The sequence below is a fragment of the Neoarius graeffei genome, chromosome 11 (assembly GCF_027579695.1).
Source record: "Neoarius graeffei isolate fNeoGra1 chromosome 11, fNeoGra1.pri, whole genome shotgun sequence".
Taxonomy (NCBI): domain Eukaryota; kingdom Metazoa; phylum Chordata; class Actinopteri; order Siluriformes; family Ariidae; genus Neoarius; species Neoarius graeffei.
In genome coordinates, this window is record NC_083579.1 from 26,027,689 (window position 1) to 26,316,046 (window position 288,358).

General features: G+C 43.1%; 5 protein-coding genes across 7 annotated transcripts; 4 read left to right on the top strand and 1 right to left on the bottom strand.

Annotated features, from left to right (window-relative positions):
- The first annotated feature begins 34,277 nt into the window (after window positions 1–34,277).
- On the top strand, window positions 34,278–48,227 carry LOC132893786 (cardiac phospholamban-like). 2 transcript variants are annotated; one of them, XM_060932919.1, is made up of 2 exons: window positions 34,278–34,363; window positions 47,250–48,227. In XM_060932919.1, exon 2 carries the CDS (start codon window positions 47,343–47,345, stop codon window positions 47,499–47,501), a length of 159 nt encoding a protein of 52 aa, XP_060788902.1. In that variant the 5' UTR covers window positions 34,278–34,363; window positions 47,250–47,342; the 3' UTR covers window positions 47,502–48,227. The 2 variants fall into 2 exon arrangements, with proteins under 2 accessions (XP_060788902.1, XP_060788903.1); XM_060932920.1 differs by having other exon boundaries at window positions 47,254–48,227.
- Window positions 48,228–49,225: 998 nt separating this feature from the next.
- fam184aa (family with sequence similarity 184 member Aa) lies at window positions 49,226–209,567 on the bottom strand. Its single transcript, XM_060933674.1, has 17 exons — window positions 209,338–209,567; window positions 205,957–206,790; window positions 190,695–190,830; window positions 188,320–188,501; window positions 187,864–188,049; window positions 186,398–186,520; window positions 179,434–179,595; window positions 169,802–169,923; window positions 136,957–137,107; window positions 117,287–117,499; window positions 105,270–105,423; window positions 90,293–90,420; window positions 69,646–69,830; window positions 64,047–64,193; window positions 57,565–57,682; window positions 57,377–57,481; window positions 49,226–49,303 (listed from the first exon to the last, which is right to left on the bottom strand). Exons 1-17 carry the CDS (start codon window positions 209,557–209,559, stop codon window positions 49,295–49,297), a joined length of 3,177 nt encoding a protein of 1,058 aa, XP_060789657.1. The 5' UTR covers window positions 209,560–209,567; the 3' UTR covers window positions 49,226–49,294.
- On the top strand, window positions 139,654–151,217 carry LOC132894625 (E3 SUMO-protein ligase ZBED1-like). Its single transcript, XM_060934704.1, has 5 exons — window positions 139,654–139,749; window positions 140,586–140,820; window positions 149,272–150,371; window positions 150,532–150,610; window positions 150,826–151,217. Exons 1-5 carry the CDS (start codon window positions 139,654–139,656, stop codon window positions 151,215–151,217), a joined length of 1,902 nt encoding a protein of 633 aa, XP_060790687.1.
- Window positions 209,568–225,928: 16,361 nt separating the features above from the next.
- On the top strand, window positions 225,929–258,480 carry si:ch211-266g18.6 (synaptotagmin-like protein 1). 2 transcript variants are annotated; one of them, XM_060933675.1, is made up of 15 exons: window positions 225,929–226,165; window positions 227,298–227,443; window positions 228,650–228,722; window positions 236,916–236,961; window positions 237,053–237,092; window positions 238,307–239,710; window positions 240,030–240,100; window positions 241,211–241,318; window positions 245,442–245,614; window positions 246,831–246,927; window positions 247,091–247,252; window positions 247,591–247,669; window positions 248,480–248,585; window positions 253,445–253,650; window positions 257,869–258,480. In XM_060933675.1, exons 1-15 carry the CDS (start codon window positions 226,038–226,040, stop codon window positions 258,006–258,008), a joined length of 2,979 nt encoding a protein of 992 aa, XP_060789658.1. In that variant the 5' UTR covers window positions 225,929–226,037; the 3' UTR covers window positions 258,009–258,480. The 2 variants fall into 2 exon arrangements, with proteins under 2 accessions (XP_060789658.1, XP_060789659.1); XM_060933676.1 differs by lacking the exon at window positions 238,307–239,710 and having other exon boundaries at window positions 225,930–226,165.
- Window positions 258,481–259,058: 578 nt separating this feature from the next.
- Window positions 259,059–263,216, top strand: gja1a (gap junction protein alpha 1a). Its single transcript, XM_060933677.1, has 3 exons — window positions 259,059–259,772; window positions 259,855–259,873; window positions 260,079–263,216. Exon 3 carries the CDS (start codon window positions 260,193–260,195, stop codon window positions 261,267–261,269), a length of 1,077 nt encoding a protein of 358 aa, XP_060789660.1. The 5' UTR covers window positions 259,059–259,772; window positions 259,855–259,873; window positions 260,079–260,192; the 3' UTR covers window positions 261,270–263,216.
- Window positions 263,217–288,358: the final 25,142 nt, after the last annotated feature.

Genomic DNA, 288,358 nt, shown 5'->3' on the forward strand with positions numbered 1-288,358 from the left:
TCACCAATCAGTGCACAGGGGAGTGTCTGCTCACGCCCCCAACCTCAGTCGGCACGGTTTGGCTCGCTTCAGCCCCACTCCAAAACGGTGCGAGTTTTAGGGGCTAATCAGGGCTGAAACGAGCTGAGTCGTGCTGGTTTTTGGTAGTCGAAACGCGAGCCGTGTCGGGCTGAAGTGAGCTGAAGCGAGCTGAAGTGAGCTGAAAAAGGGTAGTGGAAAAGGGCCATATGTGTCAGCCCTGTGATGACCTGGCGACTTGTCCAGGGTGTACCCCGCCTTTCGCCCGTAGTCAGCTGGGATAGGCTCCAACTTGCCTGTGACCCTGTAGAACAGGATAAAGCGGCTAGAGATAATGAGATGAGATGAGATGAGATGAGATGAGATGAGGCAAACAGCATAAACAGGAACAGGCAGGGAGTGGGCAATAGGCAAACAGTACAAATTAAGCAAGGCAAAACACAAGGTCAGGAAAGCAGAAACAAAGCCAAAACCAAAGTAGCAATAATGGCTTGGTATAGACAGGTACATGACACAGTGTATACTTCTGCAAAATCCTGTGTGTCCTGTGAGTCCTTAAATGCATAATCCTTGATAGTGCTCTGATCAGGAACATATGCTCGGCCTCAATTAGTTTTAATGAGCATGAATACAGCATGAACATGAGTTGCAGTCCAAGGTCTGCCACTGTGTGCAGACATGACAGAAACAACCCCTCAAAGAGCTCCCTTTGGGAGCTAAAAACCTCCTTGGTTGGCCCCAGGGAAGAGGATCTGGAGCTGAAAGAGGTCCCCTTGGGGCTCCACTCTGACTTAGAAAAGACATGACACGAAACATGAGCTCAGGTGAAGGCTTGGGTTCAAGTTGGGCTAGGTATGGGAGCGTGGCTGTTGGTGGAGGCTTGGGTTCAGGCGCAACTTGGTACAGAGGCATGGATACAGGTGGAGGCTTGGGTTCAAGCTCAGCTTGGTATGGAGGCATGGATGCAGGTGAATGCTTGGGTTCAGGCTTGACTTGGTATGGAGGCATGGATGCAGGTGGAGGCTTGGGTTCAGGCTCGGACTGGTACGGAAGTGTGGATGCAAGTGGAGGCTTGGATTCAGGCTTGGCTTGATACAGGGACATGGATGCAGGCATGGGCCCAGACATGGAGCTGGGCTTGGGTATGGGCATGGATTTAATCATGGACTCAAGCATGGACATGGGCTTGAGCATTGGCATGGACCCTGGTGTCAGCATGGGCATGGACTTGAACATGGGCATGGACTCAGGCGTCAGCATGGGCATGGATTCTGGCATAGGCAGGTCTTCATGCTCAGCATGGGCTCAGAAACAGGCAAAGGCATGAGTGTGGGCTGTGGCATTCTTGAATGGGCAGATCCAGTGCAGGACGAGACATACTTGTGGGTGTCCATAAGTATGTAGGGCCACCAGAATTTGGCCCTGAGGAGCTGGTATGTGTGCTTAATGTGTGAATGGACCGTGGCTGGTGAGGTGTGAGCCCATGTGATCACATGGTCTCTGAGGTGTGGGAGAACATACTTGAGGTGAGAAGGGTAGTTGGAAGGAGTGTGGTCTGTCATGCTTGGAGTGACAGCACCTTTCCTGAAGCCTGGAGGCAGAGCAAAGATCCCATTCTCACACTCAGGAAACAGACAACCTTATTTTCAAAGCCAGGCAGAGCACAGGAGTGTAGGTTGCTCGGACATCCTCTGGAAGAAGCTCTGGAGCGAAGGCCTCCTCATCTGCTGCCATTTTGACCTCTGGAGGGAGCTCTGGAGTGAAGGCCTCCTTGTCAGCTGCCATGTCAGCCTCTGGGGTACCAGCCCTCCCTTCTGCAAATTTAAGGATTCACATGTTCTGTGAATCCTTAAATACATGAGCCTTGATTTCATTGTAATTTCAGCATCAATTATTCTTAATGAGCATGAGTGCGGCATGACCCCTACAAAAATCCAGTACTGCATACAAGTCCAGTACACAGTGCATGGTATAATAGTGCATAATATGCAATATAAGACAATCAGTTCTTGGCATAGACATAACTGGGCATGTTCTCCATTATGCCTGGCAAGCCTCCAGTCTGTAAAAGCAAATTATAAATACAACCGCCATTCCTTCCTGCTGAAGTATTAATGAATGTAGACCTAACATGGATGATGAACGTACTGTATGGTATGTGTCTATATGGGTGAATCCATTAAGCATAGCAGCACATTCCACTCTGGGTCTTTTTAAAAGAAGAGTGTATGGATTTCCACAGCAATAGTTCGATGCTTGATGAGCCATACAAATGTTTATGAAATTGTTGGTCATAAGGTGATCTCATACACAATGATTGCCTGATCATGAGATGATCTCACCACATTTTATAATGAAGATAATTTTGCCTGGATCTTTGACAGTTGAGACTCCTCACAGGTTAAGGTCATATATCTTTAAAGGAACAGTCCACCGTACTTCCATAATGAAATATGTTCTTTTCTGAATTGAGACGAGCTTATCCGTACCTCTCCGAGCTTTGCGCGACCTCCGAGTCAGTCAGACGCGCTGTTACTCCTGTTTACTCCTGTTAGCAATGTAGCTACGGTAGGCTCAGTATGGCCAACGGTATTTTTTGGGGCTGTAGTTAGATGCGACCAAACTCTTCCACGTTTTTCCTGTTTACATAGGTTTATATGACCAGTGACATGAAACAAAGTTCAGTTAAAAAAATTGAAACGTGGCGATTTTCTATGCTATGGAAAGTCCGCACTATAATGACAGGTGTACTAACACCTTCTGCGCGCTTCGACAGCGCATTGATACCTTCACTCAGGAGTGACGGTATCAATGCGCTGTCGAAGCGCGCAGAAGGTGTTAGTACACCTGTCATTATAGTGCGGACTTTCCATAGCATAGAAAATCGCCACGTTTCAATTTTTTTAACTGAACTTTGTTTCATGTCACTGGTCATATAAACCTATGTAAACAGGAAAAACGTGGAAGAGTTTGGTCGCATCTAACTACAGCCCCAAAAAATACCGTTGGCCATACTGAGCCTAGCTACATTGCTAACAGGAGTAAACAGGAGTAACAGCGCGTCTGACTGACTGGGAGGTCGTGCAAAGCTCGGAGAGGTACGGATAAGCTCGTCTCAATTCAGAAAAGAACATATTTCATTATGGAAGTACGGTGGACTGTTCCTTTAAAGTGCTGAAAATCCCAAATACATGCAATAACGTAAAAGGACAGGATTTTTTGCACTGTTATTTGGGACTTGAGATGTGATACAGATTTGAAAACAGTAATAAAACTTATAGACTTCTCTCACTTGGTTAGTCATTCACAACTATGTGAAGCAGGTTTTATTTAGGGTGAGGTGGATTTGTGTGAACAAAGAAAAATTATTTTGGGAGACTCAGTGGACACACACACACACACACACCTACTGAGAGCAGCTCAGTAGCTGTTTCAAGTTGACACTAATATGACTAAAGCAAATGTAGAAAAGAAATCTCAGTATAACACAGCTTCCTTTTCCATCATGGCCATGCTCTAATAAACACTATTTACTATATGTTTCACTTCCTTTGACTAATAGTATTAAAAGCTGTGTGAGATGTGTTGGTTTATTTGAAAATCACACCTATCACGTGACTGTTAAAATAGTTAAAGTTATCTTGTAAACATATGTCTAACTTTGGAATCAGGGTGAGCCATGCTATCTTTTTCTGTGTAAAGGTTAACTCATTTGCTTAAAGAACAAATTCTGTGTTAATAACAAAAAAGTAGTAGTTAATCTTGGGTAAAATAAAAATAATTCTCTTTTAAATGTAAAAAGTAACTTTACAACAAAAAGGCGGTTCCTATTAACGTTTATACAGATACTACAACCCCAATACCAAAACAGTTGGAATACTATGTAAAACGTAAATAAAAACAGAACTTGCTTGAAATTCTTGAAGACATTTCACCTCTCCTCTGAAAGGCTTCTTCAATACTGTCTGAGTAGAGGGGAGTTCCAGGTATTTATCCTCTAGTGGACCAAAAGCAGCCCTAAAGAGAATCATTGAAGTCACATGGGTCATTGACCCTCTCAGGCCCTGTCCACACGGCAACGGATTCAGGTGAATCCGATAAAATTGTTTATCGTTTCGGCCTGGCGTCCACACGGCACCGGCGTTTTGGGTGCCCCAAAACGAAATCTTTTGAGAACGGGTTCCAGAGTGGAAAGATCTGGCAACGGCGCCGTTGCGAAGTCGTCTGGATGAGTAGAACGGATTTGTTTACGATGACGTCACAACCACATGTGCTTCACGCCGGGTAGAAGTGTAACGAACTCGATGCGAGTTGTCAACAAATCCTATAACTTGGTTCATGAAACGCGCTTACAAAATATTTTCACTGTGAATATTTATTGTGTAATGGTGCAAAGTGAGAGAGAGAGAGAGTGAGAGTCAATCCCGCCAGCAAAAATAGGGAAAAAAAAAGGAGCGATCTCACCTCTTCAGATGTTGGTTTAAGTCCTACAATACATTCCTCAAAAAGGGCGTAGAAGAACAAATTAATCCATCAACGTGTAGCATTCAATTTATTCCGAACCATTAAAGACGCCACCTTCCGCGTAGAATCATATGTCATCCTCGCCGCCATATTGGATGGGTCAAAGCGGAGAATAAAGATGCCTCATTCATGTGCTGCGTTTAACTGTACCAACAGGTTTGCCGTCCAAACGAGATCACATGGGATTACCTTTCACAGGTGAGACTGGAAAAATACTTTTCATTGTATTTGGTCATTATAATGTAATTTTACGAACAGATTTTTCTGACTTTGTGGCTAATATGAAGTCTCGCGCATAATAGTTTATGCGCATGCGTCCTTACTTCTTCTATTGTTCTGGTGTCTCCGAAGGGACCGTCTTACAGCGCCCCTAGAGGTGTGGCATGTGTATTGCATCGTTTTCAGCAAGCGTTGCGTTGCCATATGTACCTGATATTTTACTGATCCGTTGCCCATGTGGACGCGATATTTTTTTTAATAACATCTCGTTGCCGTTGTCGTGTGGATGTAGCCTCAGTCATCGTGTAGGTGTTTGGGTTATTGGAGGCTGGGTGTAAATGGTGTTAGCAGCCTAGAGGGTGGTTAGGGTGATCTCTGGGTCGTTGGCTCTCTCTGCCATCATGTGCGTCATTGAAGTCAGCTGAGTCTTTGTGTGGATGTGTATTCAGTTTTCTGGGAAGTGTGCCAAGGACTGCATTGTAGGTGGCTGATAAGTGGTGTCTCAGACCACCTCATCTGTTCAGTGATGATCATTCCAGGTTGATGAAGATGGCTTCTTTTACTCCTCTTTCAAACCACCAGTCTTCTCTGGATAAAATGCGTACGTTGCAGTAGTGTTCTTTGTTATTGAGATGAAGATGGACTGTAGAGTCCTGGCCTGCGGAACTGGCTCTCCTGTGTTGAGCCATGTGCTTGTGAAGCAATTGTTTTGTTTTCCCAATGTACAGGTCTGTGCATTCCTCACTGCATTGAATTGTGTACACCAATGTTTCTCAACCACTGGGCCGCGGCCCATTAGTGGGCTGCAAAGCACTATCTAGTGGGCCACAAAATTTTTTCCAAGTTGAAGCTCATTTTTACTTATACTGGAGTAGGGTACAATTGCTGAGTTGCATCCGACATCACATCTGCCTCATTAAGCTATGGTCACACTCCAGCTTGCACTCCAGTCACCCTTTGTGATGGGTTATCAATGAAAATGATGCATTTTGGTGGCAATACATGGTGATATACATGTGAGCTAAAAGTTGTGGTCACACAGCAGGTGAACACTTGACTGTCACGCCTTCACGCACTTGAGCTGTGCTTGCTCACAGAGCACTTCGTGTGCGCACTTGGGACCTGGCTGTTATGGGAAACACCTGATACTAATTTAAGCGCAATGAACACGTGCAGGTATGGACGCTGTTTTCACAGAGGCTTTGCAAAGTATTATCATTGTCACTGTCACATTTGTTTCTAGCCATGTTTATAACGTTGTTTAAATACTCTGCTTTATGATTCTGCTTTGCTTTCATTTTTATAAATATCATGCCTGCTAATAAACACTCTTCCTGCACTTAGATCCATCTACCACCCTCTATTTTGTAGTGTCTTGATTCCCAGATCTTTAACCCAGTCCCATATAAAAAGTTGTAGTACTCCTCCATGCTCTTCCAGATTTTCATCTGTTTGTCCATGTAGAATGATGTCTGCAGCACCAGGTAGAGTAGTTTGAGATTTCGGATGGATAACTTTCCAAATAATAGGAAAAATCCTTCTTTGCTAATGTGTAAGGAGATTTCCCATTGAGTGGTTTCTATATCCACTTCTTTTGAGTGTACTTCTTGGTTTTAACAACATGCTTGTTTGCTGTACACAAATTTGGCAATAAGTTTTTGTGTTAATCGAACAGACTCCACTTTTGGATCATTAATCCCTTTTGACTGAGAATGCCTTGCATGCATGGTTTTATGTTGGCTTCTGGCACATCCATACAGTTTTAAATACAATACCTACACTTAAAAACAGTTTGTTTTTATTGTATTTATTTAATTCCTGGGCTCCCATCTGTAACACAGAGTGATGTTTCATCCCTTTAATACACTTTACAATAGATTATTAGATTCTAATGGAATAGTTGAGCCAAAATAATTGGGAAATTTTTAATGGGCCCTGACTCGTTTTAAGTATAAATAGGTGGGCCTCAAAGCAGAAAAGGTTGATAACCCCCTGGTGTACACTACATTGTCCTGTTTGTGTCTTGATGTTCTGTCCTTAGAGAGGACCACTTTCTGTCTCAGAGTGTTCCTGGGTCTGAAGTGTACAGGGATATTGTGTTTGTAGAAGATCCTCCTGAGTTTCTCAGACAGTCCAGAAATGTAAGGAATGACAATGTTTTTGCGTTTGTTGCTGTTTTCTTCTCTGTCCATTATGTTTCTTTTTCTGGTCTTGATGAAAGCCCAGTTCGGATACCCGCACTTCTGAAGTGCTTCCTTGATGTGCTTTTGCTCCTTCTCTTTTCCCTCTACTGTTGTAGGAATGTTCTGATCCCTGTGATGTAAGGTCCTAATGACCCCCAATTTGTGTTCCAGTGGGTGGTGAGAATCGAACAGTAGGTACTGGCCTGTGTGTGGGGGTTTCCAGTAGACCTCGATGCTAAGGCTTCTGTCTTGTTTGATGTGCACGCTGCAGTCCAAAAAGGCTAGGTTGTTTCCACAGATGTCCTCCTGAGTGAACTTGATGTTGATATCCACTGCATTGATGTGCTCCATGAAGGCTTCCACCTCATGGATTTTGATTTTTACTCAGGTGTCATCCACATTCCTGAACCAGTGGCTGGGAGCGACTCCTGAAAAAGTGGTCAAGGTTTTGTTTTCCACTTCCTCCATGTATAGATTGGCCACTCTAAGGCCAAGTTTACATTAGACCGTATCTGTCTCGTTTTCTTCGCGGATGCACTGTCCGTTTACATTAAAACGCCTGGAAACGCCGGGAAACGGGAATCCGCCAGGGTCCATGTATTCAATCCAGATCGTGTCTGGTCCGGTGCTGTGTAAACATTGAGAATACGCGGATACGCTGTGCTGAGCTCTAGCTGGCATCGTCATTGGACAACGTCACTGTGACATCCACCTTCCTGATTCGCTGGCGTTGGTCATGTGACGCGACTACTGAAAAACGGCGTGGACTTCTGCCTTGTATCACCTTTCATTAAAGAGTATAAAAGTATGAAAATACTGCAAATACTGATGCAAATACTGCCCATTGTGTAGTTATGATTGTCTTTAGGCTTGCCATCCTTCCACTTGCAAGTGGTAAGTGATATGCGCTGGGATCACACACACAGCGGCTCAGTCCCGAATCACTGCTTGTGCACTACACTCGCGCGCTCTGTGAGCTGCGCAGGGCTGGAGTGCACACCCTCCAGAGGGCACTCGCTGTTCAGGGCGGAGTGATTTGGAGCGCAGGATGCCTGCGGAGCCGAGCGTATCCGTGTATTGGTGTTGCTGTGTGCATGCAAATCGTGTATTGGTGTTGCTGTGTGCACACTAATCGTTTTAAAAACGTTAATCTGATGATCCACTGATACGGTCTAATGTAAACCCCACCCAAGTTGTTCTGCCTCTGTGTTGGTCAAATTGTTGTTTCTGATGGCTGAGTCTGTAGCTGTGAAGAACATTGTCATTCCCTACATTTCTGGACTATCTGAGAAACTCAGAAGGATCTTCTACAAACACAACATCCCTGTACACTTCAGACCCAGGAACACTCCGAGGCAGAAACTGGTCCACCCTAAGGACAGAATACCAAGATACAAACAGGACAATGCCATATATGCAATTCAATGCAGTGAGGAATACACAGACCTGTACATTGGGGAAACGAAACAACCACTTCACAAGTGCATGCCTCAACACAGGAGAGCCAGTTCCTCAGGCCAGGACTCTACAGTCTATCTTCATCTCAATAACAAAGGACACTCGTTTCAGGACTGCAATGTATGCATTTTAGGCCCTGTCCACACGGCAACGGATTCAGGTGAATCTGATAAAATTGTTTATCATTTCGGCCTGGCGTCCACAGCGCACCGGCGTTTTGGGTGTCCCAAAACGAATTTTTTTGAGAACGGGTTCCAGAGTGGAAAGATCTGGCAATGGCGAAGTCGTCTGGATGAGTAGAACGGAATTGTTTACGATGACGTCACAACCACATGACTAGAACAAGCAGCACTCTCCCTGTTTTGTATGAACCACTGCATTACATTCACTTTTGTATACAGCTTTTCTTTTAAATAAACAAGTAACTGAACCATTTCTTGAATTTCTTTTTTTTATTGGATAAGACTGCTTTTCAAAATGTTCACACACAATAAGAAAATTAAGTTATATAAAACTATGCACACTAATAAAACTAATTTGTACACACAGAAGGCACGATTTCCTCGCGTAGTCGCAGCCATCTTCTTCTTGTTGTGTGTTTGTTCCTGTGAGTGCTTCTCCGGGTAGAAGAAGGGGTTTATGCGCATGCATCCTACTTCTTCTATTGTTAGACTACAGACAAAAAAAATTATATCAGTGTGTTCAGGAAAGCCTTGTGGCACTCAATGTGAAAGAATTTTGTGAATATCTCCTTCCGTTTTCGTGTAAATCCCCGTTTTTTGGAGGGAGCACTCTGAGGAAAAACTGTAGTCTGGCTTACGCAACTTCAAAGCTCTGCGAGCATTGGTCTGGCATAGATATTAAGCCCAACCATTTCCCAAAGCGCGTGGTTGACCCGCCTCCCTGAAATGCCTCAGTTTGCTACTGGTCGAAGCCAGAAAAGGCTGTGACGAAGCTTAAACCAATCACATCACTCTTTCCTCTGACGTATGTGACGCGACGGAAACTGCTTGAGTAACAGGAAGAAGAAGGAGGAGCTGAAGAGGAAGAGGAAGAGGACGATAATAGCGCGATCAAAGGCGAGACGACCACAACGATAGGATTCTCGCTGAGCCCCATTGATTTGACTACCAGCGGGGCTAACTGGTAGATTAAACTCTTACCGAAGCCGGTCGGGAGCAAGGCGAAAATGTCCTTCCTTTCAATAAATACCTCCAGGGCTGCTCTTTGCACCGTTTTCAATGAGAACTTCCCGTTGAATGCTTTCAATACAGCATCTACCGCTGTGTCAAAGGCTTGCCGCTGCTCCATGTTCGTAATGTTTCTAGTGAATGAAGCACTTCCGGCATAGATTCTGTAAACAATCTATGGCTTCCGGTCGAGGTTCTACTACGTCACTGCCTTGAACACGCCTCTACCCAGGGCCATTGGAGATGCTCAAAGTTGATTGGTTCCCGATTTTTCGGGAGCTTGGAAGAGCTGGAGATAGCTTGCCTTGCCAGACTATTGCCGCTTTTCCACTACAAACGCGGCTGAGCCGTGCCGTGCCGAGTCGAGCTGAGTCGAGCTGAGCGGGGCTGTTGGAGTTGCATTTCGACTACAACCGCGCTGAACCGTGCTGGCTGGAAGTGGGTGGACACATTGGGTGGAGTTAGTGAAAGTGGGTGGATGTCACGTGATGTCGTTAAGCAGCGCAAACAGTGACATCAGTGACAGTGGCGGAACAAGTCAGAGCCGGGCTGGGGGCGGGGCAAATGACCGGGCCCTTTATTAAAGCTTATCATAACATCATTTTAGGCTACAAAATGTCCGCAACTGCGGTGTTTACCAATTTCAACACTACCGGGTGCAACTATATGTTATTTAGTACATCAAGTCCTTCAAACGAACATGTAACTCAGAAACAAAAAACATTAGGATACTGTACATGGCTCATAATAAAACATCAATAGCCTATACTGCGCACATTATTTGAAGGGCATACGAATGAGCGCTCAGAGTGGTGACAGGAAGAGTCAGAAATAAAAGGAGGGCGGTGCAAACCTCACTGAATGCACTGTGTTTACCAATTTCAACACTACGGGGTGCAACTATGTTATTTTGTACATTAAGTCCTTCAAACGAACATGTAACTCAGAAACAAAAAAACATTAGGCGACATACTGTACATGGCTCATAATAAAACATCAATAGCCTACTGCGTGCATTATTTGAAGGGCATACGACGAGCCTTGCGCTCCGCGAACTCGTCCACGATGCTCTGTATGTCACTGATTCAGTGATCTTTTAAGCGGTAGTCTCACGACCCGGATAGTAAACAATAAACATGGAGGACATGGAGTCGTTAGTGTTGCTGGTCTTGGTGCTGTGGCTTGTTGTCACCGACAACGCCAACAGATACTGGCAAGAGCGTATAGATGAGGCGAGGCGCATAAGGCTTCAGAAATTCTCGTAATTCGTAATTATTCTTCTTCCGGGTTTGCGGTGTTTACAGATCCCAGCGCGCTCGCGGGGCGTGTGTGGGCATGTGAGGACACTCCTCCTCACCAATCAGTGCACAGGGGAGTGTCTGCTCACGCCCCCAGCCTCACTCGGCACGGCTTGGCTCGCTTCAGCCCCACTCCAAAACGGTGCGAGTTTTAGGGGCTAAGCAGGGCTGAAACGAGCTGAGTCGTGCTGGTTTTTGGTAGTCGAAACGCGAGCCGTGTCGGGCTGAAGTGAGCTGAAGCGAGCTGAAAAAGGGTAGTGGAAAAGGGCCATAAGTTCGCAACAGCCCCCCGTGTTGCGTCACACTTAGGATGGGCGGGCCCAGGCTAGAAAAACTGCCCTTTTTGTGTGCTTCTCTGTGTCTGTGCTCGCAGCGCATGGTTGGGGGAGGGGCTGCTTGCTCTCTCTCTCTCTCTCTCTCTCTCTCTCTCTCTCTCTCTCTCTCTCACACTCACACACACACACACACACACACACACACACACACACACACACACACACACAGGAGGGAGGGGCTGCTCCCTCTCAGACAGACACAGGCTTGTAGCTTCATGGCAAGTCACACATTCACACAGTACAGTGCACGTAGAGCTGTGGCATGTGTATTGCATCGTTTTCAGCAAGCATTGCGTTGCCGTATGTACCTGATATTTTACTGATCCATTGCCCATGTGGACGCGATATTTTTTTTAATAACATCTCGTTGCTGTTGTCGTGTGGATGTAGCCTTAGCCAGATAAGACTGGTGATTTGAAAGAGGAGTAAAAGAAGCCATCTTCCTGGCTGGCTTCAACCTGGAATGACCATCACTGAACAGATGAGGTGGTCTGAGACACCACTTATCAGCCACCTACAATGCAGTCCTTGGCACACGTCCCAGAAAACTGAATACACATCCACACAAAGACTCAGCTGACTTCAATGACTCACATGATGACAGAGAGAGCCAATGACCCATAGATCACCCTAACGACCCCCTAGGCTGCTAACACTGTTCACACCCAGCCTCCTGTGACCCTAACACTTACACAATCACTGAGAGGGTCAACAACCTATGTGACCTCAATGATTCTCCTTAGGGTTGTTTTTGGTCCACTAGAGGATAAATACCGGGAACCACCCACTAATCAGACAGTACTGAAGAAGCCTTTCAGATGAAAGGTGAAACATCTTCAAGAATTTCAAGCAAGTCCAGTTGCCCTCTTTAGCACCTACAGTTTATGATGACCTGGATGACTGAGTTTACATTAGACCGTAGATAGATAGGTTTACATTAGACCGTATCAGCGGATCATCAGATTAACGTTTTTAAAACGATTAGTGTGCACACAGCAACGCCAATACACAATTCGCGTGCACATAGCAACGCCAATACATGGATACACTCGGCTCCGCAGGCGTCCTGCGCTCCGAATCACTCTGCCCTGAACAGCGAGTGCCCTCTGGAGGGTGCGCACTCCGGCCCTGCGCAGCTCACAGAGCGCGCGAGTATAGCGCACGAGCAGTGATTTGGGACTGAGCCGCTGTGTGTGTGATCTCAGTGCATGTCGGGCATGCGCGTCACTTACCACTTGCAAGTGGAAGGATGGCAAGCCTAAAGACAATCATAACTACACAATGGGCAGTATTTGCATCAGTATTTGCAGTATTTTCATACTTTTATACTCTTTAATGAAAGGTGATACAAGGCGGAAGTCCGCGCTGTTTTTCAGCAGTCGCGTCACATGACCAACGCCAGCGAATCAGGAAGGTGGATGTCACAGTGACGTTGTCCAATGACGACGCCAGCTAGAGCTCAGCACAGCATATCCGTGTATCCGCATATTCTCAATGTTTACACAGCACCGGACCAGACACGATCTGGATTGAATACGTGGACCCTGGCGGATTCCCGTTTCCCGGCGTTTCCAGGCGTTTTAATGTAAACGGACAGTGCATCCGCGAAGAAAACGAGACAGATACGGTCTAATGTAAACTTGGCCTGAGACCCTTCACAGACTATTGAAGAAAGGCTGTCCAATCATTTATGCTCCTGCAAAATGTTGACTAATCCAGCTGACTCCTGCAGACACACTTGACCAAACTAGTCTGGTCCTGGAGTAATTTGGACCAATCCTGCCTGCCCCTGGAACTCCTCTTAAAGGATATGGGACATGAAATATAAAAGCACGCTATATCAGTTTCTTTCCATTAAAAATATGAATTAATTGCATCAACAAATACAAAATCATCTATTAAATTCAGCAAAATCGTTATATTCGTGATGATTATATGGCATTTCTGCTCGACTTCCGATATGCATTTTTTGCAACCAGAAGAGCCGCTGTCACATGATCATACGTCACAAAAACTTTCGGGCACAGCACAAGCAAGTAGATGAATGGAGAAGTGGATGACAAGAAAATTGTTTTTATAGTCTTTAAAGTACATTGGGCATCATACATTGGACATCATGGTGTATTGTGCTGCTTATGGTTGCAATAATTCCAATGGGAAATGCCCTGGAGTAAGTTTTTTTGCATTCCCCAAGGACCCGAAGCTGAGGAAAGTGTGGGCTCACCTGCGCATGCGCAGTAGGCTTGGTAGGACAACTTTACAGAACACCTGTTGAAAAAACTTTGCACCTACTGTTTCCCACAAACTGTATTCAGACCATTTCACTGAGGATTCTTTCAACATTAATACTCAGGTACTGAGCGATATTAATACATGAAACAGGAAGCATAAGGATGAGAAAAAAAACAGTTCAAATTGGGAAGCCGCGCACACCTGCGCCAGGCTGCACAAATGCGCGCAGCTTCCTGACCCAAACCGCCTCTCTCTCATCCTTACACTTCATGCCTCATGCTCCACGAACCAACATCGCTATTTTTTAAAAAATCGGATCTGCGCGATTCAGCCGTGAAAAAGGCGGCATCCGCCGAAAGGCGCGCTGTTTGCATCCCTGCACGGAGGCCAGGAGACAGGGCAGGAATATTTTTGTTGATATGAGTGATCCGGTGCGATTTCGCGACCTGTTGAAGACCTCTGCGCTAAGTGACTGAAAGCCGAGGTAAGGATTAGTATTATAATTTTGGGTGTATCAATTATTGATTATCATAATTCTGACTCGTTTCGCCATTTTGAATGTTTTCATCTCGGACTCTGGAAGCATTGTATCTCATTCAATCTCGAAAAATATCAGCAAAAAAAAAAATAGCTTGCAACGGACTTTAGCTAGATCTATGATGAACTTTCAATGTATGATACAAAAATAATACTTCTTTCAACAGATCATTAGCCTTTGAGCAGAATTGTTTTTAACTTACCAGGAAGTGTTATCGAGCCGACCGCTTTCAGTTTCATGAGGGCTGAATGAACTCTCACTCTCAGAATCATTTGACCCGTCAGAGTAAAGACAAGATCCATGTTCATGTGAATTTCCAGCTATCGGTTCGAATTGATAGGGTCTAACTTCACATCTCTGTGAAACATCGGGAATGTCACTGTCGATGGTGTCCATTTCGGTAACCTGTTTACATTAGATTCCCAAGCGCTGGCTCCTTGGAAAGTTTTTGTGACGTCACGGGTCACGTGACCACCTAGCTCATTAACGAATCCTTGTTTTACGCTGATGTATAGAAAAACTTGAATAATGTGATGATTTTCACATTTTTGACGCCCTGCAGTGATTTAGATGGCATTTCTTATGTCCTTTATACATAATTATGCCCAGGTAAAAATCCATGTCCCATATCCTTTAAATCAGTCCTGGTCACTCCAACAGTTATTATTTCTGTTTGCATGTTCCTGTCATATTTTCCTTATTAACAGTCTTGTTTCTTTTCCCCAATGTATAAACAAATTTAAACTCTAGTGACCCTGACCAAGATAAACTAGTTACTAAAGATGACTAAATAATGCAGTAAAACAAGTGACTGCCACTCCCACCTGCATGAGAGTAAAAACTGCCTCCTCCCACAAATTTTCTTTTGGGTGACACATGATACTGATTCTTACCTCTAGACCAAGCTCACAAATTATTAGGAGAGTAGGAATTCAAGGAATGAGGAGAATTTCCAGCCAGGTGTAAATTTTTAGAGTCAGATTTAATCTTAGTTAAGAGCTTAGCTTAATATTATACAGCATTGTCAAATATAGTAAAAAAAAAATAAGACCAAAGAAAACAATAATAGTTAATGATTTTTCGGTTTTTAAAGGGCTTCTTCTCCTAGACATCCAGGGGATTAGTGAACTGTCAAACTCAGTTGACAACCACAAGGGACATGGCCGTATAAACTTGTGAAACCTCACACAAACAAACATATATTGTATACAAAATAGACTCAGAGGACAACAGAGCAAGTTGCAGATGAGACCACCTTCGTAGAGCTGAGTATTGTTCAGGGGAATGGAAAGGTGGGATCAGAGCAGTAGTAAGCCAAAACAATAAATAAGAAGATACTTTGACAGTGATTAGCTGCTGGGGCGGCATGGTGAGGCAGTGGTTAGCACTGTCACCTCACAGCAAGAAGATTCTGAGTTTGAACCTTGTGGCTGCTAGTGGTGTGTCGTTCACGAACGAACCGTTCTTTTTGAACGAGTCTTCGAAGTGAACGACTAGAACTAGTTCGCGCTGCCTCTCGTTCTCGGTCGTTCGCGAATCAGCAGTCTCTGCTCGCTGGCTCAGGGCGGTCGCTGAATCTCGGTCGTTGGCGAATCAGCAGGATCTGTTCAGTAGCAGAAGGGCGTCCAACTTGCATTTTGATCTGTGCAAAGCAGCGCCACTTTACTTCTTTAAGGGCTATCTGAGCCCTATTATCAGAGCGTTGACACATGCCAGGTCTTTAGTTTACAATTTAGAGCTCTCACTCAGCAATACATTTCAGTTCACAGCCAACGAGCTCAGCAGTTCGCGAACGAACGAACAGCCAGCAGCCAGCCTGCCTGCCGCCATACTGGGCTGGGTGCATAGCAACGGTTTCCATGACTGTGATAAACAATGAAGAACGTGGCTCTGGAGATCGCGGCATACTGTGTTCGTTTTTTTAATGTTAATGCAATTTGTAATAAAGTGGTTTCTTCTTTGTAATGAGCGTTGCTGTTGAATATGAGCAAAATGGGTGTTACTTAATGGGTTTGAACAACTGCATGAAACAGTCTGCATCTATCGTAGTTGGCTTTACTTTATTTCCCTAAAGGAGGTCTCTTGCTCGAACAGCTGGAAAAGGTCTCGCTAGACGTGACGTCAATCGAATGTTCGTGCATAACAACCGTTTCCATGTCCATGACCAGGCCAAACAATGAATGATCATGAATGCAGCAGAGAGACATCGCAGGCTACTGTTCGCTGAATACGATGACTTGTAAAGTTGTCTATTCTCTGAAATGAGTGTTGCTGTTAAATAAGCAATTTTTTTTTTTGCTTAATGGGTTTGAGAGAGGGCGGCATGGTGGTGTAGTGGTTAGCGCTGTCGCCTCACAGCAAGAAGGTCCGGGTTCGAGCCCTGGGGCTGGCGAGGGCCTTTCTGTGTGGAGTTTGCATGTTCTCCCCGTGTCCGCGTGGGTTTCCTCCGGGTGCTCCGGTTTCCCCCACAGTCCAAAGACATACAGGTTAGGTTAACTGGTGACTCTAAATTGACCGTAGGTGTGAATGTGAGTGTGAATGGTTGTCTGTGTCTATGTGTCAGCCCTGTGATGACCTGGCGACTTGTCCAGGGTGTACCCCGCCTTTCGCCCGTAGTCAGCTGGGATAGGCTCCAGCTTGCCTGCGACCCTGTAGAAGGATAAAGCGGCTAGAGATAATGAGATGAGATGGGTTTGAGAGAACAACTGCATAGCCGGCAGACCATGGCTCTACTAAAATAAATATAATAAATATAAAAACAGCTTTATTCTCATCTACATTTAATTAACTTTCAGAGCTTTGTTTATGTAGTCTTTTTCAGATAATGCTAGGATAATGTTTTTCTTCCATCTTTTTCTCAAGCACATTGTAATGTATGAAAATCTATTGTGGATGGCACCTCTGCCGCCTCTCGTTCACTCAAGATGAACTAAACTTCGGACGACAGCCATTGTTGTGCCGCTTTGGTGTGACGTCATCAAAATGAACAAGTGAACGAACTAATTTCTTTGCTGAACTGACCGACATGAACGAACTGGCGGAAATGAATCGCCATGTCCCACCAATAGTGGCTGCCTGGGGCCTTTCTGTGTGGCATTTGCATGTTCTCCCTGTTTCCTGTTTTTCCTCTGTTTGCATGGGTTTCCTCTGGAAGCTCCAGATTTGCCCCACAGTCCATGCGGATTAGGTCAACTGGCTACTCTAATTGCCCATAGGTGTGAGTGTGAATGATTAGCGGCCTTCCTAGGGTGTTGTAACCTACTTCTCACATGAAGTCAGCTGGGATTGGCTCCAAGGACCCTGTTGAATAAGTGGTAGAGATAATGGATGGATGGGTGATTAGCTGCCCTTGATTAGTTGCATCTTTCCTGACATGACAGTGTAACTTGGAACCACTCATTCAACAGAATGCAGATGTGTTGACAGAACAGCTTGGTTGCCCCTTGTTTTGTATTTTATTGTGTATAAGGGGTCTGCTGAGGATGATGACCATTTAAAACAGTATAATTTAAAACAATAGAAATATTTCCTCTGAGGTTTCTACTCCAGAGTAATCAAATTATCTTATATATAGTAAATATCTAAATAAACCCTGTTTATATTATATATAGACATTCTTCTGAGAGACAATAAAAGCTTAGCCTGATCCAAGGCTTAAAGTCTCAGTCTGATGCATTATATTTGTCACATTCTCATCTATTCCCATGGTCTCAGAGCAACCATAGCCATGCAGTTAATCTCCCAGAATTCTCTACTTCCCTCACTTCAGTTGAAATAGCACGGGACCTTAAAGCCAAATATTCTTTTCATACCAGAGTGCTGTAGCAAAGTAATGCCTGTTTTATTGCCATCCAATACATATTTATATCGTGTTGAAATATAGTGTAAACAATGTACTGTAGGCCTGGATAGAGAATGGTATTAGAGGACAGTATTAGAACATTCAGAATGTTCAGCTGTAAAGTTACTACAAGTACCTTCAATGTCACAAAAACATTTACTGTAATAAAACTTGATTTCAAAATGTTCTTAGAACAACACAAAAAAAGATGAAAGGCCTCTCTGTTTTCTGTGCCGCTCAGGAACCTGAACTATTTGTTCTATTTTGCAATTTTTTTGGCACAAACTGCTGAAAAAGTTCATGCTGGCTAAAACAGAAAGGTGTCAGCATGAACTTTTTCAGCAGTATATCCTACAGTAGCTCTTCTGTGGGATTGGACTATATGGGCTAGCCTTCGTGCCCCATGCAAATCAGTGAGTCTTTGACACCCATGACCCTGTCGCTGGTTCACCAGTTGTCCTTCCTTGGATAATTTTTGGTAGGTACTGACCACTGCATACCATGAACACACCACAAGATGTGGCATTTTGGAGATGCTCAGACCCAGTCATCTAGTCATCACAATTTGGCCCTTGTCAACGTCCTTACACTTGCCAATTTTTCCTGCTTCCAACACATCAACTTCAAGAACTTACTGTTCTCTTGCTGCCTAATATATCCCACCCCATTGACAGGTGCCACTAGAATGAGATAATCAAATGTTATTCACTTCACCTGTCACTGGTCATAATTTTATGGCTAATCGGTGTATATATTTGACAAGATTTGGCCTTGTATGTATGGAAATTTTAGCGTAAAACTAAAATAACATTGTGTGTAAACATACATACAGTGGTGCTTGAAAGTTTGTGAACCCTTTAGAATTGTCTATATTTCTGCATAAATATGACCTAAAACATCGTCAGATTTTCATACAACTCTTAAAAGTAGATAAAGAGAACCCAATTAAACAACTGAGACAAAAATATTATACTTGGTCATTTATTTGAGGAAAATAATCCAATATTACATATCTGTGAGTGGCAAAAGTATGTGAACCTCTAGGATTAGCAGTTAGTTTGAAGATGAAATTAGAGTCAGGTGTTTCCAACCAATGGAATGACAATCAGGTGTGAGTGGGCACCCTGTTTTATTTAAAGAACAGGGATTTATCAAAGTCTGATCTTCACAACACATTTGTGGAAGTGTATCATGGCACAAACAAAGGAGATTTCTGACGATCTCAGAAAAAGCGTTGTTGATGCTCATCAGGCTGGAAAAGGTTACAAAACCATCTCTAAAGAGTTTGGACTCCACCAATCTGCAGTCAGACAGATTGTGTACAAATGGAGGAAATTCAAGACCATTGTTACCCTCCCTAGGAGTGGTCAACCAACAAAGATCACTCCAAGAGCAAGGCATGTGTTAGAGAACCAGAGAACTACAGTAGAGACTAGAGGTTTAAGCTGGGACACGTGGAACCAGAAATGACCAAAAGTGAGAGATAAAAGAGAGTAGGGCGGCATGGTGGTGTAGTGCTTAGCACTGTCGCCTCACAGCAAGAATGTCCTGGGTTCGAGCCCAGCAGCCGGCGAGAGCCTTTCTGTGTGGAGTTTGCATGTTCTCCCCGTGTCTGTGTGGGTTTCCTCTGGGTGCTCCGGTTTCCTCCAAAGACATGCAGGTTAGGCTAATTGGTGGCTCTAAATTGACTGTAGGTGTGAATGTGAATCAGAGAACCAGAACCAGACACCAGAGGTTTAAGCTGTGACACGTGGAACGTGGGGTGGATGCGTCGCATGGTGAGTGGTAGTGCCAGTCTGATGGAACATGGGTTGATTACCTTTTTGATGAAGAAGGGTCCTAGGTACCTGGGAGTCAGCTTGCGGGAGGCGGTTCTGAGTGGCAGATGGCTTATGGAGAGCATGACTCATTGCCCCACCCCGTAAGTGGGTGCCTTAGAGTGGCATTTGTCGGCCTACCTCTTGGATGCTAGGGCGTAGCGAATGAGTTTTCTCCGGGCCAATGTCCACTTCCTCCTGCAGCGGCGTATGAAGATCTGGGCAGAGGGTATGGCAACCTCCTCCTCTTGGTTGGGGAAGAGTGGTGGTTGGTAACCTAGGGAGCACTGGAAGGGTGAGAGACCTGTGGCAGATGAAGGAAGAGTGTTATGAGCATACTCGATCCAGGGTAGGTACTTACTCCAAGAACTGGCATCCCTGGATGCCATGCACCTGAGTGCAACCTCCAAAGCCTGGTTTGCCCGTTCTGCCTGGCCGTTGGTCTGTGGGTGGAAGCCTGAGGAGAGACTACAGGTGGCCCCGATGAGTTTGCAGAAAGCCCTCCAGAATTGTGCAGTGAACTGAGGACCCCGGTCAGAAACAATGTCAGTGGACAGTCCATGTAGACGGAAAATGTGCTGGATGAGTAGTTCAGTGGTTTCTTTGGCTGAGGGGAGCTTGGGCAGAGGGATAAAATGAACGGTCTTGGAGAAACAGTCAATGACCATGAGAATGCATGTGTTGCCACCTGAGTTGGGGAATCCTGTGACGAAGTCCAGGGCGACGTGAGACCAAGGCCGATGCGGAGTCGGGAGGGGTCTTAGCAAGCTGACAGGGGGTCGATTGGCTGTCTGGTTCCAGGAGCATGTGTCGCAAGCTGCCATGAATTCCTGGACGTCCTCCTTGATGGATGGCCACCAAAAGCGCTGCTGGATGAATGCCAGGGTTCGGGTGGCTCCTGGATGACAGGCCAGCTTGGAGCCATGACCCCACTGCAGCACCTGGGTTCGCACAGGACCAGGAACAAACAGATGGTTAGGAGGAATGTTATTGGGGTTACCTTCACTGGGGTCTTGCTCCAGGGCCTTCTGCACAAGCGTCTCAACCTCTAGAATGGTGGCTCCCACCAGGCAGCATGGAGGAAGGATGGTCTCGGGTGGCTTGGACTCCTCTTGGTGGGAGGAGAACACCCTGGACAGGGCTTTGGGTTTGCCGTTCTTGGAGCCTGGGCGGTAGGAAAGTGTGAAGTTGAACCGGGAGAAGAAGAGAGACCAATGGGCTTGACGGGAATTAAGGCATTTGGCGGACTTGAGGTACTCCAGATTCTTATGGTCGGTCCAGACTAGGAAGGGGAACTTCGACCCCTCGAGCCAGTGCCTCCACTCCTCCAAGGCTAGTTTAACAGCCAGTAGTTCTCGGTCGCTGATGTCATAATTCCATTCGGCTGGGGATAGCTGGCAGGAGAAGGAGCATGGGTGGACCTTGTCGTCACTGACCCTCTGGGAAAGTATAGCTCTGACCCCTGACTCGGAAGCATCAACCTTGACAATAAACTGCTTGGTTGGATCAGGTATGATGATAATGGGTGCTGTGGTAAACCTGTGCTTGAGCATGGAAAAGGCTTTCTCTGCTTCCTCCCCCCACTTGAATTGGGTTTTGGTTGAGGTCAGGGCTCAGAGAGGTCCCACCACTGTGCTGAAGTTGTGAATGAAGCGCCTGTAGAAGTTGGCAAATCCTAGGAAGTGCTGGAGCTCTCGTCTCGAAGATGGGGTGGGCCAATCAGCAACTGCCTCGAGCTTGAGAGGGTCCATCTGAATCCTTGCCAGGGAAATGCCAGTGATTTGGTGATGTACTTTTCCATGGCTTGTCTTTTGGCGGGAGAAAGAGAGTAGAGGCATCCCTTGGGTGGCGCTGTCCCGGGCAGGAGGTCAATACCACAGTCGTAGGGTCTGTGAGGCGGGAGGGACACTACTCAGGTCTTACTGAAAACTAGCTTAAGGTCCAGATATTCTGGAGTCACGTGAGAGAGGTTGGGAAACTCACTGGCTGAGGGCTGTGGTGGTTTGGCGGGAGGCAGAGCGGAGTTCAGACAGGAGACCAGGCAGGAAGAACTCCAGCCTAGGATGGTGTTATTAGTCCAGTTAAGGTGGGGATTGTGCTGCATTAACCATGGTAATCCTAGGATGATGGGTACGTGGGGGTTGTTTATGACATGAAGCTGGATGGTTTCTGAGTGGTTACTGGAAATCCTTAGGGTGAGCGGGGCGGTAAGGTGGGTGACGCTGGTCAAGCCGGTGCCATTGAGTGTCAGGACAGTGAGAGGGACGTCAAGAGCAAGTAACAGGATTCCCAGATGCTTGGCAGTGGCGGAGCAGATCAGGTTCCTGTCTGCCCCTGAGTCGACGAGGGCCTGGAGGTGGTGATGCTGGTTGTTATGGATAATGATGACAAGAAGTAACAGATGATTAGCGGGGGACTGGTTCTGAGCATTGCCCACCAGGGCCCCTTGATTCACTGGTGTGCTCGTCCTTTTAGCGGGCAGGCTCGGCAGATGTGTCCTAGCTGACCACAGTAGAAGCAGGCCCCCGTGCTCCACCGGTGATGTCGTTCCTCCGCTGACACCCGAACCCGGTCTACCTGCATGGGTTTGACGGACGCGGCGGGAGGTGGAGAGGAGGTGAGTCTGGGGCGGTTCTTCTCTCTCCTCCATTGCTGGATCCGAGTGTCGATGCGGTTGGCGAGGTCCATGAGGCTGGAGAGGTCTGATGGCAGTTCCCATGATACCAATTAATCCTTGATGGCGTCGGACAAGCTGTGCAGGAACGCGTCAATCTGGGTGTTCTCGTTCCAACCGCATGAAGCTGCCAATGTCTGGAACTTGATGGCATAATCCGAGATAGACTGGGACCCCTGCCGCAGTTCCATGAGCTCTCTGGCCACCTCCTGGCTGGACAGAGAATGGTAGAAAGTTCGCCTCATCTCCTTGGAAAAATCCTTGAAACTGGAACAAAAGGGTGCATTGGCATCCTAGACTGCTGTTCCCCACTCTCTGGCCTTGCCAGTGAGGAGCGTTATTGTATATTCTACCCAGGAGCATTCTGTGGGGAAGGCCAGAGGTTGCAGCTCTAGGATCAATGAACATTGAGACAAAAATGATCTGCAAGTACCTGGTTCTCCATCGTAGGGTTAAGGCGCTGGAGGTCTCGGTTCATGGAGAAAGGCGGTGGCAGGAGCTGAAGTAGGAGACGGCTGAGCAGGGGTAGGCATGGCTTGACAGTGCTGCATTTGCATGATGAGAAGGTTGAGTGCGTTGGACAGAGTGGCGAGGTTCTGGGTAATTTGTTGTAGGTCTTGTTGGTGGGTCCCAAGGAGAGTCTCCTGCTGCTGGATGGCCATTCTCAGATGGGGAAGTTCTGCTGGATCCATGTTGGCCAAAACATAGGCCAGAACATACTGTTACGGTGGGTGGAGGTATGGTGAAGTTAGGATCCACAAGCAGAACACAAACAGTAATCCAATAAATAATATGATTTAATTCAGGGAAAAAAGGGCGTGGCAAAAAGGTAAACAAACAGGACAAAAAACAAATGGCAAAAATAGTCTGAACAAAATCAAACAACTTGACAAAAACATGAGACAGGCAAAGACAAAAACGCTGGTGCAAAAAACCATGAACAAGAAAAGACCCTTAGCGCAAGAAACCATGAATCTGAAATAACCCTTAGTGCAAAAAGCACCATGAACCAGAAGAGTGCTAGTGAAAAGACCATGAACAAGAAAAAGTCACAAGAGAAAATAACCATGAACAGTAAGAGAGGCACAGAAATGGCTAAAGAAGCAAACGAGATGTTCTGGCAAAGTCTGAGTCTGAAAACGGCTTATTTATACACAGCAATGAAAACTAGGAAGTGAATACAGGAGAGATGGAATTCCTGTCCCAGATCCGGATTGGCGCTGGTGTGAGAGATCCATAATCTCCGGAGTGGATGTCCGGGGCGTAGCATGACAGCATGTAATAGTCAGTGAGATCACAAAGGACCCCAGGGTAACTTCTAAGCAACTGAAGGCCTCTCTCACATTGGCTAATGTTAATGTTCATGAGTCCACCATCAGGAGCACACTAAACAACAATGGTGTGCATGGCAGGGTTGCAAGGAGAAAGCCACTGCTCTCCAAAAAGAACATTGCTGCTCATCTGCAGTTTGCTAAAGATCACATGGACAAGCCAGAAGCCTATTGGAAAAATGTTTTGTGGATGGATGAGACCAAAATAAAACTTTTTGGTTTAAATGAGAAGTGTTATGTTTGGAGAAAGGAAAACACTGCATTCCAGCATAAGAACCTTATCCCATCTGTGAAACATGGTGGTGGTAGTGTCATGGTTTGGACCTGTTTTGCTGCATCTGGGCCAGGATGGCTTGCCATCATTGATGGAACAATGAATTCTGAATTATACTAGCAAATTGTAAAGGAAAATGTCAGGATATCTGTCCATGAACTGAATCTCAAGAGAAGGTGGGTCATGCAGCAAGACAACGACCCTAAGCCAGGCCTAGACATTAAGCATTTACCACTGGTGGCCCATTGGGCCAGTGGAATTGAAAAGTTACTGGCCCAAATGGAAAATGTGGTGGCCTGGATGCGTGCAGTACCCAAACCACGGCTGCTACAGGCAGCCGCTGCAAGCACCACAAGTGCTTGTACAAAGAGGGGGGTCCAGGGGCCTTCCCCCAGAAAATTTTAATTTTTCAATTCATATTCATGCATTCTGGTGCATTTTAAGGTGAAATTAATGAAAATAAGATTATTCATATTTTGCTAACATCATTATATCTTTATTGTTTGTTCACATTGATATTTTATTGTTTGCATTTCTTGTTCTATCAATTTCTTAGTTACATTTAAAAATTTCCTTTGTTCTTGTTCTCTGTTCGTTTAACACATGCTGTTGATTACTGTTTTACATTAATTGTTTGTATAAGTTTTAGAATAAGCTAAGTTTTGCCTCACCATGCAACTAACTTGTTTATAGAATAAGGCCCCGGTCACACCGCCCGAACTTTGCTGGAGCGTTCCTGGAGCGGTGAAAAAAATTCATCACCGCTCGTAACCGTTCACCACCGTTTAACAAAAGTTGGCCCCCGTTAAAGCAACGCTGTATACGCTCGGCCACCGCTGATGTTTCTCGAGGGGCCCTCCTACCGCTCCGAAAGTTTTGAGCTGCACAAAATATTGCGAGCGGTGAGGAGGGGGCAATTTTCCGCCCCGGCAAAGTTCACCCCCGCTCCACCAACGCCCAGTCAAAGTTTGGCACCGCTAGACACAAGTTCGTGGACGCTTGGGTCCGCTAGGCCAACGCAGAAATCTTGAACGCTGGACCACCGCTGCTTCGGCAGCGTTGCCCGGGCGGCGATTAAACGTTGCACAAACTTCGGTGGAGCGGTTGTAAGCGTTTTACGAGCAGACACAGGGTTGCTGGAACGGTGTCGGGCGTTGAAGCAGCTATCCATGGCGGTGATGAACTTTGGTTTGGCGTTGGTATAGAGGTGTCGGAGCGGGACCAGAATTTGGCTATAAATACGGGGAGAAATGGACCAGGAGCTCATTTGGAATCGAGCTGCCATTAAGTTCAGACCTCATCTATATCAAATTTGCTCAAAGTTACAGTAAAACTGTATCACCATGGATGCTGAGAGACTTGCTATGATTGGTGCTAAACCAACTTTATACCCCCGCCGAGCCAAAGCCCGCATGCGCAGAACGCCGCTATACAGTACCAACGCTCGCGTCACCGCTAAACCAATGCTTGCTACCGCTCGCTACCGCTAAACCAACGCTAAAGCAACGCCGGCTTCAGCGGTGCACCGCTAAGCCAACGCCCGTGTTTTCGATTTTTTTCCCATTTTGTGCGCGGTGACGAGCGTTGTCGAAATTCGGCCCCCCCTCCCTACCGTTCAAGGAACGCTCCAGCAAAGTTCGGGCGGTGTGACCGGGGCCTAAGCTTTGCCTGTAACCCACCCTGTGTGATGTAGACATATTTTCCTTTTTTGTCATGGTTTCAACTTTGGCTCATATATTCTCAACATTGTAGATATTGAATTCTCACCACTGTAGATATTCTTATAGAAATAGAAGTACAATTAACTTTTTAAATACACCTTTATATAATAGCCACAAGACACACACAGGCCAGTCCCAAGTCTGGATGAAAGGTGAGGGTGGCATACTAACCCTTATCATGCTGGATTTAAATGGGCATTTTTAATGCCCATGAAGAAATTTTATTTCTTAATTAATAAAATATCATGAGAATCATTGACAAACCATACATTTCCTGAAAGGGTAGACTTTGGGAAATAATCTAGTGAGATTTTTGCAAAGCCTTACCTGCTCGGGGGTGATTTATAACCCTAATTACCTGTTAATTAGCTAATTAACAGGTATGCTCAGGTGAGCCAAAAAGGGGTGAAATGTTGTATTTTTTTAATAAGACAAGACATAAACACCAAATTTTCAGGATATGTCCTTGGGGGAACTAGTAGTACATTTTTGCAAATTCAGCTCATTTGCATAAACCGTTGCCATGGCAACAGCAGATACCCTAGCAACTGGGGGTATACTGGGTTTAGCATGGTCTGGTTGTACCAGAGAGGGTCAGAATAGTTATTTTTGTTGTAATGAACTAATGTAGACCAAGTTTGGCTATTTTAATAGATTTCATCATCTTTGGATATTTGAATAATATAATATATGGGATCAGATCTAATTTACCACATTATTTTATCTGTTGTTCTATTTCAGTCATAGCAACCAACATTTATACTTCATTCTTTAATCACTAAAAGTTGATACACGTGTAGCCATATTTCTTGGCAGTGTATCCTGAAATTTTGATATTAATAAACAAAGTCTGAATGATTTTACACCATCTGAAGCTAAAGCGCGTGTTTTGAAATGCTGTTTTACGATTTGGCAAGTTGTAAACCAAGCGTGACGTCGCGCGCTCTGACTGGCTGCCGAGTTCAAAATGAAGCCGTTCGTTAACACCCAATAGTTAATTTATGCACGATCGTATTTAAACTGTTTACCTGGCCTTTGGCCAGGTTGGGGAGTGTGGAGTTTGAACATATTCTATTTGAATTTCACCGTTCCGATGGTCTCCTTGCCGCAACCGTCTTCGTCTACAACATGCTATTTACCCACCAAAATGACGCTTCCGAACAGCGCCGAACATCTCCGAAGATGCACGAAGATGACACACTCCTGCCGCGGAGCGGAGTGGGACGAAAACAAAGATGGCGGACCTTGTATCGAAAAGGTGCATTTTACGAACAATTTCTTCACAATTCTGGGTAAAATATGAGTAATACATTTTGTTAATTTGTATCGAAAACGTACTGGCCTGCCCGGGCCACTATTTGGCCAAATTTATTGGCCCGAACTGGCCCGAAAGACGTAAAAAACACCGCCGGGCCATCGGGCAAGTGCTAATGTCGAGCCCTGCTAAGCACACAAGTCATTCTACAAAGAATGGTTAATGAGTGAAGGTATCAATGCGCTGTCGAAGCGCGCAGAAGGTGTTAGTACGCCTGTCATTATAGTGCGGACTTTCCATAGCATAGAAAATCGCTACGCTTCAATCTGTGTAACTGAACTTGTTTCATATCACTGGTCATATAAACCTATGTAAACAGGAAAAACGCGGAAGAGTTTGGTCGCATCTAACTACAGCCCCAAAAAATACCATTGGCCATGCTGAGCCTAGCTACATTGCTAACAGGAGTGACAGCGCGTCTGAATGCGTCTGACTGACTGGGAGGTCGCGCAAAGCTCGGAGAGGTACGGAGCAGCTCGTCTCAATTCAGATAAGAGCATATTTCATTATGGAAATACGGTGGATTGTTCCTTTAAAGGAGCAGCACGCTCTCTCTAGATGCAGCTCTCAACTCTCTCTCCTAACTGTCACCGCCACAGCCCACTGGCTCACACACTCTCTCGAAAGGCGTCTCCCTCTCACTTTTAACATGGCCCCTCAATGAGGTGAGTGGGAACAGCTGCGTATAAGAGGAAGGGGCGTCTACCTGAGAGAGAGAGAGAGAGAGAGAGAGAGAGAGAGAGAGGAAAAAAACACACACATGCACCCACACATAACCACGCACACGACCCCTGGCACCAGGGTCGTAACACCCCCAGCTAGAAAAACAAACCCCAGTTTGTTTAGGAAAGTGGTAGGGAATACCGGTTTACAGTTTAATTTCTTACCTCACCCATGGGAGAGAGCGTCAGCTACTACATTATCAACACCTTTTTTGTGTTTAATCTCAATGTTGTATCCCTGCACCAACAAAGACCAACGCATCAGCCGTTGGTTATGGTTGTACATTTGTGCCAGAAACACGAGGGGATTATGGTCAGTGTACACGGTCACTGGGAGTGTACTTGAGCCTACATAGACCTCGAAGTGCTGCAAAGCGAGTAACATGGCTAGGGTTTCCTTCTCAATGGTGGAGTAGTTCAGCTGATAGGGTTTGAATTTTGCAGAGAAGAAACACACTGGGTGAGGAACCCCACTACCATCACTCTGGAGCAATACAGCACCAGCCCTGGACGCACTAACGTCGACTTCTAGCTGGAAAGGAAGAGAGAAGTTAGGTGCAACAAGTACAGGGGCACTACACAAGAGAGATTTAGCCGTTTCGAAAGCATGCTGACACTCTGTGGTCCACACAAAAGGGACGTTCGGGCTACACAGAGTAGTAAGAGGGGCGACTACAACAGAGAAATTTTTATAGAAGCACCGATAATAGCCTGTCATGCCCAAAAAAACGGCGCAGCTCACGCCTGGTGGTGGGAACTGGGTAGGCTACCAAAGCCGTGATTTTAGCCTCCACCAGTCGGACCTGCCCCTGCCCCACCTGTTTACCCAGATAGGTGACGGTAGCCTTGCAAAATTCACACTTGGCAAGATTGAGAGTTAGATTCGCATCCGCCAGCCGCTGAAACACTGTCCTCAAGGTGGACAGGTGGCTCGACCACTTACTAGAGTACACCACCACATCATTGAGATACACATTACAGTGTGGAACATCACCCAACACTTGGTGCATTAAGCGCTGGAAAGTAGCAGGCGCATTCCTTAACCCAAATGCCATGACTGTGTACTGCATGAAGTGGTCGGGGGTCACAAAAGCCGAGATGTTGGATGCTCGGAGTGTTAGCGGGACCTGCCAGTACCCTTTTAAGAGCTCTAACTTGGTGATGTAAGTGGCCGGACCAATACTGTCCACGCAGTCATCAATATGGGGCAAAGGGAAACTATCTGACACCGTGACCGCATTTACCCTCCTAAAATCGGTACAGAAACAGGGCATTCCATCAGCTTTTGGCACTAACAAACACGGGTAACTCCAGGGGCTGCGACTAGGCTTAGCTAAACCATTTTCCACCAGGTACTCCACCTCAGCCTTCATTAGCTGACGCTTATCTACTGAGCATCGATAGGCATGTTGCTTAATAGGGGCAGCCCCCCACGTCAATATCATGCTGCAATACCTTGGTATGAGACGGCACATCCCCAAGCAAGGTGGGAAAGGACTGAAACAAGCTCAGAATTTCATATCGCTGTTCGGCCGGGAGGTAAGAAAGACGGGAGTCAGCATCCGACAGAAACTCAGAATTTGTTAATTTACCACTCTGTTGGCCACCAGAGGGCACATTGAGTCCGTCATCTGCTGGTATCTCAGCACACACCAGGGAAGCCGGCTGCCCAGCGCTGCCCCGCACCTGAGACGGGTCTCTGGGAAAATAAGGTTTCAACATGTTTACATGACACAGTCGTGTTTTACGTCTACGTTCAGGGGTGTGGATGATATAATCCGTGTCTGATGCCCTTTTGTCTATCACATACGGACCCAGAAAATGGGCGGTGAGAGCAGAACCAGGCACCGGTAGCAACACAAGCACTTGATCACCAGGGTGGAATTGGCGCACCACCGCCTTACGGTCATACCGCCTCTTCATATCCTCCTGGGAAGCGGAGAGGGCTTCCCTCGCCAGCGAAGTGGCGCTATGTAATCGGGCTCTACACTCTGACACAAAATCTAAAACACTGGTTTTAGGAGGGGAACTGGTCGTGAACTGGTCCTGCAACACTTTTAAGGGGCCATGTATATTGTGGCCAAACACCAGCTCCGACGGACTAAACCCAAGTGACTCCTGCTTAGCATCACGGATAGCAAAGAGCATAAACGGCAGCCCCTCATCCCAATCTTTCCCGGACTCATAGCAATATTTATGCAATGTCGATTTCAGGGTTTGGTGCCATCGCTCCAACGCACCCTGTGACTCTGAGTGGTAAGCGCTACTTACGGAATGGGAAATCCCCAAGGACTGCAGGGCCTGTCGGAATGCTTTTGACATAAAATTCATGCCTTGATCCGTCTGCACGATACGTGGAAGGCCAAAAGTGGTGAAGAACTTTAGGAGGGCTTTACTCATCACTGATGCAGTAATTTTCCGAAGGGGAATGGCTTCAGGAAAACGAGTCGTGACACACATCACCGTCAATAGGAACTGGTTACTGGATTTAGGTTTTGGTAGGGGACCCACACAGTCTACAATAATATGCTCGAACGGCGCGCCAACAGCGGGAATGGGACACAGTGGGGCTGGAGGAACCTTTTGATTTGGTTTACCAGTTATCTGGCATGTGTGACATGTTCGGCAAAAACGGGCTACGTCCGCTTTTATTCCGGGCCAAAAGAAATGTTTTAGGACCCAATCATACATTTTAGTCACCCCCAGGTGACCAGACCACAGATGCTCATGGGCCAACAACAACACATGCTGCCTACAACCCTCCGGAATCACTATTTGATGGACCGACCCCCAGTCCTCATCCACCCCTCCCGGTCGAGGAACCCACCTCCGCACCAACAAGCCATCGTCCAGTAAGTACAATTATTTTCTTTTATTTCCATGATTACCATCACCAACAGCAGCAAAACACTTTTTCAGAGAGGGATCAGCCTTCTGGGCTTTTATAAGGGCGTCCCAATTTAGTGGCAGGGTGACATCAGGAGCGGTGACCGTCTCCACTACTTCTGTCAACTCAACAGAAGGGGGCAGCTTGTCCTCAAACAGGGCGGTACCGAACAGAGAGTTAGACAGATTCACTTCCTTACCTTGCTTACGGGCCTGAGCTCTGGTTAAAACACTGATGCCGAACACATCTGGGTGTTTTTCAGCTAAGACATCAGGCTCATGAACAGAGATAGGGACACTCACGACTTCTGGAGGAGGGTAAACTTTCCCACCCGCCAAGTCATTTCCCATAATGAATTCAACACCTTCTATAGGGAAAGAGGCGCGAGCAGCCACCGAAAAGAAACCAGTCACTAACTGTGATCACACATGGACGCGGTGGAGGGGCGCAGGCACAAAACTCTTCCCAATCCCCCTAACCACAGCACTCACATCACAGGCAGACTCTTTATTCAAAGGTAAAACGCTGGATAGTATAAATGACTGGGAACCACCAGTGTCACGGAGGATGGTAACCGGACGCTGATCCTCCACTCTACCCATGAGTGACACAAACCCATGAGAAATGAACGGTTTAAAACATTCATCTGACTTGGGTATGGCAGGACACTGACTGATCGGTGACGAGGACACCGTTTTAATCAGACCCACTCCTTTTGGTGGTTTCGGCGCAGCCCCCTGCTGCCTCCACTTCAGCGCCTCACAGTCAGTGACCAGGTGGCCTGGCTTGAGGCAATAAAAGCAGGGCTTTCCCCCTCTTGGGCCCTGAGCAGGTGGACTGGCACGGGGAGCTGGACCCACCGGCGACTCAACAGCCTTGCTAGAAAAGGTGCGAGTGGAAAAGGGGTCATGCCGGTCGAAGTTGGTTTTGTGCATCAGCGAAAACTCATCTGCCAGCACCGCAGCCTGCTGCAGTGTTGACACCTTTTGCTCATTTAAGTATGTAACAATTCGGTCAGAGACACAGTTCTTGAACTCTTCCACCAGCACCAGTTCCCGCAAGGAGGCTACATCCCCAACCTTACATTTCGCACACCACCTGTCAAACAACACACCCTTTTCCCAGGCAAAGTCGGCATAAGTTTGGCTATGTTTTTTCCTGAGCCCTCTGAAGCGTTGGCGGTACGCCTCTGGCACCAGCTCATATGCCCACAGGACAGCCCCTTTAAGTTTATCATATTCTAGGCTATCAGTAACCGAGAGCGACGCGCAAGCTTCTTGGGCTTTACCACTTAGCTTGCACTGTAGCAAAACTGCCCACACCTCCTGTGGCCAGCTTAATGCTACAGCGATTCGCTCGAATGCACTAAAATAGGTCTCAAACTCGGCCTCGCGGAACACCGGGACCAGGGGAATGTTTTTACCCACATCTAAGCCCCCTCCGGTCAGAGATGGTGGCGACTTGGTCACCACCCCCGACCCTGTCTGCAGTTCCAACTGCCTCATTTTAATCGCCATATCTGCCTCCAGTTTCCTCAATTCCAACTCCCTCCGAAGTTGGAATTCCCTCTCACGCTCCTCCTTCTCCAGCTGGAGGCGAGCGAGGCGAATCTTCAGCCGAGCGTCAATCTTCGAACCAGGGGAGGACTCGACTGAAAAGGGGTCAAATTGCGGTAGAGTGACCGGCTTCTTTTCCCCCAGCACACAGGAGCGAGGAGTCAACCCAGTCGGCTGGGCCTCAGCCGGCTCCTCCAAAGGAGAAGAGGGGTGGCTCACCGCAACATTTGTCTCCCCGATACCACTTGGGAATTCCCCGGGCGCCGGGCTAAGCACCCCCTTAGCCACTAGAGCCTCCGCAACGGCAGCCTTCAGGTCACACTTACGGAGAGAAAATGGGACGGAGACACCATAGTGCCTGGCGATTTCAAATAAGTCCCGTTTCCTACACTCCTCCAACTGACCCCACGTAGGACCAGCCGCAAACATCGCTACATCAAATGTCACCATGGCTAACCAGCCCCCCCCCCAGCCAACCTAGCCCACGACTAATAGTAGCGCTACAGCCACAAAACAAAAGAGCACAACTAACCCACTACACAAAACAGACCCACCGGCTAACAGTTCACCCCCGGTTCCTACCTAACCAAAACTTCACCTACCTCAATCTTCTCGGAGCGTGCCGGGCTCGAGGCGACTTTAAAGGCTATCCCTTGGCGGCCGGAGCCCCGAACGCCTACCCCCGCCAGGGAAGTATATCCCTGCCCAGGATTACTCCAAAAACAAAAAAGGCAAAATAATAAACGAGTGCCTGATGGAAAGACTGAAATCAGCCTAGCTGGACACTCACCTATCTCAACCAGGGAGACTGTCAAAAACCACACACACGCCAGTGATCCACGACTAAAACCATCTCCTTCAATGGAGAGCTCCCGGACGAGCCCCCACTTGTTACGTTCCCCGTGGCAAATAAGGGATGGGGGAAAGCAACAGAGATAAACCAAAAAGACCCGGGAGGAAAAAGAGGACAAGGAGGCAGACTCAGGGCCGAAACGGAAACCATTTTTATTCACAAAATAGAAAAAAAACAACAACTAAAGTCACTGGTCCCCAAACAAAGGAAAATCAAACACAAGAGCCAGGTTTTCTCACCAAAACTACAACAAACAAACCACAACCAAACAGGTCCAGGATTACGCATGCTCCTTTCCCCTTAAAGGAGCAGCACGCTCTCTCTAGATGCAGCTCTCAACTCTCTCTCCTAACTGTCACCGCCACAGCCCACCGGCTCACACACTCTCTCGAAAGGCATCTCCCTCTCACTTTTAACATGGCCCCTCAACAAGGTGAGTGGGAACAGCTGCGTATAAGAGGAAGAGAGAGAAAGAGAGAGAGGAAAAAACCACACACGCACCCACACATAACCACACACCAGAGGTGGAAAAAACCCGGGTGCAGAAAGTAAAAACCCTGCCACATTTTTGCTCCAGCCAATTCAATGAACCAGCTGATCCTAATTACCACATCCCCTAAGCCAGGTTGATGAGCTAATTGGTGAAATCACCTGTGTTGAGAGCACAGGCAGAAGGAAAACCTAAGCAGGACTTTTACTTTGTCAATCCAGTTTTTCCACCTCTGCCACACACACACACGACCCCTGGCACCAGGGTCGTAACAACCAGTACATGCTAGAAAACTATAAAATGTAAACCAGTATGTGAGGCAAGATGCCATATATCTTACGTCTTATGTATTTGCAGGACCCCCCCCAGCAGGTTTGCTAGTAAAACATGTGTGTGTATGCAACAAATACCAAATCTACTTAAAGATTAATAGATATACATAATTTCCATCATGTCTAATGTACATACAAGCCAATATGTTATTCAGTGTCATTAATGAAACAATTTGCTAATACATAAACACGAACTTGGCTAAGTTGCTGCATCCTGTACAAAATAATTCCATCAATGCTGCTTTATACTTGAGTTTTGTTTACAGTAAATAAACTGAAGGAGAATAAATCATACATCCAGCACAGGTGAATAATGCAGGCCGGTGCTTGTATGATTATTTATAGTGGTGTTTCTTCAGTTTCACAGAGGTCACAGAAATGGTGTCTGTCGCCCTCTTCTTTGTCACACTGTGACTTTTCCCCACCCCTTCTGTTCTTCCTATAAACATAACACCATGAACACAGACACTGAACAGTTCAGTTCTGCTCTCTAGCTCAAGCTTGGAAGTGCTCATCACTTCTATTCAGCTTTAGCACCTTTCTCCACTTCTAACGGTAAGAAACCCTTCATTATGTCATTTGTATTCTTCTTATATCACTATGTGTGCGAAACAGTCGGCAGTTTTTTTAAAATTGATGACAAACAGATTGCTGATCACTTTGACAGCTTAAATTTAGAACCCTGCTGATCAGGTTACTGATTTGTGTAACTAACTGCACATTGATGAACTACTGAACAAACTAGTCGTGAAAAACCTCCTTTTATAAGAAAGTGTATATAAATGAAGTCACAGACCGATAAGGAAAAAAAAAAACACATATGAACACCACAACATATTTGCATGTTGTAATAAACTACATCTGGTGAATTTGTCTTTATTCAAATGATACAGAACAAAGTCAGGCTTTGTAAATATGGGGAGGTTTCATTAGTCATTACTGTAAAACTGGCAGGACTGTAATAAAGGTGTACTATTATATTGTAATGCATCTAATGTAATATGATATAATATTATTGGTAAATATGCCATTTATTGACACAGAAAAAGACAATGTTCTCTCTTTTTATGGTGACAAGATAAATCTAGAAACAAAGGGAAAAATCCAAATGATCAAAGCCAATAGTATTATAAGAAATTATCTTATAAACAAGACATGATCACTTAAAAATGTTATTTTCACTTTCAAAGTCAAGTGCTTAAGACAGACTTCCACTTTGAACTCATATCTATCAGAACTGACCCTGAAGGAATAAAACCTGATTATTTTTTTTACAACAGCACAACCCAAAGTCTTTTATTCCTCTTATACCACAGCAACATTCCAGCACTAACAATTTTCATTCATTAAAGAATGACACATTTTATTGTTATCCATTTCGTGTTACATTTTATGTTGAGGAACATCTGTGAGACAAATGAGTTCCTGTTATCCCTGACATTGTAGCAGCTATAAACAGCCTTTCTTTTTCCCTTCTTTTTTGAAGTTCAGAACATCATGTTACTGAGAAACCACAAAGTCATCTGTCCTGAAAACTTTCCCATTTTGGAAAATTTAAAACTGTTACAAAGTGCTGACACTGGAGACTCCTTCCATAAGTGTCAGCTCCTCACAGAAAACGTCACCACATCAACAACACATTTTGTAAAAAATGTTGTGGTGGAGCATCTGCCATACAAGATGAATCAGAACCTTTCGAGCCATCAATTTCTAGACTTCAGCAATGTTGGATTCTAGAAAGAACTGTATGAAGGTAAACAGAGTTGGTGAATGCTGGCTTAGATAATATCAGATTCAAGGAATCTTCTGGGAGTAACTCAGGGAGATCATGTTCACACATTTCAGTTAACATTTAAACATGAACTTTTGCCTCAGTGACTGCAGCAAAGATTGCAACTTTATCCTTAGCAGACTGACATTTTCCCAAGATATAAAGGCCTCTAATTTCATACTCATGCCAACATCAATCATTATCAAGATATGTTTGATATCCAGGAAATCCTGCCAGAACAATTTGAAAATATTAAATGATAAGCTTCCTGAGTAATCTACATCCTGAAAGACCTTAACCATGACCCTAGGAAAGAACAAACAAGCACAAAGCTGTGGTCGAATTGTTAAAACAACAACAATAACAACCAGTCATTATGAACAGGGACCTGTTACTTTTATCCCAAACCACAGTTTACAGTAAAACCCCCATGTGGACAAGTCAGTTAGCTACAAAAGTGCAATAGTCCATTTAATGTTATATTTATCCAAGTGGGATCAATCAGATGAAAGTCAGATGGTTTTCCCTGTAATCTTTTTTGCTATTTAAGAACAACAACTACTACTACTACTGAAGGGCACTCGGTAGAGTGCATACCTCCACCAAGCCACATACTGTATTATCAACATCAAACTCAAATCACTCGAACCTAGAATAATACTAAAGCTGTACATCAATGTAGCGGTTCTCACGGAAGGGCGGAGCACAGAAGACGGCAGGGCAGAGTTCAGGTTGATAATGCGTTTTTATTGTCACACTTTCCAGTGACCAATTGCCGTATAACCGCAGACACACACAACCGGCGTCTGATTTGGGGAAGAGCTCCCTCTGCTCTCGCTCTCCCTCCTTAAGTAGGGCTCGGTCACTGGGAAGACACACAAACACAAGTTAATTGACGTCAGGTATAGTGATTCTGCCACTTACCTTTCCTGACTCCACCCTCCTGTCACAGACCGGCACTTGACCATGCCCCCGCTGCCACAATCAAATTTCATCAAAATGCGTTCACTACTTTTTGAGTTATGTTGGGAAATAACAACAAAAAAAAAACCCCAACCAACCAACCAACCAACCAACCAACCAATCAAACACACACACACACACACACACACACACACACACACACACACACACATACTGGATCCACATACATATCTGGATTTGCATTGAAATCTAATCAATTGTTCCTTGGCCCATGGCCCACCTTTTCTCAGAATTTCATCAAAATCCGTTCACTATATTTTGAGTTACTTGGGAAAAGTCAAACAAACAGAGATGAAAACATAATCTCCTCCAGCAAAGCGAGTGGAGGTAATAAACTAGAGCATCGCGTCCTTGCACACCCCTCAATTTAAGACTTACTGATCAGGAGTGTGTGTGTGTGTTTGAGCAAGGAAATCTCTATCTCTAGCCGCTTTATCCTTCTACAGGGTCGCAGGCAAGCTGGAGCCTATCCCAGCTGACTACGGGCGAAAGGCAGGGTACACCCTGGACAAGTCGCCAGGTCATCACAGGGCTGACACATAGACACAGACAACCATTCACACTCACATTCACACCTACGGTCAATTTAGAGTCACCAGTTAACCTAACCTGCATGTCTTTGGACTGTGGGGGAAACCGGAGCACCCGGAGGAAACCCACGCGGACACGGGGAGAACATGCAAACTCCACACAGAAAGGCCCTCGCCGGCCCGGGGCTCGAACCCAGGACCTTCTTGCTGTGAGGCGACAGCGCTAACCACTACACCACCGTGCCGCCAGCAAGGAAATCACACTGGGAAATTAACTTTGAGAATTTTGCTGTGTAAACATACATATTTGTATGGGCTAGACATACATGTCAATAAATGAAATTGTTCCAATTTCTACAACCCCGATTCCAAAAAAGTTGGGACAAAGTACAAATTGTAAATAAAAACAGAATGCAATGATTTGGAAGTTTCAAAATTCCATATTTTATTCAGAATAGAACATAGATGACATATCAAATATTTAAACTGAGAAAATGTATCATTTAAAGAGAAAAATTAGGTGATTTTAAATTTCATCACAACAAAACATCTCAAAAAAGTTGGGACAAGGCCATGTTTACCACTGTGAGACATCCCCTTTTCTCTTTACAACAGTCTATAAACGTCTGGGGACTGAGGAGACAAGTTGCTCAAGTTTAGGGATAGGAATGTTAGCCCATTCTTGTCTAATGTAGGATTCTAGTTGCTCAACTGTCTTAGGTCTTTTTTGTCGCATCTTCCGTTTTATGATGCGCCAAATGTTTTCTATGGGTGAAAGATCTGGACTGCAGGCTGGCCAGTTCAGTACCCGGACCCTTCTTCTATGCAGCCATGATGCTGTAATTGATGCAGTATGTGGTTTGGCATTGTCATGTTGGAAAATGCAAGGTCTTCCCTGAAAGAGACATCATCTGGATGGGAGCATACAGTATGTTGCTCTAGAACCTGGATATACCTTTCAGCACTGATGGTGTCTTTCCAGATGTGTAAGCTGCCTATGTCACACGTACTAATGCAACCCCATACCATCAGAGATGCAGGCTTCTGAACTGAGCACTGATAACAACCTGGGTCGTCCTTCTCCTCTTTAGTCTGAATGACATGGCGTCCCTGATTTCCATAAAGAACTTCAAATTTTGATTCGTCTGACCACAGAACAGTTTTCCACTTTGCCACAGTCCATTTTAAATGAGCCTTGGCCCAGAGAAGATGTCTGCGCTTCTGGATCATGTTTAGATACGGCTTCTTCTTTGAACTATAGAGTTTTCGCTGGCAACGGCGGATGGCACGGTGAATTGTGTTCACAGATAATGTTCTCTGGAAATATTCCTGAGCCCATTTTGTGATTTCCAATACAGAAGCATGCCTGTATGTGATGCAGTGCTGTCTAAGGGCCTGAAGATCACATGCACCCAGTATGGTTTTCCGGCCTTGACCCTTACGCACAGAGATTCTTCCAGATTCTCTGAATCTTTTGATGATATTATGCACTGTAGATGATGATATGTTCAAACTCTTTGCAATTTTACACTGTCGAACTCCTTTCTGATATTGCTCCACTATTTGTCGGCGCAGAATTAGGGGGATTGGTGATCCTCTTCCCATCTTTACTTCTGAGAGCCGCTGCCACTCCAAGATGCTCTTTTTATACCCAGTCATGTTAATGACCTATTGCCAGTTGACCTAATGAGTTGCAATTTGGTCCTCCAGCTGTTTCTTTTTTGTACCTTTAACTTTTCCAGCCTCTTATTGCCCCGTCCCAACTTTTTTGAGATGTGTTGCTGTCATGAAATTTCAAATGAGCCAATATTTGGCATGAAATTTAAAAATGTCTCACTTTCAACATTTGATATGTTGTCTATGTTCTATTGTGAATACAATATCAGTTTTTGAGATTTGTAAATTATTGCATTCCGTTTTTATTTACAATTTGTACTTTGTCCCAACTTTTTTGGAATCGGGGTTTTATATATATATATATATATATATATATATATATATATATATAGGGCGGCACGGTGGTGTAGTGGTTAGCGCTGTCGCCTCACAGCAAGAAGGTCCTGGGTTCGAGCCCTGGGGCCGGCGAGGGCCTTTCTGTGCGGAGTTTGCATGTTCTCCCCGTGTCCGCGTGGGTTTCCTCCGGGTGCTCCGGTTTCCCCCACAGTCCAAAGACATGCAGGTTAGGTTAACTGGTGACTCTAAATTGACCGTAGGTGTGAATGTGAGTGTGAATGGTTGTCTGTGTCTATGTGTCAGCCCTGTGATGACCTGGCGACTTGTCCAGGGTGTACCCCGCCTTTCGCCCGTAGTCAGCTGGGATAGGCTCCAGCTTGCCTGCGACCCTGTAGAAGGATAAAGCGGCTAGAGATAATGAGATGAGATGAGATATATATATATAAAACCTCTTATGTACATATATTTTTATATATGGAAATTCAACATACGGTGGTGTGAAAGTGTTTGCCCCTTCCTGATTTCTTATTTTTTTGCATGTTTGTCACACTTAAATGTTCCAGATCATCAAACAAATTTAAATATTCGACAAAGATTACACAAATAAACACAAAATGCAGTTTTTAAATGAAGGTTTTTATTATTAAGGAAAAAAAATCCAAACCTACATGACCCTGTGTGAAAAAGTGATTGCGCCCCTCCCCCCCGTTAAAACATACATTAACTGTGGTTTATCACATCTTTGGAAAACTGAGTTCAATTTCTCTAGCCACACCCAGGCCTGATTACTGCCACACCTGTTCTTAATCAAGAAATCACTTAAATAGGACCTGCGTGACAAAGTGAAGTAGACCAAAAGATCCTCAAAAGTGATCACATCATGCTGCGATCCAAAGAAATTCAGGAACAAATGAGAAACAAAGTAACTGAGATCTATCAGTCTGGAAAAGGTTATAAAGCCATTTCTAAAGCTTTGGGACTCCAGTGAACCACAGTGAGAGCCATTATCCACTAATGGCGACAACATGGAACAGTGGCCGGCTGACCAAAATTACTCCAAGAGTGCAGCGACGACTCATCCAAGAGGTCACAAAAGACCCCACGACAACATCCAAAGAACTGCAGGCCTCACTTGCCTCAGTTAAGGTCAGTGTTCATGACTCCACCATAAGAAAGAGACTGGGCAAAAATGGCCTGCATGGCAGAGTTCCAAGATGAAAACCACTGCTGAGCAAAAAGAACATAAAGGCTCATCTCAGTTTTGCCAGAAAACATCTTGATGATCCTCAAGACTTTTGGGAAAATACTCTGTGGACTGACAAGACAAAAGTTGAACTTTTTGGAAGGTGTATGTCCCATTACATCTGGCGGAAAAGTAACACAGCATTTCAGAAAAGGAACATCATATCAACAGTAAAATATAGTGGTGGTAGTGTGATGGTCTGGGGCTGTTTTGCTGTTTCAGGACCTGGAAGATTTGCTGTGGTAAATGGAACCATGAATTCTGCTGTCTACCAAAAAATCCTGAAGGAGAATGTCTGGCCATCTGTTCATAACCTCAAGCTGAAGCACACTTGGGTTCTGCAGCAGGACAATGATCCAGAACACACCAGCAAGTCCACCTCTGAATGGCTTAAAAACAAAATGAAGACTTTGGAGTGGCCTAGTCAAAGTCCTGACCTGAATCCGATTGAGATTGTTAGGACTAGGACTGTTTTGGCCTCTAGAGGCCGCTGTTATTTCCTTTTCATGTCGTGTTTATTTTGGCCTCTAGAGGCCGCCACTGTTCCTGTGTTTTGTGTTTGTGTTAATTGCCTAATTATCTTCACCTGTGTCCTTAATTAGTTTGTCTATTTATACCCCTGAGTTCAGTCCTCTTGTCACGGAGTCTTTGTGCTGTTATGTTTATCTCCAGTTTCCTTTGTACTGTGTTTTTTGATCTTCTTAGCTTTTGAATTTTTGCACTTTGCTTTTCTTTTGGATTATACTCTTTGGTTTTTTTTTGTCTTTTGTTTTGCCCTGTATATAGTGTATATAGTTTAAATAAACCTTTTGATTCTTTTTCTACTTCCGCCTCACGCCTCTGCATTTGAGTCATCCCCCTGGTGGCCTAGTGGGGGTTTGCTGGATTATCACACCAACGAACCAGGTTCGAATCCCAGCAAAACCCTAACAGAAAGACTCCGTCATGACCGACTCAGCAGAGGCTGCTTCAACTGTCTACCCGGCCAACCTTCAGGGAATTATGGCAGCTTTGACACGCTTCGGAGCGACCATGGACGCTCATGGACGTACGCTCACCAGCCAACGTGAGGCCCTCGCTCGCCACGAGGAACTGCTTCAGCAAATTGGGAAAACCCTGGCACAGCTGACATCTCTGCCTGCATCTCCTGCTCCTGATCCAGTTCCTGCTCCTGATCCAGCTCCCACTCCTGCTCCAGTGCCTCCTGCAATGCTGCCTTCTTCACCTCGCGAACCCAGCCTTCCTGCACCACAGAGGTATGACGGCAAGCACAGTGAGTGCCGAGAGTTCCTTACCCAGTGTCAACTCACCTTTGAGCTTCAGCCTACCACCTACACTACGGATCGCCGCAAGATTGCCTTTGTGATCACCTTATTAGCTGGTAAGGCGCGAGCCTGGGCTACTGCTATCTGGCAAAGACAGGGACCTGAGTGCTTTGATTTCCAGCTGTTTTCTGAAGAGATGCTTCGGGTCTTCGATCAGGCAGACATCAGTACCGACGCAGCCCGAAAGCTCATGTCCATCCGGCAAGGAGGAAGCGTCGCAGATTACGCCATCTCGTTCCGAACACTCGCAGCAGTAAGTGGATGGAACGAGACTGCCCTGGTGTCAGCCTTCCACCATGGTCTGTCTGACCCCATCAAGGACGGTCTGGCCTCTATTGGATGCCCAAGTGACCTCGAAACCCTCATCTCACATGCTATTCGTCTGGACAACAGGATGAGAGAACGCCACCAAGCCTTGAGCCCCCCCAGCCTCCCTACCTCTACCTGGAGACCGTCTACCTCCTTCAGTGACTGTCCAGAACCCATGCAAGTGGGTCGTACTCGCCTCTCCGCATCTGAGAGGGAGCGCAGAAGGAGGGACAAGTGCTGCATCTACTGTGGCAAGCCTGGTCACTTCCGAGCATCATGTCCCGAACTCTTGGGAAAAGGACCGCCCCGTCCAGCCGAGGGAGGGTTGTGACGGGGCCTACCCTCTCTCCCGGACTCCCTGGCCAAGGAATCTACATCCCGGTCTCCATCTCCTGGGGTGAGTCTGTCCACTCTTGTCAAGCTTTGATAGACTCAGGGGCGGCTGGGAACTTTATGGATATTCACTTCGCCCAAAGCATCAATATTCCGACTGCACCTCTTGAAGTCCCACTGTCTGTGTCTGCCCTCGATGGCCAAGCGTTAGGTGATGGAAGAGTCACCCAAGTTACTTCTCCAGTTTTCCTCCAGTCTCAAGGTCACAAGGAAGAAATATCCCTGCACCTGATTCCTTCACCTGAGTTCCCAGTTATTCTAGGCCTTCCTTGGCTTACTCGCCACAACCCTCGCATAGACTGGGTAACAAGCCAGGTTGTGGAATGGGGCCCTGCATGCCATGCCTCTTGTCTGCTCTCTAGCTCTCCTGTGTCTCCTGCCGAGCCCCCTGATCTCACCGAGTTATCTCAAGTTCCCACAGAGTACTGGGATCTCAAGGAGGTGTTCAGCAAGAGCAGGGCCGCCGTTCTTCCTCCGCACCGGGCCTACGACTGTGCCATCGACTTGCTCCCTGGGACTACCCCTCCTCGTGGCAGACTGTTTTCACTCTCTCAGCCAGAACGCAAGGCCATGGAGGAATACCTCAAAGATGCCCTGGTCTCTGGGTTTATTCGACCCTCCACTTCACCTGCTGGAGCCGGCTTCTTCTTTGTCGGCAAGAAGGATGGGGGGCTCCGACCATGTATTGATTACAGGGGCCTGAATAAGATCACTGTGCGCAACCGATATCCCCTTCCGCTGATGTCCACAGCTTTCGACCTGCTCCAAGGCGCCACCGTCTTCACCAAGTTGGACCTACGGAACGCATACCACCTCATCCGTATCCGACAGGGAGACGAGTGGAAGACTGCCTTTAACACCCCGTCTGGGCACTACGAATACCAGGTGATGCCCTTCGGACTCACCAACGCACCAGCTGTTTTTCAGGCCCTAATCAACGACGTCTTAAGGGACATGATTAACCTATACGTTTTTGTCTACCTCGACGACATCCTTATCTTTTCCAAGACCGTGCAGGAGCACCGCCACCATGTCCGCCAGGTTCTCCAGAGGCTGCTACAGAACAATCTGTTCGCCAAGGCCCAGAAATGCGAATTTCATGTTCCCGAGGTCTCCTTTCTGGGATTTATTGTACGGACAGGCCAACTCCAAATGGACCCTGCCAAGACCCTGGCCGTCCGGGATTGGCCTACTCCCAAGTCCGTTAAGGAGGTTCAGCGGTTCTTAGGATTCGCTAACTTCTACCGCAAGTTCATCAGGAACTTCAGTTCTGTGGCAGCACCCATGTCAGACCTCACCAAAGGGACAGGTGGATCTTATGGCTGGTCTCCTCAGGCAGAAAAGGCGTTCAAAGACCTCAAGGACCGCTTCTGCACGGCACCCATTCTGGTTCTCCCGGACACCTCCCAACCATTCATCGTGGAGGTGGACGCCTCGGACAGTGGTGTCGGCGCGGTGCTCTCTCAACGTTCGGAAGGAAAGCTGCACCCCTGCGCTTACTTCTCCCACCGCCTGAGTCCTGCTGAGTCCCGGTACGATGTGGGGGATCGAGAACTGCTAGCGGTCAAACTGGCCCTTGAGGAGTGGAGGCACTGGCTGGAGGGAGCACAACATCCATTCCTGGTTTGGACTGACCACAAGAACCTGGAGTACCTCCAGCAAGCCAAGAGACTGAACCCTCGACAGGCTAGGTGGGCCCTGTTTTTCAGTCGGTTTGACTTCACCCTCTCATACCGCCCCGGCTCCAAGAACACCAAACCTGACGCACTGTCCAGACTGTTCTCTGCCACTAACAGGGAGAATGAAGTCGGGCCTATTATCCCTGTGTCCCGGATTGTGGCCCCTGTCCGCTGGGGTATTGAGGAGGCTGTCCGACGAGCCCAACGCCAGGACCCCGGTCCTGGGACGGGGCCACCAGGCCTCTTGTACGTCCCACATCAAGCCCGGGCCAAGGTTCTCCAGTGGGGTCACTCTTCCCCTCTCACCGCCCACCCGGGAGCTCGGAGGACCCTGGACTTCCTGAAAAGACGCTTCTGGTGGCCTAACATGGAGAAGGAAGTAAGGTCATTTGTCCTGTCCTGTGAGGTTTGCACCAGAACCAAGAACCCACGACAGCGTCCCCAGGGTCTCCTGCATCCTCTGACCATTCCCCGGCGTCCCTGGTCCCACGTGGCAGTCGACTTTATCACGGGTCTCCCTGAGTCACAAGGTAACACGGTCATTTTGGTCTTAGTTGACAGATTCTCCAAGGCCTGCCGCTTCATACCACTGTGCAAACTCCCCTCTGCTCTTGAAACTGCGAAACTTTTGTTTAATCATGTCTTCCGAGTCTTTGGTCTTCCACAGGACATCGTCTCAGACCGAGGGCCCCAGTTCTCCTCCCGAGTGTGGCACGGGTTCTGCAAGGTCATCGGAGCCACTGCCAGCCTCTCCTCTGGGTTTCACCCACAGTCCAATGGTCAGACGGAGAGGCTCAACCAGGACCTGGAAACCACCCTGCGAGGCCTGGCTATGGATAACCCGACATCGTGGAGCACCTGGCTGCCATGGGCGGAGTACGCCCACAACACCCTGCAGTCATCGGCCACCAAGCTGTCGCCATTCCAGTGCCAATTCGGGTTCCAGCCACCTCTGTTCCCGGACCAGGAGGAGGACGCGGGGGTGCCCTCAGTCAACCAATATGTGAGACGGTGTCGCAAGACCTGGAGCAAGGTCAGGAAGACCCTCATACAGACCTCCAGAACCAACCAGACTCAGGCCAACCGCCATAGAAGACCTGCACACGCTTTCCGCCCTGGGCAGCGTGTTTGGCTGTCCACTAAGGACCTTCCACTGCGGGTGGAGAACCGCAAGCTTGCTCCTCGCTACATTGGCCCCTTCAAGGTGGTGCGCAGGGTGAACCCTGTCTCCTACCGGCTCCAGTTGCCCCGGACTCTGAGGATCAACCCCACTTTCCATGTTTCCCTGTTACGGCCCGTACTGACGTCTACGTATGCCCCTGCCCCTAGGAACCCCCCACCCCCCCGCATCTTCCAGGGGCAGACTGTGTTCACTGTGAATCGCCTGCTTGACTCCCGCCGGGTCCGCGGCGGGTTGCAATATCTGGTGGACTGGGAGGGCTATGGTCCTGAGGAGCGCTGCTGGGTTCCTGCTCGGGATGTCCTTGATAAAGAACTATGTCGGGACTTCCATTCGGCCCATCCGGATCGCCCTGGGAACGTCAGGAGACGCTCCTAGAGGGGGGGGGTCCTGTTAGGACTAGGACTGTTTTGGCCTCTAGAGGCCGCTGTTATTTCCTTTTCATGTCGTGTTTATTTTGGCCTCTAGAGGCCGCCACTGTTCCTGTGTTTTGTGTTTGTGTTAATTGCCTAATTATCTTCACCTGTGTCCTTAATTAGTTTGTCTATTTATACCCCTGAGTTCAGTCCTCTTGTCACGGAGTCTTTGTGCTGTTATGTTTATCTCCAGTTTCCTTTGTACTGTGTTTTTTGATCTTCTTAGCTTTTGAATTTTTGCACTTTGCTTTTCTTTTGGATTATACTCTTTGGTTTTTTTTTGTCTTTTGTTTTGCCCTGTATATAGTGTATATAGTTTAAATAAACCTTTTGATTCTTTTTCTACTTCCGCCTCACGCCTCTGCATTTGAGTCATCCCCCTGGTGGCCTAGTGGGGGTTTGCTGGATTATCACACCAACGAACCAGGTTCGAATCCCAGCAAAACCCTAACAGAGATGCTGTGGCATGACCTTAAAAAGGTGGTTCATGCTTGAAAACCCTCCAATGTGGCTGAATTACAACAATTCTGCAAAGATGAGTGGGCCAAAATTCCTCCACAGCGCTGTAAAAGACTCATTACCAGTTATCGCAAACGCTTGATTGCAGTTATTGCTGCTAAGGGTGGCCCAACCAGTTATTAGGTTTAGGGGGCAATCACTTTCTCACACAGGGTCATGTAGGTTTGGATTTTTCCCCCCTTAATAATAAAAACCTTCATTTAAAAACTGCATTTTGTGTTTACTTGTTATCTTTGTCTAATATTTAAATTTGTTTGATGAGCTGAAACATTTAAGTGTGACAAACATGCAAAAAAAAAAAAGAAATCAGGAAGGAGGCAAACACTTTTTCACACCACTGTATGTACAAATATTATATTTGCATATGGGAAATACAAGTTACTTTTCTCTATTTTTCATCGATAACTGTCATACAGACATGTCCACATACTGTAAATCTGTTTGAGATACTAAACAACTCAAAAAAGCCATTTGAGGTGAGTGTGTGATGATTTAGTTATGATGTTTTGTCAATTGCTAAATTCTTAGTTAACAAATTATTTTACTCAGCAATATCTTCATAACTAAGATGAAAAACTAAGAACAAATGTCAAACGAGAAACGTCTTGACTGAAAAATTATGTAATTTTTTTTGACTGAACTACTTGCCTTAACATCTAAACAATGTAGGTATTTGTTGCATTTAAAGGAAAAATACAGCATGATCTAAAATTTTTGAAGTTTTTATAATTTAAACTTCATTTATTGTCATGTTGGACTATTTACACTATGGTTAGCAGTTTCCTACATTACCCACAATGTCTTTCAACTACCTGCTTATAGTGATGTCAGTGGGATCACTTCATCTCATGAGTCCTCATGAGCACGAACTGCCAAACTAGCACCAAAATCACAAATATTTTATTATAAACATATTTAATGTGCTTTGGTGAGTTTTTCTTTAACATTTTACTTTTTAACATGATCAACATGATGTGCCCCAGTTTAGATCTTACTTTCTATTACCTCCCCACATAATCTTGATTTACTATAAATACCCACAAGTGTGACATCTTGTCATCAGTGTGTGGTTTGAGCCTCCTTTCACACCTGCTCAGAATAGCTCAATCATTCTTTCTCTCTTTCTGCTTTGATGAAAGACAGGAGTAAGCGCTAGCAGCTGACAGTATTGCAGCTAAGTCCCCTGGGTGGTCACTTTTCCTCCTGTCTATCTTTCCTGATCCTTCGCCACAATGGAGAGAGTTCAGCACATCACCCGCTCGGCCATACGCAGGGCCTCCGTCATTGAGGTGAACCCGCAGACCAAACGCAACCTGCAGGAGCTCTTCGTCAACTTCTCACTCATCCTCATCTGCCTGCTCCTCATCTACATCATTGTCCTGCTGTTGTGAGAATGGAGGACATGCGTGGCCAAAAGAACCTGAAGCCTGGATGGAGTGTGGGACAAGAACAGGACTTTACTCACGTTATCGCTGGTTTTTATTACACGGCGTGATCATATTCAGAATTTAGGATTCTAGATTTTTTTTTAGATATTTTAATTTCTTACCATATGCACTACAGTCACCAATATTTACTGTACACCAGCCTACACATGCAACTGAATCAGATGTCTATATGATTATACTTCATAAATACACATTATTATCCAAGAAAAAAAACAGGAAATGAAATTTCAGATAAAGGTATTTAGCATACATGTTGTCTCAGGAGTAAGAGGGCCATATAAATAAAATTAAAGGTGCAGTCTATGATTTTTTTTTAAAGAAAGCTTTTCTATATGTATTCCAGTTATATAATATTGAAGACTCCTGCAATATTCGATATTCACTATATTGCTATGCAATGAATCTCATCTCATTACTTTATTTGTTTCTGGCTTCTGTTGACATTTTTCTGGCCCAGAAATTCCCATCAACCTCACCAAAGAGCTGCTTAAAAGGCAACCCATGAGGCATCTGTACAGTCAGACAGGGCGAGGAGAAAGAGAAGGCTGGTCAATGTTTTAATCATGTTTGCAATCAATTCTCAGCCAGCAGAGGGCGCTAAATGTTACAAAAAATTATATTTACAAAATCAAACATTTTGTCTTCCCCCAAAAAGTGTCCTGTACTTTTGTTTCCTACTTTGTAAATAAAGAATAAAGTATGTCAAAAAAGTAAAAAGTTTACATTGAAGGCATATTGTTTGTGTCACGTTACTAATAAGACTTTTCTTTAGTAACCATTCAAACCTGAAATCAAAATAATGAATAATAATTAATTATTATTAAAAATAATTAACATAATTAACTACTTCTAGCTCTGGATCCACTGCAAGCCTGACCAGGAATCTGAAGTTGATTATTTTCCTATAATAGCATAGCCTGGAGTGTTTTATTCCACTTATGCCACAGCAATACACCAACAATGACATTTTTAAACGTATTAACAAATGACTCTTTACTTTTTTTATCCATTTATAGATACATTTTATATAAAGGAATGTCCACAAAGCCAGTTAGTTCCTGTTATCACTAACATTATAGCAGCCAGAAGAATATCGTACGATTTTAACCGTTTCTGTAAAATAAATGCTTCCACTGCATCTAATTTTGTACAAACAGAAAATTTAAATGCTGTTAAGGTTATAAGTGAAGGTTTACAAATACAGGCCATATTACAGTATAATTATGTATATAATATAATGCATAAAAGTACAGATCCACACTTATTTACGTTAACAATATTTATATAGACATTTGAATTTGAAGATACAAAGATCATTTTATTTATTTAATCGATGGTTTATTGTTCGTAACAAGACAATATAATACAAATATAAACAATTAATTGTGCAATTAATTGTAAATTCATTTTCAGAACTGGCAAGACAGTATTATTCCAACAGTTTCGGTCCTTCAAGAAGAGATGATCTGATCTGTGCATATGACTAAATCTGATATAGCTCTCCTCTCATATTGCATTAATGCCCAAGTCAAAGGAATATTATTATTATTATTATTATTATTATTATTATTGAAATAAAAACAGGAAGTGAAGTTCACAGTGAAGTGCATAACACAGACTAATGGACAACTGAAAAGTGCTGTTTCACATGCTCTTCAGGTGGAAAGTGTCAGAACGAGAAGTATTGAGACAAGAGTTCCTGTGGCTCTTCTGGTGCTACTGTCGGATCTTCGTTCTCAGGAGGGCTGCCGGACACACAAAACACACTGGGGTTAAGCAGGCAACAATAGATTACAGAATTGAACCATGAAGAGATAGGCAACCTAAAGCATAAACCTAAATGGTTCAGCAGAAAAGTATTTACTTGATTGCAGGTTCAAATCTTGACAACGCTACAGACTTACTTAGCCAGGTGTCCTACAGAGCAAAATTGACTGTGCTTTTAGTCTGGGATGGCGTACTGTCTTTCCTCTATCAATTACAGCCACACTAGCCTATTATGGGAGACTGTGAGCTTGTGTATGTGGAAGAGAGTAGACAGCACTTTGATAGTTCTGTGACTCATGTGCCTTGTAGGAAGCACGTATCGTCTTGGCACTGGTAATAAGGAGGGGTAGTGGGAGGGGTGGGAACTAGCAAGAAATTGTGGACAAATTAGGTAAGAGAGAGGGACAGAGAGAGAGAGGCTTATACATGTGCTCATATGGTCTATTCACATTGGATTCCTTTTATATTTAGAGGTGGGGTAATGTAATTAGGTGGTGTAGTGAGGCACTGCCACCTCACAGGAAGAAGCTTCTGGGTTTGAGCCCAGTGGCCAATGGGGGCCCTTCTGTGTGGAGTTTGTATGTTCTCCCCGTGTCTGCGTGGGTTTCCTCTGGGTGCTCCGGTTTCCCCCACAGTCCAAAGACATGCAGGTTGGGTTAACTGGAGGCTCTAAATTGACCGTAGGTGTGAGTGTGAATGGTTGTTTGTCTCCTTGTGTCAACCCTGTGATGACCTGGCAACTTGTCCAGGGTGTACTCAGCCACTATCCCATAGTCAGCTGGGATAGGCTCCAGCTTGCCCGAGACCCTGCACAGGATAAGTGGTTACGGATAATGGATGGGTAATATAATTATTACTGGAATATCTCAGTCCCATCTGAATTTAACATAATCAATACTACAAACTTCATGTGCATGCTTCTGGAAAGAGTATACCATATTCTACCATATTTTTAAAAAGCAGAGTACTATATACAGTACTAGTCAAAAGTTTGTATACCCTTACTCTACTCATTCATCGTTTTTTCTGTATTTTGACTATACTCTACATTGTAGAACAATACTGAAGCATCAAAACTACATATAACATATGTATCATAACATATGGAACATACAAGGTTAGTCAAAATTATGTTAACACTTAAATGGTAGAAACCATTTATTCACAAAACATACATCATATGTGCAAGATGATTTACAGGATGGTCTCAACCTGTTCACCATCGTGTTCAACACACAAAAACCAGCGAGCAACAGTACCATTTAATCTGTCACCCATGGCGTACGTCTGTCTGCAGGAGAAAAATAATCCATTAGTGTTAACATAATTTTGACTAACCCTGTATATGGAATTATGTGGTAAACAAAAAAAGTGTTAAACAAAATATGTTTGTCATTTTAGATTCTTCAAAGTAGCCAGCATTTATCTTGATGATGCATGCACACTACTGGCATTATCTTAACCAGCTTCATGAGGTAGTCACCTGGAATGCTTTTCAATTAACAGCTGTGCCTTGTCAAAGTTAATCAGTGGACGAGTCTCTTGCTTTCTTAATGCATTTGAGATCAAACAGTAAATAGTAAATAATAAAAATACAGTAAATACCCCAATTCAACAACTATAGTGTTTCATACATATGTCAAGAACCACTCAGCTAAGTAAAAAGAAATGACAGCCATCATTACTTTAAGACATAGTGTCTTTTAATAAAAAACAAACAAAAAAAAGCCCAAAAAACAAAAACATTGAATTCGAAGGTGTATCCAAACTTTTGACAGATACTAGATATTGCTGAGTTCCTAGCACAGGTATAACCTATATACAGTGGTGCTTGAAAGTTTGTGAACCCTTTAGAATTTTCTATATTTCTGCATAAATATGACCTAAAACATCATCAGATTTTCACACAAGTCCTAAAAGTAGATAAAGAGAACCCAGTTAAACAAATGAGACAAAAATATTATACTTGGTAATTTATTTATTGAGGAAAATTATCCAATATTACATATCTGTGAGTGGCAAAATTATGCGAACCTCTAGGATTAGCAGTTAATTTGAAGGTGAAATTAGAGTCAGGTGTTTTCAATCAATGGGACGACAATCAGGTGTGAGTGGGCACCCTGTTTTATTTAAAGAACAGGGATCTATCAAAGTCTGATCTTCACAACACGTTTGTGGAAGTGTGTCATGACATGACCAAAGGAGATTTCTGAGGACCTCAGAAAAAGTGTTGTTGATGTTCATCAGGCTGGAAAAGGTTACAAAACCATCTCTAAAGAGTTTGGACTCCACCAATCCACAGTCAGACAGATTGTGTACAAATGGAGGAAATTCAAGACCATTGTTACCCTCCCCAGGAGTGGTCAACCAACAAAGATCACTCCAAGAGCAAGGTGTGTAATAGTCGGCAAGGTCACAAAGGACCTCAGGGTAACTTCGAAGCAACTGAAGGCCTCTCTCACATTGGCTAATGTTAATGTTCATGAGTCCACCATCAGGAGAACACTGAACAACAATGGTGTGCATGGCAGGGTTGCAAGGAGAAAGCCACTGCTCTCCAAAAAGAACATTGCTGCTCATCTGCAGTTTGCTAAAGATCACGTGAACAAGCCAGAAGCCTATTGGAAAAATGTTTTGTGGACAGATGAGACCAAAATAGAACTTTTTGGTTTAAATGAGAAGCGTTATGTTTGGAGAAAGGAAAACACTGCATTCCAGCATAAGAACCTTATCCCATCTGTGAAACATGGTGGTGGTAGTATCATGGTTTGGGCCTGTTTTGCTGCATCTGGGCCAGGACGGCTTGCCATCATTGATGGAACAATAAATTCTGAATTATACCAGCGAATTCTAAAGGAAAATATCAGCACATCTGTCCATGAACTGAATCTCAAGAGAAGGTGGGTCATGCAGCAAGACAACGACCCTAAGCACACAAGTCGTTCTATCAAAGAATGGTTAAAGAAGAATAATGTTTTGGAATGGCCAAGTCAAAATCCTGACCTTAATCCAATCGAAATGTTGTGGAAAGACCTGAAGCGAGAAGTTCATGTGAGGAAACCCACCAACATCCCAGAGTTGAAGCTGTTCTGTACAGAGGAATGGGCTAAAATTCCTCCACGCCGGTATGCAGGACTGATCAACAGTTACCGGAAACGCTTAGTTTCAGTTATTGCTGCACAAGGGGGCCACACCAGATACTGAAAGCAAAGGTTCACATACTTTTGCCGCTCACAGATATGTACTATTGGATCATTTTCCTCAATGAATAAATGACCAAGTATAATATTTTTGTCTCATTTGTTTAACTGGGTTCTCTTTATCTACTTTTAGGACTTGTGTGAAAATCTGATGATGTTTTAAGTCATATTTATGCAGAAATATAGAAAATTCTAAAGGGTTCACAAACTTTCAAGCACCACTGTACATGTTATGGTCATGTGACTTACCGATCAAGCAGATACATGCCCTATAATAAATCACTCATAATGAAGATGACACCAATGAGTTCTGCAGAGAAAAAAATTCCTAGTAACAGTGGAAAATATTTTCTCCCAATGTGGTCATTGCCATGCCATTTCCACCCACTAGCTTGTGCTCCTGCTGTTGTACAATAGCTATCAGCTGCTGCTAATGCTGTGTCACAGGGCCACTGAAGACACTGAAAGGGAAGAGCTAACAGCCCTCTTCCACATACATGAGCCCATAGACTCCCATGATGTGTTGTCATTGCTCAGTGTTCAGTTAAGTGCATGGAAATGAAGAAATAATACCAAAAATGTTATCTGATTGGGGAAAATCAATGTAAGCACCTGCATAACCTGACTCCGAATACCAGGAACTTGATGTAACTCATAAATTCTCCAAGTCTGAACACAGTCCTAAAATAGCAAAACCCCCCAACTTTACAAATTTAGCAAAACCTCCTTTTAGAAATTATAGGCAAAACCCCCAAATATATGAAAGAAAGATGGAAAGAAACAGATACAGTCACAATGGTGTTGCTATGCATCATATCCACATATTGAAACATGCAAATCCTCAAAAAAAAAGAAAAACAAGCAAAAGAAAGGAAAAAAACAATGGACACAAGAAAAGGAGGACGTTAACATTACGGCATGCTCGCTTTTCCATTCCAATGCCATTTTTTTACGATCACACAGTGTGTATGTGTACGCCAATCACTAGGTGGAGTTTAGTGAATGTGCTACACTCTCTACTCATACATGACAGTGATATAAATGTCCAAAAATGTCCATGCTTCAAATCAGTACGCAACACAAACACTCTTTCTGTGCATCGTGTCACCAAGATGCATTGAAGAGTGGAAAAAAATTAAAGAAAAAAAATTAACAGCAAACACAGTTATGGCTGTGTGAGCAAACCAATGGCAAATATGCCTCTCATCATGGTGAGCGTGTGTGAAAGAGGACGGACGCTGGACGAAGAGGCGGGGCTCACCTCCATGTGGGCAGGGTCAGGGATGGAGCTTTGTGCTCTGTGTGCTGATTGGGGGAACTTGGGACAGACTCTAGGCTGGTAGGCCCCGCCCCTCTCCCTTCCACTTCCACAACACTTAGGTTTGGAGAGCTGACGAATCGGATTGCAGCTTTTCTACTCTTATGCTATATCGAAAGGACACAAACAGAATGTTTTTTTTTCCCTCTGGGATTACTAAATTAATAATATAGGACTAGCTTTTAGCTTCCAGCTTGGTGAGCTGAAAGAATAAAGACACCATTCTGAACGAGATAAATGACGAGAGAATGGCTTGGAAAGCAAAAGGGGAGCTCGATGTAGGAACATGGCGAAAAGTAGATGCTAACGAAGGAGATCACATGGACACTTCATGGCAATGAGAGTTAGACAGTTAAGAGGCAAAAAGTACAAAAAATTGTTCATGCACAATGATTCATTCCTATTTTTTATGAGATGGGATGCATCAGAATTTCAGGAGTCAGCCTTAACACACACACACACACACACACACACACACACACACACACACACACACACACATCAGGATCTTAATGCAAAATAAATGACTGTGCATTTGAAAAATACACAGTATACATACACAATACATTGTATAAACACACAATATTATTTATGACAAAGGGGCAAGAAATCCTTAGTTTAACCCTTAGAACCTCAGCATTGTTATTAAGCTTCATGACAAAGCCATGGCCTAATGGTTAGAGAAGCAACTTTGGGACCAAAAGGGCACCAGTTTGATTCCCTGGACCAGCAGGAATGGTTGAAATGCCCTTGAGCAAGGCACCTAGCCCCCAACCCCAACTGTTCCCCAGGCTGCACTGGATATGTCGCTCTGGATAAGAGCATCTGGTAAATGCCTGTAATGTAATGTAATCCTGAGTTAATTATATATAAAATTGTGTAAATGTTACAGTAATGCTAACAGTATGTGTGTGTTCTTTCGTAGCTAACAGGTTCTGCCTTCTACTTTTGTGCTTTGGGGCAATAAAATTTGTTTAATTAAAAATAATTACACACCCTCTATGTAATAGATTAAAAATCTGCAATTTTCACCACAAATGTAGCTAAAAACATTGATAGCTACAAACACAGCAAGTTTGTGTTCTTATACATGTAATAATTAGACATTTAATGATTCACTCAATTCATGATTCAAGTCGATTCACAATATTGAGTTCAATGCTTACATTTGGTTTTCCCACCATATTAAAAAAAAGGGAAGAAATTTTTATTATAAAAAAATACATTCATTTTTCTATTTTTTAAATCAACTTAAATATTCCTTTGTTAAATAAAAAACAAACAAAAACAAATTGTTTCATTTTCTTATCAACAATAATTATTTACCCACATTTGTAAAGATTGGAATAAAATATAAAATATAATAGGCTATTAACTGAAATATTCCTTTTATTAAAATGAAACAAGTTAACAAATAGGCCTTTGTGAACATTTGTACTACCTCCATTTGCTTTTCTTTTCTTTATCTTTCAGCAGTCTGTAAAAAGAGAGCTCTGATTTCTTGTTAAATCTCTTTGTACAGTCAATCATACAACAGCTTTTTCCCATTTTACAGCTGTTTTTTTGTGTGTATTTTCGCAGCATTAGAGCTGTGCTACTTCCACCTACAGCAAAGTCACGTCTTTCCGCTATTGTATGTTCTTGGACCCTCTGCTGTCTAAACAAACCAATTACAGCGAGGAAAAACTAAGAGATTACACAGCCTGATAATAATTGTGATTCATTTATTTCATCGATTTGAACCATCATACATTTGTATCATGATTTACCGCAGCGCTGTTCAATTCTTGATTCCGATTGGTCAGAAGCTGTTGATTCATTTTATGTAGGTAGTTTGGCACGAGTTGATATCACTAGTTTTGATTGCGTTGCCTGTGAAGCATAGACAAGAGGGACCGTGATTTTTCAGTTTAGTGACAGTGATGGAAATCACAGCCCACTATTATCAAAAAAGCTATAAAATTTATTGGGTTTTTATAGTTTTAGTTTACTTGTCTGGCCCCTTGAATTGAATGAGTTTTATATCAAACCTCAAAGCCCCAAAACAGTTTATAATTAATGTTCAAGAATAAAAAAAAAAAGTCACTAGCTCCAAAGCATAGTCAAAATATTTTATACACATTTGAATACTGAAATAAATTTGGACTGAGGATGTCTACAGAATTAATTTAACAGTAAAAAGGTACAAAAAGTTTTAGAACCCCTGGTTTATACTGTATTATTATATGGCATGAGCTACTTCCTGTAAAATTGTGTGCTCTGATTGGTTCCTTGGTGGGCAGTATTTTCCTGTAATGCCTGTGGGCAATTACGGACTTTCTTTACGAGGCGATGGCTTTCAATGTTGCAAAAAACGAACAAAAACAAAATGACAAAAAAGATTAATTGCAAATCAAAATAGACTCAAAGACAGCCAAAACACAAAAGACAAATGAGTCACAGAGTTATTCAAGAAATGAGCAACAAAGAGTAATGAGCAAACTTCAGTAACCGCTAACAGAAATTCAGTTTTGAAACCGCTAGCCGTTAATTCTGCATGCATGACTCAACTAGGTTACAAATATTGTGACTGAAAGCACGCCTCATTATAATGACGTCTATTTTAATCTTAGAAATAAAAAAAGCCATATAATAAACTCCTTATTCACCTTGCTTGCTTGGTCTTTATGGGAAAATATCAGACTTCGCTCTTTATGTACGGACTGAGCCTATGGTTTGGTCCGTATTGTCAAGCCCTCAGTCTGATATTTTCCCATAAAGACATCACACTCAGTTAATAAGTAGTTATTAATACACTCATTATAGTTAATAGTCAGTTTTATAGTAGCAGTCTTGTTAATATGGTGAAATTTTGCAGACAAAAACATTTTCCATTCATGGAAGGAGTCTCCAGTGCCAGTCGTAGTTGTGAGTAAGCTTTCCCTGAAAGTCTTCAGGGGACAGAGGACTAGATGGATATTCCACAACATTAAATGTACAGTAACTATAAACTTATACAGTGTCAACTCAAAAAACATTAGTGTTGGCAGCTTTCTTATATCTTTGTCCAATGGTCTGAACAGTTTAATATTTATTTTCAGAACTGTGAAGGTGAAAGATCAAGATGATATTTCCCTACGTTCCTAGTTCTTTTTGAACCTTAATTTTTATTTTTCACAGCAAACTTCTTGAGAATGCCTGTTTAATTTTCTCATGGTTTAAATATCACTTAATAAAATAACTGTTGACTTAGAGTTGCTGTAATATTCATGCTATATATTATAATTAGGAATTTAACAGGAAATGCATTCACTGAATTTGAAATATATGTTTGTTGATAAAATGTAAAATAGATATACATTGATCATTTTAACCCAGCAATCTAAGGGATTTAAAAATTTTCCCATTTCACTATAATATTGGAGACATGTAGTGCACTTTGAGAGGAAGAAATACTAGCAAACTGCACATATTGGGTTCTAAGGGTTAAAAGGCACAGATTGCATTTGTAACACCAGTCTGAGTTTGTGATTAATACAGAGTGATGTTATTACCTTTATAAGTGGATTAATGACCCCCACATTGGGGCTGGTGTTAAACACTTTATTGAAGCTTGTATCTCGATTCACCAACTCCAGCTGGTAGAACTTCTTATCATCCTGAAACGAAGGACACAGCATGAAACCGTGTGTATGTGTGTGAGAAGGTGTTTAAGGGCACACAGCAGTGAGTGCACACTCACCACCAACTTTTTGACCAGAGACTCTCTTTCAGCCACCATCTCTCTGAGCTCAGTGATTGTTTGCAGATCCTCCGGCCTGCTCTCACGGTTTCGAAACTTCTCCTCTGTGCCCTCCAGCCTACACACACACACACACACACACACTGTGAACTACAGAATGGAAAATAGAAGGGCACTCGATAGAGTGCATACCTCTGCCAAGCCACATATCAACATCAAAATCAAATCACTGAACTTAAGATAATACTAAAACTGTACACCAAATTTCATCCAAATCCGTTCACTACTTTTTAAGTTAGGTTGGGAACAACAACAAAAAAAATCCTGGATTTGTATACATGTTAGGATATGCATCAAAATCTAATCAATTGGCCCATGGCTCACCTTTCTTCAAAATTTCATCAAAATTCATTTACTACATTTTGAGTTATGTTGGGAACAGACAAACAAACAGAGGTGAAAATATAACCTCCTACAACAAAGTTGGCGGAGATAATAATTCAATTCTTACAACTGCTTGAGTATTGTTTTTTTTAAAAAAAAAAGCTAATTTCTGATAATTCTGTTAATATCAGTATTAATTTCCTTAAAGAACAAAATGTCAGGTGGATGGAAGACAAAAAAAGGAACTAGACAACTAAAGTAAATACAACCCCGATTCCAAAAAAGTTGGGACAAAGTACAAATTGTAAATAAAAATGGAATGCAATGATGTGGAAGTTTCAAAATTCCATATTTTATTCAGAATAGAACATAGATGACATATCAAATGTTTAAACTGAGAAAATGTATCATTTAAAGAGAAAAATTAGGTGATTTTAAATTTCATCACAACAACAGATCCCAAAAAAGTTGGGACAAGGCCATGTTTACCACTGTGAGACATCCCCTTTTCTCTTTACAACAGTCTGTAAACGTCTGGGGACTAAGGAGACAAGTTGCTCAAGTTTAGGGATAGGAATGTTAACCCATTCTTGTCTAATCTAGGATTCTAGTTGCTCAACTGTCTTAGGTCTTTTTTGTTGTATCTTCCGTTTTATGATGCCCAAATGTTTTCTATGGGTGAAAGATCTGGGCTGCAGGCTGGCCAGTTCAGTACCCGGACCCTTCTTCTATGCAGCCATGATGCTGTAATTGATGCAGTATGTGGTTTGGCATTGTCATGTTGGAAAATGCAAGGTCTTCCCTGAAAGAGACGTCGTCTGGATGGGAGCATATGTTGCTCTAGAACCTGGATATACCTTTCAGCATTGATGGTGTCTTTCCAGATGTGTAAGCTGCCCATGCCACATGCACTAATGCAACCCCATACCATCAGAGATGCAGGCTTCTGAACTGAGCGCTGATAAGAACTTGGGTCGTCCTTCTCCTCTTTAGTCTGGATGACACGGCGTCCCTGATTTCCATAAAGAACTTCAAATTTTGATTCGTCTGACCACAGAACAGTTTTCCACTTTGCCACAGTCCATTTTAAATGAGCCTTGGCCCAGAGAAGACGTCTGCGCTTCTGGATCATGTTTAGATATGGCTTCTTCTTTGAACTATAGAGTTTTAGCTGGCGACGGTGGATGGCACGGTGAATTGTGTTCACAGATAATGTTCTCTGGAAATATTCCTGAGCCCATTTTGTGATTTCCAATACAGAAGCATGCCTGTATGTGATGCAGTGCTGTCTAAGGGCCCAAAGATCACGGGCACCCAGTATGATTTTCCGGCCTTGACCCTTATACACAGAGTAAACTGTGGGTGGTAGAAATGGGCAACTGGACTTGCTTGAAGATTCTTGAAAATGTTTCACCTCTCGTCCAAAAGGCTTCCTCAGTTCTGTCTAATAGGGAGTATCAGATATTTATCCTCTCCTGGATCAGAATCAGAATTCTGATGACCAGCTCATCTAAGGTGTCATTGAGGCATCATGTTGGTGTGGGTCACTGGAGGCTGGGTGTGAACGGCGAGTCATTAGGGTGATCAAAGGATTGTCCGTTAGGGTGATCAATGGCAATCTGACTCTCTCTGTCCTCCTGTGAGTCACTGAAAACAGCTGGGTCCTGGCGTACACCCAGCCGTCTGGGAAGAGTGTCCAATACCGCCTTGTAGATGGTTGACAAATGATGTCTTAGACCCCCACCTCTGTTCAGTGATGGCTGTTCCAGGTTGACAAAAATGGCTTCTTTAACTCCTCGCTCATACCAACGATCCTCTCTGGCTAAAATGCGTACATTACAATCCTGAAATGAGTGTCCTTTGTTGTTAAGATGAATGTAGACAGCCGAGTCCTGGCCTGAGGAGCTGGCTCTCCTGTGTTGGGCCAAGCGCCTGTATAGCGGTTGTTTGGTCTCACCAATATACGAATCCATGCAATTCTCACCGCACTGAATTGCATACACTACGTTGTCCTGTTTGTGTCTGGGTATTCTGTCCTTAGGTTGGACCAGTTTCTGCTTCAGGGTGTTACTGGGTCTGAAATGTACCGGAATGTTGTGTTTGTAGAAGATCCTCCTGAGTTTCTCAGATAGACCAGAAATGTAGGGAATGACAATGTTCTTGCGTTTGTTCCTGTTATCATCCTTGTCAGTTATGTTCCTTTTTATGCTCTTTAGGAAAGCCCAGTTGGGATAACCGCAATTCTGAAGTGCTTTCTTGATATGATTCTGCTCCTTCTCTTTTCCCTCTAATGTTGCAGGAATGTTCTGAGCCCTGTGTTGCAAGGTCCTAATGACCCCCAATTTATGTTCCAGTGGGTGGTGAGAGTCGAAAGGTAGGTACTGGTCTGTGTGTGTGGGTTTCCGGTAGACCTCGATACTAAGGCTTCTGTCTTGTCTAATGTGTACATCACAATCCAAGAAGGCTAGATTATTCCCACTGACATCCTCCCAAGTGAAGTTGATGTTGCTATCCACTGCATTGATGTTTTTTGAGAAAGCTTCCACCTCCTGGATTTTGATGTGAGGTGGAAGCTTTCTCGAAACACATCAATGTTTCTCGAAGCTGTGAGGTGGAAGCTTTCTTGAAACACATCCAGGAGGTGGAAGCTTTCTCAAAAAACATCAATGCAGTGGATAGCAACATCAATTACAATTTCAGGATTGTAATGTACGCATTTTAGCCAGAGAGGATCGTTGGTATGAGCGAGGAGTTAAAGAAGCCATTTTTGTCAACTTGGAACAGCCATCACTGAACAGAGGTGGGGGTCTAAGACATCATTTGTCAACCATCTACAAGGCGGTATTGGACACTCTTCCCAGACGGCTGGGTGTACGCCAGGACCCAGCTGTTTTCAGTGACTCACAGGAGGACAGAGAGAGTCAGATTGCCATTGATCACCCTAATGGACAATCCTTTGATCACCCTAATGACTCGCTGTTCACACCCAGCCTCCAGTGACCCACACCAACATGATGCCTCAATGACACCTTAGATGAGCTGGTCATCAGAATTCTGATTCTGATCCAGGAGAGGATAAATATCTGATACTCCCTATTAGTCAGACAGAACTGAGGAAGCCTTTTGGACGAGAGGTGAAACATTTTCAAGAATCTTCAAGCAAGTCCAGTTGCCCATTTCTACCACCCACAGTTTACTATGACCTGGATGATTGAGAATCTTCACAGACATGCTTACACACAGAGATTCTTCCAGATTCTCTGAATCTTTTGATGATATTATGCACTGTAGATGATGATATGTTCAAACTCTTTGCAATTTTACACTGTCGAACTCCTTTCTGATATTGATCCACTATTTATCGGTGCAGAATTAGGGGGATTGGTGATCCTCTTCCCATCTTTACTTCTGAGAGCCGCTGCCACTCCAAAATGCTCTTTTTATACCCAGTCATGTTAATGACCTATTGCCAATTAACCTAATAAGTTGCAATTTGGTCCTCCAGCTGTTCCTTTTTTGTACCTTTAACTTTTCCCCTGCCCCAACTTTTTTGAGATGTGTTGCTGTCATGAAATTTCAAATGAACGAATATTTGGCATGAAATTTCAAAATGTCTCACTTTCGACATTTGATATATTGTCTATGTATTGTGAAAACAATATCAGTTTTTGAGATTTGTAATTTATTGCATTTCGTTTTTATTTACAATTTGTATTTTGTCCCAACTTTTTTGGAATCGGGGTTGTAAAATGTTTGCTATTTTCATGGCATTCAGTGATCAGTAACTTAAAACAAACATGTAGCACAATCTGCTGAAAAAGTTAATGTTGGCTAAAACAGAAAGGTGTTAGTATTAACTTTTTCAGGAATTTATACTATAGTAGCTCTTCTGTGGGATTGGACCATTTGGGCTAGCTTTTGTGTCCCATGTGAATCAGTGAGCCTTCGACACCCATAACACTGTCGTCGGTTCACCGGTTGTCCTTCCTTGGACCACTTTTGGTAGGTACTAACCACTGCATACCGGGAACATCCCACAAGATGTGGCATTTTGGAGATGCTCAGAGCCAGTCATCTAGCCATCACAAATTGTCCCTTGTCAAAGTCACTCAGATTCTTACGCTTGCCCATTTTTCCTGCTTCCAACACATCAACTTCAAGAAGTGACTGTTCTCTTGCTGCCTAATATATCCCACCCCTTGACAGGTGCCACTGTAATGAGATAATCAATGTTTTTCACTTCACCTGTCAGTGGTCGTAATGTTATGGCTAATCGGTGTATATTCAGAACTCTGCAGCTAAGTTCTCACCCATACCAAGCACTCTGCCTATATCACCCCCATCCTTTCTCAATTACACTGGCTACCGGATCAATCATGTATTAAGTTCAAAATCTTGCCCCTCCATACCTTAGTGAGCTCCTGACCCCTTACTGCCCACTCACTCTCTCAGGTCTTCTACTAATAATCTCCTTGCTGTCCCACAGACCAGACTTTCCACCCTGGGAGGCCAGTCCTTCAGTGCCATGTCCCCCAAACTCTGGAACTCTGCTCCTCAATCTCTCCATTCCTGCTCTTCTTTATCTACTTTCAAATCTGAATTAAAGACTTTTCTCTTCAATGAACATTTTTTTCCCCTCATTTATTGCTTAATCTGCCTTTCCCCCCACTCACTTCCCTTATACAATATAAAGTGACCTTGGGTTTGTGAAAGGCTTAAATGTAGCTTATTATTTTTATTAGTATGTCACCGTAGGTGAAAGTAACACAGCTCTAATGTTGCAGAAACGCACACAAAAGCAGATTTAAATTGGGAAAGAGCTGCTGTGTGATTGATTCAAGAAGAAATCAGAGCTATCATTGTACAGACTGCTGAAAACTAAAGAAAAGAGAAGCAAAAGGAGGTAGCTGTTTTATGTTTAAGCCTGACAACAGCCTTCACAAATGTTCATAAAGGTTTGTTAAGAAAAGGCATATTTATTATTAACTTTTTTCATTTTTATTAAAAAGGAATATTTTAGTTAATAAGCTATTATATTTTACTGTTGATCAAATCAACAATAATTAAGTAAAATTTTTATTTAAAAGAAGGAATTTTTACATCGATAAAAATAGGAAAATAAATGCTGCATTTTTTGGTAATAAAATTTCCTTTATTTTTTCAAAAATGTCATAGGAAAATCGACTCTTGAGCCTAATATTGTGACTCAAATCGAATCGAATCGTGAATTGTGTGAATTGTTACACGCCTCGTAGCTAGTGTTGGCTGCTGCCTGGGTCTTAAGTAGGCAGGTGCTGATAAGTAGTTGTATAATTGATCATAATATTCAACCACACAAAACTGTTCGTATGGATGTAATAGGTGGTTTAGTATAAGATTATGAGACTGCACAGGTGTTTGAGCTAGATGGGTTCTGTTTGTGTGCCCAAGATAATGGCTGTCCTGTTAAACAGGCAGCATAAGGCCATTTCCAAGAAATTCTTTCTGTTTGCTGGACAAGAGTCTCAAGAAAAACAGAAGTCATTCAAATGCATTTACTAATGAAAGCTAACAGTCATATTAGTGTTTGTCCACATGGTTACCTCTAGCTAGCTAAAGTATCAGCTCACAATCTACAGAAGAAGAAGAAGAAGAAGAAGCCTTTATTTGGCACATGCACACTTCAAGCACAGTGAGATTCATCTTCTGCATTTAACCCATCTGAAGCAGTGAACACATGCACACACACAGAGCAGTGGGCAGCCATACTACGGCACCCAGGGAGCAGTCAGGGATTAGGTACCTTGCTCAAGGGCACTTCAGCCCAAGGCTGCCCCATGTTAACCTAACTGCATGTCTTTGAACTGACAGACGGAAATGCTAACTTTGTTAGCTGATAACAGCTTATCCAGCTTATTGTACCCAATTTACTTTTTGATGATTAAACTCTATTTAAATTAAACTCTTGTGGAAAAAAGCCATTATTTTATTTAGCTCATTGCTCTTAAGTGAAATAAGGTATGGAAGAATGGATGCTCAAGAATGGATTCATTATCATGATAATACTATCAAGCATAATAAGAAAAGATAGCCAATTCTCATTATTCTTTTTAACTTACAGGATTTGCAGAGCAGAGATCTTGTCCTTCAGCAGCTCTTGAGCTTTGTTAAAATCAGACAACATGATATGTGTTTCTCTGTTGTGGCTCGCGTTGAGTTCGCCTATCTCCCTCTCATGCCTCTTAGACAAGTCTTGTTCATGAGCCCTGGAAACACATTTAACTCACAGTCAGCATCCAGAACATGAAGCAAACTTTAATACACTCAACAGCATAATTGTTTGCAATGTTTATTAGACTATATTTGCCGCCTCACAGGTTCAGGGTCCCAGCTTCGATCCTGATCTCGAGCTCAAGATCTCGAGATGTTCTCCTCATGCCCATGTACAGTTCCTCTGGCTTCCTCCCACCTAACTTTCCTTGTCCCTTATCTTTTGAACCTTTAATGTTTATTTTTCACCTGGTATATACACTCATCAGCCACTTTAATAGGAACTTGTTCTTGATGCCAGTATCTCATTTCTTGGCTGCAGGAGTGGAACCCAATGTGGTCTTCTGCTGTTGCATGCTGAGATGCTTTTCTGATCACCATGGTTGTAAAGAGTGATTATATGAGTTACTATATCCTTCCTGGCAGCTTGAACCAATCTGGCAATTTTCCTCCAATCTGTCTTATCAATAAGACGTTTCCACCCGCAGAACTGTCTCTCACTCAGTGTTTTTTGCTTTTTGCACCATTCTGTGTAAACTCTAGAGACTGTTGTGTGTGAAAACCCCAGGAGATAAGTAGTTTCTGAAATACTCAAACCAGTCCATCTTGCACCAACACCCATGCCACAGTGAAAGTCACACTTTGAGATCACAATTTTTCCCATTCTGATGTTTGAAGTGAACATTAACTGAAGCTCTTGATTTGTATCTGCATGATTTTATGCATTGTGTTGCTGTCAAGGGATTGGCTGATTAGATAACTGCATAAAACAACAGGTGTATGGGTGTTCCTAATAAAGTGGCTGGTGAGTGTATGTCACACATTGTACTATTGCATGGTGTCGTTTGCTGGTAGCAGAGCTTTTTTTTAGGTACATTAAGATACATTAAAAGGTACATTAAGGAACATATTTGGATTGTATTACCTTTTACAGTAAAGCTTTAAATGTATACTAGATGCACCTTTCTGGGTAAAAGATAAATAAAAAAATAAAGGGACAAAAAGTGTAATTGACATAAAACCCCAGTGCCAAAGAATGGTACAGTTTAGTACCATTTTTTTTCTGAATGTGTATGAATAAAGTTGGAAGAAGTCAAACAGGAATGAAAACTGAATATAACTGAAAAAAGTAATATTTCTAAATGGCTTAAAACACAAAATATTTATCTATCGATAAGACAATACTATAAAAACCCCTGAAATTTAATTTGACTTAAAGCCTAATTTTAAAAAATTGTAAAATGTCAACCAAAAGAAATAATCTGTGTGTGTGTGTGTGTGTGTGTGTGTGTGTGTGTGCACGCTTTATTTCTAGGACCAGTGATGGTGTGATGATCTGATGTCTGAAAGATTCATTTAATGCACTCAAGAATCCAGTATAATTCAGTATTAAATTTTGAGCTATGTAAAGGTGACACAGTGCAGTCTTGTAATTCAATTTTAATAAATGGAGCATGACACTAATAAAATCCTGGGCATAGATGAAGAGAGAGAGAGAATGTGTGTGTGTGTGTGTGTGTGTGTGTGTGTGTGTGTGTGTGTGTGTGTGTGTGTGTATGAGAGAGAGAGAGAAATTCACAGTGCTAAAGGAAAATCATTTGATGGCATTTCTAAATAATAAAAACTGGTAGTGGAAAGAAGTGTGTGTGTGTGTGTGTGTGTGTGTGCACACGATCAGACTTGTACCTGATACACACACTATTAAAGCTGGTGAATTAATTCCAGTTGGCAAATTTCCACGCTCTTTGAATTTCATTTTAGGATTATAAAGAGAAGCTGATATAATACCTCCTGTTTTGGTCAATATAAATGTGGATGAGATGTGTTGATTGGTCTCTGCTATGTGGTTTAATCCTGAGAGGACATGGAGTGCTGTCAATAAAAACAGCTGCAGAGAGAGAGAGAGAGCGAGAGAGAGAGATACTGCTTCACTCCACCCCAGGCCTGCCAGAGAAATTCACTTCCTCTGCCCTCCTAATGCCTGCTGAATTAATCTTTATGGCTGCACTGCTGGAGAGGCTTTTTTAATGAAGAAAAATAGCTTTAAAGTTATAAATGTAACTTTTCCTTGCCCTGTCATTGACTTGTTGCCTGATTGTGTTCACCTGTTCTGTGTTTAGCTGTTTGCCCACTGATACCTTGTTTATTCAATATATCATTGTCAAGTCTTACCGTATCAGTTGTATTCCTCCATTACAAAGTCTTATTCTTCTAGTTCCTTACTTCATATTTCTTGTTTACTCATGTCTTGTGAGTTTTGCAAATACAGATGTTCTTATGTTGACTGTGTTTACCTCTGCCTTGTCCTACTCTGGTTGCGATTCCCGAATCAATCTTAATAAAGATCAAACTGAGTTGAAACACTGCGTCCTGCCTCTTGTCGCATGTTAAAGACACAAAGTATAGTATTTTTATACTCAACTCTTATTCATCACCTGCAAGTTGCACAATTTACCAAATAGATTAGTAGCTTAGATTAATTATGTAATGTTAGTGAACCACAAGGTGCAAAGTGTTTTCTTTCCAGATTAATGATACTGCACTGAATCTCAGGAGCCACCAGTTGTTTCATTTAATAATGACCGCTGTGAAGAATGTTTTTACAAATGGCTGCTATGAGTGTTAAACTCCCATAGTGGACCCACAGGGTTTTGTTCTAGTGTACAATGTCACGACTGGAATGTGTAACATCCGAGCAGCTGCTGCACAAGACCTTTTTTTAGTACTCACTTCATTCCTCTGTGTTGTTAAAAATGTCTCTAACTGGCTCTGTTGTTTGATCAAGGGGAGAAGTTTAATGATACTCCCAAGAATTAGGGTAGATTTTCAATGAAAGGTACGATGGTGTATTAGGACCATTGTAGGTTTAAAAACAAAACAAAACACAAAGCGAATGAAAGGGGTAATATCCTGGGGGGGGGGGGGGGGGGGGGGGGGGGATGGGACAAAACCTCAGAAATTCTCTGAGATTATAAAGCGAGAAAACCTCCCAGAAATTCCAAGATTAAAAAGTCACAAATTAAAAACAAACAAACAAACAAACAAAAACATATATTCTCTGATATTATAAAGCAAGAAAAAAACTCTATTTCCAAGATTAAAAAGTCTCCAATTTGCAAAAAAAAAGAAAGAAAAAAATCAGGTATTGTCTGAGATTATCAAGAGAGAGGAACCCCCCCCCCCCCCCAGAAATTCCAAGATTAAAAAGTCACAAACTTACAAATAAATACATAAATAAATAAAATATTGGCTATTCTCTGAGATTATAAAGCAAGAAAAAAAACCCCTCAGAAATTCCAAGATTAAAAAGTCACAAATTTACAAAAAAAAAAAGAATAAAATTGGATATTCTGAGATTATAAAGTGAGAAAAAACCCTCAGAAATTCCAAGACGAAAAAGTCACAAATTTGGAAAAAAAAATTCAGGCATTGTCTGAAATTATAAATAGAGAAAAAAAAAAACCCTCAGAAATTCCAAGATTAAAAAGTCACAAATTTACAAATAAATAAATTAATAAATTAATGAATTAATATCGGATATTCTCTGAGATTATAAAGCAAGAAAAAAAAACTCAGTCACAAATTTACAAAAAAAGAATAAAATTAGATATTCTGAGATTATAAAGTGAGAAAAAACTCAGAAATTCTAAGACGAAAAAGTCACACATTTACAAAAAAAAAATCTCTGAGATTAAAAAGTGAGAAAAAAAAACTTCAGAAATTCCAAGATTTAAAAAAATTCACATTTACAAAAATAAAAGATACTTCATTATTCTCTGAGACAACAATGCACTGCAGTGCATTCCGGGGAATGTAGTTGAAAAGCTCTAAGTGCTTTATTCATTTACATTGCGCACTCCAGGAGGAAAGGCTGCAACTCACCGCTCAGTCATGGCATCTGTAGTGTGATGAGGAGGTTGACCCAACCTCGCAAAGTGAAGTGATCTGGTTCCTTGACAAAAACACTAATTTTCCAATTTTTTTTTTAGTAAATTTGTGACTTTTTAATCTCAGAGAACATTTCATAAAATTACAACTTTAATATCAGAAATTCTGAGGTTTTTTTTTCTTGGAATATAACTGTGGGAGCGAGGGTGTGGTCGAGCGTCAGCTGTGAACGTCGAGGACTCAGGCTGAACCAGCAGATAACACGTGATGAGTTACACCTGTGTCTAATTACTTGCTGTCTATTAGTATGTGTCTTTTTGTTGCCTTCAGATAGCCAGTATCCAGAGAGAGAGAGAGAGAGAGTGAGAGTGAGTGAGTGAGTGAGTGTGCGTGTGCGCGCACGCACGCACGAGCGTGCAAGTGCGAGCTGCGTCATCCAAAGTGTGTGTGCATTGAAATACAATTGAAAAGTTCAAGCTTTAAAAATAAAATGCACATGCATTGTAAGCCTGTCTCCCTGTTCCTCATTGCCCAAAATTAGAAAGTTGTCACAATCACCCTCTCCCACAGCTCTTTCTTTTTTCTTTCTTTGTTTATTAACCTACAATGGTTTTATATCCAAAGCTAATTAACAGTTATTCCACAAAAAATTTAGTCATACATGAGCTGATAGCCGATGAGGCACGCAGTGACGAGTTGGCTATAAACCATGTATGACGTGATTGAGTGGAATAACTGTTTTATTATATCCACATTCACTGGATTTTGAGAAACAGAGCATTTTTATTTTTTGCAAACTTGATAAATAAAAACTTTATACAAAACGTCAGACAAAATAATTTCCGCTTAGAATGTAAACAAACTGGTGAAATGACAGTATCAATTTGTGAAAAATGCTATAATAATAATTCTTGAAAAATAAGAAAAGATATGTTCTTACCATCAAATAACTTTATGCCATATTTTGTTGCTTTTTTTGTATTTCTTGGGGTTTTGTTTTTGAGTAGAGTTTTTATTTTGTCCTCAGTTGGTTCAGCAGCACAGTCCACCATTTTCTTCTTTAGGTTTTTTTTTTGGCAGTTGGCAAACCAACTTAAAGATGTATTACTGCCACTGACTGGGCTGGAGTGTGGAACAGGCGATATTGGGGTGGGAGTGGACTACATTCTTTCAGCTATTTTTGTTTCTTTTAAATACTTGATAAAGTGATATATCTGACTTGATGCACTCTGCCATTTTGTTTTTCTCTACTCACAGTATATGAGCTGATATCCTAGTAGTAGAGTAGCCAATCAGAGCATGCGACTGCTCATATCCAGGGAATGTGGATAGAATAATATATCTTATACAGAGGATTTGCACTGATGCATAAAACAGTCCTCCTTATTCATTGTCACAAGTGACCATAAATGATGTCAGACACATGCATGCATCATTGTTCAATTAGCAAATCATTACTCATCAAACAGCTAAATGTTATGCAAGAGAAAAGACAATGTTCAAGAGCCCTAGTGTTATAAGAATGAAAGTGTGTGTTGGATTAATGCTCAATAAACAGACCTGATCTGCAGACTGGCTTCGCTGTGGACACGCAGAACTTCTTTCCCCTTCAGCTCCAGCTCTTTGGTCAGCGTGCTGATGGTTTCGTTCAGAGAGTGAATCTCATGGTCCAAATCAGTGACACGGTTCTTCCTGCAGTTCGCCTCCTGCTGCAGGTCTGAGAGCCGAACCAGCAGGCCCTGCTCCTGAAATACACACGTCCAAAGTCACAGAGTTAAAAGCAAACAAAGTGTTTGAGTCTCAGTACAGGGTGGAAGATTATATATATAAAACACACACACACACAGGGTGTTTAAAAAAAATTGATATCATTTCACAATCTACAACCCCGATTCCAAAAAAGTTGGGACAAAGTACAAATTGTAAATAAAAACGGAATGCAATGATGTGGAAGTTTCAAAATTCCATATTTTAATCAGAATAGAACATAGATGACATATCAAATGTTTAAACTTAGAAAATGTATCATTTAAAGAGAAAAATTAGGTGATTTTAAATTTCATGACAACAAAACATCTCAAAAAAGTTGGGACAAGGCCATGTTTACCACTGTGAGACATCCCCTTTTCTCTTTACAACAGTCTGTAAACGTCTGGGGACTGAGGAGACAAGTTGCTCAAGTTTAGGGATAGGAATGTTAACCCATTCTTGTCTAATGTAGGATTCTAGTTGCTCAACTGTCTTAGGTCTTTTTTGTTGTATCTTCCGTTTTATGATGCGCCAAATGTTTTCTATGGGTGAAAGATCTGGACTGCAGCCTGGCCAGTTCAGTACCCGGACCCTTCTTCTACGCAGCCATGATGCTGTAATTGATGCAGTATGTGGTTTGGCATTGTCATGTTGGAAAATGCAAGGCCTTCCCTGAAAGAGACGTCGTCTGGATGGGAGCATATGTTGCTCTAGAACCTGGATATACCTTTCAGCATTGATGGTGTCTTTCCAGATGTGTAAGCTGCCCATGCCACACGCACTAATGCAACCCCATACCATCAGAGATGCAGGCTTCTGAACTGAGCGCTGATAACAACTTGGGTCGTCCTTCTCCTCTTTAGTCTGAATGACACGGCGTCCCTGATTTCCAAAAAGAACTTTAAATTTTGATTCGTCTGACCACAGAACAGTTCTCCACTTTGCCACAGTCCATTTTAAATGAGCCTTGGCCCAGAGAATCTTCTCTGAGTCTGCGCTTCTGGATCATGTTTAGATACGGCTTCTTCTTTGAACTATAGAGTTTTAGCTGGCAACGGCGGATGGCACGGTGAATTGTGTTCACAGATAATGTTCTCTGGAAATATTCCTGAGCCCATTTTGTGATTTCCAATACAGAAGCATGCCTGTATTTGATGCAGTGCCGTCTAAGGGCCCAAAGATCACGGGCACCCAGTATGGTTTTCCGGCTTTGACCCTTACGTGCAGAGATTCTTCCAGATATTCTGAATCTTTTGATGATATTATGCACTGTAGATGATAATATGTTCAAACTCTTTGCAATTTTACACTGTCGAACTCCTTTCTGATATTGCTCCACTATTTGTCGGCGCAGAATTAGGGGGATTGGTGATCCTCTTCCCATCTTTACTTCTGAGAGCTGCTGCCACTCCAAGATGCTCTTTTTATACCCAGTCATGTTATTGACCTATTGCCAATTGACCTAATGAGTTGCAATTTGGTCCTCCAGCTGTTCCTTTTTTGTACCTTTAACTTTTCCAGCCTCTTATTGCCCCTGTCCCAACTTTTTTGAGATGTGTTGCTGTCATGAAATTTCAAATGAGCCAATATTTGGCATGAAATTTCAAAATGTCTCACTTTCAACATTTGATATGTTGTCTATGTTCTATTGTGAATACAATATCAGTTTTTGAGATTTGTAAATTATTGCATTCCGTTTTTATTTACAATTTGTACTTTGTCCCAACTTTTTTGGAATCGGGGTTGTCATAACTTTACCAGTTCTCATTCAATTGACCTCAAATTTTAACATGTGCGGAAACAAGTCAAAATTTTATGTTTAATGTTTTTTGTTTTTATCTTTTTAGGTATAGAAATGCCATTCACTGGAAAAGAAAAGGCATTTTGTGTATTAGAGTACGCTCAAACACAGTTGAACAAGACTGTGCAGCGTGCATTTATGAGAGAATTCTCTAAAAATGCACCAACTGCCATGCAGATTTGGACATGGCACAAAAAGTTCAAAGAGTGTGTCTGTGTCTCAGGTGGCATGCATATTGAACATTTGTGAAATCATTCATGGAATCCATATACCTTTTGAATTTCTCATTCAAATTTTGAGGAATAAATCTTATATTGCTCAACATTAAGCCTGTTCAGTTTCATTTGCTGAGACTATGTGGTTTCTGGGATATTTACATCTCAAATAATATCAAATTTTTTGAAACTGTGTGTATGTATATATATTATATACGCACGCGCGCGCACACATACATACAGTGCCATTTGACTACCTGCTGTGCATTGTAGGCACAATGTGGCAGCGCTTTAATCCTTCACCTCCTTACCTGTACACTCTGCTCAAACAGATCAGCTTCCAAAGCTTTAACTTTCATGCTAATCTTACCATCAAAAGCTCACTAGCTGAGCTGAATCTCTGCTGTAACCAAGAGCACATGCATCATATTGTCTGGACCTTTGAGCCCAACATTTGCATCAACATCTCTACTCTCTTACTTTGGAGTTCTCGTTCATATGTAATCACTAGAAAATGGTGAGTGAGAAAAGAAATTATTGCTCTTTTGTTTTTAGGTGCTGACAGTAAAACCTGACTATTATTACTTACGTTTGAGATTGTTGAAATGCTTTGAAAATGCAGAACTAAAAAGACACTCACTACGTTTACATGCACATAGAGAGAATCGAATTTCTGCCGTTGCTCGACTGAAATCGAAGTTCAAAATGCCATGTATACACCTTAATTCGGCTGAAATTGAACCGAACTTGATTTCTCGGAATCGAGGTACACGACCTAGTTTATGCGATTTCTGCCGAGCTACTTTGTGCATGTATACCCTATCGAGCTAGTTGTCGAGCTACTTCCGGAAGTGACGAGTGACGAGACCACAAGCGGGAAACACAACAGCCTCGGTCGGCATGACAACAGTAGTAGCGAGCAGCAGACGAGGTCAGGAGGAACAAACGAAGAAGAGAAAATGGCGATGTAGAGCTCTCTGAAGTGTGGGTGGAGCACAGAGGACGGCAGGACAAAGCTTCTGGTACTAATAGGCTTTTTATTGTCAGACTTTTCAGTTTAACAGCCTACTTTTATTCTTGAGAGAAAAACACACACACACACGCGCGCACGCGCTGTGTTCTAGTCCCAGGATGAGCTGTCCCCTCTGCTCTCCCTCTGCCTCCTTAAATAGGGCGCGGTTACTGGGAAGACACACAAACACAGGTTAATTACCGTCAGGTGAAGTGATTCTGCCACTCACCTTCCCTGGCTCCGCCCTCCTGTCACAGACCGGCGCTTGACCACGCCCCCACTGCCACAGGCAAGCAGAAACATGCACTTCTGGAGCAATGAGGAGAGAGAGTTCATGCTCATTCAGCTTAAGGAGTTGAATATATTAAAATTCATGGACGGGAGAAAAACGCGCAATGGAGAACACGGAACTGATAACTTTGTTTACACTCTTGAATAGCTCTTCTTCATGACGACAACCGGAAGTGTACCAACACGATGGGGCGTGTAGCGCCACCTGTGGCTCGGGTGCACAGTGCACCTCACACAATAGCCCGATTTCATTGTGTGCATGTAGGATTGGATTTCTCTGGCACCCTGCTGGGACCTTCAGCTCGATTACCGACAGCAGCTCGATTTGGATGTGCATGTAAACGTAGTCACTGTGTGTACATCTAACTGGCTCAAAAGTATCTATCGTTAAGATTATCTTTAATGTTCATTCCAGTGCAGCTTAATGGCTAAAAAAAGGCAGAACCTTTCAAATCTGTTCTTTTTTTTCAGAACTTCTTGAATGTTGTTTGGCTTGAAAATTAATTAGAAAAATAAAGTAATATGAGAAATGCCTGATTAACCGCTGATATAAAATCTCATTTGAATATAGCACATTAAAAATAATGTAGGGGAGAGCGGGGAGACTTGGGACAAGTTTTCAGTTTTTGTAAATTGTGTGAAATTCTTTGCAGGTAGCGTCACATTCATACTGCATTAAAGAGTATTTACTGTACCCTCTTACCACTGTCAGTAACAGTGCTGAAAACACGAGTTCGGAGCAGCCTCCAAACTTGGCCGCTCCGGACTACAAGTCCCAAGAGTCACAGCGCTGTCTGTCACCTGACTATTAATTATACTTGTCTCTCATCCGGCAGTCACCTAGCATGTCTGTATATACTCAGCTCTCACTTCCTCACTTTGCGAAGTATTGTCTAGTACCCCGTGTCTAACTTTACCGAACTGTTTGTTTTCCGCCTGATTTCCAGTTTACGGCCTGTGTTTACGTTTCTTCTCAACTTCGTCTTTTGGCCACTCTCCATTGCATTGTTTGCTGATCAACTGACCCTCACTCGTTTCCAGACTACGATTCCTGCTCAATGATTCAGCTCAGTGTGCTGTTTACGAAGCTCCCAGTCTCCCCTGTGTCTGCACTCTGACAAGATACTTCGCCTCACTATGGATGCAGCAGAGGAGTCGAAGGAGACTGCACTCAATGCTCAAGGACACTTGTTAGGTGAACATCAGCAGACGCTTAGTGACCTCAACACCAGGATGGCCTAGCTTGCTGCTGTAATGTTGCAGGCCCTCCTAACACACCCCACGTCTCCCACTGGTGCAGCTCAGCTCATTCCTCTTCTTGCAAAATTCTCAGGTGAAGTGTCACAATGTAAGGGATTTCTGCTTCAATGTTCCCTATACTTCTCTTCACTCTCAGGGGTTTCTGATGAGCACATGATTGCTAAATTTCTCACTCTTAGTCACAGAAAAAAACTCTACAGTGGGCCAGTGCTGTGTGGGGGCATGGTGGGGAACACACCATGTCCTATGATTGGTTCCTTGAACTGTTTAAATGAGTGTTTGACCATGAACCTGAGGGAATAGAGGTTGGTGAGAATCTCCTCACTATTAAACAAGGAGATAGAAGAGTCACATAGTACGCACTGGAATTTCGCACTGTGGTTGCTGGTAGTGGGTGGAATAAGCCCGCATTAAAGGCCATGTTCCGCCAAGAGTTGTGTCCAGAAGCACTGAACGAACTGGCTTGCTGAGATGATCATTTATCCCTTGATGCCTTCATCAACTTAGCCATCTGTCTAGACCACGTAATCCAGAGCAGGCTCTCATTGCAACCCTCACCATTGCCTATAGATACTTGAACACCAATGGAGGTCTCTCACACACATTTGTAACAATCAGAGACAGAGAGAGAGAGAGAGAGAGAGAGAGAGAGAGAGAGAGAGAGAGAGATGATGATGAGAGGGGCTATGCTTTTGTTGTGGTGATGCCAGCCATATCATTGCCAAATGCCCAGTCTGCCCATGTCGGGGAGCTACTGCCCGTCAAGTCAACGAGCAACCCAACCCGGTGAGTTCTGTAACCAGTCCCCCAACACGATCTTTCAAATTTATACTGCCAGATTTGACTAATGTCCTCTCTGCACTTATAGACTCAGGCCAAGTTTACATTAGACCGTATCTGTCTTGTTTTCTTCGCGGATGCACTGTCCATTCACATTAAAACGCCGGGAAATGCCGGGAAACGGGAATCCGCCAGAGCCCATGTATTCAATCCAGTTCGTGTCTGGTCCGGTGCTGTGTAAACATTGAGGATACGCAGATACGCTGTGCTGAGCTCTAGCTGACGTCGTCATTGGACAACATCACTGTGACATCCACCTTCCTGATTCGCTGGCGTTGGGATCTCACACACAGCGGCTCAGTCCCGAATCACTGCTCGTGCGCTTCACTCGCGCGCTCTGTGAGCTACGCAGGGCCGGAGTGCGCACCCTCCAGAGGGCACTCGCTGTTCAGGGCGGAGTGATTTGGAGCGCAGGAGGAAGCGCTGAGCTGCACTGAGGTTTATTTACACATTTCAACCTCCTTCAGGCGCTTAAACTCAGTGAGAACATGAACATCACAGCTAGGTGTGTTTATCTGCTGGAGAAGGTGTTCGCTTGCCATCCTTCCACTTGCAAGTGGTGAGTGACTTGTGCATGCCCGATATGCACTGGGATCATGTGACGTGCCGTCTAATTAGTCATGTGATTAGCGTATCGTGTATTGGCGTTGCTGTGTGCACGCGAATCGTGTATTGGCGTTGCTGTGTGCACGCGAATCGTTTTAAAAACGTTAATCTGATGATCCGCTGATTCGAAATAATGTAAACAGGGCCTCAGGGGCTGAGGGTAATCTCATCAATGGCTCGATCATCCAGTGACTCAACCTGCCCACTGACACCCTGCAAAGATCCATTAAAATAAAAAACATAGATGGGGGGCCTATTGGAGAGGGTTTGATCACTATTCACACTGCTCCTCTCCAAATTCAGGTGGGGGCCCTCCACTCTGAGGGCATTTCATTGTTTATCACCCAAACTGCTAACCACGACATAATTTTAGGGTACCCCTGACTTCAACTCCATGACCCCTTAATTTCCTGGCAGCAGAAGGACATCATTCAATAGTCATCAGCCTGTTTCAAGAATTGTCTACAAAGCCCTCAGCTAGCCATCTTGTCCACATCTGTGGAGAGTCCCCTACCCAATTCCCTTGATAATGTTCTGGCCTGTTATCTGGACCTGAAGGAGGTTTTCAGTAAAGGTAAAGCTTGTGGCTTACCCCCTCATCACACCTATGATTGTGCCATTGACCTCCTCTCCAAGTCAGAAATCCATCCTGTAATTGAATCTATCCATTGTCCCTAAAGGAGCAAGCTGCCATGGAGGAGTATGTGCAGGAGGCACTAAAGCAAGGGTATATCAGACCATCCACCTCTCCAGTGTCTGCAGGCTTCTTCTTCATGGAGAAGAAAGGAAGAGGTCTCTGGCCTTGTATTGATTACCGAGGACTAAATCAAATCAGTGTGAAATATCCCTATCCACTCCCTCTGGTACCTGCTGCTTTGGAACAATTAAGATCAGCAAAGATATTTTCTAAACTGGACCTCAACAGTGCATACAACCTGGTAAGAATCCGAGAAGTGGATGAATGGAAAACAGCCTTTAGCACCACCGCTGGCCATTTTGAGTACCTGGTGATGCCATATAGCCTTTCTTCGGCTCCAAGCATTTTCCAGTTTCTGATTAATGCCATCTTAAGGGACATGTTGGGTAAATTTGTCATTGCCTACATTGACAGCATTTTGATTTACTCCCCAGACAAGGAAAGCTATTTAGAACATGTCAGGTCAGTACTATCCCATCTGCTCGAGAATCGCCTCTTTGTCAAAGCTGAGAAATGCCAATTTCATGTCAACCAGATTTCCTTCCTTAGATATATAATCAGTTCTGAGGGAGTAAGCATGGACCAGGCAAAGGTCTCAGCCATCACATCTTGGCCTACACCCACATCCGTCAAAGAATTACAACACTTTTTGGGCCTTGCAAATTTTTACCGGTTCTTCATTCGAGGCTTCAGTATGATCGCCGCTCCTTTAACATCTCTGTTAAAGAATGCTCCCTGATGTCTCCAGTGGAACCCAGCAGCTGAAGAGGCTTTCAACCGGCTCAAGGCAGCATTTCCTTCCACTCCCACCTTACAACATCCTGACCCTACCAAGCCGTTCATTGTAGAGATAGATGCATCAGAGAAAGGAGTCAGAGGGGTGCTCTCACAATGCTTTGGAGAAAATCCAAAATTGCACCTGGTTTCTTGCTTCTCCAAGAAACTCACACCCACAGAAAGAAACTATGACATTGGTAATCGAGAGCTCCTTGTGATCAAACTTGCTTTGGAAGAATGGAGGCAGTGGCTGGAAGGTGTTACACACCCATTCATGATTCTAACCGACTGTAAGAACCTAGAATACAGTACCTGAAGACCACTAAATGTCTTAACCCAAGGCAAGCCAGGTGGGCCCTGTTTTTCGCTCGGTTCCAGTTCATAATATCCTACCACCCCAGTTCAAGAAATACTAAAGCAGATGCGCTTTCTGGAATCCATAACCCTTCAGCCCATGCCTCAGAACCCACTCCCATACTGCCACCAGAGTGTTTCATACAAATCATTACTTGGGATATTGATAAGGAGATCCAGCAGTCACAGACCTCCAACATTCCTGAGAACTGGCCCCCTGACTCCTACATGTTCTACCTGACCTCAGAGGGAGGCTCATTACCTGGGCCCACACTTCCCCTGCCATGGGTCATCCCAGCAGTCATCACACATATCAGCTTATGAGGAACAAATATTGGTGGGAGAACATGATGTCAGACATTAATCAGTTTGTCTCTTCCTATTCAGAATGCACACAGGCCAAGGTACCACATGCCCCACCAGCTGGAAAACTATGCCCTCTCCCAGTGCCTCAGAGACCCTGGTCACATATTGCGATAGACTTTATCACAGATCTACCACTATCACAGGGCAACAGAGTCATTTTGGTAATCATAGACAGATTTTCTAAAGTGCTATGACTCATTCCATTACCTGGCCTACCTACAGCTTTTCAGACTGCTGAACTGATCTTAAATCATGTCTTCCACTATTTTGGTATTCCTGAGGATATTGTAAGTGACCTGGGTCCTCAATTCATTTCCAGATTTTGGTCCAGCTTTACAGAGAGCTTAGGCATATCAGTAAGCCTCACATCTGGCTACCACCCACAGTCCAATGGCCAGGTGGAATGGGCTAACCAGGAGGTGGGGTGTTTTCTGAGAATTTTCTGCATGAGAAACCAGAAGGATTGGGCACAGTTTCTCCTCTGGACCGAGTATGCACAGAACTCTCTTAAACACTCCGCAACTCAGTTAACACTGTTCCAGTGCATACTCGGCTATCAGCCCCCTTTGTTCCCTTGAGATGACACACCCACCCAGTTACCTGCCATTGATGCCTGGTTCCAGAAAAGCCAGCAGGTGCAGGAAGAGATTCACCAAAGGCTGGAAGCAGTAAATGGCAAATACAAACAATACTTAGACAAACACAGAAGTGAGAACCCAGAATATGCTCCAGGAGATTGGGTAAGGGTCTCCACAAGGGACTTAAACATATGCAAGAAACTACAAACTCATTACATTGGCCCATACAAGGTATTGTGCAGGATCAACGAGGTATCCTACAGGCTAGAACTCTCACCTCACAGCCGAATGACACCTACCTTCCATGTCTCCTGACTTAAACCAGCTATAAAAGGTCCCCTAGCCATGGACACTCCCACCCAAGAGACCCCACCCCTGGACACTGAGGGCGAACCCATCTACCAGGTAAATAAAATCCTAAACTCCCATCGCAGACAGGAGCAACTAGAATATCTGGTAGATTGGAAGGGCTATGGCCTTGAGGAATGAAGTTGGGCCAACTCCAGGGACATATTGGACTGACTCTTAACACAGGAGTTCCACAGACAACACTTGAACAAACCTACACCAAAAAGGAGAGGGCAGCCAAGAAAGATAGCAGCTCCCAGAGGGAGCTCCTTGGTGTGTGTGTGTGTGTGTGTGTTGGTGCTGAGAACACGAGTTCAGAGTAGCCTCCAAACATGGCTGCTCCAGACTACAAGTCCCAAGAGTCACAGTGCCCTCTATCATCTGACTATTAATTACACCTGTTTCTCATCCGGCAATCACCTAGCACGTCTATATATACTCAACTCTAACATCCCCACTTCGTGAAGTATTGTCTAGTATCCCCATATCTAACTTTACCGAGCCATTTGGTTTCTGCCTGATTTCCAGTTTACGACCCGTGTTTACGTTTCTCCTCAACTTCATCTTTTGCCCACTCTCCATTGCATTGTTTGCTGATCAACTGACCGACCCTCACTCATTTCCAGACTATGATTCCTGCAAATATTGCTTTCGGTCGGGTTTCATTTCTTTGTTTTTTTGTTAACGATATTATGGGAAAATGGCTAGATCAATCTTCATGAAACTTTCAGGATAGATGGGCATTGGTCTCAAATAGAACTTCCAACATTTTGAGGGTCATCTGGTCAAGGTCACCAAAAAGGTCAAAATCGTTTTTGCTGTGGCTACTGCCTCATATAGAGGTGCTAGCCACTATGTCATCATGCTGTAAGAATGTAAGAGTGTAACAATCATGTACTGTGCATGCACATGCACGTGTTATACAAGTGTATACAATTTGGTTCACCATTCGAAATAAATGGACTAGACTAAAGAAATTGCTTTCAGACATGTTTATGCTTATTGCAGAGGGAAAGTGTGTTCCTCCCTAATAGAAGATAACAAAAATATTCCTAGATTCCTATTTAATACTGTAGCAAAATTAACTAGGAATAAGTCCACTATAGACACATGCATACCTGTAGTATGTAGTAGCAACGATTTCATGAATTTTTTTAATGACAAAATTGAGAATATTCGACAAAAAATTCAAACTACTAATTTAAGGTCAGACAATGCAAGTGACCCTGTAGTTAACAATAGAACTGTATCAGATCATCAATTAGAATGTTTTACTCCCCTAAAAGAAACTGAATTACTTTAATCTCGGCGTCAAAAGCCTCAACTTGTGTACTAGATCCCTTACCTACACGTCTATTCAAACATAATACCTGAAATTGAACCGCTTCTAAAAATAATAAATTCTTCTCTTACGATTGGCTATGTACCCAAATCCTTTAAACTAGCAGTTATCAAACCCCTAATTAAAAAACCTGACCTTGATCCCTGTCAGCTGTCCAATTATCGGCCAATATCAAACCTTATCAAGATCCTTGAAAAAGCTGTGGCACAGCAGTTATGCTCATATTTACATAGGAATAACATCCATGAAATGTATCAGTCAGGATTTAGACCTCATCATAGCACAGAGACAGCTTTGGTTAAAGTAGTAAGTGACCTCTGTTGGCGTCTGATCAGGGCTGTGTCTCGCTGCTTGTGTTGCTTGACCTTAGTGCAGCATTTGATACCATTGATCATTCCATTCTTCAGGATAGACTAGAAAATGTTGTGGGAGTTAAGGGAACGGCCCTCTCCTGGCTCAAGTCTTATTTAACTGATCGCTATCAGTATGTTGATATAAATGGTGATTATTTCTAGACGTACTGAGGTAAAGTTTGGTGTTCCACAAGGTTCTGTCTTGGGTCCACTGCTTTTTTCTTTATATATATGTTACCTCTGGGTGATATTATTTGTAAACATTGTATTAGTTTCCACTGTTATGCTGATGACACACAGTTGTACATTTCTGCAAAACCTGATGAGAGACACCAGCTTAATAGAATTGAGGAATGTGTAAAGGACATTAGACACTGGATGCTTATTAACTTCCTTCTGCTTAACTCTGACAAGACTGAAGTACTTGTACTAGGACCACATGCAGCGAGAAGTAAGTTTTCTGATTACAATGTAGGTGTATTATGGTTATGTGTATGTAGATTGGTGTCAAGTGATCAATCTTTAATAATTTAATTGAATCAATCCCATTGAATCATTTAATTTGAATCATTTGAATTGAATCATACCATTGAATCAGTCTCATTTGAATCAGTCTTATTTGAATCGTTTAAATTGAATCATTTAAATTGAATCATCTAAAGTGAATCATCTAAAGTGAATCATTTAGTGAATCATCTAGTGAATCATCTAGTGAATCATTTAGTGAATCATTTAGCGGTATATTCAAATTATTATGTTCACTTACCAAGCAGCAGCTAATAATATTCCTATACACCTTAAGAGTTCTTTTGCGATATGGGCGACTTCAAGAAGTATCAGAACAGCAGACAAACACACACAATTTCAATAATAATGGAATTTATTATAACAAAGATAAAAAATTGAATAGCAGCAGATGAAATCTTCTGTAAACAGTGTGTGTGTGTGTGTGTGTGTGTGAGTGTAGACAAAAGATTAGCTTTGTAGGCTAATTAGACAAAGGAAAGCTAGCTAGCATGTGTTTGTGTGTGTGTGTAAACAAATGATTAGCTCTGTGTGCTAACTAGACAAAGGAAGGCTAACTAACATGTGCTTTCGAGGCCTAGCTACGTGGTTGTGTGTGAGGCCTAGTGGATGTGTGATAACAAAATTAAAGGTTAACAATTAAAATACATTCAAATGGTCATCCGTGATATATATGGATTTGAATGTGGGCACAGGAGAATGCGCTATAAAGGTTGAATTGAATCAGGACTTAGAATATTATCTAAAGTTGAGATAAAAGACCTCGTGATAAGGAACAAAGAAGGGGGGAGGGCTACCATGTGTCCCCTTACAGAACAAATGGCCCTTTTCCACTACCCTTTTTCAGCTCACTTCAGCCCGACACGGCTCGCGTTTCGACTACCAAAGAACAGCACGACTCGGCTCGCTTCAGCCCTGCTTAGCCCCTAAAACTCGCACCGTTTTGGAGTGGGGCTGAAGCGAGCCAAAGCGAGCCGAGTGAGGCTGGGGGCGTGAGCAGACACTCCCCTGTGCACTGATTGGTGAGGAGGAGTGTCTTCACATGCCCACACACGCCCCGCGAGCACGCTGGGATCTGTAAACACCGTAAACCCGGAAGAAGAAGAATTACGAATTACGAGAATTTCTGAAGCCTTATGCGCCTCGCCTCATCTATACGCTCTTGCCAGTATCTGTTGGCGTTGTCGGTGACAACAAGCCACAGCACCAAGACCAGCAACACTAACAACTCCATGTCCTCCATGTTTATTGTTTACTATTCGGGTCATGAGACTACCGCTTAAAAGATCACTGATGTCACTGTTTGCGCTGCTTAACGACATCACGTGACGTCCACCCACTTTCGCTAACTCCACCCAATGTGTCCACCCACTTCCAGCCAGCACGGTTCAGCGCGGTTGTAGTCGAAATGCAACTCCAACAGCCCCGCTCAGCTCGACTCAGCCCAACTCAGCACGGCACGGCTCAGCCGCGTTTGTAGCGGAAAAGCGGCAAAAGAGAGTTAGCTCTGATTTGCTAGCTAAAGTGTGGTTGGGCCTAGTAAGGCCTGTGAACACGTGTTGAAGCCTGGTCCCTGGAGACAAAGGCTTCCCTAGACAGCTAACCCACTAGCTTTATAGTGTTATTAAATTCACTGAAATCTTAATGAGGTCAAAATATGGGTAAATAATGAAATTAAAGTGTTAAAAAGAGAGGGAGAAAGAGCGAGCATGCAAAACCTGTCTATTAAACGATTGAGATCAACAATAAAAAAAAATGATAGAAACACAAAATCAGTGTGCACACAAACAATCCCTGAGTGTAAATTCACACTAAGTAAATAAACTAATTCCTAAAAACTAGCCTTTTTGCCCAAATGCCAGTGTTACTTCAAAATCTCGCCTTTTTGTAGAAAGCAGAGAGTTCTCGGAGCGGTAGAGTTCACAGGAGCTTGGAAAAACTTCTGTGGGAGACAGAGGTCCTTGGAGAGCACTTCGTAGCTCGCAGGAAGGAAAACTCTGATCAAAACAACATGCACTGGTTTAGGAGGGTCCAGCCGCTTCCTAAACAAATGAAAACTGCCTTTTTGGCCTGCAGTTCCAGTACGTACTTATAAGGAATAACTGAAAACCGGTTATAACTCGCTTGAGTTAAAGATCGCGTGTTTCCGGAGTCTACCATGATCAAGGGTAAACAAAAAGGAAAACGTGCTGAAACATGGATCTTGCAAGAAAGAAGTCTTGGTTTCGGACGGTCCGATAGCGAGTGCCTCCTTTTAGGTCTGTTCCGTGTGGGTTCAGACGCCAAAGAGAACGATATGGCGGATTCCCAGATCCCTTATGGAATCATGTAGGATGTGATGAAAGTGATCCCGCCCAGGCGTGACGTAGGTCAACGCGGAAGTTGGCTGGGAGTTGTAGTTCTTAGACAGTAGGTGGCAAGCTGTACCTACAACAATATGTATACTGTTCCTACTTATTCAGGTGACATTGGGCATACCTAACAACCTGTGTTTTCTCCCCCCCCCAAAAAAAAAAAATCTGTCCCTCTGAGTTATATGTTGGTCCTGGGATCGAGATACTGACCTCTTCTGCTCCTTGGACCTGCCTGATCCATCCTGGTGCCCTGTGTCTGGTTGGAGTCTCATCGCATCACTCCTGTGGAGGGCGGCCCCATGTGGACAGTTGGGGGTCGCGCCTGGAGAACGCTTTGGACTCTTGCAGTGGTGCTTTTGTGGCTGGGGACTGCAGTTGACTTGCTGACTTTGAGAATACGGTTGTCGTGAACGGTTTTGCGCTTGGGTTTCAGTCGGTGGGGGGTTTATAGCATCAACGAAGCTGACTTTGTTAGGACTGTTAATGTTATAGTCATGTTGTCTGTTGTTGCCCGGATGGGGATGAGTTCCATTTTGAGTCTGGTTCCTCTCGAGGTTTCTTCCTCATGTCGTTTGAGGGAGTTTTTCCTTGCCACCGTCACCACAGGCGTGCTCATTGGGGATAGATTAGGGATAAAATTAGCTCATATTTTAAGTCGTTCAAATTCTGTAAAGCTGCTTTGCGACAATGTTTTACTGTTAAAAGCGCAATACAAATAGACGACTTGTTCCACTGAGCTCTAGCTCAGTGGAATATATATATATATATATATATATATATATATATATATATATATATATATATATATAAACATAAACTTTACTGTATGGACATGGTATCAGAAAACAATTTTATTTATAAGCAGTAGCCACATGTACCCATAGGGTATCTATATATTTTTTTCATGATATCTTCCTTCATATTCATCAAAAGTGCTACCGGACTAGGTTTGTTTTGCCTGGCAACATGTTGTTGTTATTATTATTATTGTTAATTATTTTAGTTTTTAAAAAATAGAAGTTATATTACATTTCTTGAAGTCTACAGTCAGATTGAGGAAGCTAATAAGGGCGTTAAAAATAGAATTGGAACACAACCTGAAAATCCAAATTCAGCTTGCATTAGTAAATAGCACAGCACCATGCACATTACTGATTCAAATTAATGAATTTTTTAGACTCTGATGATGCAAAATATTAAAAAGGTAGATGGATTGAAACAGTTAAGCATTGTGCTGTATTATTAATATTATAGCTGCACCAGAAGGAAGGACAGAAAGAATAAGAGCGAAATGGTGAGAGAACATAAGATTAATGTGAAAATGTGCGACAGACACTAACTTCTCCTATTCTTCATTTTCATCGTTCACTTTCCAGTAAAGTGGGGCTTATCCTGAAGCAAATTCATCACTGTCATGAGTGAGCTCAGGCTCCCGTGGCTGCTACCTGTTCGTGACAGCCTCATTCATTTCCATGCTTAGCTCTGGAAGATGCACAGATGTGTCACATCCTCCAGTTTTTAATAAATCCAGCTCGGACAATTCATCATACAATACCTCTGTCTTCTCTTTCTTTCTGTATTTGGGTATCTATCTCTGTGTACAAAATAAAACTGGAACAGAGTCTGCTTGCATGTTTTCACTCGCTCTCTGTGAACTATGAAACATCATCTCTTCAAATGATTTATACTAGGGCTGCGTACCGGTACTGTACCATGAAAATCGATTCAGTACAGGTCCAAAATACCGGATCATGAAGTACCAGTACTGTACCGATATAAATTTACACCAGGTATATGCTTATTTTGTGACTGAAGATGCGTAAATCCTACCACAAAGACGAAAATTTAGCACTGGAAAAGACGTAAAATGCCGCGCTGAAACTTGAAATCAGAGCCATCTTTGATTTGAGATCCTCTCGCCACAGTCTCACAAGACATTGTGAGAGCTTGGCTGATCCAGCGTTCTGATTGGTCAAAAAGACTCAAAAGCAGGTCAGCCATTTTTCCTTTGCTGGCATTGGCGGCCTTTGTTGCTTTGTGTAATTTTGCCGCGCAAGTTAAAGGCCGCGGACTGCGCATAGTCTGTAGTACTCTAGTGTAGTCACTTCTCGCTGTGAGACAACTTATGACTTTTTGTCCCAAGTTAACTAAGTGTGAGACTGAGAGGGTGACTGAAAAGTGAGGTAGGAAACCTAGTTATGTTCGGTTTTCTTTGAATAAAGATACTGACAAGTTGTCAACAGTATATTAATGTTTCTGTCATTATTGAAGAAGTTCAGAAGAATTTGTCAAATTGTTCAGGTACAGGTCCGGACCTGTACCTAAACCTCTGTACCAGTACCTGATGTTACGTTTAGGTACGCAGCCCTAATTTATACTGTCTATTCCTGTCAGCCTTCATGAAATATTATAAAATCAGGTCCAAAACTGAGTATGAAAGCCTGTTTTTTTTCCACTAAAATTTGTGCAAACCACATAAAAGCTACTGTCTAAAACGTGAAACAAGTGTGTGAACATGCTGGTGGGCATGTCTAATTCTCGATTCTGATTGGTCAAAAGATCTCATCTCATCTCATTATCTCTAGCCACTTTATCCTGTTCTACAGGGTCGCAGGCGAGCCTATCCCAGCTGACTACAGGTGAAAGGCAGGGTACATCCTGGACAAGTCGCCAGGTCATCACAGGGCTGACACATAGACACAGCCAACCATTCACACTCACATTCATGCCTACGGTCAATTTAGAGTCACCAGTTAACCTAACCTGCATGTCTTTGGACTGTGGGGGAAACCAGAGCACCCGGAGGAAACCCACGCAGACATGGGGACGGGGCTCGAACCCGGACCTTCTTTCTGTGAGGCGACAGCGCTAACCACTACACCACCGTGCCGCCCCTGGTCAAAAGATGTTTTGAAAATTTTTCTCAAAATGTCGTGCCAACTGCAAAGTTTTGATTACATGCACTTGTCCTAATGTATTGTCATTTCTGTAGTAAAACTTACAGAGGTAGACACTTCATAAAAAATGCTACATGGTGATGTTTTCTAATTTAGACTTTTTGGAAGGAGTCTCCAGTGTCAGTGCTTTGTAACAGTCAGAGGTAAAGCTGCAACTTTGTTTTCCAACATGAGAAAGTCTTGGAGACTGGAGTTTGTGTTCTTAGTAACAAGATGTTTTGTTGTTTGTTGTTGTTTTGAGGATGTTCCATGATATGAAATGTCGCTATAAACATTGAGTTGTGCAATTTTTTTGATGCACCCCCTATGGCTTATTATTAGACCTTAAGGTACCTTTTTAGGACCGCAAAGGTGCATATTATGTTTCCAAGCAGTATATAAAGTACAAATGAATACCTTAGAGTAGGGTTTCTCAACCTTTTCTGCTTTAAGGCCCATCTATTCATACTTGTAACGAGTCAGGGCCCATTAAAAAAGATCCCCAATTATTTTGGCTCATCTATTCTATTAGAATCTAATAATCTATTGTAAAGTGTATTAACGGAATGCAACATCACTCCGTGTTACAGATGGGAGCCCAGGAATTAAATAAATACAATAAAAACAAACAGTTTTTAATTGTAGGTATTGTATTTAAAACTGTATGGATGTGCCAGAAGCCAACATGAAACCATGCATGCAGGGCATTCTCAGTCAAAAGGGATTAATGATCCAAAAGTGGAGTCTGGTTGATTAACACAAGAACTTGCTGCCATGTTTGTGTACAGCAAACAAGCAAGTTATTAAAACCAAGAAGTACATTCAAAAGAAGTGGATATAGAAACCACTCAATGGGATAGATCCTTACATGCTAACAAAGAAGGATTTTTCCTATGAGTTAGAAAATTATCCATCCATTGAGTTCCCCAACATCTCAAACTACCTGGTGCTGCAGACATCTGGTGTTCAGGACATTACAATATAGATGGCAGTAGACAGATCTAAGTGCAGGAGGAGTGTTTATTAGCAGGCGTGATATTTAAGTCGAGCTTATTTTTATAGTGGTTTTAACAATAGACATTGTAGCAAAGCAGCTTTACAGAGAATTAAAGACTTCAAACATGAGCTAATTTTATCCCTAATTTATCCCTAATGAGCAAGTCTGTGGCTATGGTGGCAAGGAAAAACTCCCTCAGACAACATGAGGAAGAAACCTCGAACGGAACCAGACTCAAAAGGAAACCCATCCTCATCTGGGTGATGACAGATAATGTGATTATAAATAACTCACTTCGAGAACAGTGTCCTATAGAGTCACAAAGTATAACTGTGAAATCAGGAAAATCATTATAGTTTTAACATGAAGTCTGTTTTGTTGAAGTTATAAACTGTTCATTGATGGAAACTTGAGTGCAAAACTGTTCATGACAACTGCAGTCCTAAAGTTAGCAAGTCAACTGAAGTCCTCAGATCATAAATGCATTACTGTAAGTGTCCAGAGCCATCTTTCAAGTGTTTTTTTTATTTATTTAACAAAAGCAGAGTATTTAAACAGTGTTATAAACATGGCTAGAAACAAACACGACAGTGATAATAATGCTTCGCAAAACCTCTGTGAAAACAGCTTCCATATCTATGTAGCTGACTGCACTCAAATCAGGATCAGGTGTTTCCTATAATGACTGTGTCCCAAGCACACAACACGCTCCGTGAGCACGCGCGGTCACTTGAGCTGCACCAGACTCAAGCATGCAAAGGCATGACAGTCAAGTGTTCACCTACTGTGTGACCACAACTTTTAGCTCACGTGTATATCGCCACCAAAATGCCTCATTTTCATCGATAACCCATCGCAAAGCATCTCGAGATGTAGTGTGACTGCAGCTTAATGAGGCGGATGTGACGTCGGATGCAACCCAGCAACTGTACCCAACTATACCTCTGAGTAAAAATTAGCTTCAACTTGAAGAAAAATTTGTGGCCCACTAGATGGCGCTTTGCTGCCCACTAATGGGCCACAGCCCAGTGGTTGAGAAACACTGCCTTAGAGAGTCCTGTCCCAGTGACAAGCCATTGTACTTCTAAAGGCACAATAATGTACTTTACTTTCTGAGTGTGTATGCAAGTTTAAGTAAATTATTGCCCTGAATGAAGGATTGACCAGGACACAGATTGAAACCAGAATCCACTGAAAGTTGACCAAATATTGTATCGTATAAATGACTTGCAACCACGTGATCAAAATGTGCTACGTCTTGAGCGTCCACCATGATCTAACTAGGATGGCAGCCGCTGAAAACGTGTGTAAACAATGCTGAATTTTCTCAGTATTACTACTTTAACGATCGAGTGAAGATAGATATGTGTGGTTTTGACCCATATTATTTAAAAAAGTCAGGCTTTTCTGAAGATAAGACGCTTCTACTGACCATCGAGTACGAATACATGTCATTTCATCCTATGACCATTTTGTCCAAAGCTTTTTTCATACGCACTATCAGTTATTTTATATTTCAGGTATTTGTTTGTTCGAAAAAAGGAATTCTCAATGGAATTTGACCGAACCAAAACACATTTTTGTAAAGCAAATAAGTGCCATAGTATGGATCATATTAAATCTTTAGGCGTTGAGCAGCACTCTCGTGGGGGCTTTGTTCACAAATCCCAGGCCAAGGCATAGTCCTTCTGACCCAAGGCCATGCTCTTTCCAAGGGGGAGGCTTAGAGGAAGGTGACGGTCAAATTTGGCTTCGCTGTGAGCTCCGTTGGCCAAGTTATTAATTTTTTAAAGCTGGCTGGATCATGTTAAATCTTTAGGCGCCAAGCCGTGCTCTCGCAGGGCTTTCATTCGCGAACACAAGAATACCTGAAATATAAAATAACTGATAGTGTGTATGAAAAAGGCTTTGGACAAAATGGTCATTGGACGAAGTGTCCTGATTCCCTCGTCTCCTCTCCATTCTAAGCCTCAGAGTTTCCTCTTTCTGAATCATGGACGGAATTCTAAAAAATTGGAACGTGCCACGGTCACGAGTACTGTTGTGGCCACAAACATATACAGCACAAATATATGGCATAGCTAAAAGAACACTTAAAGCAGTGGAAAAACAAAGAGAGTTGCGCATGCATGACTATGTTTGTACGGAATGTCGCTTGACCCCGCATTCATATATCCACCAACATGGCTGTCACTTGCAAGTCAATAGGTTATGACTGGCGTGTTTTTGAGAATGAGACTCCTAAATATATTACAGTAATTAAAGAAGGAAAACTGCTACCAAACTAAGAGACATAATCAGTAGTGTTTAAGACATTTTAACATAATTGACCATAAAGAGTTTCGATTGGAGGACAATTAATTTTGTAAAGTTAAATGTCAAAAGTAGTGTTGCATCTCAAAGGTTTTGATTTGATGCCTGATATTGTTTTAATGAAATGTATTTATGTAAAGAATACCCATAATTACTGAAGTTATAATAAACACACCATTCTGTGTAAACCCTAGAGACTGTTGTATGTGAAAACCCCAGGAAATCAGTAGTTTCTGAAATACTCAAACCAGTCCATCTGGCACCAACACCCATACCACAGTGAAAGTCACAGAGATCACAATTTTTCCCCATTCTGATGTTTGAAGTGAACATTAACTGAAGCTCTTGATTTGTATCTGCATGGTTTTATGCATTGTGCTCCTGTCAAGGGATTGGCTGAGAAGATAACTGCACAAAACAGCAGGTGGATGGGTGTACCTAATAAAGTGGCCAGTAAGTGTATATTTTCAGTTTATCTTAGAGAGAGACTTACATGCTGTTTGCAGCACTCCACTGTGTTGTCCAGGTCTCTTTTGGCCACTGTCTTTTCTTGCAGATGTTTCTGTCTCAGGTGCTCAATAGCTGTAGCATGCAGGTGATTCAGCTCAGATCGCAGAGAGGCTACAGCACACACAAACACACAAATGCAGGCATTTAGATAGAGTTTGTACAAACTGGAGTATATACAGTACATCCACAGTCTATCCCACTTTTGAGACTTAATTGTTACCACTGAAAATCAACATTCCAGTGTTTGCCAACATGACAATTTTTCACACTTAAAGAATGTCATCCTTTTCCTTCATTTAATGTTGTGAAGTTCCTGTTATCCTTTACATTATAGGAGCTATGTGAGGAGTAACCCACTCCAGACCATGCTGTTATACAAATATAATCAACACCTGGAGGGTCTAATGTGGCACCAAGTGCAGCAGAGTGACACTCCTCCAAGTAATTATTCTCTATACACAATGATTATACATTTTACTTCGTAGTACTGCATATTTTTTTTTTAATTTTTTAAATATTTATTATTAGTCTTAGGGCGGCACGGTGGTGTAGTGGTTAGCGCTGTCGCCTCACAGCAAGAAGGTCCTGGGTTCGAGCCCCGGGGCCGGCGAGGGCCTTTCTGTGCGGAGTTTGCATGTTCTCCCCGTGTCCACGTGGGTTTCCTCCGGGTGCTCCGGTTTCCCCCACAGTCCAAAGACATGCAGGTTAGGTTAACTGGTGACTCTAAATTGACCGTAGGTGTGAATGTGAGTGTGAATGGTTGTCTGTGTCTATGTGTCAGCCCTGTGATGATCTGGCGACTTGTCCAGGGTGTACCCCGCCTTTCGCCCGTAGTCAGCTGGGATAGGCTCCAGCTTGCCTGCGACCCTGTAGAAGGATAAAGCGGCTAGAGATAATGAATGAATGAATGAATGAATGAATTATTAGTCTTAGATTATATGGAGTGTTCTGTGTACAAGTCCCTGTGTATGAGCTGTTGCTACAGAAAGTATTATTCTATTAGTATTAGAATATCACAACTACAAACCCAGTCACATGACCCATCGCATGATCTTCGACCTCGTCCTGATGCATTTATACAAAGCTTCAGTTAGAAGTATGATTCTTTTTTGACACACACTTTGAAGCTCTGGTACGCAGCATAACATCAGTAATTTTTGCAAAGTCTTGCCACTTTTATTTCATGAGTAACACTACTCTGAAACCATACAACAGATAACTGACTCCATTGACTGCTCAATGAATCTGAAAACAGCTAAAATTGTTGAAGAAATGAATTCATTTTTGGGTTGGTAGAACTGAAAAGTAATATAATTCTGGTTCAGGTAATTAAAAACAAAAACATATGTTCATGAAGATGATGGCCACCATATGTCTTGACAGACAATAGCATAGCACCACCGAAAAGTTAAAATATTAAAAATGTTGTGTGCAGTGTATGGGAAAAAAAAAAACTAGGCAAAAGAACTGGTTCTCGACCTGCGAGAATTTCTTCTCTGCTGCCAACGCTCAAGACGATGCTGTCCGCAAACCTTGGCTCCCAGACTTAAAGCCTTTCTCCATTTGTCCCGATCTTCTGCAACTGCTTCCCAAGATGTAGACGGGATTTGAAACTCTTTCAAGTCGCACTTGCAGACGTCTTTGAATCTTAGGAGGGGTCTGCCTTTGCCCCAGCACCAGTCAACAGCTTGCCATACAAGAGATCTTTGGGTATCCTTCCATCTTCCATACGGTGAACATGTCCTAGCCAACAGAGGCAGCGACGTGCAAGGATCGAATGGAGTGTCTTGCTCTTTGTTCTCTCCAGGACCTCTTGGTTGGGCATCTTATCCCTCCATGTCACTCCGAGAATTCACCACAAGCACTGCATGTGGAATGAGTTGAACCTGTTTTCTTGCTCTGCATACATAGGCCAGCTCTCAGATCCATATAGAAGGATACTGAGAACACAGGCATTGTATACCTTCACTTTTGTGCTGGTTGTGAGCAGGCGGTTCTCCCAGACTCGTTTTGAGAGGCGGGCCAATGTTGTTGAAGCCTTTCCAATGCGTTTGGCTATTTCTCGGTTGAGGGACAGGTTATCGGAGATGGTAGAGCCCAGGTAAGTAAATTCGCTGACCACATCAAGGACAGTACTGTCGATGGTGATACTCGGTTCTGCGTTGCATCTTGGGTTCTGCACCAATACTTGGGTCTTCTTCAGACTGATGGTAAGGCCAAATTCTTTGAATGCTTTGGAGAAAAGGTCTCCCAGCCTTTGCAAGCCTTCCTCAGATTGTGCTACGAGGGCGGCATCATCGGCAAACAGAAGCTCTCTGATCAACACTTGCTGTACTTTGGTCTTGGCTCTCAACTGTGCAATATTGAAAAGGCTGCCATCGAATCTGGTGTGGATATAGACACCTTCATCGGTCGAGTGGAAAACATGTTGTAGAAGGAGTGAGAAGAAGATATCAAAGAGGGCTGGTACAAGAACACAACCTTGCTTTACTCCACTTTTGATGGGAAAGGGATCAGAAAGGGATCTGTCATAGAAAATCCTTCCCTTCATGTCATCGTGGAATGACTTGTTGATCCTCAATAGGGTTGGGGGACAGCCAATTCTTTCAAGAAGCACAATAACTCTTCACGGCTTACAAGGTCAAAGGCCTTGGTCAGGTCAATGAACACGAGGTAGAGTGGCATGTTCTGCTCCAGGCTCTTTTCTTGTAACTGTCTGAGGGAAAAGATCATGTCAACAGTGGAATGATGTGCTCTGAATCCACACTGTGACTCGGGGTACACTCTGTCTGCTAGGATTTGGAGGCATTTCAGGGCTACTCTTGCAAACACTTTCCCAATGATTGACGACAGGGATATGCCTCTGTAATTGTTGCAGTCGGAATGCTCGCCTTTGTTTTTGTACAGAGTGATGATTTTAGCATCGTGTAGGTCTTGTGGGACACAAGCTTCCTGCCAGCATTGGATTAGCAGTTGGTGGAGGTGTTTGATCAGTGATGAGTTTTTTCCAGCTCTGATGACTTCAGGTGGTATGCCATCACTGCCTGGGGCCTTACCCATGGAGAGAGAGAGAGAGAGAGAGAGAGAGAGAGAGAGAGAGAGAGAGTCAATAGCTTTAAGCAGCTCCCTCTCTGTTGGAACTTGACCAAGCTCAGATATAGTTGGAAAGGATTCCAGAGATTCTATGGCTTCTCTTGTCACCTGATTCTTGGTGCTGTATAGTGCTTTGTAGTGCTGAACCCATTGCTCAAGCTGCTTGGTCTTGTCTGTGATGAGCTCACCAGTGAGAGACTTCAGTGGAGCAGTCTTGTTGGCAGTTGGGCTGAATGCTGTCTTAATACCCTTGAACAGCTACAGTATTTTAGATTGCCTGTGTCTGAGGATATTTGGATCTTCTCTGCAAGGGATGACCAATAGTCATTGGCACACTTTCTGGCAATGTGTTGAGCATTGTTTCTAGCCACTTTGAAGGTGTCAAGGGAGGAGGAGGATGGATGTGCTTTTTGGTGCAGAAAGGCTTTGTGTTTGGCTTCCAGGAATGGAGCAAGGACTTCGTAGCTCTCTGAAAACCAATCCTCTTGTTTGCATTTCTTCTTGCCAAAGCATTCCATTGCAGTTTTGTAAATAGCATTTCAGATGAACTCTCATATCTTTGAGCTATCATCGGAGGGGCAGTTTAGCAGGGCAAATTCCAAGGAGGTCTTGAATTCCTTGCAGAGCTGCTGGTTCTTTGCTCTTGCTGCATTGATTTTGGGGGTCATCTTCTGCCTTGTTTTGTGGAATAGCTTTGGGCGTAAAGAGGACAGAGCACACTAAGCTATGGTCTGTGTTGCAGTCTGCACTGTGGTATGAGCGGGTGTTGTGCACAGTGTTCACCTGGTATCAGGTCGAGCTGATGCCAATGCCCTGATTGAGGGTGGCGCCAGGACACATGTCGATGTTGTTTGTTGCAGAAGAAGGTGTTCGTCACACAAAGCTGGTGATATGTGCACATCTCAAGCAATCTCTGGCCATTGTCATTGGTGACACTGACACCAAGTTTGCCTATGGTAGGGCTCCAGGTTTCATAGTCAGCCCCTATGCATGCATTGAAGTCACCAAGGATGAAGATTCCTTCTGATGCAGGCGTGGTGGAAATTAGCCTAGATAGATCTTCATAGAAGCGATCTTTGTCATCATCCTCAGAGCCTAGAGTTGGAGCATAGGCAGAAATAAGGGTCAAGTTGCCTGTGGTACATGACAGACGGAGAGAAAGAATGAGTTTAGTTCCCTCAGTTGGTGGAATGACTGATGGCAAGAGACTGTTCTTCACAGCAAAGCCGACACCATGAATTCTAGGCTTGCTGGGGTCTTTGCCTTTCCAAAAGAAGGTGTAGTCCTTCTCTTGCACAGTGCCATCTGAAGGGAGTGTGTCTCTTGAAGAGCAGCAATATCTACAGTGCTCAGTGTAAATGAGTACACCCCCTTTGAAAAGTAACATTTTAAACAATATCTCAATGAACACAAACAATTTCCAAAATGTTGACAAGACAAAGTTTAATATAACATCTGTTTAACTTATAATGTGAAAGTCTCATCTCATCTCATTATCTCTAGCCGCTTTATCCTGTTCTACAGGGTCGCAAGCAAGCTGGAGCCTATCCCAGCTGACTACGGGTGAAAGGCGGGGTACACCCTGGACAAGTCGCCAGGTCATCACAGGGCTGACACATAGACACAGACAACCATTCACACTCACATTCACACCTACGGTCAATTTAGAGTCACCAGTTAACCTAACCTGCATGTCTTTGGACTGTGGGGGAAACCAGAGCACCCGGAGGAAACCCACGCGGACACGGGGAGAACATGCAAACTCCGCACAGAAAGGCCCTCGCCGGCCACGGGGCTCAAACCCGGACCTTCTTGCTGTGAGGCGACAGCGCTAACCACTACACCACCGTGCCACCCCAATGTGAAAGTAAGGTTAATAATATAACTTAGATGACACATTCTTCAGTTTTACTCAAATTAGGGTGGTGCAAAAATGAGTACACCCCACAACAAAAACTACTACATCTAGTACTTTGCATGGCCTCCATGATTTTTAATGACAGCACCAAGTCTTTTAGGCATGGAATGAACAAGTTGGTGACATTTTGCAACATCAATCTTTTTCCATTCTTCAACATTGACCTAGTGACTGGACTTGTCTCTTCAGAATTCCCCATAGGTGTTTGATTGGGTTCAGATCAGGAGACCTGCTTGGCCACTGAAATCACTTTCACCCTGTTCTTCTTCGGAAATCCAACAGTGGCCTTAGATGTGTGTTTAGGATCATTCTCATGTTGGAAAAGTGCACGATGACCAAGGGCACGGAGTGATGGTAGTATCTTCTCTTTCAGTATAGAGCAATACATCTGTGAATTCATGATGCCATCAATGAAATGCAGCTCCCCGATACCAGCAGCACTCATGCAGCCCCACATCAGGACACTGCCACCACCATGTTTCACTGTAGGCACCATGCATTTTTCTTTGTATTCCTCACCTTTGTGACACCATACAGTTTTGAAGCCATCAGTTCCAAAAACATATATTTTGGTCTCATCACTCCAGAGTATAGAGTCCCAGTAGTCTTCATCTTTGTCAGCATGGGCCCTGGCAAACTCTAGGTGGGCTTTTTTGTGCCTGGGCTTTAGGAGAGGCTTCTTTCATGGACGGCATCCATGCATGCCATTCCTCTGCAGTGTACACCGTATAGTGTCACGGGAAATAGTCACCCCAGTTTGGCTTTCTACTTCTTTAGATAACTGCAGTGAACTTGCATGCTGATTTTCTTCGAACAATGCTTCAAAGCCCTTGTGCTTTGAAGAACAATGCTTTGAAGCCCTGGTGCTGGCGCAACAGGAAGATCGCCAGGCGTTCCGGCACCTGCTCGCATCGGCGGGGGCCCCAATCAGCACGGACCCTCCCCACCTCACCCTAACGAAGATGGGTCTGCAGGATGACCCCGAAGCCTTCCTCGCTCTTTTCGAGCAGGCAGCTGAGGTGTGGGGTTGGCCGGTGGAACAGCGCGTGGCGCACCTCCTCCCCCTGCTAACATGCGAGGCACAGCTGGCCGCACTACAGCTCCCCGCCAACAGCCAGCTGGTCTACGTGGACCTCTGCAGGGCCGTCTTCCAGCGTGTGGGTCGCACCCCGGAGCAGCAGCGGCAGCGCTTCCACGCGCTGTGCCTGGAGGAGGTCAGCCGGCCGTTCGCGTTTGGCCAGCAACTCAGGGACGCCTGCCAGCGGTGGCTGACAGCCGACAACCGCGATGCCGAGGGAATCATCGATCTGGTGGCGCTGGAGCAATTCGTCACTTGACTTCCAGAAGAAACCGCGGAGTGGGTCCAGTGCCATCGCCCGGCGTCGCTGGATCAGGCCATTGAGCTGGCGGAGGGCCATATGGTGGCCGTTCCAACAGCAGGACAGTGTGTCTCCCCTTCTCCCCTCTCTCTCTCCCCCCTTCTGTTCCTCGTCCTCGCCCCATTCCCCCACTGCGGAGGCGGGGGCCGGCTCCACCCCAGCCAGCCCGCCGCACCTGCGGTGTCCTACCGTCTCCTACTTCCGTGTCTGTGTCTTCCCCCCCTCAGGTGAGTGATCTCCGGAACACCGGTGCAGAGAGAGAGCCTGGGCCGGTATGCTGGCGCTGCGGGGAACCGGGGCACCTCCAGCATCAGTGCTCGGCGATGGAGGTGGGCGTGGTGGTCCGGCTCCCCGACACGCCAGGGACCACCTCGATTGGGCCGGAGCGTATCGCATACTGGTGAGTATCCAAGGGGATACGTATCAGGCTTTGGTGGACTCCGGCTGCAATCAGACCTCAATCCACCAAAGCCTGGTGCAAGACGAGGCATTGGGGAGAGCACAATTAGTGAAGGTGTTGTGTGTGTACGGGGATGTTCACAACTACCCTTTAGTGTCAGTCCACATTCTATTTCGATGGGAGAAATTTAGAGTAAAGGTGGCGGTTAATCCTCGCCTTACCCACTCGATAATTTTGGGGACTGATTGGCCGGGATTCAGGGAATTAATGACTCATTTAGTGAAGAGTGGGGCCTGCCATAATTTAGTGGGGGGAGGTCCCGGTGTGGCTTTGGCAAGAGCAGCTGTCACAGAGCTGTCCACATCATCACCGCGTCAGAGTGAGGAGCAGCAGGCTCCTCCTCCCTCTCTCGGGGAATCCCTCGCGAATTTCCCGTTAGAGCAGTCGTGAGACAAGACTCTGCGACATGTGTTTGACCAAGTGAGAGTAATCGAAGGTCAAACACTCCAGCCAAATGCCACCCCGTCCTTCCCCTATTTCTCCATTTTTAAGGACAGATTATACCGAGTGATGCAGGACACTCAGACTAAGGAGCCGATAACTCAGCTTTTAATCCCAAAGAGCCGCCGGGAATCTATATTCCCGGCGGCTCACTTCAATCCCATGGCCGGACACTTGAGGCAGGATAAGACACTAGCCCAAATAATGGCCCGATTCTATTGGCCAGGGATTCGTGGCGATGTCCGTAGGTGGTGTACGGCATGCCGCGAATACCAGTTAGTAAATCCAGCAGCCATTCCAAAAGTGCCTCTGCGCCCTCTGCCATTAATCGAGACCCCGTTCAAAAGAATTGGGATGGATCTCGTCGGGCCATTAGATCGGTCAACACGAGGATATCGCTTTATTTTAGTTCTGGTGGACTATGCAACGCGATACCCGGAAGCAGTGCCTCTTCACAATATCTCAACACGTAGTATTGCAGAAGCGCTCTTCCGCGCCATCTCCCAAGTCGGAATCCCCAAAGAGATTCTGACTGATCAAGGCACCTACGTTTATGTCACACACACTGCGCGAACTGTATGGGTTACTGGGAATTAAGCCTATCCGCACCAGTGTTTATCACCCAAAAACGGATGGCTTAGTCGAATGGTTCAACTGCACCCTCAAAAACATAATTAAAAAATTTGTAAGCGAGGACGCACGCAACTGGGATAAATGGCTCGAGCCCCTGTTATTCGCAGTGCGAGAGGTCCCACAAGCCTCCACGGGGTTCTCCCCGTTCGAATTATTATATGGGCATAAGCCGCGTGGCATTCTAGATGTGCTGCGTGAAAATTGGGAGGAGGGACCTTCAACAAGTAAAAATGAAATTCAGTACGTTATCGACCTGTGCGCCAAACTCCACACCCTCACGCACTGAACCCAGGAGAATTTGCGGCAGGCCCAAGAACGTCAAGTCCATCTGTACGACGGGGGCACTCGCCTTAGGGAGTTCACACTGGGAGATAAAGTACTCGTGTTGTTTCCCACGTCGAGCTCCAAATTAATCGCCAGGTGGCAAGGAACCTTTGAGGTCACACAGCGAGTCGGGGACGTCGACTATGAGGTGAGGCGAACGGACAGGGGTGGGGCGTTACAGATTTACCACCTCAATCTGTTAAAACTTTGGAACGAGGAGGTCCCCGTGGCGTTGGTGTCGGTGGTTCCAGAGAAGGCGGAGCTGGGGCTGGAGGTTCAAAAAGGAAAATTGACATCGCCCACCACTCCGGTCCCCTGTGGAGACCACCTCTCCCCGACCCAGCTCACGGAGGTAGCCCAGTTGCAAACAGAATTTTCTGACGTGTTCTCGCCCCTGCCCAGCTGCACCCACCTTATAGAACACCACATTGAGACACCCCTGGGGGTAGTAGCGCGCAGCCACCCTTACAGACTGCCCGAACACAAGAAAAAGGCGGTTCAGGAAGAACTCGAGGCCATGCTCAAAATGGGCATCGTCAAGGAGTCGCACAGTGACTGGAGCAGCCCGGTGGTCTTGGTTCCCAAGGCTGACAGGTCGGTCCGGTTCTGTGTGGACTATAGAAAAGTCAACGCGGTGTCTAAGTTTGACGCGTACCCAATGCCTCGTATTGATGAGTTGCTCGATCGACTAGGCACGGCTCGCTTTTATTCGACACTGGATTTGACAAAGAGATATTGGCAGATCCCCTTGACTCCGCTATCCCGAGAGAAAATGACCTTTTCCACACCGTTTGGCTTACACCAGTTCGTCACACTTCCTTTTGGGCTGTTTGGGGCACCCGCTACGTTCCAGCGGCTTATGGACAGGGTCCTCCGCCCCCACGCCACCTATGCGGCTGCATACCTGGACGACGACATTATTTATAGAAATGACTGGCCACGGCACTTAGAACACCGAAGGGCCGTCCTTGGGTCGCTGAGGCGAGCAGGGCTCACAGCCAACCCGAAGAAGTGTGTGATTGGGCTGGTGGAAGTACGGTATCTGGGCTTCCACTTGGGCAATGGTCAGGTGCGTCCCCAAATCAATAAGACAGCAGTGATTGTGGCCTGCCTGAGGCCCAAGACCAAAAAAGGGGTGAGACAGTTCCTGGGGCTGGCTGGCTACTATCGGAGGTTTATACCTAATTATTCGGATGTCACCAGCCCGCTGACTGATCTCACTAAAAAGGAGGCACCAGATCCGGTCCAGTGGACGGAGCAATGCCAGCAGGCTTTCTCTAAGGTAAAGGCTGCACTGTGTGGGGGGCCACTATTACACTCCCCTGACTTTTCTCTCCTCTTTGTTTTACAGACAGACGCATCGGACAGAGGGCTGGGGGCTGTTCTGCCCCAGGAGGTGGAGGGGAAGGACCATCCAGTGCTGTACATCAGCCGCAAGCTGTCGGTGCACGAGGGCAGGTACAGCACCATAGAAATGGAATGCCTTGCCATCAAGTGGGCAGTCCTTGCCCTCCGCTACTACCTGCTGGGGCGCCCTTTCACCCTCTGGTCGGACCACGCGCCCCTGCAATGGCTCCACCGCATGAAGGATGCCAACACGCGAATCACCCGTTGGTATCTGGCACTCCAGCCGTTTAAGTTCGAGGTGGTCCACAGGCCGGGGGCGCAGATGGTCATGGCGGATTTCCTCTCCTGTCAAGGGGGGGCGGGGAGTCGGCTGCAGGCCGGACGGCTCCCTGGCCTGAGTCGGGTGGTGGGGGTATGTGGCAGCGGGGGCATGGTCAAGCATCGGTCTGTGAAGGGAGGGCGGAGTCAGGGAAGGTAAGTGGCAGAATCACTGCACCTGACGGGAATTAACCTGTGTTTGTGTGTCTTCCCCAGTGACTGTGCCCTATAAGAGGAGAGGGAGAGCAGAGGAAGGGAGCTCTCCCGACCAGAACACGTGTGTGTGTGTGTGTGTGTGTGTGTATGAGCGAACACTGAAAAGCTGAAAATAAAAGAGTTATTGAGAACTCAGTTCTGGCCTGCTGTGCTTCTGTGCTACACCCACCTGGTATAATACTACACACCCTTTAATAGTCAACTGTCTGCTGGACGCCTGTGTAATGACTAATTAGACTCACCTGTGATTGTATTCTTGTTAAATTAGACATTTGTAGTCTACAATTTAGCTTTGCTCCAGAGACTTTCAGTGGGGTGTACTCATTTTTGCACCACCCTAATTTTAGTTAAACTGAAAAATGTGTAATCTACAACCCCAATTCCAAAAAAGTTGGGACAAAGTACAAATTGTAAATAAAAACGGAATGCAATGATGTGGACGTTTCAAAATTCCATATTTTATTCAGAATAGAACATAGATGACATATCAAATGTTTAAACTTAGAAAATGTATCATTTAAAGAGAAAAATTAGGTGATTTTAAATTTCATCACAACAACACATCTGTGGGTACAATCAGTTAATTATTGAAATTAAGTGATCAATCTCGTTAAATCAGTCTCATTAAATTTTGAAGGTCAATAATTAAAATGAATCAATCCCATTGAATCGTTTAATTTGACTCGTTTGAATTGAATCATACCACAGAATCAGTCTCATTCAGTGAATCATTTAGTGAATCATTTAGTGAATCGTTTAGTGAATCGTTCAATGAATCATTTAGTGAATCATTTGGTGAATCGTTCAATGAATCATTTAGTGAATCATACCATTAATCCTGGTGCTTAATAATAAATTACCAAACAGCTAAATTATGGTATATTTCCAAATTATTACAATCACTTACCATATTACATAACATATGCACCCTTTTTGAATTCTTTGAGAAGATTGGGGACTTCAGATATTGTTGTTCACAAATAAACAGTTTGTTTAATAAATGACTTTATTATACAAAGATAAAAAGATAAAATAAATCAATATATACAAGCAGTGAGGTGTGTGTGTGTGAAGGACTTGACCATGTGTTTAGCCTCGTGTAGCTAACTACACGTGGTGGAGGCCTAGCTTGTTGGTAGCTAAACAAAAGAATGTTATGTAAACAGAACAAAGGATTAGCTCTGTGTTTAGCCTTGTGTTGCTAGTGTGAGTTTGCTAAAGGCCCTATGGCCTAGCTAAAGTGTGTTTGTTAGGCCTGGTGAGGCCTACTGAGCACGTGTTGCTAAAGACAAGGGTATTAGCCGTAGCTAACTAAAAGCTATCTTGTGGATTTCTAACTGAGGTGTGGTTTATCAGGCCTGATGACCTGCTGAGCACATGGTAGGCCTTGATTAACTTTGTGTTGCTAAGCAGACAAAAGGGAAGCTGTAGCTAACCCACTAGCTCATAACCATACTGAATCCACTGAAATCTTGAGATCAAGATGTATAATAAGAGAACTATATGTTAGTAGTAAAGAAAAGCATGCACAGCCTATCTATTAAAAAAAAAACAATTGAGAGAACATAGAACAAAATAAATCAACACGCTGCGTGTCTAACAGGGTAACAGATAAACTTGGGTTTAAATTCACACTATTTCAATAAAAGCAAATTCCTAAGACTATCATGCCCAAATGCCAAAATCTTACTTAATCCTGCCTTTAGCAAGATATGAAGAACTATTCGCCGGTGTAGTTTCGGGCCTCGCCGTGGGAGCGCGTGAGCCGCTCGAGATGGAGGCGTAGAAACTTTCGGGTCCAGCGGAGCACTTGGGTGGTTCCCGTGGAAAGCAGAGGATTCTTGGTCCGAACCTCAGCGTTCGTGAGGAAAAGTCTCTGATCAGAATAAGATGCACAGCGCTTTTGAGTTAAAAAGGATTCAATCGCTTCTTAACTTTTAACTGCCTGGGCTGCAGTCGTGACGTCACTTCTAATGCAAGTAAACCGGTTGTAACTCAGGTTGAGTTTAAAGATCGCGCGACTCTAGAGTTTACCTTCGCCAAGGGTAAGAAGCAAAATCGCGCTGAGTGATGGATCTTACAAGAAAGAAGACGTCTTTTTGGGTGGAGAGCGCCTCTTTATATGTCCAGATTCATCGGAAGCCAGACGTGAGAGACAAAGATGGAAACGTTGTCCCATTGTTTTATGTTTCCTTGTATGATGACGTAGATGATCCCGCCCACGCGTGACGTAGGTCACACGGAAGTGGACTGGGAATTGTAGTTCTGACACAAGATGGTGGCATGATACCTACAACATCTCAAAAAAGTTGGGACAAGGCCATGTTTACCACTGTGAGACATCCCCTTTTCTCTTTACAACAGTCTGTAAATGTCTGGGGACTGAGGAGACAAGTTGCTCAAGTTTAGGGATAGGAATGTTAACCCATTCTTGTCTAATGTAGGATTCTAGTTGCTCAACTGTCTTAGGTCTTTTTTGTTGTATCTTCCGTTTTATGATGCGCCAAATGTTTTCTATGGGTGAAAGATCTGGACTGCAGGCTGGCCAGTTCATGGTGCTGTAATTGATGCAGTATGTGGTTTGGCATTGTCATGTTGGAAAATGCAAGGTCTTCCCTGAAAGAGAAGTCATCTGGATGGGAGCATATGTTGCTCTAGAACCTGGATATACCTTTCAGCATTGATGGTGTCTTTCCAGATGTGTAAGCTGCCCATGCCACATGCACTAATGCAACCCCATACCATCAGAGATGCAGGCTTCTCAACAACTTGGGTCATCCTTCTCCTCTTTAGTCCGAATGACACGGTGTTCCTGATTTCCATAAAGAACTTCAAATTTTGATTCGTCTGACCACAGAGCAGTTTTCCACTTTGCCACAGTCCATTTTAAATGAGCCTTGGCCCAGAGAAGATGTCTGCGCTTCTGGATCATGTTTAGATACAGCTTCTTCTTTGAACTATAGAGTTTTAGCTGCCAATGGCGGATGGCACGGTGAATTGTGTTCACAGATAATGTTCTCTGGAAATATTCCTGAGCCCATTTTGTGATTTCCAATACAGAAGCATGCTTGTATATGATGCAGTGCCGTCTAAGGGCCCAAAGATCACGGGCACCCAGTATGGTTTTCCGGCCTTGACCCTTACGCACAAAGATGCTTCCAGATTCTCTGAATCTTTTGATGATATGTTCAAACTCTTTGCAATTTTACACTGTCGAACTCCTTTCTGATATTGCTCCACTATTTGTCGGCGCAGAATTAGGGGAATTGGTGATCCTCTTCCCATCTTTACTTCTGAGAGCCGCTGCCACTCCAAGATGCTCTTTTTATACCCAGTCATGTTAATGACCTATTGTCAATTGACCTAATGAGTTGCAATTTGGTCCTCCAGCTGTTCCTTTTTTGTACCTTTAACTTTTCCAGCGTCTTATTGCCCTTGTCCCAACTTTTTTGAGATGTGTTGCTGTCATGAAATTTCAAATGAGCCAATATTTGGCATGAAATTTCAAAATGTCTCACTTTTGACATTTGATATGTTGTCTATGTTCTATTGTGAATACAATATCAGTTTTTGAGATTTCTAAGTTATTGCATTCCGTTTTTATTTACAATTTGTACTTTGTCCCAACTTTTTTGGAATCGGGGTTGTAAGTTATATTATTCACCTTACTTTCACGTTATAAGTTAAACAGATGTTATATTAAACTTTGTCTTGTCAACATTTTGGAAATTGTTTGTGTTCATTGAGATATTGTTTAAAATGTTACTTTTCAAAGGGGGTGTACTCATTTATGCTGAGCATTGAGCCTGGACAGCTCGTGGTTGATGATTGCAGTCTTCCTTAAGTCCATAAGCAGGTCAGGGTCATCAACAAAACCTGGACACATAGTTCATACGTTCCAGGTGGCAATCTGTAGCTTCTCACAATGTGTGTGTGTGGTGCGTGGAGGCAACCTGCTTGTCAGGATGGATCCTTAAGCTCTACGCCCCCAGTAGGGTAGGCAGGTTGTGGTGGATCAGCACCCTATTAGCCAGGGGCTGCCTGGCTTAAGGTGGGCGGTAGCTGATCAGTGAGATATGGTGATCTCTCCCACCGTCAGGGATGGCCCGTGGCGCCTGCGGTTACACCAATCACCGCTGGCTTATAACCCATAACTGTCATCCCCCATATTGTTTTGCTGTAGATGGACAGCACTGGAGTGACCTCTCCAGGGTGCAGCCTGGGCAAGGTTAAGGAGAGACTGGGTTGCCCATACTCCAGACTCCCCCACTCAGCATCCTCAGTGTAGTCCAAAGGAGTGCACGCATGACATCTGGCACTGATTTTGCTGCAGGAGCTGCCAAAAAGCCAGCAGGAGCTACAGGCTGATTGTCTAATGGGGCTCCACTCTGTTTTTTCTGTCAGGTTGTACTGCCTTAGCCTTTGTCTAAAAAGATGGAAGCCTGCAAGGCAGCAGGTGCTATTTAAGCCATAGCTGGCACCCTAACAAGTGCTACCACTCTGGGTCAGAGTGGACCTGGGAGTGGTGACAATTAAGGGGTAACTCCACGCTCCCCATAGCCCCATCCATCCCTGGTTGGAGCCTTGTCACAGGATGCAGTTTAACGTCATGCCCAGGACTAATTCATACTACTACAGTATATACTATTGGCAGAGAGAAATGTATTCAAATGAATGGCATACAAAGCACAAGAAATGTAAAACCCGTCCTGTACACAGTAAAAGTAAGATCAAAGCTCATTTGTGTGTTGTTTCAGCAGAGCACTTATGATGGTTACTGAACAGTCGGCTAGTGTGTTAATAGTGTGTGTGTGTGTATATGAAATCACACCCAGCATGGCCTTTCGTTCATCTTCAAGCTCGAAGCGCAGAGTCTGCAGCTCCTGATCAGACTGTTGCTGCAAGATCTCCAGTGTCTGTCTGTGGGCTTCTCTCAGCGCATGCAGCTCCTCACACTGCTCCTGCTTCAGACGGCCCTCCAGCTCCTACACACACACACACACACACACACACACACACTGTGTTACAACTTCAGTAAACACTAGCTTAGACCTGGGGGCTCATTTATCAACAGTGCGTAGAAAACATCCTAAATTCTGTCGTACGAGTGGAATTTGGAATGTTCGTAAGTACAAAAATATCGGCATTTATCAAACGTTCCTAGGCTGGTTTTACACACACCCGTAAGTAATCTGCAATGATAAATCCCACACCTGCCAAATCACCTTGCGCGGGCACGATGACTCTAATTTGCATTGTGAAACGCCCCCAATTAACCATATATGGCATTAACATCCCCTTTAAAAGCCATGCAAATGAGTAATTGAGTCCTTGGTGGAATAATGGAGAAGCGCGCAAAAAAGAGGAATTTCTCTGAGACGGAGATCGACGTTTTAGTCACGGAGGTTGAGGCCAATCAGAAGATATTGTTTTGTGGTTTAGAAGCCGGCGTTACTAGTAAAAAAAGAATACTGTGTAGGAGAAGGTGGCACACTCTGTAAATGCCGTCGGATCTGAGCCACGGACTGTGGCAGAAATAAAAAAAAAAGTGGTTTGATATTAAATTAAATGCAAAAAAGCGCGTGGCCGCTTACAGGCGCGCTACAATGGTGACAAGGGGAGGGCAAAACCTTGAAAAATTGTCTGCCTTGGATGAACGGGTTGCTGGCATTATTGGGGACGCTGCGTGTTCCGGAGTGGTGAGTGGTGTGACTGACAGTGACCTCGTGGTGGAACCCCCAGAACCCCCAGAAACAGAACCAAACGTCCAAGATGAAGGTAAGTGGTCACACATTTAATGCAGAATTTAAATCTAAACATTTTTTACTGAATCGATAAAAAAAACCTTTGTTTCAAACAGAAATTTTTGGTTTAAACAGAAGTAGCTTATTAATGCATCTGCTCTTTCAATTATACAGACACGTCCGCTCCTGCCGCGATGGTGCAGGAGGAGGCAAGGTCGTCCTCTGTGCGTGAGGCTCGGGCACCAAGGGTATTAACTGATGAGGTCCTGCAGAACCAAGAGCACATTGCCCAGGCAGTTAGTGACATCAAGGGGCAGCTAAGCAACCTCACTAAGGCAGCTGGGCCATAGAAGGTTCACGCTGCACGCTACACGTTCACGTGAAGAACCGGACCCTGGGCCATTAAACTTCATGCTTGGATGTTCACGTGTTGCGTCTGTTCTACTTTGACCGAGTAACCAACAATATGGACTCTTCGGATGACGACGATTGCCTCATTCTGCTTTTACTGAGACAGAGGAAGAGAAAAAGGAACAGAATTTGGAGCCGAGAACACTTCCTTCTGAGAGAAACCCGTGGTGAATTTCACCGAACATTCTATAATCTGCTTGACAATCCCGATGAAGAACTATTTTTCAATTATACCATTCAATTATATTTTTTCTGAAGTTTTCCCCTGAAAGCATAGTTATCTCCCTAGACCCGTTCTGATTGGCTGGCGCGGCGGTGACCGCATGCATTGACTGGAATTTCCATCTTCACGCCTAGAAAAAAGTGTGCATGTTCATTTCTCGCTTCACGCGTGAAGTGTGCAGCGTGCAACGTGAACGCCGTTCTATGGCCCAGAGCAAGTCATGCTACGTTTGTCCACTTTTCTTTACACGCGTGCAGCATGCAGCGTGAACCTTCTATGGCCCAGCTGCCTGTGCTCACTGAAATCAGTGAGTCACTGAAAACACTTGCTGCTTGTGCAACTCAAATCGCAAATAAAAGCTATTGAATCGTGAAAAGTCTGCGTTCTGTCATTATGCAACACACACACACACACACACACACACACACACACAGTGAGTAAATAATATGGGTAAACTTGCCTAAAATCTCTGTATGATCCCCGCTCTGATCCGCATCGCAAAAGCATTAGCAGGTGCAAGGCCCTCTTCGCAACGCTCTTCGTCATGCATGGGGTCATCAGGTCTAGGGGGATCCTGCAGGGGGACTCCTCTTCTGATGGCCAAATTGTGGAGCACACAGCAAGCCATAACCATGCTGCACACCTTTTCAGGTCGGTACTGCAGCGTTCCCCCCGCCCTTGACAAACACAGCCATCGGCCCTTCAGCAAACCAATTGCGCGCTCTATTGTAACTCTGGTGCGCGCGTGGGCCCGGTTGTAGGCTTGTTCCTGCTGTGTCTGGGGGTTGGTTAGTGGGGTCATGAGCCACGGTTTGAATGGATATCCTTGATCACCTATGCGAACAAGTTGCATACATGACATTGTCATATTGCGGTTTACCATTGCGGAACACTGCTCAACGGACATACCCATGTTATACTATGACAAGTTGCGCGACACTCACCAATAAGCCATCCGTCTTCAACAGCTCTTTCTTGTAAACGAATGCCCACTGAGCTGTTCTGCACAATAAACGAGTCGTGCGTTCCCCCAGGCCATCGAGCAACAACGTTTAAAAGCATCAAATCGGCATCACATGAGCTGCACATTGATGGAGTGAAACCCCTTCCTATTCACGAAATTGTATTCGTGCTGTGATGGTGCTTTTAGCGCTATGTGTGTGCAATCTATTGCCCCAATAACATTGGGGAACCCCGCGATTGCATGAAATCCTCGCTTAACTTCAGCTTTATGCGGAAGTAAATAAGGGAACCGAATATAATTTGGCACCAAAGAAACTATTGCATCCAAAACTGTTGGCAAAATTCTGCTCAGTGACGGCTGAGAAATACCCACTCTATCCCCAAGTTCACGTTGAAACGTGCCTGTAGCCAAAAAATCCTAGGGTAGACAGAACTTGGATATGGACAGGTATGGCTTTCGTGCGCTTTGTTTCGCGCTCTAGCATAGGACCCAATTCATGACATAAATCAAGTAATATATGCTTTGGAAAACGATACCCGCTCAAAAGCCACTCTGAACTTTCCGCAAATAAATCGGCTCTCTCTCTCTGAATACGCGCTCCCTGCGGAACGCACGGTTTGCCAACTCTTCTAGCAATGCAAGATGGGCCATGTTGCGTTCTGATAGGCATATCATGTGTGTGCTTTTTATACGTATATCCAGGGGTTAAATTGGGCCGGGGCTGTCCGGGGCTGAGCCCCGGCACATAAGCTCGGAGCGGATGGCATATCACGCACACATCAAAAGCAACAAACCCTTTTCACGATTTTCAGTTCTGAATAATTAAATATCGTTTTATTAATCAATAAACCCATGACTTTTATGAGATAGATCATAGTTTTCCTGATAACAAGACGACCTGTCAAAGCTATTTAGAACAGAACTTGCGATCAGAGATTCTGGTTTCTGGAACACTGCGTGGGTTGCCAATTCCGCTTTTTATAAGCGACTTTGGGGTTTCTTTTTTTGTGAGCTCGCTTTAAAAAAAATCAGAAGTCGTGGTTTGCGGGTTTTTGGGCTTGTGTTTCAGCGTTGTGACTTGTTTATAATTTTCTCCGTACACTGTCTCCCCTTTTACCTGCATACGATCCAATCATTATCATATTTTTTATTATTAAAAACAAAATATCAAATAATACTGAAGAGGGGAAAAAATAATACTGATCTAAATATGTTGTGTTTTTATTTTTAGACAGTATGTGTTTAGCAAAACACATACTGTCTAAAAATAAAAACACAACATATTTAGATCAGTATTATTTTTTCCCCTCTTCAGTATTATTTGATATTTTGTTTTTAATAATAAAAAATATGATAATGATTATGTTCACTGTATTGTTAATATTATTAGTGTTTTATTATTTATTGTTAATATTTAATTTAATGTTAATTTATTATTTATTGTTAATATTATTAGTGTATTATTAGTGTAATTATTATTGTTATTATGTATTCAATTATTTATTTGGCATGTGGTGCTTTTTGTATTGTCTAGAACATACATAAGATGAGCATATTATAGCAGCAAAATAGAAGCACAATCATTTGAATGCAGCAAAACTTTTGCTGCATTCAAATGATTGTGCCTCTATTTTGCTGCTATAATATGCTCATCTTATGTATGTTCTAGACAATACAAAAAGCACCACATGCCAAATAAATAATTGAATACATAATAATAACAATAATAATAAATGCTTCCAATGTTAGTGTTGTTTGTATTTGGTTGCATTCACTGCATGAATATATTTGATTGACAATTTGACTGACAGTGTTTTGGCATATTTAACATTTATCCTCTAAAATAAATCAACTGTTTTGGTTTAAGATTGTGCAAGCCTTCAAATTTTCTCAGTGAACATTTCTCCTTCACATTTTTCACCTGTAGGCATGTGACAAGATTTAACATGATATTGCTCAACCTACCTCTGTAAAGTCAGCTAACAACTTATTAAAATGCACCAGAATTCAGCAAATAACATGTATGATAATAAAAAACTTCTGGGGGAGGACCCCCAGACCCCCCACTAATCATTTCCTTCAAACCAATGTACAACAACCTGTACAATCAGTTACATTGGCCAACCAATCTACATTCAAACTGCCATAATGTGTAGGGGGGCACTACAAGACACACATAGGCCTACAACACACAGATAAGGTGTATATCTCTGTGCAATATGATATGATTATCAAATTAGAGGGTTATTTTCCAAAAAGTATATTGGGGCAGGGCGGCAGGGGCAAGGGCGGTTATGAGGCAGAGCCCCCCCACATAACCAATCCCAATTTAACCCCTGCGTATATCATCTCATCTCATTATCTGTAGCCGCTTTATCCTGTTCTACAGGGTCGCAGGCAAGCTGGAGCCTATTCCAGCTGACTACGGGCGAAAGGCGGGGTACACCCTGGACAAGTCGCCAGGTCATCACAGGGCTGACACATAGACACAGACAACCCTTCACACTCACATTCACACCTACGGTCAATTTAGAGTCACCAGTTAACCTAACCTGCATGTCTTTGGACTGTGGGGGAAACCGGAGCACCCGGAGGAAACCCACGCGGACACGGGGAGAACATGCAAACTCCGCCCAGAAAGGCCCTCGCCGGCCACGGGGCTTGAACCTGGACCTTCTTGCTGTGAGGCAACAGCGCTAACCACTACACCACCGTGCCGCCCTATACGTATATCAATTCAAATAATTATTTACACATGAGTAAATTAGTCAATAGTCAATTATTAGTTACACCATGAGTAATCTGAAATCGGCCCACAAGATCACGTTGTTGGTGTGTTTGAATTTGATTCAGCACGTTCGAAACCAAAATACTTCGAATACACTCAAACAAACAAACACACAAAAATAGTTGTATTGTAACCTGCGCATCGGGCACAGTTCGACTCTAGAATCAACACTACTTGTTGTTTCGTTATTCTACCACTAGGTATTGTACGCATGGTCCGAGGTGTGCGTATATTTAGGCACAATTCTACGTTCAAGTACACATTCATGAATTCCACACTTTGCGCAAAAATGTTCGTACGAACCTTTTACGCACAGAACTGTGCGTAAGAACGGTTGATAAATGAGCCCCCTGGAGTTCTCAACCTTTTCTACTTTAAGTATTTATTCATACTTGTAATGAGTCGAGGCCCATTAAAAAAGATCTTCAATTATTTTGGTTCATCTATACTATTAGAATCTAATAATCTATTGTAAAGTGTATTAAAGGGATGCAACATTACTCCCTGTTACAGATGGGAGCCCAGGAATTAAATAAGTGCAATAAAAAACAACTGTTTTTAATTGTAGGTATTGTATTTAAAACTGTATGGATGTGTCAGAAGCCAACATAAAACCATGCATGCAGGGCATTCTCAGTCAAAAGGGATTAATGATCCAAAAGTGGAGTCTGGTCGAGTAACACAAGAACTTATTGCCGTGTTTGTGTACAGCAAACAATCAAGTTATTAAAACCAAGAAGTACCCTCAAAAGAAGTGGTTATAGAAACCACTCAGTGGGATAGATCCTTACATTGCTAACAAAGAAGGATTTTTCCTATTATTTGGAAAATTATCCATCCGTTGAGTTCCCCAACATCTCTAACTACCTGGTGCTGCAGACATCATTCAACACGGACACAAAGATGAAAATCTGGAAGAGCACGGAGGCATACAACTTGTTATATGTGGCTGGGTTAAAGATCTGGGGATCAGGACACTACAAGATAAATTCTGTATCGTTTATTCACGGGTAAGGAGGAATTTCTGGGCTTTTTGGGCACGTCTTTGCAATGGTTGCAAGGTTACAAGTTTCAGTATTTGGTGTAAACAAACAACAGCCGCTTGATTTTCAATCCTCCCTCCTCTTCTCTTCCAGGTAAATCATTCACAAAGATCCACAGAAACCCCTTTAAAGACCTGGGTATTACACATTATATATACACATTAGTTTACAATATGGCGAACATGATCACACAGTAAACCAAAACACATCTGAGGACTTAAATGTCTCCTGAACTTCAAAAACATCACGAAATAATGGAAAGTGGCAAGAAAAGTGATTTGCAAATCCAAAAGAAATAGAGGAATTTACAAACCTTTCACGAAGTGATCGCTGCAAACTCAAGCATTCTTTGACTTGGCTCCCTTCCATCACAGCAAAAGGTTCAAGAGCCACCTCTCTCATCATCTTTTGGTAAAATCCTTTGCTATTTCACCCTTTTTATCACTTCTCGGGGAACCCGGAAGAAAATTTTATCAGTTTCATGGTTTGTTTGATTCTAACAGCCCAAAATAAAGCAAACGTAGGGCATTTTAATAACAAGCAAAGCACCCCAGTGATAGTAACGCTTATGTGAATAGTGAGCTCAGCTGACCACCACTTCATGTCTTGCATATCTAATGAGGCACATGTGACGTCGGATGTAACCCAGCAATTGTCTCATCTCATCTCATTATCTCTAGCCGCTTTATCCTTCTACAGGGTCGCAGGCAAGCTGGAGCCTATCCCAGCTGACTATGGGCGAAAGGCGGGGTACACCCTGGACAAGTCGCCAGGTCATCACAGGGCTGACACATAGACACAGACAACCATTCACACTCACATTTACACCTACGGTCAATTTAGAGTCACCAGTTAACCTAACCTGCATGTCTTTGGACTGTGGGGGAAACCGGAGCACCTGGAGGAAACCCACGCGGACACGGGGAGAACATGCAAACTCCGCACAGAAAGGCCCTCGCCGGCCATGGGGCTCGAACCCGGACCTTCTTGCTGTGAGGCGACAGCGCTAACCAATACACCACCGTGCCGCCCCCCAGCAATTGTAACCTACTAAAAATTAGCTTCAACTTGGAAAAACTTCAAAGCCCACTAGATGGCGCTTTGTGGGAGAAACATTAGCTTAGACCAAGTTACCTAAATCCTTGATTGAATTTTAGTGATGTTAACGCTACAATATCTAGTAGAAATAAAAGACTTCAGGTTGTGCTGTTATAGGAAAATAATCAACAAGGGAAAACAGTCAATGTTTCAAAAGCCCACTTCTATAAAATGAAATAAACTTTGCCACACAGGAAGCTATTCATTTTTCTATGTTAAATAATGTTTTTGAATCCATTCCTTATTGATGTTTATAAAATAGTATTAGAATGTTTTATATCAACCTGTGATTTGCCTTGTAGCAGACAAACGCACAAATACACAACATTACAGAAATGCTATTTCTACTTTTCATTATGCAACAAATCGTGACTAATCCATTTCTCACACTTTACAGTCCCAAATGCTTTCTGAGTAGCTGCTCTGTTTTAGCAAGCGCATCCCACAGCATTCCACCCACAAAAGCCCAAAAACAGGTTGTCCAAAACCTGCATCATCATATACACAAGTGTTATGAGATGAAAGCTACCATTCTGATTTATTTATTTGTTTGTGTTTGTTTGTTTGTTGGTAAGCCAAGCCAAAAGCAGCTCTCTTTCCAACTGCTAGCAATTGAGACATGAGAAAGGCTTTGTATGACCCTTTCTGCTCATTTTATTCTTATTTTACCATCCATGACACCGACATTGTTTCAGTAACTTTCAACCTTTTGCAAGGTGATAGAATGCTCCAGAAAGTCTCTCCTACCTTCCTTAGGCTTCGGTCAGCCTACCAGCTAAGTATCTTAGTGATGAACATAAAATAATTTCTGTCAAGCTCAAGAAACCATATTTCATCCAAGAACCATGACACCAACAGTGCAACAGCTAATACAGCAAAGGAAAAACTCATCCTGTGCTGCATTTGAGGAAAGGTCATAACTTGTAATTTTCAACCTCCAATGAACCCAAACAAAAGAAAACACCCATTTAACTCAGAAAGGTCTCAACCTGGAGTTCAGCATATGACGTGAAATCAACATGAACTGTAAACAAAGTAGCACTTCTGGTCTTTAAATGAGTTAGAAATAAGCATTTGCTTTAGCTCAATCAACAGACAGACATATTTGTTTGTTAAATCGATATCACTGTGTATACATTTTACTGTTTTGTGGTAAATATACAGTACACCACTCATCACAGTCATAACAAGTTACGAACATGGAAGCATCCATGTTTTTTCCCCACATCCAATCTTAAGTCAAATGCAGTATTAGCCATTGCTTGAACTTTACCTAAACGGAACGATGCAGCAGCGCTTTAGTCTAACCAGCTCTCCCTCATCTGTACACTCTGCTCAAACAGATCAGCCTCCAACTCTTCAACTTTCATGCAAATATCTCTATCAACATTATTATGCTACATAGCTAAGCTCAATCTCATCCACAACTGAGTGCAACGACATTATACACTCACCAGCCACTTTATTAGGAACACCCATCCACCTGCTGTTTGATGTAATTATCTAGACTGTACAACTCCTCTCGGGGGGGGGGGGGGGGGGGGGGGGGTAACAGGAGGACAGAGGACAGTAAGAAGCAGTAGCCTAGCCTAACAATAAGCAATACCGGACAATGTGCAATATCTTTCCTGCCCCCCTCTCCCCCCCCCCCCCCCCCCACACACACACACACTTACCCTAACCCCACTTCTCCCCCGCTTCCTCTCTTCCCCATATCCAGGGGTTAAATTGGGATTGGTTATGTGGGGGGGCTCTGCCTCGTACCCGCCCTTGCCCCCGCCGCCCTGCCCCAATATACTTTTTGGAAAATAACCCTCTAATTTGATAACCATATCATATTGCACAGAGATATACACCTTATCTGTGTGTTGTAGGCCTATGTGTGTCTTGTAGTGCCCCCCTACACATTATGGCAGTTTGAATGTAGATTGGTTGGCCAATGTAACAGATTGTACAGGTTGTTGTACATTGGTTTGAAGGAAATGATTAGTGGGGGGTCTGGGGGTCCTCCCCCAGAAGTTTTTTATTATCATACATGTTATTTGCTGAATTCTGGTGCATTTTAATAAGTTGTTAGCTGACTTTACAGAGGTAGGTTGAGCAATATCATGTTAAATCTTGTCACATGCCTACAGGTGAAAAATGTGAAGGAGAAATGTTCAGTGAGAAAATTTGAAGGCTTGCACAATCTTAAACCAAAACAGTTGATTTATTTTAGAGGATAAATGTTAAATATGCCAAAACACTGTCAGTCAAATTGTCAATCAAATATATTCATGCAGTGAATGCAACCAAATACAAACAACACTATAACATTGGAAGCATTTATTATTATTGTTATTATTATGTATTCAATTATTTATTTGGCATGTGGTGCTTTTTGTATTGTCTAGAACATACATAAGATGAGCATATTATAGCAGCAAAATAGAAGCACAATCATTTGAATGCAGCAAAAGTTTTGCTGCATTCAAATGATTGTGCTTCTATTTTGCTGCTATAATATGCTCATCTTATGTATGTTCTAGACAATACAAAAAGCACCACATGCCAAATAAATAATTGAATACATAATAATAACAATAATAATTACACTAATAATACACTAATAATATTAACAACAAATAATAATAAATTTACATTAAATTAAATATTAACAATAAATAATAAAACACTAATAATATTAACAATACAATGAACATAATCATTATCATATTTTTTATTATTAAAAACAAAATATCAAATAATACTGAAGAGGGGAAAAATAATACTGATCTAAATATGTTGTGTTTTTATTTTTAGACAGTATGTGTTTTGCTAAACACATACTGTCTAAAAATAAAAACACAACATATTTAGATCAGTATTATTTTTCCCCTCTTCAGTATTATTTGATATTTTGTTTTTAATAATAAAAAATATGATAATGATTGGATCGTATGCAGGTAAAAGGGGAGACAGTGTACGGAGAAAATTATAAACAAGTCACAACGCTGAAACACAAGCCCAAAAACCCGCAAACCACGACTTCTGATTTTTTTTTAAAGCGAGCTCACAAAAAAAGAAACCCCAAAGTCGCTTATAAAAAGCGGAATTGGCAACCTACGCAGTGTTCCAGAAACCAGAATCTCTGATCGCAAGTTCTGTTCTAAATAGCTTTGACAGGTCGTCTTGTTATCAGGAAAACTATGATCTATCTCATAAAAGTCATGGGTTTATTGATTAATAAAACGATATTTAATTATTCAGAACTGAAAATCGTGAAAAGGGTTTGTTGCTTTTGATGTGTGCGTGATCATATGCCATCCGCTCCGAGCTTATGTGCCGGGGCTCAGCCCCGGACAGTCCCGGCCCAATTTAACCCCTGCCCATATCTTATTCTTTTATATTTGTATATGTAAATACTTAATTTATTTTAATGTATCTAGAAGTTTTCTCGGGCGGCACGGTGGTGTAGTGGTTAGCGCTGTCGCCTCACAGCAAGAAGGTCCTGGGTTCGAACCCCGGGTCCGGCGAGGGCCTTTCTGTGTGGAGTTTGCATGTTCTCCCCGTGTCCGCGTGGGTTTCCTCCGGGTGCTCCGGTTTCCCCCACAGTCCAAAGACATGCAGGTTAGGTTAACTGGTGACTCTAAATTGACCGTAGGTGTGAATGTGAGTGTGAATGGTTGTCTGTGTCTATGTGTCAGCCCTGTGATGACCTGGCGACTTGTCCAGGGTGTACCCCGCCTTTCGCCCGTAGTCAGCTGGGATAGGCTCCAGCTTGCCTGCGACCCTGTAGAAGGATAAAGCGGCTAGAGATAATGAGATGAGATGAGTTTTCTCTATTTCTTTTTTTCTGTTTATCTGTAATGATGCTGCTGGGATCTTAATTTCCCTGAGGGAACCCTCCCAAAGGGATCAATAAAGTTTTATCTAATCTAATCTAATCTAATCCCTTGATAACAGCACAATCCATAAAATCATACAGATACAAATCAAGATCTTCAGTTAATGTTCACTTCAAACATCAGAATGGGAAAAATTGTGATCTCAAAGTGTGACTTTCACTGTGGCATGGGTGTTGGTGTCAGATGGACTGGTTTGAGTATTTCAGAAACTGCTGATCTCCAGGGGTTTTCACACACAACAGTCTCTAGAGTTTATACAGAATGGTGTGAAAAACAAAAAAAACATTGAATGAATGAGTAATAGTTCTGGGGGTGGAAACAAATGCCTTGTTGATAAGAGAGGTCTGAGAAAAATGACCAGATTGGTTTGAGCTGCCAGGATGGATATAGTAACTCATATAATCACTTTTTACAACCATGGTGAGCAGAAAAGCATCTCAGCATGCAACAGCAGAAGACCACATTGGGTTTCACTCCTACAGCCAAGAAGGAATCTTAGCATCAAGAACAAGCTCCTATTAAAGTGGCTGGTGAGTGTATAGCTGCATTGCATTCTCGGACTTTGATTTTGCATTTGATGTTTGAGTGAGAAAATAATCTCTTGCACTTTTGCATTTAGAATCTAAGAGCAGTGTTTCTGAGTGTGCAAAGAAGTCACTGTGTGTGCGTGTGTGTGTAATGTGTGCTTACCCTAAGCTCAAGCTGGCGCGCCTCCTCCAGGTCCTGCATGGTGCAGCACTGAGTGTCCTGCAGGTGGCGCTCTCGTTGTTGATGCTCCAGTGCTAACTCATGCAGCTCCTGTGCCAAGTGCTGTCGCTCCTGAGTGAACTGTGACTGCAGCTGCTGCAGAGCGCTGTTCGACTGTGAGAGCTGCAGCTCCAGACTTTGCTTCAGTAAGGAGATCTATCTCACACACACACACACACACACACACACAATCAGTAATATCAAAACACAATAGACTCATAAACAAACACTACCTAACAACAATAGCAATAAAGAACTGAAGCCCAGGGTAAAAAGGGGTGGAGTCAGCAGGAAGAATACATTATGGAGACATGTTTTTTGGGAATGCCTTTACATGAAACAATTAATTCAGTACATTAATGGCATTTTAGCAGACACTCTTATCCAGAGCAACATACAACACACCCAGAGCAACCTGGGGAGCAGTTGGAGGTTAGGTGCCTTGCTCAAGAGCACTTCAGCCATTCCTGCTGGTCCAGGGAATCAAACTGGTGACCTTTTGGGCTCAAAGCTGCTTCTCTAACCTTTAAGCCATAGGTTACCCCACTGACTGTCACGTCTGCTCCACCAACATGGACTCCCATATTACAAACTACAAGCCTGATCACGTGATCCATCACATGATCTGCTACCTCATTCTAGTTCCATGGACCTCTCACGCATCAATAATAAGATCAAAGACCCTACTTTCTTGTTTTGTCATATAACTTTTTGTGAAGTCTTGCCACTCTTATTCCACTCGTGATGTTACTGAACCTTTTGTTTGTGTCCATGCTTGTTTTGTATTATCCCAATCTGTTTTGTTGATTTTCTGTCTAGCCCAGTTACTACTGTCTGCTGATTGCCTCATACTTTGCCTATCTATCAACTTTGTTTTGGTTTGCCCTTTGGATTTGTCTGCTTTGGTCGATAAAACCATACATTTGCTTCCAAACTGTATCTGTACCTGACAGTTAGTATGTATTGAATGTAATTGTTATATAATTTAACAAAATAACCTGAGTCAAAGAGACACTGAAGGATGGCTGATTTAATAATAATTTCTAGGTAACAATATAATTTTTTTTTCCATTAGAATGCATTTTCAGAGATGAACCTCTGAGTGGCTTATATAACAGTTTACAACAATGTGACTCATAACGCCAAACATGACCAACTGATCACAGCATCATTCCTGTCCTTGAAAGAAATCAATACATGATTTTACATGAATGATTGTGCAAGATGAAATTCAAAAGTAAAGAGGGCAGGTGCATGCACCGTTATGGTTCACAGATCTTAAAATAAAATATTCACTTCATTCTTTCTGAAACACTGAGCTGCACTTGGATGCCTTAAAATAGCTGTAGGGATTTCTGCAATATCTGCAGGGCCACCTGAAAAACAGAGATCCTCAGAGATAAAAATGGGATAATGGCCTGCGAATGCATCCTGTTAATATCACAGAAGTAAATTACATCCTGCAGGAACCAAGATGCAATATCTAGATCCTTAGGAGGAAAAGATTTCTTTGCAGCTTCGTCTTGTGTAGCTCAGTTTCAGGAAATCACATCATGCCTACGGATTCACGAAACATCATCTAAATATGGATTTAAATATTTTAATCTGGCCCTGTTAGCTTAGTGATTATGTTGTGGTAGGGACTGAAAGTTTTACATCCCAGAACAAGCAGAGAGCCACTTTTAAAAAGATTGTAGGCCTTTTACAATGGCATGGCCAGGTTAGACCCAATGGATTTACTGGGGTGGCAATCTAATCTAGGGTGGTTCAAAAAAATGGCATAACGTGATTACCCACATCTGTATATTGCAAAGTCACACATAATTGGTTGATCTGTGAGAACCATGGCTGGGGCTACTGTGGCCATTCCGGCAGATTTTGGAGGTGATCCATCGCATAAATTTGGGCAGAGTAAATATGTAAATGAAACCATGGTAGCTGCAATGATAGTGACGGAAGACGCCGGTAAAACCAATGGTGGCAGCAATGTATAGTGATTTATGGCCTTATAGCAATGACGGCACTGTGTACGGTTTTCACTACTGCAATACAGCATAGCCACAGCAAGATGGAATAAGCCACGCCCCCTCTGCATACTTTTCACTTTCTGCAGAATGTTGTTTCATCAACATTTTGAGCTCGATGGTTGCGATGGAATGCTATGGTAACCCCCAATAGCCCACGTAAGCCTCATGTATGCCTCAAGGATGCTCATGGATGCTCACGTATGCCTAAAGGATACTCATGGATGCCTTCATGGTTGTGATGGATGAATTCATCTGGCGCTTGACCCAAAGCAATTTTCAATACAACAAAACTTTCCTGGGATGGAAGCCACGCTCTCCCGGTTATCAAGGTAGCTCCCTGGCTCTCAAGGATTCCAACAAAGGGCCTAGAAGGTATGCCGGTTGACCTCTGGAGGGCTCAAAATCGTCTACTGGCATCTACCATGAAGTGATTTCGGCTATGTGTGACCTAAGCATATGGCTTGAGTCAGATCCCATTCAGACATAAAAGGCACACACCAAGCAACATTTCATTGTTGTCTGGAAAGCAACAATATAATCATAGCTAAATATGTTCGAAAATACTGATGCATTGCTACAGGAAAATTGCTTAGGGCCCTGAATTTTGACATGGCCCCCTGAAGGCTGACACTGTCAAATCTCAAAGTGCAGAACTCCCCCGAAACCTCTGATGGGTACTGGAACTTAACACCAGGAACCCCACCAGGAGACCCCATGTCGCTAGCATGAATTGCTGAACATTTCAAAATGAAGATGATTTACCTGCCTGGAAGCCAGAAAAGAAAGATTAAACAAGAAGAAGAGGAAAAAAGGAACAAGGAATGTGGTAAGTCATGGAGATCATCTAAAAATAAAATAATTAAGGTTACAGCTCTAGGCTAAGCCATGAAGTTATGTAATGCTAACCCACTATCATTTTTAGCATGTAAGAATTATTTAACAACTTTCTTGGTAAAATTTGTATTCGTTAAGGTTGTAGAGAGTATAAAAAAAACCCAACACTTTGTCAAAGGTGTTTTGTTGTAGCCCATGTGATGTAATGATAGTCTATCTAATTGGGAATCTTGATCTAATACAGGTAGTCGTCGACTTACGACCTATGCGACTTACGACCGATCGACTTTACGACCATCTGGTTATGACTGGCAAGTGTTTCCCAGCTGAGCTAGCTGAGCGTACGACAGTTTCCGCCCCAGCTCCCAGCAGCGCCTCTCGCCGCGTACAACAGTTTCCACCCCAGCTCCCAGCAGCGCCTCTTGCCGCGTACGACAGTTTCCGTCCCAGCTCCCGGCAGCCTCTAGCTCCCAGCTCCCGGCAGCCTCTCGCCCCCAGCTCCCGGCAGCGCCTCTCGCCGTGTACAACAGTTTCCGTCCCAGCTCCCGGCAGCCTCTCGCCCCCAGCTCGCGGCAGCCTCTCGTCCCCAGCTCCCGGCAGCGCCTCTCGCCACGTACAACAGTTTCCGCCCCAGCTCCCAGCAGCGCCTCTCGCCGCGTACAACAGTTTCCGCCCCAGCTCCAGGCTCTCGCACTCCATCATACAGTTTCCGCCCCAGCTCCTGGTTTATGAAACAAGCAAATCCTCCCGCCAGCCCGAGCGCTGCAACAGCTGATGATGACGTAGACGACCCACAGCCAAGCACCAGTGATGCCAGTGGTCACTAAGTTTTGTATTTTGCTATGTTTTACATTTGTATTTTGGTATGTTTCAAACTAAAATGTTTTCTATTTTTCACACCTGTATTTCATATTTTTTGTTTTGCACATATTAAACGAATTGTACTGCACACAGTGTAGTATGCAGTGTTTGACTTAAACCAAATAATGAGCCAAGGTAATGAAATAAGAAAATGTTGATAAAATAAGACTTTAAGATGATTACAATATCATTACACATCACAATATACCTACATTCATTTAACATAGGCCGACTTACGACCAGATCGGTTTACGACCGGTCAGTCGTAACCAAACGCAGTCGTAAGTCGACGACTACCTGTACCACATCTAGCATGCAGAATATAACGCTATGCAAGGCAGAAATTTATAGACAGTCATCCTATAGTTGACTCATTGTATTGATTAAATCCCTTTGGGTAACATAATGGCAATAAAGAGGAAAAAAGTTGCCAAGTATAGTATTGCCTCTGACTCAAAGGAGATGTTTATTTAGAATTTATGGAAGGAGTCTCCAGTGTCAGCACTGCGTAACAGTCACTAAGTTTTTTGACAAGGGGCAAAAGAGTTTGATTTTTTTGTCTTCTTAACTTAAACTTCAAGTGAGAGAAGAAAAAAAATAGACTGGTGGGTAAATGACTGTTTGTATCTGCTATAATGTAAGAGATAACAGAAACTTGTTTCACTGACAAGCCGGTAACTATAAACAGATAAAAAGTACACCACTCTTTCATTGATTATTTCCGTCATGTACTATTCTTAGTTAACTGGTTTTCAAAAATACCATTTGTATCCTATCTTCTCATACAGTAATAACTGTGTAGTCAATTGACAATGTTTTGCACTACAGGCTACTATAAACTGACTTTTTTTTCATTAAGAGTTTGAGAATATAAACTGTGACAATGTAACTAGTAGTAAATCTTTAAGGACTGAGCAGGGAAGATGGATTTTGTATTACGTGAAAAAGAAAACAAAGAATTGTACTTCTAGTGTAAACAAATTAATGCAATCTCTACCACAGTATATTAGGGCCACTGTAGGACAAAAAAACATTAAGCTGAGGAAGGGGGTAATATTCTGAGAAAAAAAAACCCTCCGAATTTGAGATTAAAGTCAGAAATTCACGATAAAAATCTAGAATATTTGCTGAGATTATAAAGTCACAATTTTACAAAAAAAAAAAACCTCGGAAATTCTGAGAGTAAAAAATTACAAATATACGAGGAAAAAAAAGTCAGAGATTATAAAGTCACAAAAAAAACCTCTGAAATTTTGAGATTAAAAACTTATAAATTTACAAGAAAATGATCAAATTCTGAGATTTAAAAAGTCATAAATTTACAAGAAATCCCCCCCTCAAATTTCAAGATTAAAAAGTTACAAATTTACAAAAGAACAACTCAAATTCTGATATTAAAAAGTCACAAATTTACAAGAAAAAACTCAAATTCTCAGATTAAAAAGTCACAAATTTACAAGAAAACAACTCAGAAATTTCAAGATTAAAAACTCACAAATTCACAAGAAAAAAATTGGAAAAATAGTGCTTTTTTGTCAAGGAACCACATTGTTTCATTTTGCAATGTTGGATCAACATCACACCACAGAAGCCACTCCTGAGCCGAGAGTTATAGGAAATGCAGGCTTTCCACTTTAATTGCACAATATAAAAGAATAAAGTGCTAAGAAATTACCTCCTACATTTCCCACAATACACTGCAGCCAGGAAGCACATGATTTATTATTGGATGCAATGGGAGATGAATGTATAAACCACACAGCTTTGTTTATCTGTGTCCTTTTTATAAATAGATATAATTATTGTACAAAGAGCAGTTTCCTGTGTTTATTTATTTATTTATTTATTTATTTAAATGTAAGTGATTCAAGGGCCTGATGGAGCCATCAAACTAGATGAAAGGCAACCCATGGCACAAGACACATTACTATTACATCACCAATGATCAGTAATGACTAATTTGACAACATTCTTTAATTAAGACCAAAAAAATATGCATTAATAGCTGTCTTAAATGCATCCATATTTGGAGCAGTGGGAAATACAGATGTTGGTAGAGAGTTCCACATCTTGCTTGTTCTAGGAACATAGGAAGAGAGATGGAGCTTCGTGTTAGACTTTGGTATGTTCACAGCATATGGGTAGCCACTCACACTCGATCGAGTTACTCTTCCTCTGGGTACACTTGTAAGCAATATTCAGGTCAGCTCGACAGATGGTTGCAGGAAGTAATGACAGTAGAAAATACATAGTGAAGTGATGTTTCTCCTGTGCACCAATGGGAAGATGCCCACCTTACAGGGGTCATTAATGTCTAAAAGGTGAAGAGCTTTCCTCTGCAGCCTATCTAATAACTTTAGTGCCGTGGTACCTCTTCCACTCCATATTGGGGCAGGATACTCCATGAGAGGTCAAACATAAACCTTGTAAATGGTGATGCGAGCTTGTAGGGGAAGTAAATTTCTTGTACGGCTCAAGATGTATATTCTCTTTGCCGTTTTTTTGGCGATTACTAATATGTTCTGAGTTCATGACAGGGTGTTGGTGATGGTTGAGCAGGGTTATGCTCTGCACAGGTTTCAGCTTACTTTTCACAAAAAAGAGAGGAAGGTGATTTTGGATTCACTTTCTGCTGATGATCATCTCCTCAGTTTCACTTGCATTGAAGGTGACACACCAGTTGGAAGCCCACTTTTCAATTTCATCTAAATCACCTTGGAGACTCTCTGAACATGACCCAGATTTTTTATGGCAACAGAGTCATCACAAATGGGTGCAAATCATTTCCTAGTTGTAAAGCCAGGTTTTCTATGTTCATTAAGAAGAGCAAAGGGCCAAGTACACTCCTTTGAGGGACGCCAGCAAATAAGGGACTTGTTGAGGAGATATACCCATCAAGTACCACAGCCTGCTGCCTGTTGCATAAAAATGAAGAAATCCAACTTAAGACTTCATGTAAGTCTCCTTGAATACCAAATGAAGTCAGCTTTACCAGAAGACCCTGTTGTCATACTCAATCAAAAGTTTTCTTGATGTCAAGGGTAAGGACTTGGATTTCTTGCTGGGAATCGAGGGCATGATTCCACCACTGAGTGATGTAAGAAAGCATGTCCATCGTGGATCTCTTTTCACAGAATCCATACTGTGTGTCACAAAGAAGATGGTATTTGTCAAAATGTTTTTTGATGTGGTCCAAGATTAGGCTTTCCATGACCTTGCAAATTATGGGCAGGAGAGATATTGGTCTATAGTTTGAAGGGTCTTGTTTGTTTCCCTTTTTAGGCACAGCTATGATATGGGCAGTTTTCCAGTCTGAGGGAACAGTTTTGGTGTCAAGAGAGATCTGGAATAGCTTGGTAAGTACTGGAGCAAGTTCAAGTGCACAGTTCTTAAGTACACTTGCAGAAAACCCATCAGGGCCATTAGCCTTCGTGGTGTCCAGACTGCTGAGCTTTCTGAGGACTTTCTTGGATTTTCTTGTTACTTTCAGCATGTAGATTCTTCTTATCTGTCTAAACCTTTGTTACTTTGAAATGGCTGAGCTGAGACTTAGAGGAAATGCAGTCTTTCCTCCTCGATCATGCAATCTAAAAGAATAAAGTGCTAAGAGATTTCCTCCTTCGTTTCCCAGAATGCACTGCAGCAAGGAAGCCTGGAAACATGAGAGGTTTTTTTCTTGTAAATTTGTAACTTCTTAATCTTGGAATTTCTGACTTTTTAATCTCAGAATTACTGTTTTTGCCTCATGCAAATGTATGACTATAATCTTACAAATTCTGAGTTTTTTTCCCCCAGAATATTACCCCCTCCCCAGCTCCACTATCTATCTGTCTGTCTGTCTGTCACCCACAATGGCCCAAATATACTGTTGTAAATCTTAAGGAGGACAGCAGAGCTATAGACCCTTTTCACGTGACGTCACGACAAACGCGGCCGCCATTTTGGACATGTACTACCAGTAGTTTACCACAGCCAACATTGAGGAACGGCAGCAAAGAAAGTTTTTACATTCAGCAAGACTTCCATCATGCCACTATATTGTTGTGCACCTGGATGTAGTAACCATCAACAAACAAGGCAAGGTTTATCATTTTATCGGATCCCGACTGAGAAGATGGATAGCGGCCATAAACAGGAAAGATTGGCAGCCCTCGGCATACGAGCGCTTGTGTAGTGACCACTTTGTTGGAGGTAAGACGAATAAAATTAGCCAGAAAAGGCATTACATTGCTGTTAACATTCTGTGGCGGCGAGAGTGTAACCAAATAGGTTAAAATAACCCATTGTAACCTCTTTGTTCTTCTGTAGTAGCTATTGTTGACTAGCTAATGTCAACAACATACTAGCTAGTATGTTACTGTAGCAATGTTTACGTTCAGTCATTTGGATGACTGTTAAAACCTTTCAGTCTCAAGTTTTTCCTTTACTGTATTTACTAGTTTACTGTAATTATGATCCGGCAGCTATTTACACCGGATCCAGTGTAAATAGCTGCCGGAGCCAACGTCTGAGGTTCCGGAGCGCGCTCCGGAACCTCGGACGTTGGCTCCGGCAGCTATTTACCTGTACAGGGCTTAATTTGAGGGAGAGCAAGCCGGAGCGCGCTCCGGAACCTCGGACGTTGGCTCCGGCAGCTATTTACCTGTACAGGGCTTAATTTGAGGGGAGCAAGCCGGAGCGCGCTCCGGAACCTCGGACGTTGGCTCCGGCAGCTATTTACACTGGATCCGGTGTAAATAGCTGCCGGATCATAATTACAGTAAATTAGTAAATACAGTAAAGGGAAAAACTTGAGACTGAAAGGTTTTAACAGTCATCCAAATGACTGAACGTAAACATTGCTACAGTAACATACTAGCTACTATGTTGTTGACATTAGCTAGTGCTAACAGCTAGCTGCTAGTACACTGCTACAACACAGACACCGACCCTAATAGGTCATTGCCTGGTAACAGCAAATTTATAACGGGCCATGTCTCAACAGACTAAGAAATTATTTCAATGACATTTTAATAACATTTTGTTTATCCTGAGGACTGAAAGTAAATGAAAATGTGAACAAACCTTAGCTGTAATAAGATGGCAACCACCGGCTCCAGGGACGACCCGCTGATGTAGGCATGTTACCCAGCCTGACACAAAATATTTGTAGGCATCCAAACTCTTATACGCTTTCAGATCAATACCTGTGTATGGCGATGGGTTTTTAACGACATAGGTATACAGATCATGTGGGCCGAAGTCAGGTAAAGACGAGGGCTTCGTGTACTTCCGTACGTCAGTGAACAATCCTGGTGGAAGCAGGTAAACGTCGTTCTCTAAGCCTGCTAACCTCAATTTTTGCAAATACCTCTCCCTCTGCTTGCCCTGTAAATGCCCTACGTCGCTGGATAGTGAAGGTGTTTTCTGCATCTCGCTCCTTTTTCTTTTATGTTTTTTGTTTGTCGCCTTCCTCGCATTCAAACTGATTCGAGCCGAAGTCCACTACATGTCCAAAATGGCGGTCGCGTTTATGAAGGTCACGTGACTGAAAAGGGTCTATTGGCAGATATTTGAGCCAGCAGCTTTTCTCTTCTTTTTAGATGACAGACCAAGAGCGCATTGGACAAGATGTCATATTCCTTCATGTTACTTTGTGAGATGAATGCACCAGGAACAGAAAACATACACCACTGACTGCTTTGAGATTTGTGCCACCCAAATAAATATTTGACCTAAATTGCATTTATTTTACTCCACACTGGATCACTGGATTGTTGTTGCATCCTACCAAAACGCCAGCTACTGTAATCCCTGACAACATCTGAGCTTCAAATAGAACTTCATTTGGATTAATGTCTAAGCGAGGGCTGAATTACAGCATGTCGTCTGCCAGCGGGCACTTAATATAGGCGTCTGCTTGAAATGTGGGACAGAGAAATTACAGAGGGCAAAGCACACACTGCAGACTGAACCAGTTTCACCACATAATCGGAGAAGTCATACACTGATTTTTATACACTTGTTTCTTTTGAAAACAGGACCAACTTGTGATATTCCTCTGTGTGTGTGTGTGTGTGTGTGTGTGTGTGTGTGTGTGTGTGTGTGTGTGTGTGTGTGTGTGTGACCATACAGCATGAGTATCATAAATGTCAGCTAACTAATTCAGTTTTTTTTTAACAGAAACAGCAGGTTGTCCTATAGCTAAGTAGCTAAAATACTGATGTACCATGCTAGCAGTTGATAAATAACCCAGACACATAATATACACTGAAAGCGTATTAGCTATTCATCTTGTTGGTTTAGTCACTCCAATAATGTTGGTTAAGTGTATTAAATAAGTAATAGTAATAGAAAGAACACTTGATGCGACAATGTCTATTGTTAAAAGCACTATAGAAATAAACTTGTCTTGATGCATCATTTTATCTTATGTAAACTGCAGCACTGTAATCTCAGCGTATACTCAACGGATGTATTAAAAATGTCTACACATCTTGTTTATGCTCTCAGGAAATATGCTTCTTCTTTTAAAAATATTAAAATTTTTACTCCCACTTCTTGCAGTCATAGGTATTTTTACAGCTCCTTCGATACCGATGTTGGTATTGGATATCAGTCGGAAACCATTTTATTTTACCGGCAATTATAAAAAAGCTCTGCTACCAAAAACTGACGCCATGTAATAGTACAATGTGTGACATACACTCACCGGCCACTTTATTAGGTACACCCATCCACCTGCTATTTTATGCAGTTATCAAATCAGCCAACCCCTTGACAGCAGCACAATGCATAAAATCATGCAGATACAAATGAAGAACTTCAGTTAATGTTCACTTCAATCATCAGAATGGGAAAAATTGTGATTTCTGTGACTTTCACTGTGGCATGGGTGCTGGTGCCAGATGGACTAGTTTGAGTATTTCAGAAACTGCTTATCTCCTGGGGTTTTCACATACAACAGTCTCTAGAGTTTACACAGAATGGTGTGAAAAACAAAAAGCACTGAGTGAGCAACAGTTCTGTGGGTGGAAACGCCTTGTTGATAAGAGCAGTCAGAGAAAAATGGCCAGACTGGTTCAAGCAACCAGGAAATATATAGCAACTCATATAATCACTCTTTACAACTGTGGTAAACAGAAAAGCATCTCAGCATGCAACAGCAGAAGACCACATTGGGCTCCACTCCTGCCAGCCAAGAACTGTTAGGGTTGCTGGAGATGTGGTGAATTAGGACCCAAAAGCAGAACATGCACACAGACAGTAATCCAAGAAGTATAGTAGGTTTAATCCAGAACAAAGAACTGGAGACAAGAGGTTTCAACTGTGATACATGGAATGTAGGGTAAATGCGTCGCATGGTGAGTGGTAATGCCAGTTTGACAGAACATGGATTGATTACCTTCCTGATGAGGAAAGGTCCTACATATCTGGGAGCCAGCTTGCGAGAAATGGTTCTGAGTGGCAGATGGCGAGTGGCGAGCATGACTCGCTGCCCAACCCGGTAGGTGGGCACCTTAGAGCGGCGTTTGTCAGCCTGCCTCTTGCATGATAGGGTGGAGTGTATCCTTTAATGAAAATACTCCTAAAAACAGCATACACTATACTAGGAGGAAAAAAAAAACTTAAATAAAAATATAAATAAAATATATAAATATAATGGTCATCAAAATCTATTTACAATATAATCTAAAAACCTATATAAAATACTTGCTTATGACGTAATGGCTGCAAGAGCAATGGATTTAAAATTATTTAAATTTACATCATTTATACGTAAATTATTCCATGTTATTATCATCCTTGGATAAAAAGAAAACTTAAAAACATTATTTGATACACTGATTTGATGAAAAGGACAAGTGTTTGGTAATCTACAACCCCGATTCCAAACAAGTTGGGACAAAGTACAAATTGTAAATAAAAACGGAATGCAATAATTTACAAATCTCAAAAACTGATATTGTATTCACAATAGAACAGAGACAACATATCAAATGTCGAAAGTGAGACATTTTGAAATTTCATGCCAAATATTGCCTCATTTGAAATTTCATGACAGCAACATGTCTCAAAAAAGTTGGGACAGGGGCAATAAGAGGCTGGAAAAGTTAAAGGTACAAAAAAGGAACAGCTGGAGGACCAAATTGCAACTCATTAGGTCAATTGGCAATAGGTCATTAACATGACTGGGTATAAAAAGAGCATCTTGGAGTGGCAGCGGCTCTCAGAAGTAAAGATGGGAAGAGGATCACCAATCCCCCTAATTCTGCACCGACAAATAGTGGAGCAATATCAGAAAGGAGTTCGACAGTGTAAAATTGCAAAGAGTTTGAACATATCATCATCTACAGTGCATAATATCATCAAAAGATTCAGAGAATCTGGAAGAATCTCTGTGCGTAAGGGTCAAGGCTGGAAAACCATACTGGGTGCCCGTGATCTTTGGGCCCTTAGACGGCACTGCATCACATACAGGCATGCTTCTGTATTGGAAATCACAAAATGGGCTCAGGAATATTTCCAGAGAATATTATCTGTGAACACAATTCACTGTGCCATCCGCCGTTGCCAGCTAAAACTCTATAGTTCAAAGAAGAAGCCGTATCTAAACATGATCCAGAAGCGCAGACGTCTTCTCTGGGCCAAGGCTCATTTAAAATGGACTGTGGCAAAGTGGAAAACTGTTCTGTGGTCAGACGAATCAAAATTTGAAGTTCTTTATGGAAATCAGGGACGCCGTGTCATTCGGACTAAAGAGGAGAAGGACGACCCAAGTTGTTACCAGCGCTCAGTTCAGAAGCCTGCATCTCTGATGGTATGGGGTTGCATTAGTGCATGTGGCATGGGCAGCTTACACATCTGGAAAGACACCATCAATGCTGAAAGGTATATCCAGGTTCTAGAGCAACATATGCTCCCATCCAGATGACGTCTTTTTCAGGGAAGACCTTGCATTTTCCAACATGGCAATGCCAAACCACATACTGCATCAATTACAGCATCATGGCTGCGTAGAAGAAGGGTCCGGGTACTGAACTGGCCAGCCTGCAGTCCAGATCTTTCACCCATAGAAAACATTTGGCGCATCATAAAACGGAAGATACGACAAAAAAGACCTAAGACAGTTGAGCAACTAGAATCCTACATTAGACAAGAATGGGTTAACATTCCTGTCCCTAAACTTGAGCAACTTGTCTCCTCAGTCCCCAGACGTTTACAGACTGTTGTAAAGAGAAAAGGGGATGTCTCACAGTGGTAAACATGGCCTTGTCCCAACTTTTTTGGGATGTGTTGTTGTGATGAAATTTAAAATCACCTAATTTTCTCTTTAAATGATACATTTTCTCAGTTTAAACATTTGATATGTCATCTATGTTCTATTCTGAATAAAATATGGAATTTTGAAACTTCCACATCATTGCATTCCGTTTTTATTTACAATTTGTACTTTGTCCCAAATTTTTTGTAATCGGGGTTGTAGTAACTCTTGTAATTTGACACACTTCAGGATGGAAACAAATGCCAACATGTCCATTTAAGATCTTGTAGAACATACTGGCTTGAAAGAAAAGTCTGCGATCTTCAAGAGAATCCCAACCAAGAGACTCTATCATTGGAGTCACATGACTAAAACGACAATAGTCATTGTAGACGAATCGTGCAGCGCGACGCTGCACCATTTCAATTTGGTCGATACTCTGCTTAGTATAGGGGTTCCATGCACTACAACCATATTCGAGCTTTGGACGAACCAACGAACGATAGGCTTGATCTTTAACTTTTGGATCACATCCACTAAGGATACGACGCAGTAGCCCAAGAGTTGAATTTGCCTTCTTGCAGATGTTATTAATATGCTCATTCCAGCACAAGTTATCTGCCACAGTGATCCCAAGATATAGTGCTGAAGAGAATCTAGAAATAGACTGTCCATTTAAAATGTATTGGAACTCAGTAGGTACTTTCTTAGCATAGGAGTCTTCTCCAGGCCAACGCCCATGTCCTCCTGCAGCAGCGTATGAAGGTCTGGGCTGAGGGTACGGCGACCTCCTCCTCTTGGTTGGGGAAGAGTGGTGGTTGGTAGCCTAGGGAGCACTGGAAGGGCGAGAGACCTGTGGCAGATGAAGGCAGAGTGTTGTGAGCATATTCAACCCAAGGTAGGTACTTACTCCAAGAACCGGCATCCCTGGACGCCATGCACCTGAGTGCCACTTCCAAGTCTTGATTTGCCCATTCTGCCTGGCCATTGGTTTGAGGGTGGAATCCTGATGACAGACTACAGGAGGCCCCAATGAGTTTGCAGAAGGCCCTCCAGAACTGCGCAGTGAATTGAGGGCCCCGGTCGGAGACGGTGTCAGAGGGGAGTCCGTGTATGCGGAAGATGTGGAGGATGAGTAGTTCGGCAGTTTCTTTAGATGTGGGAAGCTTGGGCAGAGGGATGAAGTGGACTGACCTAGAGAAACGGTCAATGACTGTGAGAATGCATGTGTTGCCACCTGAGTTGGGGAGTCCTGTGAAGAAGTCCAGGGCGATGTATGACCAGGGTCGATGAGGAGTTGGGAGGGGTCTCAGCAAGCCAGCAGGGGGTCGATTGGCTGTTTTGTTCCAGGCACATGTGTCGCAGGCTGCCACGAACTCCTGGACGTCTCCCTTGATCGATGGCCACCAGAAGCGTTGTTGAACGAGTGCCAGGGTTCAAGCAGCTCCCGGGTGACAAGCCAACTTGGAGCCATGACCCCACTGCAGCACCTGGGTTCACACAGAATGGGGAACAAACAGATGGTTACGTGGTATATTGCTAGAGTTACCAGCCCCGGGGTCCTGCTCCAGGGCCTTCTGCACTAACCTCTCTACCTCAAGTAGGGCGGCCCCCACCAGACAGCATGAGGGGAGGATGGTTTCAGGCATTCTAGACTCCTCCTGGCGGGAAGAGAATATCCTGGACAGGGCGTCAGGTTTGCCATTCTTGGAGCCTGGGCAGTAGGAGAGCGTGAACCAGAACCGGGAGAAGAAGAGAGACCATCGGTCTTGACGGGAGTTGAAATGTTTGGCAGACTTGAGGTATTCTAGATTTTTGTGGTCGGTCCAGACAATGAAGGGGACATCTGACCCTTCAAGCCAGTGTCTCCACTCCTCCAAGGCCAGCTTGATGGCCAACAGCTCTCTGTCGCTGATGTCATAGTTCCGCTCAGCAGGGGACAGCCGGCAAGAGAAGAAGGAGCAGGGGTGGACCTTATCATCATTGGCCCTCTGGAAGAGAACGGCTCCGACCCCGGACTCGAAAGTGTCGACCTCCACAATGAACTGCTTGGCCGGGTATAGTGAGGATGGGTGCTGTGGTGAATTTGCGTTTGAGCATGGAGAAGGCTTCCTCTGCTTCCTCCCCCCACTTGAACGGGCTCTTGATTGAGGTCAACGCTGTGAGAGGTCCGGCCACCATGCTGAAGTCACGGATGGAGCGCCTGTAGAAATTAGCGAACCCCAGGAAATGCTGGAGCTCCCGCCGCGAGGATGGGGTGGGCCAGTCAGCGACTGCCTCAAGCTTGAGGGGGTCCATCTGGATCCTTGCTGGGGAGATGATGAACCCCGGAAACAAGACAGAGCTCTGGTGGAACTCACTTTTTTCCACCTTGACAAACAGCTTATTCTCTAACAGGTGCTGGAGGACCTGCCGGATGTGACCCCGATGTTCCTCCAGGAAGTGGGAGAAGATCAGGATGTCATCCAGGTACACAAAAATGAAGATGTTGAGATAGTCCCTTAAGACATCGTTCACGAGTGCCTGGAAGACTGCAGGAGTGTTGGTCAGACTGAAGGGGACTACAAGGTACTCGTAGTGACCTGTGGTAGTGTTAAAGGCTGTCTTCCACTCGTCTTCTTCCCTGATCCTGACAAGATGGTAGGCATTACGCAGATCCAGCTTGGTAAATACCTTGGCTCCCTGGAGTAGTTCAAAGGCCGTGGTCATGAGTGGTAGTGGGTAGCGGTTCTTGACCGTGATGGCATTGGGACCTCGATAATCAATGCAGGAGTGGAGCGACTTGTCTTTTTTCTCCACGAAGAAGAATCCTGCCCCTGCTGGGGAGGAGGAAGGATGGATGATCCCAGCTGCCAAGGACTCGGAAATGTACTTCTCCATGGCTTGCCTTTCGAGGGGAGAGAGTATAGTCATCCTTTGGGTGGTGCCATCCTGGGCAGGAGGTCAATTCCACAGTCATAGGGTCTGTGAGGAGGGAGGGACACTGCTCGGGTCTTACTGAAGACAAGCTTTAGATCCAGGTATTCTGGAGGCACGTGAGAGAGGTCGGGAAACTCGCTGGCTGAAGGCTGCAGTGGCTTGGTGGGAGGCAGAGTGGAGTGCAGGCAGGAAGATAGGCAGGACTGGCTCCAGCCTAGGATGGTGTTGTCGGCCCAGTTTAGGTGGGGGTTGTGCTGCATTAACCAAGGTAATCCTAGAACGATGGGTACATGGGGGTCGTTCATGATGTGAAGTTGGATGGTTTCAGAATGATAACCGTAAATCCTCAGGGTCAGCGGGGCAGTGAGGTGGGTGATGGTGGTCAAGCCGGTGCCATTGAGTGTCAGGATGGTGAGAGGAATGTCGAGAGCGGGTAGCGGGATTCCCAGATGCTTGGCGGTGGCGGAGCAGATCAGGTTCCTGTCTGCCCCCGAGTCGATGAGGGCCTGGAGGTGGTGATGCTGGTTGTCAAGGATGATGATGACCAGGAGTAACAGTCGATCAGCGGGGGGCTGGTTTTGAGTGTTGCCCACCAGAGTCCCTCGATTCACTGGTGGGCTCGTCCTTTTAACGGGCAGGCTCGGCAGATGTGTCCCAGCTGATCACAGTAGAAGCAGGCCCCTGTGCTCCACCGGCGCTGTCGTTCTTCAGCTGACACCCGAACCCAGTCTACTTGCATGGGTTCAACGGATGAGGTGAGAGATGGAGAGGAGGTGAAGCTGGGGTGAGTCTTCTCTCTCCTCCATTGCTGGATAAGGGTGTCAATACGGTTGGCGAGGTCCATGAGGCTGGAGAGGTCCGATGGCAGTTCCCGTGATACCAGTTCGTCCTTAATGGTGTCGGACAAGCCGTGCAGGAATGCGTCGACCTGGGCGCTCTCGTTCCAACCACACGATGCTGCCAACGTCCGGAACTCGATGGAGTAGTCTGAGGTAGATCAGGACCCCTGCCGCAGCTCCATGAGTTCTCTAGCCGCCTCCCGGCCGGACAGAGAGCAGTTGAAAGTTCGCCTCATCTCCTCGGAGAAATCTTTGAAGTTGGAGCAGAAATGTGCATTGGCATCCCAGACCGCTGTTCCCCACTCCCTGGCCTTGCTGGTGAGGAGTGTGATGGTATACACTACCCAGGAGTGTTCTCTGGGGAAGGCCAGAGGTTGCAGCTCTAGGATTAATGAGCAATGAGACAAGAATGATCTGCAAGTACCTGGTTCTCCATCATAGGGTTGAGGTGCTGGGAGTCTCGGCTGGCGGAAAAAGGTGGTGGCAGAAGCTGGAGTTGGAGATGGCTGGGCAGGGGTAGGCATGGCTTGATAACGTTGCATGGTGAGGAGGTTGAGTGAGTCGGACAGGGTGTCGAGGTTCTGATTGACTTGTTGTCGGTCCTGTTGATGGGCCCCGAGGAGAGTCCCTTGTTGTTGGACGGCTGTTCTCAGATGGGCGAATTCTGCTGGATCCATGTTGGCCAGAACATACTGTTAGGGTTGCTGGAGGTGTGGTGAATTAGGACCCAAAAGCAGAACATGCACACAGACAGTAATCCAAGAAGCGTAGTAGGTTTAATCCAGAAAGAGGTGGGGCAAAAAATGCAAACAAACTTGATTAAGAAAACAATAACGGAAATAGTCCAGGTATTAAAAAAAACAAAAAAAAAACATGAAACTTGACTTGGAAAAACGAGGCAGGCAAAGACATGAAAAACTCTTGAGGCAAATAAACGCCTAGACACACAGTGTCATAAGAGACGTTCTGGCACTGTCTGTGGCTGAGAATGGCGTTTAAAAAGGCAGCAGTGGTAATCAGGAAGTGAATGCAGGTGAGCGCTCGCTGAATGGGGAAGCAGGCAGGGTGGAATTCCCGTCCCAGATCGGAGCTGACGTGGAAGATCCGCAAACTCAGGAGTAGATGTCCGGGGCAGAGCGTGACAAGAACAGGAATCTTAGAATCAAGAACAAGTTCCCATTAAAGTGGCTGGTGAGCATATATTATTGCGTGAATGAGTTATTTGTGAGCATGGAGTAATGAAGCAAGTGTGTGCATGAGAGCATTTCAGTTCAGGGAGCACTGAGCACTAAGATACATGCACACTCTACACTGTGCTCACGAGTCAAGCTGTAATTAAAGTTGAAAGAAGTTTCCATGAGAAGAAACTCACCTGAAATGAGTAAACAGAAGAGGAAACATTGTGTTCTACTGTGTTTAGAGATAGAATCAAGAAGAATTTCTGCAACAATTTCTGCAGAATCAAGCCTTTTCTATTATGCAAAACACTAAAATGCATTACAATGAAATATCACAAGGTAGAGGTGTTCATCACTACTTAATTTTTTTTCATGCAGATGGGAGTGGGTGGACAGATATAAAACTTGTGAGTCCATGCTCCTTAAACATGCTTAGCATGTTTAAATGAATAAAATTTGCTCAACTTTGTCATAAGAAAGCTACCAAATGGTAGCTGGATAGGGTGAAGGGTAACATGAGCTTGAATTCACAGATGGTCTGAGATTGGCTTGTGTCACTGTAATTGCAGAGTGAGTGAGTGAGTGAGTGAGAGAGAGAGAGAGAGAGAGAGATATGCCATGCCGTCCCTCCCAGCCACAGAGCACAGCCAGTTTTGCTCCCTTGGCTGTAGAATAGGGGTCTTCAATCTTATCACTAAAGGGCCAGTGTGGCTGCAGGCTTTCATTCCAATCTAATAGGAAGCACAGTTAATAGTTGATTGGAGACCAAGAAGAATTAATTAAACCAGTCCTACTTGGCTTCTACTTGGTTGGAAAGAAAGCCTGCAGCTACACAAGTCCTTTTGTGGATAAGATTGAAAAGCCCTGCTGTAGAGCATTACTCAGTTTGATTGTTCAGAGATACTAAATAATATTACAACAATACTGTGTAAGACTATTGCTTAAAAAAGAACCAACTTTCTTGCTTTGAATCAATTAATTTGACATATTACAAAGTATGAAAAACAATAACCCTTCTATGAACAAATGTAGTGAACAAAATGCTAGAATCATTGTAAATTGTTCATTAATAATTCAAATTGTAATCATTGGCAAATTGCTGTGATATAAGGGGAATAAATGACTTCAGGTTGTGCTGTTAGAGGAAAATAAAACAAATCACCAGTTTGGAATGGTAACAGGAACTCTATATTACACCACCCAGTCACTGGTTATTTTCCTATAAAAGCATGTCCTGTCATATTTTTCCTTACTAATGGTGGTTTACAGTATATATTAATTTCTGACTGGATGGAAGTCTCTTTTAAAACATATTGGGACATATCAACAATGCCCCAAAATTAAAAAGGAAAGAGCTGGCTTTACACAGAAAGGATTGATTTATGTGTTGCAGTGCATGACAATGGAATTAATTAAAAATTATTACAACATGGTGAGACAAAGCCGTTCATGAAGTCCCTTGGTGTTTTTCTTTATTTTATGATAACATTAACTCGAGTGTTATCTCTCACATTCTGTATAACTGCTTACAGTCACATGATGGTTGCCTGTGTACAGAAATTGACTTATTTATAGCAAGCAGTGACTCATCAATGCAGATGAATTTTAATGCTGTTCTCTCACATAGACATCAAACCACACAGTGTCACACTGAAGCAAATTAAGACAAATGACACACTTTCTGAAGGTGAGAACCGTGAGAGTGTGCTACCTGCTCCAGGAGATCCTCCACCCTCCTCTGCCAGCTCTCTCTGGTCGCCATGATCTCCACATCTCTCTGCTGAGAAAGCTGGCTGAGCGCTGCCTGTTTATCAGCCTCATATTCATCTGTCAGCTCCTCTCTTAACGTCTTCAGCTCAGCTCTACACACACACACACACACACACACACACACACACATATATATATATATATACACACTCTTATTTTACTATCTTTGTGGGCTTCTTCTGGAGATAAATAACTCCAGTGTAACGCGGCTGTAACAAACCAGATGCTCACGGATTATGAAAGAACTCAAGGTTTTAATGAACACAGTGAGAAAAGACAATGTACAAAAACCAGGCCAGGTCAATACCGAGAAATCCAAAACAGGAACGAGGGCTAGACAAATCGTGGTAAGGAAACGGGCCAAGAACGGCCCAAGAACCGGGAATCAGAAAAACACAAGCAATCTAAACACAAGGGCTAGGCAAAATCGCAATCGGAAAACAGGCGAGGGTCGAGAAACCGGGAAGCAAAAGAAACGAGCAAACAAACACAAGGGCTAGGCGAAACGGGAAAAAAACAGAAGGCAAAAAGGGTCATACACAGCAATACAATCAGAATAGTAATGCTCAGTAGGCTCACGAAATGTGGAGGCAATACTGTGCGAGGAACAAAACAAACAAAGGGGTATAAATACAAACAGAAACAAAAAGGTACAGGTGATGGTAATTAGAACTCGGGGGAGCCACTCTTAGGAAGTGGCTCCGGGTTGGCTGACGGAGCCACTGCACAGACTACTGGGAGGGCTGGACCCATGGTGCCTGGGACGGCCCCTAGGCCGAGGTGCGGGCTTCTCTGGATGATGCTGATGGAACTCCTCCACCAACCCCGGATCCAGGTTATCCCATGCGGGAACCCAACTATGCTCCTCTGGCCCATAGCCCTCCCAGTCAACAAGGTACTGCAGAGTCCCTCCTCTCCTTCTGGAGTCCAGCAACCGGCAGACAGCATACACCGGGGTACCTTCTACGTACACCGGAGGTGGGTACATCGGGTGTGGCCTCGTCCAATGGACCTGAGACAACAGGTTTCAAGAGAGATACATGAAATGAGTTAGAAACACGGTAATGCACAGGCAGATCTAATTTGTAAGTAACTTCATTAATTCGCTGGAGAATTTTAAACGGACCAATGTATTTGGGTAATAATTTTCTACCTCCCAGGTAACCTTTTCCTCCAGGAAACCTGAAGTCCTGGGTCGACAGCCACACTTGGTCCCCAGGGAGGTAGGTAGGTGTGTCACCTCTATGACGATCCACTAGCCTCTTGTGTCAGCGGAGGATGTTCTCGATCCGCTGGTGGGTCTGTTCCCAGACCTGCTCGCTCTGCTGTATCCAACTGTCAGCAGCCAGTTTGTCAGAGGGTGTGGCAGACCATAGCATTAAGGGGGGTTGATAACCTAGCATACATTGAAAGGGTGTGAGACCCGTAGCAGAGCTAATTAACGAGTTTTGGGCCATTTCGGCCCAGGACAAGTAGTTGGACCAGTCGGCTTGGTTTTCGTGACAGTACATTCTCAAAAACTTTCCCAGTTCTTGGTTTACGCTTTCACATTGACCATTAGACTGGGGATGGTAACCAGAGGTGAGACTGACGTTAACTCCCAGTCTCTCAAAGAAAGCTGACCATATATGAGAGGTGAATTGAGGCCCTCGATCAGACACTATATCTTCTGGAACACCAAATATATGGAACACATAGTTAAAAAGGGCTTCAGCTGTCTGAAAGGCGGTAGGTAGGCTAACAAAGGGAATACAGTAAATCTAACTCCTTGTGAGAACCTATCAACAATGGTCAGAATGACCATGTAGTTCTGTGAGGGGGACAAGTCAGTAACAAAGTCTACCACTAAATGTGACCATGGATGAGAAGGGACAGGCAAGGACATGAGTTTACTGGCAGGGAGAGTTTTGGGCGTTTTGCATTTTGAACAGGTGGTGCATGAGGAGACAAACCTATGGATATCTGATAGCATATTTTCCTACCAATATCTGCCAGACAATAACTGGTGCTTACATGTCTCTCCTGGATGGCCAGAAGTCAAAGAGGAGTGAGCCCACATAATTAACTTGTCCCTGCATTGAGTGGGTACATATTTCCTTCCTACAGGGCAAGATACAGGGGCAGGGGTGACATAGTTCTTGGTCGACCTCTTCGTCTATTTCCCCATCTCATGGGGGCGACCACAACTGATGGGGGTAGTCCATTAACTACCTCAGGGGATGATTCAGGACTAGGATATCTACGAAACAGGGCATCTGTTTTAGTTTTACGGGAATCGGGATGATAAGAGATGGAAAAATTAAATCGGGAAAAGAATAGAGACCACCGAGCCTGACGGGGATTGAGCCATTTAGCTGACTATAAATATTCAAGGTTTTTATGATCCGTTAACATGAGGAAGGGATGCGTAGCTCCCTCTAGCCAATGGCGCCATTCTTCGAAAGCTAGTTTCATGGCCAGCAATTCTCTATCTCCGATACTGTAATTATGTTTGGCAGGGGTCAGTTTATGGGAGTAGAAGGCTATTGGATGTAATTTGCAGGGGACACCTACACACTGGCACAGCACAGCTCCAGTGCCTACCTCAGAGGCGTCCACCTCCACCATGAAAGGCTGAGTGGGATCAGGATGCTTAAGAATGGGGGCAGAGGTGAAGGCTACCTTGAGGGATTTGAATGCTTCCTGTGCCCGGGGATTCCGCAAGAGTTTTTTGGCATTTCCTTTCAATAAGGTGGTAAGAGGAGCTGCTAGACTACTGAAATTGCGAATGAAACAACAGTAGAAATTAGCAAACCCAAGAAATAACTGGAGCTCCGTTATGGAAGTAGGGACAGGCCAATTAGTTACGGCTTCTACTTTCTTATTGTCCATAATGACACCCTCTGGACTGATGACATAGCCTAGGAAAGAAGTAGAAGGATGGATGAAACCCTGTTCTAAAGCCTCCTGAACATACTCCTCCATAGCTCTCTCTCCTCCACCTGAGTGAGTGGAATAGCATCATCTATTAAGTCAACAGAACAGTCAGTGAGGGGGAAGTTTGGTAGCACTTTTCTTGCTAAATACTTCTAAGAAGTCACTGTATTCGGGGGGAACGGAAACTATAACATTGGCATTGGGGCTTTCTATAGTCGTTGATGATACCAAAACTGTGGGAAGCGCCAGACAATGGTCATAGCAGTAACTGGACCACGAGAGTATTTCTTTATCGGACCAAGATATGACGGGGTTATGTTTTCTAAGCCAGGGCAAACCTAAAATAATAGCATACTCACAAGAATTCAATACAAAAAAACTAATCTCTTCAGAATATAAAGCACTGAAAGTCATATTAATGGGTTTTGTGACCCGGTTAACAAGTCCTTCTCCCACAGGATCCCCATTGACAGCAGTCAATCTCAGCGGCTGGCTCTTCCAGTGGCTCCACCAGCTCGGCATGGATAAAGTCCCCTTCAGCTCCGGAATCAATTAATGCTGAGAACACAAAGACAGACTGAGGGCAGTTAACTGTCACGGGTAGGAGGAAGGACTTGGAGACCAACCCCTTAGTGGGTGCACTCATCACATTAGCGTGTGGAGCCTGCTCCACACGCTTTCCCAGGGTCGGTGCCAAAGTACTGCGTCGTCGGATTTGACAGTCACGTAGAATGTGACCAGCAGTTCCGCAATAGAGACACAGCTCATCAAGGAGACGTCATTGCTTCTCCTCTGCAGACAAATGGAATGAGTCACAATGCATGGGTTCTAGGGATTCTGGATCCTCATGAGTCTGGGCCGGAGGTGGATATGGGTGGTGAGGACTCAGGTAGCTGGAACCATAGGGGATTTATGATGACCTCTCCTGTGCTTCAGTTGGTCTAGGCGAATGGCTAATGAAATCAGCTTCTCTAGTGAAAGACCATCATCCTTACAAGCCATTTCTGCTAGTATGTCAGAGTTCAATCCATTTCGAAATGTCACTAGTAAAGCTGGCTGATTCCAGCCACTCCCAGCCTCAAGAGTGCGAAATTCCAAAGCGTAGTCAGAAACTGAGCGATTACCCTGACGTAAATGGGTGAGTAATTCTCCTTGAGAGCGACCCTCATTGGCGTGATCGAAGACCACTTTAAATTCTTTAATGAAATTGTTGTAAGTGTCAGACTGGACTATGGGCCAAACTGCGGTAGCCCAATCTAAGGCCTTGCCCGTAAGGCAAGAAATCATAAAAGAAATACGAGTCTTGTCAGAGCTCGGAGGGGAATTCATGAAAACTATTAAAGATTGTAACAAAAATCCTTTACACTGATTGGGTGAGCCATCAAATTTATCCAGTTTACTGGCAACAAACAAACTGGTAACAGCTGTGGAGGGAGCAGCTTGGTTGGTAACCATTGGCGAGTCGGGGGAGCTGAATCATTGGAGTTGGGTGGTGATTTCTCTCATGCTTTCAACAATCTGCATCAACTGTTTTTGCTGCTCACCTTACTGCTGCGTAAGAGTCTGGATGGACTGACTCACGGAGTCAAAATGCTGGTGATGTTGTCCAAGCATCTGTCCTTGGCTGCTAAGCGCCACCTGTAGCTCCGTGTAATCCGCCGTCTGCATGATGGCACAATATTCTGTAATGCGGCTGTAACAAACCAGACGCTCGTGGATAATAAAAGAACTCAAGTTTTTAATGAACACAGTGAGAAAAGACAATGTACAAAAACCAGGCCGGGTCAATACCGAGAAATTCAAAACAGGAATGAGGGCTAGACAAATCATGGTCAGGAAACGGGCAATAGTCCAAGAACCGGGAATCAGAAAAACACAGGCAATCTAAACACAAGGGCTAGGCAAATCGTAATCGGAAAACAGGCAAGGGTCGAGAAACCGGGAAGCAAGAGAAACGAGCAAACAAACACAAGGGCTAGGCGAAACGGGAAAAAACGGAAGGCAAAAAGGGTCATACACAGAAATACAATCAGAATAGTAACGCTCAGTAGGCTCACAAAACGTGGAGGCAATACTGTGCGACGAAGAAAACAAACAGAGGGGTATAAATACAAACAGAAACAAAAAGGTACAGGTGATGGTAATTAGAACTTGGGGGAGCCACTCCTAGGAAGTGGCTCCGGGCTGGCTGACAGAGTGCACGTGGTAGTGACTGGTGTGTAAGGGGGATTGTGGGAAGTGGAGTCCTGAGTGTTAGGTGAGCCCGGGAGCGTTACATCCAGCACTAACCCTAACCTTAACCTTAAAGGAGATATGCAGAACCTCGTCTCGTCTCGTCTCGTCTTCTTCCGCTTATCCAGGACCGGGTCGCGGAGGCAGCAGTCTAAGCATGGAAGCCCAAACTTCCCTTTCCCCAGACACCTCGGCCAGCTCCTCGGGAAGAACACCGAGGCGTTCCCAGGCCAGCCGAGAGACATAGTCCCTCCAGCGTGTCCTGGGTCTTCCCCGGGGCCTCCTCCCGGGGGGACATGCCTGGAACACCTCCCCAGGGAGGCGTCCAGGAGGCATCCGAAAAAGATGCCCGAGCCACCTCAGCTGGTTCCTCTCGATGTGGAGGAGCAGCGGCTCTACTCCGAGCTCCTCCCGAGTGACTGTGCTTCTCACCCTATCTCTAAGGGAGCGCCCAGCCACCCTGCGAAGGAAACTCATTTCAGCCGCTTGTATCCGCGATCTTGTTCTTTCTGTCATTACCCAAAGCTCATGACCATAGGTGAGAGTCGGAACGTAGATCGACCGGTAAATTGAGAGCTTCGCCTTTTGGCTCAGCTCCTTCTTCACCACGACGGACCGGTAAAGCGACCGCATCACTGCGGAGGCTGCACCGATCCGCCTGTCGATCTCACGCTCCATCCTTCCCTCACTCGTGAACAAGATCCCGAGATACTTAAACTCCTCCACTTGAGGCAGGACTTCTCCACCAACCTGGAGAGGGCAAGCCACCCTTTTCCGGTCGAGAACCATGGCCTCGGACTTGGAGGTGCTGATTCTCATCCCAGCCGCTTCACACTCGACTGCAAACCGCCCCAGTGCATGCTGAAGGTCCTGGTTTGAAGAAGCCAACAGGACAACATCATCCGCAAAAAGCAGAGATGAAATCCTGTGGTTCCCAAACAGGATTCCTTCCGGCCCCTGGCTGCGCCTAGAAATTCTGTCCATAAAAATTATGAACAGAACCGGTGACAAAGGGCAGCCCTGACGGAGTCCAACATGCACTGGGAACAGGTCTGACTTACTGCCGGCAATGCGAACCAGACTCCTGCTCCGTTCGTACAGGGACCGGACAGCCCTTAGCAAAGAGCCCCGAACCCCATACTCCCGAAGCACCCCCCACAGAATACCACGGGGGACACGGTCGAATGCCTTCTCCAGATCCACAAAGCACATGTGGACTGGTTGGGCAAACTCCCATGAACCCTCGAGCACCCTATGAAGGGTATAGAGCTGGTCCAGTGTTCCGCGACCAGGACGAAAACCGCATTGTTCCTCCTGGATCCGAGGTTCGACTATTGGTCGAATTCTCCTCTCCAGTACCCTGGAGTAAACTTTCCCTGGGAGGCTGAGAAGTGTGATTCCCCTATAATTGGAGCACACTCTCCGGTCCCCTTTCTTAAAAAGAGGGACCACCACCCCAGTCTGCCACTCCAGAGGCACTGTCCCCGACCGCCACGCGATGTTGCAGAGGCGTGTCAACCAAGACAGCCCCACAACATCCAGAGACTTGAGATACTCAGGGCGGATCTCATCCACCCCCGGTGCCTTGCCACCGAGGAGCTTGCAAACCACCTCAGTGACTTCGGCTTGGGTAATGGACGAGTCCACCTCTGAGTCATCAGCCTCAGTCTCCTCAGTGGAAGACATGACGGTGGGATTGAGGAGATCCTCAAAGTATTCCTTCCACCGCCCGACAATGTCCCCAGTCGAGGTCAACAGCTCCCCACCCGCACTGTAAACAGTGTTGGCAGAGTACTGCTTCCCCCTCCTGAGGCGCCGGACGGTTTGCCAGAATTTCTTCGAGGCCGACCGATAGTCCTTCTCCATGGCCTCCCCGAACTCCTCCCAGTTCCGAGTTTTTGCCTCCGCAACTGCCCGAGCTGCAGCACGCCTGGCCCGCCGATACCCGTCGGCTGCCTCAGGAGTCCCGGAGGTCAACATGGCCCGATAGGACTCCTTCTTCAGCTTGACGGCATCCCTTACTTCCGGTGTCCACCACCGGGTTCGGGGATTGCCGCCACGACAGGCACCGGAGACCTTGCGGCCACAGCTCCGAACAGCTGCGTCCACAATGGAGGTAGAGAACATGGTCCACTCAGACTCAATGTCCCCCGCCTCCCTCGGAAGCTGGGAAAAGCTCTCCCGGAGGTGGGAGTTAAAGACCTCCCCAACAGAGTGCTCGGCCAGACGTTCCCAGCAGACCCTCACCATACGTTTGGGCCTGCCAGGTCTGTCCAGCTTCCTCCTCCGCCAGCGGATCCAACTCACCACCAGGTGGTGATCAGTTGACAACTCAGCCCCTCTCTTCACCCGAGTGTCCAAGACATAGGGTCGGAGATCAGATGACACGACTACAAAGTCGATCATCGACCTCCGACCTAAGGTGTCCTGGTGCCACGTGCACTTATGGACACCCCTATGCTCGAACATGGTGTTCGTTATGGACAAACTGTGACTAGCACAGAAGTCCAATAACAAAACACCACTCGGGTTCAGATCGGGGAGGCCGTTCCTCCCAACCACGCCCCTCCAGGTGTCACTGTCATATATGCAGAACCTTTATTTTTAAATACATTTCTGAGTGGATAGTACAGTGGTGCTTGAAAGTTTGTGAACCCTTTAAAATTTTCTATATTTCTGCATAAATATGACCTAAAACAATCAGATTTTCACACAAATCCTAAAAGTATATAAAGAGAACCCAGTTAAACAAATGAAACAAAAATATTATACTTGGTCATTTATTTATTGAGGAAAATGATCCAATATTACATATCTGTGAGTGGCAAAAGTATGTGAACCTCTAGGATTAGCAGTTAATTTGAAGGTGAAATTAGAGTTAGGTGTTTTCAATCAATGGGATGACAATCAGGTATGAGTGGGCACCCTGTTTTATTTAAAGAACAGGGATCTATCAAAGTCTGATCTTCACAACACACATTTATAGAAGTGTATCATGGCACGAGCAAAGGAGATTTCTGAGGACCTCAGAAAAAAAAAACACTGTTGATGCTCATCAGGCTGGAAAAGGTCACAAAACCATCTCTAAAGAGTTTGGACTCCACCACTTCACAGTCAGACAGATTGTGTACAAATGGAGGAAATTCAAGATCGTTGTTACCCTCCCCAGGAGTGGTCAACCAACAAAGATTACTCCAAGAGCAAGGCATGTAATAGGCAGCGAGGTCACAAAGGACCTCAGGGTAACTTCTAAGCAACTGAAGGCCTCTCTCACATTGGCTAATGTTAATGTTCATGAGTCCACCATCAGGAGAACACTGAACAACAATGGTGTGCATGGCAGGGTTGCAAGGAGAAAGGCACTGCTCTCCAAAAAGAACATTGCTGCTCATCTGCAGTTTGCTAAAGATCACGTGAACAAGCCAGAAGCCTATTGGAAAAATGTTTTGTGGACAGATGAGACCAAAATAGAACTTTTTGGTTTAAATGAGAAGTGTTATGTTTGGAGAAAGGAAAACACTGCATTCCAGCATAAGAACTTTATTCCATCTGCTAAACATGGTGGTGGTAGTAGTATCATGGTCTGGGCCTGTTTCGCTGGATCTGGGCCAGGATGGCTTGCCATCATTGATGGAACAATGAATTCTGAATTATACTAGCAAATTCTTAAGGAAAATGTCAGGACATCTGTCCATGAACTAAATCTCAAGAGAAGGTGGGTCATGCAGCAAGACAACAACCCTAAGCACACAAGTCGTTCTACCAAAGAATGGTTAAAGAAGAATAAAGTTAATGTTTTGGAATGGCCAAGTCAAAATCCTGACCTTAATCTAATTGAAATGCTGTGGAAGGTAGCGAGCAGTTCATGTGAGGAAACCCACCAACATCCCAGAGTTGAAGCTGTTCTGTACGGAGGAATGGGCTAAAATTCCTCCAAGCCGGTGTGCAGGACTGATCAACAGTTAACCGAAACGTTTAGTTGCAGTTATTGCTGCACAAGGGGGTCACACCAGATACTGAAAACAAAGGTTCACATACAGTACTTTTGCCACTCACAGATATGTAATATTGGATCATTTTCCTCAATAAATAAATGACCAAGTATAATATTTTTGTCTGTTGTTTAACTAAGTTCTCTTTATCTACTTTTAGGACTTGTGTGAGAATCTGATGATGTTTTATGTCATATTTATGCAGAAGTATAGAAAATTCTAAAGGGTTCACAAACTTTCAAGCACCACTGTATTTCCATCCTTGACTCTTGTATGCTGCATAAATGGGAATAAAAAAAAAAAAAAAAAAAAAAAAAAAAAAATATATATATATATATATATATATATATATATATATATATATATATATATATATATTTTTTTTTTTTTGAGAGTTAAAATCAACTGCAAAGTTGGCATTCAAGCTGCCCTGCTGAGCCAGCCAGCCCTGAGTGTGTGACGTCACAGCGGTAACTGAGGCCTATGACAGCTATAGACCAAAGCCAGACTTGGTAGGCAAGAGTGGCCTAAGCCAGACTTGGTAGGCAATGGCCTCTTTGTTCAGATTTATTGGAGATTCTTCAGATTCATCTGATAGTAATACATCTGACTGTGATAGTCCTGAAATTGGAGTGTGCGTGCATGCTACTACTATACACATACAACTATATCAGTTCAAACTATCGGAAAGTGAATCCGATCACACGTTGGCTACAGAGGCCCCCACCTTATGAAATAAAGCCAGAGAACAAAGCCGTCTAGGGAACTGGATGGAATTGAACTGCCAGTCTCATGTGACTCTCGTGAAAACAGGATAGGAGTTATAACTTATGCAACATACATGTACATGCATGCATTTTCACTGATTAAATGTAAAAGGCTAATTAAATAATCAAATGAACTGAGACAATCACATTCTGAAGCAAATCAAATAATCTTATACCGGTAACTTAAATACACAATACAAGTTATATGTATTAATCCAGGGGTTTTCAAAGTGTGGGAGAGTCAGCCCCCCCTCAGAGAGCAAATAAACAACAGTGACCCCCCCCCACAATTTTTGTTGTTGCTATACTTAATGTTCCATTCGTATTTTTTAAAAAATGGTTGTTGTACACATTTTTATTTTTTTCTTTTACACATTTTAAACATCTGTGCTTTTCTTTTTAAAACATCTTGTTTTACACATTTTAAACATCTCATAGCATTGTTAGCTAGCACCTCTTGGCAGACAACACACTGTGGCAGTGGAGCATCTTCAGATCCAGTCCATGAAAATCCAAACTTTAAATAATCGTGGTCATACTTCCTTCTTTTTTCAGTCCCCCCAGGATTTCGTGGGCGTTTTTTGTGATTTTTGGGGGCTAAAATGTCTGATGTTGCGGGGGGTTTTCCAAAAAATTGCGATGAAAGTTGCAGTGGTTTTTTAGGTTTTTGTTGCGATTACATTGCGGGAGGAAGTGAAAGTTGTGAGAAATTGTTGCGATTTTCTCTTTTTGTGATTAAAATTGAGTGATATACGGAATACGGAAGTGTATATACTAGTGCTGTCAAGCGATTAAAATATTTAATCGCGATTAATGTCGTGACTGTCATAGTTAACTCGCGATTAATCGCAATTTAATCGCACATTTTTGTCACATGAAAAACCATTGTAATTCTCTTATCAGCATAAAAAAGTGAATGGGCTTGCTCACCGTTCGAACTACGGGGGTACACGGGGGATCCGAGATCCCCTGAAACAGACATGAGATCCCTTGAAAACATGATTTGGGAAATGTTGGGGGGTCTCTAAAATATTGGCAAAATGATGTTTATTGACATAGCAATCGTGTGTAACGGGAAGCATTTGCATATCCGAAGTGAGCGCGCGATGGAGAGCCGCGCTCTGAGACAAGCGCAAGCACCCCCCCAAGGGAAAATAAGGGATCCCCCCGAAAATATCGGCATAGTTCGAACACTGGTTGTACCAATGTTTTTTTTTTTTTTAATTGCAGAGCATAACACGTCTTGTCACAGCCACTGCAAAGTGGGGCTGGAGCCGCCGATGGGAAAACGAAACCTAAGCCGAGCACCGTGGCTCTTCGGGGGAGGGCAGAGGACTCTGGCTGTGTGGGGCGTGGCATCATGTCACAGAGCGTTAATCTCGCGATAAAAAAATGATCGCCGTTAAAATTGAGTCAAGTTAACGCGTTAATAATGCGACATTTTTGACAGCACTAGTATATACGGAATGTAGTATATATTTAATTTTGTAATTAAATATTTATATGGATATTTATGAAGTGTATGTATACAGTGGTGCTTGAAAGTTTGTGAACCCTTCAGAATTTTCTATATTTCTGCATACATATGACCTAAAACATCATCAGATTTTCACACAAGTCCTAAAAGTAGATAAAGAGAACCCAGTTAAACAGATGAGACAAAAATATTATACTTGGTCATTTATTTATTGAGGAATATGATCCAATATTACATATCTGTGAGTGGCAAAAGTATGTGAACTTTTGCTTTCAGTATCTGGTGTGTAGTGGTGTAAATAATCGATACATATCGATGCATCGATCCTACAGTTGACGATCCAATGCATCGACACGTCCACAAGAGAATCGATCCTTGTATGTATTTTACCTCCTGTCTATTTTTAGTCATCTGCTCTAAGGCGTAATTCTGACTCCCGCGCTGCGGGTGGCGCTAACCTTACTTTGTCTCCACCTCCTACTTCGCTTCCCTCCCCTCTTTCAGCAGGCACACACACACTCACATAAACAGTCGGGGCAGACATTTTGTTATGGCGGAGAAAAAAACTGACTTACACACTCCTCAAAGTTTTAAGTCGTTTGTATGGAAGTATTTCAGTTTCCGCAAAGAGAAGGGACAATTGGTAAGGGATGTGGCTATATGTAAAGACTGTCGATGTGAACTTAGATACTGTGGAAACACGTTTAATTTGTCGGCGCACTTGAGAAGACGGCATGGTGTCGTTGAAGGCGACTGTTCAGAAAAAGTACAGCCCTCTGTTTGACTGACCACACTTTTCCCGCAAAGGTTATAAAGCAGTTCTAAAAGGGCCAAAAATATATCGAAGGCAATTGCATTCTTCATATGTAAAGACGCAAGACCGTATTCCGTCGTGGAGAACGAGGGCTTTAGATACCTGCTGGAAATATTGGAGCCGAGGTACAACGTTCCCTCACGGCAGTACTTCAGCCAGTCATACATTGCTAATATGTACGCCAAAGTTCGTGAAGACGTCATTAACGAATTGAAGGAGGCACAGAGGGTAGCGCTTACATCCGACGGCTGGACGTCGTGCACAACTGAGTCATACATCACGGTAACGTGCCATTTCATTGACAACGAATGGCAGATGCACAACAACGTGTTACAGACACGTGTACTGGAGGAGACCCATTCAGGGGTAAACATTGGACAAGTCCTCAGGGCTGCGTGCGAAGAGTGGGGCCTCACGACTAAAGCACCAGCTCTCGTCACGGACAACGCGTCCAATATGAAGAGGGCCGGGGAAGAGGCAGGGATGGCACCTCACATAATATGTTTCGTGCACACACTCAACCTTTCCACGCAAGATGGCCTTAAGATCCCTGCCACAGACAGGCTTTTGGGGCGTGTGAGAAGAATCGTGGGGTTTTTCCACCGCAGCGCAGTTGCCACCGCACTTCTCAAAGAAAAACAAACACTGCTGGACCTCCCATGCCACAAGCTGAAAGCTGACGTGAAAACTCGGTGGAACAGCTCTTTTGAAATGTTGGAGAGATTTCTAGAACAACAAGCAGCTGTGACGGCAACCCTACTCGACAAGAAACTAAGGAAAGGCGCAGGTGACATCCACACTCTATCTGAAAGTGATCTCTTGGCTGCGGAACAAATGGTAGCCCTGCTAGCCCCGCTGAAGGCTGCCACAATGGTCATGTGCGAAGAAAAGCAGCCCACGGTGTCCTCAATCGCACCACTCCGAACCAAATTGCTGGCGCATTTCGAATGCTCTCCAGATGACATCCCGTTGATAAAAGAAATGAAACGAGTTATGGCTGAGGATCTGAGAGAACGCTACGTGGATGAGGAACCATTCTTACTCCGAGCAGCTGCGTTGGATCCCAGGTTTAAAAAGCTTCCCTTCCTGTGTGATAACAGAAGACATGAAACCTTTAACGGGATTGCCGAAGAAGCTGCACAGCTGAAGGAATGGAGGGTAGGTTGTTTCTCATCATCTACTTTTTAATACAGTATAGCGTTTGTTAATGTTGTTTTACTTTTTGTAGTAGTAGTAATGTTGTAGTGCTTTTACAGTAATGAACTGTTGGAACTGTTGGGTGCTTATTTTGTTGTGTGTGTGCGCGCGTCTGTTACAGAATGAATCAGAGGCCCAGCCTGAGGAAACACCAACCCATGCCCAGATGTGTGATGTGCAAGGCACAGAGACTATTGAAGGTATCTGTTCATACATTCTAGACATACAGTACTTCAAATATATCATACAGATTATACTCTAACCTAATGATATCACATGCTTTTTTAATATGCTGTACTCTTTTTTTTAACTGTATTATACTAAACTATACTATATGACTACACTGCTATACTAACTATACTATATTTTTTACTTACTCTACTCTTTATTTTGTCTTATTTTTTGTTTAATTTAGAAACACCCCCAAGTGCCAAGAAATCAAAAGTATTCGAGGACCTGTTTGGCGACTCCTTCTGCACTGAGGACCCAAGTGTCAGGAAGAAAACAGCCAAAGAGCTAGCTGATGATGAAATTAGAAAGTACAGAGATGTTGCATCTCTGAGCCTGGGTGGTAAGGTGTTAGATTGGTGGAAAGCTCACCAGGCTGAGTTTCCTCTCCTGGCCGACCTGGCCAAGACCTACTTGTGCATACCTGGTACAAGTGTACCCTCCGAACGTGTATTTACCACAGCAGGGGACATCGTGCATTCAGAGCGTAGTGTTTTGTCTTCTGAGCATGTGGACCAACTGATTTTTTTAAAGAAAAATCTGTCAAGAAGCACCATTGAAGCAGGTATGGAAGTGTAACAGAGCTGTACTTTTGTTTACTAGCTGTTCTCTTCGTTACATCCCTTCAGTATCTAGAACAGATGCATTACTATTATTGAATGAAGTATAGGCCTACTTTTTTGCTGCTAGTGCACATTCTGGCTCATTGCACTGACTGTGGAGTATTTTTATTTTATAGTGAATGAAAGATAGGCCTATGTTTTATTTTTTGTTGCTTTTTTGCTGCTGATGCACTTTTGTTGTTATTGCACTGATTTTGTGGAGTATTTTTATTTTACAGTATAAGTGCAAGTATAGACCTATGTTTTTGTTACATTTCTCTGGTAGTGCACTTTTGCGGTCATTGCACTGATTTTGTGAAATACTTTTTTCATGTAAGGCTTAAGAAAGGCCCTTCAGTATCTATAGCTAAGACAGGTGCATTTTTTTGGTGAATGAGGTGTACAGTAGGCTTAGGTGGAGCACTACTTTGTTACTTTTGTTATTTGCTATTCTTTCTCAAATAAAATATTTGATATTACAGCTTCTGTTGATTTATTTAAAATTTGAAATATAGCCTAGCCCGTAAAGTAAAAAAAAAAAAATCGAACCAATTAATCGAATCGGATCGAATCGAATCGTGGGGCATTCTTAAGTATCGAAAATAATCGAATCGTTGCCTTAAGAAATCGATACTGAATCGAATCGTCATGATGGCAGTGATTTACACCCCTACTGGTGTGACCCCCTTGTGCAGCAATAACTGCAACTAAACGTTTCCGGTAACTGTTGATCAGTCCTGCACACCGGCTTGGAGGAAGTTTAGCCCATTCCTCCGTACAGAACAGCTTCAACTCTGGGATGTTGGTGGGTTTCCTCACATGAACTGCTCGCTTCAGGTCCATTGGATTAAGGTCAGGACTTTGACTTGGCCATTCCAAAACATTAACTTTATTCTTCTTTAACCATTCTTTGGTAGTACGACTTGTGTGCTTCGGGTCATTGTCTTGCTGCATGACCCACCTTCTCTTGAGATTCAGTTCATGGACAGATGTCCTGACATTTTCCTTCAGAATTTGCTGGTATAATTCAGAATTCATTGTTCCATCAATGATGGCAAGCTGTCTTGGCCCAGATGCAGCAAAACAGGCCCAAATCATGATACTACCACCACCATGTTTCACAGATGGGATAAGGGTCTTATGCTGGAATGCAGTGTTTTCCTTTCTCCAAACATAATGCTGTTCATTTAAACCAAAAGTTCTATTTTGGTCTCATCCGTCCACAAAATATTTTTCCAATAGCCTTTTGGCTTGTCCACGTGATTTTTAGCAAACTGCAGACGAGCAGCAATGTCCTTTTTGGAGAGCAGTGGCTTTCTCCTTGCAACCCTGCCATGCACACCATTGTTTTTCAGTGTTTTCCTGATGGTGGACTCATGAACATTAACATTAGCCAATGTGAGAGAGGCCTTCAGTTGCTTAGAAGTTACCCTGGGGTCCTTTGTGACCTCGTCGACTATTACACGCCTTGCTCTTGGAGTGATCTTTGTTGGTCGACCTCTCCTGGGGAGGGTAACAATGGTCTTGAATTTCCTCCATTTGTACACAATCTCTCTGACTGTGGATTGGTGGAGTCCAAACTCTTTAGAGATGGTTTTGTAACCTTTTCCAGCCTGATGAGCATCAACAACACTTTTTCTGAGGTCCTCAGAAATCTCCTTTGTTCGTGCCATGATACACTTCCACAAACATGTATTGTGAAGATCAGACTTTGATAGATCCCTGTTCTTTAAATAAATCAGGGTGCCCACTCACACCTGATTGTCATCCCATTAATTGAAAACACCTGACTCTAATTTCACCTTCAAATTAACTGCTAATCCTAGAGGTTCACATACTTTCGCCACTCACAGGTATGTAATATTGGATCATTTTCCTCAAGAAATAAATGACCAAGTATAATATTTTTGTCTCATTTGTTTAACTGGGTTCTCTTTATCTACTTTTAAGACTTGTGTGAAAATCTGATGATGTTTTAGGTCATATTTAAGCAGAAATATAGAAAATTCTAAAGGGTTCACAAACTTTCAAGCACCACTGTATGTATGTATATATGTATGTGTATATATATATATATATATATATATATATATATATATATATATACACACACACACACACATACATATATATATATATATATATATACACACATATATATATATATATATATATATATATATATATATATATATATATGTGTATATATATATATATATATATATATATATATATATATATATACACATATATATATATATATATATATATATATATATATATATATATGTGTGTATATATATATATATATATATATATATATATATATATATATGTATGTATGTGTACGACATGGGAGATCGGGGTTCGAATCCCGGTCGGGGCAAAACATCATCCAGTAAGGGTCCTTAGGCAAGACCCCTCATGATATATCAGCCTACCTCAGGAACGAGTGACTGCCGGCTCAGACGTCATACCGGCTCAGACGTCGCCCGGGTCAACAAGGTCTGCGTCAGTTGCTAGGGAACCAGGGCAAACTGATGAGAAATGGGCTACTGGAACAAGACATCGATGGATGAGGACAGAAAATATGGAATTGCTGGAATGCTACTATACAAGCAATCCCAGAGAGAGGGGATACATGCAGTGAATGTGGGACCATTGGATATTTCGAAACCCACAATCAAGAAATTAACAAAGAAACAGCTATTAGCCCAGTAATCGAAATCTGGAAACTGGAAACCTGATTTCAGAAGAAAGAAGATCTACTAGTAGATGTGAATGCTGCTCTGAAGACAATCTCCACAAGAACCATCACTGAGACAGCTGATACAGCAACAGTAATGGAGATTGCGATCATGGAGATGCTTGGACACAAGGTGGGCTCGGGACATAAACAGTATCCACCATGGAAGAGACGATTAGAGGCCAAGATAAAAGCAGCATGGAGCTAGCTGAACTACAGAAAGTACAACTCACTCTCCATACCAGAGGCGCTCGAAACTGCCAAAACAGCGACTAACAGCTCTGGCCACCCGGTTGAAGAGATACACCAAGGAGGGAGAGGCAAACAGCCAAGGTGTACTCTCAGTGGCAGGGAAACAACAACCGGTCAGACCCACCAAGGTGGAAAAATACTGGAAAGACATATGGGAAAGAAAGGCATCACACAACACCGATGCCCAATGGTTAGTGGACCTAAGAGCTGACCACAGCAACCTCCCAGAACAAGAACCAGTAACCATCTCAATGGCAGACATCCAAGAAAGAGTGTCAAAGATGAAGAGCTGGACAGCACGAGGCCCCGATATGATCCATACGTACTGGCTGAAGAAGCTAACTTGCTAACCCAAGGCAGGACAGTCCTAATCATGAAGGACCCCCCAGAAGGGACCCATCCCATCCAACTACCGGCCAATTACCTGTCTCTGCACAACATGGAAGGCAAAAATGAGTAAGCATGTCATAATACATGAGCGAGGCACAGAAAGGAATTGGCAGTAACACCAGAGGAGCCAAGCACCAGCTACTGGTCGATAGAACAGTCGCCCGAGACTGTAAGAAGAGACAGACCAACCTGTGCATTGCCTGGATTGACTACAGGAACCTAAGGACCTTCATCCAGAACTCAATGGAAATGTGGAAGACAACCCTAGAGGCCAACTCAAAACCCATTGCCCAAGTCAACATCAAGTGCGGCATATACCAAGGAGATGCGCTATCACCACTGCATAGGCCTGAACCCCCTCAGTCGGATCATCACGAAGAGCGGTTACGGGTACCGATTCCGTAGTGGGGCAACAATCAGCCACCTGCTCTACATGGATGACATCAAGCTGTATGCCAGGAACGAGCGAGAAATAGACTCGCTGATCCATGCCACCCGGATCTACAGCGATGACATAGGGATGTCATTCGGATTGGACAAGTGTGGCCAGATGGTCTCAAAGAGAGGCAAGATGATCTGGACTGAGGGGATTGACCTACCAGAGGGCAACATAGGTGATATCCAAGACAGCTACAACTACCTTGGCATCCCACAGGCTAATGGAAACCATGAAGAGGCCACAAGGAAGTCAACCACAGCCAAATACCTCCAGAGAGTAAGGCAGGTCCTGAAAAGTCAGCTGAATGGTAAGAACAAGGTCCGAGCCATCAACATGTACACACTACCAGTCATCAGATACCCCGCTGGTATCATAAACTGGCCAAAGGAGGAGATAGAAGCCACAGATATCAAGACTAGAAAGCTCCTCACCATGCATGGAGGGTTCCACCCCAAGTCCAGCACCCTGAGACTATACACTAAGCGGAAAGAGGGAGGCCGAGGGCTAGTGAGCGTCAAGACCACGGTCCAGGATGAAACATCGAAAATCTGAGAATACATCAGAAAGATGGCCCCAAAGGATGAACTGCTAAGTGAATGTCTCAGGCAGCAGAACCCTGATGAGAGTGCAGAGGAGGAGGAGGAACAGACAACCTGGAGGGACAAACCCCTACATGGCATGTACCACCGTCAGATAGAGGAAGTGGCTGATATCAATAAATCCTACCAGTGGCTGGATAATGCAGGACTGACAGACAGCACAGAGGCACTAATCATGGCAGCACAAGAACAGGCCATAAGCACAAGAGCCATAGAGGCCAGGATCTACCAGAGTAGATCAGACCCAAGATGCAGACTGTGCAAAGAAGCCCCTGAAACAGTCCAGCACATAGTAGCAGGGTGTAAGATGCTAGCTGGATCAGCGTACATGGAGAGGCACAACCAAGTGGCTGGGATAGTATACAGGAACATCTGCAACCAGTATGGAATAGAAGTACCCAAGTCCCAATGGGCCATACCACAGAAGGTGGCTGAGAACAACAGGGCCAAGGTTCTGTGGGACTTCAGCTTCCAGAGTGACAAACAGATCCTGGCTAACCAACCGGACATAGTGGTGGTGGACAAAGAGCAGAAGAGGGTGGTGGTGATAGATGTGGCGATCCCAGCTGATGCCAACATCAGGAAGAAGGAACATGAGAAACTTGAGAAGTATCAAGGGTTGAAAGAGCAGCTGGAATGGATGTGGAAGGTCAAGGGTTGCGTGGTCCCCGTGGTAGTGGGGGCACTTGGGGCAGTAACCCCCAAACTGGGAGAGTGGCTCCAGCAAATCCCAGGAACAACATCTGAAGCCTCAGTCCAGAAGAGCGCAGTCCTAGGAACATCGAAGATACTGCGCAGAACCCTCAAACTCCCAGGCCTCTGGTAGAGGACCCGAGCTTGAGGATGACATGGATACCACCCCCCCGCCGGGGGTGAGAAGGAGATTTATATATATTTATTATGTAGTATATATTTATTTTTGTAATTATATATTTATATAGATATTCATGAAGTGTATATATGGTATATATTTTTATGGGTGTATTGATGTAGTTTGGATTTCGGGGTAGTTAAAAAGGGGTGGGAAATTAAAAAAAGTGTTGTACTTCTTCCCACTCCTTTTTCGAACAATGTGCGGTGTATTGTAATGTCTTAGCTCTTTATGTTATTTTATTTATTCTTTTTTTGTCACTTTCTCGTTTTCTTTCTTTTGTATGTACAAATAGTTACATACATTTTTATACATGTTCGAAATAAATAAATAAATTCAATTCAATTCAAATTCAATATGTTAAATATTAAGTTATTACCGAAAAACTATTGATTAAAAAAACAAAAAGACACTGAGAAATGGTCCTATAAACAACTTTACCAATATAAAAATTACCAGGACTACAAAAATGCAGAAAAATAGGCTTTACTTATCCAAATGCACCTCATCTCATCTCATTATCTCTAGCCGCTTTATCCTTCTACAGGGTCACAGGCAAGCTGGAGCCTATCCCAGCTGACTACGGGCGAAAGGCAGGGTACACCCTGGACAAGTCGCCAGGTCATCACAGGGCTGACACATAGACACAGACAACCATTCACACTCATTCACACCTACGGTCAATTTAGAGTCACCAGTTGACCTAACCTGCATGTCTTTGGACTGTGGGGGAAACCGGAGCACCCGGAGGAAACCCACGTGGACACGGGGAGAACATGCAAACTCCACACAGAAAGGCCCTCGCCGGCCCTGGGGCTCGAACCCAGGACCTTCTTGCTGTGAGGCGACAGTGCTAACCACTACACCACCGTGCCGCCCTCCAAATGCACCTGTTGGTTCAAAAGTTAAAGTGCATAGAACCTCACAGCACAACATGAAGTTACCTTAAAATATAATATAAATGCTTCAGCTTTCATGTACTGTAAGAAAAAAAAAACACTATTAATACTAGTACTGTGTGCAGGCAGTCTCTCCTGAAGACTAAATTAAACAATAATTATAAACTAATAAAATAAATGGCTCAGGCTTCATAGAAGAAAAAAAACAACAACAATTTGAACAGAATCTCACAGTATGATGCTGAAGCTGCCTAAACAATAGAAAATAAAATACCATTTTGGCAAAAATGTTGGCATCCATTAATTTCTTGTATTAAGTAAAAAATAATGTAAAGTGCACACAGTCCTTCACTGTAAACATAACACACTTTCAGTAACAGAATTTAAGCCTATATAAACACTGACTCGCACATCATGCAATGTTGCCAGATACTGCTGACATTTTCCAGTCCAAAATATGTTCAAAACCCGCCAAAATGCATTTGAAACTGCCCAATCTGGCAACACTGCGCGCATGCTGCTTCTCTTGAACGTATACATGGAAGTAAGGCGGAAGGTAGTTTGTCGACGTCACCTCAAGACGACGCTAACGATTGGTCAAATTTGCGGGAAGGTTGCGGTGATTGGATATAATTGCAACACCACCCTGAATTTGCAGGGATTGGTTGAATTTGCGTTGAAGTTGCAAATCGCAACATCGCGAAATCCTGGAGGGTCTGGTTTTTTTGCTTGGCCCAGACTCTGTCTCCTCACTCACTGTAGCTTTAGGTACTAAAAATCGATCCATTTTGTCTCTGGCAAAGGCTAGCTGAAGTTCGCTAAATGTCCGCAATAGTAACTTATTCTGGTTCATGTTGCCTCATGTTGTGTCCCCCCTGAAGAACTCTGGCACCCCCCAGGGGAGGCGCGCCCCACACTTTGAAAAGCCCTGTATTAATCTAAATGCAGGTAAACAACGAGTGTTGTTTATGTTGTGATGTAACCAAATGAGAGTCGCATCTTACCCATCTGTGTTCTCGCTTCTTGAAGGTTGATCTTGTGGCCAATTGTTTTGAAACAATCTGACTTTCAGTTCTTCGTTAAGTTCTTCGTTCTTTCGCTTCTTCCACGTAAGGGCGAGATATTACTGCTGAGGCAAGCATATCCAGTGTGGGGAAAAAAAAGAAGCATTTCCAGCAGAGAAATCTGATGACTGGTCCACTCATTCTCCATTTTCTCCATACTGAGTACTCCGCCATTACTGCACGGCTCACACTCCAGGAGAACTGGTGCAACTGAACTTACTTTCCTTTTCTTGTAGTTTTCTTTTCCTTTAATTGTTGGTACTGCACTCTCTTTCAATATGGGCTCATAGCCAACGCTCCTTAACAGATCAGAGGTTTCGTACAAGCCATCAGTAAAATGTGCCCGTGAATTTCTCACAAAATGTGTCCAAATCTTTGCAGTTTGAACATTCTTGGGCCATGAATGCAACTTAAATCCACCTTCTGTCGTGTTGCTGCACCCACCAGCAACACATCTACATGGCATGGTGATAAATTAGCTCAAAATGGAAGATCGAAGTTGCAGTTAGCTCTGTGTTTTAGTATAGTGAAAATGGTGATGAGACTGATAGCCTTCCTGCTGTGATGTCACAGATGCCAAGGTCATTCACTCAGACCACTACCTATATGAATCATTTTAATCATAAAAATTAATATATTAGATTTATTGTTAATGCTTAAAACTATTCCTATGCCATTCTTGAGGTCTCAAGACATTTATAAACAAAAAGTGAGGCTATAGTTCTGCATATCTCCTTTAACATCAACATCCAAAAGAAAATTGTGGCAGTGGGGGCATGGCTGAGCATCGGTTTATGAATAGAGGGTGGGGCCAGGGACGGTGAGTGGAAAAATCAGTACACCTGTTGTCAATTAATGTTGTGTCTCTGTGTTTTTCAGTGATGACAGAGAGTAGAAAAGGAGGGAGAGAGCAAAGAGAGAGGATCTCTCTCATGACCAGAGCACATGCCTGTGTGTGTGTGTGTGTGTGTGTGTGTGTGTGTGTGTGTGTGTGTGTGAGAAAGCTGAAAAGCAAAAGTAAAAGAAAAAAGCCCACAAAATAAAGTCAGTGCTGAACCTCATTTCCCACCTTCTGCGCTTCAGTATTCCACCCACATCAGGGTCATACTACAGTGGTACTGAAAGCTGGGCTACTGAAGCGGCCCATACATAGAGTCCTCCTTGCTTAAGGACCTGATCCATGCTCTCACTGCTGCCCAACAAAGCCAGCACCAAGCACTGATCACCCTCCGAAAGGAACAGGAACAACGCTTTGAAGCCTTGTTGCTGGCTCTACTATCTGGAGAAGCACAGCTCGCCGTGGAGCAGCTCCCTGCTGACAGTTGGCTCATCTATGCAGACCTGAAGCGAGCCATCCTGCAACATGTCGGCTGCTCCCCAGAACAACATCACCAAACACTTCCGGACGCTGATATTGGAGGACGTCAGCCGGCCGTTTGCATTTGGCTAACAGCTCCGGGATGCCTGGCAGCGGTGGTTGAGGGTGGATGATCACAACGCTGAGGGGATCATCAACCTGGTGACATTGGAGCAGTTCATCGTGCGACTTCCGGAAGGAACAGCAGAGTGGGTCCAGTGTCACTGCCCAGCATCGCTGAACCAAGCCATTGAGTTGGCAGAGGACCATTTGACAGCAGTTCCAGCAGCAGGCAGACCTGCCACTTCTTCTCTTTTTCTTTCTCTTCCTCCTTCCTCCCCTCTCTCCTCTTTCCGTCCCCACCCCATTCCCCACACCGCGGAGGTGGGGGCTGGCTCCCCCCCAGCCGGCCCACTGCACCCATGGTGTCCTCCTGTCTTCCCCTTCTGTGTCTGTGTCTTCTCCCTCCCAGGTGACTGACTTCCACAATGCCGGTGCATAGGTGAAGCCTGAGCCGGTATGCTGGCGCTGTGGGGAACCCAGGCATCTTTAGGGCCAGTGCTCTGTGAAGGAGGTTGGAGCTGTGGTCCCAATCCCTGATGTGCCACAGACCACTCTCGATTGGGGTGGAGCGTATCGTATACCGGTGAGTGTTCAAGGGGATACATATCATGTGTTGGTGGATTCTGGCTGTAATCAGACCTCAGTCCACCAAAGCCTGGCGCAAGGTGAGGCATTGGGGAGAGCACAAGTGGTGGAGGTTTTGTGTGTGCATGGGTATGTTCATGAATATTCACTAGTGTCTGTAGTGTACCGCTTTAAGAGAAGTGGTGATGTCACGACCAGGAAGTCATGCGCCCAGATCTGTAGGGTGACTGTGTTGGCCTGAGAATGCTACAGCAAGCCTGATGTTATTTCTTGTAAGTTACTGCAATAATCATTCAGTAAACATTTGAACTTAATATCCTTTGAGCGGACATTGAATCATTACACTGGCGACGAGGATGCAGCATAATCACTGAAAAGAATCCTCGCACGACTTCTTATTTTTCCTGCAAAACGGCACCTGTTGTGAATGAGAAGCTGCACACTGGAGATTGCCCTCATCAGCTAACAAAGTGAAGGGACGTGACTACAACGAAACACATGCATGTCAAAAAGTAATCTCATAAAAGAACGTTTGAACTGTTAAGCAAGGTCATTATTGCAAATATAAAAATGATCATTGGACTGATAATACTGAAAAAAAATTAACTGTAGCAACTGGCTGAAAAAAATGAATTACTCCAGCAAACTAAGCCAACTTTACATGATATCTGGAGGAAAACAAATCGAAATAGATAAATAAATAAATAAATAAATAGCCAAATAAATACATTTATAAATTCGCTGTCAGCTACCGTATCAAACATGGCTACTGGTGGGAACTGCCTTCTTTTCCCTGTTTTGATCTAAACACTGAGCCTGCTGCACTAGCTACCAAATGGAAGAAATGGATGCAGAGATTTGAAACTTTCCTGATTGCAATGGGGATTACTGGCAAAACACGGAAAGAGCTATGCTTTTATACTATGCAGGGGAGCAAGTGCAGGATGTATTTGAGATATTCCCAGAAAAAGGCGCACTCAATGACTACAATAAAGCTGGTAAGTTACTCAAAGATTACTTTCAGCCTAGTCACAATGTTGAATATGAAATTTATGTCTTCTGCCAGTCAAGGCAAGATCCAGGTGAAACAGTTGATGCTTATGCTACAAGATTAAGACAACTTGCCCAGACCTGTGAATTTTCTGATGTGGACAGGGAAATAAAATCACAAATCATACTCAGTTGCACCTCATCACGGTTAAGGAGGAGAGCGCTTAGAGATGGAGACCTAACTCTTAAAGGCCTTCTTGACCTTGCTAGGGCATTCGAGATATCTGAAATGCAGGTGTCAGGCATGGAAAACCAAAATGAGCATGAACGGGTTGCCGCAATTTCAAATACAAGAAACAGAAAGTGGGCTGATACACATCAACAACAGACAGGACCTACACAAGAGAGGAAAGAAAAAACAATATGCAGGAACTGTGGAGGTACATTTCCTCATCAGGGTGGCCAGTCAGCATGCCCAGCGCGAGGACTCACATGCAAGGTGCATGGTAAACTTAACCATTTTGCTCGTTGCTGCCTATCAAAGCCATTCACAGAACAACGAAAACAATTCACACAGAAACTGACACAAAATGAACAAAGAGACCACCAACGTGAGAGCGTGAGAACACTTCAAACAAATGAAGGTGAAGCCACTCCGGTAGGTGATGTCACCACAGACAACTCAAGTACAGATGACGAATATGTTTAGGTCACACGAGACACAAAGACAGTGAGACAACCAATGACAAAAATATGGATCGCTGGCAACCCTGCTGAGGTTCTTATTGACACGGGAGCCTCAGTTAATCTGTTGGACGAGAACACTTATCAGAAAGCCAAGTCAAATGTCACACTTGAGTGGTCCAATAAGAAAATCTTATCTTATGGCACACAGACACCGCTAACCCTCCTCGGGAAGACAACCACTGAGGTATCCACCAATAGTAAGACTACACGTGCTGTATTCTATGTTGTACAAGGTCATCATGGATCCCTGCTCAGTCACATGACTGCATCTGAACTTGGACTAATACAGGTAGTGTGCGCAACCAAGTCCATGATGCCTGATCTGTCCATGGCTGACCAGCTTCTGCTTCGCTATCCAGCCATCACAATTGGCATTGGAAAACTGAAAAATTTCCAGGTCAAGCTTCACATTGACCAAAGTGTAATTCCCGTGAAACAGCCATATCGCCGCATTCTCTTTCACATTCAGAAAAAGGTGGAACAGGAACTTTAGCTCTTAGAGGACCAAGGAATCATTGAGAAAGTAGAAGGTCCAACACCATGGGTGTCTCCTATTGTAGCGATGCCAAAGCCCAAGAATCCAGATAAAATATGCATCTGCATAGATATGCGTCTACCCAACACTGCTGTGCTCAGAGAAACACACATCTCTCCAACAGTGGATGACATTATACATGATCTTAATGGTGTGACCATGTTCTCAAAACTGGACCTCAATGCAGGATATCATCAACTGGAACTTGCACCTGAGTCATGATGCATTACAACATTCTCAACGCACGCCGGACTAAGAAGATACACCAGGCTCATCTTCAGGATCTCATCATCAGCTGAAGTATTCCAACACACCATCCAGAATGTGCTCCATGGCATTCCAGGAATCAGAAACTTCAGTGACGACATCCTGATCTATGGCACCATGCCAGAAGAACCAACAAAGCAAAGTGTGAATTCCACAAAACATCCCTGGAGTTCTATGGCTATATCTTCTCAAAAGATGGTGTCTCACCCAACCCAAAGAAGGTTGAGGCAACCATGTCTCCTCCTCATAACCCAAGTGAAGTATGTAGCCTTCTAGGAATGGCAAACTACTGTGCACGTTTCATTCCTGACTTCTACTCAATCACTCAGCCACTGTGTGAACTCACAAAGAAAGATACAGAATGGTTCTGGGTAAAAAAAAACACAATGAGGCATTCAATGCCCTCAAAGCCAGACTTGGTGATCACCCAGTGATGAACTATTTCCATCAGAACAGAGGAACAAACATCATTGTGGATGCTAGCCTGGTTGGTCTGGGTGCTATGCTCACACAAACTGACAAAAAGACTCACAAAACGTACTTCATGGCATATGCCAGCAGAGCACTCACACCAATCAAACAAAGGTACTCACAAACTGAGAGAGAAGCCCTTGCAATAGTCTGGAGTTGTGAACACTTCCATCTATATCTCTATGGTGCTCAGTTCAACGTGATCACAGACCATAAACCATTGGAACTCATCTTTAACAACCCTAAGTCCAGACCACCTGCCAGAATTGAGAGATGGGCTCTCTGACTTCAGCCTTACAAGTTCAAGGTCATCCACAAGGTGGGAAAAACAAACCCTGCAGACTACATGTATCGTCATCCGCAAAGCATTCGCACTCCCATGGTCACAGATGATATAGGACACAGAAATGCACATCCATTTCATTGCAACCCATGCCGTGCCCAAAGCAATGACTCTGCAGGAAGTCAAAACCGAGACTATGAATGATCCGCTACTTCAGTACCTGGCTAGGGTCATTCGGTCAGGCAACTGGGAGAATCTGCATGACAATGCCCCAGTGGACATAGATCGGTCGTCCCTCAAAGCATTCTACAATGTTAGGAATGAACTGAGTGCCCTCGATGAAGGAACTCTCATTCTTCGAGGAAACAGGCTAGTCATGCCTAAAATGCTGCAGGCCAAAGCACTTGCCCTTGCACATGAAGGTCATCAAGGCATTGTTAAGACAAAACAGCTACTTAGAGAGAAGGTCTGGTTTCCTGGACTAGACAAACAGGCAGAGCAACTGATCTCCCACTGCACTCCCTGTCAATCATCCACTCATAAAACAGAGCACCAGCCACTGCAAATATCAGAACTCCCACAAGGTCCCTGGCAGAAAGTTACGCTGGATTTCTGTGGACCCTTCCCATCAGGTGACTACCTCTTAGTCATTCTGGATGAATACTCCAGGTTTCCATTTGTTAAGATCATGTCATCTATCTCTGCAAACAAGACAATCCCCCTCATTGACAAGGTCTTCTCAACAGTTGGTATACCAATAGAATTAAAATCGGACAACGGCTCTCCATTCTCTGGCAAAGAGTTCTCAGACTTTGCACAATATCTTGGGTTCCACCACAGGAAAATTACTCCCTACTGGCCACAAGGCAATGTGGAAGTGGAGAGATTCATGAGAACCCTGACCAAGGCAGTCCATACTGCAACAGCTGACGGTAAACCATGGAAACAAGAGCTGCACAAGTTTTTAAGAAACTACAGAGCTACTCCTCACCTCATGATTAATCGCTCCCCAGCTGAACTGCTCTATGGGAGCCCCATGTCCATCAGACTTCCTACCATCTTTTCCCCTGCAGATGATGATGCACTGCACCACAAAGGAGGAACGCATCACAGCACAAACTAAGGGCAGGAGACGTTGTACTCGTACATCAGAAGAAGACAGGCAAACTTGTAACTCCATTCAACCCCAAGCCCTACAAAGTCACAGCTGTGAAAGGCACCATGATCACGGCCCAGAGACATGACCACGTCATCACAAGAAACCAGTCATACTTCAAGCTTCTGAAACAACAAACAGAAATTCCACTGACAACACTGGAAAGCAATGAAAGTGATGATGATGAGTTCCATGCACAGGCTGATCCACAACACCATACTTGCCAACTTTTCAAAACTCTCATGGGGGAGAAAAGTGCGTGAATGACATTTTCAGTTTGAGGAGGGTATGATGCATGGTTGAAATGATAAAAACAGTGGATTCCAATTAATTGCAAACCATTTGAAATTTATACAATTAAAGAGTTTTTGAATTGTTGATATTGTTCTATCAATTACTATAGGTTATGGGATTCATGTATCAGGCATGAGATAGCTCATCTCATCTCATTATCTCTAGCCGCTTTATCCTGTTCTACAGGGTCACAGGCAAGCTGGAGCCTATCCCAGCTGAGTACGGGCGAAAGGCGGGGTACACCCTGGACAAGTCGCCAGGTCATCACAGGGCTGACACATAGACACAGACAACCATTCACACTCACATTCACACCTACGGTCAATTTAGAATCACCAGTTAACCTAACCTGCATGTCTTTGGACTGTGGGGGAAACCGGAGCACCCGGAGGAAATCCACGCAGACACGGGGAGAACATGCAAACTCCGCACAGAAAGGCCCTCGCCGGCCACGGGGCTCGAACCCAGACCTTCTTGCTGTGAGGCGACAGCGCTAACCACTACACCACCGTGCCGCCCCGCATGAGATAGCTCAGAGTGAAAAATCTGAAATAATACTCGTCTTGAATTTTAATATAATAACAATGAAAGGGAAGTCTTAAATCAGATTTTTAGCTGAAAAATCTCATGCCTGAATATTGTATACATACAGAGACCCACAGAAAATAACACAAGTGATGCTTTAGAAGAATGTTTATAATTTCTTAAAATAGTCACAGTGAATGAAAGTTATTGGACTGCATCAAATGTGTTTTCCTTCTGTAAGCTCATGTAAAAATACAGAGAACTATAATATCATATATAAATTAAATAAAGATAATGTGCTCTTATTATTGCTTACTTCGAGCTCCAAGTTAGTCACCAAGTGGCAAGGGCCCTTTGAGGTCACACGGTGAATTGGGGGCATTGACTATGAGGTGAGGCGAACACATAGGGGAGGGGCACTGCAAACATACCACCTCAACCTATTAAAACGTTGAAATGAGGGGGTCCCTGTGGCATTGGGGTCTGTAGTTCCAGAGAAGGCAGAGCTGGGGCCAGAGATAAAAACAACCACAGCAGCAACCCAAACTGCTTCGGTTCCTTGTGGAGACCACCTCTCCCCAACCCAACTCACAGAAGTTGCCAAGTTGCAAGAGGAGTTTTCCGACATATTCTTGCCCCTTCCTGGCCGCACTAACCTCATAGAACACCACATCGAAATGCCCCTGGGGGTAGTGGTGCATAGCCACCCTTACTGCTTACCTGAACACAAAAAAAGGTGGTTCAGGATGAACTCAAGGCCATGCTCTACATAGGCATAATCAAGGAGTCACACAGTGACTGGAGCAGCCTGGTGGTCCTCTATGTTGAGAGAAAATGGCCTTTTCTTCACCGTTTGGATTACACCAATTTGTCGCGCTTCCGTTTGGGTTGTTTGGGGCTCCCGCCACATTCCAGTGGCTCATGGACAAGATCCTTCACCCCCACACCACCTATGCAGTGGTCTACCTTGATGACTTAATTATATATAGCAATGATTGGCCGCGGCACCAAGAACACCTTAAGGCTATCCTAGAGTTGCTGAGACATGCGGGTCTCACAGCTAACCCAACAAAGTGTGCAATTGGGCAGGTGGAAGTACGGTATCTGGGTTTCCACTTGGGTCATGGGCAGGTGCATCTCCAAATTGACAAGACTGCAGTGATTGCGGCCTGCCCAAGGCCCAAGACCAATAAGGGGGTGAGACAGTTCCTGGGGCTGGCTGGCTATTATCGCAGGTTCATACCTAATTATTCAGACATCGCCAGCCTGCTGACTGATCTCACTAAAAAGGGGGCACCAGATCCGGTCCAGTGGACAGAGCAGTGCCAACAGGCCTTCACCAAGGTAAAAGCTGCACTGTGTGGAGGGACACTTCTATGCTCCCCTGACTTCTCTCTCCCTTTTATTTTGCAGATGGACACAATCAATCCATGTGCCAACAGAAGGTCCCTGACCTATGGAAACAGTTAACTATAGTCCCTGTTGCAAGAATAGCTACCCCAAGACTTTAAATGACTACAGACCTATAGCCCTTACGTCACTTGTGATGAAGTCCTTTGAAAAGCTGATCAAAAGAGAACTGACATTTAAAACAAACAGCTTCCTCAACCCACTACAGTTTGCATACAGACTCAACAGAGGGGTTCAGGATGCAACTGTAACAGTACTTAACCTCATCCTTAAACATCTTGAGGGCAATAAAAATCATGCCAGATTACTGTTTGTGGACTTTTTGTCAGCCTTTAACACCATCCAGCCCCACCTGCTGGTTGAGAAGCTCTTGCATCAGTTCCAACTGGATGCCAACCTTGTGGACTGGATACTAGACTTCCTCACTAATAAATACCAGCGAGTGAGAGTCAATGGTCATCTTTCTGACTTGGCCTGGACAGGACCCTGATGACCTTTTTCTATAGGTCCTTTGTTGAGTCAGTGGTCACCTTCTCCTTAATCTGTTGGTATGGGCCTATCACTGTAAAACAAAAAAAATTATCTTCCTAAGATAATTAATGTGAGTAGCCGTATTATAGGTTCTAAGCAGAAAGGCCTAGAGGAACTTTATCAGAAGCAGATGCTAAAAAGGGTTGAATCTATTCTGTCAAATAATTCTCATCCCTTACAGGCCGAATTCCAGATGTTGCCATCTGGATCATGCTTCAAACTTCCACAATTCAAAACCAACAGATATAAACACTCTTTTGTACCTATAGCCACTTTACTCTTAAATTCCACAAAGAACCATAGATAACACATGCCCCCCCACTCATACTTTTGGATTCTTTTGTTTTTATTATTGATTATTATTTATTGATTGTTTAGTGTTTTTAGTGTGTGTGTGTGTGTGTGTGTGTGTGTGAGATTGTGTGTGAGCTGTATACTATCTACTGCACAACAAATTGCCCCATTAGGGGACAATAAAGTGATTTTGAACCTTGAACATCAGACAGAGGGCTGAGGGCCATTCTGTCCCAGAAGGTGGAGGGTGAGGAACTTCCGATGCTGGACATAAATCGTGAGCTCTTGATGCGTGAAAGTAAGTACAGCACCATCGAGAAGATGTGCCTGGTCCCCATTCTCCTATACTACCTGCTGGGGTGCCCTTTCAACCTCTGTTCGGACCACGCGTCCCTCCAGTGGCTCCACCGTATGAAGGATGCCAATGCAGAGATCACCCATTGGTATCTCGCCCTCCAGCTATTTAAATTTGAGGTGGTCCACAGGACAGGAGTGCAGATGGTCATGGTGGACTTCCTGTCCCGTTGGGGAGGGGGGGGGGGTCCACTGCAGGACAGATGGCTCCCTGGCCTGAGTTGGGCAGTGGGGGTATGTGGCAGTGGGGGCGTGGCTGAGTGTCAGTTTGTGAATGGAGGGTGGGGCCAGGGAAGATGAATGGCAGAGTCAGTACACCTGTTGTCAATTAACATTATGTTTGTGTGTTTTGCAGTGACAAGAGAGTAGAAAAGGAAGGAGAGAGTGAAGAGAGAGGATCTGTCTCCTGACCAGAGCACATGCCTGTGTGTGTGTGTGTGTGTGTGTGTGTGTGTGTGTGTGTGTGTGTATAAAAGCTGAAAAGTGAAAGTAAAAGAGCCCGCAAAATAAAGTCAGTGCTGAACCTCATTTCCTGCCTGCTGCACTTTAGTATTCTATCCACATCAGGGTCATACTACAAAAATCTTTTACCTTTTCTTTATAGGGATGAACCACACATTAGCATGCAAGTGTTAGAAGGACCAGCTGGCAAACAATAATTACTTCACACTCATTCTGGCTTTTAATGTCCCAGGTCAGAGTCATGGTTGATTCAGAGCCTAGCTAAGCAATTTAGCATAGCCAGCAATTTAGCATGTTTTTGGGAGGTGGGAGGAAACTGGAGAACCCAGAAGAAACCCACAAAGATACTGGGAAAACAGGGACAGTAACATGAGCTCAAGATTGAACTGGGGGGCCTGATGCAGTACACATTATTTAAGGATTGTAATATACAATATATAAACCAAAGTTTTGTGGACACCTAACTTCCACTCCTCTGGGAAGGCTTTCCACAACATTTTGGAACATGGCTGTTGAGATTTGCCTCTTCAACCACATGAGCATTCATAAGCTCAGGCACTGATGTCAGGTGAGGAGGCCTGGATTTTAGATGGGGTTACAGTTCATCCCAAAGGTGTTCAGTGGAGTTCAGGTCAGGGAGCTGTGAAGGACACTCAAGTTCTTACACTCCAAATTTGGCAAACCATGTCTTCATAGAGCTCACTTTGTGTACATTGTCATGCTGGAACAGGTTTGGATCCCTTAGTTCCAGTGAATTACTTACTTACTTAACCCTGTGGTTCCAAAGAGGATCATAGGCCACTGACAATCCTCCTCCACTCCCCCCCCCCAAAAAAAAAAAAAATTGTGTGATTCCAACGTTTTTGGGGCAACAGTTTGGGCAAGTCTCACATATGGCTGTGATGGTCCACAAACCTTTGGCCATATAGTATATTATCTCTGAGACATTTCTGCAATGTGGATCCTGGTTACAGTACCTCAGAGCATCTGTCCACTTGTGATCAAGCTCCTTAGTAATTTTATCCATTTTCTGCTTCTCCTCAGCTTTGATGGCAATGATTCTGGCCTCATGGTGCTGCTTCTGGCTTTCAATCTCTTCCTGTGAAAAACAACAGCCGTGTATGTACAATAGATCATTATCACTAGTCAGAGTGATTGCAGTTGATTGCACACAGCAATCATTAGAAACATTTGTTTTCTGCCTGCTAAACTTGAACATATGGAAGAAAATTAGCATCCTGGCCACATTCACTTCTGAATAGGGTTTAATTTTGCTTTTACAACTGCAGAATTATTCACCCTGCACTAGTGTGATGCCCAGCTGTGTTGTGAAGTTAATATATATATTGCCCCTCATGTAACATATTTTTTTTCCGACAAATGAGCCACTATGTATTCATATCATATTTTTCTTCATGAAAGACCAAATTATTCATGGTTTGACTGACTGCTGTATGATTTAATATATGCAGCACTTCCAAGTCACATGTTCTATTCTTACAACTTGGCATCTTGCTCTTGTTTCTGTCTTGTTGCTGGAAACATATTCATGTAGCAACTGCATCAGTCAGCGCTTTTAACAGCTCTGTTGGACTGAGTTCCACTTGGATATTGATCAATGTGGACTTAGTTTTGGATAAAAGTGTTTAATAAGTGTAAACATCAATTTGTAAAAGTTCATGTGTAGGTTCTTCTCTGAACATGTACGGTAGTGTACCGTTGCAGGACAGAGGTGACACAAGTCAATGCATACTCAACATGCATTTATTCGAGAGAATCTGAGAATGATAATGTGGCAGTGGGGGCATGGCCAAGCAGCAGTCTGTGAATGGAGGGCGGGGTCAGGGAAGGTAAGTGGCTAGGTCAATACACCTGATGTCAATTTGTGTGTGTGTGTGTGTGTGTGTGTGTGTGTGTGTGTGTGTGTGTGTGTGTGTTTGTTGCAGGGATGGAGTATAAAGGGAGGGGGAGAGGAGAGAAGAGGTTTTCGCTCCCCGACCACAACACGTGTGCATGCGTGCGTGAGTGAGTGAGTGAGTGAGTGAAAGAAAGAAAGAAAGAAAGAAAGAAAGAAAGAAAGAAAGAAAGAAAGAAAGCTGAAAAGCTCAATAAAGTGCGTGTGTGTGACCACGAACTCTCGCCTGCTGTGCTTCTGTGCTCCACCCACATCGGGGATTACTACAGTGGTGCCGGAACCCGGGACGCACAGAAGGGAACCACCCCATGGAGTCCTCCCCGTTCAAAGAGCTCATCCTTGCCCTCGTTACCGCCCAGCAGAACCAGCATCAAGAGCTGATCACCCTCCGGAAGGAGCAGCAGCAGCGCTTCGAAGCCTTGATGCTGGCCCAGCAGGAAGATCGCCAGGCATTCCGGCACCAGCTCACGTCAGCAGGGCCGCCGGCCACCGCTGCCACCACCCTCATGAAGATGGAACTGCAGGACGATCCAGAAGCATTCCTCGCTCTCTTTGAGCAAGCAGCCGAGGCGTGGGGGTGGCTGCTGGAGCAGCGCGTGGCGCGCCTCCTCCCGCTCCTGACTGGCGAGGCGCAGCTCACAGCACAGCAGCTCCCTGCTGACAGCCGGCTGGTCTATGCGGACCTGAGGAAAGCCATCCTGCAGTGGCTTGGCTGCTCCCCGGAGCAACACCGTCAGCGCTTCCGGACGCTGACACTGGAGGAGGTCGGCCGGCCGTTTGCATTCGGCCAGCAACTCCGGGACGCCTGCCAGCAGTAGCTGAGGGCGGAAGACCGCGACGCCGAGGAGATCATCGATCTGGTGGCACTGGAGCAGTTCATCTCTCAACTTCCGGAAGGAACGGCGGAATAGGTCCAGTGTCACCGCCCGGCGTCACTGGAATGAGCCATCGAGCTGGCGGAGGACCATCTGAAGGTGGCTCCGACGGCAGGCAGACGAGGCGTCTCCCCTCGATTCTCTTCTCTCTCTTCCCCCCCGTCTCTTGTCCCCCTCCCCACCCTGTTCCCCTGCCACGGAGGCAGCGGCTGGCTGTTCCCCTGCCACGGAGGCGGCTGGCTCCTTCCCAGCCGGCCCGTCGCACCCGTAGTGTCCTCCCATCTCCCTCTTCTGTGTCTGTGTTGTCTCCCCCTCAGGTGAGTGACACCCATAACACCAGTGCAGAGGGAAAGCCTGGGCCGGTGTGCTGGCACGGCGGGGAATCAGAGCGTCTCCAGAGTCAGAGCCCCGCAAGGGAGGTGGGGGCTGTCATCCGGATCCCCGACACGCCAGAAACCACCCCCGATCGGGCCGGAACGTATCGCGTACCGGTGAGCATTCAAGGGGATACATATCACGCTTTGGTGGATTCTGGTTGCAATCAGACCTCAATTCACCAATGCCTGGTGCAAGGTGAGGCATTGGGGGGAGCACAAGCGGTGAAGGTATTGTATGTGCATGGGGATGTTCACCATTACCCTCTAGTGTTGGTCCAGATTCTATTCCGGGGCCAAACGCATAAAATGAAGGCGGCGGTTAATCCTCGCCTTACCCACTCGTTGATCTTGGGTACTGATTGGCTGGGATTTAAAGAATTAATGGAGTATTTAACACGTAGTGGGTCCTGCCCTAGTAGGTCACGGGAAGATCCTGGTGTGGCATTGGCTGGAGAAGCTGTCACAGAGCCGTCTGCGTCAACACCGTGTCAGAGTTAGGAGCACTCCGCTCCTCCTCCCTCTCTTGGGGAGTCCCTTGGGGATTTCCCGTTAGAGCAGTCGCGAGACAAGACTCTGCGGCATGCGTTTGACCAAGTGAGAGTAATCGATGGTCAAACTCTTCAGCCAAGCGCGGCACCAACCTTCCCCTATTTTGCCATTATTAAAGATAGATTGTACCGAGTGACACAGGACACTCAAACTAAGGAACGAGTAACCCAGTTGTTAATGCCAAAGAGCCGTAGGGAACTCATATTCCATGCAGCTCACTTTAATCCCATGGCCGGACACTTGGGCCAAGACAAAACACTAGCCCGAATAATGGCCTGGTTCTATTGGCCAGGGATTCGCGGGGATGTCTGTCGGTGGTGTGCGGCATGCCGTGAATGCCAATTAGTAAATCCCGTGGCCACTCCAAAAGCGCCGTTGCGCCCTCTTCCTCTAATCGAGACCCCGTTTGAGCAAATTGGGATGGATCTCATCGGGCCATTAGATCGGTCAGCATGGGGATATCGCTTTATTTTAGTTCTAGTGGACTATGCAACGCGATATCCGGAGGCAGTGCCTCTCTGCAATATCTCAGCACGCAGTATTGTGGAAGCGCTCTTCCGTGTTATCTCCCGGGTCGGGATTCCGAAAGAAATCCTGACAGACCAAGGCACCTCGTTTATGTCACGCACACTGCACGAGCTGTATGGGTTACTGGGGATTAAGTCCATCCGCACCAGTGTATATCACCCACAAACGGATGGATTAGTAGAGCGATTCAACCAGACACTCAAAAACATAATCCGGAAATTCGTTAGTGAAGATGCGCGTAATTGGGATAAGTGGCTTGAACCCCTGTTGTTCGCAGTACGAGAGGTCCCGCAAGCCTCCACAGGGTTTTCTCCCTTTGAATTATTATATGGGCGTAAGCCGTGTGGCATTCTGGATGTGCTGCGGGAAAATTGGGAGGAGGGACCTTCACCGAGTAAAAATGAAATCCAGTACGTTCTTGACCTGCACGCAAAACTCCACACCCTCACGCAATTAACCCAGGAGAATTTACGGCAGGCACAAGAACGTCCAAGCTGGCTGTATGACAGGGACACGCACCTTAGAGAATTCACGCCGGGAGAAAAAGTACTCATATTATTGCCCACGTCGAGTTCTAAATTAGTCGCCAAGTGGCAAGGGCCCTTCGAGGTCACACGGCAAGTCGGGGACATCGACTATGAGGTAAAGTGAATGGATAGGGGCGGGGCACTGCAAGTCTACCACCTCAACCTTTTAAAACGCTGGAATGAGGGGGTCCCCGTGGCGTTGGCGTCGGTAGTCCCAGAGAAGGCGGAGCTGGGGCCGGAGGTAAAAAAGATCACATCTCGGGCCACTCTGGTCCCTTGTGGAGACCACCTCTCGCCGACCCAACTCACGGAGGTAGCCAAGTTGCAGAAGGAATTTTCCGACATGTTCTCGCCCCTTCCGGGTCGTACCCACCTCATAGAACACCACATCGAAACGTCCCCAGGGGTGGTAGCGCGTAGCCGCCCTTACCGCTTGCCCGAACACAAGAAAAAGGTGGTTTGGGATGAACTCAAGGCCATGCTCGAAATGGGCATAATCGAGGAGTCCCACAGTGACTGGAGCAGCCCAGTGGTCCTGGTTCCAAAGACTGATGGGTCGGTCCGGTTCTGTGTGGACTATAGAAAGGTCAACGCGGTGTCTAAATTTAGATGCGTACCCAATGCCTCTCATTGATGAGTTGCTTGATCAGTTAGGCACTGCTCGCTTTTATTCGACACTGGATCTAACCAAGGGATATTGGCAGATCCCCTTGACTCCTCTATCCCGAGAGAAAACGGCCTTTTCCACACTGTTTGGTTTACACCAATTTGTCACGCTCCCCTTTGGGTTATTTGGGGCGCCCACTACGTTCCAGCGGCTTATGGACAGGGTCCTCCGCCCTCATGCTGCCTACGCGGCCGCCTATCTAGATGACATAATAATCTACAGTCATGATTGGCTGCGGCACTTGGAACACCTGAGGGCTGTTCTAAAATCACTGAGGCGAGCGGGCCTCACAGCTAACCCGAAAAAGTGTGCAATTGGGCGGGTGGAAGTACGGTATCTGGGGTTCCACTTGGGTCATGGGCAGGTGCGTCCCCAAATTAACAAGACTGCAGCGATTGTGGCCTGCCCGAGGCCCAAGACCAAAAAGGAGGTGAGGCGGTTCCTGGGGCTGGCTGGCTATTATCGTACGTTTATACCTAACTATTCGGACGTCACCAGCCCGCTAACCGACCTCACTAAAAAGGGGGCTCCAGATCTGGTCCAGTGGACGGAGCAATGCCAACAGGCCTTCTCTGAGGTAAAAGCTGCACTGTGTGGGGGGCCACTTTTACACTCCCCTGACTTCTCTCTCCCCTTTATTTTGCAGACTGATGCATCGGACAGGGGGCTGGGGGCTGTTTTGTCCCAGGAGGTGGAGGGTGAGGAGCGCCCGGTGCTGTACATCAGCCAAAAGCTGTCGGTGCGCGAAAGCAAGTACAGCACAATTGAAAAGGAGTGTCTTGCCATCAAGGGGGCAGTCCTCGCCCTCCGATACTACCTGCTGGGATGCCCTTTCACTCTCTGTTCAGACCACGTGCCCCTCCAGTGGCTCCACCGCATGAAGGATGCCAATGCGTGGATCACCCGTTGGTATCTCGCTTTCCAGCCATTTAAGTTCGAGGTGATCCACAGGCCGGGGGCACAGATGGTGGTGGCAGACTTCCTGTCCCATCGGGGGGGAAGTCAGCTTCAGGCCGGACGGCTCCCCGGCCTGAGTTGGGCGGTGGGGGTATGTGGCAGCGGGGGCGTGGCCAAGCAGCAGTCTGTGAATGGAGGGCGGGGTCAGGGAAGGTAAGTGGCTAGGTCATTACACCTGATGTCGATTTGTGTGTGTGTTTGTTGCAGGGATGGAGTATAAAGGGAGGGGGAGAGGAGAGAAGAGGTTTTCGCTCCCTGATCACAACACGTGTGAGTGAGTGAGTGAGTGAGTGAGTGAGTGAAAGAAAGAAAGAAAGAAAGAAAGAAAGAAAGAAAGAAAGAAAGAAAGAAAGAAAGAAAGAAAGAAAGAAAGAAAGCTGAAAAGCTCAATAAAATGCGTGTGTGTGACCACGAACTCTCGCCTGCCGTGCTTCTGTGCTCCACCCACATCGGGGATTACTACAGATAAATATTCTAATCAACATTCATAGCAGGGGTTAAAAGATGAGCAGATGGTGTGGCTGGAGGCAGATTTATTAACAATACCAGGCATAGGCTGGTTGGTCAAAGCTAAAATAAATATTCTACTAGGAACTAGAGTATGAAAAAAAACTGCGTTTTACGCAAAAGTTAGTACTACCAACCTTTGGCTGCAATTACAGCTCTAGTGGGATACAGTATGTTTCTATCAGATCTACACATTTTGTTTGCCCATTATTCTTGGCAAATTTGCTCATGTTCTGTCAGATTTTGTGGAGACCATTAGTGAACAGCAGTTGTCTAGTCTTCCCACACATTTTCAAACCTGGGCTAAATGAATAGGCCATCCCAACAAATCCAAATTTCAAGTCTTAAGTATCTGGTAAACTGGAATAAGTTTTCTTCAAGGATTGCTAGGATTTAGCTCCATGTATCTTCCTTTCAACCCTGACCCTTTTCCCAATCCCACCTGATGACAAGCATCCCTGTGACATGATGCTACCACCACCATGCTTCACTGTAATGATGGTGTTTTCAGGGTGATGAGTAGCACTGGATTTCTGTCAAAGGCCAAGTTCAAAAAAGTTTACATTTGGTTTTATTATAGCAGATAATTTTTTTTCCACATGACTGCTGAGTCTCCAACATGCTTTTTGGCAAATGCCAAATGGGGAATGTTTTTTTTTTCTTACTGCTCTTTGATAAAGCCTAATTTTGTGGATTGTCCAGGTTATGGTTGTCCTGTGAACAGCTCCTATCCGAGATGTGTATTGCTCCAATTCCTTCCCTTGGCCTCTGCTTGCTTTTCTCACTAATGACCTTCTTCCCAGTCACTGACTTTAGGTGGATGGCCTTCCCGAGGCAGAGTTGTGCCACATTTAATGGTCATACATGTCAACCTATACAGAATGTCCGTATTTTATACGGATTTGATTCAATAAACATAGTATACGGGTGTACAAATAAAGTTATACGGATTCTTTAAAAAAACTTCAATATTTATTTAGAGCTATAATCAATTCTCACGATGATAAAAGAGTGCATAACATTTACAAACGTACTGTACACCACAGAAAGCATTGACAGCCAGTAAAGAGTCTTATGAAATCGCGCGTTATCTTGTGGTAGCGAGTCTTCGTTCCACTTTTGATCATGCGCACACCGCATTGCGAGAATCCCGCCAACCGCGAAGTAACATTTTGTTTGAAACGCGTATTTACACCTGAGCAACTTTCAATAGCGACTGAAAAGATTCTGAATGGGCACTTCGGCAAGATCAACACAGACACTTGCTGTGACATGCAGCCTAGTGAGGTATTGGTGCAGAGTGCTAAAAAAAGCTGTCATGGAGTACAATTCAGAACATTAGAGTGACACTTTGTGTTTTTGTCAAACATTGGAGCTTTGTATTCATTCTGAAGGTTTATTGTTATTAATATTGAATAAAAAGTAACTTGGATATATCATTGTTAATTATTCAAATTTTAGGTAAATTATTGTAGGTAACACAGTCCGTCTAAAAACTACAATACAGTCCCTTTAAAACTACATTTCCCATCAGCCAACTTCCGCGTTGACCTGCGTCATGCGGGGGCGGGATCACCAACGTCACATCCTCCGTGAAAGCATAAGAAACCCAGGAACTCCTAGCTCCGCCTCTTTCGGCGCCGTTAATTCAACACGGACACAGGGAGGATCGTTTGCTCCGCCGAGCAAACCCCAGAAAGACGTCTTTTCTTTTCTTTTCCTCAAGAATCAGAGTTTCGCGCTTTCCTTTCACCTTTGGCCATGATAGATTCTCGGATCGCGTGATTTTAAACTCAGCTTGAGTTACAACCGGTTTATTCATTATCAGTACGTACGGACTGCAGCCCAACAGTTCAATTAAAAATTAGGAGCGATGGAATTCCTCCTAATTAAACAGTTGTGCACATTATTCTGGTCAGAGACTCTCTTCTCATCACGAGCGACCACGCGTCGAACCAAGGGATCCTCTGCTCCACGGAATCGATTCACGGAGACCTCCACAACGGTGAAACTCCAAAGTCTCGGAACATCTCTTCATAATTTTGCTAAAGGCAAGATACTGAGTAAGACTGGCATTTGGGCAGATAAACCTAGTCTTAGGAATTAGCTTTTATTGAAGCAGTGTGAATTTACCTCAGGAACGGTTTGTTACACTGTAAACACGCAGCGTGTTGAATTGATTTATTGTTTTGTTTTAATCTCTCAGTTGTTTTAATAGATAGGCTGTGCATGCTTCTCTTTATTCCTGACTAACACTTTAATTTCCTTATCACACATTTTGACCTTATCAAGGTTTCAGTGGATTCAGTACTGTTATAAGCTAGTGAAATTAGCCTACGGCTAATTTCTTTTGTCCCATTAGCATCCAAAGCTAAGTGTATTGTCTTAGAAACACGTGACGGTCCTCCCCCACTCACAAACACACCTTAGCTAGCATCCCTTTGTCTTAGCTTCGCCACACGAGGTTAATCTAGGCCTACATGAACACATGGTCACCAGGCCTCACCAGGCCTGACACACACAAACACGTGGTCACAGGCCTCACCTGGCCACAAACACACCTCAGTTAGCATCCCACGCTAGCTTCTTTCTTTTGCTAGGCCATAGGCCTTACCACGTGGTCAACTCCTCCCCCACAAACACACGTGGAGTTAGCTACCAGAGCTAATCCTTTTTGTAGGCCACACACAAGGCCTCTCTCTCTCCACACACACAAACACACCTTAGCTAGCATTCCTTTGTCTTAGCTAAACACAAGGCTAATCTAGGCCTCCACACGTGGCCACATGTCTCACAAACCCACCTTAGCTAGCTTCCCTTTGTCTTAGCTTAGCCACAAGGCTAATTCCTTTGTTCTCCTCAAATCCCACGTGGTGATCCCTACACCACGTGGACATACAGGAACATACCTAGCTAGCATCCCACACTAGCCTTCTGCTCAGGCCATAGGGCCTTTCACTCACACACACACACACATCTTACTGTTTGTATATATTTCAACTGCCATTATCCATTTTTATCTTTGTTATAATAAATTCATTTATTATTGAAACTGTGTGTTTATTTGTGTTCCAATATCTTTGAAGTCCCCAATCTCCAAAGAATTCTAAAAGGTGCATATGATTTATGTAATATGGTAAGTGATCATAATAATTTGGAATATACCATAATTTAGCTGTTTGGTAATTTATTATTAAGCACCAAAATTAATGGTATTAATTAATGAGACTGATTAATGAGACTGATTCCATGAGTGATTTAATGATAATATGAGACTGATTCAATTTTAATTATTAACCTTCAGATTTAATGAGATTGATCACTCAATTACTCAAATGCACACACATTATTTTCATTTGCATCTTATACGGATTTTATAAGGGAAATACGGATTTTGGAGGTTGGTTATACAGGTTTGATTGACCAAAGGTCGACATGTATGAATGGTGCACCTTGGGATGTTCAAAGTTTGGAATACTTTTTATAACTAAACACTGACTCACAATTTTCCATTAGGAGACTTCTGTTGGCAACCTGATACTCCAGAAATAGTTTTGTGGTTTCACTTCAACAAGGTGGATATGTAAGCTAGGCCACTGTATGTGGGAAGTACCAGACATAGCACTATTCAAAACACCAGACTATTATGGACTCCATGCCAAAGATGAGTGAATAGGTTTAATTTTTTTCTGGATTATAAAACCTACCTGTACATCAGTGAGAACATGATTGGTCTCTCTCACTCTGGCTCTGACGGCATCCAGCTCAATAAGCAGCTTCTCCTGGTTCTCTTTTAGATGAGAGATGTGATTCTCAGCTGAATCCAGGTTTGCCTCACCCTCCCTCACCAACTCCTTCAGATGAGACACCTAAAAAAGGGCAAGAAAAAATTACTTCATCATTGCAGAAACAAAACTTCCCTGCAGATATGTTTTATTGTTTTTAAAAATAATATCTTTATTTATTTCAGAACAATATACATTGCTATCTCTGCTTATTTATCCACCACCACCCCTAACCCCTGAAACTCCCAGGATCCCTAGGACTTTATGAAGATTGACATTTGTTGAACGGCTGATATATACACAGTGCCTTGCAAAAGTATTCATACCCCTTGAACTTTTTCACATTTTTCCACCTTACAACCACGAACTTAAAAGTTTTTTATTGAGATTTTATGTGATAGACCAACACAGAGTAGCACATAATTGTGAAGTGAAACGAAAATGATCAATGGTCTTCAAAATTTTAAACAAATAAAAATCTGAAAAATGTGGTGTGTATTAGTATTCAGCCCCCTGTACTCTGATACCTCTAAATACAAACCAGGCCTTCAGAAGTCATCTACCGGTAATTCGTTAATAGAGTCCTACTGTGTGTAATTTACTCTCAGCATAAATACACTTGTTCTGTGAAGGCCTCAGTGGTTTGTTAGAGAACACTGAAGAACAAACAGCATCATGAAGACCAAAGAACTCACTAGACAGGTCAGGGATAAAGTTCTGGAAACTGGTCAGACAGGGAAGCTGGTCAGAGTTGATGGGAAGATGGATGGAGCTAAATACAGGGCAATCCTGGAAGAAAACCTGTTGGAGGCTGCAAAAGACTTGAGACTGGGAAGGAGATTCACCTTCCAGCAAGACAATGACCCTAAACATACAGCCAGAGCTACAATGGAATGGTTTAGATCAAAGAATATTCATGTGTTAGAATGGCCCAGTCAAAGTCCAGACCTAAATCCCATTGAGCATCTGTGGCAAGACTTGAAAATTGCTGTTCACAGACGCTCTCCATCCAATCTGGCTGAGCTTGAGCTATTTTGCAAAGAAGAATGGGCAAAAATTTCAGTGTCTAGATGTGCAAAGCTGGTAGAGACATACCACAAAAGACTTGCAGCTGTAATTGCAGCAAAAGGTGGCTCTACAAAATATTGACGCAGGGGGGCTGAATACTAATGCACATCACATTTTTCAGATTTTTATTTGTTTAAAATTTTGAAGACCATTGATCATTTTCATTTCACTTCACAATTATGTGCTACTCTGTATTGGTCTATCACATAAAATCTCAATAAAAAACTTTTAAGTTCGTGGTGGTACGTGGAAAAATGTGAAAAAGTTCAAGGGGTATGAATACTTTTGCAAGGCACTGTGAATATATATATTATATATATAGTGCCCCTATGGGTGAGCCCCCATTCTGCATTGGTGAGTGTGTGCTCTCTTCTGATATTAAAAACATAATTCTAAAGTGTTATTGAACACTACAGCATCCAATAGCTCTGGGTTATATTTGATATCCCTCATGTGCACTGTTGCTTGATCTTGCCTGATCTATGCCGATATTATTTACAGTACATTCCACTGAGTGCTTCCAGCCATTTTCTTGCCAAACTCAGGCTTCTGGTAAGCATTTAAGTACCATAAATCTGCCTCATAGGGAGGGCTCCGGACAGTGCTGGAAGGGCTTGAGATGTGGTGTCTTACAGCCAAGAACCAGCAACTACATCACATCAGTAGCCCTGATGACAATGTTGATTGTTCTGTATCAAGAAAGGTAAAAAAAAAAAAAAAATAGTAGAACACACACTTCAAAATAGGTTAATATTCTGATTAAATAATTAACACATTTTCTTGTTCCAAACAGATTTCATCCAGGTTTCATTAAATTTGAAGGGACTGAACTGTTTCCTGAAGGTCTTCTTGTTTCATTTGCTAAGAGCCATAGGACTGGGTCACATCTATGGACATATGTGATTCTACTTTTATGTTCCCATTGCCAAAGCAGACTTCACTATTCCTCAGCATGAAGCAGGACAACACTAAGAATGCTCCAGCCCACTGTGGCAGATGTTATCATACTTGCCAGTAAAGTTTATCCAGGGCCTAGCCTGTGGTATAGGCTTTTGTTGAGAATTCTTGGACTGATGACAGCAGCTGCATTGGTAATTCCGAAGGATTGACAGAACTCTGGGCATTCCTTGGGTGGATCATCAGCCTGAAATTGGACCCCAATCATCACAGACCAAAATGTTCCTGTCTCTGTAGAACAAGCCCAATTACTGGCCAGCTGGCAGTGCAGGGCAGAATGAGTATGACTGGAGGCTATTCCCTGCCAGAGAGAGATAATCACCACAAATGCTTCCCTCAAAGGCTGGGGGAAGTATCTAGTATTATGAGGGTACTGCAGACTAGTGGCCCTGCAATGTAATATCTATCAACCAGCAGCAGTTGAGAGGCAGTCCACCTGGCCTTAAATCCTTCTTGACAGTTCTCAGATATTGCTTTGTTCTGATCTGTTCAACCATCACAAAGGGTGAGCTGGGTTTTTATTTATTTATTGCCATGCATGATTTACCCTCAGGTGGGCTCTACTACAACCTTCTCACTGACAGCAATTCATTTGGTGGTGTAATGGTTGGCAAACCCATTTTCAATGTCACTGGGCATACATCCAGAGCAGTAGTGTATGCATCTTGATTGTAGTCCAAATCTGGGAGGTTTGGCCAGGCACAAGAGTCACTAGTTTTTAACAGAAGCTTTATCTTTACCTATTCTCTTCCAGTGCACCACTTAGGCAAGGAAATGTTTTCTCTGTAATGATAGAATCATTTCACTTAAAAGAAGACAGCTTCCCAGACAACTATCAACTTTATTATGATGACTACTGATCAAAGTTAGTGTAAGACACAAGTCTGCTGTCATGTATAAATGTATAAATATTGTATGTTGTATAAAATATTTTTTTTACATTTTTACACCAAATGTATTATTGTTTACAAAATGTCAAATGAACAAGGTTAACACTGAATCCATATTTCTAACATAATTTTGTCATTATGCAGCCACTGAAATGGGTGCTCCCTTTACACTTTTAAGTTTCCTGTAAGTAATGGGCAATTTGTCATTGTTTTAATGCTACCTTATACAGTATATTGCACTGTCGGAATCAGTATCTTGGTTTATTATTTGAGCCACCTTAGCCAAATTCAAGATCATAGCACCTAATTCAAAGCCTTGAATTTCACATTTAGTAAACCTGAGATATAGCTAGTTAAAATATGTTCTTGGCCAACGCCGATGACTAATTTTACTCACTTTTGATGCTTGAAGTCCAAAAGGCACCAGAATAACCCTTGAAAATTGCTATCTATATCCTGATTCTCTCTGTGCTGACTCACATATTCCACATTTGCTCCAGTTTGTTTACACTTGCCTTATTTGGTCATAGTTTCCTGTTCTTGCAGTGAGACTTAGTCTCACCTGTTGCCTTACTACTCTGAGTATGTACTCCATCTTAGTTTCACTGTATGTTCATGAAGTATGTGTAAAAGTTGTGTTTCTAAGCCTGGTCTTGTCCTAGGTCTCCTGTTTTCCTAGTTTCTTGTTTTGATGATGGTCATGATCTTGATAAATTGTATTTGATCCCAGCAATGAACAACAATTACTGTAAAAACCCTAATCCACAAACTTTGAGTGCACACCTTTGTCATTTTACAATATCATTACGAGTATTACTGCAATAAGAATATTATGATACTTATGATAGGTTAGTCAAGAGTCTGTGCTCTGACTTGATTTAATCTGTGCGAGTTGTTATACAGTGGTGCTTGAAAGTTTGTGAACCCTTTAGAATTTTATATATTTCTGCATAAATATGACCAAAAACATCATCAGATTTTCACACAAGTCCTAAAAGTAGATAAAGAGAACCCAGTTAAACAAATGAGACAAAAATATTATACTTGGTCATTTATTTATTGAGGAAAATGATCCAATATTACATATCTGTGAGTGGCAAAAGTATGTGAACCCCTAGGATTAGCAGTTAATTTGAAGGTGAAATTAGAGTCGGGTGTTTTCAATCAATGGGATGACAATCAGGTGTGAGTGGGCACCCTGTTTTATTTAAAGAACAGGGATCTATCAAAGTCTGATCTTCACAACACATGTTTGTGGAAGTGTATCATGGCACGAACAAAGGAGATTTCTGAGGACCTCAGAAAAAGCATTGTTGATGCTCATCAGGCTGGATAAGGTTACAAAACCATCTCTAAAGAGTTTGGACTCCACCAATCCACAGTCAGACAGATTGTGTACAAATGGAGGAAATTCAAGACCATTGTTACCCTCCCCAGGAGTGGTCGACCAACAAAGATCACTCCAAGAGCAAGGCGTGTAATAGTCAGCGAGGTCACAAAGGACCCCAGGGTAACTTCTAATGGCCCTTTTCCACTACCCTTTTTCAGCTCACTTCAGCTCGCTTCAGCTCACTTCAGCCTGACACGGCTCGCGTTTCGACTACCAAAAACCAGCACGACTCAGCTCGCTTCAGCCCTGCTTAGCCCCTAAAACTCGCACCGTTTTGGAGTGGGGCTGAAGCGAGCCAAGCCGTGCCGAGTGAGGTTGGGGGCGTGAGCAGACACTCCCCTGTGCACTGATTGGTGAGGAGGAGTGTCCTCACATGCCCACACACGCCCCGCGAGAGCGCTGGGATCTGTAAACACCGCAAACCCGGAAGGAGAATAATTATGAATTACGAGAATTTCTGAAGCCTTATGCGCCTCGCCTCATCTATACGCTCTTGCCAGTATCTGTTGGCATTGTCGGTGACAACAAGCCACAGCACCAAGACCAGCAACACTAACGACTCCATGTCCTCCATGTTTATTGTTTACTATTCGGGTCGTGAGACTACCGCTGAAAAGGATACTGTACATGGCTCTTCCTGTCACCGTTGCAACCTCTGAGCGCTCATTCGTATGCCCTTCAAATAATGTGCGCAGTATAGGCTATTGATGTTTTATTATGAGCCATGTACAGTATCCTAATGTTTTTTGTTTCTGAGTTACATGTTCGTTTGAAGGACTTCGTTTTTGCAGCCTAGTACAGTGACATACAGAGCATCGTGGACGAGTTCGCGGAGCGCAAGGCTCGTCGTATGCCCTTCAAATAATGCGCGCAGTAGGCTATTGATGTTTTATTATGAGCCATGTACAGTATGTCGCCTAATGTTTTTTTGTTTGAGTTACATGTTCGTTTGAAGGACTTAATGTACAAAATAACATAGTTGCACCCTGTAGTGTTGAAATTGGTAAACACAGTGCATTCAGTGAGGTTTGCACCGCCCTCCTTTTATTTCTGACTCTTCCTGTCACCGTTGCAATCTCTGAGCGCTCATTCGTATGCCCTTCAAATAATGTGCGCAGTATAGGCTATTGATGTTTTATTATGAGCCATGTACAGTATCCTAATGTTTTTTGTTTCTGAGTTACATGTTCGTTTGAAGGACTTCGTTTTTGTAGCCTAAAATGATGTTATGATGAGCTTTAATAAAGGGCCCGGTCATTTGCCCCGCCCCCGGCCCGGCTCTGACTTGTTCCGCCACTGTCACTAATGTCACTGTTTGCGCTGCTTAACGACATCATGTGACGTCCACCCACTTTCGCTAACTCCACCCAATGTGTCCACCCACTTCCAGCCAGCACGGTTCAGCGCGGTTGTAGTCGAAATGCAACTCCAACAGCCCCGCTCAGCTCGATTCAGCTCGACTCAGCACGGCACGGCTCAGCCGCGTTTGTAGTGGAAAAGCGGCATTAGTAACTGAAGACCTCTCTCACATTGGCTAATGTTAATGTTCATGACTCCACCATCAGGAGAACACTGAACAACAATGGTGTGCATGGCAGGGTTGCAAGGAGAAAGCCACTGCTCTCCAAAAAGAACATTGCTGCTCGTCTGCAGTTTGCTAAAGATCACAACAAGCCAGAAAGACTATTGGAAAAATGTTTTGTGGACGGACGAGACCAAAATAGAACTTTTTGGTTTAAATGAGAAGCGCTATGTTTGGAGAAAGGAAAACACTGCATTCCAGCATAAGAACCTTATCTCATCTGTGAAACATGGTGGTGGTAGTATCATGGTTTGGGCCTGTTTTGCTGCATCTGGGCCAGGACGGTTTGCCATCATTGATGGAACAATGAATTCTGAATTTTACCAGCAAATTCTAAAGGAAAATGTCAGGATATCTGTCCATGAACTGAATTTCAAGAGAAGGTGGGTCATGCAGCAAGACAACGACCCTAAGTACACAAGTCATTCTACCAAAGAATGGTTAAAGAAGAATAAAGTTCATGTTTTGGAATGACCAAGTTAAAGTCCTGACCTTAATCCAATCGAAATGTTGTGGAAGGACCTGAAGCGAACAGTTCATGTGAGGAAACCCACCAACATCCCAGAGTTGAAGCTGTTCTGTACGGAGGAATGGGCTAAAATTCCTCCAAGCCGGTGTGCAGGACTGATCAACAGTTACCGGAAACATTTAGTTGCAGTTATTGCTGCACAAGGGGGTTACACCAGATACTGAAAGCAAAGGTTCACATACTTTTGCCACTCACAAGTATGTAATATTGGATCATTTTCCTGGATAAATAAATGACCATGTATAATATTTTTGTCTCATTTGTTTAACTGGGTTCTCTTTATCTACTTTTAGGACTTGTGTGAAAACCTGATGATGTTTTGGGTCATATTTATGCAGAAATATAGAAAATTCTAAAGGGTTCACAAACTTTCAAGCACCACTGTAACTGTACAAATTATTTGATTATTTGTCTTCTTCAAATTATTGTTAAACACCATGCTTGATATGGAATAGTGTGTGTTTTCGTACCTCTTGGTTGGCAATGTTGAGTTTGGCAGTGAGCTCTTCGCGGAAAGTGTCCAGCTGCTGCTGCATGCGGCTCCTCTGTTCCTCCAGCGAGAGTCGCTGAATCTCATACTGCTGTTTCATTTCCTGAAACCAAAGGAAAGTGTAATCATGCTGAATACATAAAAAAAAAAAGACAAGAGTGGAACACACAGGATTGGTATGTGTTGATGACTGAACAGGTCTAAGACCCTAAAGAATTGTCAAAGGAAGGAATTTGCTTTGAGAAAATTTGGTTTATTTTTGAAGAAATGTAACAGATCATTTCAGATGTCTGTGAACATGCTTACTGCTTTGCAGTCACTCCAATGTCTTGGCCTGGACACGGCAGTAATTACTGCAAAAAAACCTGCAATTTGACCTTTCTTACTTCAGCGTTACAACTTTACCACTGACTATTCCAAAGCACTCACACTGGAGACTCCTGCCATAAATCCTAAATACACATCTCCACACAGAAAACTTCACCATTAGGTAAATTGCTTCTACAGAAACTAACGTAATAGAACAACTGCACTCATATCAACCTGTACAGGTGCCACTTTTGTCAGAGCCGCTTTTCTAAAAAAAAAAATCAACACACTGACGAGATAAACAAGAGCATTTCAAACTGTAGTGCAGTATCATTTAACATTTCTGAAGTCAAATGAGGCTAATTCATCACACACACGCCACTTTATTAGGAACACCCATCCACCTGCTGTTTTATGCAGTTCTCTAATCAGCACAATGCATAAAATCATGCAGATACAAATCAAGATCTTCAGTTAATGTTTACTTCAAATATCAGAATGGGAAAAATTGTGATCTCAAAGTGTGACTTTCACTGTGGCATAGGTGTTGGTTTGAGCCAGATGGACTGGTTTGAGTATTTCAGAAACTGCTGATCTCCTGGGGTTTTCACACAAAACAGTCTCTAGAGTTTACACATTATGGTGAAAAAAAACATTGAGTGAGTGACAGTTCTGTGGGTGGAAACATCTTGTTGATAATAGAGGTCAGAGGAAAATGGCCAGATTTTTTTGAGCTGCCAGGAAGGATATAGTAACTCATATAATCACTCTTTACAACTGTGGTGAGCAGAAAAGCATCTCAGCATGCAACAGCAGAAGACCACATTGGGTTCCACTCCTGCAGCCAAGAACAGGAATCTTAGACTCAAGAACAAGTTCCTATTAAAGTGGCCAGTGAGTGTACAACAATTTTGCTGCAGCTGATGAAATAAATGCACTCAGGCTTTAGGACCCAACTTATTCTGACCGCAAAAAAGGAAAGCCATTTTTAAAATCAACCTTCCTGAGCGGCCATACTGTATATCTTCTCATCTTTTCATCTTCTCAGATTTAGCATACTATAAACCATTCACCATGGTTTCAGTCTTTTTTCTCTGATCATCAAAACATTTGCTTCCTAATAATATGAGCACCTACATTAATGAGCTGGTTTTTCTCTCTATCTGCGGCGCTGTGTGCACTCTCTAGCTGCACTCTGTGCTTCTCCGTGACCTCCTCAAGAGCCTTGGCTTCGCCTTCTTTCACATGAGTAGCCTCCTCTTCATATTTAGCCCGAGCCTGAGCTAAATCCAGCTCGTAGGTTTGCTTCTGCTCACACAGGGACTGCAAACAAATTACAGACGGGCTTTAGTGCACCAGGAAAGTGATTACAATCACAGCAAAGAGATGATTTCATAATTTTTGCAAAGTGTTGTTATCTGTAATATCTGTAATTATCTGTAATAATCTGCAATCTGTAATTATGCTGTATTTGCTATCACTATTACTACTGGTATATCTAATGTTAAAGCTGAGGATAGACGAGTGCTTCAGTAGTAATATATCTAATGAGATCTATAAAAAGAGCTAGGACAAGAGAACAAAATGACCTACTTTTTCCAGGTTGAGGATCTGCAGGCGCTGCTGTTCGTCTAAAGCCTGGCTCTGACTCTGTACTCTGTCCTTTTCTTCTTCCAGCTGGACGATTTTCTCCCTCAGACGATTCTGCTCCTGCTGTAGGTCTTTAATCGTGGCCTCATGGCTCATCTGAGTGGCCTGCAGAGTGCCGATCTGACCTGAGGCACAAACAAGGACAATCTGTCAGATACAAATAAGAAACTGAGAAGATACGCTCACTTAAAAGCAGAAATAAGTTAAGAAATAATATTCTCATGGAATCTACTATAAGACAGATAAGAGATCGATCGATCGATCGATCGATAGATAGATAGATAGATAGATAGATAGATAGATAGATAGATAGATAGATAGAACCCCAATTCCAAAAAAGTTGGGACAAAGTACAAATTGTAAATAAAAACGGAATGCAATGATGTGGAAGTTTCAAAATTCCATATTTTATTCAGAATAGAACATAGATGACATATCAAATGTTTAAACTGAGAAAATGTATCATTTAAAGAGAAAAATTAGGTGATTTTAAATTTCATGACAACAACACATCTCAAAAAAGTTGGGACAAGGCCATGTTTACCACTGTGAGACATCCCCTTTTCTCTTTACAACAGTCTGTAAACGTCTGGGGACTGAGGAGACAAGTTGCTCAAGTTTAGGGATAGGAATGTTAACTCATTCTTGTCTAATGTAGGATTCTAGTTGCTCAACTGTCTTAGGTCTTTTTTGTCGTATCTTCCATTTTATGATGCGCCAAATGTTTTCTATGGGTGAAAGATCTGGACTGCAGGCTGGCCAGTTCAGTACCCGGAGCCTTCTTCTACGCAGCCATGATGCTGTAATTGATGCAGTATGTGGTTTGGCATTGCCATGTTGGAAAATGCAAGGTCTTCCCTGAAAGAGACGTCGTCTGGATGGGAGCATATGTTGCTCTAGAACCTGGATATACCTTTCAGCACTGATGGTGTCTTTCCAGATGTGTAAGCTGCCCATGCCACACGCACTAATGGAACCCCATACCATCAGAGATGCAGGCTTCTGAACTGAGCGCTGATAACAACTTGGGTCGTCCTTCTCCTCTTTAGTCTGAATGACACGGCGTCCCTGATTTCCATAAAGAACTTCAAATTTTGATTCGTCTGACCACAGAACAGTTTTCCACTTTGCCACAGTCCATTTTAAATGAGCCTTGGCCCAGAGAAGACGTCTGCGCTTCTGGATCGTGTTTAGATATGGCTTCTTCTTTGAACTATAGAGTTTTAGCTGGCAACGGCGGATGGCACGGTGAATTGTGTTCACCGATGATGTTCTCTGGAAATATTCCTGAGCCCATTTTGTGATTTCCAATACAGAAGCATGCCTGTATGTGATGCAGTGCCATCTAAGGGCCCGAAGATCACGGGCACCCAGTATGGTTTTCCGGTCTTGACCCTTATGCACAGAGATTCTTCCAGATTCTCTGAATCTTTTGATGATATTATGCACTGTAGATGATGATATGTTCAAACTCTTTGCAATTTTACACTGTCAAACTCCTTTCTGATATTGTTCCACTATTTGTCAGCGCAGAATTAGGGGGATTGGTGATCCTCTTCCCATCTTTACTTCTGAGAGCCGCTGCCACTCCAAGATGCTCTTTTTATACCCAGTCATGTTAATGACCTATTGCCAATTGACCTATTGAGTTGCAATTTGGTCCTCCAGCTGTTCCTTTTTTGGACCTTTAACTTTTCCAGCCTCTTATTGCCCCGTCCCAACTTTTTTGACATGTGTTGCTGTCATGAAATTTCAAATGAGCCAATATTTGGCATGAAATTTCAAAATGTCTCACTTTCGACATTTGATATGTTGTCTATGTTCTATTGTGAATACTGTACAATATCAGTTTTTGAGATTTGTAAATTATTGCATTTTGTTTTTATTTACAATTTGCACTTTGTCCCCACTTTTTTGGAATCGGGGATGTAGATGACAGACAGATAGACAGACAGATAGACAGACAGAATAAAAACTAAATGCCACCGATGAAAAGTCAGTGTGTCACTAATGAAACCATCTTGGCTCAGCAGCAGTGAACGGATGTTAAACAAACAGGATGTGAAAGGCAGAAAATAAACATGATGTAAAAATGTAATGTAAATGTAATTGTACTATAAATGTAATGAAGAGTCTCCACCGAAATCTTTGAAGTTATAATCCCTGAGTTCTTAATCAGGCAGAACAATGAGATAATCAAACAGCAATTAATAAGCAGAACAGGGTGAGAGGATTCTGTGCCATCCATCTTGTCTCTATGAGGTGTGTGTGTGTGTGTGTGTGTGTGTGTAATTGCATCCCTCAGGCAATTCATTTACTGGCTTTGTGGAGGATTTCAGTGGCCTGCTGTTGCACTCGATCTCTGCTTCCCTCCAGCTCGTACTCTGTATCCTTCAGCTGCATCACCCAAATCTCTCGGTCCTGTATGGCCTCCTCCAGCTGCTTATGTAACTCCTGTTCAGGGAAATCAAAACCCACAATTTTAATATAATGCCTTTAATTCAGCATGTTTTTATTTCTTTTAACTTTCTTTGAATACATTTACTGCAATTAAATGTTTGATTTGTTTCATATATTCATAAAACATTTTTCAGAACTTTTATTTTTATCCATCTTTATAAATGGTGCCAATAATTCTGGAGCTGCTTACTCTTCTCTTCTGTATCATTGGCCCAATCCTTCTCTTTAGATATTATAGCAATATTTCACCTTGCTATTTCATCTCTTAATGATGACAAACATAGTTTCTACAATATAAATCTATTCTTATAATATAATATAATATAATATAATATAATATAATATAATATAATATAATATAATATAATATAATATAATATAAATCTAACCCATTTATTTTCATTTCAATTAGCTTTTATTATTGTTTCTACTGGAACATTACTTTTCATATCATTACTGTAATATTACGCTTAGTGTTTGTAAACTTTTATTACAGATTATTATGTTGCAATTATTTTTGGCTTTCTGTCACTGCTATTATTTATTGCATTTTTATTATTTACTGTTATTATTATTATTATTATTATTATTATTATTAGTAGTAGTAGTAGTAGTAGTAGTAGTAGTCCATCCATTCATTATCTGTAAGGGCTTATCCTGTGCAGGCTCGCAAGCCTATCCCAGCTGACTATAGGCGAGAGGTGGGGTACACCCTGGACAAGTTGCCAGGTCATCGCAGGGCTGACACATAGGCTACGTTTACATTAGACCGTATCTGTCTCGTTTTCTTCGCGGATGCACTGTCTGTTTACATTAAACTGCCTGGAAACGCCGGGAAACGGGAATCCGCCAGTGTCCACGTATTCAATCCAGATCGTGTCAGCTCCGGTGCTGTGTAAACATTCAGAATACGCGGATACGCTGTGCTGAGCTCTAGCTGGCGTCTCATTGGACAACGTCACTGTGACATCCACCTTCCTGATTCGCTGGCGTTGGTCATGTGACGCGACTGCTGAAAAACGGCGCGGGCTTCCGCCTTGTATCACCTTTCATTAAAGAGTATAAAAGTATGAAAATACTGCAAATACTGATGCAAATACTGCCCATTGTGTAGTTATGATTGTATTTAGGCTTGCCATCCTTCCACTTGCAAGTGGTAAGTGATATGCACTGGGATCACACACACAGCGGCTCAGTCCCGAAAACACTGCTAGTGTGCTTCACTCGCGCGCTCTGTGAGCTGCGCAGGGCCGGAGTGCGCACCCTCCAGAGGGCACTCGCTGTTCAGGGCGGAGTGATTTGGAGTGCAGGATGCCTGTGGAGCCGAGCGCATCCGTGTATTGGTATTGTTGTGTGCATGCAAATCGTGTATTGGTGTTGCTGTGTGCACACTAATCGTTTTAAAAACGTTAATCTGATGATCCGCTGATACGGTCTAATGTAAACATGGGCATAGAAACAAACAACCATTCACACCTACGGTCAATTTAGAGCCACCAATTAACCTAACCTGCATGTCTTTGGACTGTGGGGGAAAACAGGAGCACCCGGAGGAAACACATGCAGACACAGGGAGAACATGCAAATTCCACACAGAAAGGCCCCAATCAGCCACTGGGCTTGAACCCAGAACCTTCTTATAAAGGAGTGATTGGGTTGCGCATGTGCATTCTGTGCTACGCACTTCCTGGTTCCCGAATTGTTTGCGACAAGTCTTTTTTCCGCGAATGTTGGCGTTAATTACTAATCTTTTTAATTTTTTCTACAAATAATTTTCCAGTATCCTCTTCATTTTTTTATTGTACTTTTGCTTTCCTTTTTGTACTTTCCACTTTCGCTTTCCTTTTTCCATTTTTTCCTCTCTCTTTTTTCGTAAGAACGCCGAGACTGGAAGCTTTCTTTTTTTTCTCCTCCTGTCTAAAAACCACAAGCAGAGGCCATCCACATCGGATCTGCTTTAATATCAACAGATCTTCGATTAAGGCACGTGAATCCTTTCATCATGGCACACTTTCAGCCTGTTTAGTCTGCTGAGTGCAGGATGTTTAGTCATTCTTCCTCCATCACTAGTGATAGCTTTATTTGTGATAAGTGCAGATTAGTTAGCTCTCTGACAGAGAAGATTATAGTGTTAGAAGTGCGTATCCAGGCTTTAGAGAAGGTCAGTGAGAATGAGAACAGTGTAGTTTCTGTAGGGGAAAGTCTAGATGCCCGAGGTGGAGTTAGTAATCCCCCAACTCCGGCATTAGAGCCCTTACAGTGGGGCGAATGGGTGACGACTCGGCGGCATAAGTGTAGAGCCAAAGCTACTGCTGAGGCTCGCCCATGGGAGCACCACTCCTCTCCGCGTCATGTGTCGAACAGGTTTGCTCTCCTTAGTGATGCACCCACCGAGAAACCTGAAAGAGCTCTGGTTATAGGGGACTCTATCATATGGCACGTGAAATTAGCTCAGCCTTTAGGGGCACCAGCAACTTTAGTCAGGTGTATACCGGGAGCCAGGGTGCCAGACATGGCAGGTAATCTTAGGGTCCTTGGCAAGCACAGGTTCTCAAAGATAGTTATCCATGCAGGAGCTAATGATATACACCTTTGTCAGTCTGAGGTTACCAAGAGTAACTTTGTAGAGGTGTTTAAATTAGTGAAGGCGATGTCCGATGCTGTAGTATGCTCTGGCCCCATCCTAATGTGGCGTGGCGATGTAGCTTACAGCAGGTTATGGTCGCTGAACTATTGGTTGTCCAGGTGGCGCTCTGAAAACAGTGTGGGCTTTATAGATAATTGGGCTAATTTTGAGGGCACTGCTGGCCTGTTAGGGAAGGTGCTGCTCTCATTTACTGCAGCATATGTCATAATCTCAGAACAGGCCTAGTTAATTTCTGACAATCCAGAGCCAAGGCCAGGGAGCAGACGAACAGGCTAAACCAACTGTCTGCTAGCTGCACAGAGTCATTACTCAGGGTCCACTACATCGAGACTGTGTCTGTTCCCCGAGCTCAACAAAAAAGTAGAAATATTCAGAGATTTTGTTCCAGTAACCTAATCAATATAAAATTAGATCATACTGACTGTACAGCTTCTGCCAGCACCTTTGATCGAAAGGTGGGGCTATTAAATACAACCCCGATTACAAAAAAGTTGGGACAAAGTACAAATTGTAAATAAAAATGGAATGCAATAATTTACAAATCTCAAAAACTGATATTGTATTCACAATAGAACATAGACAACATATCAAATGTCGAAAGTGAGACATTTTGAAATTTCATGCCAAATATTGGCTCATTTGAAATTTCATGACAGCAACACATCTCAAAAAAGTTGGGACAGGGGCAATAAGAGGCTGGAAAAGTTAAAGGTACAAAAAAAGAACAGCTGGAGGACCAAATTGCAACTCATTAGGTCAATTGGCAATAGGTCATTAACATGACTGGGTATAAAAAGAGCATCTTGGAGTGGCAGCGGCTCTCAGAAGTAAAGATGGGAAGAGGATCACCAATCCCCCTAATTCTGCGCTGACAAATAGTGGAGCAATATCAGAAAGGAGTTCGACAGTGTAAAATTGCAAAGAGTTTGAACATATCATCATCTACAGTGCATAATATCATCGAAAGATTCAGAGAATCTGGAAGAATCTCTGTGCGTAAGGGTCAAGGCCGGAAAACCATACTGGGTGCCCGTGATCTTCGGGCCCTTAGACGGCACTGCATCACATACAGGCATGCTTCTGTATTGGAAATCACAAAATGGGCTCAGGAATATTTCCAGAGAACATTATCTGTGAACACAATTCACCGTGCCATCTGCCGTTGCCAGCTAAAACTCTATAGTTCAAAGAAGAAGCCGTATCTAAACATGATCCAGAAGCGCAGACATCTTCTCTGGGCCAAGGCTCATTTAAAATGGACTGTGGCAAAGTGGAAAACTGTTCTGTGGTCAGACGAATCAAAATTTGAAGTTCTTTATGGAAATCAGGGACGCCGTGTCATTTGGACTAAAGAGGAGAAAGACGACCCAAGTTATCAGCGCTCAGTTCAGAAGCCTGCATCTCTGATGGTATGGGGTTGCATTAGTGCATGTGGCATGGGCAGCTTACACATCTGGAAAGACACCATCAATGCTGAAAGGTATATCCAGGTTCTAGAGCAACATATGCTCCCATCCAGACAACGTCTCTTTCAGGGAAGACCTTGCATTTTCCAACATCACAATGCCAAACCACATACTGCATCAATTACAGCATCATGGCTGCGTAGAAGAAGGGTCCGGGTACTGAACTGGCCAGCCTGCAGTCCAGATCTTTCACCCATAGAAAACATTTGGCGCATCATAAAACGGAAGATACAACAAAAAAGACCTAAGACAGTTGAGCAACTAGAATCCTACATTAGACAAGAATGGGTTAACATTCCTATCCCTAAACTTGAGCAACTTGTCTCCTCAGTCCCCAGACGTTTACAGACTGTTGTAAAGAGAAAAGGGGATGTCTCACAGTGGTAAACATGGCCTTGTCCCAACTTTTTTGAGATGTGTTATTGTCATGAAATTTAAAATCACCTAATTTTTCTCATTAAATGATACATTTTCTCAGTTTAAACATTTGATATGTCATCTATGTTCTATTCTGAATAAAATATGGAATTTTGAAACTTCCACATCATTGCATTCCGTTTTTATTTACAATTTGTACTTTGTCCCAACTTTTTTGGAATCGGGGTTGTATTAGAGCTCTTACATCTAAAGTGCTAATGGTTAATGAACTTATTACTGATCAGGAGTTTAATGTACTTTGTTTAACTGAAACATGGATTAAGCCAAATGAATATATAGCATTAAATGAAGTGAGTCCTCCTGGATACAGTTATATACACTAGCATCGTCTAACTGGCAGAGGAGGAGGTGTCGCGGTTATTTATAATGATTATCTAGGTGTAACACAAAAACCTGGTTATATATTTAATACATTTGAAGTTCTTCATACTAATATAATGTATGTAGCCTCGAAAAATAAGTCTACCCAATTAATTCCATTACTTATTATTTACAGGTCCCCGGGGCCATATTCTGAGTTTCTTTCTGAATTTGCAGATTTTATCTCAGATCTGGTTATTTCCTGAGACAAAGCTTTAGTTGTCGGAGATTTTAATATTCACTTTGATAACCCAGAAGACCCTTTGAAAACAGCGTTTGTGTCCATTTTAGATTCAGTAGGGATTAATCAGAATGTCATAGGACTGACCCATAATGGTGGTCACACCCTCGATCTAATACTAACATCCGGGTTAAATGTAGAAAATATAGTCATACTTCCACAGTCTTAAGTTATCTCAGATCATTATCTCATCTCTTTCAAAATATGTCTGAGTAATAACCTATGCACCTCACCATGCTACTCACCATGATCCCTTACCTACAAGTCTATTCAAACAGGTAATACCTAAAGTAATTGAACCGCTTCTAAAAAAAATAAATTCTTCTCTTAGGATTGGCTATGTACCCAAGTCTTTAAAGTAGCAGTTATCAAACCCCTGATTAAAAAACCTGACCTTGATCCCTGTCAGCTGTCCAATTATCGGCCAATATCAAACCTCCCCTTTATCTCCAAGATCCTTGAAAAAGCTGTGGCACAGCAGTTATGCTTATATTTACATAGGAATAGCATCCACGAAATGTATCAGTCAGGATTTAGACCTCATCATAGCACAGAGACAGCTTTGGTTAAAGTAGTAAATGACCTACTGTTGGCATCTGATCAGGGCTGTGTCTCACTGCTTGTGTTGCTTGACCGTAGTGCAGCATTTGATACCACTGATCATTCCATTCTTCTGGATAGACTAGAAAATGTTGTGGGAGTTAAGGGAATGGCCCTCTCCTGGCTCAGGTCTTATTTAACTGATCGCTATCAGTATGTTGATGTAAATGGTGATTTTTCTAGACATACTGAAGTAAAGTTTGGTGTTCCACAAGGTTCTGTCTTGGATCCACTGCTTTTTTCTTTATATATGTTACCTCTGGGCGGCACAGTGGTGTAGTGGTTAGCGCTGTCGCCTCACAGCAAGAAGGTCCGGGTTTGAGCCCCATGGCCGACGAGGGCCTTTCTGTGCGGAGTTTGCATGTTCTCCCCGTGTCCGCGTGGGTTTCCTCCGGGTGCTCCGGTTTCCCCCACAGTCCAAAGACATGCAGGTTAGGTTAACTGGTGACTCTAAATTGACCGTAGGTGTGAATGTGAGTGTGAATGGTTGTCTGTGTCTATGTGTCAGCCCTGTGATGACCTGGCAATTTGTCCAGGGTGTACCCCGCCTTTCACCCGTAGTCAGTTGGGATAGGCTCCAGCTTGCCTGTGACCCTGTAGAATAGGATAAAGTGGCTAGAGATAATGAGATGAGATGTTACCTCTGGGTGATATTATTTGTAAACATTGTATTAGTTTCCACTGTTATGCTGATGGCACACAGTTCTATGTTTCTGCAAAACCTGATGAGAGACACCAGCTTAATAGAATTGAGGAATGTGTGAAGGACATTAGACACTGGATGCTTATTAACTTCCTTCTGCTTAACTCTGACAAGACTGAAGTACTTGTACTAGGACCACATGCAGCTAGAAGTAGGTTTTCTGATTACACAGTAACTCTGGATGGCCTTTCTGTTTCTTCACATGCAGCAGTAAAAGACCTCGGGGTGATTATTGATCCCAGTCTTTCATTCAAAACTCACATTGATAACATTACCCGGATAGCTTTCTTTCATCTCAGAAATATTGCTAAGATAAGTGTGGCAGCGGGGGCGTGGTCAAGCACCGGTCTGTGACAGGAGGGCGGAGTTGGGGAAGGTAAGTGGCAGAATCGCTTCACCTGAGTGTCATTAACCTGTGTTTTGTGTGTTCTCCCCAGTAAACCGCCCTATTTAAGGAGGGAGAGCGAGAGCAGAGGGAGAACCGGACGAGACGCTGTGTGTGTGTGTGTGTGTCTCTCGCGCTAGTGAAAACAGTGTTGCAACTCTGAAAAGTGTGGCAATAAAGCCGGTTAACAAACCTGATCTCTGTCCTGCCGTCCTCTGTGCTCCACCCACACGCGATTCACTCTACAGTGGTGCCGAAACCCGGGACCGTGGAGCACCTGTCCTGCAGCCCCATGGAATCCTCCCCGTTCGCGGACTTGGTCCACGCCCTCGCCACGGCCCAGCAGAGCCAGCACCAGGCGCTCGTCACACTCCGGAAGGAGCAGGAGCGCCGCTTCGAAGCCCTGGTACTGGCTCAACAGGAAGACCGCGAGGCGTTCCGGCGCCTCCTCGCGTCGGCGGGGTCCACCAGCGCCCCGGCCGCGGGCCCATCTCCCATCACCTTGACTAAGATGGGCCCGCAGGACGACCCCGAGGCGTTCATCGCATTATTCGAACAGGTCGCCGAAGCCTCGGGGTGGCCGATGGAACAGCGCGCAGCGCGCCTCCTCCCCCTCCTGACGGGAGAGGCGCAGTTAGCCGCACTACAGCTCCCCGCCGACCACCAGCTGGCCTACGCCGACCTTCGCCGGGCTGTCCTCCAGCGCGTGGGGCGCACGTCGGAGCAGCAGCGCCAGTGCTTCCGCGCGCTGCGAATGGAGGAAGTCGGCAGCCCGTTTGCGTTCGGCCAGCAGCTCCGGGACGCCTGCTGGCGGTGGCTGAGGGCCGAAGATCGCGACGCCGAGGGGATCATCGACCAGGTGGCACTGGAGCAGTTCATCGCCCGCCTACCCGCCGGAACCGCGGAGTGGGTCCAGTGCCACCGCCCGGCGTCGCTGGATCAGGCCGTAGGACTGGCGGAGGATCATCTGGCGGCTGTCCAGGCGGCAGGACAACGGATGTCTTCTTCTCTCTCCTCTTCTCTCTCTCTCTCTCTTCCCCCTCCTCCCGTGTCCCGTCCTCGCCCCATTCCCCCACCACGGAGGCGGGGGCCGGCCCCACCCCAGCCGGCCCGCCGCACCCGTGGTGCCCTCCCGTTTCTCCCTTCTATGTCTGTCTCTCCCCCCCCTCAGGTGAGTGACCCCCAGTCCACAGCTGCAGAGGGGAGGCCCGGGCCGGTTTGCTGGCGCTGCGGGGAACCGGGCCACCTGCAGCAACAGTGTGCCGCGATGGAGGTGGGGGCGGTGGTGCGGATCCCCGACGCGCCAGAGGCTGCCCTCGATCAGGCCGGAGCATATCGCATACCGGTAAGTGTACAAGGGGCGACCTATCAGGCGTTGGTGGATTCGGGTTGCAACCAGACCTCGATCCGCCAAAGCCTGGTGCAAGACGAGGCATTGGGGGGAGCACAAGGGGTGAAGGTGTTGTGTGTGCACGGGGATGTTCACTGCTACCCGTTGGTGTCGGTCCACATACATTTCAGAGGGGACAAATCTATAGTGAAGGCGGCGGTTAATCCTCGCCTTACCCACTCTTTAATCTTGGGGACTGATTGGCCGGGATTCCGGGGGTTGATGGCACACCTAGTAAAGAGTGGGTCCTGCCGGTTAGCCGGGGGGGGTCCCGGTGTCGTTTTGGCTGGAGCTGCGGTCGCAGGGCCGTCTACGTCATCTCCGCGACAGAGTGAGGGGCCCCCGGCTCCTCCTCTTTCTATTGGGGAATCCCTCACGGATTTCCCACTGGAACAATCGCGAGACGAAACTCTGCGACACGCGTTTGACCAAGTGAGAGTAATCGATGGTCAAACGCTCCAGCCGAATGCCACCCCGACCTTCCCCTATTTTTCCATTTTAAAAGATAGGTTATACCGAGTGACGCAGGACACTCAGACGAAGGAGCGTGTCACCCAGTTGTTAATTCCAAAGAGCCGTCGGGAATTGGTATTCCAGGCGGCTCACTTTAATCCCATGGCGGGACACCTCGGGCAGGATAAAACACTCGCCCGGATAATGGCCCGATTCTATTGGCCGGGGATTCGCGGCGACGTCCGTAAGTGGTGTACGGCGTGCCGCGAATGTCAGTTAGTAAACCCAGCGGCCATTCCAAAAGCGCCCTTGCGCCCCCTACCATTAATCGAGACCCCGTTTGAACGAATTGGGATGGATCTCGTCGGGCCATTAGATCGGTCAACACGAGGGTACCGCTTTATATTGGTTCTGGTGGACTATGCAACGCGATACCCGGAAGCGGTGCCTCTTCGCAATATCTCCGCACGTAGTATTGCAGAGGCTCTCTTCCACGTCATCTCCCGGGTCGGAATCCCGAAAGAGATTCTGACTGATCAAGGCACCTCGTTTATGTCACGAACACTGGCCGAACTGTATGGGCTACTGGGTATTAAGCCGATCCGCACCAGCGTGTATCACCCACAAACGGACGGTTTAGTCGAACGGTTCAACCGCACCCTCAAGAATATTATCAAAAAATTCGTAAGTGAGGACGCACGTAACTGGGATAAGTGGCTCGAACCCTTGTTGTTTGCAGTGCGAGAGGTCCCCCAAGCCTCCACGGGGTTCTCCCCATTTGAATTACTGTATGGACGTAAGCCGCGCGGCATCTTAGATGTACTGCGGGAAAATTGGGAGGAGGGACCTTCGCAGAGCAAAAATGAAATTCAATACGTTATGGATCTGCGCGCAAAACTCCACACGCTCACCCACTTAACTCAGGAGAATTTGCGGCAGGCCCAGGAACGGCAAACCCGCCTGTACAACAAGGGCACGCGCCTTAGAGAGTTCACTCCGGGAGATAAGGTACTCGTCCTGTTGCCCACGTCGAGCTCCAAATTAATCGCCAAGTGGCAAGGGCCCTTCGAGGTCACACGGCGAGTCGGGGATGTCGACTATGAGGTTAGGCGAACGGACAGGGAGGGGGCGCTACAGATCTACCACCTCAATCTGCTGAAGCTCTGGAATGAGGAGGTCCCCGTGGCGTTGGTGTCGGTAGTTCCGGAGAAGGCGGAGCTGGGGCCGGAGATCCAAAAAGGGTCATTGGCATCTCGCACCTCTCCGGTCCCCTGTGGAGACCACCTCTCCCCGACCCAACTCACGGAGGTCGCCCAGTTGCAGGCCGAGTTTTCGGATGTGTTCTCGCCCCGGCCCGGACGCACCAACCTCATAGAACACCACATAGAGACGCCCCCGGGGGTGGTAGTGCGTAGCCGACCTTATAGATTACCCGAACACAAAAAAAAGGTGGTTCGGGAAGAACTTCAGGCCATGCTCGAAATGGGCATCGTCGAGGAGTCCCACAGTGACTGGAGCAGCCCGGTGGTCTTGGTTCCCAAGGCCGACGGCTCGGTCCGGTTCTGCGTGGACTATAGAAAAGTCAATGCGGTGTCTAAATTCGACGCGTACCCAATGCCTCGTATTGATGAGCTGCTTGATCGACTAGGCACGGCTTGCTTTTACTCGACACTGGATTTGACGAAGGGATATTGGCAGATCCCCTTGACTCCATTATCCCGGGAAAAAACGGCCTTTTCCACACCGTTCGGCTTACACCAGTTCGTCACACTTCCGTTTGGGCTGTTTGGGGCGCCCGCTACGTTTCAGCGGCTGATGGACCGGATCCTCCAGCCCCACGCCACCTATGCGGCCGCTTATTTAGACGACATAATCATTTATAGTAATGACTGGCAGCGGCACCTGCAACACCTGAGGGCCGTCCTTAGGTCGCTGAGGCGGGCGGGGCTCACTGCCAACCCGAAGAAGTGTGCGATTGGGCGGGTGGAAGTACGGTATCTGGGCTTCCACTTGGGTAACGGGCAGGTGCGTCCCCAAATTAATAAGACAGCAGCGATTGCGGCCTGCCCGAGACCCAAGACCAAAAAGGGGGTGAGACAGTTCCTGGGGCTGGCTGGCTATTATCGTAGGTTCATACCTAATTATTCGGACGTCACCAGCCCGCTGACTGACCTCACTAAAAAGGGGGCGCCAGACCCGGTCCAGTGGACGGAGCAGTGCCAGCGGGCTTTCTCTGAGGTAAAGGCTGCACTGTGTGGGGGGCCACTTTTGCACTCCCCTGACTTCTCTCTCCCCTTTTTGTTGCAGACGGATGCGTCGGACAGAGGGCTGGGGGCCGTTTTGTCCCAGCAGGTGGGGGGAGAGGACCGCCCAGTGTTGTACATCAGCCGGAAGCTGTCAGTGCGTGAGGGGCGCTACAGCACTATCGAGAAGGAGTGCCTGGCGATCAAGTGGGCGGTCCTCGCCCTCCGTTACTACCTGCTGGGGCGCTCTTTCACCCTCTGTTCGGACCACGCGCCCCTCCAGTGGCTCCACCGCATGAAGGATGCCAACGCGCGGATCACCCGTTGGTATCTGGCGCTCCAACCTTTCAACTTCAAGGTGGTCCACAGGCCGGGGGCGCAGATGGTCGTGGCGGACTTCCTCTCCCGTCAAGGGGGGGGGGGAGTCGGCTGCGGGCCGGACGGGCGCCCGGCCTGAGTCGGGCGGTGGGGGTATGTGGCAGCGGGGGCGTGGTCAAGCACCGGTCTGTGACAGGAGGGCGGAGTTGGGGAAGGTAAGTGGCAGAATCGCTTCACCTGAGTGTCATTAACCTGTGTTTTGTGTGTTCTCCCCAGTAAACCGCCCTATTTAAGGAGGGAGAGCGAGAGCAGAGGGAGAACCGGACGAGACGCTGTGTGTGTGTGTGTGTCTCTCGCGCTAGTGAAAACAGTGTTGCAACTCTGAAAAGTGTGGCAATAAAGCCGGTTAACAAACCTGATCTCTGTCCTGCCGTCCTCTGTGCTCCACCCACACGCGATTCACTCTACAATAAGAAATTTAATGTCACTACATGACGCGGAAAAACTAATTCATGCTTTCGTTACCTCCAGGTTGGATTATTGTAATGCCTTACTGTCTGGATGGTCCAAATAAGTGCATAAACAAGCTCCAGTTAGTTCAAAATGCAGCAGCAAGAGTCCTTACTAGACCTAGAAAATATGACCACATCACCCCTGTCTTATCCACACTGCATTGGCTCCCAATGAAATTTTGTATTGATTATAAAATACTACTATTGACCTTTAAAGCACTGAAGAGTCTCGCACCACAGTACCTGAGTGAACTTCTGGTCCTCTATGACCCACCACACCTACTTAGATCAAAAGATGCAGGCTATCTGCTGGTACCTTGTATAGTGAAGGCTACATCAGGGGGCAGAGCCTTTTCTTACAAAGCCCACAATCATGGAACAGCCTTCCAAGTAATGTTCAGGAATCAGACACAGTCTCAGCGTTTAAGTCTAGGCTGAAAACATATCTGTTTAGTCAAGCCTTGAGTTAATGGTGTTTATGAGGTAAAGGTGTAGATCTGGAGGGTCCTGAGACATAGAGTGTTTTGGTAAACTGGGATGTATGGATGCTGTCAGTCCCCCACTCACTTGCTTACTCAAGTTTGTTGACGGTGTAGTGGCTGGCTGCTTTATGTCCCAGGGCTCCCTCATGCCTGTGTTACCTTCTGGCTCTCCCCTTTTAGTTATGCTGTCATAGGTAGTTGCCAGAGTCCCTGCTTGTACTCAGTGCAATATGTATACTGTTCCTACTTATTCAGGTGACATTGGGCATACCTAACAACCTGCGTTTCCTCTCTCTCTCTCTCCCCCCCCCCAAAAAAAAAAATCTGTCCCTCTGAGTTACATGTTGGTCCTGAGATCGAGATGCTGACCTCTTCTGCTCCTTGGACCTGCCTGATCCACCCTGGTGCCCTGTGTCTGGTTGAAGTCTCATTGCATCGCTCCTGTGGAGGACGGCCCCATATGGACAGTTGAAAGTCACACTTGGAAGATGGTCTGGACACTAATGCCGCTTTTCCACTACAAACGCGGCTGAGTCGGGCTGAGCCGTGCCGTGCTGAGTTGGGCTGAGTTGAGCTGAGCGGGGCTATTGAAGTTGCATTTCGACTACAACCGCGCTGAACCGTGCTGGCTGGAAGTGGGTGGACACATTGGGTGGAGTTAGCGAAAGTGGGTGGACGTCACGTGATGTCGTTAAGCAGCGCAAACAGTGACATCAGTGATCTTTTAAGCGGTAGTCTCACGATCCGAATAGTAAACAATAAACATGGAGACATGGAGTCGTTAGTGTTGCTGGTCTTGGTGCTGTGGCTTGTTGTCACCGACAACGCCAACAGATACTGGCAAGAGCGTATAGATGAGGCGAGGTGCATAAGGCTTCAGAAATTCTCGTAATTCGTAATTATTCTTCTTCCGGGTTTACGGTGTTTACAGATCCCAGCGTGCTCGCAGGGCGTGTGTGGGCATGTGAGGACACTCCTCCTCACCAATCAGTGCACAGGGGAGTGTCTGCTCACGCCCCCAGCCTCACTCGGCTCGCTTTGGCTCGCTTCAGCCCCACTCCAAAACGGTGCGAGTTTTAGGGGCTAAGCAGGGCTGAAGCGAGCCGAGTCGTGCTGTTCTTTTGCCGCTTTTCCACTACAAACGCAGCTGAGTCGGGCTGAGCCGTGCCGTGCTGAGTCGAGCTGAGTGAGGCTATTGGAGTTGCATTTCGACTACAACCGCGCTGAACCGTGCTGGCTGGAAGTGGGTGGACACATTGGGTGGAGTTAGCGAAAGTGGGTGGACGTCACGTGATGTCTTTAAGCAGCACAAACAGTGACATCAGTGAGCTTTTAAGCGGTAGTCTCACGACCCGAATAGTAAACAATAAACATGGACATGGAGTCGTTAGTGTTGCTGGTCTTGGTTCTGTGGCTTGTTGTCACCGACAACGCCAACAGATACTGGCAAGAGCGTATAGATGAGGCGAGGCGCATAAGGCTTCAGAAATTCTCGTAATTCGTAATTCTTCTTCTTCCGGGTTTACGGTGTTTACAGATCCCAGCGTGCTCGCGGGGCGTGTGTGGGCATGTGAGGACACTCCTCCTCACCAATCAGTGCACAGGGGAGTGTCTGCTGACGCCCCCAGCCTCACTCGGCTCGCTTTGGCTCGCTTCAGCCCCACTCCAAAACGGTGCGAGTTTTAGGGGCTAAGCAGGGCTGAAGCGAGCTGAGTCGTGCTGTTTTTTGGTAGTCAAAACGCGAGCCGTGTCGGGCTGAAGTGAGCTGAAGCGAGCTGAAGTGAGCTGAAAAAGGGTAGTGGAAAAGGGCCATAAGGTAGTCGAAACGCGAGCCGTGTCGGGCTGAAGTGAGCTGAAGCGAGCTGAAGTGAGCTGAAAAAGGGTAGTGGAAAAGGGCCATTACAGTAATGCTTTTATGGCTGAGGACTACAGTTGACTTGCTAACTTTAGGACTGCAGTTGTCATGAACAGTTTTGCACTCAAGTTTCCATCAATGAAGAGTTATAACATCAACGAAACTGACTTCATGTTAAAACTGTTAATGTTATAGTCATGTTGTCTGTTGTTGCCCAAATGAGGATGGGCTCCCTTTTGAGTCTGGTTCCTCTCGAGGTTTCTTCCTCATGTCATCTGAGGGAGTTTTTTCCTTGCCACCATCGCCACAGACTTGCTCATTGAGGATAGATTAGGGATAAAATTAGCTCATGTTTTAAGTCGTTCAGATTCTGTAAAGCTGCTTTGTGACAATGTTTATTGTTAAAAGCACTAAACAAATAAACTTGACTTCTTGCAATGAGGCAACAGTGCTAAGCACTACACCACCCTGCCACCCTAGTAGTAGTAGTAGTAGTAGTAGTAAAAAATAATAATAATCATAATATTATTATAAGGGAAAATATCAGACAGGAGGTTTAATATTTAATGATTATATATTTTTTCTTCTATCTTACACCACCAGCATGGTTTTATGTTTAAGGTTTTGCCACATAAATTCACTAATACAGTATGGAACCTTCTGCCAACCCTCCTATTTAACATTTGTTACATTTAAATCTGTGGGTTTAATCTGTGTGTCAGCAACTGAAAAACAAGTAGCCTATAAAAATATAAATTTGGACTGAAGGTGTTGCATTGGTGGAAAGTTCAGGAATAAAAATCTCTTTGGCTCCAATAAATAGCCAGACTATTACTGTATTGACTGAAACAAGGAGCTCAATATTTGAATTATCTATTAAGCACATGACCTTAACTCTGACCTTAATCAGCAGAGCAATATTAAGACTATAATGCTAGTTCCCTTGATTTACCAATCTTAGTGTACAAAACCTTAATCCATTTGATCTCACTGTATTATAATTTACTAACTGAATATGGCTTATCACCTGAATGGTGACTTCAGCATTATTGAGAGATGCCTGGAGCCTGTTGGTCTTGTCCCGGCTCTCTCGTGCCTCCTCCTGTGCACGGTGCAGATCCGAGCGAAGTTTACACAGCGTCCTTTGTAGTGCAGCCTCCTGTAACTGAAACTCCTTCCTGAGCTCCACTTCGCTTCTCTTCCAGGCTAACAGGTTCTCAGTTGTGAGTTGCTGTGTGCGCCTCATAACCTCAAGCTCGCGCTCGTAAAATGCACGCGAATCGTCCAGCTTTGCCTCATATTCTTCCTCCAGGTTCTCCTTTTCCTGCTTCAGTTCCTCTATAAGCTCCTCTAGCTCGATCAGCTCCTCCTGATCTATGCACATCGAGGCGCTCTGACTCTGCTGGTGGTTCTCCATCAGCTCCTGCAACTCATGATGATGGATGGATTTGAGCTCATCCATTGCTCGCTGCTTCTCCTGCTCGATTCGGGCTTCCAGCTGGCTGAAGGAGCGCAGCTTCTCCTCAAAGTCACACCGGAGCGCCTCGGCTTCATGCTGCATGGAGGTGACACGCTGTGAGTGTTGCTCCTCTGAGCTGAGGCGCATCTCCTCCACATGACGCCGGTACAGCTCAAACTCAGCAAGCGCCTCATGTTTCAGCTGTTCATGCAACTCCAATGATTCCTCCAGAGCGTGGAGTCGCCGCTTCAGCTCGGCTTCGGCACCCATTCTGCTCCGGTACTGCAGGATCTTCTCACGTGTCTCACTCAAGACATGCTCGAGCTCATCGTCATGAGCATCCTTCAGGGATCGGATGGCCTCTTCATGCTCATCGTTTTTGGTGTTAAGTGCATAAATGACCTGCACAAAATTAGCAAAAAGAGCTGTTATCTAAAACTAAACATTTTCAAGAAATATAATTTCACAAAATGTTATTGTTTTTATACCTGATATATTATAAACACATATTGGATGCTAATATGACTTGTGACTAAAACAACTGGATTAAAATAATTCTCGGTTCTGATTGGTCAAAACATGTGGATTCATTTTCTATAACAGCAGCTCTGAGAGTAGTTCCAGCTGTATTTCAAATCACAGGTTAATATTTATGCATTCATTCAAATTACAACTCCAATTCCAAAAAGTTCAGACACTGTGCAAAACATAAATAAAAACGGAATGTGATGGTTTGCAAATCATGGAAACCCTATATTTCATTTAAAGCAGTACAAATGCAACATGCCAAATATATATGCTCATTTTGAATGTAATGCCAATAACACATTTCAAAAAAAAAAGTTGGAACAGGGTCAACAAAAAACTGAAAGAGTTATGTAATGTTAACACCCCCCCCCCCCACACACACACACAAAAAAAAAAAAAACAAACAAAAAAAACACCTAATTAGTTTAATTGGCAACAGCTCAGTAATATGATTGGGTACAAAAAGAGCATCCCAGAGAGGCTGAGTCTCTCAGAAGTAAAGATGGGGAGGGGTTCACTGCCATCCAGAAACACCGCCACCTTCTCTGGGCTCGGGTTCTTTTATGATGGACTGAGGTGAAGTGTAAAACTGTCTTGTGGTCTGACAAATCAAAATCTGAAATACATTTTAGAAATTATGGACACTGCATCCTCTGGGCTAAAGAGGAGAGGGACCATCCAGCTTGTTATCAGTGCACAGTTCAAAAGCCAGTATCTGTAATGGTATGAGGGTGCATTACTGCATATGGCATGGGTAGCTTGCAAATCTGGGAAGGCAGCATTAATGCTGAATGATATATACAGGCTTTGGAGCAACATGCTGCCATCCAGATGACATCTTTTTTAGGGAAGGCCTTCCTTCTTTCAGCAAGACAATGCCAAACCACTTTCTGCACATATTTAAAACTGCATGGCTCCAGAGTAAAAGAGTCCAGGTGCTAAACTGGCCTGCCTCCCATCCAGACTTGTCTCCCATTTAAAACACGTGGTGCATTATGAAGAACAAATTTGACAAAGGAGACCCTGAAATGTTGAGCAAGTGAAATTGTATATCAGGGAAAAATGAGACAACATTTCACTTTCAAAACTACAGCAATTGGTCTCCTCATTTCCCAAACATTTACAAAGTGTTTTTTCTCTTTTTTTTTAAATTAGAGATGATGCAACACAGAGGTAAACACGCCCCATCCCAATATTTTTGAAACTTGTTGCTAGCAATAAATTCAAAATTAGCATATATTTTTCAGAAAGCAGTAAGATTTCTCAGTTTCAACATTTGATATGTTGTTTTTGTACTACTTCCAATGAAATATAGGGTTTCCATGATTTTCAAATGATCACATTCTGTTTTTATTTACATTTTACACAGCATCCCACCTTTTCTGGAAGTGAGATTATATATTTTCTCTAGTAATAACTTACACAGGGACTTGTATGGTAAATGCTGCACTAACACATTAAAAATGTGTAATTATTGAGATTGTGCAGTTTTCTGTGAGATGTTTATTTTGCATTTTTTGGATGGCATCTCTAGTTTCAGAGCTTTTTTGTCACAGAAAGGCTTCAGGATAAAAAAAAATTGCACTTTGATCTTTCTTGGTAACATGACAAACTGCTTTTTTTTTTGTCTTATAACTTCAAGAGAAAGGAAAACAAGAGGCTGGTAGGGAATGGCTGTTTATCATAACTGCTATAACATAAGTGATAGCAAGAACAAACTTCCAAGACATTAAATGTCACTATAAATTGCTGTGGTATAAGAGAAATAAAACACTTGTAGGAAAACGGTACATTGTTGATTAACTGCTTACATTATATTCTAAAATTTGCTCGCCTCCAACTCAGTAATTGCTTGTTTCCTGATGCTTCAGGGTTTTACACTGCAGTCGGCGACTATTCTCCGTTTCATCTTTAATTCATCCCACACTTTTTCTCATCCTGTCTAATTAGCATATTGTAAACTGTTTGACTCACTATGCCTTTCGTGTTGGCAGCCTATGATTATCAAAATATTTGTTTCGAAAAAAAACCAGAAAACAAAACGACAATAAATAAATAAATAAACCTCTGGTGAATTTTCACTCTGTTGCAAATGAGCTCATTATCACTTTGGGACTCTGAGTTCCATAAGAAAAACATGCAGTGCATCATCCAGTGAGTTGTATACGATATGTCTCAAGGTCTCAGATCTACAGAATCGTCATATATAGGCAACATGTTAAAATGCTAAAATCTATATGCATGCATGCAAACAAACAAACATGCCACATGTTCAGTTAATGAACTTCAGTTGATTGCAGTAGGCTAATGATGAGCTCATACTGTGGCTTGACGTCGAAAATACACCGCGCGCAGGCAATAATATGTGATATGAATGTGAGCCTTGTGCCATGATCATCGTGCGTAATCGATAAGGCAGACCTTGGTGAGCTGGGCTATTTTCTTGCTCATCTTTAGATGCAGCTCGTGTGTGTACTCCATGGCGAATCCTGATTCGTAAAGCAAGTTGCATGATGTTGAGGACGGACTGGTTCCTGATGCACAGGAGGCAGGAGCGGCAGGGTTTCCTGGAGGAGGAGGAGGAGGAGGAGGTGGTGGTGGTGGAGGATGCTGCTGCTGCTGCCGTCCTGCTCCCGTCGCCATCTTCACGTTCCCGTTCACAGCATTATAGAAGATCCTCTGCGAATGATGCTGCACCAGAGCTACATTGGATCACACAAAGGCATCCTGACCTCCTCTAGTGCCAACACAGCGCGCGCGTCCAAGGCGTCATGCGGTGATGATCAGTGCGCGCGCGGTAAATGAGGGCTGAATGCGTGTGATGCGTGAAGAACGCACATCATCTGCACCTCCTCGAGCTCCTTCTACTCAACCTCATTCCGAAAAAAAAAGACGAGACACGTCACGTGAAGGCGCTGAGGGCTGTTTCATGACGTCATATCGCCCCAAATATGCTGCTGCATTTTCAACTTTTCATTCATAACACAGACAGAAACACAAACTCCTGATTCCTCACACAGCTGTTTCCACGAATGATGACATCATTTAAAAAGACCAGACTGACCATTTCTTTCATCAAAGACATAACATTAGGCCAAATGCGAGAACTGGTTTATACATTTGGTCATGAAACTCCAGACAGTAAACTGAACTCAGGACTGAATCCTGAAACTGTGAGGCAATGCTGGGTTAATAATAATAATCTCATCTCATTATCTCTAGGCGCTTTATCCTGTTCTACAGGGTCGCAGGCAAGCTGGAGCCTATCCCAGCTGACTACGGGCGAAAGGCGGGGTACACCCTGGACAAGTCACCAGGTCATCACAGGGCTGACACATAGACACAGACAACCATTCACACTCACATTCACACCTACGGTCAATTTAGAGTCACCAGTTGACCTAACCTGCATGTCTTTGGACTGTGGGGGAAACCGGAGCACCTGGGGGAAACCCACGCGGACACGGGGAGAACATGCAAACTCCACACAGAAAGGCCCTCGTTGGCCACAGGGCTCGAACCCAGACCTTCTTGCTGTGACGCGACAGCGCTAACCACTACACCACTGTGCCGCCCGAATAATAATAATAATAATAATAATAATAATAATAATAATAATCTCTCAAAATGCAGAGAGCAGGCGGCATGGTGGTGTAGTGGTTAGCACTGTTGTCTCACAACAAGAAGGTTCTGGGTTTGAGCCCAGTGCCTGACGGGGGCTTTTCTGTGTGGAGTTTGCATGTTCTCCCCATGTCTATGTGGGTTTCTTCTGGGTGCTCTGGTTTCTCCCACAGTCCAAAGACATGCAGGTTAGGCTATTGGTGGCTCTAAATTGACCGTAGGTGTGAATGGTTGTTTGTCTCTATGCATCAGCCCTGCAATGATCTGGCGACTTGTCCAGGGTGTACCCCACCTCTCGCCCATAAGCAGCTGAGATAGACTCCAGCTTGCCTGTGACCCTGCACAGGATAAGCAGTTACGGATAATGGATGGATGGAATGCAGAGAGCAAGCAAATAATTTCTTTATTAGTTAATAAAATAATTTATTAACCATCACAATATGAACTCAGTTTCCCAGGATGCATTGCAGCCTCACAAAATGGCCACCTTGGACTCCATTTCCCACCAACCACCACCATTGCCTCATTACTCCGATTATGCACACCTGTGATCAGTTTGACCTTGATTTGTTTTGTCATTTAAGTCCTGATGATGGTATGTCTCATGGTTATTGCTCAGTTGTTAACTTGTGTCTGTTTAAGCACCTGATTTTGGACATGTATTTTGAATTGTTTGTCTGTTTAAGAATAATAATTATCACTTGTGCCTGCATACAGTAATATCATTCTGACATTAACTTTGTCTGATGTTTCTTCCATATAAGAAAACTTTGTGTATCTCTGACTGAAAAATCAGCAGTGTTTAAAGTTTAAAACAGCCACAGCCTCAACACACTGTACGCTCAGAATCCTGTGCTTGGCTGACAGGGGTGGAACCCAATGTGGTCTTTGGTTGTTGTAGTCCATCTGCATCAAGGTATTGTACATTGTCATGCTTTTCTGCTCAGCATGGTTATAAAGAGTGGCTATTTGAGTTTCTGTAACCTTCCTGTCAGTTTGAATCAGAATTGGTGTGTGTGTGTTTAAAAATCCCAGGAAATCAGCAATTTCCAAAACACTCAACCCAACCTGTCTGACATCAGCAACCATGCCATGATCAAAGCCATGAAGATAATTTTTTTTCCTCATTCTGGTGTTTGATAGTAGAGCATTCCTCTAAGCTTTTGCCTGGTATTTGTGTAAATTTATGCATTGTGCTGCTGCCACATGATTAGCTGACAGGATAATTGATAATTCCTTGACTAAAAACACACTACATAATCCATCCATGAACTATATCCTTTAGGATTGTGGATACCTTTGGCTTCAGCTCAAACTGAGCCCAAAATTTTTGCAAATATTGCTCATTCCTTGTTTTTTTTTTAATTTTTAATTTTCTCTTGGATCAAAATTCTCAAAAGTAGATTTGTAAGAACACTTTTGCTGAGCTCACTGTCAGTATTTATATACAAGACACTTTTGGTAATGAATGCCACCTACTGTTTAAATATAACTCAAACCATCAATGTTTTCTCTCTTGCTCCAGTGTTCAAACTAGGGCATGTCCCATTTGTAAAGATGACAGTCTCACACTACTTTAACCCTATTCAGTATTTCCCTGTTTATAGGATTTAAAATGTCATGCAGTATATTTTTAATAATCTTTACAAAATTGGAAGCTTTTCTGCTCTACATGCATAGTTCATTATGATGACATGATTTCACAAGAGTCCCATTTGTTTGCTATAAGGCTCATTTCATTTACTTTCAGGGTGTGATGTAGTTTACTAGATGTTGAACAATAACTCTGCTATCATGTGCCAAAAGAGGATGGGTTTTATATTTTTATTCAGTTAAAACACCTCAGAGGGTGTTTTTTTTTTTTTTTTTTTTAAACAAGTTAATCTGGTCACTTTGGGGTTATGTTGTAAATAATAAATCCAAGTGTCTGGAATTTTGCTCATTTCTTCACAGCAGGGAAGGAAAAGAGAGGAAACTGCTTCTACAGACTTCATATCAAATAAGACTGACTGACTGACTTAAACTTGTATACAGTATCACAATCTGTTTTGTATTCCAATAGCGTATTCACTCAGGACCACTTGTACTTAAGATAATATACTGTACATTGCAACAACAGGTGCTCAGAAGAATATTTAGGTTTTCATATAAAACATTTTGTATATACATACAGTACCAGTCAAAAGTTTGGGGACACCTAATTCAATGTTTTTTCTTTTTTATGAATTAAACACCCCCTCCTAGAACTGCCACCTTATTGTGGTGGAGGGGTTTGTGTGCTTGAATGATCCTAGGAGCTATGTTGTCGGGGGCATTATGCCCCTGGTAGGGTTTCCCAAGGCAGACAGGTCCTAAGTGACAGGCCAGACCAAGAGCAGTTCACCAAAAAACCCCTATGGAGAAAAAATCCAGGACCGTGACGTCGCCCGGTAGGACGCAGCCGGGGCCCCACCCTGGAGCCAGGCCCGGGGTTGGGGCTCGTATGCGAGCGCTTGGTGGCCGGGCCTTTGCCCATGGGGCCCGGCCGGGCTCAGCCCGAAGAGGTGACATGGGCCCGACCTCCTGTGGGTTCACCACCCACAGAGGTAGCAGTAGGGGTTTGGTGCAATGTGGATTGGGTGGCAGTCGAAGGCAGGGGCCTCGACGACCTGATCCCCGGACACAGCGGCTGGCTGTTGGGACATGGAATGTCACTTCGCTGGGGGGGAAGGAGCCTGAGCTTGTGCGGGAGGTTGAGAGGTACCGGCTAGAGATAGTCGGGCTCACCTCCACGCATAGCTTGGGCTCTGGAACCCAGCTCCTCGAGAGGGGCTGGACTTTCCACCTCTCTGGAGTCGCCCGTGGTGAGCGGCGGCGGGCTGGTGTGGGCTTGCTTATAGCTCCCCAGCTCAGCCGCCATGTGTTGGAGTTTACCCCAGTGAACGAGAGGGTCGCCTCTCTGTGCCTTCGGATTGGGGAGAGGGCTCTTGCTGTTGTTTGTGCCTACGGGCCAAATAGCAGTATAGAGTATCCGGCCTTCTTGGAGTCCCTGGGAGAGGTACTGAGGGGTGCTCAGACTGGGGACTCCATTGTGCTACTGGGGGACTTCAATGCTCACGTGGGCGACGACAGTGACACCTGGAGGGGCGTGGTTGGGAGGAACGGCCTCCCCGATCTGAACCCGAGTGGTGTTTTGTTATTGGACTTCTGTGCTAGTCACGGTTTGTCCATAACGAACACCATGTTCAAGCATAGGGGTGTCCATAAGTGCACGTGGCACCAGGACACCTTAGGTCGGAGGTCGATGATCGACTTTGTAGTCATTTCATCTGATCTCCGGCCCTATGTCTTGGACACTCGGGTGAAGAGAGGGGCTGAGCTGTCAACTGATCACCACCTGGTGGTGAGTTGGATCCGCTGGCGGAGGAGGAAGCTGGACAGACCTGGCAGGCCTAAACGTATGGTGAGGGTCTGCTGGGAACGTCTGGCCGAGCACTCTGTTGGGGAGGTCTTTAACTCCCACCTCCGGGAGAGCTTTTCCCAGCTTCCGAGGGAGGCGGGGGACATTGAGTCTGAGTGGACCATGTTCTCTACCTCCATTGTGGACGCAGCTGTTCGGAGCTGTGGCCGCAAGGTCTCCGGTGCCTGTCGTGGCGGCAATCCCCGAACCCGGTGGTGGACACCGGAAGTAAGGGATGCCGTCAAGCTGAAGGAGGAGTCCTATCGGGCCATGTTGACCTCCGGGACTCCTGAGGCAGCCGACGGGTATCAGCAAGCCAGGCGTGCTGCAGCTCGGGCAGTTGCGGAGGCAAAAACTCGGAACTGGGAGGAGTTCGGGGAGGCCATGGAGAAGGACTATCGGTCGGCCTCGAAGAAATTCTGGCAAACCATCCAGCGCCTCAGGAGGGGGAAGCAGTACTCTGCCAACACTGTTTACAGTGCGGGTGGGGAGCTGTTGACCTCGACTGGGGACATTGTCGGGCGGTGGAAGGAATACTTTGAGGATCTCCTCAATCCCACCGTCATGTCTTCCACTGAGGAGACTGAGGCTGATGACTCAGAGGTGGACTCGTCCATTACCCAAGCCGAAGTCACTGAGGTGGTTTGCAAGCTCCTCGGTGGCAAGGCACCGGGGGTGGATGAGATCCGCCCTGAGTATCTCAAGTCTCTGGATGTTGTGGGGCTGTCTTGGTTGACACGCCTCTGCAACATCGCGTGGCGGTCGGGGACAGTGCCTCTGGAGTGGCAGACTGGGGTGGTGGTCCCTCTTTTTAAGAAAGGGGACCGGAGAGTGTGCTCCAATTATAGGGGAATCACACTTCTCAGCCTCCCAGGGAAAGTTTACTCCAGGGTACTGGAGAGGAGAATTCGACCAATAGTCGAACCTCGGATCCAGGAGGAACAATGCGGTTTTCGTCCTGGTCGCGGAACACTGGACCAGCTCTATACCCTTCATAGGGTGCTCGAGGGTTCATGGGAGTTTGCCCAACCAGTCCACATGTGCTTTGTGGATCTGGAGAAGGCATTTGACTGTGTCCCCCGTGGTATTCTGTGGGGGGTGCTTCGGGAGTATGGGGTTCGGGGCTCTTTGCTAAGGGCTGTCCGGTCCCTGTACGAACGGAGCAGGAGTCTGGTTCGCATTGCCGGCAGTAAGTCAGACCTGTTCCCAGTGCATGTTGGACTCCGGCAGGGCTGCCCTTTGTCACCAGTTCTGTTCATAATTTTTATGGACAGAATTTCTAGGCGCAGCCAGGGGCCGGAAGGAATCCTGTTTGGGAACCACAGGATTTCATCTCTGCTTTTTGCGGATGATGTCCTGTTGGCTTCTTCAAACCAGGACCTTCAGCATGCACTGGGGCGGTTTGCAGTCGAGTGTGAAGCGGCTGGGATGAGAATCGGCACCTCCAAGTCCGAGGCCATGGTTCTCGACCGGAAAAGGGTGGCTTGCCCTCTCCAGGTTGGTGGAGAAGTCATGCCTCAAGTGGAGGAGTTTAAGTATCTCGGGATCTTGTTCACGAGTGAGGGAAGGATGGAGCGTGAGATCGACAGGCGGATCGGTGCAGCCTCCGCAGTGATGCAGTCGCTTTACCGGTCCGTCGTGGTGAAGAAGGAGCTGAGCCAAAAGGCGAAGCTCTCAATTTACCGGTCGATCTACGTTCCGACTCTCACCTATGGTTATGAGCTTTGGGTAATGACAGAACAAGATCGCGGATACAAGCGGCAGAAATGAGTTTCCTTCGCAGGGTGGCTGGGCGCTCCCTTAGAGATAGGGTGAGAAGCACAGTCACTCGGGAGGAGCTCGGAGTAGAGCCGCTGCTCCTCCACATTGAGAGGAACCAGCTGAGGTGGCTCGGGCATCTTTTTCGGATGCCTCCTGGACGCCTCCCTGGGGAGGTGTTCCAGGCATGTCCCCCCGGGGAAGACCCAGGACACGCTGGAGGGACTATGTCTCTCGGCTGGCCTGGGAACGCCTCGGTGTTCTTCCCGAGGAGCTGGCTGAGGTGTCTGGGGAAAGGGAAGTTTGGGCTTCCATGCTTAGACTGCTGCCTCCGCGACCCGGTCCCGGATAAGCGGAAGAAGACGAGACGAGATGAATTAAACACCTCATGTCTTTAAAGTAATGATCAATATAATTTCTGTTTACTTAGTTGAGTGGTTCTTGACATGGATTACTACAGTTGTGGAATAGGGCTATTTATCCATCCATCTATCCATTATCTGTAGCCGCTTATCCTGTTCTACAGGGTCGCAGGCAAGCTGGAGCCTATCCCAGCTAACTATGGGCGAGAGGCAGGGTACACCCTGGACAAGTTGCCAGGTCATTGCAGGGCTAACACATAGACACAACCATTCACAGTCTCATTCACACCTATGGTCAATTTAGAGCCACCAATTAGCCTGAATTGCTCAAGTTTAGGGATAGGAATGTTAACCCATTCTTGTCTAATGTAGGATTCTAGTTGCTCAACTGTCTTGGGTCTTTTTTGACGTATCTTCCATTTTATGATGCGCCAAATGTTTTCTATGGGTGAAAGATCTGGACTTCAGGCTGGCCAGTTCAGTATCCGGACCCTTCTTCGACGCAACCATGATGCTGTAATTGATGCAGTATGTGGTTTGGCATTGTCATGTTGGAAAATGCAAGGTCTTCCCTGAAAGAGACATCGTCTGGATGGGAGCATATGTTGCTCTAGAACCTGGATATACCTTTCAGCATTGATGGCGTCTTTCCAGATGTGTAAGCCAGCGTTTCTCAACCTTTTTTCAGTCACGGCACCCTTCAGAAGTATGCAAATTCTCAAGGCACCCTCATATAAAATATACGCAGTCACACTGACCATACGCTGACCCCGGCTGTGACATGGGAAAGGGGGCCGTGAGACAAATTTTGATGATGCATGAGGCGGCAATGATCTGCATTAGTGTAACTATTCTTTTTTAGGAATTTTAATTCATTTTATTTATTTCAATGTTAGAATATATAATTTTTTGATGGCACCCCTAACAAAGCCAGATGGCACCCCAGGGTGCCACGGCACGCTGGTTGAGAAGCTGGTGTAAGCTGCCCATGCCACACGCACTAATGCAACCCCATACCATCAGAGATGCAGGCTTCTGAACTGAGCACTGATAACAACTTGGATCGTCCTTCTCCTCTTTAGTCCGAATGACACGGCGTCCCTGATTTCCATAAAGAACTTCAAATTTTGATTCGTCTGACCACAGAACAGTTTTCCACTTTGCCACAGTCCATTTTAAATGAGCCTTGGCCCAGAGAAGACGTCTGCGCTTCTGGATCATGTTTAGATACGGCTTCTTCTTTGAACTATAGAGTTTTAGCTGGTAACAGCGGATGGCACGGTGAATTGTGTTCACAGATAATGTTCTCTGGAAATATTCCTGAGCCCATTTTGTGATTTCCAATACAGAAGCATGCCTGTATGTGATGCAGTGCTGTCTAACGGCCCGAAGATCACGGGCACCCAGTATGGTTTTCCGGCCTTGACCCTTACGCACAGAGATTCTTCCAGATTCTCTGAATCTTTCAATGATATTATGCACTGTAGATGATATGTTCAAACTCTTTGCAATTTTACACTGTCTAACTCCTTTCTGATATTGCTCCACTATTTGTTGGTGCAGAATTAGGGGGATTGGTGATCCTCTTCCCATCTTTACTTCTGAGAGCCGCTGCCACTCCAAGATGCTCTTTTTATACCCAGTCATGTTAATGACCTATTGCCAATTGACCTAATGAGTTGCAATTTGGTCCTCCAGCTGTTAAAGGTAAAAAGTTAAAGGTAAAAAAAAGGATTTTTGTACCTTTAACTTTTCCAGCCTCTTATTGCCCCTGTCCCAACTTTTTTGAGATGTGTTGCTGTCATGAAATTTCAAATGAGCCAATATTTGGCATGAAATTTCAAAATGTCTCACTTTCGACATTTGATATGTTGTCTATGTTCTATTGTGAATACAATGTCAGTTTTTGAGATTTGTATATTATTGCATTCCATTTTTATTTACAATTTGTACTTTGTCCCAACTTTTTTGGAATCGGGGTTGTATTGATCTCAAACTTATTAAGAAGGCAAGAAATTAGTGCAGTTACTAACTTTTGATGAGGCATACCTGTTAATTGAAAAGGATTCCAGGTGACTACCTCATGAAGCTGGTTAGGATAATGCTAATAGTGTGCAATGTGTCATCAAGGTAAACACTGGATACTTTGAATAATCTAAAATATGAAACATTTTCCATCCATTATCCGTAACCGCTTAGCCTGTGCAGGGTCGCGGGCAAGCTAGAGCCCATCCCAGTTGACTATCGGCAACACCCTGGATAAGTTGCTAGGTCATTGCAGGGCTGACCCATGGAGGCAAACAACCATTCACATGATTTAGAGCCACCAATTAACCTAACTTGCATATCTTTGAACTGTGGGGAAAACTGGAGCACCCAGAGGAAACCCACACAGACATAGGGAGAATGTGAAAACTCCACACAGAAAGGCCCCAGTTGGCCACTGGGCTCGAACCCAGAACCTTATTGTTGTGAGGCAGCAATGCTAACCACTACACCACCATGCTGCCCATGAAACATTTTGCTTTTTTTTTTTTAAATCCTTTTTCTTTAAAACACAATTCTGTATATGTTCCAGATATTATTTCATAGTTTTGATGTCCTCAGTATTGTTCTACAATGTAGAAAAGTCACAATACAGAAAAACCTATGAATGAGTAGAGTAGGGGTGTACAAACTTTTGACTGGTACTGTATGTTTTACTATTAAAATTATAATATGCATAGAAATTTCAAAATTAGAAAATATAATTTAATTGACTCCAACTCTCCTCCACACCCTGCTCCAGTTGTAAATTTAGACTTGTTGACTATTTGCACAAGACAATTTATAGAAAGCCATATTTATTCCTGCTCTAGTTCTACATACTGCTGCTACACTCCTCAGTATTTACATCAGACACTTTATGGAATGCTTAAGGAACATTATGGAATAAATATACTTACCACTGTTACACTGACAAACCTTTTACAATTTACAACCCATGTCCTGTGTAATCACTGTCGTGTTTGCACTTTATGTAGTCTTGTGTTCTGTTACGTTACACCATGGTCCTGGAGAAATAATTTTTTTTTTCCAGTGTACACTAGTTATATAGAGGAATGACTATAAAAATTCCCTTGACTTTATGAAAGTGTATTTAAAAAAAAACCCTGATTTTATCTAATTTATTCTTTAAGACTTATGAGTCTCGGAGCATATTTACCATTTTTCCTGTTTAAGCTACAGTATAATGTAAATGTCTCTTTTTTTTATTTCAGAAACTGTTCCAATCAACAGAGTTTGCCAGAGGTGAGCGTATACTTTATCAAAGTGAGTCAAGTGTCTCTTCAAGCCGTTCAATAGTTGCTTTTCGTCACCCTTTTCTCCATCACGATATTAATATTTCAACATATTTCCCAGCATATTTTAGGCAGGGTTTCCAGTTCTCAGCCAAACATCCATTCCAAAAACATCTCAGAAACTACATAAAAACACTTGAAACTAAAGCCCTAAAACCTGAGGCACTGGGTAAAGAAGAGACATTTTTCTTCTTTTTGTTAGGTTTTGCATAGGAAATTAGTTCACTGTTGTGTGCATGCATTTCTTTTTTTCCTGTGTTAGCCATATCCCATATGTTTGTAGAAATTGGTTTGTTTTTAATTCACCTTTTTTTTTTTTTTTGCTTAAACCAAGATATTCTTTGATGCAAAAATAGTTTTGTAAAACATCCCCAAAATCCCACCTGTAGCCTTTCCCCACCTGTTAGCTTGTTCCATAACGAGACCAAAGCAACATAAAAATCACATACCTGGCAACCTTGAGCCCACCTATCTGGGACCCCATGAATTCTTCTGCCCTTTTTTTTTTTTTTGTGGGGGTGGACATTTATAATAAGCGTAACCACCCTACAGTACAAAATTCAACCTGTTGCTCACCTCTAATTCAAGATGAGGAAAATGTGATCATAGCCCTGATTTCACGTAGCTTTTCTGAAAAATAAATATCTCATTACTGCAGTGTATACACAGGAAACAGCAAGGAGAAAAAGACGTTTGAGGATGTCAGATAAAATCTCTGTTCTTATATTTGTCTTGGTAGTTGTTTCAGGCTGAATAATTTGACTATACTGGACATGTTCCAGCACGAACAAGGTGCGTGTTTTAGCGGATTCTTGGAGCTCTCTTCTCCAGGACTAAAGCTAAACTCCAACACGTCACCATTTTTAACCAGCATGTTAAGACTACACTCCATTTCTGTACTTGATGTGAATAATAAATTAGTTGAACACGAGCTACATCTAACTCATATAGAAACCTGCTAGAATATTGTTTAAAGTGGAACTGTTTCTCTTCCACTTTTCTATTTTCTAGCTCTGACAGTAGTGTTGGGTGTGATGTATAAATCACAGGTTTATATTAATGTGCTCACTCATTACAATACATTATTGCTTGAGTAGTAACAGCTCATTTATTGGGACTCATATTGTAGGAACTCCACATAATATTTATGTATAGGATATTACACAGTTGTGTGAAGATATGAAGTTTCTTTGAGTGGTGAAAATATTTTCAACACGAGAAGATAAACGGGGCGGCACGGTGGTGTAGTGGTTAGCGCTGTCGCCTCACAGCAAGAAGGTCCTGGGTTCGAGCCCCGTGGCCGGCGAGGGCCTTTCTGTGCGGAGTTTGCATGTTCTCCCCGTGTCCACGTGGGTTTCCTCCGGGTGCTCCGGTTTCCCCCACAGTCCAAAGACATGCAGGTTAGGTTAACTGGTGACTCTAAATTGACCGTAGGTGTGAATGTGAGTGTGAATGGTTGTCTGTGTCAGCCCTGTGATGACCTGGCGACTTGTCCAGGGTGTACCCCACCTCTCGCCCATAGTCAGCTGGGATGGGCTCCAGCTTGCCTGCGACCCTGTAGAACAGGACAAAGCGGCTACAGATGATGAGATGAGAAGATAAACTTCATATCTTCGCACCACCATGTAATATTCTTTATATTATATGGACGGGGGGACACACAAAAAGTTAATCAAAAGAATTTAATTTTGAACCAGTTCACCATTTTAACAGCGCACATCTAGTCAGCAGGAAAACACTGGAAGTGACATCAGAGTGAAATATTGGGACTTTTTATACATACAGGACACTTTTTCAATGTAATAAAAACAGGTATTCTATTCCCTTCTTGCGGGTTTCATTCATTTTGTTTGATAGCATGCAATATTGTCAGCATATCACTTATCCTACGTGTATTACGCCACTCTACCCAATGGAGAATGAGTGTTGAATATAGTTAACGATATTGCATGGTTGTCAAGACAACATGACATCACACATTAGAGGTGTTGAATATTCAATGAAAGAGTTTTCTGCTGCGCATGCACAGAAGCATTTCTTTGTTTGCCGGTGGTGCCTGCAGTAAACTGTTGCAGTGAATTAAAACTGCCATAACTTTTTGTAAAATCTATAATTGTTCCATCAAATGTGTATGTATAATATTGGTTGGCTTTTTTTGTGGTCTATCACCTGTATTCCATTCAGCTAGCATGACACTGAACTCGTTGCCAACTTGTTCAGTATCATGCTAGCTGAATGGAATATATCTGATATACCACGAAAAAAAGCCAGCAATTATTATTTAAATACGTCACTCAGATGCGTGATGTATTTTATATGAAAATGCTAGTTTTTCACACAAGAAGATAAACTTTATATCTTCAAGCCAACGTGTGGATTTATTTATTTTTTTATCATATCGACACATTCACACACAAAGTATCCAAATTTATCAAAACAATTGATCAATTTCCTCATGAGTGATACATAGAGATTTATGTCATGGTTTTGGTTCTCCATGTCCCAGATATAGCTTGTATAAAAAATGAGTGACATACACTACCGTTCAAAAGTTTGGGGTCACCCAGACAATTTTGTTTTTTCCATGAAAAGTCACACTTTTATTTACCACCATAAGTTGTAAAATGAATAGAAAATATAGTCAAGACATTTTTCTGGCAATTTTGAGCATTTAATCGACCCCACAAATGTGATGCTCCAGAAACTCAATCTGCTCAAAGGAAGGTCAGTTTTATAGCTTCTCTAAAGAGCTAAACTGTTTTCAGCTGTGCTAACATGATTGTACAAGGGTTTTCTAATCATCCATTAGCCTTCTGAGGCAATGAGCAAACACATTGTACTGTACCATTAGAACACTGGAGTGATAGTTGCTGGAAATGGGCCTCTATACACCTATGTAGATATTGCACCAAAAACCAGACATTTAGTAGAATTTAGCTAGAATAGTCATTTACCACATTAGCAATGTATAGAGTGTATTTCTGATTAGTTTAAAGTGATCTTCATTGAAAAGAACAGTGCTTTTTCTTTCAAAAATAAGGAAATTTCAAAGTGACCCCAAACTTTTGAACAGCAGTGTAGTTCCCAGTAAAACACTCGTGTCCATATAATACATATAATATAAGGCTAATAATAACCTGTGTGTGTGTATGTGTATATATATATATATATATATATATATATATATATATAAATTTTTTTTGTGTGTGTAATTTTTTTCCCAAAGAAAATAGTCATTAATATGGTTAAGGATTCTGTCAATGGATGTTTAATGTTGATGGAAGGAGTCTCCAGTGTCATTGTTGGCTCAGTAAATTTACAACAAGAAGCCATCGGGTAAGATGGCATGCTTTTATTTTTTATTTGTCTTATTACATTGAAGAGAGGAATGATTTATTGATACAGACTATTTATATATGTTATAATGTAGGTGATAACAGGAACTAACTTGTTTTCAGATGTTCCAGAACATGTTCTATGTTAATGTGACCTGAAAGGGAATTGAAGGAAAATTTAGCAAATTGATGTGGTCTAAGAGATATATAAAACACTTTAGGAAAAAGTACCACATATCCAGTTATGTTTCCTTACACAGCACAATGTACAGTAGGTGAAAATGTGAATTGAATTACATTTAATCTAAACCTTAAAGGAACCTTAAATTGAGTAGTGTATTTAAGTTACCGTTAAGACCAGACCTTAAATTTAATAGAAAATTTTAGTAAATTTACTGAACTTTTAAAATTCATTAAATATGCTCACAACTTTAAGACCCTTTATTGGCATTTTAAAAAGTTGTAGTAGTGACTTTAAGTACATTTTAAATGTTAAATTCAGTAACTTTGACATCTTAAATGTCCTTTTTAACAGCATGTCATTATCTTTAAGAAGTCATGGAAGCTCACTTAGTTATACTATAAGAATTAAAGTTATAAGTAAATACACTGGAATTTAGCATTTTGTAAACTTTTGGATACTTTACAAATATCTTAAAGCTGTTAATTCATCTAGTGGTAACAAAAATATTGAAGTTTTAGCAACACGAAAGGCTAGTAAAGACCTTATGACACTAGCAGTTATATGACTGAGCTTAAGTAGCAGCTTTGGGAAGCAGTAAATTTTATTTTTCCTTGGATTTTCTGTCCACAGCTGAATAATAGCAACCGTTTTGAATGATGTGATCAATAATTCAGTGTTGCACAGCTGGTAGAGAGTGATAAAGGAGTTATGATGTTGAACAAGCAGTCTGAGATCTCATCATTGCTAAATATCCAGAAAGACAACAGTCCACTTTTTACAACCCCGATTCCAAAAAAGTTGGGACAAAGTACAAATTGTAAATAAAAACAGAATGCAATGATGTAGAAGTTTCAAAATTCCATATTTTATTCAGAATAGAACATAGATGACATATCAAATGTATCATTTAAAGAGAAAAATTAGGTGATTTTTAAATTTCATGACAACAACACATCTCAAAAAAGTTGGGTCAAGGCCATGTTTACCACTGTGAGACATCCCCTTTTCTCTTTACAACAGTCTGTAAACGTCTGGGGACTGAGGAGACAAGTTGCTCAAGTTTAGGGATAGGAATGTTAACCCATTCTTGTCTAATGTAGGATTCTAGTTGCTCAACTGTCTTAGGTCTTTTTTGTCGTATCTTCCGTTTTATGATGCGCCAAATGTTTTCTATGGGTGAAAGATCTGGACTGCAGACTGGCCAGTTCAGTACCCGGACCCTTCCTCTACGCAGCCATGATGCTGTAATTGATGCAGTATGTGGTTTGGCATTGTCATGTTGGCAAATGCAAGGTCTTCCCTGAAAGAGATGTCATCTGGATGGGAGCATATGTTGCTCTAGAACCTAGATATACCTTTCAGCATTGATGGTGTCTTTCCAGATGTGTAAGCTGCCCATGCCACACGCACTAATGCAACCCCATACCATCAGAGATGCAGGCTTCTGAACTGAGCGCCGATAACAACTTGGGTCGTCCTTCTCCTCTTTTGTCCGAATGACACAGCGTCCCTGATTTCCATAAAGAACTTCAAATTTTGATTCGTCTGACCACAGAACAGTTTTCCACTTCGCCACAGTCCATTTTAAATGAGCCTTGGCCCAGAGAAGACGTCTGCACTTCTGGATCATGTTTAGATACGACTTCTTCTTTGAACTATACAGTTTTAGCTGGCAACGGCGGATGGCACGGTGAATTGTGTTCACAGATAATGTTCTCTGGAAATATTCCTGAGCCCATTTTGTGATTTCCAATACAGAAGCATGCCTGTATGTGATGCAGTGCCGTCTAAGGGCCCAAAGATCACGGGCACCCAGTATGGGTTTCCAGCCTTGACCCTTACTCACAGAGATTCTTCCAGATTCTCTGAATCTTTTGATGATATTATGCACTGTAGATGATGATATGTTCAAACTCTTTGCAATTTTACACTGTCGAACTCCTTTCTGATATTGCTCCACTATTTTTCGGCGCAGAATTAGGGCGATTGGTGATCCTCTTCCCATCTTTACTTCTGAGAGCCGCTGCCACTCCAAGATGCTCTTTTTATACCCAGTCATGTTAATGATCTATTGCCAATTGACCTAATGAGCTGCAATTTGGTCCTCCAGCTGTTCCTTTTTTGTACCTTTAACTTTTCCAGCCTCTTATTGCCCCTGTCCCAACTTTTTTGAGATGTGTTGCTGTCATGAAATTTCAAATGAGGCAATATTTGGCATGAAATTTCAAAATGTCTCACTTTCGACATTTGATATGTTGTCTATGTTCTATTGTGAATACAATATCGGTTTTTGAGATTTGTAAATTATTGCATTCCATTTTTATTTACAATTTGTACTTGGAATCGGGGTTGTATATATGTATGTGTGTGTGTGTGTGTGTGTGTGTGTGTGTGTGTGTGTGCGCGCGCAGTCATGTGAAAAGGAAAGTACACCCTCTTCCAGTTACATGCTTTTACCAATCAAGACATCACAAATCATCTGATCCTTACCAGGTCCTAAAATTATGCAAATCTAACCTCAGGTGTAAAGCAACATACAACAGATTCCACCGTCTGTGTTCTATTGTGAATACAATATCAGTTTTTGAGATTTGTAAATTATTGCATTCCGTTTTTATTTACAATTTGTACTTTGTCCCAACTTTTTTGGAATCGGGGTTGTAATTCTATGTATATTGTGAAGTGAACACCAAATACACAAAGGTTTTTATAGCTAGTTCCCTTTCAGGCCCTCTAACTTTACAAGGCTGAATAAGAACTATACATGTAAACACCCTCGTATTTTATCTTGGATACCAGGCTTTCACTTTTTCACTAAGTAACATATCAGGTGAGTTTTACTTTTCCCCCCAGGTGCCGTTTACTTTCTACACCCCTGATATGAAGTCAGAGGAGCTACAGAGGCCTCTTGGTGTTAATGTGTGACCAGAGAACTAACAGAGGCGTGGCAAACGTGCAGGAACACCCACACAAACACACCAACACTTCTCCCTGGCTAAGTTTAACACTCTGAGAAGCACTACGAGGAACAGCTGAACACATCTACTTGCAGTTTTGTGCTCCACAAAGATCTGTTTCAAGATGACAGCGTCTAGAGACGCCACCATATTTATTGACCTGAGCTTTCTTTCTCCAGAGGAGGAAGAGGTTATTCACAAAGTGCTTCTCAGAGATGAGGATTTGAAAAAGCATGAGATTGGGCGTGTAAGGTGAGTAGCTGTACAGGGATCTGGTTTCAATAACAAGATTGAACGGATGAATAATTTGGATGAATAATAATCTGTTTCGAGATTAGATTTGAGTTGGGTGGGTGGGTGGGTTGGTTGTTTGGTTACTTTTTTAGTTTTGCATTTGGTTTCTTAGTATGAGAGTTGTTAAAATGGTAACATTCGTGTTATGACATGCATCAATAGGAATTTTACCTGTACGCCTGAACATGTTTCCAGAAATGGGGTTAATTTGTCTCAAACTGTGGACAAAATAAAGACAGCAGACATGGTTAGTTATGCTTGATATATTTTTCTTATAAACAGTAGTACTTTAATCTATTGAAATATATTTGCAGAAATATCTAATGCAGTATATATCTCCATATTTCATCAATGTGCCATAGTTCAAGTGTCTTATAATGAATATCAATCTTGGGGTCCTAAATTTATTTATTTGGTTGGTTAAACCAATGTATTTCTGATTTTCTTTTTTCTTAATTCATTCCACACTTTAGAAACATTCAAGACTCCTTGATTTAGAGCTAGAAGCACTCGACTGTATATTCAAACAGTTTATTTGGGCTAATCTACAAATTTTAACATGCATAGCTGTGGTCAAAGGTTATAAACAGCCTCCATAATCATTCTCCAAACAAATAAGTGAAGGTCTGAACCAGAGATTAACTCAAATATCCAATCCGGAAGAAGAACTAGAAACTAGGAAAACTCAAACATAATTCTGGAAGACCTGAAAACAATGAGATGTGAGACAAACTGGGTCTGAATGCTAGAATTCGGATCTACAACTTGTATTAAAATACATCACGTTCTGAGCCATTTTTTTTTCAAAGAAAAAAAAGATGCTAATGTTGATATGATCCTGAAGTAGCTTGATGCAACAATTCATTTTACCAGAAAGTCAGCCACTGTAATAAACTCCAAATGCTAAGACTTATATCAAATTTGTAATTACATATAAACATGGAGAATTTGTCTGATGTCACCTTCATGTCTTTCGCACCTGGAATTAAATAAAGTTAATATTCTTCTCCCTTTAATTTTAAGTGTTTTTTGTTTATAAATGTAGTTGCACTAAATGCAGTTAATCCATCTGTATGACTGTTTACACCAGGAAGCTGAGGGAGTCGATTCCAGACCCGAAGCAGCTGAAGGTATTATCTGGTGAATGGTTCGAGGATCTGAAGTCGAAGCGGTATGGCCGCCAGCCGCACATCTCCGCCGTAGTCCGCTCCTCTATGAGATGGAAGAAATCAGCAGGTATTTGAGATTCTAATAAGATTAATGCTCAACATACAACAGCATCAGTTTCAATGCTATAACTGAACAGAACTAAGGGGTGTCTATGTTTTGAGCACGCATTGTTAATTACAGACAATAGGAAGTACTTTATAATTTAATAATGTTATAGTTCACTTGAACATTTGTTCTATGTCAGAAGAAAATCTTTCTAAATTGTATTTTACTACATTTTACTTTAATTTTTGCTTACTTCAGTGTGAGCGACTGTGATAAATTTCATATTTCTTTGTCTTTGAAGCTGAATGACAGCTTTTCACACTTGATTTTCATTAATAAACATGGAAAATAACATACCTGCTTATGTTTCATGTACAAAACTTGTATTCAGTAATTGGATTGTTATTTTAATTCACAAGGTGAAAATGTGAATTGAATTGCATTTAATCTAAACCTTAAAGGAACCGTAAATTTAGTAGTGTATTCAAGTTACCTTAAGATCAGCCCTTAAATTTAGTAATAAATAGCTAAATTAGGGATAAAATTAGCTCATGTTTAAACTCTTTAATTTTCTGTAAAGCTGCTTTGCGACAATATCTGTTGTTAAAAGTGCTATACAAATAAACTTGACCTAAAATACTTGACTAGTAGTACATTTAAGTACCTTTACTGAAAATTTTAAATTCATTAAATATACTAGTAACTTTAAGACCCTTTATTGGTATTCTTAAACATAGTCATGACTAAGTACATTTAAATGTTAAATTTAGTCATTTTAAGTGGCATCTAAAGGTTCTTTTTAACAGCATTTCCTTATCTTTAAGAAGTCATGGAAAGTCACTTAATTATACTATAAAAATTCTTAGTCATGAGTAAATATACTGAAATTTAGCATTTCATAAACTTTTAGGATACTTTTAAGAATCTCTTAAAGCTGTTCATTTGTCACGTGGTTCACTCACAAAATACATGAAACACAATTAACTAAGTAATAACCCCCCTGCCCCCCAAAAAAAGAATAGACTTGTTTAACTTTTCACCTGAACTTTTATGAATGATGAGACACTGGTTTGTCAAAACCCTTTAGCTTATAATTATGATAATCATCAATATTACTAATAATAATGGAAACATCTGTTGCTCTCAGTTACTCATTTTTAAGCAGTCTGCCAAATGAACGCACACACAGAAAAGTCACAGTTTATCTCTTGTTGCGTGTTGTTACAGGCCACAAACCGAATCCCTTCCTGAAGGCTGTGCCTGAGGATAAAAATGGAGAAAAGAACAAGACTTCCTCAGAGTAAGGCATTAATATTTTTGACCTTGCAAATGAACACGGAGAAACATCAGAACACACCACCCACTGTAAACACACAGGACGTGTGTGTGTGTGTGTGCGCTATATCATTCATTAACAGTGAAACTCAACACTCGGGCCACTAGTGCTGCATATAGATATCATTTAATATCATATTATTTATCTTGTACTTCTAATACTTGTGGAGACAACACGTGCCTATTTGTAGTGCATGGTTATTGTTTAGGTATTAACATATATTCTACTATACCAAGAGAAATTCCCTGGACATCTTGAATGTGGAGAACAATAATTCAGATATAGAGCAATGCAAACTTTGTTTTACATTACTCATGGTTCTTGCTGTTTATGGTTCATTGTGTGGTAAGTAATGTAAATAACTCAAGAGAATCATAATATAAGATGTTACAAAATTATTATTCAGAGGTCAAATTTGTGTTTTGGCATGAACACATTTGCAACTGGGACCTTTAATCTCCACCCACTTCAATATACAGTTTCTGTAACACTGATTTTCTACATACTCGTGTGTGTGCATGCTGATAAATACCAATCACCCACACATTAACAAATGTTACATTTGTTACATTTAGCTAGCTGATGTCCATAAAATTTCACAAAAGTAAAACTCTGAGCTGAAACTGACACAATGCGATTAAACAGTGAAAGAGTGCCTCCTACCGGTACGTATGCCATACATTAAATCTTTCAGTAATGCAGCTCAGCCTTTGCAGCATGTCAGCTACCATAGCTCTAGTGTCAATTTTATAATTTGAAGCCTGCCAATCAAATGAGTCTACATTATCATGTAAATTTACAACAACTCAAGAGCTTGCAAAAGATTCAAACGTGTTTCTGAACTAAATGGATTTCCATTGAATAAATGAAAATGGATAAATTCATTCATACCCAGGTTAATAAATGACTGGATATGCAAAACCTCTTTTGTAAACTCCTAGGATTTTTTTGTGTGTCTTAACAAAATTAGTGTTGCAACTCTTAGAGTTTGAAGTGCAGTAATTCTCAAAAAACGTGTTACCATTTGTAAACAAGTCACCAATTACTAATCAGTTCTAGTGGGGCAGAGCCTGTTGAGCTATCCCCCCCCCCCCCCCCCCCCCCCCCCCCAACAGTTGCAACTTCCTAACTTTGAGAAAGTATGCAATATTTGGGGTGTGGGCATTCATTGCTTCTCATTTGGTATACTACGTCATTGTGGTAAGATGAATTTGTATTTCTAATAATGACTGGGTTACTTGAAAAACATGGCTGTTGTCAGCCAATCAGTTTTCAGTAGATATTTCACATGGTTAGAATTGAGCCTGGTGGAAAACACCAGGCTGTGACAATTTGACAGCAGGAATGATAAAAGGCATCAGTATGTACCAAGAACTATGCAAGAGAATATGGTGTACAGGGAAATGGCCACTTGCTTGGAAAAGATCAGTATTTTATATCTGTGCCTAAGAAAGGAGATTTAAAAGAATGCTCAAATTATTGACCAATATCACTTATAAGCCACGCCAGTAAAATACTCCTGAAGATCATTCAGAGAAGACTAGAATCCAAACTAGAAGAGGAAGTCAGTAGTGCACAGGCAAGATTCAGAAGAAATGTAGGCACAAAAGACCAGATTTTCATTTTGAAAATAATTATACAAAAATGCAGATAATTTAGCCAGGATTTGTATATATACAACCCCGATTCCAAAAAAGGTGGGACAAAGTACAAATTGTAAATAAAAACAGAATTCAATAATTTACAAATCTCAAAAACTGATATTGTATTCACAATAGAACATAGACAACATATCAAATATCGAAAGTGAGACATTTTGAAATTTCATGCCAAATATTGGCGCATTTGAAATTTCATGACAGCAACACATCTCAAAAAAGTTGGGACGGGGCAATAACGCTACGTTCACACTGCAAGGCTTAATGCTCAATTCCGATTTTTTTGTGAAATCCGATTTTTTTGTGAGGTCGTTCACATTAACAAATATATGCGACTTGTATGTGATCCTCAGTATGAACGAAAAGCGACCTAAAAGTGTTCCGCATGCGCACTGCAGGATACGACGACGTCACACGCAGTGAGCATGGCCAGTGTTTACGGAAGTAAAACCGCCCGGTTGCGGTATGACTCATCCAATCTAGCTTGAATAGCTGCATCCCCCCAAATGGAAATCAGCTCCCTAACCTCTGCGTCCTTCCATTGAGAAGATTCAGAAACTTCACAGCCCGAAGCGTCCCTCGCATTGATGTCATGCGCAGGGGCGCAGATACGTTTTTTGAACTGGGGGGGACAAAGCTGCCAGCAAACCAACCCCAACCCCGATATGCCTGTCAAACTTATTGTTAGTAACCATAGCAACCAAGCTCGAGCTCGCAACCTGTGCAGTCTGCGCAGCTCAACCAACCGAATATCAGTCTTTGTTTTGTTTTATGTGAGTTGTTGCAACTATATGTATACACTGCTGTGCACCTCAATAAACCGAATGGTAATTAGTCTTTTGATTTTTCCGTGAGGTTTGCCTTATGCAAAGAAAGGCAGCATAGACGTTTTTTCCTCCCTATAAGTGGGGGGGACCGAACGAGGTGAATTTAAGGGCCCGTTTACACGAGGACGCTGTCGGGTAAAAACGACTAAATATTTTATCGGAAGTGCCTTTCGTCTACACGGGGACGGCGTTTCCGAGGCTGAAAAACGGAAAAAATTGAAAACGCCTTCCAAAGTGGATAAGTTAAAAACGGCCCCCGTTGCATATCCGTCTAAACTACCCAATACGCGAAACTCTGCTCGGATCTGCTCACGTCGGGTACGCGTTTACGTCATACATATGTCATATACTGTACATGCCAGCCCGGGAAGTAAGAAAGTAAGTAAAAAAGTAAGAGCATGTCTGATTACATCGATCCAACGGACCTTCAAGCTGCTCTGGCAGCTTTAATAAACGTCCAGGAGTCCTTCGAACATCTATACCGAATCTGCACATATACCATTAATGAACAGAGGCGGGTATAGTATGCTCTTACTTTTTTACTTACTTTCTTACTTACCATAGCCAGAGTAGTCAAAGTTTTCGTGGCGCAGATGTGCAGATCAGACAAGACGGAAGATGTTGCGCATGCGTGCAGACATAGCGGAGGTCTTTCACAGCACCGCCTGGCATGCACATCTGTGACAGAGCGCAATGCGTCTGTCACTAAACAGCGGTTCCTCCCGCTGGTCATGTTTCAGTGGTCAAGCGCAATGGACTAAACCACAGTTGCAAAGACATTCCAAATACAATCTGTGTTGTATGTTTGTTGTGGGTTTGGTAATGGGGGCTTTACAAGTATGTTTTGTTACGGGTACATTTGTTACAACTTTTAGATATGTAAACCTGAAATGTTTGGTACATGTGTTCATAGTAAAAGACGCGACACAGGTTTAAACAGCGCAAGCATTTATTAGTTTTTACTATAAACAATAGCGTGTAAAGATTCATTAAGTGCGCACGTTTAACATCTGAATCCTTTTCTGCTAGAGTTTATCTAACATCAGCCAGAAATGTTTGTAGCCATTTACCTGCTGTAGTCTTCCGGGTGCGGGACCAAACCAGAACGCAGGTCTGAAAGCGCTTTTCAAGGTTTCTTCCGCGATGCGCGGGAAAGCAGCTCATTAGAGCGGAGAGAAATGGTCTAAAAATCTTAAGTAAGTGTTTGTTGTAATATTTAAGGTCTGCACATTGTTGTAGGAGTGTAATGCATGCAGTGAAAATGTTTAGAACTGTTAAAATCTGTCTAGATGTGTTGATTGATTTTAATTGTGTTAAGACTGTGCCGTAGTCTTTTAAATATGCGCTGCACTGTTCATTGGGGGGATGGCCTCGGCAGGGAGAGGACGCATGACTTGAGCTCTGTGTGAGTAATGCCAGAGTAGCCTAGCTTGCGTGGGCATTTTGTCCCAGAATTTTTTTTTTGTTTGGTTTTGTCATCAGTGTTTTTTTTGTTTGTTTGTTTGTTTGTCCTGTTTGTGTTAACTGCCGGCTTAAGAATAAAAAGAAAACTATTTTTGTACAAGAATTTTCCTTATTTTGCTCATCATTCTGACTGACTACTCCATCCGCTCGGCACACTCTATTACAACATCCAATTGAATTCCACACATTTATGCGTCACCGTATAGACGCAGATTTCCTCCTTGAAAACGGTCGTGTAGACGCGGAAAAAAGTGAGAACAAAAACGGACTTTTGCGTTTTTGTTTCAGACCGTCCCCGTGTAAAGTGGGCCTAAATATGACTCGTCCCACCCTCTATCTGCGCCCGTGATTATGCGCCATGTTGTTGTAACTTTTTTGAGAGACCCGCCGCCTACTTCAGCGCAGAATAGTGACGTTTGTGGCTTGTTGATGACGTGAAAGTCGGATGAATGCGACCTGGCGGTTCAGACTGAAGTCGCATATGAAAAGAGCGGATAGGAATCGGAATTAGCACCACATATCCAAACGGCCTGGGTCGGATTTGAAAAAATCGGATCTGTGTCGTTCATATTGTCAATAAAAGATCGGATACAGGTCACATATGGGCGAAAAGATCGGATTTGAGTCACTTCAGCCTGCAGTGTGAACGTAGCCTAAGAGGCTGGAAAAGTTAAAGGTACAAAAAAGGAACAGCTGGAGGACCAAATTGCAACTCATTAGGTCAATTGGCAATAGGTCATTAACATGACTGGGTATAAAAAGAGCATCTTGGAGTGGCAGCAGCTCTCAGAAGTAAAGAGGATCACCAATCCCCCTAATTCTGCGCTGACAAATAGTGGAGCAATATCAGAAAGGAGTTCGACAGTGTAAAATTGCAAAGAGTTTGAACATATCATCATCTACAGTGCATAATATCATCAAAAGATTCAGAGAATCTGGAAGAATCTCTGCGCGTAAGGGTCAAAGCCAGAAAACCATACTGGGTGCCCGTGATCTTTGGGCCCTTAGACGGCACTGCATCACATACAGGCATGCTTCTGTATTGGAAATCACAAAATGGGCTCAGAAATATTTCCAGAGAACATTATCTGTGAACACAATTCACCGTGCCATCCGCCGTTGCCAGCTAAAACTGTATAGTTCAAAGAAGAAGCCGTATCTAAACATGATCCAGAAGCGCAGATGTCTTCTCTGGGCCAAGGCTCATTTAAAATGGACTGTGGCAAAGTGGAAAACTGTTCTGTGGTCAGACAAATCAAAATTTGAAGTTCTTTATGGAAATCAGGGACGCCGTGTCATTCGGACGAAAGAGGAGAAGGACGACCCAAGTTATAATCAGCGCTCAGTTCAGAAGCCTGCATCTCTGATGGTATGGGGTTGCATTAGTGCGTGTGGTATGGGCAGCCTACACATCTGGAAAGACACCATCAGTGCTGAAAGGTATATCCAGGTTCTAGAGCAACATATGCTCCCATCCAGACGACGTCTCTTTCAGGGAAGACCTTGCATTTTCCAACATGACAATGCCAAACCACATACTGCATCAATTACAGCATCATGGCTGCATAGAAGGGTCCGGGTACTGAACTGGCCAGCCTGCAGTCCAGATCTTTCACCCATAGAAAACATTTGGCGCATCATAAAACGGAAGATACGACAAAAAAAGACCTAAGACAGTTGAGCAACTAGAATCCTACATTAGACAAGAATGGGTTAACATTCCTATCCCTAAACTTGAGCAACTTGTCTCCTCAGTCCCCAGACGTTTACAGACTGTTGTAAAGAGAAAAGGGGATGTCTCACAGTGGTAAACATGGCCTTGTCCCAACTTTTTTGAGATGTGTTGTTGTCATGAAATTTAAAATCACCTAATTTTTCTCTTTAAATGATACATTTTCTCAGTTTAAACATTTGATATGTCATCTATGTTCTATTCTGAATACAATACGGAATTTTGAAACTTCCACATCATTGCATTCCATTTTTATTTACAATTTGTACTTTGTCCCAACTTTTTTGGAATCGGGGTTGTACACTTTATAGACTATTCTAAGGCCTTTGACTGTATATTACACAACAAACTATGGGAGACAATGAAAGTGATGGGTTTTAATATACAGGAAATAAAGTTAATAAGTGTCCTGTATAAAGATCAACAAGCAGTGATGTGTACAAGTTGTGGCAGCACAGAATGGTTCCCAGTTCAAAGAGGAGTAAGACAACATTGCAAACCTTACTTATTCAATTTGTACACGGAAGCAATCATGGGAGAAGTGGATGATGATAATATAAATGGACAGTTTGAACAGTTAAATATCCAAGGACACAAAATTAGAGATCTTCATTATACAAATGACACAGTATTACTATCCCAAACAAGAAATGGACTCATTAATCACCTCAACAAAACAACACAACGAGAATAAAAATCTAAAATTAAATGTTAAGACAAAAGTCCTGATAAAGTAAAGAAAACTGCACCAATACAAATCAATGGTGAAACCTTGGAAAACATTAACAAATATGAATATCTAGGAAGTACAGTAACACATAATGGTGACGGAATGACAGAGATGAGAAAAAGGCTAGCAACTGTGATGAACAAATTAGTTTATCACAGTTAGTGGCTTATAAGTGAAAAAGCTCTGGGTTGGTCAGGACAGTCAAACAAAGCTTAAGATAGTAAGAGCATGCATATTTCCAATGGTAATATATGGTTGTGAAACATGGACAATGACAAAAACGGTCATAAAAGCTGTGAATGCTTTTGAAATGAAATGCTACCATAAGATATTGAGAGTTCCATGGACTGAACACAGAACAAATCAATCAATACGAGAAGAATTAAACATTAAAGAAGAGTGGTTGGTGAATTTCATACCTAAGCCAAAGCTGAAATACTTTGGACACTTGAAGAGACATGATGGACTTGGGAAGATAATTATGGAAGGAAAGATGAATGGAAAAAGGCCTGGGGAAGACCAAGGAGACAATGGGAGAGATATATACAGGAAGTTTTAAACAGAACAATAGTGGAAGCAGGCAGACTGGCTCTGGATAGAGAATGATTCTGGGAGGCTGTCAGGGATGCTATGTCCTCATGGATGGATGGATAGATAGATGGATGGATAGGTAGATGGATACCATAGATAGAGACCATAGATCGATAGATACCGTAGATAGATTTGAGCTGCTATTATGAGAATTGAACAATATGGTCATCTGTGGTTGCTTTATTGTTCTAAGTAACTTGGTAAGATGACTATAACTACTAGTACTACTATTACTGCTATGACTATTAATACTACTAAATCTACTGACTATAACTACTACTACTCCTACTACTTACTACTGCTATTACTACAACTACACTCGTAATACTGCTAGTACTACCATTATTACTACCAATTCTAATAATCTTTTCCTTAACGAACACTAGATTAACATTTAACAAACCATATACTTCACAATTAATACACAAGTAATGATCAAGTTGACACTTGCCTCGATTGATGTTTTTTTTTTAAATAAGAAACCAAATAAGCAGAATACTCAATGTTTGCATTAACCAATGTTTAGCCCATATCATCAAGTAAAATTAAGTCCACAACGAGTTACATAAAGAACACCTTAATATGTTCAGGAACATTTTAGAAACATGTTATTTATGTTTTCATTTATGTGGACTTACTTGGACTTTTTTTGATCCTTCATTAACATGGTATGGAACATCAGTGCTGAGCTTGATGATTTGTTAATAAATAATTGGTTAAAGGAACCTCAAGATTATTAAGTGCTACCAATAATTTATCTATTATTTAATAAAATAATCAAGCACAATTAACTCCAGATGCATGTAAAGATAAGTGCAATAATTGTAAGCAAAAAATTTTTTAACGAAGTGTACAGTATAAGCTTATATTAATGGAGCATCAAAATACAATTTAATGAGACACTTCATTATGGTTTGTTTTTACTGAACATCATGTAAACTCAGTAGCATATGTTTGCTTGTTCCAAATGATTGCTTAGCTGGATCGTTAGCCCCATGCTTTCTTTTGTGACTTCTCATAATTTATAATATTGCCTAAGGTTAAGCAGTCTTGGCTGTATCCATTATGCTTTTATTACAGGAAAATAATATTATCAAATATTAATATACTGAAAATGAAAAATGTTTTTCCCCCTCTTTTTTTTTTTTTGGCAAGTGTATCCGCCGACCCCCGATCGATTCATCCAGCTCTCAGTGTACAGGTTTGTCTCACTTTTTATTTATTTTTTCTGCACATTTCTCGACATGTTCTCAGCAATTTTCTTTCCTCAACACAATGACTGATTGCTCTAGGTACAGCAGGAAAACAAAGATGAAGCTGTCATTTTAGAAGGTGAGTTTCAGTGGGCAGAATGACATCCTGCCTAATTGGCTTTACATGTTTACATGGTTTACATTTATTAATTTGATGGACGCTTTTAGACACATACAGAATAAAAGCTTCTTTCTCAGGTTATTTGGATACACGCTTCATAAATTTCCTTTTGTGGAAACCGAACATTTAACTATCCATGACCCCTTAACGATCCATTAAATGAGTCTGTTTTTTTAAAATTGTTAATTAAGAATAAAGTAAACATTCCCAAAGAGGTTCTGATTGTCATTGGTTAAGGGTTCTAGATTACTTTTTTTTAAAGGCTTGTAACACCCAAGTAAAGCTTAAATATATTCAGCTGTGAATATGTGAAATGTCTTGATTGATCATGAAATGTAAATAATTTTGATACTTTCAGTTGCTGGTCAGCTTGACCAATTCCTCATCTATAAAGCTGTAATAAAATTTTTGTTCAATTTTGCTTAACATTTATACCTATTGTAAAAATTTATGTAAAAGTTAGTGTTGCCACCGTATAGTGGATTTTCCAATAACCATGCATGCTTGAAGTGTTTCTTTTTATACTACAAAAATGCATCAATAATTGTATATATTTTTTATTAAAAAATGGCATTACCTGTTTTATTTAGGTTTTATTTATAGTTGCATTTATTCTTGAACATCCACAAAGCAAGTTGGTTCATATTATCACTTACTACATTACAATAACTATAAACATACAAACATGGTCGTCTCCTCACCAGTGTCTCCTTTTTGTCTCTTGAAATTAGGAAAGGGAGGGGGGAAAAAAAACTAAACAAAACCCCACTCAGCTTGACATGTTTCTGAGAAACCTTTCATGGGTTGGAAAATTAGGTTACAGCCTTATATCTGATTGTTCCAAAATGTTGACACTAGAGACTTCTTCCTTAAATATGATATAAATGTCTCCATAAAGTCACCATATCAACAATTACAAGTTTTCTCCATTCATTTGGAGCGTCCATTATGCAAGTCCATGTGTAACTTGTTAATTATAGAAATGATAATCTATTAGAATGAGTGCATAAATACAAACCTTGCAACTGAAACTACTTTCAGAGTTGCTGTTATAGAAAATTAATCACCTTTGAGATAATCACAACTGGGAATTCAATGTCACTGTGGTATAACTTGCAAAACTGCACTTTTTTGACTTCTTGGTCTCTAACTATAATTGTAATATTTTTCAGAGTCACCTAGAGATAAATTAAATACTCCTGTACTTGAAGTTATTGAAGTAGGACGTCAATCAGAAGCAAAACTTCAAGATCAAACACCAAGTGTTGAGTCTCTGGATCTAGATCCTGTTCAGGAGTTGAAGACAAAAGCTGGCATTGCAAAAGAAACCAGCAGAAAAATATCAGATCCTGGAAGAACACCATTGAAAGAAGGCAAGGGTTTGGAGACCAGTTTGGAGATGAGACCAAAACAGACAGATGGAAACACGTCTAGAAATTTTGAGATACGATCATTTAGTAAAGCACAGGAAACCTCGAATTGGGAATTACGCCAGCTTGGCAGTGGTGATGAGCCAAATAAGCCCCAATCAAAGGGTGAGGTTGTCATCATAAACTCTAACAACAGTACAGAACTGGAAGTGACGAGCAAGCAGAATAATCCGATACCTGAAAGGGCGATGAATTCTGGATTTGGATTCAAAGAAGAAATTCAGGCTCCGATACCAAAGAAAAGATCTAGTAAAGAAATCAGAGTCATGAACATCACCAACAAGCAAACAACTCCGACAAGGATGGCGGAGTTAAGTGTAGATTTAAACGCAAAAAAAGATCCAGATATTCTTGAGGATCTAAAAACAAGTCCAGTTAATAATGTAAACATACCAGAGCATATTGATTTGGACCAGAAGAGTTTAGATCCAGTACAGAAAGAAAAGGAAAAAGCTGTTCAGGAAATCATGGTTTCTGATTTTAAACGAAGATCTCCAACAAGGACGGAGGAATTAAGTATAGATATAAATGTGAGCGAGGATCCAGATATTCTTGAAGGTCCAGTTAATAATTTAAACATGGCAAAATGTGTTAACTGCGACCAAGAGAGTTTAGATCCAGTTCAGAAAGGAAAGGGACGAGCTGTTGAAGAAATCCTAGTCACTGACTTGAAACAAAGATCTCCAACAAGGAAAGAGGAATTAAAAGTAGATTTAAATCTGGACATTACTGAGGATTTAGACAAGGGACCAGTTCACAAGGATGTCCATAAAGATAACAGATTAGAGGACATGAACAGAGATGAGCTCCAAGAATCAGTTCTGAAAAATAAAAATGAAGCTGCTGAGGAACTTAAAAGTGACTTTGATGAGGAAACAAGGAAGACTGAAAGCACTAATGAAAAAGAATTGAAGGAGATTGAAGAAACCAGTGGACCAGAACCAGAAGAAAGTTTTCAAGACAGGGTAGATGAAAGTGAGATCTCTGAAAGCAGTATTCTTGCTAGCGTGTATGCACGCGCCACAAGGTCCAAATCGGGTGTGTCGGAAACACCTTTCGCACAAGACCCAGTGCAGAAAACTGTAGATGTGATTCCGACTATAGTGATTGCGCCATCTGAATCCGAGGAGCCAAAAGAAATGGCATGTAAGTGCTTACAAGTGCATTATTTCAGAGGAAAATACATCTCTGTCTCTCTCTTTCCCTCTCTCTCCATTCTTTTCTTGAAGTGTTGAGTATATGGTTCCCCCCTCCCCCCACTCTACAAGAGCACACATTCTTTATTTATATCCACTATCACCTTTCCCACCCATGCACATTGCACAAACTCTTTGGCATTAAATTACTGGACAGTTCTTTACAATCCAGTTGAAGCCTTTGTGCTCTTGGCACTGACACACCCACGATTACATTAACCCTTTTTTCTCATATCATAAGAACAGTGTTATCTGTTTTGCTTTCACAGGTGTAAAGAATGAAACACCTGCCCCTGAAGCACTTATTGAGGTTGCAATACCTGGCATAGATACCTGGGAGGTCTGTTTTATTTCACACACTGTAGCACTTGGTAATACAAAATGTAAGGAATTAAAACCAGTTTGTAATAGGGATCTAATAAATTGATAAATACCACCTCCTCCACCATCAAGTCCTTCTGGTTAGTAATTTGTATGCCTGAAATTCCCATATAATACTACAAAAAGGAGGAACCTGATTTTTATACAAAATTTCAGCCCTTTTGGGATCAGTTTCAAAATCTAATCAAATATTCAACCACTTGCTCTTCAGATATCATACTAAAGAAACTCTGACCGTGTATGCACAAACACACTTGAAATAAATATATAAAAGGCATTAAATTAAACCAAATGTTCTATAGACCTACATATTGTTAAAGAAGTGTACACTGCAGTGTTTATGACAATGCTAATAATAATAATTTATATAAGAAATAATACACGTTATAGAAAAGTCCTCAATGTCAAATTGCTGTGATGCACCCTGAAGTTGTTTATAAAATGTTTTAATCCTTTCATACCACCGGCAATATGTTCTTTATAGAGATGAGACAAAATGCACAGCTTAACTGGTTCCTAAGAAAGTCTTGAAGATTTTCCTATGGAAAGAAAAAACCCGCACAGCTTTTTTTTCTGACTCCTTAAAAGAAAAAAAAAGTGCTGGCACTGGAGCCTCCTTCCATAAATTGTAAATAAAATGGTACTGGACTTGTGTTATGTGGCATATCTACCATACAAAGTCCCTGTGTGTAAGCTGTTACTATAGAAACAATACCGCATTACAGTGACTGCATTAAAAGGCTAGAGAACTGATTTGAATTAAAGTCATCATTGTTGTTAAAGCTGCTGGTGTAGAAAATTAATCGGCACCATCAGATTAGAGAATTCAATAGGATGTGAAAAGTATAAACAATAAGTGAGAAAATGAAGATTTGGTGGTGGTGGTGGGGGTTTGAAAACTGTAATACATCAAATAACAGATCAAATAATAAAGATATAACCATCCTCCCTTGTTACATTTTATAGTATGATTTACTTAATCTTTAAATTTTTGGGAGTTTTATTGAGTCGTTATTGTGCTCACACGCTATGCTCTGTGTTTCTCTCCCCCATTATAACCCCTCTCCAGGATGAGGGCGTGGACTCTAATGAGGACAGCAGCTCAGTGTCCAGCCATGACTCAGATTTGTCAGGAAAAATGGGCCAGTTATCTGCCAGTACACTTTCAGTCACAGAGGTGAGACACTGACGGTTTAAAATGTTTAAGTCCTGTTTTTTTTTTTCAAAATTCTGATGTCATACATTTTATTTACCTAGTAAAGCATACATACACTAAGCACAGTATTAATTTTTGTTGCCTGATATTGACTTGGCTATTTACAATCATCTGAAGTAAAGTAATATTAATGTAACTATACTTAAAGCCAAACAAAACCCAAAAAATAAATTCTGTTTGCTGATAATGGCAAACATGACTGATGCCCCTCCCCCCAGCACATTTTAATTAAGACTAAAACTTTACCATCAGTTTATCCATTTTAAAAGTTGCAAAATTGCTAAAAAATAGGCTTACCTGGACACGGCCATTTATGCTGAAACTGGATATCTGCTTGTGACGTTGCTTGAACACAAGTACACTGTTTTGCCTTAGAAATTTTTTGTAATTTTTTTTTTTGAGTTTTGTTGTTCAAACATGGAAAATGTTGCTGAACAAAAAGCAATTCAATCGTACAGTGGTGCTTGAAAGTTTGTGAACCCTTTAGAATTTTCTATATTTCTGCATAAATATGACCTTAAACATCAGATTTTCACACAAGTCCTAAAAGTAGATAAACAGAACCCAGTTAAACAAATGAGACAAAAATATTATACTTGGTAATTTATTTATTGAGGAAAATGATCCGATATTACATGTCTGTGAGTGGCAAAAGTATGTGAACCTTTGCTTTCAGTATCTGGTGTGACCCCCTTGTGCAGCAATAACTGCAACTAAACGTTTGCGGTAACTGTTGATCAGTCCTGCACACCGGCTTGGAGGAACTTTAGCCCATTCCTCCATACAGAACAGCTTCAACTCTGGGATGTTGGTGGGTTTCCTCATATGAACTGCTCGCTTCAGGTCCTTCCACAACATTTCCATTGGATTAAGGTCAGGACTTTGACTTGGCCATTCCAAAACATTAACTTTATTCTTCTTTAACCATTCTTTGGTAGAATGACTTGTGTGCTTAGGGTCGTTGTCTTGCTGCATGACCCACCTTCTCTTGAGATTCAGTTCATGGACAGATGTCCTGACATTTTCCTTTAGAATTCGCTGGTATAATTCAGAATTCATTGTTCCATCAATGATGGCAAGCCGTCCTGGCCCAGATGCAGCAAAACAGGTCCAAACCATGATATTACCACCACCATGTTTCAAAGATGGGATAAGGTTCTTATGCTGGAATGCAGTGTTTTCCTTTCTCCAAACATAACGCTTCTCATTTAAACCAAAAGTTCTATTTTGGTCTCCTCCGTCCACAAAACATTTTTCCAATAGCCTTCTGGCTTGTCCACGTGCTCTTTAGCAAACTGCAGATGAGCAGCAATGTTCTTTTTGGAGAGCAGTGGCTTTCTCCTTGCAACTCTGTCATGCACACCATTGTTGTTTAGTGTTCTCCTGGTGGTGGATTCATGAACATGAACATTAGTCAATGTGAGAGAGGCCTTCAGTTGCTTAGAAGTTACCCCGGGGTCCTTTGTGACCTCGCCGACTATTACACGCCTTACTCTTGGAGTGATCTTTGTTGGTCGACCACTCCTGGGGAGGGTAACAATGGACTTGAATTTCCTCCATTTGTACACAATCTGTCTGACTGTGGATTGGTGGAGTCCAAACTCTTTAGAGATGGTTTTGTAACCTTTTCCAGCCTGATGAGCATCAACAATGCTTTTTCTGAGGTCCTCAGAAATCTCCTTTGTTCGTGCCATGATACACTTCCACAAACGTGTTGTGAAGATCAGACTTTGATAGATCCCTGTTCTTTAAATAAAATAGGGTGCCCACTCACACCTGATTGTCATCCCATTGATTGAAAACACCTGACTCTAATTTCACCTTCAAATTAACTGCTAATCCTAGAGGTTCACATACTTTTGCCACTCACAGATATGTAATATCGGATCATTTTCCTCAATAAATAAATGACCAAGTATAATATTTTTGTCTCATTTGTTTAACTGGGTTCTGTTTATCTACTTTTAGGACTTGTGTGAAAATCTGATGATGTTTTAGGTCATATTTATGCAGAAATATAGAAAATTCTAAAGGGTTCACAAACTTTCAAGCACCACTGTATATATTTGAACTAGAATATGAGCCTGGGAGAAAGAAACAAACAGTGAAAGTGACTCCAGCGATACCAGAAGTGATGAAATGCAGCCATTTCACTGCTTGCTCCTTCAAAGTAATATCCTTTCTAGGATTGAGCAAAAACGATTTCCCTTTGTGAAATTCAGGCTTATTTTTGTTTGCAACAATTTAGAAGGGATGTATCCACTAGATGTCAGCCTCAGTAAGTCACATGGTGTCGAAGATGCGTCACAATCTTGTCTCATAATTTGCACTCAGAGTGTAATATTTGAACCTTGGGGAACGTAAGATGTCAGCACCTAGGGAAGTTTTATTTTAAAAGAAACAATCTGGACACAGTACAAACATAAACAAATGGATAATCGAGCATGTATGGATATTCTTTGTCAGTATTAAATAATTTATTTTGCTGGGGTTTTGTTTGGCTTAAGTCCATTATTTTATTTTTTCTGTAATTTATATATTTGTGACGTCAGTGATATTTTAGCATTAAACAGCTTCATTAGGTTCATGTACACTCGTAACAAATCTAAACTTTAACAAATGTGACAGGAAGAATGAGATCTAATACAAAATGTGAAATAACAAACTACTAATGAAAGGGAGTTCGTATTGGGACACAGTGTTGTAGTCGAGTCACTAAACCTAGAGTCTGAGTCCAGTCTCGAGTCCCCAGTGTTCAAGTCCAAGTCATTACAAAAATTTTGAGTCGAGTCCACTATTGATCTGAGTCGAGTCTGAGAATAAGACTCCAACTGCACCGTTCGACGGTGGCTGTTTTAGCACCATTAACATTAGTTTGTTCCTGAACATGACGTATAAACAGGTGAATGTGCATTTTCTTTGTCAGGGAGTGTGAAGTATTCTGTCAGAGATGGTTGGGAGACAGATGTAAGTGCAGAAGGTGTGTTTATTAATACAAGTGAAGACAGGTAAACAATCCAGAATGGCAGGCAAAATTGTAAAACAGTGAAACAGGTAAATGGTCGAGCAAGGCACAAACAGGCCATTGTAGACTAGGCAGAATCAAAGACGAGAAACAGGAAATCAGGGATCAGGAAATAAGGCTCGGTCATGCGTCAACAACACAACTCAATACTTCGCAAGGTAAGTGTGTTTTCGCAGTTTTTATACAGGCGTTCTGACTGTGCCTTAATCCTGTGCAGGCCATTTACGGCGAGTGGCCGAGAATCCGCTTGGCGCGTGTGCTGTCTAGAATGTGCCCGAGAATCTATCTGATGCATGTGCCAAGGCGTGCAGGTGTGACACTCTTGCATGAAATTAGTACAAAAATTAATGTAGATATTTATATCTTATGCCAAATTATTATGGCATGTTACAAAAAAATCAAGAAAAAATCTGAGTCCTCGTCTCCAATTTACGAGTCCTAATGCAGTTAATGCATGAGTCCAAGTTATCAGTGCTCGAGTCCAAGTCAAGTCACGAGTCCTTAAAATTAGGCCATGAGTCGGACTCAAGTCCGAGTCCTGGACTCGAGTACTACAAGCCTGTTGGGACGGCTAGTTTGTTTGGTCAGAGTTATTACCATGCTAGCTAACATGACAAATTAGCAAGAAAGCTGTCGTTAGTGAGCCTTAGTTAACATTTTCACACGTTGCTTGGTGAAAGAGGCATTTACAATCAGTAAGTAAAATAATTGGGGGACTTGAGGAAGATGTCTTTACTTTTACTTTCATGCTTGAAGTATGACTTGTATTGAGTTTAACTTGAGTGAAAAATTTTTAAGCATTACTTTTACCAGAGTTATTTATTTAGCATTTTTATCTGAATAAAGATTTTCTGATTAGTAATTTTGCTGAGTGTTGTCACCCTTATTGATTCAATTGTTAAGAACATCTAGTTTCTTCTCATACTGTAGATTCAGTATAATTTCTGTAACTTTTAAGTAGCAATTGTTACTTCCTCATAATTAAAGTACTTTTTAGATTTCACTTTGTATGTGTGTATTGAACATTGTAAGTTAAGCATGCTGTACTGGTTGTGTTAGCGCACTGCCAGTTTGCTGAGTGTGTACAGTGATGCCGGTGACTTCGGGAACGTGGCAGTACAAGGATCAGTGGAGTTCGCTATAATGTACAGTCCTCTTGGAGAGCTAGTCATTATGGTGGAGCAGTGTCAGGATCTGGCCATCGCAAACCCACGCAAACAACGCACAGACCCGTGAGTCCATCATTGCAACATTTACAAGATTATCACTAACACTTTTTATTTGGACAGTCAACAAACCATTTATAAATTAAAGACTGTTCATCAAGTCCTCAAAAACATGGCAGCCGTTGGTCATTATGATGATTAGATGATAATATATAGACACTATTTAGAGCAATTTGAACTTTCTTTAATTTTGGACTGTATATAGATTTGGTGACTTGAGTCCAAAAATCAATATTTAGGTTGGGAAAATTTATGCATGTTCAGGAACAGGTCATTTCAGCTGCTTAAGCTGATTTTCTGAGTGTGTGAATATTAAATACATCAATAATATGATTGAATTGATTAATTAATGGTGCATTCTCTTTCGCTGGTAGGTCTATAAATGTTACTTTAAATGATTAACACAATTAAATTCAAATAACAAGTAGAAAAAGATTATTCAGTGTTTGGACCCCTGTTAACTGTAAATACTGTTAATATCCACACCTACAAAAGAAGCACAGTTTGAAATATGTCTAAATGACTTGAGTAGTGGGTACAGTAGGCCAGACTGTAAGCTAAGTCCATTAAAAGGTTATTATGAACAACACTAACTTAAAGGGAGCTGTGAGTGTCGCAGATGAGTGCTAGGTCAGCTTATCCTTCAAACCATGGAAATGTTTTACTTTAAATGAGATCTTGTCAACTTAACAAAAACATTGGCATTACTTTATTAATTTTACTCAAAATAGCCTATATCCCATGCACACTTTGATTGATTTGACCTCAATTTAGTATCTAGTGACGATGTTAAGTTATAATTAACTGTGGCACCCAGTATATTAAAAATAAAGCAAAATAATAGAATGTGCTCTTTTATAGGCTGCTGAATAATGAGGGCAGAAGCCATATTGTTAAATTACACCAGATTTGTAGAGATTGAGGTTACACACACACACACACACGCACACACACAGGTAATGTTAATAATCTGAATGTGGAGCCCAGAAACTCTGAATACGAGCAACATTCCCTGCATAAATAATGATGTTACTTCTTGGACTAGCATCACCAGATGTGAATATGACTCAAAATATTTAATGATTTCTGAACTATAATTCCATCTTATTAAAATGGCATGTGCCATATTGTATAGAATTACTAGCTTGTTTCTAAAACTTTGTAACTATAGTCTTCATAGAAAAGGCTAACACTGCATGTGTTTGCTGTACTGTTGGGTCAGATACGTGAAGACATACCTCTATCCAGACAAGAGGAGCAAAAGGAAAACGTCCATCAAGAAACATACAGTAAATCCAGTCTATGTGGAGTCACTGAGGGTACATTCCTTTATGGCATTATTTTTTATAAATATACCTCATTTTCCAAATGTGTTCCTCTGCAGTTTAAGACTCCTGCCATTACATTATTGTATAAAGCGGTTTTCATTAATGCACCACTCTTCTTTTTTCTTTTTCCTGTTCATTTCTATTCTGTACACAGTACAAAGTAAAACGTGAAGAATTGCATGGAAAAACTCTCAATTTATCTGTATGGCACAATGACTCCCTAGGCAGAAATGCCTTTTTAGGTCAGGTTGAGATTAATCTAAAGGACTGGGACTGGAAACATGAAGCACTCACATGGTACAACCTCCAACCAAAGGTATAGTGGTGGTAATAACAGTAATAACTCTTTAGGAAAAATGAATAGGAATCACCTTTTAAAAAAATTGCATCTCTGTAGTATTTATTATTGTAGACTCATTCAAAACCCTATAAAAAGTATTCTAATTAGTCCTAATTCTGTCTTTTTTACCCTTCATACACATCACTGTAACAATACAGTGTAATCAGTACAGATCAATCTTATTCTCAGAAAACTCCAACTTGCATCAATAATTCACTGACTGCTAACATAAATCATGTCTATACTATGATATCTTCTACCGTTCTTTTTTGTTTCAAGCTTTGCTATTAATAATATCCTTTTCCCCATTACAGAATGCAGATAATCAGGAATCGCAGGAATACCGTGGTGTGTTATCCGTCTCGCTGAAATACGTACCTCCGGAAGCTATAGGTAGTTCAAAATTAATGACTTCTTTAAGTTTACATTATACATCGGCTAATGATATTATATAAATTAAAAGCTCTTAACATTGTATTTTTAAATGCACTTACACTTGGTTTTAATCATTTGTTTTACAGGACTAAATATTTCTAATATCTTCAATACAATCCGTGAACAAAAAAAAAATCAGACTTAATATTAATAACTATCTGATCATACATTGTTACTCTTTAAATGATCCATAATTGAATTAATGCTTGAACCTCTTATTTAAAATATCTCAGATTTAATAAACATCCTGTGCAAGTGAAACATAAGAACCAGAAAAATTAAATATAAGTAATTGACATTCTATACTACACTGTTTTACAAAATAACTTGTACAAAAATATTATTTTTTTAATGATGCACATTTTGTCCTGTCTGAGTCTATTTTTAACAAATAATTAGAATTAAATAAAGCTTTTTAAAATAAGCAATATTTATTTATTTTCTGGTACATTTTATTAGTCAGTGATGTAGATTTTCTTTCCCAATTTAATAATATTTTCCATTTATTTTCTATTTAATTATACATTTAATTTATAATTATTAAACAATGAATTAATTTTACTAATATATCTTATAATTTGTATGCAAATCTCATTGTATAAGATTTATATAATTGTATAAAGTGTCATTTAAAATGTTATACAATGCAAGTATAAATGATTGTTGTTGGTACTATTTTTGTTTTAGATTATTAATTTAAAATCATTCATCTTTCCAATACAATAGCTTGATGTAGAGTAATTGTATCTTTGCATGGCGTCTCTGTAGGCGGTTCTAGACTCAGCCGGCCAATGGGAGAGATTCACATCTGGCTGCGTGAGGCAAGACATCTGCGTCGCCTGAGGGCCCAAGGAGTCGATTCTTTTGTGAAGTGGTGAGTGAAAACTATTTTCCTCTCTATTAAACAATCATTTAAGTTTCGTTTCAAAGTATCATTTGTCACACCAGTGACACAGAAACCACGTAACGTGTTTGCTTAAAGGGCAAATGCAAGTGCTGACATTGGGCCATGGCATAAAATCATTCATGTTCATCCTAGCAGAAGCGCAACTGAAAGGAAGCTGAATGGAGTAGGTCAGTAGCCTGTTTGCACAGTGGTGGTATATGTTTTTTTTTTTTTTTCCTTCTATGGATTCAATACTGTAAAAGATTATAAGATTGAATCCATGGCTGGGTGATACGGCAATGTATCACAAGATGACTATTAACCGGGGAGGGTGAGGGCTAATGTGTACTTCCTCGGAGACCTGTGAAGCCAGCCAGCTCATGCTGTAACACACTTTGAGAAAAGCGCAATCTGCCACCTTCCAAATGCTTGAGCTTACAGGCACCAATGATAAGTTAGTGTCACTTCAAGTGATTGAGGAGAGCAAGTGCACCATCTGTCCCACCCAGAGAGCACAGCCAGTTTTCTCTCTTGGACTCCTGGCCATGGATGGCTGTGGTATCATCAGAGTTTGAACTCCAGGGATGTGAGTGACAAATTTAAAAAAAAGAGGAAAATTTTTAGGCTCAACAGACGACCCCGAAGTTGTCGTGGGGAGGGTATGGGAGGGTGTGCCCTCCCATTGGTGGGGGTCTGGGGGGTCTCCCCCACGAAAATTTTTGTAAAAAGGACTTAAAATGGTGACATTTTAAGCACATAAAATGTAAAATTTCTAAATTAGCACATTTCAGTTTAAAAAATGTTTTGGTCAAATTTCATGGTGCTTTAGTGATACATGTTTCAGAACTTTACAAAAAAATTTTGAAAATGAGAAAAAAGTGTCATGTTTCAGGTTTGGGGTGCCGTGTCTGGCCTTAAGTCTGAAAAATGTTACCATTGATACCAAACTACCACCACTACAAATGTCATGTTAGGCCATATGAAAATAATTTCTTGTTTCTCATCACTATTTTTCCTCAAAATGGGTAGGACGGGCTTATTTAATTTTTATTTTGTTTTATTTTTCTGCTATGTGGGGGATAAAACATGAAAAATTGGAATGGTTGGAGCAGACTCTGGTTTCAGAGGCATGACGCTAAATTACCAGTGTAAAAAAAAAAAAGTTTATGGTGGGTCAATTTTTTTTGGTTCGGGCTGTAATGATTATGAGGAACAAGAATATAATTTTATGTGGCCTTACATAACTAGCAATAAAATTTAAACCCTGCCACCAGTTCATAGGCCCAATCCCAATTCTAATTTCTACCCCTACCCCTCCCCCTTCCCCTCCCCCTTCCCCTTGGCCCTTCCCCTTGAAACTGAGCTACAAGGGATAGGGCTTGAAATTCAACCCCTACGTATTGGGATAGCCCTTCAACGATCGCATACGTCATCGCGTACCTCCGTCAGCGTTTACGTTAGCAAAACGCGACCAAATGCGTCATTGGCTGCGACCAGCCGCTACAGTCAGAGCCAGAGGCAGAACCAGAAATCTCTGCTGGCAGGGTGTGATTTGTTAACTAACACCACTGAATGGGATATCTTTGGCGCTTCGTGCACCACATCCGACAGAATGAGGTGTCAGAACACTCATGTAAACAATAAAAGCGAGAATAACAGAACAAAACGTACGCAGTCAAGCAACCGAAAACAATACTCACTCCCAAAGCTTTTTAGCAGCAGCTTGGATTTCAGAAATCGCTGCTCATTCTCAGCTCGAAAGCGAATCAAGCGGCGTGTTTCCTCTGGATAACAACTTAAAACACGTAAATAATGGAGAAAATACATTTATGACAATCTTTCGCCGCGGGAACCGCCATCTTTCTGAAATCCGCATGAAATCTCGCTGAAATCCGCATGGCATTGTGGGAAATCACTCAAACCCCTTCGTTCGGAGTCAGCTCCAGGAAAATCTCCGTTTGGAGGGGTACAGAAGCCCTACCCCTTCCCCTCCGCGTTAACTGGGATTGGGATACCCCTACCCCTTCACGTGAACGCGCAAAATGGAGGGGAAGGGCCAAGGGGTTGGTCCAAGGGGTGAAATGGGATTCGGCCGTAGCAGTGCATGTACATTAGCGACTCCTCTCCACACAGCGATAATGATCAGATCGCTGTAAGGAGCTTTCGTCACTTCCGCTTACTAAAATCCGGAAAAGTTTCGCGCCAGACTTTACCGAATATTTTTTAATTTATTTTTTTTAATTTTAGAAAACGCGGAAAACGATTTTTTACGCGGAAAGGCAATTTGAAAAACGCGGATTTCCGCGGAAACGCGGAGATTTCACATCCGTGAACTCATGATCTCCAAATGATGGTGTGAATGCAAGTGTAAAATATAAAACAATAACCATAAAGTTATTTTTAAGTTTATTTACAGTTATTGAGGTAAACTGAAATGGGTGTATCTCTGTAGGGATCCTTTCAATGTTGACACTTAGAGTGGTGCTTGAAAGTTTGTAAACCCTTTAGAATTTTCTATATTTCTGCATAAATATGACCTAAAACAACATCAGATTTTCACACAAATCCTAAAAGTAGATAAAAAGAACCCAGTTAAACAAATGAGACAAAAATATTATACTTGGTTATTTATTTATTGAGGAAAATGATCCAATATTACATATCTATGAGTGGCAAAAGTATGTGAACCTTTGCTTTCAGTATCTGGTGTGACCCCCATTGTGCAGCAATAACTGCAACTAAAACGTTTCCGGTAACTGTTGATTGGGCCTGCTTGGGGTAAATTTAGCCCATTCCTCCATACAGAACAGCTTCAACTCTGGGATGTTGGCAGGTTTCCTCACATGAACTGCTCGCTTCAGGTCCTTCCACAGCATTTTGGTTGGATTAAGGTCAGGACTTTGACTTAGCCATTCCAAAACATTAACTTTATTCTTCTTTAACCATTCTTTGGTAGAATGGTCATTGTTTTGCTGCATGACCCACTTTCTCTTGAGATTCAGTTCATGGATAGACGTCCTGACATTTTCCTTTAGAATTCGCTGGTATAATTCAGAATTCGTTGTTCCATCAGCGATGGCAAGCTGTCCTGGCCCAGATGCAGCAAAACAGGCCCAAACCATGATACTACCACCACCATGTTTCACAGATGGGATAAGGGTCTTATTCTGGAATGCAGTGTTTTCCTTTCTCCAAACGTAACACTTCTTATTTAAACCAAAAAGTTCTATTTTGGTCTCATCCATCCACAAAACATTTTTCCAGTAACCTTCTGGCTTGTCCACATGATCTTTAGCAAAATGCAGACGAGCAGCAATGTTCTTTTTGGAGAGCAGTGGCTTTCTCCTTGCAACCCTGCCATGCACATCATTGTTGTTCAGTGTTCTCCTGATGGTGGACTCATGAACATTAACATTAGCCAATGTAAGAGAGGCATTCAGTTGCTTAGAAGTCACCCTGGGGTCCTTTGTGACCTCGCTGCCTATTACACACCTTGCTCTTGGAGTGATCTTTGTTGGTTGACCACTCCTGGGGAGGGTACCAGTAGTTTTGAATTTCCTCCATTTATACACAATCTGTCTGACTGTGGATTGGTGGAGTCCAAACTCTTTAGAGATGGTTTTGTCACCTTTTCCAGCCTGATGAGCATCATCAACGCTTTTTCTGAGGTCCTCAGAAATCTCCTTTTTTCGTGCCGTGATGCACTTCCACAAACGTGTTGTGAAGATCAGACTTTGATAGATTCCTATTCTTTAAATAAAACAGGGTGCCCACTCACATCTGATTGTCATCCCACTGATTGAAAACACCTGACTCTAATTTCACCTTCAAATTAACTGCTAATCCTAGAGGTTCACATACTTTTGCCACTCACAGATGTGATATTGGATCATTTTCCTCAATAAATAAATGATCAAGTATTATATTTTTGTCTCATTTGTTTAACTGGGTTCTCTTTATCTACTTTTAGGACTTGTGTGAAAATCTGATGTTTTAGGTCATATTTACAGTATGCAGAAATATAGAAAATTCTAAAGGGTTCACAAACTTTCAAGCACTACTGTATAATATTGAATCTGTCAGTGGTGAAAACAAGTGCTTTACTTTGATGTGGATGATTGTCACGTATGATTACATAGTATAGCTGTTTTGTTATAGCGTTCTAAACAATACTGGACTAATTTTAAATGTTTTTGTCAAGTATTTTGTCATCTGTTTGTATCCAAAGAGATGGGATGAAAATAAGGCCTAGTTTAAAAAAAAAAAGTGTTTTCCTTTAAGAAGGAAATAGTCAGAAGTAGGCTACTGCTGTGCCATTTAATGTTAGCTAGATAACTAGAGCTCTTCAGTTAATGTATTAGTCTTATCACAACCTCACAAGTGCCCGATGTGTCGGCTTCACCAGAGTCTCATAACCAAGTAATTTCTCTGGGTCAAGATGTTCTGCTTTTGGTATTTCCTCCACAAAATAGTAAGAGCAGGACATGGAGATTTGAGTGGATGTTTTGTATTTCAACCATAGATGCAAGTCCTTTACTTTGGAAGGCGATGGATAGAAGTTGTATGGTACTCTGATCGTTTTGTGTTGTGTTTGTAACACTGCTGTTCGAGTGAAATCCTCCTCTTCCTTCCGATTACTGATGCCTTCTAACCGAGCATATTGTACTACTCGTATTGCATGTGTATTATCGCAGTGATCTTAATCTGAACCAATGGATCAGCTGTCGCACTGGACATTCTGACAAAGTAAAACAAGATGGCCACTCCTTTGTTGTCATGGAAAATAAGGTAAATTATCTATTTTAAAAACCGAAGTCTGATTTGTAAAGTGACTCCATTTTATTTAGCTACATGTTACCAGACACGAGTAAGAAGAGTCGCCAGAAGACTCGCATGGTGAAGAAGACGCAGGATCCTGTGTACAACCATACCATGGTGTATGATGGGTTCAGAGTGGGCGAGGTGTGCGAGGCCTGCTGTGAACTCACCGTGTGGGACAGCAACAAACTCTCCAATCAGTTTCTCGGAGGAGTGCGTCTCGGCCTTGGCACAGGTTAACACACATACTTGCACTCCATTCCTTCTTTCTTTTCCTGTAGTATTACTGATTTATACCACAGCACTCTGGAATTCTCAAATCTGATTGATTGTTTAATCAACAACAGTAGATCTGATCACAGGTTTATATTAATGTACTCATTCTAATATGTTATTGTAAAGCTTTGGCTGATGAGCTGCATGTAAAACTAGTTTTTATTCATTTAATTTATGAAAATTTATGGAAGGAGTCCCCAGTGTCAGTGCTTTGAAAGGGCCAGTACGTTTTCCTCCATGGGAAAGTCTCGTCTCGTCGTCTTCTGCTTTATCTGGGACTGGGTTGCGGAGGCAGCAGTCTAAGCATGGAAGCCTAAACTTCCCTTTCCCCAGACACCTCGGCCAGCTCCTCGGGAAGAACACCGAGGCATTCCCAGACCAGCCGAGAGACATAGTCCCTCCAGCGTGTCCTGGGTCTTCCCCGGGGCCTCCTCCCGGGGGGACATGCCTGGAACACCTCCCCAGGGAGGCGTCCAGGAGGCATCCAAAAAAGATGCCTGAGCCACCTCAGCTGATTCCTCTCGATGTGGAGGAGCAGCGGCTCTACTCCGAGCTCCTCCTGAGTGACTGTGCTTCTCACCCTATCTCTAAGGGAGCGCCCAGCCACCCTGCGAAGAAAACTCATTTCGGCTGCTTGTATCCGCGATCTTGTTCTTTCGGTCATTACCCAAAGCTCATGGCCATAGGTGAGAGTCGGAACGTAGATCGACCAGTAAATTGAGAGCTTCGCCTTTTGGCTCAGCTCCTTCACCACGACGGACCGGTAAAGCGACCACATCACTGCGGAGGCTGCACCAATCCGCCTGTCGATCTCACGCTCCATCCTTCCCTCACTCGTGAACAAGATCCCGAGATACTTAAACTCCTCCACTTGAGGCAGGACTTCTCCACCAACCTGAAGAGGGCAAGCCACCCTTTTCCGGTCAAGAACCATGGCCTCGGACTTGGAGGTGCTGATTCTCATCCCAGCCGCTTCACACTCGACTGCAAACCGCCCCAGTGCATGCTGGAGGTCCTGGTTTGAAGAAGCCAACAGGACATGATCCGCAAAAAGCAGAGATGAAATCCTGTGGTTCCCAAACAGGATTCCTTCCGGCCCCTGGCTGCGCCTAGAAATTCTGTCCATAAAAATTATGAACAGAACCGGTGACAAAGGGCAGCCCTGCCGGAGTCCAACATGCACCGGGAACAGGTCTGACTTACTGCCGGCAACGCGAACCAGACTCTTGCTCCGTTCGTACAGGGACCGGACAGCCCTTAGCAAAGGGCCCCGAACCCCATACTCCCGAAGCACCGCCCACAGAATACCACGGGGGACACGGTCGAATGCCTTCTCCAGATCCACAAAGCACATGTGGACTGTTTGGGCAAACTCCCATGAACCCTCGAGCACCCTATGAAGGGTATAGAGCTGGTCCAGTGTTCCGCGACCAGGACGAAAACCGCATTGTTCCTCCTGGATCCAAGGTTTGACTATCGGTCGAATTCTCCTCTCCAGTACCCTGGAGTAAACCTTCCCTGGGAGGCTGAGAAGTGTGATTCCCCTATAATTGGAGCACATTCTCCGGTCCCCTTTCTTAAAAAGAGGGACCACCACCCCAGTCTGCCACTCCATAGGCACTGTCCCCGACTGCCACGCAATGTTGCAGAGGCGTGTCAACCAAGACAGCCCCACAACATCCAGAGACTTGAGATACTCAGGGCGGATCTCATCCACCCCCGGTGCCTTGCCACCGAGGAGCTTGCAAACCACCTCAGTGACTTCAGCTTGGGTAATGGACGAGTCCACCTCTGAGTCATCAGCCTCAGTCTCCTCAATGGAAGACATGACGGTGGGATTGAGGAGATCCTCAAAGTATTCCTTCCACCGCCTGACAATGTCCCCAGTCGAGGTCAACAGCTCCCCCCCCCCCGCACTGTAAACAGTGTTGGCAGAGTACTGCTTCCCCCTCCTGAGGCGCCGGACGGTTTGCCAGAATTTCTTCAAGGCCGACCAATAGTCCTTTTCCATGGCCTCCCCGAACTCCTCCCAGTTCCGAGTTTTTGCCTCCGCAACTGCCCGAGCTGCAGCACGCCTGGCCTGCCGATACCAGTCAGCTGCCTCAGGAGTCCTGGAGGTCAACATGGCCCGATAGGACTCCTTCAGCTTGACGGTATCCCTTACTTCCGGTGTCCACCACCGGGTTCGGGGATTGCCACCACGACAGGCACTGGAGACCTTGCGGCCACAGCTCCGAACAGCCGCGTCCACAATGGAGGTAGAGAACATGGGCCACTCAGACTCAATGTCCCCGATCTCCCCCGGAAGCTGGGAAAAGCTCTCCCGGAGGTTGGGGAGGTCTTTAACTCCCACAGAGTGCTCGGCCAGACGTTCCCAGCAGACCCTCACCATACGTTTGGGCCTGCCAGGTCTGTCCAGTTTCCTCCTCTGCCAGCGGATCCAACTCACCACCAGGTGGTGATCAGTTGACAGCTCAGCCCCTCTCTTCACCCGAGTGTCCAAGACATAGGGCCGGAGATCAGATGAAACGACAACAAAGTCTATCATCGACCTCCGACCTAAGGTGTCCTGGTGCCACGTGCACTTATGGACACCCCTATGCTCGAACATGGTGTTTGTTATGGACAAACCGTGACTAGCACAGAAGTCCAATAACAAAACCCCACTCGGGTTCAGATCGGGGAGGCCGTTTCTCCCAACCACGCCCCTCCAGGTGTCACTGTCGTCGCCCACGTGAGCATTGAAGTCCCCCAGTAGCACAATGGAGTCCCCAGTCTGAGCACCCCTCAGTACCTCTCCCAGGGACTCCAAGAAGGCCGGATACTCTACACTGCTATTCGGCCCGTAGGCACAAACAACAGCAAGAGCCCTCTCCCCAATCCGAAGGCGCAGAGAGGCGACCCTCTTGTTCACTGGGTTAAACTCCAACACATGGCGGCTGAGCTGGGGAGCTATAAGCAAGCCCACACCAGCCCGCCGCCGCTCACCATGGGCGACTCCAGAGAAGTGGAGAGTCCAGCCCCTCTCGAGGAGCTGGGTTCCAGAGCCCAAGCTGTGCATGGAGGTGAGCCCGACTATCTCTAGCCGGTACCTCTCAACCTCCCGCACAAGCTCAGGCTCTTTCCCCCCCCAGCGAAGTGACATTCCATGTCCCAACAGCTAGCTGCTGTGTCTGGGGATCAGGTCGTCAAGGCCCCTGCCTTCGACTGCCACCCAATCCACACTGCACCAGCCCCCTACTGCTACCTCTGTGGGTGGTGAACCCACAGGAGGTCGGGCCCATGTCACCTCTTCGGGCTGAGCCCGGCCGGGCCCCATGGGCAAAGGCCCGGCCACCAAGCACTCGCATGCGAGCCCCAACCCCGGGCTTGGCTCCAGGGTGGGGCCCCGGCTGCGCCATACTGGGCGATGTCTCGGTCCTTGGTTGTTGCTCCATTAGGGGTTTTGGTGAACTGCTCTTGGTCTGGCCTGTCACCTAGGACCTGTCTGCCTTGGGAAACCCTTACAGGGGCATAATGCCCCCGACAACATAGCTCCTAGGATCATTCAAGCACACAAACCCCTCCACCACAATAAGGTGGCAGTTCTAGGAGGGGCCATGGGAAAGTCTTGAGGACAAAAAGTGTTCCATTTTTTGTTGTCAAAACAAACAAAAACAAGCAAACAGACAAAAAAAAACCTAAGGTTGGGCAGGGAATATCAGTTTTATATCCGGTCTAACATGCATCACAGATGTTCTACAACATAAAATGTAACTGTAAATGGATAAAAAGTACAAAGTGTTTTTTTTTTTTTAATAAGTTACAAATTGCTGTGTTATGTTGTGAGAGGAATACACTTCAGGATATGCTGTTCTAGAAAAACAATCAACCTTAATCCTGTGCTACGCCACCCTGTAGCCACTTGTTTTCCCATAACAGCATGCCATATGTTTTATTTCTTCGAGATAATTAAGAGCTCTGTATTTTGTCTGTCATGTGGTTATATTTGGTTTTACTCAGATGACAAACAGGTTATATTTTTGAAAGTATGTAATTCAAGTTATATGTAGTATGTGAAAGTGAGAAAGCACTCCCCCTTGTGGAGACGTTCATGAAATATTCGTACATGAATGACCTCGGAGCATTTTACTGTTAGTCATTAGAGACATCCTTGCTCTTCTGTTTCCACCCTAAGGCCTGAGTTATGGAAAGAAAGTTGACTGGATGGATTCTGAGAATGAGGAAGTGGAGGTCTGGAAAAAAATGATGGCTAATCCAAACAGCTGGGTCGAGGCGCAACTTCCGCTCAGGTCTTCAATGACCCCCAGGCAGTGAGACTGATCCGAAAGTCCAGCAGCAACTGTGTACAGTTTGATGATTACTTCCAGAGCATTGAGGAGCTGCTAATTAGCTTTGTATGTGGTCTGATTTTCTGGAGAATAGAATTATCCGAGGAGAGATTTCATTTCTGGTTTTGAGTTTAAATCCAGGGGCTAACAGAGACACCAGTGGGCAAGTTCCTTAACCGTCAACTGCTCATGTATAAGTGGTTTCGGATACATTTATGTGCAAGTTGATTAAATTTCCTGCTAAATGTGGAGGTGAAATATATTAACATGACCTTGGATTTGTAAATACAGTATTCACAAAGTGTTGCAACTATTTCCAGTAGTGTTACTTCAATACAGCTCACTGAATCAGATTCTATGATGATTTATTCCACATTAAATCCAGTTTGAGATTTTTTAAAAAACTTTCTCACTGAACAATGTTCTTGAATGTATCCTGAATAAACTGATTTAAGGTGCGTCTCTGTCCAGCTGAATGATTCACAAGAGCTGTGTTAATCATTAATTGTATGAGAGAGTGCATTAGCCAGATTTCACAAACTGAATCCAGGTTTAATGGGTAGAGATTTGATTTTTAATCAGATTTTTCAAATGTACTCTTGGCAAATTTAGTTGTTGTTAAGTGACTGTGATTAATCTCTTTGTATAAAACTATATTAAACAAATTTAACTGTGCAATGGTTAAACAATCACACATTGTACACAAACACAATACAACCCCCCCCCAATTTTATTTTTTTTTCTATTAATTAATTTATTTATTCTGACAATTAATTTATATTTTATAAATTTATTTGGTTTGGTTTCTCTGTGCCCCCCCCCCAAAAAAAAAAAATTATTTTTAATTTGTGGAATTCTTGTCTAGTCTTTTTTAAATATCTTATATACTTGTGATTTTAAATGTTCTCTTCACAGTGCTTTACTTTCAAATGTTATTCTTTATTTTGTATTCTCTCTTCTTTTTACATTTTTTTTCATTGTGGTTCTTTATGTACACTTGTTTTATTTATTTTTTAAAATCATGAACTCCCCCCCCCCCCCCCCCCCCTTCATGATCCTGTGTGTGTGTGTGTGTGTACGTACACACACAGGTCATCACAGGGCTGAGACATAGACACAGACAACCATTCACACCTACAGTCCCTACAGTCAATTTAGAGTCACCAGTTAACCTAACCTGCATGTCTTTGGACTGTGGGGGAAACCGGAGCACCCGGAGGAAACCCACGCAGACACCGGGAGAACATGCAAACTCCACACAGAAAGGCCCTCGTTGGCCATGGGGCTCAAACCCGGACCTTCTTCCACCGTGCCGCCCTATACACACACACACAAACACACATACAGACACGTTTGTTTTATGGTCTTTTTGCTCCTGTTTTCAGTATGTCCTTTTTTTTTTTGCTTTTTTTTTATTTTTCATATTTTGTTTTGAAATTCTACTGACTGACTTCTTTTTAATTTATTGTTTTCCTTGCCTCCTGTCGTCTATATGTGTTCATTGCCCCCTCTCTATCCTCCAGATGGTGCTCCATTCTCAGCTATCAGACCTTTCTCTCTCATCCCCCTCATAGGGGGAGGGGGGACTAAAAATTTTGGCAGTCTTAACACGTGTACAACTACCCATTCGGTTAACGGAGCTGGAGCGTGTGCGTGTGTGTGTCAGATGACCACAAAATTTTTCCATTGCGCCTCAAATCTTCCGAATGGATGGAAAGAGTCACATTTAGGCCTGCAGTCCATCAAAAAAGTTCGTCTAACAGACTTTCCTTCACTTTCATCCTTTGGACTCTGTTTTTATCATGATTTGAAGACTTTTTTCTTGTTCACAGACGCAGAAAGAAAGCTCAGGTAAGACTCCAAACCTTTCAAAGTGCAGAGCTTTTTTTTATTAAAGCCAGATGAATGGAAGATGCTTCAGTGTTTTAAAAAGAATATGGTCAAGTTTAGCTGAGGCTGAAACTATCTGCTAGACTCTTTACTGGATTAAAGGAACTTTAGCTCACTTGTCATTTTGTTGCTCCTTTTTTTTAAAGAGATCTTTATTATTTGACAGGACAAAGAGGAAGAAAGGAAAATATTAAACGGTCTTACTAATACAACTTTGTTAGAACTGACATTGATGAAGTGGTGCTGATTTTGACGAGACACTCGCACCCTTAGTTAAATCATGGGTGACTGGAGCACCTTGGCGAAGCTGCTCGATAAGGTGCAGGTGTACTCGACAGCTGGAGGTAAGCTCTGGCTCTCCGTCCTCTTCATCTTCCGTATCCTGGTTTTGGGAACGGCTGTGGAGTCAGCATGGGGTGACGAGCAGTCAGCGTTCGAGTGCAACACGCAGCAGCCGGGTTGTGAAAACGTCTGCTATGACAAATCCTTCCCCATCTCCCACGTACGCTTCTGGGTTCTGCAGATCATCTTTGTCTCAGTGCCAACGCTCCTCTACCTCGGCCATGTGTTGTTCCTCATGCACAAGGACGAGAAGCTGAAGAAGAAGGAGGAGAGGCTGAGGAAAGCCGAGAGGGAAGGGAGCAATGTCCACTCTTGCCTTCACAAAATCCAGGCCAAGAAGTTCAAATATGGTTTGGAGGAACCTGGAAAGATCAAGATGAGAGGAGCTTTGTTTTATACCTACATCGTAAGCGTGGTGTTGAAATCCGTATTCGAGGTGGCGTTCTTGCTCATACAGTGGTACCTTTACGGATTCCGTTTAACAGCTGTTTACACATGTGAGGGGTTCCCTTGCCCGCATAAAGTGGACTGCTTCCTGTCTCGTCCTACGGAAAAAACAGTGTTCATCATGTTCATGCTGGTGGTGTCCTTAATCTCTCTGGCTCTTAACGTCTTTGAGTTTTTTAACGCAATCTTCAAAAGGATGAAGGATCACTTCAAAGAGGCTGAGAAGCTGCTGGACATGGAGACCACGATCAGGCCATGTACTGGAGAAGACATGTCCAGTTACGGGTACCACTGCTCGGCTCTCGCGTCTAACTTGGGCTACAATTTAGACACAGCCGATAAATCCAACTCCTCAGACAATTTTGACAAACAAGCCAATGAGCAGAACTGGACTAACTACAGCACAGAGCAAAATCAGCTTGGCCAGAGAGATTATTGCCCAGCTCAGACTTTTGTGTATTCACAGAAAATGCCTCTGGGTAAAGACCTCATGCTGCTTAAACAGCTTGACCCTCGACCCCAGAGTCGCTCTAGTAGTCGTGCCCGGCCTGATGACCTGGACATCTAGGAGTTTAGACTTTATTCCTATGAATATCAAAATGTGCTAAATACTCTCACTCAGAGATGTTCAAAATACTGTGAGCTACTCGGGCCTCAGTCGAGCTACAAGGATGAATTAATGCTTTAAGAAATTCAGCTCTGAGGTTATTCAATTGAGAAGAAATACATTTGGGCGATTTCATTGCAAATGTACTTTTTTTCACGTAAGCAATTTAATATAACTTGTACATTTGCCTCTTAATTATGCACATTATTAGTCTATTCAGTTGTTTTTATACAACAGTTGTGATACAGTCTTTGAAGGATTTTCCTCATGCTAGATTTTCCAAAGCAATATACAAACCAAATCAACCAGTGGCTTTTAAAATGATATTTTAAAATCAAGGCTAAACAGAGCATCAGTATAAGATTTAATTTTTGGCATCCACATCAGAATATTTGCTCTTAAAGGCCCGGTCCCACTGGCCGATGGACACAAAACGTATGCAAAAAGGACACAGCGGACGAGCAAAATTTCGGGGGTGGCTCTATCCATTTTCATCCGCTCCAGAAATGGACAAAATTGGCGAAAATTTGCGAAAACAGAACGGAAAAGAACGGTCGTGGGTAGTATATAGCAGGGATGTTAAACACATGTTCATAGGAAGCCTAGCGGATGAAAGCGGATGGAAGTGGATGAGAGCTCCGAAGGGGTTACCGGTGATAACTGAGAAGCGGACGCATAGCAGAAAGAGCGGATGCATAGCGGAAGAAGGGGATGCATCACGTACGCCTAACGGAAACAAAGGGGATGTTGCGCGGATGTATATCGGATGCAGACCGATTGTCCGCTAGGTGTCCTTATACATACTCTAGACATACTCCAGACATCCTAAATATACGAGATACATCCCAGATATAAACGCTTTGTCCGTTTTGAATACTTTATATACGAGATGCATACGCTTACATCCTTTCTATTTCCGTGCTACTAACGATGAATAGACGTTTCATGTACCTTATCTTTCCTCCCTCTTTCCGTTTTCAGCTGCAGCGGATGTGAGTTGCGAGGATGCCCAGAGGATGCAGAAAGGATACAGCAGACGTTTAACGGATGATAACGGACATAGAACGTTTGTTGCTCGTATATGTCGCGGATTTACATTGTACACGGCGGAAAGTTCATCCGTTCTAAAAGTTTTGTGCAGCTCAAAACTTTTTGCGCGGATGAAATCACAGTGGACGGATGCTCGATGGATAGAGCGTATGAAGCATGTATGCAATGAGTACACAACGGATGCATAGCGTTTTCCAACGGATGGCAAAGATTTTTTTACGTTTTACGTCCTCTTTGCATCCGTAAGTGCAGTGGGACCGGGCCTTAACAAATGTCTTAAAGTGGAGTGTTTTGGAATTTTGTGGAGCTGAGCACAACAGCACCACCAGTGGTCATAAGCATATACAGTATAGTTAGAAGCAGTGAAAGCTGAAGTGGGTCGGGGACTGATTTCTTTCTAGCTCAGGTGGTAGATTCATGCAGCATTGTTGACCACATCAGGTGATTACATAGTGCCACGTGCCTTAGATTTTTTTTTTCATTTGGCTTGATTATTTTCATGTTAATAAGCAGTGATTGAGGAGGTGCATGTGAAATACTGTCATGGCATGAATGAGGTGGATTATTTCCTCAGATCATCCTTTTTCTCCAAAAAATAGACTGATTTAAGAACAGAATATTCAATTGAAGTGCAAATGGCACAAAAGAACACGACAGAACTGTAAGTTTAGTGGTTTTTTTTTTGCTTGAATGAAAGGGTTACAACTAGTGTTGTAGTCAAGACCACCTAAACCAGGACCAAGTCATGACCAAGACCAAAATTTTGAGGTGTTGGGACCAAGTCAAGACCAGCTCCAGACTAGTACAGTGGTGCTTGAAAGTTTGTGAACCCTTTAGAATTTTCTATATTTCTGCATAAATATGACCTAAAACATCAGATTCTCACACAAGTTCTAAAAGTAGATAAAGAGAACCCAGTTAAACAAATGAGACAAAAATATTATACTTGGTAATTTATTTATTGAGGAAAATGATCCAATATTACATATCTGTGAGTGGCAAAAGTATGTGAATCTTTGCTTTCAGTATCTGGTGTGACCCCCTTGTGCAGCAATAACTGCAGCTACCGTAAGTGTTTCTGGTAACTTTTGATCAGGCCTGCACACTGGCTTGGAGGAATTTTAGCCCATTCCTCCATACAGAACAACTTCAACTCTGTGATGTTGGTGGGTTTCCTCACATGAACTGTTCGCTTCAGGTCCTTCCACAACATTTCGATTGGATTATGGTCAGGACTTTGACTTGGCCATTTCAAAACATTAACTTTATTCTTCTTTAACCATTCTTTGGTAGAATGACTTATCTGCTCAGGGTTGTTGTCTTGCTGCATGACCCACCTTCTCTTGAGATTCAGTTCATGGACAGATGTCCTGACATTTTCCTTTAGAATTCGCTGGTATAATTCAGAATTCATTGTTCCACCAACGACGGCAAGTCGTCCTGGCTCAGATGCAACAAAATAGGCCCAAACCATGATACTATCACCAGAATGTTTCACAGATGGGATAAGGTTCTTATGCTGGAATGCAGTGTTTTCCTTTCTCCAAACATAATGCTTCTCATTTAAACCAAAAAGTTCTATTTTGGTCTCATCCATCCACAAAACATTTTTCCAATAGCCTTCTGGCTTGTCCACATGATCTTTGCTGCTCATTTGCAGTTTGCTAATGTTCTTTTTGAAGAGCAGTGGCTTTCTCCTTGCAACCCTGCCATGCACACCATTGTTGTTCAGTGTTCTCCTGATGGTGGACTCATTAACATTAGCCAATGTGAGAGAGGCCTTCAGTTGCTCAGAAGTTACCTTGGTGTCCTTTGTGACCTCGCTGCCTATTACACGCCTTGCTCTTGGAGTGATCTTTGTTGGTTGACCACTCCTGGGGAGGGTAACAATGGTCTTGAATTTTCTCCATTTGTACACAATCTGTCTGTCTGTGGATTGGAGGAGTCCAAACTCTTTAGAGATGGTTTTGTCACCTTTTCCCGCCTGATGAGCATCATCAACGCTTTTTCTGAGGTCCTCAGAAATCTCCTTTTTCGTGCCGTGATGCACTTCCACAAACGTGTTGTGAAGATCAGACTTTGATAGATTCCTATTCTTTAAATAAAACAGGGTGCCCACTCACATCTGATTGTCATCCCATTGATTGAAAACACCTGACTCTAATTTCACCTTCAAATTAGCTGCTAATCCTAGAGGTTGACGTATTTTTGCCACTCACAGAGATGAAATATTGGATCATTTCCCTCAATAAATAAATGACCCTATTATAATATTTTTGTCTCATTTGTTTAACTGGGTTCTCTTTATCTACTTTTAGGACCTGTGTGTAAATATGATTGTTTTAGGTCATATTTATGCAGAAATATAGAAAATTCTAAAGGTTTCATAAACTTTCAAGCACCACTGTACTGTACATGTGAAAGGGGATGGGGGAAGGGTGACATCAGTTAATGGAAAAAAAATCTAATTTTCAAAGAGTCACTTTTGAAGCAGGAAGTTTTGAATCCAATTACAGTAATGATAAATACAGTAAATCAGACAACGCACGGGCAATTTAGTGATATCCCTGCAGCTGTGGTCTTGACCAGTATTGGAATAAAATCCTGAGTCCTCCATGTCTGAGACTGAACTTAACCTTCAATAAATGGTCTCAAGATTGATCTCGAGTACATCACTAGCTACAACTTTTCTGTTTCTCGTGTTTAGTATTTCAAGGCAACACGGCATTAACCTAGAAGAGCATTACGGATTCAAAACGCTTAATTCAGGAATCATGAATCCAGCTACCAATCTGACTTTTAAAGTGCCTTTGTAATCGTAATAGCTTTCCCACATAATTCTTATCCTGTTAATGAAACCTTATTATATAATGCATTACTCAACCCTAATAATTTCACTGTTAGGATATTGATCAAGATTAGATTTCAGCAGTCACTGTGTATAGTATTTGTAGTCAATTCATGGTGTTTCAGTCTTTAAAATGCAGCATCTGTAGAAACCATATCTTCACCTACAGTTGTGTTCAAAATAATAGCAGTGTGTTTAAAAACGTGAGTAAAGCTCAAAATCCTTATAATAATTTTTATTTCCATGCACTGGGAACAATGCACATTATATTCTACATCAAAACATGAAGAAAAATGTATCAATATTTTAATTACTTTACAGAAAATGAAGAAAAATGAACATTGGGCTGTTCAAAAAAAAGCAGTGTCTGCATTTTTCATTACAAACTCCAAATATTTACTGTATAAACTGAAAAAATCTTAAGGATTTAGTATTCCTGTGAATCACTAAACTAATATTTAGTTGTATAACCACGGTTTCTGAGAACTTCTGGCACCTGTGAACAGGTATTCCAGCCCAGGATGATTTGACAACATTCCACAATTCCTCTGCATTTCTTGGTTTTGCCTCAGAAACAGCATTTTTGATGTCACCCCACAAGTTTTCTATCGGATTAAGGTCCGGGGATTGGGCTGGCCACTCCATAACTTTCATTTTGTTGGTCTTGAACCCTGATGCTGCTCACTTACTGGTGTGTTTGGGGTCGTTGTCTTGTTGAAACACCCATTTCAAGGGCATTTCCTCTTCAGCATAAGGCAACATGACCTCCTCAAGTATTTTGATATATGCAAACTGATCCATGATCCCTGGTATGCGATAAATGGGCCCAACACCATAGTAAGAGAAACATCCCCATATCATGATGCTTGCACCACCATGCTTCACTGTCTTCAGAGTGTACTGTGGCTTGAATTCAGTGTTTGGGGGTCATCTGAAAAACTGTCTGCGGCTCTTGGACCCAAAAAGAACAATTTTACTTTTATCAGTCCACAAAATGTTTCTCCATTTCTCTTTAGGCCAGTCGATGTGTTCTTTGGCAAATTGTATCCTTTTCAGCACGTCTTTTTTTTAACAGTGGAACTTTGCGGGAGCTTCTTGCCGATAGATTAGCTTCACACAGGCATCTTCTAATTGTCACAGTACTCACAGGTAACTTCAGACCGTCTTTGATCACCCTGGAGCTGATCATTGGCTGAATCTTTGCCATTCTGGCTATTCTTCGATCCATTCGAATGGTAGTCTTCTGTTTTCTTCCACGTCTCTCTGGCTTTGCTGTCCATTTTAAAGCGCTGGAGATCATTTTAGCTGAGCAGCCCATCATTTTCTGCACTTCTTTACAGTATACGTTTTACCTCTCCAATCAACGTTTTAATCAAAGCACGCTGTTCTTCTGAACAATGTCTGGAACGACCCATGTTTCTCATGTTTTCAGAGAGAAATGGATGTACAACATGTGCTGGCTTCATCCTTAAATTAGGGCCACCTGACTGACATCTGTTTTTTCACAGAATGAATGACCTCACTAATTAAACTCCACACTGCTATTATTTTGAACACGTCCCTTTCACTTAATTATTCGATTACACAGACTCAGGAGCATGCATATCATGAATGTTGGGTCTGTTGGTTTTCTATGACTCTGCTACACCTACTGGTAAATTATTTGCCATGTAGTAATATAATTTCCACCAAAAACAGTGATTGATCTGGTTAGTCGTGTTGGACTGCTGTTATTTTGAACACAAGTGTAAATCCAATTTTTCTATGTGATGCTCTGCAAAGTCAGATGCTGCTGCACTTACAGTACTGTGTAAAAGTCTTAGGCTCATGTAAAGAAATGCTGTTGACCAAAAATGGCTTAAAAAAATGAAATGTTTCAATGTTTAAAAAATACTATAAACAGCAGTGAGCCACCATAAATGAAACAAAGTCAGTATTTGGTGTGAGACGACCCTTTGCTTAAAAAAAAAAGTAGTCTCAGGTACAATGAGTGCAGTTTTATAAGGAAATGAGCTATAGGTTTTACTGAGCATCTTGCAGAACCAGCCACAGTTCTTCTGGACACTTTGTCACACCTTGCATCTTAATTTTGCAGCAAAACCCAGCAGCCTTCACTATGTTTTCTTTATTAATCTGAAAAGTACTCCCCTATGTAATACGCTGCTCAGATACAAACTTTTTCTGTAACATTTAATTCTGTCATGGAAAACGAACGTTTGGAACTCCTAAAATGTTTTTGTACTGACTCGATAATGTAGAAGTTATAAAATATAAATCTGTAACAAAGGTTGTATGAAAAAAATAGGGTGCCTAAGACTTTTGCACAGTACTGTATATTGAGCAAGTCTGTGAGTTCAGTTATCGCATTGAATTATAACACTGGAATTGCCCAAGTTTGTGTTTTATTTTTAGCAGGAGCTTTAAGGTGTACTGTTTGAAAATACTTTGCTCTAACATACATATCTTTTATTAAAAGATAAGTGACATTTTCATATTTTTATTTAATATTTGTTTGTAAACAGTCTACATGAACGTTCACACAACTGACATTATTGAACACGTACTTCAGCAACTTCAGCATTAATACACCATAAGTAATGTTTTTTACAAAATAACTAACAATTAAACCAAATGGGCCAAATTTGGATTTGTGGTTTAAAAAAAAGTTGCAAGATTTCAACTGAGGATAAAAATATTTACACCTCAGTAAGTTTTCAATATTCAGTAACGTGCAGGGTGTTTCAAAAAATTTGATATTATTTGCGATTATAAATATCCCAGAAACTACATAGTCTAGGCAAATAAAACTGAACAGGCTTAATGTTGAACAATATAAGATTTATTCCTCAAAATTTGAATGAGAAATTCAAAGGTATGTGTATTCCATGAACAATTTCACAAATTTTCAATATGCGTGCTTCCTGAGACACAGACACACAAACAGCCTTCCTTTTTGAACTTTTTGTGCCATGTCCAAATCTGCATTGCAGTTGGTGCATTTTTAGAGAATTCTCTCATAAATGCACGCTGCACAGTCTTGTTCGACTGTGTTCGAGTGTACTCTAACACACACAAAACCCCTTTTCTTTTCTAGTGAATGGCATTTCTATACCTATAAAAAAAAAAAAATTAAACATAAAATTTTGACCTGTTTCTACACATGCTGTTAAAATTTGAGGTCAATTAAACAATTGGCAAAGTTATTAGATTGTGAAATTATATAAATTTTTTGAAACACCCTGTACACTCTTAATATTAGCCAATTTATTTTAGCACAACTTACGATTTTATTAATGCATTTATTAAAGTTTAATATTTGACAGCATTTCATAATGCAGTACATCATGTTAGCTAATTGGACCTTAATATAAAGTGCAACCATTTCTTTGTTTTATTCATTTACTAGTATTAAGGTTCATTTCTGCCAAAGTATTCCTATTTTTACAGGAATTCCTATTTTTCAATATTTATCCCCCCTCCAAAAAATACTATTTTAACTATTGTTTGTAATGAACTATTGCAAGTTCCTATATTTTCTCATAAATTAGTACACCCCAGTTTGCACTGTGAACTGATGAAAGTTGTTTTTTGAAGTCTGAATAATGGAATTGGCAAAGAAGTGCAAGTATCCTTTGATTAGAGTTGGAGTAAAATTGTGCAATTTCAGCGAAGTATAAAGTGTTTGTCTCATATCGGTGATTTTTCAGTCATTCAGGTTACTTTCATGTCTGTTTAGAAGCAAATTTCACTTTATGTTCCAGGTATCTTTTTGTATGTGTTCTGTGATTAAAAAAAAAAATAAAAATACACTGTTACAATAAATAAAAAGGAAAAGGGAAATAAAATGGTTTAATATAATGAAAAATATATTTTGATAATTTAGTTTAGAATCAAGTTAAAAACTTGTCAGTATCTCTGTCAGTTTGTTGCATATGATTTTGCAAAGAAAGATAAAGGCAAGACATTTCCTAAATTATTTTCTAAGATACAAGAAGATGGCTGTATTACAACATTCCAGTCTAGTTTATATGAATCATACTGTATGTGATGTGTACAAATATTGTAAATACATGTGTACATTTTCAACTTCGTGTTTTGTCTGAAATGTACATTATTCATAATACACAATTAGACCTAGAACGTTCGTAAAGCTATAAGGTTTTGTTTTCTTTTCTTTTTTTTTAAATGTTTTTCCACTGAGGGAAGGCAGCCAGATTTTCCTCCTTGAAGCCAAAGAATAAAAATATCCACCCGACTCCTTTTGCTGCAGTTCAATGCCAGTAGCGTGTAACGTGAGTATCATAAGGCTGTTTTGGTGGTTCAGTAATGTGTCTTCTGCGAACATTTCTTAACTGACACAAGGCTCTCTTGTGAAGCTGAAATAGAAATCTAAAATGAAAAGGTCAAAAAGTTTTCCCAATGTTCAGAGTTTCCTATTTATCCCTGCAGCTAAATGGAAACATATGTGAACAAAGCTCTGTCAACCATATGGGACTTGGCATTTAAACTATATGTTTAAAATTCATTCAGTAGTACATAAAATGTTCTAGCAAAATCTCTGGCACCAAATTGCATAATGTACTTATAGCACATGAAGGAACCCAATACAAAAGTTAATTAAACAAACATGTTATAGCTAGGACTAACATACTTTACAACAACCCTCTCTTTAAAATACTGTATGTCTCTATGTGGAACAAGACTTGTCTGGAATTTTTTATTAATAATCCAAAACTGTTTCTAATCAAGACTGGTACAAGTTTATCTAGCACAATCATAACCTGAATGATTAAAGCTAAAACATTAGTTGCCTGCTGCTGTTATTTACATAATACAAATATACAGTCCTAGTCAAAAGTTTGGATACCTCCTAATTCAATGTTTTTTCTTTTTATTAATTAAAAGACACTTCATGTCTTAATGACGGATGTTGTTCCTCTTTACCTAGTTGAGCGGTTCTTGACATAATATGGATTACTACAGTTGTGGATTAGGGCTATTTTATTATTTGTATTTTTATTATTTACTATTTACTGTTTGATCTCAAACACATTAATAAGGCAAGAAACTCATCCACTAATTAACTTTTGATGAGGTATCTGTTAATTGAAAAGGATTCCAGGTGACTTCCTCACGAAGCTGGTTAAGGCCCTGTCCACATGGCAATGGATTCAGGTGACTCCGATACAATTGCTTATCGTTTAGGCCTGGCGTCCACACGGCACCGGCGTTTTGGGTGCCCAAAACACAATCTTTTTGAGAACGGGTTCCAGAGTGGAAAGATCTGGCAACGTTGCCGTTGTGAAGTCGTCTGGATGAGTAGAACGGATTTGTTTATGATGACGTCACAACCACATGACTGTGAGTGCTTCACGCCGGGTAGAAGTGTAATGAACTCGATGCGAGTTGTCAACAAATCCTATAACTTGGTTCATGAAACGCGCTTACAAAATATTTTCACTGTGAATATTTATTGTGTAATGGTGCAAAGTGAGAGAGAGAGAGAGAGAGAGACTCTGCCCTTAGGGCAGAGTCAATCCCGCCAGCAAAAATAGGGAAAAAAAGGAGCGATCTCACCTCTTCAGATGTTGGTTTAAACCCTACAATACATTCCTCAAAAAGGGCGTAGAAGAGCAAATTAATCCATCAACGTGTAGCATTCAATTTATTCCGGACCATTAAAGACGCCGCCTTCCGCGTAGAATCATATGTCATCCTCGCCGCCATATTGGATAGGTCAAAGTGGAGAATAAAGATTCATGTGCTGCGTTTAACTGTACCAACAGGTTTACCGTCCAAACGAGATCACATGGGATTACCTTTCACAGGTGAGAAACAACAAATTAATCCATCAACGTGTAGCATTCAATTTATTCCGGACCATTAAAGACGCTGCCTTCCGCGCAGAATCATACGTCATCCTCGCCGCCATATTGGATAGGTCAAAGCGGAGAATAAAGATTAGCTGCGTTTAACTGTACCAACAGGTTTGCCGTCCAAACGAGATCACATGGGATTACCTTTCACAGGTGAGACTGGAAAAATACTTTTCATTGTATTTGGTCATTATAATGTAATTTTACGAACAGATTTTCCTGACTTTGTGGCTAATATGAAGTCTCGTGCATAGTAGGTTATGCGCATGCGTCCTTACTTCTATTGTTCTGGTGTCTCCGAAGGGACCGTCTTACAGCGCCCCTAGAGGTGTGGCATGTGTATTGCATCGTTTTCAGCAAGCGTTGCGTTGCCATATGGACCTGATATTTTACTGATCGTTGCCCATTTGGACGCGATATATTTTTAACCACAAAATTTTCATATGTTCCAGATGTTATTTTATAGTTTTGATGGCTTCAGTATTGTTCTACCATGTAGAAAATAGTCAAAATGCAGAAAAATCTATGCATAAGTAAAGTAGGGGTGTACAAACTTTTGACTGGTACTGTTTGTCATAAGAAAGGGGAAAAATAACTTGTGGTATGCTGCTATAGGAAAATAATCAACAATGGGGTATTGTGCTAAAGCAGGATTACTGTATTAGATTAGATTAGATAAACTTTATTGATCCCTTTGGGAGGGTTCCCTCAGGGAAATTAAGATTCCAGCAGCATCATTACAGATAAACAGAGAAAAGAAATAGAGAAAAACTTCTAGATAAATAAAAATAAATAAATTAAGTATTTAACACTACAAATTTGATTTATTCTCCTGTAACAGTCCTGAAATGTGTTTTATATCACAGAAACATGGCAACCATTACTCAATTTATTTATTAAATAATGTCATACTTTTTGTCCATTTATAGTTATCTTTAGTGTTGTGGAATGTGTGTTATCAATTATTTGTATTATAGCACATATAAACAGTTCATTGCCTCGCCAGCCTCTTTTTTCCCCTTTCTCTTGAAATTAAGATAAAAAAAAAAATCTATTGAAGTAAAAAAAAAAAATCAGAAACCACAAAGCCTTCTCTCTCCTGAACACTTTCCTGGGACAAAAAACTTGCATTTACAGCTTTTACCTGTAACTTTTTATTATAGAAAAGATAAGAAAAACTGACTGACTGTAATAATAATATAAACCTGTGCTTTGTCTTGTACCTGGAACTAAATGAATACCATCTGATGAGTCAGATTCAAGATTTCAGCAGTGCTGTGGAATAAATGTGTTGAAATATTCTGTCTGTTGCCTTTTGAAAATAAAATACCTATCCATCTATCTATAGCCGCTTATCCTGTTCTACGGGGTCGCAGACAAGCTGGAGCCTATCTCAGCTGATTACGGGTGAGGACAAGTCGCTAGGTCATCGCAGCGCTGACACAGAGACAACCAATCACACCTATGGTCAATTTAGAGCCACCAATTAACCTAACCTGCATGTCTTTGGACTGTGGGGGAAACCGGAGCACCTGGAGGAAACCCACGCGGACAACATACAAACTCCACACAGAAAGGCCCTCGCCGGCCACGGGGCTCGAACCCGGACCTTCTTGCTGTGAGGCGACAGCGCTAACCACTACACCACCGTGCCACCCCTGGCCAATAATAATAATAATAATAATAATTTAGGAATTAATTTTTATAGAACCTCGCTGGCCACTGGGCTCAAACCCAGGACCTTCTTGCTATGACATGACAGTGCTAACCACTACACCATCATGCCACCATAAAATACAATCCCTCATGAGTGATGTACAATTGTTTCCTTTTAAGGTCCTTAATGATTCTTATTATTAAATAGAGTTTGTGGGACCTTTTGCTCTTTTAATCTCCTTTGAGACTGTGTACATGTTGGGCTGAATGTAAGAAGAAATCTGAGCTGCATTAAAACTGTCCAGAGGGGAAAATAAAACAAACAAAACATGCTATGGAAAGATTTGGGTTTTGATGGAATGTGGCATTTTGACTCTGAGTTGAGAGAGATTTCTTCAGTTTACTTCTTTCTTCATGAATGCAACATTTAGAAATTACAACACTCAAATAAGGGCTCAAACGAGGTCTGTGTAGATAGCCAAAACTGATAGATGGAAATTTCTTTGATAATCCGCCCAGAAATATTTAATTTAATTTTTGTAGAACCAAGTACAATTTATTTCAATGATCAGCACCAGTAGGTCTAAGTTTAATGATGATCTTTTATAATCATTTAAAGAAATCTTCAGACTCACAAATGGTATATCCATTCACATTAACCATGTGTAATTTGGATTGATTGGGAAGTTGTTTTTCTCACCCCAGAAATCAGTTCTAATACAAAGAAAACACATCTAATAATCAATATTATAATGACCTGAGATAAGTGGGTATTTGTAGAACTGGGGCAAAACTTTGTCTCCTATTCAGTGGCACTCTACAGACAGAAATGATGGTGTTCACTACATTCATAGTTGTCTGGTGACCAGACAACATGTAACTGACTGATCTACTTCCTTTAGTGCAAGAGAAAAATTGTATGAATAGATTAAAACTTTACCAAATTGCCTTTTAAAATTTGACCAAGGATCCTGGAAGTTGAAAAAGTGAACTGGGGGCCATATTAAGATGATTAGTGGCACCTGGTATAAATGGACTAGCAAGGCTAAGACTGCCATCTTTAAAAGACATCAATATGAGTTTTCATTTTCAGCATTCATGTTAGATTATTTGCTCTTAATAATCATCTTAAAGTTTTTCTTTTGTGGAACTGAAGGCAACAGTACCATCAATAGCTGGAAGAGGCAAAGCTGGGATTGATTTCTTTTTAGCCCAGACGATAGATTTGTGATAGTCATGTCTGATGATTTCATAGATGCCTAGATTTGATCTCAATTTGAACTGATATTTTTACCTCCACCAACTTTTTTGGAGGAGGTTATGGTTTCGTTGGTGGCATGGTGGTGTAGTGGTTAGCACTGTCAACTCACAACAAGAAGGTTCTGGGTTTGAGCCCAGCAGCAGACAGGGGCCTTCCTGTGTGCAGTTTGCATGTTCTCCCCATGTCTGTATGGGTTTCCTCCGGGTGCTCCGGTTTCCCCTACAGTCCAAAGATATGCAGGTTAGGTTAATTGGTGGCTCTAAATTGATTGTGAGTGTGAATGGTTGTTTTGGCTTGATGTGTCAGCCCTGCAATGACCTGGCGACTTGTCCAGGATGTACCCCACCTCTCTCCCATAGTCAGCTGGGATAGGCTCCAGCTTGCCTGCGACCCTGTAGAACAGGATAAGCAGCTACAGATAATGGATAGATGGTTATGTTTTCACCTCCATTTGTCTGTGTTTTGATGAAATTTTGGGGAAAGGTGAACCATGGGGGAGGGAGGCACGGTGGTGTAGTGGTTAGCACTGTCGCCTCACAGCAAGAAGGTCCTGGGTTCTAGCCCAGTGGCTGACGAGGGCCTTTCTGTGTGGAGAAAGGCCCTCGTCAGCGTGGGTTTCCTCTGGGTGCTCTGGTTTCCCCCACAGTCCAAAGACATGCAGGTTAGGCTAATTGGTGGCTCTAAATTGACCGTAGGTGTGAATGTAAATGGTTGCTTGTCTCCATGTGTCAGCCCTGTGATGACCTGGTGACTTGTCCAGGGTGTACCCCGCCTCTCACCCATAGTCAGCTGGGATAGACTCCAGCTTGCCTGCGACGCTGTACAGGATAGGTGGCTACAGATAATGAATGGATGATGAGCCAAGGAACAAATTATTAGATTTTGATGCAAATCTGGATATTTGGCTTAGCGGAGGTATGCACTCTACTGAGTGCCTGTCTCTTTCAGACTGTGTTGCTGAATCATTTGTAACATCATCAGGAGTCGCTGAGAATGGAGGTAGACTTAGCACACAGAACATTTCATCTCATCTCATTATCTCTAGCCGCTTTATCCTGTTCTACAGGGTCGCAGGCAAGCTGGAGCCTATCCCAGCTGACTACGGGCAAAAGGCAGGGTACACCCTGGACAAGTCGCCAGGTCATCACAGGGCTGACACATAGACACAGACAACCATTCACACTCACATTCACACCTATGGTCAATTTAGAGTCACCAGTTAACCTAACCTGCATGTCTTTGGACTGTGGGGGAAACCGGAGCACCCGGAGGAAACCCACACGGACATGGGGAGAACATGCAAACTCCACACAAAAAGGCCCTCGCCAGCCATGGGGCTCGAACCCAGACCTTCTTGCTGTGAGACGACAGCGCTAACCACTACACCACTGTGCCGCCCACACAGAACATCTGCTCAATATTTTTCACAACCTGGGCACCAAGACAGAGACATTTTGATGCATGTCTTCCTTGACATGGTGGGTCCAATAGAGGCTTGAATGAATCATGGTGTTTGATCAGCACTGAATCAGATGTAGGCAGTGGTATCAAGCCATGATTAAGCTAGAGCAAAAGTGACAGTGGCATGATATGGGAGAACTTGTGGAGGTTGAAAACATGTCTTACAGCTGCATTCTGCAGATTTTGTTAATCATCTTAATAAAACAGTATCAGTCATCAGCTCTCAGGGTGGAGGGTAAAGGAGGATGGCAAGGGTTGAGAAGTCAAGAAAAAATGTTGTGGATCAGATACAGATGCTTCCAGCGAGGAGAACCTTGACAGAAAAGAGGGTCTCAGAAGATATCAGCTTCAAGTTTTGATTTCTTCCACTTTCTCTCAGCTGCTCTGGAGTCCCTCTGATTGCTGCATAGCACATACACAAAGGGCTGCAACTATTCTGTTTACCATGTTTGGTGTTCAGAAACTCAGCACAAACCCAGAAAGACATTATAGTCTTGAAGCAAATTAGAAATCATGACTGCAGCTGTCTGTTTATCTGTGTGTGTGTGTAATAGTTTGCCCTGAATCATTTTAGGGATTAGACACTATGAAACATTCTGAGGCCTTATGTTTTCATTGTCGAGCAACTGACTGATATTAGATGCCAGTCCTCCGATCTAACACAACTAGCCATTATTGAAGAGTGTAAAGTTAATGGTTTAAAGTGAAAGTCAGAAAGTCTTTCCTTTTGTTATGTTTTTAGTTACGTGAGCAGAGATTCAACAGTCACAAAAGCAGCATTTTTCACTCGAAGCCTTATTTCCAAACTGTAACATTGCTGTTTAATTATAGCCAGTCTTTTTGTCTTTTTCTTTTTGGCAGCATATAAATCACAGCCAGCCGGACATGCCATTCTGACTAGGAGCCTAATTGGAAACAGCACAGTCTGCTTCTGCGTGAGCATGGTTAAACTTAACAGTGAACACGTGCTTAAATAAGGGGGATTGGACTGTGTCAAACACAGCTAAATGGCCCATATGTAATCCTAGTTACATTAATGACCACACTGGTGTGTCTAGTGAGGTGTGGGTCCTGAATGAATTCTTGCTGAATGCATATGTGGAAGGAAAACAAACATTGATGGGCTAAAATGTCATTCTAACACATTAAATACATGCAGCTTGTATTGTAACCTGATTTGCAGAAGTTTTTTTTTCCCCAATCTTTCTGTCAACACTGACAAAAGCACACTTACTCTGCTGCCTTGTGGCTTTTGGTTCTGAGGTTCAGCTCGGGACAACTCATTTTGGTGTTGAGTAAAATCACATGACTCTGTTTAAAGCATGGGAGACCATCAGTGATGTGAATTATAGCATGGTTAAAGTGAAATCAGTCTTACCCTTGACATTTAATATTCCTAGTTCACTTTTTCAAGGTGCAATAGTCTTTTTTTTCCTCATCTCATCTCATTATCTCTAGCTGCTTTATCCTGTTCTACAGGGTCGCAGGCAAGCTGGCGCCTATCCCAGCTGACTACGGGCGAAAGGCGGGGTACACCCTGGACAAGTCGCCAGGTCATCACAGGGCTGACACATAGACACAGACAACCATTCACACTTACGGTCAATTTAGAGTCACCAGTTAACCTAACCTGCATGTCTTTGGACTGTGGGGGAAACCGGAGCACCCGGAGGAAACCCACGTGGACACAGGGAGAACATGCAAACTCCGCACAGAAAGGCCCTCGCCGGCCACGGGTCTCGAACCCAGACCTTCTTGCTGTGAGGTGACAGTGCTACCCACTACACCACCGTGCCACCCATGGTTATTTCAATTTGTTCTAAATTATTACACTTAGATTTTACTGGTTAAATTCAGAATTGCATTTTTTTTTAGCATGAACTAGGTTTTACTTTGGGACAGATACAGTACTTTCATTCACAATAGAAAGATATTTAGGTAGAAGTTTCTTTTTTTTGTAAACTAAGTGTCTCCTACAGAATCCTTTGTCCATCAGAAATGTCCTCTCCAGAAAACACTCACCATATGATGAGGTTGTAAATGATAAGAAAATTTGTCTTTTTGAAGCAGTCTGCAAACTGTAAATGAAACATTTTATTTTACTTGCTTCGTAGTACAAAACAAGACTTGAAACAGATGTAAGACACATTTGCAGCAGAGCTTCACGTGGGTGAAATGTGAGTCTGTCAAAAAATGTCCGCTCCGGAAAGCACTCACCATATGATGAGGTTGTAAATGATTTTTAAAGAAAATATTTTCATCTTTTGAAGCAGAATACTCTGTTGTTGCAGAGTAAAAAAAAAAACGAAAACAAAACAAACAAAAAAAAAAAACAGGACTTGAAACAGATGTGAAACACATTTGCAGCAGAGCTTCACATGTGGTTGAAATGTGAGTTTGTCAAAAAAGTGTCCTCTCCGGAAAACCACAAGGATCTTAACCACTTCAATTGTTATTATAGTTACCACCATGTACAAACATTGCTGCACAGTAGTTGAGAATTTGTGCTTAAAATCACATCTATTTCAACAGTTTTTCAGTTTGTATACCTTACTCTTCGAGAAATGTGGTCAATTTTAGAACTATATGCCATCTTCTCACCACAAGTAACATGCCCAGTATATGACTTGTAGCTCTGAAATTCTGGGCCATTAATTTCCATTTCAAAAGGTTATTTTTGGCAGCAGAGAAACACAAAAATCTGAGGTTTGATTTTTGGACTATTGTGGACCCCAAAAGTATACCCTGATTGTGAAACAGCCCTTTAATTGAAATAAAAATTTCTCATCCATGGTATTAAAAAAATCCTATAGGATAAAACAGGCTATTATACAGTGGGGCAAACAAGTATTTAGTCAGCCACCAATTGTGCAAGTTCTCCCACTTAAAAAGATGAGAGAGGCCTGTAATTTTCATCATAGGTACACTTCAACTATGAGAGACAGAATGGGGGGAAAGAATCCAGGAAATCACATTGTAGGATTTTTAATGAATTAATTGGTAAATTCCTCGGTAAAATAAGTATTTGGTCACCTACAAACAAGCAAGATTTCTGGCTCTCACAGACCTGTAACAACTTCTTTAAGAGGCTCCTCTGTCCTCCACTCGTTACCTGTATTAATGGCACCTGTTTGAACTCATTATCAGTATAAAAGACACCTGTCCACAACCTTAAACAGTCACACTCCAAACTCCAAAAATATGAAACAAATATTCCCAAAACTATATCCATGTAATATTTACATAGGTTGTATCTCCTATCACATCCCTAATAGTGGGTAAGCGAACAACAGCTAACTGCCTGAAGTGGTGAAAATGAACCCTCAATAACATCACTGTAGTGCTTACAGGAGTTCACCTCAGTGCATGGGGGCTAACAAATTTTTCAAAATCAGACAAGAGAAAGAAGGCGGCACGGTGGTGTAGTGGTTAGCGCTGTCACCTCACAGCAAGAAGGTCCGGGTTCGAGCCCCGTGGCCGGCGAGGGCCTTTCTGTGTGGAGTTTGCATGTTGTCCGCATGGGTTTCCTCCCGGTGTTCCGGTTTCCCCCACAGTCCAAAGACATGCAGGTTAGGTTAACTGGTGACTCTAAATTGACCGTGAATGGTTGTCTGTGTCTATGTGTCAGCCCTGTGATGACCTGGCAACTTGTCCAGGGTGTACCCCGCCTTTTGCCCGTAGTCAGCTGGGATAGGCTCCAACTTGCCTGTGACCCTGTAGAAGGATAAAGCGGCTAGAGATAATGAGATGAGATGAGATGAGACAAGAGGAAGTTGTTTATTACTCCAATACTGTGGTCAGTTCAGATAATGTAGCCCAGCAAACTATGTCAAGCTACAGTACATGGTTTATCTACATTTAGGGTTATGGAAAGAATATTAATGTTAGCTGACCAACTAATGTAATTTGAGGGATTTAACTGCTCATGAAGCAAACTAAGTTTCAGTCCAAAATTAGAAATCAAATGTTTCACTTACGGTTTGCGGACTGGCGGTCGACTCCAACAGACTTGGCATGGCTCCATCTTTGGATTTAGATTACTGTGGGCAATCATATGTTAATGAAGGGGTGGCACCATAAACAATTAGATGAGATTCTAAGTAAGAAGCATCAGACATCCCAAGTCTCCCGGAAGTTCCGGGAGTCTCCTGCGTATTGATAGCGGCTCCCTGATGCCCGCAAATTACATACAATCTCACGGAATCTAGAGCAAGCGAGCAATCTTCATCCCGAACCTATCGACCACTCAGTGAGTGCATTGAGCATGAAGAAGAGCAGCAGCTGCTCCAGCTGTTTTCTGGAGCCCAGGAAATTAATGCATGGTACAAATCATCGGGTTTTTTTTTTGTTTGTTTGTTTGTTTGTTTTTTAAAAACTGATTTGGTGTTCAACTTTCACGGTTATGATAAAGCAGTGTCTCTTTGTAACTGTCATCTTTGTAAGCTCACTTGCTCAGCAGAAGGCTCAATACTGGCAATAAATTACTTTCAGTGCTGGAGCGGCAGGAGCAGGTGGCGCGCAACCGCCAGGAATTTGTTCGGATTCACCTCCAAAACTAAGTCGCTCATAAAACTACAACCTTTTCTGGTTCAAACAGAACCAATTAGGACCATGTACACCCTTTCTATTTTGTGCTACAACGTTAAGTAGAGGTGTGTGTGTGTGTGTGTGGGGTCAACGCGTAATTACCATTACTTATTCATCTCATCTCATTATCTCTAGCCGCTTTATCCTGTTTTACAGGGTCGCAGGCAAGCTGGAGCCTATCCCAGCTGACTACGGGCGAAAGGCGGGGTACACCCTGGACAAGTCGCCAGGTCATCGCAGGGCTGACACATAGACACAGACAACCATCACATTCACACCTACGGTCAATTTAGAGTCACCAGTTAAACTAACCTGCATGTCTTTGGACTGTGGGGGAAACCGGAACACCGGGAGGAAACCCATGCGGACAACATGCAAACTCCACACAGAAAGGCCCTCGCCGGCCACGGGGCTCGAACCCGGACCTTCTTGCTAACCACTACACCACCGTGCCGCCCTCGTTACTTATTTATTAATTTATTTATTTTTACTAAAATCATCGTATGCAACCATACAAGATTTTTTTTTTCAAAATTCCAAACCCTATGATCTTCTTGTGGTTTCCCTTTACAGAGAGCTGATTTTAAGGTGAATTGAACCTGTTTGAAATTTTAAGGTAAAATCTCTACAATAATCACGGAATTGGAATGAAGGAAAAAGCCATTGCAAGATTAATTTATAATTTATCACTCTGATAAACTTCCCTGTGTATATCTGAATCTTGTCGTTGCCTTTTTGTCCACTGAAACACGTGTGATGTTATATTGCATCTAAAAACACGATTTCAATATCAAATGAATGGACACACCATCCTGTTATCTCTCTCAACTAACTCATCTGAGTTTTCTGTGTTTATCGGCTCTGAAAGAGATTCTCTCACAACATGAGCAAAATTTACTTTGTTCAATTAATACTGTATCTTCAGGTACTATTAACACCTGTCAAATCTTCCGTCAAATATGTGATTTTCCGATGTGAAAATCAGCACTCTCCAGTCACAAGACAAAGCAATTCTACAGAGATGCGAGAGCATTCTACATCAGAAGCTTTAAAAAAAAGGGAAATTTCCCAGTGAGAGATCAAATCTTGACGAATCTGTCAGTGGTCAATCCTGAGAACCATGATGATGTGAAACCAGAGCAGATTTTGACTTTGGCAGACAGATTTCCAAATGTAATGAAGGCAGATGCCAGAGAACAACTCCATTTAGAAGTCCTGGATTATGTCTCATCTAACCTGGAAGCACTGGTGCCAAATTATAAGAATTTACCAGTTGATGAGTTCTGGGGGAAGCTGTCCAAAGTCACATCTGTGGGCTCAGGGCAGTTGAGATTCAGGGAGCTCTCTCAGCTGATGAAGCTGCTATTGGTGCTGCCAAATTCTAACTGTGATGTGGAAAGGGCATTCAGCATGGTGTGTCACATCAAGACAGAATTTAGGAGTCAGGCATCTCACCAAACATGTATGAATCTGATGTCTTGCAAGATTAACAAGTTTATTGACACAGAGTACTGTGAGGTGGAGGTGTCTGGAAAATTGCTCAAATCTGCAGAGCAAGCATCTTTTAAATACAGTGAAAGCTTGCAAAAGGAACAGGCATAGACATAGGAAAGGAAAGAGCCCTTTAGGCCTAGGCCTACATGTACAGTTGCATTCATTGTCATTCATGCAATTCATTCATTGTTCTGTTATATTCATCTGTGTTTCGGTATCTAAGTAAAGCAATGTTCTCTGGTGAATATTTCTATTTATCCTTGTCATCCTTCCTTATTTATGGGGGGCAGGGTGTCCAGATTCAATCAGTAAGGAGCTTAATATATGGCACATTGTAGTTATCATAGTTTATGGGTTGGGGGCAGCTAAGTCCCCAAGTCAGGGTGTCAGCTATGAATCTGAGTGAACTGAGTGAATTCAGGTACTGTTCATCTCCAAAAGGCCACTCAAAAATCCACCAGAATGCAGGAAATCACATCAACCAAATCCAAAATTTTCTGGGGGAGTACCCCCATACCCCCCTGCAATGTATTTGTCCCCCCTCCAAATCCTTCCCCAAAGAGGGGGAGCTCCCTGAAATGAATTTTGTCAGGTTGGGATGTCTGAAGCATGTACTTTTTAAACTGGCCTTTTTACTCTGCTGATTTTCTTTCTATGGCTATTACAGACTGGGAAGGTAACAGTCCACTCCGAAAGGTTCAGTATGTCCCCAAGCCACCCACAAAACCAGTAACAAGAAAAATATTTTCCATGGCATGTCCCCTTTAAGCAAATGCATCAACACGAGTTTCATGTGGCTGAGAAAACATATTTGGGTAACTGGTCCAAGTCAAACTGCTTGTCTTTGTTTGTGTGGGCTTCCTGTTAGTCTAGTAAATCTGGTCAGTAGCTAGATCATTTTCCTATGTGCAAAAAACCTGCCAGGCTTCCAAAAAACAAATGACAAGAAACATGATGAAATGAGAATAAATACTGGTAGCACTTTTCCAAGAGGAAGAATTTTATTAATTGTGAAGTGCATGAAAGTGGACATGGAATTATCAGTGTTCCTCCTGGATTGTGTATGTATGGAACACAATCTGTAATTATATCCTCCTGGGAACCAAGAAAAAAATGCCTCAATTTCTCTTTTGTTGTGATTTCCTTACTAGGAATTTCCCCTCCTAGTCACATGATATATCATTGGAAAGCCCAGGATGTACTCTTTACAAGACACCAGGATTCAAGTGAATAGCTTAAAAGAGTAAGAGGGTGTGCACGTAAAACCAATGTCAACTACAGAGGACACAATTCTATGGGTTGGTTCTCAGGAGGATATAAGTAGAAATGTAGGTAATGCTCCAAGAAATGTAGGTAATGCTAGCTATATGTATGCAATGCAGCTGAAGATGCTACCTTGCTAACACCAGTAGTGACAGTCAGATGAAAAATTCAAGGTAACTAATTACAATTACAACCCCGATTCCAAAAAAGTTGGGACAAAGTACAAATTGTAAATAAAAATGGAATGCAATGATGTGGAAGTTTCAAAATTCCATATTTTATTCAGAATAGAACATAGATGGCATATCAAAAGTTTAAACTGAGAAAATGTATCATTTAAAGAGAAAAATTAGGTGATTTTAAATTTCATGACAACACATCTCAAAAAAGTTGGGACAAGGCCATGTTTACCACTGTGAGACATCCCCTTTTCTCTTTACAACAGTCTGTAAATGTCTGGGGATTGAGGAGACAAGTTGCTCAAGTTTAGGGATAGGAATGTTAACCCATTCTTGTCTAATGTAGGATTCTAGTTGCTCAACTGTCTTAGGTCTTTTCTGTCGTATCTTCCGTTTTGGGATGCGCCAAATGTTTTCTATGGGTGAAAGATCTGGACTGCAGCCTGGCCAGTTCAGTACCTGGACCCTTCTTCTACGCAGCCATGATGCTGTAATTGATGCAGTATGTGGTTTGGCATTGTCATGTTGGCAAATGCAAGGTCTTCCCTGAAAGAGACGTCGTCTGGATGGGAGCATATGTTGCTCTAGAACCTGGATATACCTTTTCAGCATTGATGGTGTCTTTCCAGATGTGTAAGCTGCCCATGCCACATGCACTAATGCAACCCCATACCATCAGAGATGCAGGCTTCTGAACTGAGTGCTGATAACAACTTGGGTCGTCCTTCTTCTCTTTAGTCCGAATGACACGGCATCCCTGATTTCCATAAAGAACTTCAAATTTTGATTCGTCTGACCACAGAACAGTTTTCCACTTTGCCACAGTCCATTTTGAATGAGCCTTGGCCCAGAGAAGACGTCTGGGCTTCTGGATCATGTTTAGACACGGCTTCTTCTTTGAACTATAGAGTTTTAGCTGGCAACAGCGGATGGCACGGTGAATTGTGTTCACAGATAACGTTCTCTGGAAATATTCCTGAGCCCATTTTGTGATTTCCAATACGGAAGCATGCCTGTATGTGATGCAGTGCCATCTAAGGGCCCAAAGATCACAGGCACCCAGTATGGTTTTCCAGCCTTGACCCTTACGCACAGAGATTCTTCCAGATTCTCTTGATGATATTGTGCACTGTAGATGATATGTTCAAACTCTTTGCTATTTTCTTTTTAAATATTTTTATGGGCTTCTTTCACCTTTATTATTGGATAGGACAGTGTAGAGACAGGAAATGAGCAGGAGAGACAGACGGGGAGGGATCGGGAAATGACCTCAGGCCAGAATCGAACCCGGGTCCCCAGATTTATGGTATGGCGCCTTATCCACCTGAGCCACGACGCCCCCAAACTCTTTGCATTTTTGCACTGTCAAACTCCTTTCTGATATTGCTCCACTATTTGTCAGCACAGAATTTGGGGGATTGGTGATCCTCTTCCCATCTTTACTTCTGAGAGCCGCTGCCACTCCAAGATGCTCTTTTTATACCCAGTCATGTTAATGACCTATTGCCAATTGACCTAATGAGTTGCAATTTGGTCCTCCAGCTGTTCCTTTTTTGTACCTTTAACTTTTCCAGCCTCTTATTGCCCCTGTCCTAACTTTTTTGAGATGTGTTGCTGTCATGAAATTTCAAATGAGCCAATATTTGGCATGAAATTTCAAAATGTCTCACTTTCGACATTTGATACGTTTGTCTATGTTCTATTGCGAATACAATATCAGTTTTTGAGATTTGTAAATTATCGCATTCTGTTTTTATTTACAATTTGTACTTTGTCCCAACTTTTTTGGAATTGAGGTTGTACAAATAAATACAGGACAGCGATGGTAAACACAGGTCAGGCTAAAATACTAATGCATTCACATCTGTAATTGAACTTCACCAGTCATACTAGATTCTGGGCTTCTGCTCTGTGCACATGGGAAAAAATTGTTCCAAACTTAATTATACTTACCTACTAGAGCTCCAGTCTTAATTAATCTTAATAACTGATACACCTTTAAATAAAATGTATAGTTTTGTATAATGTAGTTGTCTCGCAGGCTCATCAAGGTAACAGGTATATTACATTACAGGCATTTAGCAGACACTCTTATCCAGAGTGATGTACAATATACTCAGAGTAGCCCAGGGAGCAGCTGGGGGACAGGTGCCTTGCTCAAGGGCACTTCAGCCATTCCTGCTGGTCCAGGGAATCGAATCAGTGACCTTTTGGGCCTAAAACTGCTTCTCTAACCATTGCTTCCCATGCAAAACCCTCAAACCCTAATTTGTCATGTCTACTTGCTTTATCTTGCAATTTTGGAAACTTTGTCAAAGTGGAAAATAGCACAATAAGTGAGGAATAAAACACTCCGGAGGGTGTGCTGTTAGAGGAAGAAATCAAAAACAAGGTGGAGTGATGTCTCAATACGTAGCAGATTTACTGTTACCAACCTGAAGTTGATTATTTTTCTATAAAGTGGTTTATTCCATTTACAGCACAACAGTTTGGCTTGCTTGCTTATTGATTGATTGACAATTTTGGGAGGCCAAAATGCTACCAAGCTGCTCGACTACATTTACAGTAAGGCAAAGATTGCATGTGTTAGATATTTCAACATATTGTATGTCTACTTTTTATACAGGAAGTGCCAAGTCAAATTGAAATTAATCTAAATTTAAAAGGCTTTACATTTTTAAAATGTCATCCAAAATATAAGCTATGGGTTCTAATATAAACATCACAAAGAGGTGAAAGAATGAGGCAGAGTAAGAAAAGTCACACAGAGAGATGGAAGATGGGGGAAAAGTAGGACAGAGAGATAATACACAGAGATATGGGAGGGGGGGGGATGATGATGATGACGACACATATTGAACATGCACAGACGTTAATCAGAATTCAGTGATCGAACCCTTGACCCTGAAGTCTTTTAGAGTCACCCTTAAATTGTCACATCCAAATTCCTTCCCCCCCCATCACAGAGAAAGTATATTTCAGTTGGTCATACAATACTATGTGAATATAAATAGTGATTGTGTGTTTTATCATCTGTTTCACAGTAATTCAGTGTAAGTTCAGTTCTTCATCTATCAGTTTCAACACTAACTGCATCTTCTGAAACAAATTCCTCACCACATATGAGAAAAAAAGTATGTCCATTCTGATCCCTGATGAACTAAATCAGAGTCAGACTCTAATCTGTGCTGTGAAATGAGTTTGAGAGCTTTGAGTCAGCTTTTTATCGACATGTTTTTAAAGTCTGAGATGATATCAAACAGGGTGTCCTGAATAATTTTTCTGAGATAAGACTGACATCTAGTGGATTTTAGAGGCAGTTGAACTCATAACATGGAAAAATAGAGAGAAAAAAGAAAGAAATACATTTCAGTAGTCTCATCTCATCTCATTATCTCTAGCCGCTTTATCCTGTTCTACAGGGTCGCAGGCAAGCTGGAGCTTATCCCAGCTGACTACGGGCGAAAGGCGGGGTACACCCTGGACAAGTCGCCAGGTCCATCACAGGGCTCATTTCAATAGTGTATTAATAATAATAATAATAATAATAATAATAATAATAATAGATTAGCCCCTATGATTTTTGGTTAGCATAATAATAATAATAATAATAATAATAATAATAATAATAATAATATAAGTACAATTTTATTTTAATAATAAGTTAATATATTAGTCCTTATAATGTTTGGTTCTTCTTGATTTTTGTAGATAAACTGTACAATAGAGAGACTTGGTTTTCATTTTTCACCCCTAAACGAAGTGGGATGCAAGTATTTCATGTACTGTATATGCGTCAAAATACACCGTGTGTATCCGGAATCCCAGTGCGGCTTCAGGGCAGGCAGGTCAACAATAGACATGATCTTCTCCCTTCGACAGCTACAGGAGAAGAGCAGAGAGCAAGGCCAGCCACTCTACATGATGTTTATTGACTTCACCAAGGCCTTCGATCTGGTCAGCAGGAAGGGCCTCTTTGAACTTCTCAGGAAGATCGGCTGCCCTCCAAAACGCCACAGCATGATAATCTCCTTCCATGCCGACATGAAGGGAACAGTCTTACACTTGTGTTCAAAATAATAGCAGTCCAACACAACTAACCAGATCAATCACTGTTTTTGGTGGAAATTATATTACTACATGGCAAATAATTTACCAGTAGGTGTAGTAGAGTCATAGAAAACCAACAGACCCAACATTCATGATATGCATGCTTCTGAGTCTGTGTAATCGAATAATTAAGTGAAAGGGACGTGTTCAAAATAATAGCAGTGTGGAGTTTAATTAGTGAGATCATTCATTCTGTGAAAAAACAGATGTCAGTCAGGTGGCCCTAATTTAAGGATGAAGCCAGCACATGTTGTACATGCATTTCTCTCTGAAAACCTGAGAAACATGGGTTGTTCCAGACATTGTTCAGAAGAACAGCATGCTTTGATTAAAACGTTGATTGGAGAGGTAAAACGTATACTGTAAAGAAGTGCAGAAAATGATGGGCTGCTCAGCTAAAATGATCTCCAGTGCTTTAAAATGGACAGCAAAGCCAGAGAGACGTGGAAGAAAACAGAAGACTACCATTCGAATGGATCGAAGAATAGCCAGAATGGCAAAGACTCAGCCAATGATCAGCTCCAGGGTAATCAAAGACGGTCTGAAGTTACCTGTGAGTACTGTGACAATTAGAAGATGCCTGTGTGAAGCTAATCTATCGGCAAGAAGCCCCCGCAAAGTTCCACTGTTAAAAAAAAGACGTGCTGAAGAGGATACAATTTGCCAAAGAAAACATCGACTGGCCTAAAGAGAAATGGAAAAACATTTTGTGGACTGATGAAAGTAAAATTGTTCTTTTTGGGTCCTAGGGCCGCAGACAGTTTTTCAGACGACCCCCAAACACTGAATTCAAGCCACAGTACACTCTGAAGACAGTGAAGCATGGTGGTGCAAGCATCATGATATGGGAATGTTTCTCTTACTGTGGTGTTGGGCCCATTTATCGCATACCAGGAATCATGGATCAGTTTGCATATATCAAAATACTTGAAGAGGTCATGTTGCCTTATGCTGAAGAGGAAATGCCCTTGAAATGGGTGTTTCAACAAGACAACGACCCCAAACACACCAGTAAGCGAGCAGCATCAGGGTTCAAGACCAACAAAATGAAAGTTATGGAGTGGCCAGCCCAATCCCCGGACCTTAATCCGATAGAAAACTTGTGGGGTGACATCAAAAATGCTGTTTCTGAGGCAAAACCAAGAAATGCAGAGGAATTGTGGAATGTTGTCAAATCATCCTGGGCTGGAATACTTGTTCACAGGTGCCAGAAGTTCTCAGAAACCATGGTTATACAACTAAATATGAGTTTAGTGATTCACAGG

Excerpts from the sequence above, each read along its gene's own strand:
- LOC132893786 (XM_060932919.1), top strand. The coding sequence starts at position 47,343 with ATGGAGAGAGTTCAGCACATCACCCGCTCGGCCATACGCAGGGCCTCC.
- LOC132894625 (XM_060934704.1), top strand. The coding sequence starts at position 139,654 with ATGGGGGCAGAGGTGAAGGCTACCTTGAGGGATTTGAATGCTTCCTGT. Across the intron at positions 150,372-150,531 it reads CACAGCTGAAGGAATGGAGG|AATGAATCAGAGGCCCAGCC; the intron begins GTAGGTTGTTTC and ends CGTCTGTTACAG. Across the intron at positions 150,611-150,825 it reads AGGCACAGAGACTATTGAAG|AAACACCCCCAAGTGCCAAG; the intron begins GTATCTGTTCAT and ends TGTTTAATTTAG.
- fam184aa (XM_060933674.1), bottom strand. The coding sequence starts at position 209,559 with ATGGCGACGGGAGCAGGACGGCAGCAGCAGCAGCATCCTCCACCACCA. Across the intron at positions 179,596-186,397 it reads TCAACATTGCCAACCAAGAG|GTGTCTCATCTGAAGGAGTT; the intron begins GTACGAAAACAC and ends GCCCTTTTTTAG. Across the intron at positions 69,831-90,292 it reads TGGAGTGCTGCAAACAGCAT|GAGCAGGGCCTGCTGGTTCG; the intron begins GTAAGTCTCTCT and ends TGTGTATTTCAG.
- si:ch211-266g18.6 (XM_060933675.1), top strand. The coding sequence starts at position 226,038 with ATGACAGCGTCTAGAGACGCCACCATATTTATTGACCTGAGCTTTCTT. Across the intron at positions 227,444-228,649 it reads GAGATGGAAGAAATCAGCAG|GCCACAAACCGAATCCCTTC; the intron begins GTATTTGAGATT and ends GTGTTGTTACAG. Across the intron at positions 240,101-241,210 it reads CTGGCATAGATACCTGGGAG|GATGAGGGCGTGGACTCTAA; the intron begins GTCTGTTTTATT and ends ACCCCTCTCCAG.
- gja1a (XM_060933677.1), top strand. The coding sequence starts at position 260,193 with ATGGGTGACTGGAGCACCTTGGCGAAGCTGCTCGATAAGGTGCAGGTG.